A 288358-nucleotide genomic window follows, 5' to 3' on the forward strand; every position below is an offset into this window, starting at 1 on the left:
CTACCTCCTGGGCCTGGAAGCCTCGCCCTTCGCAGTTGAATCTCCTTAGGCTGCCTCTCCTCAGAGAAGCTGCCTGCAGACCTGGAGCCTTCGCTCCGCCCCTCAGTTTGTCTGTGGGGCTCTTCCACTAAGAAGCCGCCTAGGCCCTGGGACCCTGCTCTGCACTTTTCGCCTGGCTATGCGGCCCCTCCTCTGAGCAGCCACCTGGAGCCCCTTACAATCGCTCCGAGTCCCAGTGACCCGCCACATGCCTTTTCCTCCGGCAGCCACCTGTTGTTCCATGCGGTCGCTCTAAGTCCAAGTGACCCACCGTGCACCTCCTTCTCCTCCAGGCAGTCACCCAGAGATCTGGTGCGTTCGTCACGAGTCCCAGGAACTCACTGTGCACCTTCTTGTCCCGACTGCCACCCGTAGCCCTGGTGCAGTCACTTCGAGCCCAAGCACCCTGCCGCGCTCCTCCTCCTTCTCCAGACAACCCCTCTGTGTTCAGGAGCGGATGCTCTGGGACCAATCCACTCGCCACGCTGTTCCACCGGATAGCCGCCCAGAGCCCTGGCGCAGCTGCTCCCATTCCAAGCGATGTGCCGAGCCCGTATTTCTCCTTCTCTTCTGTGTAGCCCCCTGTGTTCAGGGGTGGTCGCTTTCAGTCCAAACAGCTCACCAAGCACCTTCTCCTTTGGGCAGCCTCCCAGAGCCCGGGTGGGTTGTGCTGAGTCCAAGCGCTGTGCCGAGCGGCCTCCTTTTCGATGCTCCCAGTTGTCCGCGTTCACTGCTCCAGTGGGGGGAGGGGCGTCTTGCCGGCAGCTCTACTTCACAAAGTTGCCTGCGTTCGGGGACTACTGCCCCATCTGGGACATCTGCCCAATGGGAGACACTCACCCGGCTGCTTTGAGTTGGTCCCAAGTCTCTCAATATCTCCTCTTCTTGAGTCCTGAGTCCTGGAGCAACACGAAACGCAGCCACCCTCTAGTCCGCCATCTTGAATCTCCCTGGTAATTCTTATTAGGGGTCTAATAGATGTGTAATTTAAAGAAATAAATAATTTCTCAATGGTTTTCTTAAAGTTGGCTTTTTGTGGGCTGATTTTACATATCGGTTTCCAAATCCCTATCACAGAACTGTGATGTATAGATGTGTGGAATGAACCTACTAAATCTGAAGCCCATATGATCATATTAATGGAGGATGTAAATGCACTAAATCCACGTAAGGGTTTCAGTACATTCTAAACACAGGTCTAAGTCCTACATCTATAGGTATAAGACTTTCTTTTTTTCTTCTATTTTAAGACTGTTGTGTTAGTCAGATTTTAATTTCTATAACCATTACTAGAGATTTTCTAATTTAAGCAGAGGGAAGGTTTGTTTTGGCTTACAATTTTGGAGGTTTCAGTCTATGACTGATTGCTTTGGGTCAGTGGCAGCAGAGTGCATTGTGATGGGAGTGTGCAGTAAAAGAAGCCTGTTTACCTTGTGAATGTGTGTGAAATACAGATACAGGAAGGGACAGGCGTCCTATAATCACCTTCAAGGGCCAAGTCCCAATGACAGATAAACCTCCCACTAGGACCCATGTTGCATAAAATCTACCACCTCTCAGCAGCATCAAGCTGGGAACCAAGCCTTCAACACAGAGTCTTTGGGGACACATTTCAGATCTAAACTGTAGCAATGGGAAAGTAGCAAGTTTCCCAAATTCAATGCCTGTCATCTCTTCCTGCAAACTTGTTTATATTATTTCCAGATTCATTCTGAATGCCTGCCATAAAATCTTATGTAAATGTTTCTTCCTTGGTTTGTCTATCTGCCAAGATCTGTCCCCTTTCCTCTGCTGATCTCTTTTCCTTGTAGATACCATTTATGTCCAAGTCTTCCCCCATATGAACTTTTATAGGATCTATGAGATTACCAAATCATGGAGATTTTAATTCTTTTTTTTTTTACTGTAAACAAATGGGATACATGTTGTTTCTCTGTACATGGAGTAAAAGTGTACCATTAGTGTAATCATAAATTTACATACGATAATGTTTGATTCATTCTGTTATTTTTTCCCTTCCCCCCAAACCTCCCACCCCTCTTTTCCCTCTATACAGTCCTTCCTTCCTCCATTCTTGCCCCCCTCCCTAACTCTAACTCTAACCCTAACACTAACCCCTCCCACCCCCCATTATGTGTCATCATCTGCTTATCAGCGAGATCATTCGTCCTTTAGTTTTTTGAGATTGGCTTATCTCACTTAGCATGATATTCTCCAATTTCATCCATTTGGCTGCAAATGCCATAATTTTATCATTCTTTATGGCTCAGTAATATTCCATTCTATATATATATATACTACAGTTTCTTTATCCATTCATCAACTGAAGGGCATCTAGGTTGGTTCCACAATCTGGCTATTGTGAACTGAGCAGCTATGAACATTGATGTGGCTGTATCTCTGTAGTATGCTGATTTTAAGTCCTTTGGGTATAGGCCAAGGAGTGGGATAGCTGGGTCAAATGGGGATTCCATTCCAAGTTTTCTAAGGAATCTCCACACTGCTTTCCAGAGTGGCTGCACTAATTTGCAGCCCCACCAGCAATGTATGAGTGTACCTTTCTCCCCACATCCTCGCCAACATCTGTTGTTGCTTGTATTCTTGATAATCACCATTCTAATTGGGGTGAGATGGAATCTTAGGGTAGTTTTGATTTGCATTTCTCTTATTACTAGAGTTGTTAAACATTTTTTCATGTTTGTTGATTATTTGTAAATCTACTTCTCTGAAGTGTCTGTTCATTTCCTTAGCCCATTTGTGGATTGGGTTATTTGCATTCTTGGTGTAGAGTATTTGAGTTCTTTATAGATTCTGGAGAATAGTGTTCTATCTGAAGTATGAGTGGCAAAGATTTTCTCCCATGCTGTAGCCTCTTTCTTCACATTGCTGATAGGTTCCTTTGCTGTGAGAAAGTTTTTTAGTTTGAATCTATCCCAGTTATTGATTCTTCCTTTTATTTCTTGTGCTATGGGAGTCCTGTTGAGGAAGTCTGCGGAAGTCTGGTCCTAAGCCGACATGTTGAAGATCTGGACCTACTTTTTCTTCTATAATCTGCAGGGTCTCTGTTCTGATTCCGAGGTCCTTGATCCATTTTGAGTTTAGTTTCGTGCATGGTGAGAGATATGGGTTTAGTTTCATTCTGTTGCATATGGATTTCCAGTTCTCCCAGCACCATTTGTGAAGAGGCTATCTTTTCTCCATTGCATATTTTTGGCCCCTTTGTCTAGGATGAGAAAATTGTATTTATATGGGTTTGTGTCCATGTCCTCTATTCTGTACAATTGATCTACCTGTCTATTTTGGTACCAATACCATGCTGTTTTTGTTACTATTGCTTTGTAATAGAGTTGAAGATCTGGTATTGCGATACCCCCTGCTTCGCTCTTTCTACTAAGGATTGCTTTAGCTATTCTGGGTTTCTTATTCTTCCAGATGAATTTCATGATTGCTTGCTCTATTTCTGTAAGGTACATCATTGGGATTTCAATTGGAATTGCATTGAATCTGTATAGCACTTTTGGTAGTATGGCCATTTTGACAAAATTAATTCTTCCTATCCAAGAACATGGGAGATCTTTCCATCTTCTAAGGTTTTCTTTAAATTCTTTCTTTAATGTTCTGTAGTTCCATTGTAGAAGTCTCTCACCTCTTTTGTTAGATTGATTCCCAAGTATTTTATTTTTTCAAGGCTATTGTGAATGGAGTAGTTTTCCTAATTATTCTTTCCAAAGATTCATCACTTATGTATAAAAATGCATTAGATTTATGAGCATTGATCTTGTAACCTGCTACTTTACTGAATTCACTTATGAGTTCTAAAAGTTTTCTGGTGGAATTTCCTGGTTCCTCTGAGTATATAATCATATCATCAGCAAATAGGGATAGTTTGAGTTCTTCTTTTCCTATTCCTATCCCTTTAATTTCTTTGGTCTGTCTAATTGCTCTGGCTGGAGTTTCAAGGACGATATTGAATAAAAGTGGTGAAAGAGGGCATCCCTGACTTGTTCCAGTTTTTAGGGGGAATGCTTTCAGTTTTACACCATTTAGAATGATATTAGCCATGGGCTTAGCATAGATGGCCTTTGCAATGTTAAGGAATGTTCCCACTATCCCTATTTTTTCTAGTGTTTTGAGCATGAAGGGGTGCTGTATTGTATCAAATGCTTTTTCTGCATGTATTGAAATAATCATGTGATTCCTGACTTTTAGTCTGTTGATATGGTGAATGACATTTGTTGATTTCCGGATGTTGAACCAACCTTGCATCCCTGGGATGAAACCCACTTGATCATGGTGCACTATCTTTTTAATATGTTTTTGTATGCGATTTGGTAAAATTTTGTTGAGAATTTTTGGTAAAATTTTGTTGAGAATTTTTGCATCGATGTTTATTAAGGATATTGGTCTGAAATTTTCTTTCCTCGATTTGTTTCTTTTTTAGGTATCAGGGTAATATTGGTTTCATAGAATGAGTTTGAGAGGGTTCCCTCCTCTTCTATTTCATGGAATACTTTGAGGAGTATTGGAATGAGCTCTTCTTTAAAGGTTTTATAGAACTTGGCTGAGAACCCATCTGGTCCTGGACTTTTCTTTGTTGGTAGGCTTTTGATGACTTCTTCTATTTTATTACTTGAAATTGGACTGTTTAAATTGTTTATGTCCTCCTCATTCAGTTTAGGTAATTCATATGTCTCTAGAAACCTGTTGATGTGTTTGAGATTTTCTATTTTGTTGGAGTATAGACTTTCAAAATAGCTTCTAATCATGTTTTGTATTTCAATCATGTCTGTTCTGATATTTTCTTGTTCATTCCAAATTTTAGTGATTTGGGTTTTCTCTCATCTTCTCTTTGTTAGTGTGGCTAAAGGTTTATCAATTTTGTTTATTTTTTCGAAGAACCAACTATTTATTTTGAAATTTTTTGTATTGTTTCTTTTGTATCAATTTCGTTGATTTCAGCTCTGATTTTAACTATTTCCTGTCTTCTACTACTTTTGCTATTGATCTGTTCTTCTTTTTCTAGGGCTTTGAGCTGTAGTGTTAGGTTGTTTATTTGTTGAGTTTTACTTCTTTTATTGAATGCCCTCCATGAAATAAATTTCCCTCTAAGTACTGCTTTCATAGTGTCCCAGAGATTTTGATATGATGTTTCTTTGTTCTCATTTACCTCTAAGAATTTTTTAATTTCCTTCCTAATATCTTCTGTTATCCATTCATCATATAATAGCATATTGTTTAATCTCCAGGTGTTGGAGTACTTTGTTTTTTTATTCTTTCATTTATTTCTAATTTCAATCCATTATTTTCTGATAGAATACAAGGTAGTGTCTGTATGTTCTTCTATTTGCGAACATTAGCTTTTTGCCATAATATATGGTCTGTTTTAGAGAAGGATCCATGTGCTGCTGAGAAGAAAGTGTATTCGCTCTTGGTTGGATGGTATTTTCTGTAGATGTCTGTTAAGTCTAAATTATTGATTGTGTTATTGATATCTATGGTATCTTTATTCAATTTTTGTTTGGAAGATCTGTCCCCTGGTGAGAGAGACGTGTGAAAATCACCTAGTATTATTGTGTTGTGGTCTATTTGATTTCTGGAATTGAGAAGGATTTGTTTGATGTATATGGATGAGCCAATGTTCGAGGCATAGATATTTACGATTGTTTTGTCTTGCTGATTTATGCTTCCCTTAAGCAGTATGAAATGTCCTTCTTTATCCCTTCTGACTAACTTTGGTTTGAAGTCCACATTATCTAAAATGAGGATGGATACTCCAGCTTTTTTGCTGAGTCCATGTGCATGGTATGTGTTTTCCCCATCCTTTCACCTTAATCTATGGGTATCTCTTTCTATGAGGTGAGTCTCTTGCAGGCAACATATTTTTGGATCTTTCTTTTTAATCCAATCTGTCAGTCTATGTCTTTTGTTTGATGAGTTCAGGCCACTAACATTCAGGGTTATGATTGAGATATGATTTGTATTCCCTGTCATTTGGCTCATTTTTTAAAATTTTATTTATTTATTTTTTTTGACATGACTTGGTTCCTCCTTTATTTGACAATTCCTTTAGGATAATCCCTCCCTTTGCTGATTTGCTTCTTTGTTTTTCATCTCTTCCTCATGGAATATTTTGCTGAGAATGTTCTGTAATGTCAGCTTTCTTTTTGTAAATTCTTTTAGCTTTTGTTTATCATGGAAGGATTTTATTTCATTGTCAAATTTGAAGGTAAGTTTTGCTGGGTATAAGATTCTTGGTTGGCATCCATTTTCTTTCAGGGCTTGGTAAATGTTGTTCCAGGCCCTTCTAGCTTTTAGGGTCTGGATTGAAAAATCTGCTGATATCCGTATTGGTTTCCCCCTGAATGTAATTTGGTTCTTTTCTCACACAGTCTTTAAAATTCTTTCTTTATTTTGTCTGTTAGGTATTTTCATAATAATGTGCCTTGTTGTGGGTCTGTTGTAATTTTGTATATTTGGAGTCCTATAAGCCTCTTAAACTTGATTTTCCATTTCATTCTTCAGATTTGGGAATTTTTCTGATAGTATTTCATTGAATAGATTGTTCATTCCTTTGGTTTGTTTCTCTAAGCCTTCCTCAATCTCAGTAATTCTTAAATTTGGCCTTTTCCTGATATCCCATAGTTCTTGGAGATTCTGTTCATGATTTCTTACCATCTTCTCTGTTTGGTCAACTTTGTTTTCAAGGTTAAATATTTTGTCTTCATTGTCTGAGGTTCTGTCTTCCAGGTGTTCTATCCTATTGGATATGCTTTCTATGGAGTTCTTAATTTGGTTTATTGTATCCTTCATTTCGAGGATTTCTATTTGTTTTTATTCAATATCCCTAACTCTTTATTGAAATGATCTTTTGCTTCCTGTATTTGCTCTTTTAACTGTCGATTGGTGCGATCATTCAATGCCTGCATTTGCTCTTTCATCTCATCATTTGCTTCCCTGATCATTTTAATTATGTATATTCTGAACTCCCTTTCTGTCCTTTCTTCTGCCATGCTGTCTTTGGATATTATTGATGTAGCATCTAGATTTGTTTGCGGCATTTTCTTCCCTTGTTTTCTCATATTATTCAGGTATCAGTGGACCGCTGAGATATTGTCGATTTCCTCTATTGACTTATAATGTCCCTGAAGATTTCTATGTATATCTCCTCTTAGCCTTCAGTAGGCTGAAGTCTTGGAGGAAGTTGATAATGTGGTGCTCCACAAGGAAGCTGCCTCTCTAGGTGTGGTGGCCTTCAGGTGGGGTATATTCCCTGCTAGTGGGCAGAGGTGTCTCCACTTGTTGACCAATGGTCATCCAAAGGGGAACTAGGCTGTGGGCTGAGGCAATGCCTGTTTGGGCCTGTGTCTCTGGTTTTACCGTCCTTGTGGGAAAACCTCACCCGGCAGGGAAGACTCACACGGTGGGGAGGTCTCGCTGGTCAGTTCCCCTCCTAGCGGTTCCCCTCAATCCACAACTACCACTTTGGCTAGGCTGCCTTCCTCTGCAACGTTCCCAGGGGCCCAGACCTACCTCCTGGGCCTGGGAGCCTCACCCTTTGCAGGCGAGTCTCCTTAGGCTGCCGCTCCTCAGAGAATCTGCCCACAGTCTTGGAACCTTTGCTCTGCCCCTCATCTTGTCTCTGTGTGCCTCTTCCACCAAGAATCCGTCTAGGTCCTGGGACCTTCTGCACCTAATAGGCTGTCTGTGCGGCCCCTCCTCTGAGTAGCCACCTGAAGCCTGTACAGTCACTCTGAGTCCCAGCGACCCGCTGCATTCCTCTTCCTCCGGGCAGCCACCCAGTGTTCCGGTGTGATCGCTAGGAGTCCAAACAACTCTCTGCGCACCTCCTCCTCCCGACAACTGCCCGTAGCCCTGGTGCAGTCACTCCAAGTCCAAGTGACCCGCCACGCTCCTCCTCCTTCTCTAGTCAGCCCCCAGGGTGTTCAGGAGTGGTCGCTCTGAGTCCAAGCAACTCACTGCACACCTCCTCCTCTGGGCAGCCCCCAGGTGTTCAAGAGCGGTCGCTGTGAGTCCAAACAGCTCGCCGTGCAGCTCCTCCTCTGGCCAGCCACTCGGATCCCCGGTGGGTTGCTCCCAGTCCAAGCACTGTGCTGAGCGCCCTCCTCTACGATGCTCCCAGTTGTCCGAGTTCACTGCTCCAGCAGGGGGAGGGGTGTCTGGTTGGTCAACTCTACTTCACAGAGTTCACTGTGTTCCGGGACTACTGCCCCATCCGGGACGCTTCCCCATCCGGGACGCTTCCCCAACAGGGAGACTCACCGGTGGCTTTGAGTTGGTCCCAAGTCTCTCAATATCTCCTCTTCTTGAATCCTGAGTCCTGGAGCAACATGAAATGCAGCCACCCTCTAGTCTGCCATCTTGAAAAACCTGAGATTTTGATTCTTGATACCTTCACACAAGGTACATTACCATCCCTCTTCTTTCTATTATTTTGACCTCACATATAATGTCTTCTCTAATCCCATTCACAAACCTCAGAGCATATTTAGAAAGAAAGTCTTGGTCTGTTTCCTGGAAGTAAGTACCTAAGGTTCCAAATCATGTGAGATTTGGGGGGAATAATAAAGTCATGAATTTAATTTTCTCATCAGCATATATTTACTGAGTGTGTTGTCTGTTGTTGCAAAACAAATTGTCTCAGACTTAACAGCTTAATACAACAAACATTTATTATTGCATATAGTGTTTGTGGATTAGGAATATGTGCGTGGCTTTGCTGAGTTCCCTATGTCAGAGTCTTTCACAAGGCTGAAATCAAATTATTATCAGGGCTACAGTGAACTCAAGGCTTGACTGGTGGAAAATATGGTTGTTTGCAGGATTTAGTTTCTCACAGGCTATTGGACATAGGGCCTTAATTCCTTGCTGCATGTTGGCTGGAAGGCTCCCTTAGTTCTTTGCCACATAGGCCTCTCCATAGGGTAATTCATACCATGGCAGCTTGCTTCTTCTAAGTGAACCAAAAGGGAAAGAAAGAGGAAAACAGAAGTCAGTCTTTTGTAACCTAATCTTGGAAATGACATCCTGTCACTTTTGCCAAGTTCATTTTGTTGGTGAGGGGGACAAAAATCTGCTTTTTCCATTGAGCTGTGAACCAATTGAAAAATAGGTAAGTCAGATAAATAGGTAACAGACAAATAGGTAAGGCAGATAGATGAGAAGCTCAGAATGCAGGCATCTCTTGCTTAACATTGGTTTTCTGTTAATCAAATCAGTTGTAGTGCATGAAAGTGCTAGAGGAGACCTTTTTCAATGATTTTAAATGAGAAAGCTTAGTATACATTACAAAACAATACCAAACACCAACTAATTCATTAAAATGCCAATATCTAAAGAACAGACTATCATATCACTGGGCAAATGCTTAAAACATTGCTTCCTTGACACTAAACAATATAGTTATTAGCAAGCCGTGATATCTTTCTTAGCCCCAGCAACATACCAGCCAGGAATGTCCTCTGTTGATACCTATGTGTACCTCTGATCTATCTAAACCTGATTCATTCTAAATGTCTATTGTATTTGGAATGAAGCTTGAGATGTTTTCCATACACTCTTATTTAAAAACCTATTTGGAGTTTTTAAAGGAATAAATGTAATATTTCAGTACAACCCTCATTCCACTAAAAATTCTTAGGTGAAATTTGGATATTAAAAACCAAGAGGCATTGTCTTGAGAAAGCATTAACTATGGATACATTCTGTGTGGATACATTCTTTGTCACTTTAATTATAAATAACATTGTTCTTGGAAAGTGCAATTTACATCTGTGGGTAAGCAGACTTTAAAATTCCATACTCTAGAATTAGTCGGACTTATCTGTTGAATCATAGATCATGCTAGAGAACTATAGGCTTTCTCTTTTCTCTGTAGGAAACATTGCCATTATGTTGGAAACATGTCAAGTCCAGAGCACAACATACCATTCGGAAGGCAGGAATTTCCCAAGAAGGCAGGAAAACAACTTCAAACTCCCTAATCAGATTCAGTTAGTCTTTCTTTCCAGGGAGAGACTTTCCAGGAGAAATACCCTGGTGAGCTCCCTCTACATGTTAAGAAATCACTGAATTGGGGAGGCATGACTCCCACCATAAACCATGCATTACAGGTTCCAACACTTTCACATTTCAGCACATAATTCTGGCTATAGACCATAGAAATCAGAGAGGGATGAATCCCTCTCTGAGATTCACCTATGAATCTCACAGTGGCCTCGCAAATGGGGTGCTGCTATCCTTGTTGCCATTACAGATGGGGAGATGGTGAATTTGAGAAGTTAAACAAAATGTCAGAGGAATAGGAACAGAAAGGAATAAAAAGTGGCACATTTGATACTTGAACCTAGGATTTCTTTTTTAGCTTGTCCCTTGAACTACAGAATGATACTGCCTTACTGTTTTGCATACTCTTCTTAACTCTCAGCTGAAACTGAATGTGCAATGTTATGGAATTTCTAGCTCTTCTTACAGTGAATTTTGATAGATTTTAACTGGTAAAATTTTATCCAAGTTTCAAGCGTTCATTTTGTTTCTGTCTTTGTCCAGGCTGAAAGTTCTCCTTTGATAAAACGATTGATATTTCAGTAGTGGATGAATCAATCTTGTCAGGTTTCATCAGGAATATATAATTTCAAAATTTTAGAGATCACATCTCTTTCATCCCTCTCTGATTTCTATGGTCTATAGCCAGAATTATGTGCTGAAATGTGAAATCAATCTTGTCTACCCCCCTGCTTAAAGTCTTGTAATGGGATACCATTATTTACAAAACAATCCCAAGGTCCTTAAGCAGGCATGCAGCTTCATATTTTCATCCCTGCCTTTTTTCCTCATTTCTCATTGCCATTCCAGAATGACAATGTTCCCAAAGCTCTATCTTTGTCTCCAATGCCAATCTAATAATGATGACATAGTTTTGAGAAAAAAAAGAAGGTTTATTGCTTTGTTAGTAAAGGAGAAACACAATGGACTCCTATCCCAAGGGCTATGATTCTGCCCATTAGGGAAAACAGGACTTTTTTTTTTTTTTTTTTTTTTTTTGGTCTTTTTTTTTTTTTTTTATTGTAAACAAATGGGATACATGTTGTTTCTCTGCTTCTACATGGCATAAAGGCATACCATTTGTGTAATCATAAATTTACATAGAGTAATGTTGTTTGATTCATTCTGTTATTTTTTCCCTTCCCCCACCCCTCCCACCCCTCTTTACCCTCTATACAGTACTTCCTTCCTCCATACTTGCCCCCCTCCCTAACCCTAACTCTAACCCTAACACTAACCCTTCCCTCCCCCCATTATGTGTCATCCTCCACTTATTAGCGATATCATTCGTCCTTTGGCTTTTTGAGATTGGCTTATCTCACTTAGCATGATATTCTCCAATTTCATCCATTTGCCTGCAAATGCCATAATTTTATCATTCTTTATGGCTGAGTAATATTCCATTGTATATATATACCACAGTTTCTTTATCCACTCATCAATTGAAGGGCATCTAGGTTGGTTCCACAGTCTGGCTATTGTGAATTGAGCAGCTATGAACATTGATGTGGCTGTATCTCTGTAGTATGCTGATTTTAAGTCCTTTGGGTATAGGCCAAGGAGTGGGATAGCTGGGTCAAATGGAGGGTCCATTCCAAGTTTTCTAAGGAATCTCCACACTGCTTTCCAGAGTGGCTGCACTAATTTGCAGCCCCACCAGCAATGTATGAGTGTACCTTTCTCCCCACGTCCTCGCCAACACCGAAAACAGGACTTTTAAAGAAGCTATTCAAAGGCTGAATTCCTCCTTCTCTTTTGGAAGTTGTAATTCACGTGTTAATTTGGGAAATAGTCATTTTTTAGATCTTCTGATTCCATCCCCAAAGTTTGAATTACTTCCTGCTTGTGGTAGATATGTGCTCAAGGACAGATAACTCTGTCTAAGATGGGGAGAAAGGTAATCCTGTTTCCCCCATATTAGGGAGCAGGAGGGAGACAGAGAGAGGAAGTGAAAGATACATGTTTGATTTAAAAAAATAAGTTACAGTGGCAGAGCAGCAAGGTCTCTGCAGAGCATAAAGTGAAACACTGTTACAACAATATTAGAAACTACTGGTAGTTGACATAATTTTTCTGAAGGACGCCATGTGATACTAAGAGTTTTGACTGAATGATTTAGTAAAAATCTAACCATAAACTCAGAGGTTTCCCAAAGGCCTCAAGTTATCCTCCACCACCCTCCTCCACCACCTCAAAAGGCCCCTAATATAGTCACAATAAGTTGTTAAGGCCATTTCTTAAAAACTCAGAATCTCATCATTAGTCTCAAAGTTTTCACTGGATTTGGAGGCAGCCAGAGCCTCCTGGTAAAACATTGGTTGTGCATTTTCCTAACTGAGTGATAAAGATGGTGGGTGCAGGATTTTGACCTGATTGGGAAGGGAAAGAAGCAGAAGAGTGTTAAGATAATTAATCGAGACACCATTAGATTGAGGTGTCTTCAGCACCCCAGATTCCTACATAAATATTCTAAAACCAAACTCAGAGTAAATAGTCATATCCTGGGAAATGAAACTTATGTGTAACCAATCAGAAACCACCAATTGACCTCTAACTAGGGACTCTATGGGCACTGTTCCACTTTAACCAGTCAAACTTTTTCTTTGTCTTGACTTCCATTAATATCTTATAAAAATTTTACCTTTGCACCTGCTCTGTGGAACCCAGACCACTTGGGTTTGATGTGACCTGATTCATGTACCATTGTTTCTTCAAATTGTTTAGAATTTTAATGTGCCCAACTTTACCTTTTAACAGGAGGTATAGGTGGAATTAAAAAAAAAAAAAAAAAAAACAGAGTCATATCCTCAGTGGGGCCAGAAGGATGTAAAATCACCTTTAATTCATTTTCACTCCTGAGGTGTGGGGGCCTCCTGCCCCAAAGGATGGATGGAGCTAGGAAACAGTAACTTTTGGTTGGTTTGCAATCTAGCATTGCCTCGCCATTTCATTAATGGCTGTTCAATCAGTTCTTAAAGCCTTTAAGAAAATTGCTTGATAAGAGGGAATCTTGTGGGCATACTCTGAATGTTACCTTGAGAGATACCTTTTAGAACCCTTTAACAGGACCTTTTTGACTGTCTTTATGTGTGCTATTCAGACACTTTCAAGTCTTCAGACCCTGACTTGTGAGTTCATTTTAATGATACCAGAGGACCAACTAACAAACCACAAACAAAAACTGGGTTCATTCAAGACTTTCCTGAGTTCCATATCATAATTAGGTTTTAGACCCTCTAGGTCTTAATTTTCTACTTTCAGAAAAGCAATTCCATTTTTCTGACATAGTCTCTTAGAAATAATGCTGCTTCTTCATGGCTTTTATTTTTATTATTTTTTGCTCCAAGGGAGAAGGGAAGGCAAGCCTTTCCCCTTTTCCTCTTTTGCTTCTATAGTCCTTCTCTCTCTTAAACTGGATGTTCATTGATCCTCTAAAAAGATTATGTACACAGAAAGAACTGATGTGAAAATACTTTAGAATATTAACAGCATGAATATAGGCTGCTTTTAGTGTTTTTTGGCACTGCTTGTTTTTATTAGTTTATTATTATTTAATAATTATTTAATATTGTTTAAAAGTAATGTTAATGATCTTTGTTGAGCATTGTTATGGACTACTTATTTTTCTAAACATTTGGCCTGAATTAACTAATTTAAATTTCACTAGAACACTGTGAAATAAGTACTATTTTACATTTTAGGGTTCTTAAACATAGATTTTTGAGAACCCTTGCCCAAAGACTCATAGCTAAAAGCAGAAGGAAAATGTAATCTTAATAATATCAATTCAGTCCCTGCATGCTCAACCACTAAGCTATATCTGACTAAATGTGTATGTATCTTATACTGGACTGGGTTCTAGGAACACTGTAAAAAATTAGACAGAGTTGGTGCCTATATTGGGTTGAATATCATCCCCATTACCAAATTCATGTCCTCTCAGAACCTCAGAATGTGACCTTATTTGGAAACAGGATCTTAATAGATAGTGATTAAGCTAAAATGAGGTCATACTAGATTACGGTGGGCCCTCTAAGGTGTCCTTATAAGGAGAGGGAGATTTTAAGAGATACACACAGAGGAAAGATGGCCATGTGAAGAAAGAGGTGTAAGTTAAAGTGGTGCAACTACAAGTCCAGGAATGCAGACGACAAGCAGCATGCCACCTGAAGCCAGGAAGAGGCAAACAAGGAGTCTTTCCTAGAACCTATGGAGGAAGCGTGAGTCTGACACCTCAATATCTTACTTCTAGGCTCCAGAACTGTGAGAGAATAAATTTCTGTTTTTTTAAGCAATTCAGTTTGCGGTAATTTGTTCAGTGGCCCTAGGAAACTAGTTTAGTGCCTGTGAAATCTCATAGGATGGTAGGGGAAATAGATAAGGAAATAAATCTTAAAAATGATATGATAAGATCTACAAAAGAAATTACTTAGAAGTCTTAGGGTGTGCAACTGATGGAGAGAGGATGGTAATAACATCTGTTCTGTCACGATACTTTCTTTTATTGGAGAAGCAATATAATGTGGTGACTAAGAGTATGGATTCTGCAGAAAGACTGGGTGTGAATCTTGACTGTGATGTTTATGAATTCTGTGCTTGTCATGTTACTAAACCTGCCTGTGTTCCAGTTTACTTAACCATGGAATAGTCTTCAGATGCTATGACATTTGTGGTTTTATTACTTCTCACGACAGCCTTGAAATGTGGGAACAGGGGAAAATGTCATCATGTTTATTATAGACATTGTCTCTAGTCACACACCTAGTACCTAATGACAAGACCCATATCTGTCACAGTGGACCAACACCCTAACTGTGTTATGTTTCAGTTTCCTTATCCACAGAGTGATGGAAATAGCAACAATTATGGCGATGATGATGGTGATGTCACTGATGGTGATAATGATGGTGGTTATCATGTACTGAAGACCTAATCCTTGATGAGGTCTGTGATGGGAGAATGTGTTGAGGCTTCAAGAGAGACTAGGCCAAAGCTGTCACCCCTGTGTTCACAGTATGATTTGGCAGAGTTTATGTGAAAGCCATTTGTAAACTGTAATCATGCTATAGGAACGTTAGTTATATATACCAAAAGTCCTCCTAGTAACTTTCTTTGCTGGCCCTGGTTATTCCAACTTTAGCCATTTAAACATTTAAACCAGGAAAATGTTTTCCTGTCTATGTTAGGGCAAAGAGATACAAGAAAACCCTGCAACCAGGGCAGGAGGGGGGAAGTGCTAGGGAGCAATATTGGTCAAATTGTACTGCTATATTATGTGCATGTATGAATATGTAACAACAAATCCCACCATTATGTACAACTCAAATACACTAATAAAAATGTGGAAAAAACAGTAAGGTGGGGATAGGCGAGAATAGAGGTACTTTGGATTAGATAGAGGGGAATGAAGGGTGGGGAGGGATATGAGGATAGCAAAGACATTATTACCCTATGTGCATATATGATTACACAACCTGTATAACTCTACATCATGTACAACCAGAAGAATGAGAAGTTATACTCCATTTATGTATGATGTGTCAAAATGCATTCTACTGTCATATAACTAATTAGAATGAATAAAAAATAATTTGGAAAAAAAACAACACAGTAAGGGCTCAATAACTGTTATAAATTATTTTAAAATACAGAAAAAAAGAGAAAATGGCAAAAAACAAAACTAAACAAAACATAAAAACAACCCCCAAAAGATATATTAAGGCCTGCACACCCCCACACTGAGGTTGGATGCCATTGGTGGGCCCGAGTCCCCTGAGCCTGCCCACCCACACATGGAAGTCAGACCTGAGCCCGCCCCCCACCATAGACGGATCCGGCACTGAGTCCCACAGCCCACTGCCACACCAAGGATGGAGGCCTGCAGCCAAGCCTGACCACCTGCCCCCCTATTGCTGAGGGACACTGTGCCTGCCTCCGTGCTGACTCAGCACACCCTCACTGGGGCTCCCCAGCTTCCTTGGAGGTTGGTGTAGGCATTTTTAATTATTCCTGAGGGCGTGTCTGTCATCTTTGGTAGGGCGACTCCCTTCCTGACACAGGAGACTGGAGGCCCTTTGACAGGTACCTCTATTTACTCGGTTATATCCTACACCCTTCCCCATCCTCTTGTTCAAAAGTAGAAATACTGTAAATACTAATTGAACTGATCCTGTTCATTAGAATAATGTTAAAGTCTTTATAGGGGCTCTCTGGTTCAGGGCTGCATATTCTCTGTATTGGGTGCTGCAAATATTGATCTCTCCTCAAAGGAGAGGTATAGGAAAACTGCAGGGTCACAATGAGCCTGCAGGGGGGGAACTTCAGTACCTCAGAACATCACTGCTAGAGGGGAATATATAGAAACAAAATGAAAATACAGGGGAAGAAAGTGTCCCTAACAAACCAAGATCCTATTGTGATAGAATCCAGTGACAGCATGGCAGTAGAAATGACAGAAAAAGAGTTTAGAATCTGCATACTTACAATGATCCATGAAGCAAAAGATGAGATAAGAGAGCAAATAAAAGAAATGCATGACCATTCCAGTAAACAGTTAAAAGAGCAAATGGAAGAAGCAAAAAAGAACACATCAATAAAGAGATAGAGATTCTGAAAAAAAAAATACTTGAAATGAAAGAAACAATAAACCAAATTAAAAACTCAATGGAAAGCATCACCAACAAAATAGATCTCATGGAAGACAGAATCTCAGACAATGAAGACAAAATATTTAATCTTGAAAATAAAGTTGAACAAACTGAGAAGATGTTAAGAAGTCATGAACAGAACCTCCAAGAATTATGGGATAACATGAAAAGACAAAATTTAAGAATTATTGGGATTGAGGTAGGCACAGAGATACAAAGCAAAGGCATGAACAACCTGTTCAATGAAATAATATCAGAAAATTTCCCAAACCTGAAAAATGAAATGGAAAATCAAATACAAGAGGCTTACAGAACACCAGGTCCACAAAATTACAGCGGATCCACAGCAAGACACATTATAATGAAAATACCTCACATACAAAATAAAGATAGGATTTTAAAGGCTGCGAGAGAAAAGCGTCAGATTACATATAAGGGGAAACCAATACGGATATCAGCAGATTTCTCAGCCTAGACTCTAAAAGCTAGAAGGGCCTGAAACAATATATTTCAAGCTCTGAAAGAATGCCAACCAAGAATCCTATACCCAGGAAAACTAACCTTCAGATTTCACAATGAAATAAAATCTTTCCATGATAAACAAAAGTTAAAAGAATTTACAAATAGAAAGCATGCCCTATAGAACATTCTCAGCAAAATATTTTGTGAGGAGGAAGTGAAAAACAACAATACAAGTCAGCATAGGGAGGAACTACCCTAAAGGAAAAGCCAATCAGAAGAGAAACCAAATCAAGTTAAAAACCCAAAATAAGCCAAAATGACCAGGAATACAAATCATATCACAATAATAACCCTGAATATCAATGGTCTAAACTCAATAATCAAAAGACATAGACTGGCAGATTGGATTAAAAAGAAAGACCCAACAATATGCTGCCTTCAAGAGACTCATCTCATAGAAAAAGACATCCACAGACTAAAGGTGAAAGGATTGGGGGAAAACATACCATGCACATGGACCTAGGAAAAAGCAGGGGTCTCCATCCTCATATCAGACAAAGTGGACTTCAAACCTAAGTTAGGCAGAAGGGATAAAGAAGGACATTTCATACTATAAGGGAAGCATAAAACAGCAAGACATAACAATTTTAAATATTTATGCCCCAAACAATGGAGCATCAATGTACATCAAACAAACCCTTCTCAAGTTTAAGAATCAAATAGACCAAAACACATTAATAGTGGGGGACTTTACCACACCACTCTCACCACTGGATAGATACTCCAAACAAAAAGTGAACAAAGAAACTATAGAACTAAATAATCAATGATATAGACTTAATAGACATTTACAGAGTATTTCATCCATCACGGAGCAAATATACTTTCTTCTCAGCAGCTCATGGATCTTTCTCCAAAATAGACCATATGCTATGCCACAAAGAAGCCATGAGTAAATACAAAAAAAATAGAGATCCTACCCTGTATCCTATCCGACCATAATGGAATGCAATATGAAATGAATGATAAAATAACAAACAAAAACTACTGATACACCTGGAGACTAAATAATATGCTATTGAATGATGCAATGATAACAGAAGACATCAGGGAAGAAATAAAAAAATTCTTAGAGGTAAATGAGAACAATGACACAACATTTAAAATCTCTGGGACACTGTGAAAGCAGTACTAATGGACTAAGTACTAATGGACTAAGTACTAATGGACTAAGAGGAAAGTCCATTGCTTTGAGCTCATACATTAAAAAAATAAAAAGTCAACAACTAAATGACCTAACATTACATATCAAAACCCTAGAAAAAGAAGAGATCAACACCAAAAGTATTAGAAGACAGGAAGTCATTAAAATCAGAGCTGAAATGAATGAAATTTAAACAAGAGAAACAATTCAAAAAATTGACAAAACAAAAAGTTGGTTCTTTTAAAAAGTAAACAAAATCGATAAACCCCTAGCCACACTAACAAAGAGAAGGAGAAAACTCAAATTACTAGAATTTGTGATGTAAAAGGAAAGACCATGACAGGCACCATTGAAACACATAACATAATTAGAAGCTACTTTGAAAATCTACACTCCAACAAAATAGAAAATATCGAAGACATTGACAAATTTTTAGAGACATATGGTCCTCCCAAACTGAATGAGGAAGATGTACACAATATAAGCATATCAATTTCAAACACTGAAATAGAAGAAGCTATCAAAAGTCTACCAACCAAGAAAAGCCAAGGACCAGATAGATTCTCAGCTGGATTCTACAAGATCTTTAAAGAAGAACTTATACCAATACTCCTTAAAGTAGTCCAGGAAATAGAAAAGGAGGTAACCCTTCCAAATTCATTCTATGAGGCTAGTATCACTCTGATACCAAAACCAGACAAAGACACATCAAGAAAAGAAAACTTTAAACCAATATCCCTGAAGAACATAGATGCAAAAATCCTTAACAAAATACTGGCAAATTGCATACAAAAATATATTAAAAAGATAGTGCACCATGATCAAGTGGTGTTTATCCCAGGGATGCAAGGTTTGTTCAACATATGGAAATCAATAAATGTAATTCATCACATCAGTAGGCTTAAAGTTAAGAATCACATGATGATTTCAATAGATGCTGAGAAAGTATTTGATAAAATACAGCATCCCTTCATGCTTAAAACACTAGAAAAAATAGGAATAGTAGGAACATACCTCAACATTGTGAAGGCTAAGCCCATGGCCAACATCATTCTTAATGGAGAAAAACTGAAAGCAAAAACTAAAAGCTGGAACAAGACAGGGATGCCCTCTTTCACCACTTCTATTCAACATCATCCTTGAAACACTTGTCAGAGCAATTAGACAGACTAAAGAAATTAAAGGGGTACAAATAGGAAAAGAAGAACTAACGCTCTCACTATTTGCTGATGACATGATCCTATATTTAGAAGTTCCAAAAAACACCACTAGAAAACTTCTAGAGCAAGTAAATGAATTCAGCAAAGCAGCAGGATATAAAATCAATATGGGTAAATCTAATGCATTTCTATTCATAAGTGATGAATCCTCTGAAAGAGAAATTAGGAAAACCACTCCATTCACAGTAGCCTCAAAAAAAAAAAAATAAAATACTTGGGAATTAATATAAAAAAAGAGGTGAAAGACCTCTACAATGAAAACTACAGAACATTAAAGAAAGAAATTGAAGAAAACCTTCAAAGATGAAAAGATCTCCCATGTTCTTGGATAGGCAGATTAATATTGTCAAAATGGCTATTCTACCAAAGGAGCTATACAGATTCAATCCAATTCCAATTAAAATCCCAATGACATTCCTCAATCAGAGAAAAGCAATCATGAACTTCATCTGGAAGAAAAAGAGACCTCGAATAGCCAACACAATCCTGAGTAGTAAAAGTGAAACAGGAGGTATCACAATATCAGACATTAAACTATACTACAGAGCAATAGTAACAAAAACAGCATGGTATTAGCACTAAAATAGAGAGGCAGACCAATAGTACAGAATAGAAGACACAGAGAGAAAACCATATGAATACTCTCACCTCATATTAGACAGAGGAGTCAAAAACATACAAAGGAGAAAAGATAGCCTGTACAACAAATGGTGCTGACAAAACTGGAAATCCATATGCAGTAAAATGATATTCAACCTATCTCTCACCCTGCACAAAACTCAACTCAAAATGGATCAAGGACATAGGAATTAGACCAGAGACCTGCACCTAATAGAAGACAAAGTAGGTCTGAATCTTTATCATGTTGGCTTAGGATCAGACTTCCTCAACAAGACCTCCAAAGCACAATAAATCAAAGGAAGAATCAATAAATGGGATGGACTCAAATTAAAAAACTTTTTCTCAGCAAAGGATACATTCAAGAATGTGAAGAGAGAGGCTACAGAGTGGGAGAAAATCTTTTCCACATGCACTTAAGGTAGAACACTTATCTCCAAAATTTATAAAGAACTCACAACACTTTACACCAAAAATACAAAGAACCCAATCAATAAATGGGCCAAGGAACTGGACAGGCACATCACAGAAGAAGACATACAGGCAATTAATAAATATATGAAAAAGTACTCAACATCTTTAGTAATTAGAGAAATGTGAATTAAAACAACTCTAAGATTTCATCTTACTCCAATTAGAATGGCTATTATCAAGAACACAAATAATATATGTTGGCGTGGGTGTGGGGAAAAGAACATTTTTACATTGCTGGTGGTGTTGCAAATTGGAGCAGCCACTCTGGAAAGCAGTGTGGAGAATCCTCAGAAAACTTGGAATGGACCCACCTTTTGACCCAGTTATCCCACTCATCGTTTTATACCCAAAGGACTTAAAATCAGCATACTACAGTAACACAGCTACATCAATGTTTATAGCAGCTCAGTTCACAATAGGTAGATTGTGGAAGCAACCTAGATGCCCATCAACAGATGGATAAAGAAACTGGTATATATACGCAATGGAATATTATTCAGCCATAAAAAGAAAAACATTATGGCATTTGCAAATAAAAGGATGGAATTGGAGAATATCATGCTAAGTGAAATAAGCCAATCCCAAAAAAACAAAGACTGAATGTTTTCCCTCATAAGTAGAGAATGATATATAATGGGGTTGGTGGGGTGTGGGGAGAGAAGAATGGGGGAACTTTAGATTATGTTGAAGGAAATGAGAGGGAAGGGGATATGATAAATGTTGGAGTGAGGTAGACATCATTACCCTATGAAAATGCATGATTACACAAGTGGTATGAATCTATATCATGTACAACCACAGAAGCAAAATGACGTACCCCATTTGTGTACAATGAATCAAAATGCAGTCTGTAAAAAATTAAAAGATAAATAAAAATAAATTTAAAAAACTAAAAAAAAGTGTACTAAAAACTTTAAAAAATAAAAGATATATTAAAACCTCAAGTTAAAATTGTTCGACTTGGATACAGAGATTCTCATCATTTAAGAGGTGGTCACTAGGACACTGTTGGCTGGTGCCTATTCTGTTTTCTAAGTTCAAAACTTTTCAACATTATAAACTAAGAACCAGTAGGATAGGATCTCCCTTTTTTTTTTTTTTTTAACTGTAAAAATTTTTATTTTATTTATTTATTTATTTATTTATTTTTTATTGTAAACAAATGGGATACATGTTGTTTCTCTGTACATGGCGTAAAGGCATACCATTTGTGTAATCATAAATTTACATAGAGCAATGTTGTTTGATTCATTCTGTTATTTTTTCCCTTCCCCCACCCCTCCCACCCCTCTTTACCCTCTATACAGTAGTTCCTTCCTCCATACTTGCCCCCCTCCCTAACTCTAACTCTAACCCTTCCCTCCCCCCCATTATGTGTCATCCTCCACTTATCAGCAATATCATTCGTCCTTTGGCTTTTTGAGATCGGCCTATCTCACTTAGCATGATATTCTCCAATTTCATCCATTTGCCTGCAAATGTCATAATTTTATCATTCTTTATGGCTGAGTAATATTCCATTGTATATATATATACCACAGTTTCTTTATCCACTCATCAATTGAAGGGCATCTAGGTTGCTTCCACAGTCTGGCTATTGTGAATTGAGCAGCTATGAACATTGATGTGGCTGTATCTCTGTAGTATGCAGATTTTAAGTCCTTTGGGTATAGGCCAAGGAGTGGGATAGCTGGGTCAAATGGCGTGTCCATTCCAAGTTTTCTAAGGAATGTCCACACTGCTTTCCAGAGTGGCTGCACTAATTTGCAGCCCCACCAGCAATGTATGAGTGTACCTTTCTCCCCACATCCTCGCCAACACCTGTTGTTGCTCGTATTCTTGATCATCGCCATTCTAATTGGGGTGAGATGGAATCTTAGGGTGGTTTTGATTTGCATTTCTCTTATTACTAGAGATGTTGAACATTTTTTGATATGTTTGTTGATTGCTTGTAGATCTTCTTCTGTGAAGTATCTATTCATTTCCTTAGCCCATTTGTTGACTGGACTATTTGAATTCTTGGAGTAGAGTTTTTTGAGTTCTTTATAGATTCTGGAGATTAGTGCTCTATCTGAAGTATGATTGGCAAAGATATTCTCCCACTCTGTAGGCTCTTTCTTCGCATTGCTGATAGTTTCCTTTGCTGAGAGAAAGCTTTTTAGTTTGAATCTATCCCAGTGGTTGATTCTAGCTTTTATTTCTTGTGCTATGGGAGTCCTGTTAAGGAAGTCTGGTCCTAGACCAACAAGGTGAAGATTTGGACCTACTTTTTCTTCTATGATCTGCAGGGTCTCTGGTCTGATTCCGAGGTCCTTGATCCATTTTGAGTTTAGTTTCATGCATGGTGAGAGATATGGGTTTAGTTTCATTCTGTTGCATATGGATTTCCAATTCTCCCAGCACCATTTGTTGAAGAGGCTATCTTTTCTCCATTGCATATTTTTGGCTCCTTTGTCTAGTATTAGAAAGTTGTATTTATTTGGGTTTGTGTCCGTGTCCTCTATTCTGTACCATTGATCTACCTGTCTATTTTGGTACCAGTACCATGCCGTCTTTGTTACTATTGCTTTGTAGCAGAGTTGAAGATCTGGTATTGCAATACCCCCTGTTTCACTCTTCCTGCTAAGGATTGCTTTAGCTATTCTGGGTTTCTTATTCTTCCAGATGAATTTCATAATTGCTTGCTCTATTTCTGTAAGGTACACAATTGGGATTTTAATTGGAATTGCATTGAATTTGTATAGCACTTTAGGTAGTATGGCCATTTTGACAATATTAATTCTTCCTATCCAAGAACATGGAAGATCTTTCCATCTTCTAAGGTGTTCTTTAATTTCTTTCTTTAGTGTTGTATAGTTCTCATTGTAGAGGTCTTTCACCTCTTTTGTGAGATTGATTCCCAAGTATTTTATTTTTTTCGAGGCTATTGTGAATGGGGTAGTTTTCCTAATTTCTCTTTCTGAAGATTCATCACTTATGTATAAAAATGCATTGGATTTATAGGCATTGATCTTGTAACCTGCTACTTTACTGAAATCACTTATGAGTTCTAAGAGTTTTCTGGTGGAATTTCCAGGTTCCTCTAAATATATAATCATGTCATCAGCGAACAGGGATAGTTTGAGTTCTTCTTTTCCAATTCGTATCCCTTTAATTTCTTTGGTTTGTCTAATTGCTCTGGCCAGAGTCTCAAGAACGATGTTGAATAGAAGTGGTGAAAGAGGGCATCCCTGCCTTGTTCCAGTTTTTAGGGGGAATGCTTTCAGTTTTTCACCATTTAGAATGATATTAGCCATGGGCTTAGCATAAATGGCCTTTCAATGTTAAGAAATGTTCCCACTATCCCTATTTTTTCTAGTGTTTTGAGCATGAAGGGGTGCTGTATTTTATCAAATGCTTTTTCTGCATCTATTGAAATAATCATGTGATTCTTGACTTTAAGTCTATAAATATGGTGAATTACGTTTATTGATTTCCTGATGTTGAACCAACCTTGCATCCCTGGGATGAAACTCACTTGATCATGGTGCACTATCTTTTTAATATGTTTTTGTATGCGATTTGCTAAAATTTTGTTGAGAATTTTTGCGTCGATGTTCATTAAGGATATTGGTCTGAAATTTTCTTTCCTTGATGAGTCTCTGTCTGGTTTAGGTATCAGTGTGATATTGGCTTCATAGAATGAGTTTGGGAGGGTTCCCTCCTCTTCTATTTCATGGAATACTTTGAGAAGTATTGGAATGAGCTCTTCCTTAAAGGTTTTGTAGAACTCGGCTGAGAACCCATGTGGTCCCGGACTTTTCTTTGTTGGTAGGCTTTTGATGACTTCTTCTATTTCAGTACTTGAAATTGGTCTATTTAAATTGTGTACGTCCTCCTCATTCAGTTTAGGCAATTCATATGTCTCTAGAAACCTGTTGATGTCTTCGAAATTTTCTATTTTGTTTGAGTATAGATTTTCAAAATAGCTTCTAATTATGTTTTGTATTTCCATCCTGTCTGTTGTGATATTTCCTTGTTCATTCCGAATTTTAGTGATTTGGGTTTTCTCTCGTCTTCTCTTTGTTAGTGTGGCTAAAGGTTTATCAATTTTGTTTATTTTTTCGAAGAACCAACTATTTATTTTGTCAATTTTTTGTATTGTTTCTTTTGTTTCAATTTCATTGATTTCAGCTCTGAGTTTAACTATTTCCTGTCTTCTACTACTTTTGGTGCTGTTCTGTTCTTCTTTTTCTAGGGCTTTGAGCTGTAGTGTTAGGTTGTTTATTTGTTGAGTTTTACTTCTTTTATTAAATGCGCTCCATGAAATAAATTTCCCTCTAAGTACTGCTTTCATAGTGTCCCAGAGATTTTGATATGAAGTTTCTTTGTTCTCATTTACCTCTAAGAATTTTTTAATTTCCTTCCTAATATCTTCTGTTATCCATTCATCATATAATAGCATATTGTTTAATCTCCAGATGTTGGAATAGTTTCTGTGTTTTACTCTTTCATTTATTTCTAACTTCAATCCATTATGATCTGATAGAATACAAGGTAGTGTCTCTATCTTCTTGTATTTGCTAACATTAGCTTTGTGGCATAATATATGGTCTATTTTAGAGAAGGATCCATGTGCTGCTGAGAAGAAAGTGTATTCACTCTTGGTTGGATGGTATATTCTATAAATGTCCGTTAAGTCTAAATTATTGATTGTGTTATTGAGATCTATGGTTTCTTTGTTCAATTTTTGTCTGGAAGATCTGTCCAGTGGTGAGAGAGGCGTGTTAAAATCACCTAGTATTATTGTGTTGTGGTCTATTTGGTTTCTGAAATTGAGAAGAATTTGTTTGACATACATAGATGAGCCACTGTTTGGGGCATAGATGTTTATGATTGTTATATCTTGCTGATTTATGCTTCCCTTAAGCAGTATGAAATGACCTTCTTTATCCCTTCTGACTAACTTTGGCTTGAAGTCCACATTATCGGAAATGAGGATGGATACTCCAGCTTTTTTGCTGAGTCCATGTGCATGGTATGTTTTTCCCCATCCTTTCACCTTTAGTCTATGGGTATCTTTTTCTATGAGGTGAGTCTCTTGCAGGCAACATATTGTTGGATCTTTCTTTTTAATCCAGTCTGCCAGTCTATGTCTTTTGATTGATGAATTCAGGCCATTAACATTCAGGGTTATTATAGAGAAATGATTTGTATTCCCGGTCATTTGGTTCATTTTTAAAATTTTGTTTATTTATTTGTTTGACACAACTTGTTTCCTCCTGTATTTGACAATTCCTTTAGGATAATTCCTCCCTTTGCTGATTTGCTTCTTTGTTTTTCATCTCTTCCTCATGGAATATTTTGTTGAGAATGTTCTGTAATGCTGGCTTTCTTTTTGTAAATTCTTTTAGCTTTTGTTTATCATGGAAGGATTTTATTTCATCGTCAAATTTGAAGGTAAGTTTTGCTGGGTATAAGATTCTTGGTTGGCATCCATTTTCTTTCAGGGCTTGAAAAATGTTGTTCCAGGCCCTTCTAGCTTTTAGGGTCTGGATTGAAAAATCTGCTGATATGTGTATTGGTTTCCCCCTGAATGTAATTTGGTTCTTTTCTCTCACAGCCTTTAAAATTCTGTCTTTATTTTGTATGTTAGGTATTTTCATTATAATGTGCCTTGGTGTGGGTCTGTTGTAATTTTGTGTATTTGGAGTCCTATAAGCCTCTTGAACTTGATTTTCCATTTCATTCTTCAGATTTGGGAAATTTTCTGATATTATTTCATTGAATAGGTTGTTCATTCCTTTGGCTTGTTTCTCTAGACCATCCTCAATCCCAATAATTCTTAAATTTGGCCTTTTCATGATATCCCATAGTTCTTGTAGATTCTGTTCATGATTTCTTACCATGTTCTCTGTTTGTTCAACTTTGTTTTCAAGGTTAAATATTTTGTCTTCAATGTCTGAGGTTCTGTCTTCCAGGTGTTCAATCCTATTGGATATGCTTTCTATGGAGTTCTTAATTTGGTTTATTGTTTCCTTCATGTCAAGGATTTCTGTTTGGATTTTTTTCAATATCTCTAACTTTATTGAAATGATCTTTTGCTTCCTGTATTTGCTCTTTTAACTGTCGATTGGTGCGATCATTCAATGCTTGCATTTGCTCTTTCATCTCATCGTTTGCTTCTCTGATCATTTTAATTATGCACATTCTGAACTCCTTTTCTGTCATTTCACCTGTCATGCTGTCATTGGGTTTTATTGATGTAACATCTAGATTTGTTTGCATCATTTTCTTTCCTTGTTTTCTCATATTGTTCAGGTATCAGTGGACCGCTGAGATATTGCAGATTTCCTCTGTTGATTTACAATGTCCCTGAAGATTTCTATATATATCCCCCCTTAGCCTTCAGTAGGCTGAAGTCTTGGAGGAAGTTGATAATGCGGTGCTCCACAAGGAAGCTGCCTCTCTAGGAGTGGTGGCCTTCAGGTGGGGTATATTCCCTGCTAGTGGGCAGAGGTGCCTCCACTTGTTGACCAATGGTCATCCAAAGGGGACCTAGGCTGTGGGCTGAGGCAAGGCCTGTTTGGGCCTGTGTCTCTGGTTTTACCGTCCTTGTGGGGAAACCTCACCAGGCAGGGAAGACTCACCCAGTGGGGAGGTCTCGCTGGTCAGTTTCCTCCTAGAGGTTCCGATCAATTCACAGCTACCGCCTGGGCTGGGCTGCCTTCCTCTGCAAAGTTTCCAGGGGCCCAGCCCTACCTCCTGGGCCTGGGAGCCTCACCCTTCGCAGATGAATCTCCTTAGGCTGCCCTTCCTCAGAGAATTTGCCCACAGGCCTGGCACCTTCGCTCCGCCCCTGAGCCTGTCTCTGTGCGGCTCTTCCACCCAGAAGCCTCCTAGATCCTGGGACCCTGCTCTGCACCTAATCGCCTGGCTGCGTGGCCCCTCCTCTGAGCAGCCACCTGTGGCCCCGAACAATCGCTCTGAGTCCCAGAGACCCGCCACAGGCCTCTTCCTCCAGACAGCCGCCCAGTATGCCGGTGCGGTCACTAGGAGTCCAAGAAACTCACTTCGTGCCTCCTCCTCCCATCAACCACCCGTAGCCCGGGGCAATCAATCACTCCGAGTTGAAGTGACCCTCCCCGTTCCTCCTCCTTCTCCAGATAACCCCCCGGGTGTTCAGGAGCAGTCCCTCTGAGTGGCTCTCAATCCACGTGACCCGCTGCACGGGTCCTCTGGGCACCGCCCGGAGCTCTGGTGCGGCCACTCAAGACCAAGCGTCCCACCACGCTTCTCCTCCAGGCAGCCCCCCTGTGTTCAGGAGCTGTCACTTTAAGACCAAACAACTCACCACTCGCCTTCTCCTCTGAGCAGCCGCCTGGAGTGCTAATGCAGTCACTGCGAGTCCAAAGGACCCGCCGCGCTCCTCCTCCTCCTTTTCCTACTCCTCCGGGCAGGCCCCCGGGGTTCAGAAGTGGTCAGAGTCCAAACAGCTCGCCACGCAGCCCCTTCTCTGGCAACCGCCTGTAGCTCTGGTGTAGTCACCCGAATCCTAGCGGCCGCGCTCCTCTTCCTCCTCCTCGTCCTCAGGGCAGGCCCCGGGGTTCAGAAGCGTCGTTCTGATTCCAAACAGCTCGCCGCGCAGCTTCTCCTCTGGGAACCGCCTGTAGCTCTCGTGCAGTCTCTCCGAATCCAAGTGGCCACGCTCCTCCTCCTCCTCCTTAGGGCAGGCCCCGGTGTCCTGAGTCCACACAGCTCTCCTCGCCACTCTTCCCCTGGGCAGCCACCGGAGCCCCAGTGGCTGCTCCGAGTCCCAGCGCTGTGCCGAGCGGCCTCCTTTACGGCGCTCCCAGCTGTCCGAGTTCACTGCTCCAGTGGGGGGAGGGGCGTCTCGCCGGCAGCTCTACTTCACAAAGTTTCCTGCGTTCCGGGACCCCCGTCCCATCCGGGATGCCTCCCCAGGGGGTGAGAGTCACCCGGCTGCTTTGAGTTGGTCCCAAGCGTCTCAATATCTCCTCTTTTGAATCCTGAGTCCTGGAGCAACATGAAATGCAGCCACCCTCTAGGCCGCCATCTTGAAAACCCCAGGATCTCCCTTCTTTAATAAGGAGTTACTGAGTTTGAAAAGAAAAACCTGCCACCACAAAAGTTTGTTTGGGTTTGTCTTCAGACATGGTATTTTCACTTTTGACCAGCCTTTTTGATATTGAGATGATGATTTAAAATTACGGTAGTTACAATACACCACACATATATAGAGTGTGTTTAAAGGCAATAGGTACTAAATGATATCATTAGTGAAGTAAAACATTGTAAAAATCTAAATAATGAATGATCTCTCTGATAAGCGGATGAGGACATATAATGGGGGGTAGGAGGGGTTTGCGTTAGGTTTAGGGTTAGGGTTAGGGAGGGTGGTAAGAATGGAGGAAGGAAGGACTGTATAGAGGGAAAAGAGGGGTGGGAGGGGTGGGGGGAAGGGAAAAAAATAACAGAATGAATCAAACAACATTACTGTATGTAAATTTATGATTTTAATAAAAAAAATATCCAAGAGTAAGAAAAAAAAAGTGGGTGGAAAGGGAAATAAGACTGATGTTTATTCAGTATTCATTAAGTGGGAGGTACTAATCAGTTTAATCTTCACCTACAATTGCATAAGGTTCTATGCTATCTTCTGTCCTGAGGCTTTGCCAAGGTCACTTTACAGAGACAGAAGGAGAATTTGAACTCTGATGTGACTCCACAAACTATGTCTTTATGACCATGCCATCTGCTTTCCAGAAGAATGGGCAAATAATCTATGGAGGTGGAATAAATTAGGGGAGATAAAATTCCTGTATACCTTTCTCTACCTGTGTATATGGGGGAAAGTAGCTCATGGGAGTAGTTTGGAACAAGAATAGAATTTAGAGGAATTTGATTCTGAGTCCAAAGTACATTAACGTGCTCTGTGATCGAGGGAAAATGACTTTAATTTGGGTCTTGGTTCCCTTCAAGTGTATATTAGCTGGCACAATGATGCATACCCGTGATCCCAGTGACTCAGGAGGCTGAGGCAGGAGGACTGTAAGTTCAAGGCCAGCCCTTAGCAGCCTATTGAGATCATCTCAAAATAATAAATAAGAAGAACTCAGGACATAGCTCAATGATAAAGTGCCCTGGGTTCAATCCCTAGTACCAAAAAGGGTACATTAATAGATAATAGTTAAGTATTACATTTGAATTGCAATTGTCTATTAGAAAAATGATCGATGTCTCAGAATTAGGCAAAAGAAAAAGATCACAGGTGCTCTTTCAGTATAGTGCTAGGCTTCACATTCATCATCTCAGCTATTTTACTGCTCTGTGGAGTCAGAGGTGAACTTGAAGAATTTTGTCCAATAGAAATGTAAATAATTTCTGTCCAAAAAAGATAGAGCCATCAAGGGGGTTACTGTTAATGGCCCTATAGGATATTAGCCAGTTTTGTATTTAATCTGGGAAACTTACCCAAACATTACTTATACATATCTCACTTCTCAAATGCTCTTTGACTGATTTTAATGTTTTACTGTTTTTCATCAATTTTTAACTGAAGTGCAATTTTTGACATGTAACAATTTTCTATGTGTCTGAGAGTCATGCTTTTATCCTTTTGAAAACTATCCTTAATATCCAAATAGAAAATTCTAAGTCTGTATCCTTTTCTGGAATTCCTTACTCTGCTTCCTTTGAATGACATAACAGTGATTTCATTTAAGTTGAGACTGTTACCTGTTGTTTTAGGTTCCTGGTACCAGGGTGTCAATAGGTAAAGAAGGGATGAATTACTGTACTTGCCTGGGTGATTCAGCCTGACCATTAAGAGGAAACTGAGATACTGTTAGATTGAGGGGTTAAGGAGGAATGTCTAGAATGCAGGAGATCCCCGGCATACCTCGATATTCTAGAACCTCCTACATCTTAGAATGCCCATGTGTTCTGATAAAAGTCCATGGGAAACTACAGCAACTCAATCCAGGCACAAATGTTAATGTCCCAGACCTTTGTAGACCTGTAAAATTAGGGTTTCTCAGAACACACTTGAGAAAATGTTAATCTAGTACAATTTCTTCATTGTTATAGACTTAAAACACAAGTTACGATAGCAAATTTAATCTAATCAGGCAATATTAGGTCCCTTAGTTCTATCCCTAAGCCTACCATGGACTCAATTAACTTCCTAATAAATGTTAACTATTTAATTATTAATTCGATAAATACTCTATTGATTAAACATCTACTAAGTGCCAGGCACAGATCTGGAACTTGAGAATACAATAAACCAATTTCTATTTTCTACCCGGAGCTATGTTTGTGGGGGGGGGGGGGGGAGACAGAGAGAGAGAGAGAGAGAGAGAGAGAATATAAACACATAAAAGTATCAATTGTCAGAAAGTGGAAAATCCTTTGAAAAAATATAAGACAGAAATGGAAAATATAGTAGTTGGGAGGCACTAGTTTATTCAAGGTAGTCAGAGAAGGCTTCTTTAATAAGAATGTATTTGAGTGGAGTCCTGAATTAAATGAATGAGTAAGCCATATATATGTATATATATATCTAGAGCAAGGATCGGCAGTATTTTGCCTGCAGGCCAAATATGGACTGCTACCTGCTTTTATAAGTGAAGTTTCATTGGAGCACAGCTCCCACCTATTTGTTTATATATTATCTAAGCCTGCTTTTGTGCTTCAATAGCATAGTTGAATGGTTGTAGCAGAGACTGTATGGCCTGCAAAGCTTAAGCCATTTACTATCTAACCCTTTATAGAAAAAGGTTGCCAACCTCTGGTCCAGGGAAAGAGGGTACCACAGCAAATGTAAAGGCACTGTGATAGAAGTGTGTTTGGCATAGTTATGCATTGGTAAGGTGGCCACTATGCCTAAGAGAGAAGGGACAGGAGGGCTTGTTAAGAGAGTTAGCCAGATCATGTGGCCATAGTGAGGACTCTGGCTTATTCTCTGAGTAAGATGGAGAGATGGTGAAGGTTAAAGCAGAGTGACATGATCTTATTTTTGTCTTAAAAGGAAATTCCTGTCTGTTGTCCTCCCTTTATTTCTTCTCCCTTTCCCACTGCCGTGTCCCTAAATCTTTCTCCTCAAGAAGCAGGGGTAGCCGGGTGCAGTGGTACACGCCTATAATCCCAGCAGCTTGGGAGGCTGAGACAAGAGAATTGTAAGTTCAAAGCCAGCTTCAGCAACTTAGCAAGGCCCTAAGCAACTCAGAGACTCTGTCTCTCTAAATAAAGTATAAAAAAGGACTGGGGATGCGATTCAGTGATTAGTTGCCCCTTATTTCAATCCCTGGGTTAGAAAAAAATAAAAAGCAGGGGTTGCTTTTGAAATGATTATCCATTGACTTTGGTAAACTCCTGGTTAGTCCTGATCCTCACTGATGAAGTGTCTTCTTGTTCTTATTTCCATCATTTTTGAGGAACTGAAACCTCTAATGAGACTTTAGTCTGCATGAGGTCTGACCAAGTTGTCCATTCTAGAAGCAGCCCTGTGCAGTGCACTTTTCACAAAGAACACCCCAGAGCTTTGCTTTCCTCCTTGAAGATATATTCACTTATTTATGAATCATTTGTGCCAATGTGATAATGTATTTTCTAAATTCTGGCTTGTAGTCTAAAAACATCAAATACACACTCCCCTCAGCTCAGGGGAAATATATTACTTGTTATTTTTAAAATGCATTTGCACCAGAGTAGGAAGAATGTATCTTTTCTCATGTGGGAACATGTGTGACAAAATGAAGGTAATTTTCCCTCCTTCAAAATGGAAATAAACACCTTTTCAATTGAATTATGGTGGACTATTTTTCAACCCAAGTATCTGTGGGGTCATTCAATCACACAAGATGTTGAGTCTCTTTGCAAATATTCTTAATGCTGTCTGCACAAGTTTGAGCCATTTCTCTTAGATATTTTCAATGTACGTATTCTATTGTATGTCCTCCTTTCCAATGTATTTTGTTGTGAAGGTGGGTCAATGGTACCATCATTTTTTACTTGGCAGGCTTTTCTTAGTGTAGATATAATGGAAGTTCATAGTCTGAGGAGTTAAGAAACAGACTATACTGGACACTTAACCTTTAATCTGATAGGTGATTTTGTTCATGACATTTAATTCATAAGTCTTCTGTTTATTTATTGATCAAAGGGTGGATATTGACTCTGTGATTTGGTCCCCTTGGATGAATGTTAGGATCAGATGCTTTTGTAGACATTAAAATATGTTATTTTCAAAACACTGTATGGGTATGAAGTTGTGGTATTAAGTTCTTTTTGTGACTTATGAAGAACATGTATTGCTCGAATAGTTGAAATTATATTTCAAAAATAAACCCAAGTTGGCAAAAGTAAGAAAAAGTTTAAAGCAGAAGTTGAAAGATTTTAAAAGAATATCTGGCAGACGTATGATTCAGACTCATCCCAGAAATTGGCTTCAGGCTTAAACTAGAGATGTGTAATACCTAAAAAAAATTCTGAATAGTTTTTTTTCTTTCCTAAAGCTGTGAATCATGTAATATGGAATTTTGTACTGTGTTTTGGTTAGAGCCTTCTTATTTGATATTAATGGAGTAAGTGAAATGTAAAATGATATTCATTTAATCTTTATTGGAAATTTTGCTTTCAGAATTTGGCAGTTCTGTTCAGTAGCATAGATGAGGAGCTTAATACTAACACTGTTTGGAAGGATTTTAAAACATTTACAGCTAGTCTGGTTTGCAGTATCTGTTTAGGACCAAGTTATTTGAGAATGCCATAAAGAGATTCAATCCTAAATCATTCTGATATATTCTTTCTTGTGTGTATGTGGTACTGGGGATGGAACCCAGGGGTGCTCTACCACTGAGCAACATCCCCAGCCCTTTTTATTTTTATTTTGAGACAGGGTCTTGCCCAGACTGAACTCAAACTTGCAACTCTCTTGTCTTAGCCACCAGAGTTGCTAGGTTTACATATGTGAATCACCATGCAGGGCCATTCTGATATTTTTGTTTTTGTTTTGCTTTTTTGATACCAGAAATTGAGCCCAGGGGTGCTCAACCACTGAGCCACATCCCCAACCCTTTTTATATTTTATTTAGAGATAGGATCTTGCTAAGTTGCTTAGGGCCTCGATAAGTTGCTGAGGCTGGCTTTGAACTTGTGATCCCCCTGCCTCAGTCTCCTGAGCTGCTTCTGTCACTGTGCCTGGCTCATTCTGATGTATTCCTAAAACCAAATGGTGGGAACTTAAAAATGTTTAAAAGACAAATCCCTCAGTAATTCTGATGTGAAAAATGGTGGCAATAGATGGTTACCTCATGTGATTTCTGCATGGGGGAAAATTTACATAACTTTGTCAATAGGCACAGCATAGCCTCTTTCACTAACATTTTCCTATTAACAGTACTAATATTCATTGGGCATTTAATCTTTGTCAGGCCTTGTGGAGAGCCCATGAAATCATAACCACTTTCTTTCAGAATCTTCCAGTCTGATGAAAACAGGTAGTAAGTTCTTCAAGCCATGATTTTACTCTTGAACTATTTTCCTCCAATTACTATTATGAAAAAAAAGTTTGAAATGAAATCTTAAGTAACATTACAGGAGAATTACCTCTTTCACAAGAGTATGCAGTACTCAGAGTATCTTCCCTGTGAGTTTATCTTATTTATATAATCCAAATTGGTGTATTTACAAGTTCTTCTCACTGAATATGGATGAAAACCATGCAAAAGTCAAGAATTCCTCTTGCTACCCAGGATGCCTTTATCTACTTGAGTGGCTCGCAGATATGCTTTTTGACTTTTTATTGGGGGGGTGCTGAATTGACTCTCCCAAATTTTATGGTGCACATATTGGTTAAATATGACCACTTAGCTTAAGATTTTTCTCCCCAAAATGCCTGTCAATCCTGCTATATGTAGTATCAGGGTTCTTCCTAGCATTCATAATGGGTCAGGTCCATTATGGGAAGCATTTTAACCTCGATTTTACTGTTTTGCAGTGGGAAGAAAAGAATTGAGAACAAAAACTTTACCTTATTTGCTTGGAAAGGAGTAAGCAATAAGAAAGAAATTAGTGTTTTAGGAGCGATACAAAAAGCATGGTATTAAACTTGCAGAGAGTATACATTCTGAAGCTTTCATTCAGATGGTAGCCAGTATTATTCATAAAAATAATAATTTATTATTTATCTCTTAGTCATTGAGAATTTATTATGTTTTTTAGTCATGTGTGATTTTACCTGTGTTTTTTCCCAGACTGCTTGAAGTTCTATGAAACAGGCACTATGTAGAGAACTCAGGTACCATATCCAAGAAAGGTACTGTTGATAGGTCCTGAGTTTGTCTCTGACTCTAAAATTCATATTTCTAACCACTATGAAATATTCTTATTTATGGAAGTTATTCATTATTTGAATAGGTCCAGAGTCATAAACATTGATTTGTGAATCTTTCTGAGAATGTTATGGTGGATATCTTTGGTTAAGGACATGCTATAAAGGATAAGAAGAGTTACCTCTACTTTCCTTGGATTTTCAGAATTTTGTTTTCATCTTAGAAATTGATTCCCAACAAAATCAGGATGGGTAGCTAGACCAGTTGATCTCAAGTTTCTTCTCACCCTAAGATTCTATTATCTCTCACTACCCTCAAAACATTTCCTTTTCTCATATAACGTACCCAGTTTTAGATTCTAATCATGATGCCCTTCCATTTCCCTATTTCTACAATGAGAATAACATACTTTTCTTTTTTCCTGGGAATATTATAAGCATCAATAATATAATAGCTATATAAGTGCTTCAAGTTTCTGAGGAAGACCAGATACAAAATCCAAGTTATTATTGTCATCTAAATGGTTTATGTTATAGAACAAAAATGGAAAGACTCTAGAGAAGTTTGTGGCACACTTAGCTTTATTGAAATTGAACAAATGCATTTTTAAATAACCCCTTTTACAGCACATGTAAAATTTAATTATTTCCTTATATTTTTACAGGTTGTCTTTTATCTGAGTAAGCAAAAATATGTCTTTTTTTTTTTTCTTACTTAAAACATGTAGCCAGGATTCAAACCACGTAGCTCTGGTACCAAAAAGGCAACGGGTTATGAAAATCACAGTACAATTTTAAAATTCTTTAAGTTTAATCAATAATATTTAAAATGATATTCACTTGGATTGACAGTAGAAATCATGGGTCAGTTAACATTAGGACTAGTAGTTTTATCTACAATGAAAGCAGAAATGGGAAGTTCAAGCTAATCTGAGCTACACCATTCAGGACACACCATCTCCATAAATACTGTGACCGAGTGGCTGCAATGGCTAAGTCACACTTGGGCACTTAACGTTGCACATAAATATAGCAAAAGCAAAAGATATATATGTATATATATTTATATAGTGCTAACTTGGATCTAAAATAAAAATCAGCATTTATTTTTGAAAGGGTACACTCTCAAATCAATGACACAATACACAATTCAAACTCCAAAATTACATCTAGGACAGAAAAAATAATATTAAAGTGCACACCTACACAGACCGTAAAGTACAAATCTGTTTTTTTGTCATTGGTGTTTATTTAGTTGTTGTTGTTGTTTTTGGATAAGTAGAAATAACTTATAACCCACAAAAGAATTTTTGGGTGAAACACTAATTGCAGACATTGTAAAGAACATAGCTCAGGAGGCTTGTTTTAAAAATGAGGCAGCATTTTCCTGAAAAAGTTTGGTCCTCAATTTACTATAGACTATTTGCTATGGTCAGATGGTAAGCATTTTCAGGGTATGTGTCTGTATGTGTTTTAAGCAAACTTTTCAGTACCAGAATTAGTCAAAACTAAACCAAACCAAACCAAAAAATAATCAGCCCTTGAGAACTTGACCCTGCATATCATGTCTGATTGATGCATCATCTGAAAGAACAATGCTTAAGACTATGAATGGGAATAATGCTTATGTGATTCTGCAACACCTTAGTTTTGTGCAAACAGCTTTCTTCATTGCCCATATAACTTATCTTTTTTTCCATGTAGGTGCCAGGAAACCCACCCCCATGATCTTCCCTCCCCCCTCCCTTAATCTTCTCCTCTGTCCAAGTGATATAAAGACAATTTCACTGTGTATTTACAAGCACAATAACTTAGGCAAGAAGGTCCCAGGGTCTGTAGGGCACATCTATTTCTTGTGGATATCTTCATGCCGAATGATCTTGTACGTGATCCAGTAAAAGATATTGAAAATTAGGAAGGCCAATGGAAAGGCAGCTCGAGATATTGTGTCAATCCTTTTTGCCCGGTCCACGAACTTCTTCTTGATAGCATCTGCATCTTTGGGGGGTTGTGGAAGTGGGTTGGCAGGTGTGGCCTTGACAGCTGTTCCATCTTTCACTTGCAGGCAATGACCCATCCCGTAACCACTGAAATTAAAACGACTTTCACGAGTAACATCTTCTTCCTGGTAAAATAATGACAGAGGAAGCACAGATTGGTTGTCAGCCAGATATGTTGGAAGAGGCTTAAAATCCTTTAAATGTAAAAGGATAAATCACAGTTAACTGGTGGTGTGGGAGGCTTTTGGAATGGGGAATTCCTATTCAAGTTCAACTCCATTATTCATGGAACAAATATGGTTCATTAACTTTCCAGGCTGAGAAATTAAGGGAAAGAATTATGATTTTTGTTGTCATTTTAATTAATTAACAAACAAATACCTATACTATATTCAGTACTTACTTTCCCAAAATCTAGTTTATGAATTCATATTTTTGAATAGACTGCTTTAAGTCTAGTTATCTAGATTCTAATATTACATTGTAAATCTACAAAGGGGACCATTCATCTATTCATTCATTAAAAAAGAAAAACATATCATTTACTCAGCCCCTGCTGTATGCCTAAACCTTAGTTAGGAAATTTTAGTATCATCGCCCATCCATAAACCAGTTTCTCCATTAACATTAGCTTTAATATTGTTAAGTCTAAGATGAATCCCTTAAAATGAAAACCATTTCTTCTCTGGCTCTCTAGTTTATCTCAGTTATATAGCAGAGATTAAATATTCATTACACCATGGCTAATTTTTCTAGTGTTGAATTTATTTTTAGTACCAGGGATTGAATTCAGAGGTACTCTACCACTGAGCCACATCCCCAGCCCTATTTTGTATTTTCTTTAGAGACAAGGTCTCACTGAGTTGCTCAGGGCCTCCCTAACTTGCTGAGGCTGACCTCCAACTTGCAATCCTCCTGCCTCAGTCTCCAGGGCCGCTGAGATTACAGGCGTGTGCCACCACACCTGGCTCTAGTGTTGACTTTTAACATTGATTCCTTAGCCAGTGAATCATCTCTACCATATTTAAAAATGTCATTGTGGGGCTGGGGATGTGTTTCAGTGGTTGAGTACTTGCCTTGGCATGCATGAGGCCCTGAGTTCAATCCCTAGTATCACAATAAATAAATAAATGTGTCATTTTAGCTGATGTGAGTGATATTTTGTGTTATTTCTACATGAATAAGATAAAAGACTGAAAATTATATTTATTTCCAGGTGTAAAGGGCAAATAGCCTTAGAGACATGTGTGGAATCTGGAAATATAGTTGGGTCAAAAGGGAAGTTGAATGGTGGGTTGAAAATGTGGTTGAAATGATCTACTTAGTACAAACTTAGTTCTTAATAGTTAAGAACTGAATCTTCTTTTGTAGTTAGATCACTGCCTTCCACAATATTATGCAACCCTTTGCTGTATGCTTTACCTTGCCAGATAATAATCATTGTCATGTTTCCCAAAACGTAAGAAACCTGCTATTTATTTTATTCCATCAATGTTAACTGCATGTCAGTAATACCTTCAGGCATAAAAGGTATCCCAAATACAGAACTTTTAATATAATATGAATGAAAGCTCAACTGTAACCCAACTGGTGGGGAAAGGACAAACTGTATCTTATATATTGGAATGAGTTTTGTAAGGAAGGTCAACAGAAGATCACAGTAGAGGTAAGGAAGGTGAGAAGAGGTATTTCAGTTAATTATACTTCATTCTGTGAAGAATGGGGAGTAAGAGAACATGTGGTTTAAAGAGAAGGGCAAAGGCTTTAGAATGGTTTGATTAGATTATAGTATATATGCTCAGATGGGTGACTGCACATCCCAGAAAGGAGGACAGATTGGCTTCCATGTGGATCACTTAGCTAGATTAGTAGCCAGGTGCTGCTGCTCTCTGTGGGAGGCACCTGCAGTCTGAAAAAGAAGAAGAGAGTTCAACAGAGTCCTTGGGGCCCTTTGTTTATTGACATTGCCTGCTGTGATTGGGTATCTCTGGTGAGGCCAGTCATAAACATGGCTGAATATTGCAATGCAATTTGACACTGATTTGAGTTGCTAAACACTCCATGTCACCCTTTGCCATGTAGATCTGGTCTCTATAAAAATCAGGGTAGAAAAAAAGAAGGCTCATTTACTTGATATAGTAGAAGTTCTTACTAATGAATGCATCTAGTGCTGCCAATAAAAAACATTATAACCTTTAATCAGTCCATTTATAATCACAAAAATCAAGCCAAAGCTCTTGTAAAAAGTAACTGTGAAACTACTACTTTATAAAGCCATCCCTGCAGTACTTTTATTTATCTTATACAAGTTTGTTCAAGGTACTCTCTCTCATTTCTAAATAAAATGTAATAAAGGATGTGTCACTCAGCAATTTATTGTTGAGTATTGATTCTATGGAAAACATTTTGCTAAGTTCAGGCAGACAGTTGATGAAGTTAGACAAGGGCTTCAGAATCCAGTGAAAGAGGGTAACCTAAATGCATTATCATATAAGGAAGATGGCAAAGAATACTCAGTCTAACATCTGAGTATTCCCCCTCGTACAGCTATATAAGCTCAATAATGAAGACTAAAATAAGACTCAGATTCAAATATTAAATCTATTTTCTTTTAAAATGTGAATGATATGTTTTACGGAAACAAAACTTTCAAATTAGTAAAGTTTTATAAAATGTGGAATCAATAGATATATTAATCACTACAGTGTTATCATGACCATCCAAAAATTTATTCAGCGCTTAGCAAGAAAGTAAGCAAACAGGTCATTAGGAGGAGGGGCATTGCTTGTGATATGGGTTATACACAGTCTTGAACATTTTAAAAACTATGAATTGGTAATTAGATCTCAACAAGTGTGAGGGTGAAGTAAAAATGGTGTTAGTTTCTTTAGCAAAGAGGGATCTGTAAGGTATAAAGCCACCTTTCTCTCCTGTTACAGGAATTTCCTGCCTCCCAACCACCTGTCAATCTGCATTCCGCCCATCTCTCCCATTACAGGAATTTCTGGCTTACTCTGCCATAATCTTCCTGCCTCCCACGTTACGTTCTAATATGTCATTGGTCCATCAGTCAGTTTGTAAGAATTCTCCTCCACGATTGGTTCCTCCTAGCCCATGAAATTCCAATATCTGAGAGAAACCATGTGCCATGTTCTCTCTTTTCTTCTTTCCTTTTCCCCCAGCTGATGTGAATCGTCCGCATAAAATAAAGTTCCTTGTGTGAGACCTCGTGTCTGCCGAGTGTTTTTCTGGGAGCTATTGACGAGCCACAACTGCCCCTAACAGGATCCACATTGGGAATTCAAATATTTGGGTACTAGGCCTGACTCTAATGCTATTAAACTATGTTGATCTTAGGCAAATTACTTATTTTTTTCAAGACCTTCAGGGACCTCATGCCAAAAATTTCCAGCATGCCCTCAAGTAGTGGGTATCAGTTTGGGTTGTTGGAGAACTTTAAAAAAATAATACACACACTTACAAACACATGCACACACATACTTGCTTCTTCTCCAATCCTCTTTCAGACCAAAGGAATCAGAAGCCATGGAGATGAGAATTTAGTATCTTCAGTTTTAACAATCCAGTGACCTCAAAGAGTTCTAATGCCCCTCTCTAAAATGCAGAACCTATTCTATATTATTAAATCTAAACTTAAGTTTCAAATGGAAACAACCACTCAACATACATTTCCCCTTATATACCTAAGTTTATTGTACTTTTTTCTTTCCATATTAGTAGAATCTTGCAAATTAATGTTCTCACATTTAAAAACATTTAGAAACTCTTTATTAAGCATATAGTTCACTGTTTGAATGAGATAAGATTATTTTAAATTCTTGAGCCCCTAAAGAAATACCAAGTGTAGTACCTTATTATCAGCACATGAAACAAAAGGAAACCTAAATATACGCATCAAATGTTTATTTTCAGACTGACTCATTCATTTAGTTTCTATAGCCTTTCCCCCACATACTGTGAATGGACAGCTGAAGAGATTAACTCATTCAATTAACTAGAGCTAGAATAGAAAGATGTTAGGTTAGAATATCATTATTTTATACAATAAACTGTGGGTGCTTAATAAACGTTTGCTGAATAGTGAGCAGAATGGAATTTTAAGGTGTTCCCTATAGTTGAAAATGCTTTCCTCATTCATTCAACAGAATTTTAAATCATCTTCTGAGCATAGTTACAGGTAATTAAATCAATTCTTTAAAACTCTCCACCACAAAAATAAATCTGTTGTAATAGAAATTATCCATTTAATTTCTCATATGTAGGAGCTATGAATGCTAGTTAAGGGTCTTCTTATTTACCATTATGAATCATTCAATGCCTTTTAAATATAGAAGCTTAAATTATCTACATCAAAGGGTATGGTTTTGATTCAGAAAACATAACTGCAACCAATTTGAATATTTTGTATTACATTGAATGACTAAATGCCTTTCTAGCAGGTTTAGAATAAAATGTTATGGTAGTATGGCATGATTCCTATATGAGGATAAAATGAAGATGGCTTTGGGTCATGAATAAACTGAAGCTAAAATAAAGAAGAATCTATAGGCACAGCTTAGTTGAGGATATTCATAGGGAGAGTTCAATCTTCCCAGTAAGGAAAGAATTTTAGGTGTATGTTTCCAGTTTTCTAATAAACGAGAAGCCCAATTAGTTAATTATTTCTTCTGATCCACCATCTTCATTAAGTAAGCAATAAACACTTTAACTGACCTGTTTTGTTATTCAGTGATTTGTTAAATTCCTACAGAAAATGAATCTTCTGGTCAAAGTTTTAATGCATGTAATTTCTATATCCCACTTAGATAAGATCTCCTCAGATCCTGTGTTCTGTAGGAACACTGCCATGGCACTATGTAATTCACTTGAGATTATCTACTTTAATTCATTTTGTACATCAGTTTTACTTATTTTAAAATGTATTCATTTAGTGTTTGGAATAACTCCTGTCTAGATGTGAAATTAGACCTAAAACTCACTAGAATTTTATTTATTTATTTATTTATTTATTTATTTATTTATTTATTTATTTATTAAATATCTTCTTAGTTGTAGGTGGACAAAATATCTTTATATTTATGTGGTACTGAGGATCGAACCCAGTGCCTCATGTGTGCTAGGCAAGTGTGCTACCACGGAGCCACAAGCCCAGCCCCAGAATTTTATTGTAGTGAATTGTTTGTTATAAGAAATGGTTTCGACCCCCATGCCAAGGTTGGACGCCACTGCTGAGTGAGCCAGCCTGCCTGCACCTCAAACTGAGGTCGGACGCCATCGCGCAGCTAGCTGGCCCCCCAGACCCCCACACTGAGGTTGGACACCATCGCTGAGCCTGCCTGCCTGCCCCCCTACTGCTAAAGGACATTGCACTTGCCTCTGTACTGACTCAGCACACCCTCGCTGGGGCTCCCCAGCTTCTTCGGAGGCTGGTACAGGCATTTTGAATTATTCCCGAGGGAGTGGCCATCATCATTAGAAGGGTGGCTCCCTTCCTGAGACACCTACAGGAGACTGGAGGCCCTTTGACAGGACTCAGGATCAAGAAGAGGAGGTATTGAGAGACTCGGGACCAACTCAGAGCCAACAGGTGAGTCTGCCCAATGCGTGAGGTTCCCTGGATGGGTCAGTAGTCCCAGAATGCAGGGAACTTCATGGAGTAGAGTGGCCCAGTGAGACTCCCCAACTGAAGCCATGAACCCGGACAACTGGGAGCATTGTAGAGGAGGGACACCCAGCAAGAGGCTTTGGTGCAGAGTGAGGGTCCCAGGCCTGGGCGGTAGGTCCGAACCCCAGGGAACGTCATAGAGGAGGGCCGCTCAGAGAGAGAGTCCCTCGCAGAGCCAGGCCCCCAAGCCCAGGCGGTAATTCTGGGCCCCAGTGAACATCGCAGAGGAGGGCTGCCCAAGCCAGGTGGTCGTTCTGAACTGAAGGGAACTTCTTGGAGAATAGCTGCCCAGCGAGATGACCCCACCGGGTGAGTCTTCCCTGCCAGATGAGGCTTTACCACCAGGGTGGTAGAACCAGAGACCCGGGTCCAGACCAGCTATGCTCCAGCCTGCAGTCTAGTACCCCTTTTGACTGACTATCAGTCAACAAATGTAGGCGCCACTTCCACCAGCAGGAAATATACCCCACCTGAAGGCCAACACCCCTAGAGGGGCAGCTTCCTTGTGTATCACTGCATTATCAAGTTCCTCCAAGACTTCAGGCTACTGAAGGCTAGGAGGTGAGTTATTGGAAATCTACAGGGACACTATAAATCAATAGAGGAAATCTGCAATATCTCAGAGTTTCACTACTAGAGGGGTAGATACCTGACCAGTATGAGAAAACAAGGGAAGAAAATGTCCCAAACAAACCTAGATGCTACATCAATAAAATCCAATGACAGCATGACAGAAGAAATGTCAGAAAGGGAGTTCAGAATGTATAGAATTAAAATGATCAGAGAAGTAAATAATGAGATGAAAGAGCAAATGCAGGCTTTGAATGATCGCACACTCAACAGTTAAAAGAGCAAATACAGGAAGCAAAAGATCATTTCAATAAAGAGTTAGAGATACTGAAAAAAAACCAAACAGAAATCCTTGAAATGAAGGAAACAATAAACCAAGTTAAAAACTCTATAGAAAGCATAACCAATAGGATAGAGCACCTGGAAGACAGAACCTCAGACATTGAAGACAAAATATTTAATCTTGAAAACAAAGTTGACCAAACAGAGAAGATGGTAAGAAATCATGAACAGAAGCTCCGAGAATTATGGGATATCATGAAAAGGCCAAATTTAAGAATTATTGGGATTGAGGAAGGCTTAGAGAAACAAACCAAAGGAATGAACAATCTATTCAATGAAATAATATCAGAAAATTTCCCAAATCTGAAGAATGAAATGGAAAACCAAGTACAAGAGGCTTATAGGACTCCACATATACAAAATTACAACAGACCCACACCAAGACACATTATTATGAAAATACCTAACATACAAAATAAAGACAGAATTTTAAAGGCTATAAGAGAAAAGAACCAAATTAAATTCAGGGGGAAACCAATACAGATATCAGCAGATTTTTCAATCCAGACCCTAAAAGTTAGAAGGGCCTGGAACAACATTTTTCAAGCTCTAAAAGAAAACGGATGCCAACCAAGAATCTTACACCTAGCAAAACTTACCTTTAGATTTGACGACGAAATAAAATCCTTCCATGATAAACAAAAGCTAAAAGAATTTACGAAAAGAGAGCCGGCACTACAGAACATTCTCAGCAAAATATTCCATGAGGAAAAGATAAAATACAAAGATGTAAATGAGCAAAGGGAGGAGCTACCCTAAAGGAATAGCCAAATAAAGGTGAAACCAAGTCATGTCAAAATATAAAAATGAGCCAAATGACCGGGAATACAAATCATATCTCAATCATAACCCTGAATGTTAATGGCCTGAACTCATCAGTCAAAAGACACAAACTGGCAGATTGGATTAAAAAGAAAGATCCAACAATATGCTGCCTGCAAGAGACTCATCTCATAGAAAGAGATACCCACAGACTAAAGGTGAAAGGATGGGGAAAATATACCATGCACATGGACACAGCAAAAAAGCCGGAGTATCCATCCTCATATCAGTTAATGTGGACTTCAAACCAAAGTTAGTCAGAAGGGATAAAGAAGGACATTTCATACTGCTTAAGGGAAGCATAAATCAGCAAGACATAACAATCATAAATATCTATGCCCCAAACAGTGGCTCGTCCATGTACATCAAACAAATCCTTCTCAAGTCCAGAAATCAAATGGACCACAACACAATAATACTAGGTGATTTTAACACACCTCTCTCACCACTGGATAGATTTTCCAAAAACAATTGAACAAAGAAACCATAGATGTCAATAACACAATCAATAATTTAGACTTAACCGACTTATATAAAAGATACCATCCAACAACAGCGATACACTTACTTCTCAGGAGCACATGGATCCTTCTCTAAAATAGAACATATTCCGTGCCACAAAGCTAATGTTAGCAAATAGAAGAAGATAGAGATACTACCTTGTATTCTGTCAGATCATAATGGATTGAAATGAGAAATAAATGACAGAATAAAAAACAGAAACTTCTCCAATACCTGGAGATTAAATAATACACTATTATATGATGAATGGATAACAGAAGACATGAGGAGGGAGATAAAAAAAATTCTTAGAGGTAAACGAGAACAAAGATACATCATATTAAAATCTCTGGGACACTATGAAAGCAGTACTTAGAGGAAGATTTATTTCATGCAGCACATTCAATAAAAGAAGAAAAAATCAACAAATAAACGACCTAAGACTACAGCTCAAAGCCCTAGAAAAAGAACAGAGCAGCACCAAAAGTAGTAAAAGACAGGAAATAGTTAAACTCAGAGCTGAAATCAACGAAATAGAAACAAAAGAAACAATACAAAAAATTGACAAAATAAATAGTTGGTTCTTTGAAAAGTAAACAAAATTGATAAACCCTTAGTGACACTAACAAAGAGAAGGACAGAGAAAACTCAAATTACTAAAATTTGGAATGAACAAGGAAAAATCACAACAGTCACAAGTGAAATAACAAAACATAATTAGAAGCTATTTTGAAAATCTATACTCCAACAAAATAGAAAATCTCAAAGACATCAACAGGTTTCTAGAGTCATATGAATTACCCAAACTGAACCAGGAGGACATACACAATTTACATAGATGAATTTCAAGTAATGAAATAGAAGAAGTCATCAATAGCCTACCAACAAAGAAAAGTCCAGGACCAGATGGGTTCTCAGCCGAGTTCTACAAAACATTTAAAGAAGAGCTCATTCCAATACTCCTCAAAGTATTCCATGAAATAGAAGAGGAGGGAATCCTCCCAAACTCATTCTATGAAGCCAATATCACTCTGATCCTTAAACCAGACAGAGACACATCAAGGAAAGAAAATTTCAGACCAATATCCTTAATGAACATTGATGCAAAAATTCTCAACAAAATCTTAGCAAATTGCATACAAAAACATATTAAAAAGATAGTGCACCACGATCAAGTGGGTTTTATCCCAGGGATGCAAGGTTGGTTCAACATTTGGAAATCAATAAACATCATTCATCATATCAACAGACTTAAAGTCAAGAATCACATGATTATTCCGATAGATGGAGAAAAAGCATTTGATAAAATACAGCATCCCTTCATGCTCAAAACACTAGAAAAAATAGGGATAGTGGGAATATTCCTTAACATTGTAAAGGCCATCTATGCTTAGCCCATGGCCAATATCATTCTAAATGGTGAAAAACTGAAAGCATTCCCCCTAAAAACTGGAACAAGGCAGGGACGCCCCCTTTTACCACTTCTATTCAACATTGTCCTTGAAACTCTAGCCAGAGCAATTAGACAGACCAAAGAAATTAAAGGGATACGAATAGGAAAAGAAGAACTCAAACTATCCCTGTTTGCAGATGACATGATTATATAGTTAGAGGAACCGGGAAATTGCACCAGAAAACTTTTAGAACTCATAAGTGAATTCAGTAAAGTAGCAGGATATAAGATCAATGATCATAAATCCAATGCATTTTTATACATAAGTGATGAATCTTCAGAAAGAGAAGTTAGGAAAACTACCCCATTCACAATAGCTTAAAAAAAATAAAATACTTGGGAATCAATCTAACAAAAGAGGTGAAAGACCTCTACAATGAGAACTGCAGAACACTAAAAAAAGAAATTAAAGAAGACCTTAGAAGATGGAAAGGTCTCCCGTGTTTTGGATAGGCAGTATTAATATTGTCAAAATGGCCATACTACCAAAAGTGCTATACAGATTCAATGCAATTCCAATTAAAATCCCAATAACATTCCTTACAGAAATAGAGCAAGCAATCATGAAATTCATCTGGAAGAATAAGAAACCCAGAATAGCTAAAGCAATCCTTAGCAGGAAGAGTGAAGCAGGGGGTATTGCAATACCAGGATTTCAACTATACTACAAAGCAATAGTAATAAAAACAGCATGGTATTGGTATCAAAATAGGTAGATCAATGGTACAGAATAGAGGATAGAGACACAAACCCAAATAAATACAATTTTCTCATACTAGACAAAGGAGCCAAAAATATCCAATGGAGAAAAGATAGCCTCTTCAATAAATGGTGGTGGGAAAAGTGGAAATCCATATGTAGCAGCATGAAACTAAATCCCTGTTTCTCACCCTGCACAAAAATCAACTCAAAATGCATCAAGAACCTTTGAATCAGACCAGAGACTCTGCATCTTATAGAACAAAGTGTAGCTCCAAATCTTCATCATGTCAGCTTAGGATCACAGTTCCTTAACAGGACTCCCATAGCACAAGAAATAAAAGCAAAAATCAATAACTGGGATAGATTCAAACTAAAAAACTTTCTCTCAGCAAAGGAAACTATCAGTAATGTGAAGAGAGAGCCTACAGAGTGGGAGAAAATCTTTGCCACTCATACTTCAGAGAGAGCACTAATTTCCAGAATATATAAAGAATTCAAAAAACTACACCAAGAATACAAATAACCCAATCAACAAATGGGCTAAGGAAATGAACAGACACTTCACAGAAGAAGACGTACAAGCAATCAACTGATATATGAAAAAATGTTCAACATCTCTAGTAATAAGAGAAATGCAAATCAAAATTACCCTAAGATTCCCTCTCGCCCCAATTAGAATGGTGATTATCAAGAACACAAGCAACAATAGGTGTTGGCGAGGATGTGGGGAAAAAGGTACTCTCATACATTGCTGGTGGGGTTGCAAATTAGTGCAGCCACTCTGGAAAACACTGTGGAGATTCCTTAGAAAACTTGGTATGGAACCACTGTTTGACTCAGCTATCCCACTCCTTGGCCTTTACCCAAAGGACTTAAAATCAGCATACTACAGAGTTACAGCCACATCAATGTTCATAACTACTCAATAACTACTCAATTCACAATAGCCGGATTGTGGAACCAACCAACCTAGATGCCCTTTAATTGGTGAATGGATAAAGAAATATAATGGAATATTACTCAGCCATAAAGAATTATAAAATCATGGCATTTGCAGGCAAATGGATGAAATTGGAGAATATCGTGCTAAGTGAGATAAGCCAATCTCAAAAAACCAAAGGACGAATGATCTCAGTGATAAGCAGATGATGACACATAATGTGGGTGGGAGGGAGGCAAGTATGGAGGAAGGAGGGACTTTATAGAGGCAAAAAGGGGTGGGAATGGTGGGGGGAGGAAAACAATAACAGAATGAATCAAAAACTATTACCCTAGGTAAATGTATGATTACACAAATGGTATGCCTCTACTTCATGTACAAACAGAAACAAGATGTATCCCATTTTTTTTTTACAATAAAAATACCTTTTAAAAAATCTAATGGAAAAAAATGATTTCAATATAATTAAGGACATGGTACATATGAAACAAAGGTTTTAGTTTATCCCATATCATGGGTTTTTCTCTCATGCCCTAACAGGGACTAAATAAAGGATTCTTAAAAAACAACACAGGGGAAAGTTCTTTCCATTTCATCTCTCATCCAGATTCTTTGATTAAATTGAGTCTCCCTTCTGTTAGGAACAGGAAATCGCTCAGTAGGAATTAAAGGTTGTAGTGAGCCTTAGTCAATGAAAAGTTGCCTCTAGCAAATTATGACTGGGTGATGTTTATCCATAAAGATGACCATTTCTGTCACCAGCCCATTTTACTATTCTTTGTAAGTGTGCATTTAATATTGGAAGTCTTGATAGTAGAGGTAAATATGTTTTCATGTGGGAGAGAAATTAATTGTTGTGCCAATTGGTTGGTCTGTGGCAGAATATATTTGTCAAAGATGGCCTCTACCATAGCTCCCATCCACATTTTTTCTTCATTGTGACTTTGAAGCTCCTCCTACTGAGAGTTGGGAGTCTTTTTCCCTTCACTTTGAACCTGGGCAGGTTTGTGTCTTGTTTGTAACTACCATAATGCAGTGGGGTAACACTTCAATGCTTCCAATGCTAGTTCACAAAAGGTGACATAGGACTATAGACTTTGCTTTGCTTATTGGCCACCATACTGGAAGGAAGCCAAGCCACATGGAAAGGCCATGTGTAGGTATTCTAATTAGCCGTTCTAGTCTTATAATTTTCCCAATCCAGGTACCAGATATGTGAGTGAACAAATTTATGGATGACTAACTCCCAGCTATCAAGTAATAATCAGGCTTTTAATCTTCTAGCTGAGACCTCAGACATTATATAGCAGAGACAAGTCATTCCCACTTTGCACTTTCCAAATTCCAAAGCATAAGAAGATATTGGTTGTTTTGTGCCATTAAATGTGAAGTGATTTATTATGCACAGTTACTGGAAGAGGGGTTTTGAGTCATCATTGTACCAAAGTTTATACTTCCAATAGCTAGGTATCCAAACCTAGAATCCCTGGAATAAATTAAGATAAGAAATATTATAAGTGTATAGGATTGAATGTGCTCCTGATTGAATGCTGGCTTTTTCAATTTAAAAGTAGAAGTAAAAATGCATTCAAGTACATGTTGGTGAAAAACACAGTAAGCCATGCAGGGTAATCTGGCCAATGGTCCTTTTTGAAATGAGCAGTTTATATCCTCTCTTATCATCTGAGATACAGTTTCACTGCCTCAGGCTTCAATATCCACCCTACTATGGGAATCATATCATTGAACCACTGGTAGCACTGCCATATAATGTGTTATTAATAGGGGTTGTAACTCCCATTTGAAAAATAAACATCTTGACTTCCTATTAAAGGATATGTGATCAAACACCCTGGACTTTGATAACTGATTTCCACTGTTGTCTTCACACAACCGAGGGTGAGTTCTTGGGAGTGTATCAACGTCTGTAGTCCTATTCCCTATGACATTGCCTGTCATAGTTATTCAGTAATCATGTTTGGAAAGATTCTCTTGATGTTGGGTAATGGCTCAGATAAATAGTGCTTCCTGGGGAAGGAGAGGTGACAACCATCATCTCTTAGCTGATATCTTTCTTTTTACCAATGACAGTCCTTTTTGCATCCTCTAGATCAATCTTCCTCCCAAGGAGCTTCCATCCCATCCCTCTCACTCCAGATTGAGTCTCCTTGATATCTCCTAGGTGTAGAGGAAAATACTGGGCTTGAAGTCAAAAGGCTTGCGCTAAATTCACATCTTTGTGATTTTGGGACTTTTCTTCAAATGTTTTGCTCTTCTATTTCCTCCCCTTTAAGATGAAGATGAATGGATAAAGAAACTGTGGTATATATACACAATGGAATATTACTCAGCCATAAAGAAGAATAAAATTATGGTATTTGCAGGCAAATGGATGAAGTTGGAGAATATCATGCTAAGAAAGATAAGCCAATCCCAAAAAAACCAAAGGCCGAATGATCTCTCTGATAAGCAGATGATTATACATAATGCGGGGTGGGAGAGAGGCAAGAATGGAGGAAGGATGAATTGTATAGAGGAAAAGGAGGGGTGAGAGGGGTGGGGGAAAGGAAAAATAACAGAATGAGACAAGTATGACTCTACTTCATGTACACCCAGAGAAACAAATTGTACCCCATTTGTTTACAATGAATCAAAATAAATAAATTATTAAAAATAAATAAAATAAATGTCTTATATTCTAGTTTCAAAGAAAGGATACATATTTCTACAAAAAAAACAAGATGAAGCGCTTGGACATATAGTAATTTTTTTCCTGAGTTTGTGAGTACAGGACTGTAATACTGGTTAATATGTTGCCTTGAGACTAATCTCTAGCTAGTTGATATGTTTAAGACTTTTCTGACCTACCAGGGAATAGACCCCAGGCAAATAAGTGTCTTTCCTACTCCTACCCTGATACCTTCTACCAGAGTCAATCTCATAGGCATGGACACTGTGCAGTTATACAGGAACCAGTGCTTATAAGTGTCCTTTTCTTGGTTTATTGCTCTGCTATAGCTATCTTGAAATTCATAATGTGTTTCGAACAAGGGCCCCACATTTTCATTTTGCACTGTGTCACACAAATTATGAAACCATCCCTTCCTTATGCTGCAGCAGAATTGGTGGCATTGGTTTACTTCTTCCATTTCAAGGCTTAATACTTTTCCAGTTTCTCATCTCTCACTCTCCTTTGTATAACATTCAAGAACTCCCATGTCCTGCCTTATACCTACTCCTTTCATTGGGTTTCATGACCTTTGGCTTTGTTCAATTGCTTCCCTGTGCATGGAATACCCCTCACCTCTTTTCAACTAGTGTGTTCCTTCAAGTCCTTTCTGACTTTACTCTGCATCTTCCCAGTCAGGATGCCTTTTCTTGATGTCTGAGCCTGGGCCATTTTTTCCTAAGCTGTTGTAGCAACTGGTACATGCCTCCCTAATGAAACTTACTACATCATATTAAAATCAGCTATTTAAGAACTGAAATTGAATTTCATGCATGTATGAGCTTGTTGGAATGAACCCAATTATTATGTATAACTATAAAATTCTAATTTTTAAAAAATCATCTATTTGCATGCCAACCTCTTTCATGTAACTTTCATAGAACCAAAACTGGGTCCTTGTTTATTTTGATATTCTTAATACCTAGAAAAACACTTGACTGAAACTTCTTACACTGAATGTATATTAAGTAAATGCTTCTTAAATGAATGGTAGAACAAAATCTTTTGTTACATGAAAATCCATCTTATTTATGGATTGCTTATTTAGGCCTATTTTTGCATATTGGATGTACATAAAATTAGGAAAAACCTAAACTCAACAATGCCACTTAAGAACTGAAGTATTTATGATTTATATTTGAAACACTGTCCATTTATTTGGCACACCGATAAGATAGTGAGCAACCAGATAATATGAAAATTAGATACACCTGATTAACAATCTTGGAAGAAACTGTATACTCCTTTGCAAAACAAAATGGAATAAACAGACCCTCCAAAATATAAAGGGATTCTTTTATGCATTTTTCAAATAAAAAATAAAGCTAGGTAAATGAAAGTCAGCATACACTGGATATATAAAAATATTTCACCGTATAGTTTAGGCTTCAAAATTTTACTACCCATAGCAAAAAATAAGGTGTATGTGTATAATATTAGGGTACTTGAACTCATATGCCATCCATTTGAGTTTGGCAAAGATAGTCAAATACCTATAAATCTATGATTATTACCAAATATCAGTTTTAAGTCTTGAGGTTCTAATCAATGGAATAATAGCTTCACAAATCTCTTTAAAAATTAATGTTTGCACTGAGGTACTGTGTATCATATAGCTTTCATTATATAAAATCTTCTTTGCTTCAATCACACATTGTTATTTTTTATTAAAAAATGCCACCAGGGCTTTTTATTCATGAAATGTCTTTCCCTCAATAACAGGTGCAAATATGTGCACAAGGGAGGAGAAAGAGAACAATTATGTTAGGAGCAGGAATTTTGGAATTGATAATGTTGCAGCCTGCACATGGCAGGAGTCCAGGCATAGGAGGTTGAGTTGTGCTAAGACTGCCTAGTTTTCTCTTCAAGACCCATTCATTTTCTCTTTCAGTGCTGGATTTTCCTTTAGTTCAGTATTGCTTAACTGCAGCACTCTTGGTGTTTGGGACCAGATGTGATTTGTTATCAGGAAATGAGCTTTGCATTTCAGGATATTTAGCTGCATCCCTTGTCTCTATTCAATAGATACCAGTAGCTTGTCTCTTCCCCTAGTTGTGACAACCAAACGTATCTACATTTGTCTAATATCTCTTACAGGAGCAAAATCATTTCTACTTGAGAGCACCTGTTTAGCTGGTCACATATATGCACATGGAGAGACTGCATTGTCTAGCCTCCTCTGAATCTTTGTGAGACTATGCAATATTAAATATCAGGAATTAAATCAGCTCAAGATTCAAGGCATGATCTAGTCACTTTTTGCCACCTCTAACATTATATACTGGTCTGAGCCACCTCCATAGTGGCTATCGAACTATCCCCACTAGTATTGTATTATTATTGTAGTAGTTTTCTAACATGATTCTCTGACTCCTAGATCCTTTCTCCCAACATAATGTCTACTCTGAACAAAGCAACCATAGAGATTCTGGTATAATGTGAGTCAAGTCAGGACTAACTCAGCTCAAAACTCTCCAGTAGCTCTCACCCTACAGGTTCTTTTAATGTCCCCTTCTCCTCAGAACTCAAATCTTGCTGTTCCCCTTCTCCTCAGAGGTCAGCAAACATTTTCTATAAACGGCTAGATAGTAAATGTTTTAGACTTCCCATGGAACATGCAATATCTGAAGTTCATGTGTTTTAAATATATAGATTTGAATTTAATTTTCTATATAAAATTTATACTTCATTCTACTTTGGACAAAATCTTACTATAGCACCATAATTTTAATAGACTGGAAGTAATTGTTTTTCTCTCTACTCATGCTCTATAAAGCAGAAATATTTTCACTTAATATCAGATGCAATATGAGAGAGTAGCTTAAAACTGATAACAAAGTTATGTTTTGATTCCTCAAGAGAGTAGCTATGCCTTGCATATGGAAATTCCTTCCTAACAGTTTCTGTCAATTTTGCTCTAGGTAGAGTGCTCAGAAGACACATTAAATTTGAAGAAGCATGAAGGTGAACATCTTCCATCTGGAGTATGAGCTGTTAGATTATTAACATCATTTGCCATCTGTTCTGGGTTCAAAGTGAACATTGAGATGGAGGGGAGAGGTGATCAGGGAGTGAACCCACTGCTAAACACAAAACAGTAATAGCAGTAGCATCAATGATAAATCACACCAAGAATTTGCTTGCTTTCTAATTTGGATAATCCTGACTGCCAAATTCTTCAGGCCATTTTTATGCTTCAGTCTCCCTGTATATACTGTACTTACACACTTGGTGTCAAAGTGAGCACTGTGCAGGGTTATCTGTTCTTTACCTGATATCACTACTCTTATAGAAGCACCCCTCTAACACTAGGCAGAACTCATTTCCCAGAATTCTCTTCTTGATTGGTTTTGGTTTAGTGTTTGGCAATGTGAGTAATTTGGGAGATCTGGAAGGTGGTAGGTATCAGAAGCCGTTATTATTGGGAGTTACTGGGGGTCAATTGAGGCTGCTTTGTTAGATACAATGGTATTCCTGACCTTTGTATGTGCTCCTTCTTTATGTTCCCACTTTGGTGACTAGACATGGTGGTGTCTCAAGATCTTCCTGTGAGCATCTGCTTTCCAACCCAGAATTTTAGGTGCAAGTATCATCTTTTGATTATTTCCTTTTAGATCTTCATCCTCCTGGTTACTCCTACATTCATATAAACCCTAATTATTATATTAAACCCCTACTTTTGCACAACTTTTAGTGTCTCTCCTTTCCTGATGAAACCCAGATGGATGCCGATATTCTGGTATTCTATACTTTTAACTACAAAAAATTGTATTACTGCAAGTTACTATAGTTTTATTCAACTAAGATTTATTGAACATGATAATGTGGCAAGCATTTGGAAAGAAACAAGGATAAAGAAGACAGCATCTTTTCCTTGAAGTCAGAATGAATTGGGGAAGCATGTCGAGAACATGTATCCAATAGTTTGCAACTGGGATCAATTTGGTCCTACAGGGGACATTTAGCAATGTATAAAGACATATTTCATGGTCACAATGAGGGGTATGTATTCTATTAGCATTTGGTTGGTAGAACCCAGGGTATTGTTAAACATCCTATAATACATAGGCAACCCCCACTGAAACACATGAATTATCTAGCCTTGAATATCAATAATGCTGAGGTTGGGAAATCCTGCTATAGACAAATGCTTATAATATAATGTGATATCTGCTATGGTAAGGAATGCACAGGACACAAGGTACTATAAAAGAGGTAATGCTATGCTAGAGTAATTAAAGGAAAGCTAGATGCCATTCTTTCTATAATATCACAGAATATACCACCTCCAAAGTATATGAATGATTATTATGGATATGTTATAGCCTAGCAACCCATGTGAAGGCAGCCTCATTCTAACTGAACCTATTTTCCAGTGCCACTATAGAGTAGCTCACATGGACTTTCTTTACCTCTGACCAGGAGTTAGAATCTTTTAATCATCTTGTATCTTACAGAGGATATGTTGCAAAGCACAGAAACCCACTCATGGTAGTATAAATAAATGAGGAATGTATTTAAGAAATCACTTTAAGAAAATTATTGTAAGATAATCTCATGAATCTCCAAAGATATGGAAGCAATGCCCTATAAACATGAAAAGACTGGGTTCTGGAAACAACTTCTGGTTTCATATCTTGGATCTACCATAACCAGTATGGGATCTGGGTAAGTCACTCAACTCTCTGTGCCTCAATCTACTCTTCCATAAAATGGAGTGACACCTTCCTGATAGGGTTTTTGAGAGGATTCAGTGAGATAACTGACTTTAACATTGTGTGGCATATAGTGTGGGCTCAATAAATATTATCATGATGTTGATGTTGATAATGTGAGTGGAGTTACTTGCTTAGGAACTTCAATGAGAAAGTCAAAAAATGAGACTTTTCACAATCCTTCAAGGCTGTTCATGATTACTTATACTTTTCTCATACCAGCTTTCATTACTTATGCATGTTCCAATCAGGCCACACAAGCTTCAGTCATATGGAAACCTGTTCAGCTTAAATCCTGACTGTCATCTAATTAGAGTATCAGAAACTCTTCATTCAAATTCTTGAAAGAGAGAACCTTTTGATACTCCATCTTATAGACTGTTGTCCATAAGCCATTGGATTAAAAGAAAGGGCTGGGTCATAAGATATAAACAGGACAGATTGAAGGCAGGGTAAAGGGTAAGGGGATACTTCCAGAGTAGTGAATGTTCCTGAAAACACACCATCTAAGGAACTGTTGAAGGAACAAGAAAGTCAGGCCTTGAAAAGATGAGCTTGTCTTATATGACAGGTACGTTCAAAAGAGTGAAGGGATTTTATGAATTCAGATTCACATTTATACTAATGGCTCCAAGGGACCTAATCAGAAATAATTGGCTGACATTATAAGTAGACAGGATGCAACTCAGTATGGGGATGAACCTTAACTACTGTATGACTGAATCTGGAACATACCACCTTGGAAGGTCATGGATTCTTTGTTGCTAGAGATAGTCAAGAGTTCAACTATTTGTTGGAGATATTGGATGGTTTCAATAACTAGGTGACCATTTAGGTATCTTATGTTTGTGGGAGTCTCTGATTGAGTGTGAAGGTTGCTAATGTAAAAAGTTTAAGAGGGCAAACCACATTGAAGGTGGTGCCCCAAGTTCAGGAAGGATGTAATCAGCATTCTATGCCCAGCTGTGACCCATTGTGACCTCCCCAAAGTTTCTAGATGTTCTGGTCCAGTTTTGAGAAACTCTGTTCTAAGTTCTCTTTCAAGTATCTTTTACTTGTTCAATATTTTATTTAATCATTTCCAAGGGTTTCAGTTAAGCAGCAAGTCCTTTGCTGCTGCTATAATTTTGAAGATTATAATATAGAATATTTAAAATATAGAGTACAGAATAAGAAAAGCCCCCCTAAATAGTAACAGGTAACTGTGCATTATGTAAAGGATTAGACATTGAATTGGGCGTATTTTTAAGAGTCCAACAAACAATGTTCATGGAGCTATCTTTATTGTGTCCAAGTTTTTTTTTTTTCAGTACTGGGAATTGAACCCAGAGCCTCACCCATACTAGGTAAGCATTCTGTCATTGAGTTCCAGCTCCAGCACTCCCCTTTCTGAGACAAGGTCTTGCTAAGTTGCCCGGCCTGGCATTAAACTTGCAATCCTCCCACCTCAGCCTTTATGCCATATTTTATATATATATATATATTATATATATATAATATATATTATATATATAATATTTTATATATAATACAATAATATAATATATTTTATGTATTATATATAGAATAACCTAGAGGCTCCAAGCAATAATATCAACCTTCCAAATACTTCTTTTTTTCCTCTTCTCTCCCATTGCTCAATTTCTGCTGGAAGGAGCTCAGAGGAAGGGAATCACAGCTGTTGACAAGTCAAAGTATAGAGAATTGTTTCTTTCTGTAGGGAGCTCAATAAACTCAAGAACTGAGAACTCAATCAATAGATCAACTCTCTGCCTTGTCCTTGATACCTTTCTACCACATTGGAAGAATCAGGTTAAATGTGTGCTGCAATCACCCAGGTTTGGCATGGAGAAATGTTAGGAGTTTTTGAACACAGAGACAGTGAGGCATGTCCTAAAGGGTGAGATGTCTGTGGACCATCACTTTCCTGCTTTCCACAGCTGTAGAACAAACATGGTTCTCCAGGTGAAAAAAAAATCCTGTTCTCTTTGGCCCATCTTATTTCCTTCAGCATTTGCATGATCCTCTTAAACTTTTTTTCTAATGAATTATGGACTATAGGCTCTGTTTTAAAATTAGCAGTTACTGAAGCAGGTGAACACTGTAAACCATCAGGAGGCACTTTCCTATTGCTTCTCCCAAGGATATTCAAAGCATGGAGTGAACCAGAAACACAATTCATGCTCCCTTTTTCTTGCTTATTATTTAGTTTTTCAGATCATTTGTGTCCTAGCTCTCTTCCCCATTCTCTGCAACAATTTGTTCATTAGCACTTTAGCTATGCTTTCTTGTAAGCAAGTCTTGCAAATAAAAAAAGGAAAATGGAAAATAATGGATAAAATGAAGGTTCTTTTTTTTTGATAGAGTATGTAGTACATTTCCAAAATCTTCCCTTGTCTCTGCTTCATTACTATGGTTACCAGATTTAAGACTTCAGACACAAAACCTGTCTGTGGGCACAGAGGGAAGATTGATTGCTATAAACACAGAAGACAGAGATTGATTACAATTCAAAAATAACACCAGTTATCTGTTGATCTAATTGTTGACCAACTGAGTTTCTAGTTAAGAAAGTGTGTGTGAAGGTATGTAACATGGTACTTAAGAGTCTGCCTTCTTTTTCTTTTCAAAGATGTCAATGCAATAGTTATAATCAATCAGAGAAAAGTGGAAACATTATCCTAAGAAGATGTATTTTCAGAGAAAACCGACTTAACTTCTAGATTGGTGTTGCTTTTTACCCTCTAGCTGTGTGCTTTAAAATAAGGCACACATTGTCCCCAGCTGAGGATGACCCAGCTTTGACACTGAAGGCACAAGGCACTGAGTGATGAGTCCACTAGATCATGAGTATCACATTCCTCAGGTGGGGTGTGAGTGTGGACTGGTAAGACAAGGGTAAGAGTCTTAGTTTTAGTACAAGGTAAACCTCCTATCCCTGTCATTGTAACAACCAAATAAACGATTACTTCTGTGCCTTTTGAGGGTATATGAGAAGGTTTAAGCCAAAGAAGCTCAGTGAGCTTGTTTACCTGATCTGATCCACCCTGAAAACACTGGTTTTTCAAAACATTTTTGTCATGTGATACCACATGATTTCACTTATACATGAAATCTAAAACTCATAGAAGTAGAGAATAGAATGGTAGTTTCCAGGAGATGGTAGGAGGGAGAAATGGAAAGATGTTGGTCAAGGGTTACAAAGTTTCAGTTATGCCAGATAAATAAATTCTGGGGATCTAATATACAGTGATGTGACTATAGTTAACAATACTGTATTGTATACTTCAAATTTACTAAGACTATAGATATTGAGTATTCTCTCCACAAAGAAAGAATGAATGAATGAAAGAAATTGGCAACCATGTGAAGTGATGGATGTTTTAGTTTTTGAAGCTTTATTTTATAATGTGTGGTGTATTAAATTAAGTTAGATTCTTTAAATATATGCAATTTTGTTGATTATGCCTTAGTAAACTTGGAAAAACACAAAGGCAGTAATCTAATAATGCACACAAAACACACACATACCCACACACATATACACACACAAACTCTTTGCTGTGACCTTAAATAGGAAACATATTTTCCATTACCAAACATACACATATACATACACTCAACACACCTTAATATATCTAAAGAAAAAAATCAGAAAGTAGTATTTGTCCAAATTAGGATGCACTCTGATATTTTAATCCTTTCTCCCAGTTTTTATTCTTTCAAAAAGGCTGCCAATGAGCACTGAACTGACTTCATGACCCCTCAATTCAAAAAGTACTGTAGTAAATGTCGCAATTGGTTTCTTTGATGTTAGAATTCACTCATCAAATATATTCTGAGCATGTACCATATGATAGGAATGTGCTAGCCATGGGGAAATCTAAAAGAGGGGCTTCCAAATACGTGGCAAAGTCTTGATGAAAAGCAAAGAGCCACAAGTTCTGTTTAAATTTAATGCAATGATCACTCATCATGCTTGAGAAAGCAGGGAATTTCACAAGAGTTTGTGAGTCCACTTATTATGTGCCAGGCATTGTGCTAGGCCCTGAACTCTTTCTACTGAGTCCTAGATTCTGTGTGTACAGCTTTTGATTGATTTTAGCAATGAGACAGCAGTAAATGCTCCTATGTTTTCAAGAGATTCTCAGGAGTAGAAACCCTCTTATAAGAAATAAGATCTAGTGTTCAGAGTTTATGAATTCACTATTCTGTTTATCCATTATCTGATTGCTTGGCTCCCATATAAAAATGCAGACGCCCCTGGCACAGATGACAAGGCCTTTTATATTCAGACCCATTTTATTTCCCATCATGTCTCATGATGATGAGACATGATATGATATGATGACTTGATACAGATATGATGTTTTAGCTGTTCTCTGTTCACTCAATGGCTCAAACTTTCCCACATTTCTAGGCTGTTCCATGTGCTATTCCTTCAGTCCAGTGATTGTCTTTGACTTTTTTCTCCTTGGTAAATTACAATTCAATCTTCCATCCTCAGCTCAAATGACAACTCCTTCCAAGAGGTTCTCTTCTCTCCTGATTTCTGCCACCTTGCTTAAGCAGTAGCCTCACTTTTTTCTGTTCTTTCCTAAGTGCTTGCATTTATTATGTTGAACTTTAACAATATAATTTTGAGTCTCTTATACACTGAATAGCAATTAAGTTAATCAAAATAATATATAATTTTAATTAAAGAGTTTTAATTAAAGAGCCAGAGGACAATTTACATGAGCATGAAAAGACAAGTTTACATAAAGAGCCCCATTACACTATTCTATGTAGCTGTCCATTGCTTTTCTCACAGATTTGTGCTTTGGGGTACAAGTCAGATATCAGTGGACTGGAATCTTAAACACATATAGCTGTACACATTTAAAGTGTTCAGTTTAAGAAATGGCATGTCTTATGATGATTTAGGGCTGTTTTGCTGTCTACCTTTAGATACCTGGGCAAGGAGTCCTGAGTAGAAACCAGAATTCTCTCAACAAACATTTCTCAAGCACCTGGTATATACCAGAAATCATGGCAGGCCTTTCAGATTGAAAGACTGACAGGCTTGCTGTTTAGAAAATTTCTGATGACATTTTCCTGAGGGTTTTAGAAACAAAGGTGAAGGGAGGAGAAAGGAAATATTTGATGAGCATTGGATGTGTGCAAAGCACCATTCTTTACATGTGTAATCTTGCTTATTCCTAACAGAAAGCCCATGAGAACATTTTATTAGACCCATTTTACAGGTAAAGAAATTAAGCCTCAGAGTGTAATTAAATGAAAGAATTATTTTCAAACTCTATTTATGTATGATCTATCAAAATGTATAAATGCATTCTACTGTCATGTACAATAAATTAGAACAAATAAAAAACTTTAAAAAAGGTACTATAATGAAGCAAGTTGAGAGGATTCTTGGCTGGAATGAGGAAGGCTAACTTTATGATGTATTTTTCTAAGTTTTTTAAAATCTGTGGTAAAAGACATAAGTGTGGAAGAACATTTGGAGATTCTACAATGAATTAAGGCATCTGAAGTCTGGTCACCTGGAGCTGACTAGCTGACTGTACAACATTCAGAGAACCTTATAAACTTCCAAACTATCACAATTGAAAGCACATTTGTGCTCCAGAATAGTCATATAACTATTTAGAACTATTGTTTTATTAAGATACCTAGGGGCACAGTTCAGTCATGTTAATGAAGGTTAAGTTCCTCACTCTAGCATGGATTCTATTGCATGACATTTCAGATGGTCTCTTGTGTATGTGAATACAGACAGAGCTGAGAGGGCACCTTCTCAGAGTTACAGAAAAGGGTGTTGCATGATGTTCCCACCTGGTTCCCAATATCAGAATGAGAAACCTATGGTACCTCAAAGCTAGTGCTTTGCTTACTCTTCTTAAAAAAAAAAAAAGGCTAGAGGTGCATCTCAGTGGTAGAACTCTTGCCTAGCATGAGCAAGGCTCTAGGTTCAATTCTTAGCTCTGCAAAACAAAGATCAAGTTACTGTTTATGGTTGAAATCTTTCATAATTAAAAATAAAATTCAGTGAGAAATTCAAGCAACTATTGTAATGAACTTAATATTTTATATCAAATGAAAAAAATAATCTTATTAAGAAGTTTGGGCCATTTCCATGTCTTAATAGTGTACCTTGTTTTAGATTGTGCCTATTGCAATGTGTATACATTTTCTAAGTGGACTCTGTGCAATATGTTCTATAGCACCACTTCTTAAGCTTTAACATGCTTGCGGGTCCCCTGGGGATCCTTTCATAATGCACATTCTCATTCCACAGGTCTAGGGTGGGCCTGAGAGACTGCATTTCTGACAAGCTCCAGGCCATGCTGATTCTGCTGGTCAACAGATGACGTTTTAATAAGTAAGAATTTAGAGCAATAGTTCTCAAATTGGAATCACCTGCAAAGCCTTAAAAAAACAAGCTGCATCCGGGCACAGTGGCACCACGCCTGTAATCCCAGCCCTCGGGAGGATGAGGCAGGAGGATCTTGAGTTCAAAGCCAGGTTCAGCAGTTTAGTGAGGCACTAAGCAACTCAGCGAGAGTCTGTCTCTAAATAAAATATAACAAAGGGCTGGGAGCTGGGACTGTGGCTCTGTGGTAGAGCGCTTGCCCATCATGTGTGAATCACTGGGTTTGATTCTCAGCACTGCATATAAATAAATAAATAAAATAAAGGTTCATCAACAACTAATAAAAAAAGATTTAAAGAAAGGAATGGGGATTCGACTCAGTGGTTCAGTGCTCCTGGATTCAATCCCCAGTACCAATAAAACAAAACAAAACAAAAAAATCCAACCAAGTTTCTTGGGTTCTTCCCCAAGGATTCAGATTTAATGGTATGGGCCTTGGTATTTTAAAAAGCTCCCAGGTGTCTCTAAATGTGTAGCCAGGATTGAGAACCCTATTCTACTGGGTTAGTTGTTTCTAGAAAATACTGGAGCTCATTTCTGGTGTATCTTCTGTTGCTGTAGGATAAGTTCAACAGCAGCAGATAGAGTAAATGAAGTGGAAACATTCAATAACTTAACCTCATAATGTTTACATCCATGTCACCTTCTTGGAAAGTAATTAAATCATACATTCAACAAAATTCATGCCCCTGTTATCTGTGCAAAGAATCATATTTTGGATCTCTTATTTACTATCTGGTGTAAATTAAAAGAACTTTATACAGAGTAAAAGAGCTTTCTTATAAAGAGGAGATTCCTAATTAAAAGTGATTTCTGACTATATCATCTTTTGAGTTATACTCTAATTACTCCTGGCACAAGTAACTTATTTGTTCATAAGCTTGTTGGAGTCATGAAGCTAAGCTCTTTTTTCCCTCAAAAAAAAAAAAAAAAAAAAACCTCAGTGTTCTGTGTGCACAGCGTATCTCTGTTCCTTACATTAGGGTTTTCTGAACATTACCATTTTTGACATTCGGGTCAGATGATTCTTTGCTGTACATGCCATCTTGTGTATTGCAAGATGTTTACCAGCATTCCTGGCCTACCCACTAGATTCCAAAAGCATACATAGTCCCCATCCCCAATGTTGGGAGAACTAAAAATGCCTCCAGACATTATTGAACGTCTCCTAGGGCCGGAAAAAAATAGCTATAAGTTGAGAACCACTGCCTTAGATCAAAGGAGGCTACCATGTCACTGACTCTCACTTTTATCTGAAAGTGAAGGTGTGGAAAGCTCTGATATAAATAAGAGGTAGATCAATGAGCAAGGTGTGATGAGACCATTTTCTGGTGAGCACTTTTAAGTGTATAATTTTTCATTACCTATTTAATCTGTATTTTATGTATTCCCAAGATGAGTTGAGAATAATTTAGTTAATATTTCAGTACTACATGAACTTTATGAATGTTGCTTTCTCCTTGAGAACAGGTCTTCTTTAAGAACTGGAAATACTCTCCCTTTCTAGAAATTGTCCCATGTTCTTATTTTTTCTCTTATTGACCTCTACAGCTGCATGAACACAGGTTTCAAGCAGTTTTCATATTCTTATTTTCCCTTTTCTAATACAGAACTCTGTGCAAAGTAAACATTCAAAAATATTTGTTGAACACATGAATTCTAGGATTGTTCGGGAGCTTAAAGTGAAAAGTTAAGAAGACAGGTGCCACTTCCTTATACTCTTGCATGGAGTCAGAATCATTTATTTGCTAAATGGCTACACTTGCATCTGATACTACTTCATCAATTAGATGGGAAATAATTCCAGATTTACTTACGTGTTTTGCCCAAACAAGAATCACAAGAAACAAACAAGCATAACATTGATAGAAGATAAATTAGTACTGTGATTAGGCAAACCCACATCACCAATGAAATGTTTGGGAAGCACCATATTTCTCTCTCATTCAGTTTGATCTTTTTATCAGTCCATTTATGTTGCCATAACTACAACTTGAGTTACAATGGAGCATCTTACACCAATTAAGAACAAGACAGTAAAAAGTTTCAAAATATCTACCATCATAGCTTTGACATTAGTACAGCTGAAGTTACAGGCTTGATTTCAGGAACAAAATTATACTATGAAGTACATCAAGTTGTTTGAAATATATCAAATCGTTTGGGAAACACAGTAACACAGAAATACCTTAGCAATGCCAACTGTAAAGTGCAATAGATAGAATATAGTTGTTGATCTGTTATTTGGAGAAACCACTGCTCTGCCCTCAGGGATGCCACTCACTGTTCTTAGTTAAAGTGTGGATGCAACAGGTACTCTAAGATCTGTTTAGTATCAGGGGGTGGGGTTTAATTGACTAATGTTTATCAAGTCCCTGGCCCAAGAGACATTGCACCTTAGTTTACATTTGTTCCCTCAAAGCAACCCTGAGACAAGGAATTGTGTATAAGTGGTTTGTTTGGGAGACAATATTGGGAGTGTGGTGTAACTCCACATCATGTTCAACCACAAGAATGAGATCAAAATTGTAATGGGTTGCACCCCATGTATGTATAATATGTCAAAATACACCCTATTGTTATGTATATCTAAAAACAACAAATAAAAAAACATAAATTTGAGAGGCTATGCATGATATAAACTACAAAATCTTTTATGACACGAATTGAACTGCCGGGCTATCTAGCAGAGTTCATGTGTTACAGGTTGTGGTTAATAATATGTTTTTGCTGAAAATTTAAAAAGGATGTTGGGAAACAGAAAAAATACTGTGGTACATACATTTGAGATTCCTTGGAGCCTGCTGAACAATTTAGACTCAAAGCCTATTGTTCAACTTTACTAGATATCTTGCAAATAAACTTGTTTGGGCTTTAAAAAATATTGGAAGTGTGGTGAGGGAGTGGGAAGTGAAATGGGGAAAGTAGGAAAGTCAATAAAGAGTGTGTGAATGATAGGTAGGTTAACAAAATTGGTAAATGGGGCTCAAACCCCTGAGAAACTCAGACTTGATCTACCAAGTACCAGGTGGTGACAAAGTTGGGTATTTAGCTACCAGCCTCCAGCTCTTTTTGGTTGAGGGCAACCCCTGGAGCATTCACCACCTGGCTCTTCTAGCCTGCCTTATGTGAACATAAGCATGCTCACAGTGGCCAATGGGCATTCTGAGAGTCACAGGAAAACACTGCTGTTCATGGAAGGCAGGATAATGACTACCAAAGATGCTTATGTCCTAATCCCTGGAACCTGTGAATATGTTACCTTACAAAGCAAAGGGGGATTACAGACCTAATTAAGGTAAAGTACTTGAGATGAGAATTGGGCCTTGGATTACACAGTTGAGCCCAATTTAATCACTTGCTTTTTAAAAATGGAGACCATTTCTCAGCTGTGATCAGAAGTAGACATGAGTATGGAAGAAGGGTTAGAGAGATGCAATGCTGTTGGTTTGAAGATGGAGGAAGGGAGTCAAGAGCCAAGAACTGTGAGTGACCTCTAGAGTTGGAAAAGAAAAGGGATCAAATTCTCCCCTACAGCATTGTTATATAAATAAGTCAAAGATGACCTCTGTGCATTGGCCTCTAGGTTTTTATTTCTTCACTGTCAGTTAAATCCTTTTAGCTCAAGAGCCTTCCCACATGAAACTCAAATTTTACACTCATGGTTATTTTAAAATTAGTCCAGAAATGCAGACTTTTAACCATCCAGAGCTTGACTACTTTGCATATTTCATGAAACTATGCCTACCTTGTGCTGACATTGATGAGAGTTTTTTATTTTAAGATCCAAGCTGCTGCTGCCCTTTGAAGTTGTATGACCCAGAGACCCCTCAATGTGCTGCTGAACAACATCACAAGATATGTAAGTCCCCCCTCTAATCTGTCCCTCCCCTAGGATTTCTCTTGTCCTCACTCACCTCTGGATGGTGGCCCCCCCTTATTAAGGCTCTGGATTATCTCATGTTATGAGGGATCTCCCCATCATGCAGTCCTGTCTAGGCACTGCCAATTTAAGTTTTTTGTGTGTTACTGCCTCCATGGTCATATCTTTTCCTCTGATGAGCTGCCAAATCCCTTGATCCCCCTAACAAGCTTCCAAAGCAACACGGCCATGCCAACACCTTGATTTTAGCCCAGTGTGATCTGTGTTGGACTTCTGACTTCTAGAACTGTAGATAATAAGTTTGTCTTGTTTTAAGCAACTAAGTTTGTGGTGATTTATCATGGCAACAATGTGAAATGTTTGTTACTGTAAATAATTCAAACCACAAAGCCATTTTCATTTGTTTAAGGCAAGCTTTGCTAAAGTCATAGTATGTGTCTCAGATTTGTAAAGATAGTTCCAGAAAAATTACAGAAAGGCAAACATGTAGTCATAAAATCTATGTCTCTAGGGATGGGTTACCAGTAAGTGTAAACTAATTACACAATTATGAGTGTGCTTAAATAGAAATACTGTAGCAGCATTTAAGAAAATGCTTGTGCCACTTTCCAATATGACCCTTTCTATACAGAATATTTCCATAGTTCCCATCTGTCAGCATTATTCCATCAACTTTAAAACCTTTTAGTCACTCCCACTTCATGAGCAACTGAATTCTTCCTTCTTCTCAGGTCCTATGGTCCCAGAACTTTGCTGGACCAGACTCTTTATGGTATGGGTTGAAAGCATCATATTGTTTCTGTCTCCCTTATAAGCTCCTTTTCCTCTGCCTGTTTTTGATATGCTCATGATCACAGGACTTTGTCCTCACTGTTCTGCCCTTTCTTTCCTGTCTTGCCTCTTTCTTTTTTTGCTTCTTCCCTTCCCTGTCCTTTTTCACCCCTTCCTGCTGTTTCCCACTCCTTTGTCTCTCCTATCCTCACTGTGTCCATTCTTCCTGAGTAATCTCATCCACATCTATAACTTTAACCTCCATCTTTATCCTGATAACTCCTCAAAATTTCTATCCAACCCAGTCCTCTCTCCTGATCACTGGATTGCCACATGGACATCTTTATCTCCCTGTCTCAAATTTTAGTTTATCCTACACAAATTTATTATCTGCCTCCTCTAACAAAGTCTTCTCCAGTAACACTACAGTTTCCCTCTTGAGAGATCCATAGTCCTGGAAGTCATCGTAGACTTCTTTTTGCATTGTATATGTTGAAATAGTACATGTACTAATCAGCTTTCTAATTTTTAAAAAAATCATTTAAATTTTTACCACCTTTCAGATCCTCATCATTCATAGTTTTTATTGTAAGAACTGTCTATTGTTCTCTTGCCTCTAGATCTGCTCTGTTTAAGCATTCTCCAGAGTGCCAAACTGAATTAATTTTTCCATAATGTAAATCTTACTGTGCCATCTTCCTATTTCAAAACCCTTAATGTTTCCCTGTTGCCTTCAGGAGGAAATCCAACCTTCTTAGCATGGAGCAGAGCCTTTCCTGGCACCTGCTCAGCTCTCTAGCCTCCTACTTTGGTACACATATCTGAGGGAACCCAGATATTGGCTTGGCACTTAGCTAGATTTGTCCAGAAGACCCTGCAACAGGGATGTGTGTTCAAGTGGATTATTTCAAAGGTGATCTCAGGAAGCACCAGTAGAGGAGCAGGGGAGTGAATCAGGGAAAGGAAATACATCAATTTAGAATTCATAGGTAAGCAGGTTTCACTGGGCAAACTGGGGCCCAATCCAACTGGGAATCACTAACAGCCAGTATAGAATATGGCTCAGAGGGACAAGGAAGCTAGGATATTTATCCCTAGCTCCCAACTATTATTGGTGGAGGACTGTTCTTTCAGTGTTAAGTCCTCAAGCACTTCCAGCCTGCTTTGTGGAACTTAAACATGCTACTGGGTCCTGAGTAAGATACCCTCCCTTTCCCCACATCAAAGCAGAGTGGAGCTTATGGTAGGAAGCCAGCAGAATACATGGGAACAATGACTGCCATAAGAATATGGGCATTGACAATGTCTACTATAGGGCACCTTCAGCATGTTTCCATAGCAGTCTTAAAAAAAAAAAAAAAAACAAAACAAGATGCAAGGTTTTAGGTTTTTTTCAATATTCTTTTAGTTGTTCATGGACCTTTATTTTACTTATTTTTATGTGGTGCTGAGGATCGAACCCAGTGCCTCACATGTGCCAGACAAGTGCTCCACCACTGAGCCATAACCCTAGCCCCTGCATAGCACTCTTATGATCACTATCATAATATGTAATATGTACGTAGGAAATGTGTGCATATTAATTTATCTTTTCTTGGATTGTGAGCATCCTAAGGGAAGAGTCTATTGGACTTTGGTGGTTCATAGTAGGTGTGCAATGCATTTACACAGAGTAAAGGAATGAATAAATAAAATTAGATGGTCTAAAGAGATGAGATTGAGGATAAGAGAAAGAGAAAATTATAAAGAGTAGAAAACCAGAGAGACAGATATGATCAAGTAGTAAGGAATGTAGTAAAGAAAACAGTAGTGGAAAACAGCCTGAGATGAAAGAAAATAGGAAGAAGACACTTTAAAAAGGCAGTGATTTCATTTGCGAGATGCTTCTGCCAATCACTTTACAGCTTGCAAAAGAGCATTCCATGTTACAAGTCCTAAAATAACATTCTGTCATAACCTAACAAAATGGAACATGCTTGGAAGAAAACACCTTGCATACACTTCAGAACTCTGTGTCCCTGATAAGCTCTATACCCTGGTAATATGGAGAATTCAAAGTGCCATGACATTTATTTATTCTGGATGGCTTTTACAATTAAGTCTAAATTCCTAATCCATGCAAGTCTGTCAAAATCCTTATCCAAGCTCCTCAACCTTTAAGATAAAAAACAAACAGGCTTTCTGCCTCTCTGGGGAAGCAGTTTACAAGCTCTTCAACATTATGCCTGCTAAGGAAGCAGTTGTTACCTTAATTAATGATCTATGAAATCATCTTTAAATACCTTGTACAAACATGGGATGGAATACAGAAAAATGATAAATGATAAAAGATAACACACGCCATTTCACTATATTCTTCTTGAAAGGCAGAAAAGAGATACAATTGTGGGATTTGTTTTCTAAGGACGTGGAGAAAGGAGACCTATAGGGATTCAGATTTCAAATCTAAGCATGGCTTTTATAAGGTACTTATTTTTATTTGTTAATCTTTCAGTAATGAATTTTCCAACATGGACTCAATCCGTAGGGTTTATGTCTTTGACATGACTGGAGCCACAAAGACATGAAGTAATATGTCATGTTGGGGCTTCTCTGGATTGTTACTGGTCACCTGGCATTTGTTAGAAAAGTACGATCCTGGGTCCTGTCATGATCTATATCAGAATCTCTCAGGTGTGGTCTGTTTATTGGTGCCAGTCTGTGAACTTTTTATTGTGCTCTGCATCTAGACAGCTGTGCTTATTATAGGTTATTCTCAATGCCTATGCTTATTGCTATTCTAAGGAGTGTATTCTCTGTTTTTGTAACAAAACAAGTGTTTCCACTGGATTCCTTCTAGATGAAACCGCCGTGGGTCAACACTTCTTTCCCTATCTCTTATACACTAAACATCATTGTGTGTATCTGTTGAACCACATGCTTCAGGTGTTCATTCTAAAAATAAGCTTTCATTATGATTCTTCACACCACTGAGCAGTTCCTAAACAGACGAGATAAAGAACTTAATTTTTTCTTACCCACACACAAGCATCCCCATCTCACAAAGTCTGGATGCTCATAGTCCGAACCAATATTTTTCAGATGTGGGCCCTGCCTTCGTGCACAGTATCATAGATCTTAAGGCATATGACGTGTGGATCCATAGAATTTGTGTCTTTACTTAATAAGTGAAGCCAGTCGGATGGAACTTTCCTTCCTACCCAGTTGATTGTACATACATGAATCAAATTTCAAAGATATATTACTAGATAGAATGTACTTTTTTCTAACATAAGGGAAAGACAACTGGTCATTATCCAATGAGCCCTACCCTATGTATGAATCTTGTGGGAATTCACTTTGAGGTTAACAGAACTTAAAGAGTTCTACTGATTGAGTATGCAGACAATATTTGCATACTCAAATATTTTGAATACAAGACACAGAAAATAAGTTAGACAATTACATATAGAGAAGTATATCTTGACAATGCTTTAATACTATACTGCAGCACTGTTGACATTTAGGCCTTAGCAATTCTTTTTTTCTTCTTGCAGTACTGGGAATTGAAACCAGGGGCTGACATATGTTAAGCAGGTGCTCTATTGCTGAACTAAATCACCAACCCATTTTATTTATTTTAGTTTATTTTGGGAATGGACCTCACTAAGTTGCCTAGGCTGACCTCCAACTTGTGATTTTCCTACCTCAACCTCCAAAATAGCTAGTATAATACCACCAAAAAACTGGTGTGCCACCTTGCCTGGTGGGGCTGAGAATGTCCTGCATATTACAGGAGGATTAGCAGCATCCCTAATCTCTACTAAATGCCAGGAGCACCCCCTCCTACGTGCAACAACCAAATACATCTCCAGACCTTGCCAAATATCTCCTAAAGGGCAAAATCATTTCAGACTGAGAACCACTGCTCTAAGTCTTTGGAGAGGAAGCAGGGAGTCCTTCAGCAGGATTGTGGAAGGTTGATCCTACTGGAATTATAGTTTAATAGGTACTTCATTTGTTTAGGTCTGTTGGTAGATTAGACTTAGTGGTAGTGACATCTGTATTCCAGGAGCCTTCATTCAAAGTCAGTTTATATTCTAATTGGGTTTGAAGGGCCTTAATGGGGTTTTCTACATTTGGGGAAAATTCCATGTACTTAAGACCTAGTTTAGCCATAACCAGTATCAATGTAAGGTAAAACCCAAAACTTTAGCTTCTTAATTCTTTTCATTTTTCTCCTGTTTAAACACAACAGAGTGAAAGCATAGAATCATTATTTCATTCCTGTGATAATAAAAATAGCTGTATACAGGCCACATCTTGCTGTGCATTCCAATTTCCGTTTGTGAAAGAAAGAGGAGTAAAAATGAAGGAGAAGGCAATTGCAGCTGAGCTAAGAAATTTAATTTTTATTTATAGAATATGCTCCCCAACAAATTGAGCCAAAGCTTTATGACCCAGAGTTCACTAAACACCAGTGTGTTGGACAAAATGGATCTTAAAATGAGCAATCACTGAACACAGAACTTACTATTTGCTAGAACCTATTTTATGAACTGTACACATGGGAACCCATTTAATTTTCACCACAATTCTATGAGGTGAAAATTATTATCCATCCCATTTTAAAGATGAGGAAACTGAGGCAGAGAGTGTTTTGGTTTGGGTTTTATTTTGTTTTGAAATGATCTGCCTACCAAGGTCACAGAATTGGTATGTTATAGAACTTGCATTTAAATAGTAGCACTTTAGGTCATTTATTTTACAAGGAGAAAAGCCACATCTTCAAAAGTTCAAGCCATCTCCCAGAATACCAACCTCAGATAAAGTTAGACTGTATATGACAAAGTGAGACAAAACAAGGTCACTGCATAGTTTTGTCTCAACACAAAAACAAGGTCACTTTGCCACTTTAAAAAAATCCCTTTCTCTTGGTTAAAATAAGTGACTGCTACTTTTTTTTCCAATTAGTTTCATTCTCACTGTAATCTACCATCATATAGATGGTACTTATTGAGATACCCATAGAATTTCCCCTGCTTTGTGACAGCATCTAATCTAGAGCAAATCTTTGCTTCCTTGGACTCCCTCACCAAATCACCTAATTTACAGATACCCACAGCCACCCTCTTCCACCCCAGATCCTTGTGTTGTGTATTCTCCCCCACTAGAGTTTGGTAAACATGACTCATTTGTTGAGGCTTGTCCCTGGTAATCTTTGGCTAAGAAGACATTGATACATATTCACCTATAAAGTACAAAACTAGAAGTGGTAATTAATTTTCCAGATGATTGAATTAATGTCAAAATGATTAATATAATCTAGAACAATGGGCCAAATCCAGTAAGATAAAGATTTATAGGAATGAATAGAAAGTCATTTATTCAGGACAGAAAAAATTAACCACATAATCAAGAAGAGATAACTTGATAGCTATTTGGATTAATAATAGAAAATATACCTAGGAAATTAATAAGGTCAAAATGAGCCAATCATGGAATATGAGTACTTAAAATACTAAGTTTTAGTGCTTTTTTTTTTCAGTGCTGGAAATTGAACCCAGGGTCTTGTGTTTACAAGGCAAGCACTCTACCAACTGAGCTATATCTCCAGCCCTTTTAGTGCTTATTGGAAGGAACCAAATATCTAGTTAGAGGGGAGAGTAACCTTATTCATGTTGCATGTTGACCATGCCTAGACTATCTTTCAAATTCTGCAATTCATACTTCAAGATCATCATTAGCAAACTAAAGAAAAGGTGACATGGTGAGTGGCTGTCAACTATACCATAGGAAGGACTAAGTCAATTTGCAGAGAAGATTCGAGAAGACTTGCCAGCTTACTATCCTTAAATATTTGAAGGGATGTCTCCAGGAAGAATGGGAAAAGGTTTTTAAGCTCAAGTGGGATGGGGAGTGCTAGTCCAACTGTGGAGATTCTGAGACATTGATAAAATTGCACTTTCTGGAAGTGGAGCCCCATAGATTTAAATAAGCCACTTCCAGGTGATCATTGGTGCCAGGTCTTCTAGCCTTTACTGGTGGTGCCTTGGTATCCCATTGGATTTGGAAGAAATAAGACCCTTGGAACATTAGCAAAGAAATAGTCGGCATAGGACTTCTGGGCCTCCCTAATTAGAAGGTTAATGGCCTCTTTTAAGTTGTTCTTCTGCCTGGGGCATTGCATTACGGTTTGAAGTTAAAGCCTGGGTTAGGATAAAAGTAGTTACTGCCCTTCCATGTTTTTTTCTCTGTTATGTCTTAATGGGAAGTTGTTGAAGAGAAAAATTTAAGTATGTCTAGGTAAAATGTTCTAAATGCTCTCTCAGTACCATTCAAATGTTATATTCTTCTGTAAAACATACATGACAAATGGGTAGAAAGTGATACGTTATGAAAAGGTACAAATTAAGTACTACATGTGCTGAAAGAGTGAGATTATTTCAGGCTTGTAGGATCAGAATGTGATCTTTTGAGGGGTTAGAAGTTTACTTAAGACTTGAAACATAGGTAATGGAAGGGGAAGAAGAGAGAATCACAAACAACTGAGTACTGAATTCTCACTTTTCCAAATTACTATCATTTGAGACATTTTCATCAGGGCCTGACATTCTTACCTTATTGCCTGATCAGTTTAAGAGGCCCCAGATTTTCTTGTGGTGGTTGGGGGGAGTGTTAAACAATCTAAACAATGCATCATTAACATCATTCCTTTTGAAATGCAGCTTGTCTTTTGGTGACCTTAAAGTCATAACCATGTCCTCAAGCAGCCACTGTTTCTGTTTAGTCACTGAGAATAAAGAAGTCAGGGCTATTTGGGTAACTAGAGACATTTGAAACCAGGCAGAAAACCACAAAACCAGAAGTAAGGGAAATGCAGGTGAGGCTTTAAAGTTCTTGTAGTAAAATTGTTGTAACCTTCACATTGTGAATACTTCCTATTGGAGCCAAAGGGTAACATAAAAATAGGATTTTACTACATGAACCTAGGGCGTCAGCTTCTAATACTCTGGGTTTTGCCAGTTCTGTCAGTGAAGATTTGGGTGCAATTGTTTCTGAGAAACTCTAGTTTGATAAAACTGACAGTAACTGCTTTGCGAAACGTAGTAAAGATAAAGCAAACACACCCAGTTGCAAATTGCCTGGCTCCTCCTTGAAAGTGACCCCATTTCATAACTTGATTGTTCAGTAAACACCAGGCACTCTTCCCATGCATAGAAATGTAATCTCAGATGTTCTCCTAATAGAACTTCCTTGAATAAATCTTAAGGCCATTGTCTATTTGAGAAATGATTGACTCTTGGTTTTTTTTTTTCTTCTATCTTCAAAGGAATCAAACCATATCACATTTCAGAAGTCAGTTTCCCAGTGAGAAATTAAAGAAATGACTTTTTGCATTGGGAATATTGAACGTTTTAAAATGATGATTTTTTTTTTTTAACTCAGACCATAACCAATTAGGGTCTGTGAAAATTAATTTAGTAATTCATGACCAACTGGATCTGAATTAGGGGAAAGGAAGTAAGACCTCAGTTGCAAAATTGAAAAAGTACTGAAAACTCCAGTACTCAAGATAAATTATATTTTAATATAACATTTTTAAAAATCACTATTAATACAAAATATTCATGGTGAACAAAATACTAATATTTTAAATAAAAACAAGATCTAACCATGCATGTGTGTGACTCACCTCATTTGTCTTATTCTGGTCCTGGCCCTGGCCCTAACCACCAGCATTTAAAAATAAAATTAGAGTCAATTAGAAATATTTTCAGTGTGCATGTATTATACTAGATAAAATAAATTGTAAACTCTGAGTGGCAGGCTGCACAGTTAAGTTCAGTGACTTTGGGCACTACCTGCGTGTATGACTTTGGACATTTTAATTAACCTCTCTGTTTTTGTTTCCTTCTGTATGAAATTGGATAAAATACTACCTTTATTTTTGGTAGGATGACCACTTAATTTATCAAAACAAGGAAAATCTTGATAGTGGAAAGTGGTACAAATAGACATTATAACTCTATGATATTATTATAAAATAAAAAAATATTATCAAAGCAGATTTATATCATGAAAAAAATGTCAAAACTACTAAAATGTAAATCAGTCACAGGACTGCTCAGCCCCTATTTTTCATTTGTTTCATGTTCTTAGGACCAATAATTTTCCTTATTTTCCACTGACTCCATCAAGTGGTGGACCTGGTGACTTTCTGGATTTTGTGTGTCATGCCATTGACCAAGGCTGATATCCTATATGGCCAGTAGGGGCCGCAGTATCCCATAACTGCCGGAGCCCAAAAGAAAATCATTTCTTCCCAACCTCTTGTGTCTGAGTGCACTTCATTTTAATGAGCAAGCTCCCTGCAAACTAACCGGAGGAAGGGAATATCAGGTAGGGCACTGCATCTAGAAAACATCAAGAAAAGAAGCCTGGGATAGTGATGCTTATTTTTTTAAGCTTTCACCATGTGTTAAAGTGAAAATTTTATGCTTTACACCCATACCAGGAGATCATACCATGACAGAAGCCAGATGTACAAAATGGGGGTCAACAAAACCCATTCCAGTTTATTTTAATGCAATTATTAATAAAAATATTTTGTTTCAAATGAAGAATCTGCTGGGCTTGGTGGCATATGCCAGCAACTTGGGAGGTTGAGGCAAGAGGATCACAAGTTTGAGATCAGTTTGGGCAATTTAGTGAGACCCTGTCTCAAAATAAAAAATAGAAAAGGCTGGGGATGTGGCTCACTGTTAGAGTGCTTCTGAGTTCAATCCTAATAATAGTAATAATAATAATAATAATGGGAGGAGAAGGAGGAGGAATAATAATAATAATAATCTGGGACAAATGTTAAATCACACAGGGTATTGAGAAAATAGGTATAAACCATAACATTCTCAGATAAGCTGAGCTGTGTGATTGCATTATTCTCACAGTGGTAGTAGGGATTAAATGAAATATTTATAGTATCTGTAATGTTACCTGCCATGTTATAAGCCCTTAGTGAATATTACCTCTTGCTATATTTTATTTTTGTTTTAACCATTGTTAAGACTCAAATTGTTCAGACTCAATTAATTTGAAAAGCTCTGTCTTTTCTAAGGGACAAATAATTGAATATATCTCTTGCTCATTTTTTCAAAATTCAGTCATTAGTGATAATTAGAAGCATGGACTGCAAGATCATGCATGATTTGGTTAGCTCTTTACCCTGATCCCTAGTCATAACTTTGGTCATTAAATTTGTATTTTAAATACCTATTGTGAGATGCATAAATTAAAAATATCTCCTTATAAATATGCAAACTTAATTTTTCAATAAATAGTTTTTATAAAGCAGCAATTTAACTGTCACTGGCAACTTTAAGAAGCCTCCCTTTAATCTCAAGTATCCTTCTTGCTTCCCACTGCAATACCTGAACCATTTCTCTTTCCTATTTGCTTAAGCCTAGCCCCTTTGGTACCTCTGAAGTTCTGCTCATTAACTTCACCTTATCACTGATGTTATCTATCAGCACCCGGATGCAGTCTCTTAGTTGGTGACTTTAGCTTCTATTTCCTTGTCAATCCAACACTCTCATAAATATCACCTTTAATGAGGGAGCTTCCATATCCATATAGATAATCAACCCATCCTAGGCCTCCCAGTTTCTGGACTGCCCAGCTGTCAATTTCCCTCCACCCAATTTTAGTCATAAATTCACGTGGTCATAGCCTTATTTTTGTCTTTACTTCCCATGAATAGCCAGTGTGTCCTTTATTTTCTTCCTTCTCTATCCACCTTAGGGTTTCTTGTTCATCAGTGTTACTACTCCCTTGCAACCACTCCCTTAACTCCATGTTTCTCCCTTCCTTCATGTCTTTCTTCCTTTCCCTTCTTTTTCTCTTCCTTCATTTCCTCTATTATACTCTCCATATCTTCCGTACACTTTCTCACTTACCTGGAAAAACTAAATTTGTAGTTGAACTCAAGCATCTGACTTCTTGGTACCTGAGTCTAGAGAGTTGCTAGGGGAAAAGATACCTGCTTGCTGACTGTTCACACTTCAAATTCTTAACCACAGATCTCATATGGGTACACAACTATCTGCCTTAGCATATTGTCCCCATCTTTATTCTTGGACCACTGGCTTTTTCTAGTATGTAAAACTGCTATTTAGTGTTTGGACCTCCTCCTCAAACTTTCTGCATTCCTTCTTTCCACCACACACTCTTTTTTCTTTTAGCGGTGCTGGGGATTGAACCCAGGGCCTTGTGCTTATGAGGCAAGCATGCTACAAACTGAGCTATATCCCCAGCCCTCTACCACACTGTCAACTGACAACCTACCTCAGAATTCATGGAAATGATAGGAACTATTAGTTGGAAGTTCCTACATCTTACCATCATTGAATTTATCAATCAACTAGCTATCATAGTTGTTCTCCCATTTTGTTTGTACAGTGATGAGGCACAGACTTTGGAGACATTATTTTACTTCAAATCTTGCTGTGCCACTTCCTGGCTCATCAACATGGACAAATTATTTAAACTCTCTGTGCTTTAGTTATTTCATTAATGAACTGGTAATAATTTAAGTCATTATTAAAATGGATGAAATATCTGTCACCATGTAAGGCTAACATCTTTGCTCTGGATTTTATCCTTTCTCACCTTCTTAAGACATTTTGTTCCTTTTTTGGTACCAGGGATTAAACCCAAGAGGATTAACCATTGAGACACATCCCCTCCCTTTTTTATTTTGAGAAAGGGTCTCACTAAGTTGCTGAAGCTGGCTTTGAACTTGAGATCTTCCTACCTCAGCCTCCCCAGCCACTGGGATTATGGGTGTGCATCACTGCGCCTGGCCAACATTTTGTTCTTTAATTTATGCTCCTTCCACTGTATGCTAATATTCTTTGATCTTCTTTTCCAGGAAAAGTCCTCCAATGAATACACATTTTATTTCATACCATCTTCTATGCTCCCCTATACAGCAAAGGCAGTTGCAAGTAACATCTAAAGTCTCACCATTTCCTTTATTCCTTTCTCAATCTACTTTAGATAGGCTTTCTAAGTGATGGAATATTCCATTTGCAAGAGATTTTTAATTTCTATTCTCTCCGTGGGGGATTTCAGCCAGTTTTGTGAATTTAAGATATTATTTGTTTTGCTGTTCACTCTCAAATATATTTCCAAATTTTATCTCTCTTGAGCACATATCTCTAATTACTTGCCAACTATACTGAGATGTCTCATAGTCATCTAAACATCATTAAAATGTGACTCTGGAATTCCACCCTAAATCTGCTTCATTACAATTATAGTGCTAAGTGCCCAGTTGTTTAAATAAAAAATTTGTGAGTCATATTCAATTTCTTTCTTATGTTCACCTCCTCATATCAAATGCATGAGCATGATCTATTGATATTTTACCTTTAAAGCATAACCACTAGAATGTAAGTTTTAAGTTTCATCAAAGAATTGCGTTTGTTTGTTCTGTTCAACAATACTCTAAGGATCTAGATGGTACTTGGCACATAGTGGGAAGCAATTAAATATTTGTGAAATAAATCAATGAATCTTAAATCTATTTCGTTCCATACGCATGACCAATTTATTTCTAGAGTAATCTTCCAACTGATTTGCTGCTGCTATTCTTGATTCCAATTCCATTACTGTCCACACAGACTCTTGGAAAAGTTGAATTTAACCAGTGGATCCTATTCAGTTAGAATAAAGCACAATCTTTCATGATCTAACAGAGTAGCATACAAGTATGAATTCTCCAACATACAATCAGTGAACCAGTGTAGTGTTTCTTAAACTTATCATTTAAGAATCATGTGGTATAATTACTAAGCATACAGATTCTTGTGTTCCTCCCCAAACTTAATCAATCAGGTGTCTTCAGGGACTTCACTAAGAATTTGTATTTTTCCACAAGAGTCTGAGGTGAGTCCTATTATGATAGGGTAAGATTGGAGAAACCTGGGTAGTATTCAGGGATTTCTGAATGACATAACCTACTGGTAGTTACTATGTGAATTGTTTAAACTCTGTATTGTTTGTTTGTGTGCTGAAATACCATCACAATCTAATATGTCCTGTGTGGCAAAGTGACTCTGACATTGTGCCACTGTGTATAGGACTTTTGTGATGAGTTGAAGGAATGGTTAGCACCAACAGGGAGGCAGAGAGGGAAAACATGATAAAGGTCTAATATTAAGAGATAATATACACCCAAAAGTATATTTGTTATGTTTGTTTCCTTTTTAGACTGTAGTATAACAAAACATTCCAAAAGGTAACAAAGAGTAAAAGATATATTTATCTTTTTTCAGAATATATGCAGGAAACCTTTTGGTAGATGCAGTTAGGGTTTCAGCTATCACACACATAAATTCCATGTAAGTGATGTCTGACAGCAAACTTTTAGTTTTACATCTAGATATTTGGAAACAATAAGATTGACAGTGAAACATTTTTAGTTTTGCTCCAACAATGTAGCATGTAAGTATGGATTCACCAGCAGGTTCAATTTATCACATTTTGGGGGGAACAGATTTTGAAAAATACTTTATCTACTATACCTAAAATGTATTTATTCTTATTTGTTCCTTTTAGTTATACTATACTTAAAATTTTAACTTGGTTCTTTAGCAATATTATTACAAGGGGTAACATTCTCTGTATCCAAGGGCATGTTTCCCTCCCAGAGTTTGAAACAGAAAACAGGTGTAAGCCTTCTGGTATCTTATATGAGATTTGCTCATAAACCAGAGCAGCGCTTTCCAAACATGTCCACACAGTGGAATTGCCTGGGGAGCTGCAGAAATACTGATGCCTGTACCCCATCCTGAAATGGGGATTTAATTGGTTTGGGATGTGGCCAAGGTTTGGAATTAAAGCCTAGCTGATTGGGCTGAGGTTGTAGCTCAGTGGTAGAGCACCTGCCTCACACATGTGAGGCACTGGTTTTGATCCTCAGCACCACATAAAAATAAATAGATAAATAAATAAATGAATTGTAAAAACCATTTAAAAGAAATAAATAAAACTCAGTTGATTCTAATGTGCAGACAAGTTCAAGAACTGCTGAACTGGAGATCTTTTTTTCCATTTTTTATTCAGTCATGTTAGTCATGCATAGCATTAGGATTCATTTTGGCATAATTATAAATGCATGGAATATAATTTGCTCTATTTCAGTCTCTACTTCCCCTTACCCTCCCTTTTCCCTTCCCCTGTTCATTTTCCTCTACTGGTCTTTCTGCTATTTATCTAGTATTTTTTGAAATTAGTGTCTTGTGCATATACATGATGGTTAGATTCTCTGTAGTATATTAATATATGTACATAAGAAACTTAGGTTCAATTCTTTCCACTGTTCTTCCCTTATCCTGTTTTTTCTTCCTGCCCCTCAATTCCCTTCTTCTACTACGATGATCTTTCTTCTATTTTGATGGAACCCACCCCTCCATTTCATTTCTCTTTTACCCCCTTTATTTTGGACTAGCTTCAGCATATCAGAAAAAACATTTGAGCTTTGACTTTCTGGGTCTGGATTATTTCACTTAGCAGATAGTCTTGAACTGGACATTTTGAGCTATATATTTCCAACCTCAAACCTCTGGATAGTGTAAAGCTTAGGTTTCTGCACTGAAGTTGAGACAATAAGATCAGTCTTATTGGATTTGTCAAGTTGCAGTCTACATAGGCAGGGCATTATTTACCTAAAGCCAGAACAATTGATGAAAAAAGTCAATCAGATAAGTTATGTGCACACATAGTCACATACACACAAATTATCAACATTCAAAATAACCAGGATTTTAAAGTAATATTTTCAAATTGGGTATACATACCCAATTGGAGTTGCTAGATAAAATATAGAGTTCAGTAAAATTTGATTTTCAAATATACTAAAAAATTGTTTTTTAAGTACATACTATATAATATTCAGGATATATTCATACTAAAAAGTTGTTTATTTACCTGAAATTCAAGTTTAACTGTATGCCCTGTATTTTTATTTGTCAAATCAGATAATTCCATCCCAAAATTTAAAAGACCAACTTGAATAGCAATAGCAATAAGTATACTAAGATAAATCAGGACACAAATTAACTTCAGCTTCTTGGTCATTATTCTGTTTTCTGAATTATATTGTTTGATTAATCACCTCAGGTTGTACATGACTTTGTAATGAGGGCCAACTGTACCTTATTCTGTCTCTTCTGTCTTCTTCGGAGGCGTAGGAACTCCTTGTGTTGTCTGGAGACAAAATTCACTGCTGCATATTCCAATAAGGCAGCAAACACAAACAGAAGGCACACCGCCATCCAGATGTCAATTGCTTTTACATAGGAGACCTGAGAAAGAGAGAAGGGGGAGAGAGAGGAGGGAGGGAGGAAGGGAGAGAGAGAGAGAGAAAGAAAGAGAAAGAGAAAGAGAGAGAGAAGCTATGAAAACTTTCAGGAAAACCAGATTCCTAGTGGTGTGAGCATCAGAATAACCTCATTTCCTGAGTCGAAGATTTTCTATCCTTTCCCTAAGAAAGTGGGTAAACTTGTGAATAGTGCTGTAATAAATGGTCTAAATGTCCATCAACAGAGGAATGGGTAAAGCTAATGTGGTATGTACATAATGGAATCCTATTCTGCTATAAAAAGTGTGGAATTGTATTATTTGTATCAACATGGATAGAACTAGAGGATATTATGTTAAATGAAATAAGTTAGGCACAGAAAGATAAATCCTGCATGATCTCACTCATGTGATATCTAAAAAAAAAAAATTGACCTCATACAAGTTGAGATTAGGATAATGATTACCAGAGGCTGGGAGAGTGGGGCGGGGAGTGTTGCAGAGAAGGGGTGTTATCAGGTACAATGTGATGGGAAGAATAAATTCTGATGTTCTACGGTATGTAAGGGTGAATATAAATAACAATGATACATTATATAGCTCAAAGTAGTCAGAAGAGAGAATTTTTAGTGTAATAATCAGAGAGAAATGATAAAAGGTAATGAACATGCTAGTTACCCTGAGTTGATCATTACTCAATGTATATATGAATCTAAACATCACATTGTGAGGTGGCATGTAGCTCAGTGGTAAAGCATATACTTAGTGTGTAGGAGGTCCTGGGTTCAATTCCCAGCACCAAGGAAAGTAATACCCCACAACATCACATTGTACCTCATAAGTATATACAAATACTGTGTATCAATCAAAAAGTTAAAAAGAATTATAACATTTAAAAAGTAAGTGTATAAGTAATGCATCAATTCCATTTAGAAGATCCTGGGCAAAGCAGTGAAAGTCACATGCCCCACTGCCCTGTGACCTTGCTCCATCTTTCTCAGTGTAGCCCACCTGCTCAAATAGCTTTGTCCCTGAGGCAAGCTCCAAATATTACAAAAATTTCATTAATGAGAGTAGATTTTAATTAATGAGACTACAAAAACTGTTTAAGGAAATGCATATGTTAAATAGCTTGTTTTAGCCTTTCCACAGTGTATAGGTATTTCAAAATAGTGTGTTGTATATCATAAATATATAATTTTTTTTACTTATCTATTAAAAACATAAGGTTTCTTTAAAGAAAAAATGAGAAAAACAAAATTTTCAAGTAAAACTGCTAAAACTGCTTACTTTCTTTTAGTATTTCCTAACACCTAAAAATAAGTATAATTAAGATAATTCCAAACTTGGATGAAAAATATATTCTGCATGACCTTAGGCTTTTAAAAAATCAATTGGTAATTTCCATCTATTTATTGATCGTGCCATGAAAACAATTCTAAATAGTTTTAAATTCTCACAATTCAAGAGTATTCAAACAAAAGATCAGAGCTCTAACCTTGAGAAGGTATCTGGTAAAAAGGGAAACATTTTTTAGCCCTTTAGTGTTTGTTTAAATGTTTAGTAAGTCTTATAATTTAACAATGCAGATTCTGAAAGCAAATATTTTTTTACTTGTAATGGAGAATATCTCTTGTGTCACTGTACAATAATTTTTTAAAGTATAAAGAAGAAAATAAATGAACAACGTTGTAGCATTGGATCCCAGATTACAAAAGACACTTATAAAACTACTAGCTGAGTGTGTACTATTCAGTCTAATTTTTATATAGAATTTCCTAAATTTTTATGTTGTCACTGACTGCTAGCCACCATTATAAATATCACATATGTATTAATTTTGACCATTAAAACAATTTGTTGCTTCATTTTCTAATGAGGAAACTGGAGTACAGAAGGACCAAATTATTACCCAAGGTTACAAAACTGACAAGTAGCAGAGCCATGACTGGAATTGAAAATCCATCTAATTAGTGTGTTTCTTTTTTGAACATAAATATACTATTAGGATAGTATAGTTTGTATCCTGCATTTCCCTTAGGCCTTTATAAATATTTCCAATGCCATTTAACTTTCTACTAAATCACAATTTTCAAGGCTTGCATAATGGACCATGCTATGACTAATTATTTTACATTATAGAATATTTCGTTTATTTTCTCTTTCATTTTTGTGACTTTTAATTTTGTTGCCATGAACATTTTCCACCCAAATATTTAACTGTCTCAGCTTATTTGTTAGATCAATTTTTAGGTGAATTACAGAAGTAAATAACAGAAAAAAATACAAATATAAAGTTAGCAGTGGCACAGAGGATTTAAAAGCAGAACTCTGAAGAGAAATATCCCAAGTAAGAATCACAACTTTGCTACTGACTGTATCTCTAACTTCTCCAAGTTGTATAACCTGTAAAATATGAACAGTCATAGTACCTACCTCATGGAGTTGTTATGTAGATAAAAATCACTTAATGTATGTAAAGAGCTTAAACTAGTGTTAAACACAAAATAATTGCTATATTTAGCTAATTATTTAGCTGTATAAGGGTGATTTTGTTAGTGGAAGAGATTTGAAAAAGATAAATATTAACAAGGAAAATATAAATCACAATACTATTCTATTCCAATTATTTAAGATCACCACCTGCCTTGCTTATACTATTTGTCTCAGATAGTTTAAGCCACCTGTCAGTCCCACATGTGCTCTGACACAGAGGTCTAGCACTTTGTCATCTCTAGCCCTTTAAGTATATCACTCTTCCTACTTGGGATGCTTATTCCCATTTTTTTTCTGATTAATGGCCTCCTCAGAATTCCTCAAGACCTGGTACAAATGCCAAGTCCACCAGGGATCCTTCTTAACCTTCTCCTTTCCTCCCTTCTGGGTTAGGGGCCATTTTTCTTTATTATTTTATCACTGTCTGTTGAACTTGTCTGTTCCTTCTTAGTTCACCTGCTTCCCTGACCCTATCCTAGAGTGTAAGGTTTTTTGTTTTGTTTGTTTGTTTTGGAGGACTGGCCATGTGCAGTATTACTATTGATGTTACCATCACAGGTCATGACATTAGTTATTTAGGATGGATGGATCATTGAATGACTAAATGAAAGAAAAAAATTAAAGAAATATCTAGTTATTCTCTTTGTGCTTGCTTGAATTTCAATAATCCTCAACTATATAGTATTACCTACAATTGCATATATTTGATACATCTAAGAGTGATCAACACATCTAGCATTCCCATAATATTTTAATAAGAAATAATTTTATCTTGCACTGCTCTTCTAGGGCAATCTCACTCTCCTGTAATAATAGAACATTACCAATCACAGCATTCCCAGTTATTTATTATTCAGATGGCCTGTAAATGTTTTAAGATCCAATAATGAGAACAATTTGTCAGTGCCTGAGATATGTCCATACCAAGAACTATGTCCAATAGAAGTGACCATCATTTTTCCCCTTCCTGATGTTTACAGCATTCAATAATTTGTAAACCTTTTCCACATCTTCTACCATCAGCAGGTCACGCATATATTCGGCTTAATTTTTAACTGCTCATAAATGAATTCTTTCAATCTCTTAATCATTTCGATTGGTCTCTCAATTTCCTCCAAATCACGAACATATTTCCAGCATTGAAGTGCTGGCATTAAACGCATTATTCACACGGATTTAGAGGGTGTTATGAGATGTCTATTACATTCGATGTGATGTCCCTTGGTATTGGTCCCTCAGGATTGAAATTCCTTTTTGTTGCTTTTATCCAGCTCTAATGTCAGATTCTCTCTCTTTGGCTGCTAATCCTTAGATGTTTTTAGCTCACATCTTTCCCTGTCACATTCTTTTTATGATTTGGAGGCTTACATGATCCCTTCCTGAACTACTTTACTACAAATTTGCAAGATAGTGTTCAAAGGTAATTAAACTCTCAAAATGCTATTATGATTCACTGAATTGGTATCTTTTCAGGCATATTTAATTCTAAATTTTTTTTAAAACCAAAAAATTAGGGCCAATTATGTGAAAGTGTACTAGATGCTGTGGGAGGTGGGGCAGAAGATACAAAGATAACAGATATGCAAATTGATTCTTCCTAGAACTTCCCAGATTATACTTTAGGGAACTCTGATCACTGTATGTACCAGAAAATATCTTTCACATGAATCAGGGAACAGCAAATTATGTCCCAAGGATCAAATCTGGCCGACTACATGTCCTGAAAATAATGTTTTATTGAAACACAGTCATATCTATTTACATATTGCCTATAGCTACTTTTGTATTAAAATGACACAGTGGTGACAGAAACCAAATGGTCCCTAGATCCTAAAATACCAAATGATCATCACAAAAAAAAACATTTGCCACCCTGTGACCTAGACTGTAGTCTTATTTGTCCTGGTGTTGCACTTCCCTGTGACTCTGTTTCAGGGCTTAAGAAATCCATGGTCTGTTGAGGGAGACAGTCATATGAATGCATAACTGATGCAATGAAGATGTTTCTACGTGCCAGAGTAGTGGAAGGACCAAAAAGCTGGTGGAATTTGGGGTGGTTGATCTTGACGGGGAAAGTCTTCATTTTTGAAAGGGGTGGAATTTGATTTAGGGCTTGAGGAAAGCCAGTACTTTGTTGCATGGAAAAAAGCTGTAAAGGCAAAGTCCCAAGAATGGGAGAGAATACAGTGGGCTTGGGGGATGGTGAGGAACCCAGTGACATGGACATGTTGTATACTCAAGGTGAGGGATATACAGGAGGATGGGCCAGAAAAACGGCATTGAAAGCCAGGCAGATAGGTTTGGTGTTTCAAACTGCTCATGATGGTTTTGAAGTGGGTACAGAGTATGAGTCCTTTTATAATTATGTTGATCTTTTCCTCCCAAAGCAAAAATTGTACTTTAGGAAAAGCAAACTTTTTCCCTCCTTATGGGAGTTTGCCTCTACTATTTTGGGGGGTCGGGGGATGGGTACCGGGGATTGAACTCAGGGGCACTCAGCCATTAAGCCACATATCCAGCCCTATTTTGTATTTTATTTAGAGACAGGGTCTCACTGAGTTGCTTAGTGCCTTGCTTTTGCTGAGGCTGGCTTTGAACTCTCAATCCTTCTGCCTCAGCCTCCTGAGCTGCTGGGATTACAGGTTTGGGCCACTGCACCCAGCCATGCCTCTACTTTTTTTTGACACTTTCCATTTCTACACAGGGCTGGTTCTCTTTTAGGTTCTCTGACAACATCTCTGAATCCTTTGTGGAATATCTTCCATTTATTATGTTCTGTGAATTCTTTCCTATTCAATTTCTATTCTGTCTTCAAATCCTCAGTGAATTCATCCAGACCTATAGCTTTCTTTTTACTCATGTATAGATGGGAGTGGTGTGTGTGTGTGTGTGTGTGTGTGTGTATGTATGTGTCCGTCCTATATCAGAGATTAGCCACGTTCCCATGAATCCCACTTCTTCTACCAGCAAAACTAGATTTGCCAGTGCAGTTGGATCCCCCAAAGGCATATGGCAGAAGTTGTACATGCTACTTCAGAGCCTCTGAATTTTCCATGAGGTCTTTGGGTCTTAACTCTTCTGCAGTCACCTTGAGGGTCATTTGTTCAAGATGGAAATGCCATAAGATGGAAGAAGACTGGGTTCCTAAAAGACCTAGGGCCACCTACTTCAGAGTAGAGTGTGATGTGAATGAGAAGGAAACTTGTATTAAATCTTAGAGATTCCAGGGCTTTGTGTTTCCAAAACTCCCAAATCCATCCTGCAGCCCTGACTTCTCAGGCACACCTGTGTTGATTCTAAAATGTCTACAGTTAGTATTTGTAAAATCAAACTCATTAAATATCCCCTTTTCTATTCATCTCATTGGAATATTTCTTCTCACTAGCAACCATGGTTTTAACACTGGTTCTCTCATTGCCTTTATCTCCAATACTCAATCTATCAAAGACTCAACATGTTCTTCTGCAAAGTACCCTTGGTTTTAATCTTTTATTCTCCATTCCAATGACACCACCATAATCTCAACCATTGAAGCTTAGACCTGATTATTATAACAACTTCGTAACTGGTCCTTCTACATTCAGTTTCTCCTTGTGGCTCTTAGTCCTTTTGCTTCATTATGATTAAATTTAAAGCACCAATTTCATTTTGAAACATGTGCTTAGAAACTATTGGTAGCTGCCTATTATGGGCTCTGGTATTTGAGATCCTGCACTGCATGTGTCTGCTTTAGTTGTTCAATTTTATTCCACTCTTTCCTAACACAGACTTGGGGTTTTGTTTAAGCAATTTTATGTACTCCTGAGGAAGTCAAATCCATTACCACTGATGGCTCATTGTCTACACCAGTGGTTCCCAAATGAAGGGGACGATTTTACACCCCAGGGAACATTTGGAGATAGTTTGGGTTATCACAACCAGGGGTAGGTGCTACTGATATCTAGTAGACTGAAGTCAAAGGTGCTGTTAAACATAACTAACTCCAAGGATTAGCCTCATCAAAATTTATCTAGCCCAAATGCCAATAATTTGGAAGTTGAACATCCCTGAGATAGAGAAAATAAAAGGCCCAAACCTAGATATCTATGTCTAGTTCAGTGGTCCTCAACCAGGGGTGATATTGTCCTTGAGGACATTCAGCAGTATGTAAAGATGGTTTGGGTCATATCAACTGGAAAGTGCAGAGTTTCTATTGATTTTAGAGTTAGAGGAAGCCAGGAATGCTGCTAAATACCCAATGAAGCATAGGACAGCCCCACATGACAAAGAATTACCTAGTCCCAGATATTAATAGTGTTGTAAGGTTGAGAAACCCTGATCTGCACTCTTCTCCAGAATTTAAATTCTTCCTTCATATTCTCTACCTGTTTATTTCCAGACAATTTCTCAAGGAGTAGTTTAAATTTCATTTCCAAGGTGATACTTTCTCTGCTTATCCTAGCCCATAGTGTTCCCATTCATGTTTAGAATTTGTAATGCTCTTACAGTTAAATTCATTTAGTTTAATGTTCACCTAATGAATATTTGCTATATCCACTCAAAGTATAGGATACTCAAAGTATAAAGATTCAGTAATATTTTTTCTATCTGTGACTCTGGGGAGAAGTCTTTGGACATTTAGTAAGTGCCCATAAATTTCTATTGATTGACAAATTTTCCAAGCAGTATATAAATTCAAATTCCTTTCATAATCACTGATTTATATTGAGGGTCAGCTGCAAAAGGATAATTAAAAGGAAGAAAATTTAAGGTCACATATTTTAGAACTGATAGCTGGTTATATCCAGATTACCCTTGGTTTGTATTCACTAAGGGAAAGAACACTTATTATTTTTATAACTTTGCAACTCACATAGTTTATAAAACTCTGGTAGAAAACTAGAGCTAATCAAGTAGTTTAGGTTTTTGTGACACTATATAAACATTTATCTGTTTTTTGAACATAGTTAGATGGTAGAATTCAGCTAATTGCTTGATGGTTTTGGCATCATGTCAACATTTTCTAGAGATGTTTTCCTTTAATGTTCTTTTCAGTACTGTCTTGGCAGTTTTTAAAAACTTTAGCAAGTTTTCTCGAGTTGCTTTTTCCATGAAATACAACCTCAGTTTAGTTTCAAAGTCAAAAATCAAGGCATGAATTTATTTTAGCCCTACAATTTGTTTTTTTCTGTTTTCAGACACTGTAGTATTTCCCATAACAGAAAGCCAGTTTTTCCTGGGTTGAGCCATTTTTCTACTCCATATTTCCCCAGGACAAAAGACTGGGATATCATTGTATGAGGATGACCTGAATGTCCTTACAGCTTGGACATCCTCTCCATTTCTTAGGCAAAGACTTCCCTGTGACAGTGTATCAACTAAAGTATATCCACATTTCCAGCCACCAGGCTGACCCCAGAGAGTTGTGACATTCTTCCAGCAGCCAATCAAGGAGGACTGCCTATGAACTTGTACAGAGAAGGGAAGTTCTCTATAGTGGAGAGAATTCACAAATGATTATGCCCAACCAAGTATTGTTTTCAATAGAAAAGTTACAGGATGGAATTCATAGAGCATTATCAGTTTTCTGAGATATTTTTCTTTAAGTGCAATGATCTCTCATATCCTCCTGCTTGAGTCAATGTATAATTATTCTCAAACTATGCCTGCAAACCATTGAACCATTGCTAAAGCAGAATAGAAGCTTTTCTGCTCTGTACAGTACAATTTCATTTTATATAATTTAGAACTGGAGAAATTTTAATTAACTTTGATCAACATACTTGTTGAAATGAAGGATACCTGTTAGCCACAGTAATTTCAGGTGTGTTTCCATTACTTGTAATAGAAGCTTTTGGTAGCTTTAATGAATTTGTCTTTTATTGAGTGCAATGAATTATACCACCATCTTTTCCATCTCCATTTTATGAAGGAAAATATAAGCTTATTAAATATATGTCTAAAACTTACACAGCTACTAATCAACTGAGATGGAAATGAGAATTTTGGCTTTGCTTTTCTGTTTTGTCTCTTATCTATACTCAGTCACTGTATCATCAGAAAAAAATAAAGGAAGTCAAATTAATCTTGACGCCAAGGATTCATTGTGTTGTACAATTTTATCTTTATACTTTCACTGCCAAGTTGCTATTTTTATTGCCTAATTAAAGATCTCACACCTGCTGTTTAATGCTGTGAAAATCAAGTTTCTTTGGCAAAGAGGGATAATGACAGTACTGACTACCTAGCCTATCATGGTATCACCACCCAACTCCCCATTTTTTCTTCATGTCTGATACTCTTGTTGGATTCTAGGCAGAGTAGTTGAATAAACACAACTCTTGTGAAGATGTTATTGCAGAAATATCCATAGGGTGGCAGTGCCTTCAAGTCTGGTTACAGATGGTCCTGAACAACTTTTGGAGATCATTTAGTTTGTTCAGTATTGGGGTGGTACACAGGCTTAGTTAACTGACATTATTTCTAAATATGAATAAGTTTCTCTCCATTATAGTGTTCAGGAAACTATTCAAAGTAGCTTGACAAAACTCAATATCCATATGGGTTCTTTGCAAGGAGAGGTAAGAAGAATAGAACTGCCAGTCTAGGAATATACAAGGAATACCAGGTAATATCCATTGTTAGTGGAACCATAGGGTCACTCTGCAGAAATACTGCCCCCAAAGTATCAGCCCTTTGCAAATACAGGCAGCTGGAGGAGCCAAGGTGAGGAGGAGGCTACATTTGGAGGAGGCTGGACTAGGTGCTATCTTCTTTCTTGTGCTCCTGTCTGCTATATTTCATTACATTTTCAGCTGGTAGGTTTATTGATTTTTGCCATGGTCTACTTCCTGTGGCTTCACCTTCAGGGACAAAACAAATGATACACATATCTTTTCTAATGACCAGGAAAGAGAGGGGAGTGGGGGGTCAGTAGTAAATGGTCTTCTGTTAGGAAAACAACCCCATTGAAGAAGAGAGCCAGTTGGTTTATCTCAGTGTTAGAATTGCAACCATAGGCTTTTGAGGGATGATGAGATGATGCTTCACTTAATAGATGTTTGTGAAGTCAGTGTCTGTATGCAAGACAGTGGTATGTGGGGGGGAGAGAGAGATTGATTGACTGATTGAGAAAGAATAAGAACATCTTTGGAGCCAGGTCAACTTGTAATTGAATCCTAGCTGAGTGACCAATGAACTTGGGAAAATTACTTAACCTGTCAGGATCTGTTTCTTCATATTTAATATTGAGGTAGGGGCTCAAGGATTCCAGTTCCATAGGATCATTGAAGGATTGAATAAAATACTTTATGTAAATCTTAATGCTCATTTGGCAGATTGTAGATGCTCAATCACATTGGTTTGCAAGGGATAAGCTCCTGAAGACATTGAATAATTCAGAACTTGCATAATTCAAGGCAATTTTCCCCAGAGGAATAAATGTAAAGTACAATCTGTTGTATTTCATGTTCTCTGCATTCATTAAGACTTTATTAATATTTTTGTATTGCCCTATTTTAAATGCACATAATCTAAGTTCACATAAAATGGAGCATCATTGTAGTCAGTGCTCTTGTATGTCATGAAGGCCAAGATATTCTATTACAAAAACAAAACAAAACAAAGCCACCAATATCACCATCATCAAGAAAAAGCTTGAAATACACAACACTATGAGTTAGCTCCATTATAAGGATAACAAAACTAAGTTTACTCATTAACTTTACCAAAATCATATAGCTAAAGAATGGTTGAGCTGAGAGTCACACTTGATTTGTCTTGACTCTAAACTCTGGTTGTTTTTTCTTGTTGTTGTCCACTGACCCCTAGAGAACCTCTCTCTCTGGGGGTGAGTCAGAGGACTCACACACTGTAATTTCACCAGATGACAATATCTTATGTGAAAGGGGTGAGAAAGTACATACAGTGGAATGGACAAGTAAGAAACAGAAGTGCTCTCACACCTGCAGCCATGGAGGTACTGTGATCAAAAATGTTCAAAGATGGCATACCACAACCTTCTTAATGTGCTTTCTCAGTCAGCAATTAGTACTTCATGTTCTTGTGGGTTGTTTCCATTTCTTCATTTACTCCCCAACTCCACCCTACTTCAAGTTCAAATTTCATACTTGTGAGCAAGAAAATAGAGAAGGTGAATTCAATAAAAACAATCCAGTTCTGTCCTTTAGATTGCTTTAAGTGTAAAGCTTTGAAATGATTGATAGTGTGTATGGTGGTAACAAAGATTGTCTACTGATCTCCATCTTGTGGCCCCTAGAGAGGGGACATAATGGGAGGAAGAGTATGGAAGAGTTGAAGAGTGTTCATCCCTGAGCTGAGCTTGTTGGCATCTGATTTTTAAATTGGCTATGCCCACTAGAATGGGATGAGAAGACCAGATTAGGAAGGTGTCACTGACTAAACCTCTTACTCTTGACCATTTCTGAAACTCAGAACCTAATCAGGTGGATGGGCCCTTATTAGGTGAATATGTGCAAGTTTTTTGTCATCCCACAGCAATTATGAATAGTGTACCCCTAATGCAAGCTGATCTCTGAGATGACTGGTGGGTAAGGTATTTAGGAAATGGGTGATTTGGGGCTACAAAATAAGGGCAGTCTTAGGAACCCAGTTCAACCTTCACTGATAAAGAAGCCACTTATTCAAGAATGAGTGTCCTCCTGGTGTGGAGGTTCCTCACATTGCAGCTGAATGTTATAACAGAATGAACAGGAATTGCTTTGGTGGAGGGTCAGAGTATTTCACTGATGAGAGCATGGTATGAAATATTGATTTCAGTTGAATGATAGTCAGTGGTAGCTGAGAAGATTTCCTTCCCAGCCTCTGACCTGTGGCCTGGTTTAACATCAGCTCTGTACTTTAATGTGATCTCACAGTGGAAGCTGCAGGTCAGCAAGTACGTCTCCATAGGAGCCAACTTGACAGAAACGTTTCGTTCTTGGCATGGGATGCTGGGCACTTAAGCCTAGTGTGTTCTAACCTGAAGCTCTTGAAGCTAATCAGCAACCTACTGTTTCATACCATGCAAAGTAAAACTGAAATGGAAAAATTCTAGGCCCCCACCATGCTTCAGGTTCCATGTAGGGAAAATAAAAAAAAAAGAAAAGAAGCTACAAGTCAATCAGAGGATGGAAATTAATGTCATAAAAAGCCTCTGGCCAGGCTGGTGATCTCCCTTTTTGTTAGTGTAAATTACCAAAGATCATATCTCCACTGTGCCCATTTTCTGTAGCTGAGTAACATTTTGACTACAAGTCAGCTCCATGCCTCTCTTCTTACCACAAAAATCAGAAGCACAAATCATCCACTGATAATTAGATACTTATTTGCAACACATACTAGCCTGCAGGAGTCTGTTAGTAATTAAAAAGAAATCCTATAGCTTCTTGGAATAAAATGACATAAATAAATGTGATGAAGAACTGAAAAAAGCCACACCATCAGGAGGCATTATTATTTTTCAATATGAAAGTATACAGAATACTTAAAAGATAAATGGTAAGTGTGAAAAGATTTTGGTTAGGCTCATTGAGCACATCGGTTCCTAATATCAGTTGCACATATTTGCTTCAGAGAGTTTAGATCAATTTCAGTCTCAGTAGAAATCAATCCTGTAGAATTTCATAAACTAAGAGGAGGTAGCAGGGCTATGATGGAGGGAGCACTGAGAATATGCTAGGGATGTGAATCTTGGCTTTGCCACTGGTGAACTTTGCAGACTCATTCACATCATTTTACCTTTCTGACCCTCAAGTTCCTCCTTTGGGATTGAAAAAATAACTAAAAAGGTTGAACTGATTGTTTCTGAGGATTCTATTATTTTAAGAACCTGTGACTCAAGGGAAAGAAAAAGTCATAAAAGAGAGGAAACCAAGTCAATAGCAGTATGGGGTCCCAATTTTAAGGTTACTGGAGCTGTGATTCCCCAGTTGCAACCTTGGTGCCCTCTACTCAGTCTTACTACTTTTGGTATTATCTAATAATGTGTATGGTTGATCTTTATGTTCCAGGCATAACTTGCCTAAAACAGTGACTTTCTTGCTCCGAAACAAATGGTGCTAATGAAAAAAACAATCACGTGTAACAACATGTGTGTAGTACCCTAACTTTACTTGCAGAGTCCATGGTCAATTATGTTAATCATCAGCAACTTGTCTTAAGCCATTGTTTTTCTGCCTCAGAGATTTCTCTAGCACCTTAGTAATTTTCTCAGCATGTATGCAAGCAAACCTGTAGTATTCCAGAGGAAGCCCTCAACCACAGAGGGATAGAGGTATTAGATAAAATTTTTAGATTTCCTGTTACTTGGTGGGGCAAGTCTTAAGAGAATTCTACAGTATTTAGTGAATCCTTGACAGGATTGCAAACTAGTTGCCCTCCATGGTAACCACTCAGTAATAAGCTATATTTTCTTCTCTCCTTTCCCTGTTTATACTCCATACTCTCTCATCCTTTCTGTGATCACCTCCCAAACAATTTACATTCATAATACTTGTTATGGTATCTGCATTTTACTGAAACAACCCAGTCCTCAGGTTAGATCAAGGAAGCCTTATACAAAAATAATGCCTTCCATATTATACACCATGTAGAACCAGGATGGTAAAGAAACCACACAGTCTTCTTGTTATGGTTTAGATGTGAGGTATCCCCCCCCAATGCAAAGGGTTTAGAGGTAAAATGATTGGGTTATGAGAGCCTTATCCTGATCAGTGTGTTAATACTCTGATAGGGATTAGCTGAGTGGTAACTATAGGCACATTAGATGTGGCTGGAGGAGGTGGGTCCCTGAGGGTGTGCCTTTGGGGTTTATATTTTGTCTCGGGTGAGCAAAGCCCACTGTCTCTCTCTCCCATTCTCCCTCTTGTCCGCCTTCCCTCCCTCCCTCCCTTCCTCCCTTCCTTCCTGGCTGTCAAATCCTGAGCTGCTTTCCTCTACCACACTTCCTCCATGATGTTCTGCCTCACCTTGAGTCCCAAAGAATGGAGCCTGCTATCTGTGGACTGAGACCTCTGAAACTGTGAATCCCCAAGTAAACTTTTCCTCCTTAAAATTGTTCTTGTCAGGTCTTTTGGTCACAGCAATGAAAAAGCTGACTAAAACACTCCTAAAACTACCTTGATTATTAACAAAACCTCTAAATCTGGCTGGTTTGCACATTACCAATAAGAACAGAGTGTTGACACAGTTCAAAAAGTAGCCTGATGAAGTAAGTACCAAATCAATTTGGAATCTCTGTGACCCATTTAATTTAACACTCATCATTTCCCTTTCTGCTCTGTACAGCTGGTTTCAAATTTATGAAATTAGAATTGTATAACTGTAACAGAAAGTAGTATTTCCTAATACCATGTAAAAATTATTCAGCATACACCAACTCTCCTGGGGTCAGGGAAATCAGAGGAGTACTTTATTTGCAAAAATATCATATAAGTAATATGCACTCTGCTAAGCATGAAGTTCCTTAAGAAGATGGAATCATGGTTATATTTTAAGCCTATAAAGATGTAGATATTACCAAAGTAGAAATTATTCCTGTCAACAGGACATTCATTAAAAATATTAGTAGCATTTCACTAAGAGATACTTAATGACACAACACTGTGCCTTAGATTTCTCAGCTGAGAATTGGAAGATAATAATGAAACCCACGTCATAGTTTTGCTGTAAGGATTGAGATATGCATGAAATAAGTAGGTAGTGCTTAGAACTGGGTCTGGTACCTTATAAGTCCTCAAGCATGTTAATGCTCATCATCATGGTGGAATTGACCTCTTATACTTCCATAATGTCATTAGAGTCGATGCCTTGAGTAATGTAAATTAGTGAGATTAATTAATAGTTTCGTCTAATTTAAGATCTTCATTAAAGTTAAATGTGAGAGTCAGTCTCCTGTGACATCTTCCTGGATAGAAGCACTTAAGAGATTTCAGGCAATGGTTGTATCTTGAAAGTAATGCTGTAAGTAGGGAGTTGTTTTCTCCAAAGATTGTTTTAAAATCACCCCAGTCTGAAACAGCTGAATTTTACCTTTGAATCCCAAACTTAATTTTTAGAAAACTAGACAAAATTATTCTTCAGGAATTTTAAATAAACAATATAAATTCGTTTTTATATCCTCCCAAATGCTGTTAGAGATACTTTTATGCATTTGCAATTCATAATTTAATTTGATCTTTGCCATCTTTGTTGAGCTTTATCTAATGTTATGATTCATGGTGGTAATATTAAAGGCATATCATTAATGAGTAACATAATGAAAATTCTAAGTTTGTATAATTTGGCCCATTTTCTCCTAACATTATGAAGCACATTGTCAACCATGAACAATTAGTATTATATATGTTGTGTAAGGTACATTGATCTTCCAAAATTTTAATATATAACTTATTCTATCTCTACATATCATAGTTATAGAGATACTGAAGTCAGAGACCTTGAGAGATTTTCCCAGTGTCAAAGACCAATTGACAGCAAATCTATGCCTAGCATTAGGTTCAGCCTTATTTCCACTGTGACATCATATACTCATTGTAGTTTTACTACTTGTAATACTTTTTATTCTTTTCCCCTCATGTCCATTTGAGCATTTATTATGAATTCAGTATTTGCCTTGCATGTCTTCACTAATTCTCCAATGGTGATTTGGGTTATTTAGAATAATTTGCAAAAGCCGGCCTTCTAGATCAGCTAATGGGTCTCTCAATTTTCAGATGAGGGAAGGAAAAGGAAAGAGCAAGATTGAATATGGATTCCTACTATTAATGGATTCCATGCATTCCTAAAGCATAATTAGGCATAGAGGTGGAGGAAATATTCAGAAGATTTATTCAGATTAGTAGGTTCCCATTTGGGAGATATACATATGTCCTGAAAAATTAAGTTGATAAAGGTAGTCACAACTCATTACAAATTACTTTAATAAAACCAACACTCAACTGACACTGGCCTAATTGACTAGAATTTCCATTGCAGAAAGGGAAAAAGGACTGAGAAAGTTCCTGAACACTGAAACCAGGGCAGTTACATGAAATTAGTGGGGTATTCAGAAGAAGGGTACAGAATTAGGGAAGTAGAAAATTCTAGTGAGGATGAATACTGGCAACTGCTATTTTTCCTGTTGCATTTAGTCTGATGTCGTCTTACTGACCCACATCTGAGCACCAATGTAGTAGGTTGCCAGTGTCTGGCTAGAATTATATAACTTGTTTGGAAGACACCCCCACTTGCCAGATACCTTCAATCTATCCTTAATATTTCCACCTACTTTCTCCCTCCCTTCCTCCAACTTTCTTATGTAAGAGGAATTCTAAATTCTTCTATAAGAGAAAGTTATGATACTACTCATCTATTTATTCAATAAATGACTCAGGTCCTTCTATGTGATAACAACTGTCAGGTCCTGAGGATGTAACAGTATACAAGACATAGACCCTGTTCTTAAGGACCTTGAATGTATGGAGAAGCAAATAAGCAAATGTACTACAATGCAATAATTGGTAAAATAGAGGGAAGTACAAGTGCTAGAGAAGCAGAAAGTAAAAGGAATACATCTGGTCTTGGGGTATGCAAGAATTAAGATGTCTTAAGAAATGTCCAGTAAGCTGAGACTTGAAATGAGAGAAAATGATAGACCTAAATAACATGATTAATGAGGATCTGATATTTTCTCAACTCTAGATTAAAGAATAGGCTTTCTTTACACTGCCTATAAAATATTTACAAAACAACCATGTACTAGACTACAAAGATAATTTCAATAAATTTAGAAAGTTGGAAATACTACAGCAAATATTTTCTTTTGATAATATGATTAAACTAACAGGAACAACAAAATTCAAGAAATAATAAGTTATTTCTGGGAAAGAATGAATTTTTCTTAATACTTGAATCAAAGAGGAAATGCAAGCTGAAATTGCATAGCATCTTAAAATAATAGGTTGTATCATAATTTATAAGACCTATCTAAAGCAGTACTCAGAATGAGATTTATATTTAATATTTTATCAGTAAACAATTAAATTCAGTATAGGAATGTAGAGTGAAGGAATTATTAAAATAAAGGCAAAAATGAATGAGTTAGAAAAAAGGAACTTAGTTAAAAATAAATACAATGGAAAACTAACTTTTTAGATAAAATAAGCTGCTACTAATCAAGAAAAAAAGGGAAGATATAACTATATAAAATAGGAAATGATAATGGGAAAGGAAACAAAAAGAAAAGCAGAGACTCATACTATTTTGTTTAACTTAAACTTTCGCAAACTGGATAAAGCAGTTGTAAGAAACTAATTCATGGAAACTGACCCTAGAAGAGATTTTTAAAAATGATTGCATTAGCACATTATAGCGGAGTTCTTTTTTTTTTTTATAATTTTTCACAGATATCCTTTATTAGTAGAGGACATTTCCTTCTATGCCTTGTCTACTTAGAGTTTTTTTTTTTTCACAAATGGGGTACATCATTTCATTTCTATGGTTGTACACAATGTAGATTCATACCATTCATGTAATCATACATGTACATAGCGTAATAATATCTCTCATTCCACCATTTTTCATACCCCCCTTCCTCTCATTTTCTTCTACATATTCTAAAGTTCCCCCATTATTCTCTCATTCCCCACCCCTACCCTCATTATATATCATCCTCCACTTATCAGGGAAAACATTTGGCCTTTGGCATTGCAAATAGATGGATGGAATTGGAGAATATCATACTAGTGAAATAAGCCAAGCGGAGTTCATTTTGACATTTGTAAATGAAGGTAACATAATTTGCTCCATTTTCATTCCCCGTACTTTTTGTTCTCTTTCCTTCTCCTTCCCTTTGATCCCCTTCCTCTACTGTATTGGTCTTCCTTACATTTATTTAGTTTTTCACTTGGTGCATTAAAGTTATACATAAAAGTGGAATCCACTTTTAATTTGGTCAATTTCATTTTGCAGTTCCTCCCTTTTCCATCACTCCTCCCTCCCCCTTGACACTCTTCCTCTATTGCACTATTCTCCATCCCAGAAGAGATTTTTAAAAATCTAAGTAGATTATTTCCCTAGAAAAAACATATTTCTTCAAGGGCTACCTTTTCAGCATATAATCATCATTTTTTTCTCCTTATATAAATTAATATGAAGTATTTTAATAGTAGATTTTTAGTAAGTTAAAGCATTCTTGGATAAGTGCTACTTGATCATAACTTATTTTTTAGTGTCTTGCTGAATTGTTTGCTGTATAGCATTTTTGCATTCATTTTCCTAAGTGAGGCTTATGTGCATTTATATTTTGTATGCATATGTAATGTATAATCTTTCATGAATTTTGGTATCATTGTTATATTTGTTTTATTATATAGAAGTTTTTTATACATCAGTTTCCAAAACAGGCAAAACAAATTATCTGCTGTTTCAAGGTATACCAGAAGCCCTCTATGAACACTTCTGGACATGAATCTAACAAAAAAAAATTATTATATAATCATCTGATATACTAAACATATATTTATAAAAATTCAACCTAGATCTTGATAAAATAATTGATAATATTACACTGTGTTCAAAAGTATAATGGTGTATACTTGTATAATTCAACTGGTATCAGGAACAAGACAGGAATGTTCACATTAGCATTATCATACAATATTGCACTTGAGGTGGATATTCAGGTGACTAGGCAAATAAATTCATTAGAAGTTTAAAATTTAGAAAGAAAATGGTAATATTATAACTATTATGACACACTATCCAGAAAACTCAAGAGAACCACCAGGAAAATATGCAAATATTAAGGAAATTCAGTAAGCAAGTAAACTAAAAAATTAACATTTAGAAATCAGTAACTTTTATTCATCTAAAATATAATGAAAAATAACTTATTCATAGCAATAGAAAAATAATATGATATTTATGGGTAAATAGGAAATATGCGAGAACACAAAAGTTGATTTTACCAAGAGAAAAGTTATTCTATATCCAATAATTTATATTCCAAAATCAGATAACTTTTAATCCTTTTATGGGTTAATTTTTGTAACTCTAATGTATTCCTGATAAGTATATAAAATATTTGTTGAGAGAGATACAAACTTAGGCATTGGGCCTATATAAGACAGGGTTAGGGAAGACTTTAAATACTTTTTGTGGGCATTCATGTAAATATATTGCCTATTCATAAAATTAAATATTTATTTTTATAAATCACTTGCACCTAAACTTCTAAAGTCTGAAAATCAATACACAGTTTTGAGGGACCTGAAATTCTTACTAGGATAATTCTTCTGTTTTCTGTCATCATTCATATCTGATATACATTTAAAATTATTTAGCTTAAATAAATTATTACTCATCTTTCTGTGTAGTAATGTATGACCTAAAGCTAATGTAAAAAATATAGGCTGAGCTTTCTGGAATTTTGAAATCAGATTATATCTGTTCTTTGAAATTATCTTATTGATGATATATTTTCGTTAATAGGTGTTGTGTGTGTATGTGTATGTGTATGTTCTGCTTCATAAATTCCAAAAGAGACACACATCTTAGAATATATAATTCATCCTCATTTAACATAAGTCAACAGAAGAAATTATAGTGACAGATTGGGGAATTTTCAGCAAAATAATAAATCTCAGGTGTCCTCACACTTCAGTTTTATTCAGTTAATTATTCTACTCTCTTAAATATCATGTAGAAATTAAAAGTTATGAAATATTTCTATTAGTATTACATTTATTTGGCTAGGGTTACTGGTTTTAATAAATCATAGTCTTGGGATATAAAAATTATTAGTAATCTGTGAAAATGTATATAATTCTTAGATTGTGAATGATATTGACTTTTTAACCTTTCAATTAAGTTTAAATAAAGTTATCTAATTCTTAGAATTTATTATTTTTCTGTTTGCTCAGTTTGTCAACTATAGAGTTTTTCTCAGATGAATGGATGTTTGCTCATTTTCTGGTCCAGAAATTGGCAATTCTGTTCTTATCAATACAATATGAGTCATTATCTTAAAGCAAAAATAAAAAGAACTAGGACTGTCAATGTATTTATTACCTCTTCATACAACTAAAATCATGGAAAAGGCAATACAGTGCCAAGTTCAAACATCTTATTTGATCCTTTACTATGATACTTGCTTGAACATGTAAGTTTCCTAAATATTAAGGTAAATAGAACAATTTGAGGTCTTTTCCCTTATACAAGAGAAAAATGTTCTTTTCTCAAAGTATATAAATTGGCCACATGAAAATATATGTCCATTTATTCATTCATGTAGTGTCTCAGAAGATCAATAGAATACAGTGTTATTCACTGTGCTCCTTGCACCAAGTTAAGGGCTAAAGATTAAAAAAAAAAGATGAATAAGACATGGTCCTACCATAAAAGAATTTACAGTCTAGTAAATGAAACAAAGATATGTCAGGAGCCATAGTTTGATCAGTGAAATTATTAAATCTAGCAAAAATCTATTAACCCCTCATCTATTCAATACCTACTTAATAACTCTGATATCTCATGGACATCTACACCAATCTATTCTACCTGTAATATTTCCCATGGTAATGTCTGCTGATAACTGCATCACTGCTGTGGCCACACATACACACAAGGAAAGTCAAACTTTTAAAAAAATTCCATATCAAATCTATCAGGAAGACTTATTGACTGAACTTCAATATACATGCAGCAGAATCTGGCCCTTTCTCATCTCTCCAATACCAGTCACTGGTTCCAATCTGTCTCTCCTCTCCGCTCTCTCCCTTGAATACCTTCAATAGTATCCTAACTGGAATCCCTACACCCTCCCTTCCTCCCTGGGTCTATCATCCACAAAGAAGCAGTGTTAACATTTTAAGAATATAAATCATGTCATGGGACTTCAGTTCAAAATCCTCCATGATTCACATTTCACTTAATGTATAAACTGGGATCCTTCTGATGGTCAACAAAGATCTACATCATCTATCCACCATCATTCATTTGACCTTGTCTCCTAATTTTCCCTTTATCTCTACTTTAGACACTTTGTCCTCTTTGTTGATTTCACCTCAGTTTTTGCACTGTTCCCTCTGCTTGGAATAGTCTTTACCAGATATCTACATGCCTTTTCCTTTCTACATAATGTCATTATTTTAATATCATCTTTTTAAATGAGGACTACTCTAATCACATTGTTTAAAATTGTATCATTCCTCCATTTATATTTTTCAAGCTCCCTTACATTGTTAGCTTTTTTTTCCCTATTGCACTCATCTTCTTCTAAGGTATTGTGTAAATTTGATTATTGATTTGATTATTTTTACATTTTAAATTATCTTTTTATGTTTGTTTTATTAGTACATTATAGTTATTTATAAAATTAGGGTTCATTTTGACACAATCATGCATGCATGTAATATAATTTGCTCCATTTCAGTCCCATGTACTACTTCCCTTTCTCTCCCCTTCTTCTACCCCCTGTACCCTTCCTTCCTCTATGCTATTGGTCTTCCTATTACTTATTATCATTTTTAATTGGTGCTTTACAGATATACATAATGGTGAAATTCATTGTTGTATATGTACATGGCATAATTTGGTCAATTTCATTCCATAGTTCTCCCTTTTCCAGACCCTTCTTCCTCCCCCTCTATACTGTACGTCTATTCCACTCATCCTTCCATTTTCATAGTATCCTTCCTATTTTTCCCCTAATTTTGCTCTATCTTCTACACTTTTCAACCCTGACTTTCTGAGACTGACTTATTTCATATAACGTGATGTTCACTAGTTCCATAATTTATCACCAAATGCCATAATTTCATTCTTCTTTATGGCTGAGAAAAACTTCACTGTATATATATACCACATTTTCTTTTCCATTCATCTGTTGACAGGTACCTTGAGTAGTTCCAAAACCTGTCTATTGTGAATTTCACTGCTATAACATTGATGTGCTTATATTACTGTAGTATGCTGATTTTAGTTCTTTAGAATAAATATCAACCAGTGGTATACCTGGTTCATATGATGATTTCATTCCTGTTCTTTTGAGGAATCTCCATACTGCTTTTCATAGTTACTGTACTAATTTGCAGTCCCACCAACAAAGTGTAAGTGTACCTTTCCCCCAACATCCTTGCCAGCATTTATTGTTATGTTATTTATTTATTTGTTACTTTTTTGGTACTGGGGATTAAACTCAGAGGCACTTAACCATTGAGCAACATCCCCAACTCATCTTTTATATTATATTTTGAGACAAGGTCTTACTGAGTTTCTTAGGGCCTCACTAAGTTGCTGAGGCTGGCTTTGAACTCAAGATCCTCCTGCCTCAGCCTCCTGAGCCACTGGGATTTACAGGCATATGCCACCACGCACAACTTTTTTGTTTTTTTGATGATTGCTATTCTAACTGGAGTGAGATGCAATTTCAATGTAGTTTTGACTTACATTTTCCTGATTGCTGGGAATGTTGAACATTTTTTCATATATTTTTGAGCACTTGTATTTCTTCTTTTGAGAAATTTCTGTTTAATTCCTTTGCCCATTTGCTGATTAGGCTAGGTGTGTGTGTGTGTGTGTGTGTGTGTGTGTGTGTAGTTTTTTGAGTGCTTTATATATTCTGGATATTAATCCCCAGTTGGAGGAGTAGCTGGCAAAGATTTTCAACCATTATATAGGTATTTTCTTCATTCTCTTTATTGTTTCACTTGCTGTGCAGAAGCTTTTTGATTGGAAGCTCTCCCATTTGTTGATTCTTGGTTTTATTTCTTGAGCTTTAGGGATCTTATTAAGGAAATCAGTACCTGCACCAATATATTGGAGTGTTGAGCCTATGTTTCCTCCTAGCCATTACAAAATTTCTGTCCTAATTTCTTTTGTCTTTTTATCTACTTTGAGTTGACTTTTGTACAAGGTGTGAGGTACAGATCTAGTTTTATACTTCTACATATCGATATTCAACTTTATAAGCACCATTTATTAAAAAAGGCTTTTTTCTCAGCATATGTTTTGGAAAGTTTCAGATGAATGTATCAATGTGGGTTTGTCTCTGTGTCTTCTGTTCTATTTCATTGGTCTTCATGTCTGTTTTAATGCCAGTAACATGCTGTTTTTGCTACTATAGCTCTGTAGTATAATTTGAGATCAAGTATTGAGATACCTCCTTCATTGCTTTTCTTGTTCAGTATTGCTTTGACTATTTTGGGTCTCTTATTCTTCCAAATGAGTTTTATTACCCTTTTTCCTAGTTCTGTGAAGAATGTTATTGATATTTTGATGGGGATTGCTTTGAACCTCTGCAGAGCTTTGGTAGTATGACCATCTTGACAATATTAATTCTGCCTGTCCATGAACATGGAAGGTCTTTCCATCTTCTGAAGTCTTCTTTAATTTCTTTCTTCATTGTTTTGTAGTTTTTATTATAGAGATCTTTCATCTGCTTAGATAGATTTATCCTCAAGTGTTTTATTTTTTTAAAGTATATTGTAAATTGATAGTTTTCCTAATTTCTCTTTCAGCAGATTCATTATTGGAATATAGAAAAGCTATTGATTTATGAATGTTGATCTTGTATCCTACTACTTGGCTGAGTTTGTTCATCAGCTCTTGAAGTCTTCTGGTGAGTTTTTTTTTGGATCTTCTAGATATAGGATCAGGTCAGCAAACAGATTATTTGACTTATTTTTCCCTATTAGTATCCTTTTAATTTCATTCTTCTGCCTTATTGCTTTGGCTACAGTTTCAAGAACTATATTGAATAGGAGTGGTAAGAGTGGACATCCTTTTCTTTTTCCAGATTTTAAAGGAAATGCTTTCAGTTTTTCCCTATTCTGAATGATGCTGGCTTTGGCTTCCTCATATATATCCTTTATGATATTGAGGTAAGTTCCTCTATCACTAGGTTCTTCAGTGTTTTAAACATGAATCAGTGCTGGATTTCGTGCATTATTTTTCTGCATCTATGGAGATGATAATGTGATTTTTGTCTTTAATTCTATTTGTATGGTGAACTACATCTATTGATCTACATATGTTGAACCTACCTTGCATCCCTAGGATGAAACACACTTGATCATTATATACTATCTACTTAATGTGTTTTTTAATATAGGCTGCTAATATTTTATTAAGGATTTTTGTATCTGTGTTCATAAAGTATATAGTTCTGTAGTTCGTTCCTTGATATGCTTTTGTCTAGTTTTGGTATTAGAGTGATAGTGGCTTCACAGAATGAATTGGAAGTGTTCCCTTTCTATTTCATGGAATAGTTTGGAGAACATTGACCTTAGTTCTCCTTTAAAGTTCTGGTAGAACTCAGCTGAGAATTCATTTGCCCCTAGGCTTTTCTTGTTGGAAGGCTTTTAATTTCTGCTTCAGTCTCATTGCCTGATGTTGGTCTGTTGAAGTTTTTCTCTGTCCTCATAGTTAAATTTGAGTAGGTCATATGTGTCCAGAAATTTGTCAATATCTTCTAGATTTTTAAATTTTTTGCAGCATAAATTTCAGAATAGTTTCTAATGATCCTCTGGATTTTGGTGGTATCTGTGGTGATGACTCCTTTTCATCTCTAATTTTGGTGATTTGGGTCTCTCTCTCTCTCTCTCTCTCTCTCTCTCTCTCTCTCATTAGTTTGGCTAAGGGTTTATCAATCTCAGTTTTCTTTTCAAAAAGAACCAACACTTTATTGCATTGATCATTTATATTGTTTTAGTCTCAATTACATTAGTTTCAGCTCTGATCTTAATTATTTCCTGTCTTATACTGATTTTGGAATTGGTTTGTTCTTCCTTTTCTAGGGCCTCAGGGTATAACATTATTTATTTGGGATCTTTATATTTTTAATATGTAGGCATTCAATGCTATAAATTTTCCACTTCAAACTACCTATGAACTACTTGAGAACTTCATACCATCCCATAGATTTTTATATGATATAACTTGGTTCTCATTTGTTTAAGAACTTTTTGACTTTTTCCTTGATTTCTCCTCTGATTTATTCCTGATTCAAAAGTATATTAGTCAATCTCTAGGTGTTAAAATGGCTTCTGTTTTCTTATCTTGTTATTGATTTCTAATTTCATTCCATTTTGGTCTGATAGAATGTAAGAAATTATAGTTTTGCATTTGCTAAGACTTCTTTTGTGTCCTAAAGTATGATCTATTTTAGAGGAGGTTCCGTGTGCCTGAGAAGAAAGTGAATTTGCTTGTTGACTGATGGTACATGCTACAGATGTCTCTTTAGTTCTGAAAATTCTTAGTTTATGTCTGGATGACCTATCTATTTGTGAGAGGTTTGTTGAAATCACCCAGTATTATAGATTGGGGTCTATTTGATTATTTCTATTGAATAGGGTTTATTTTATATATGTAGTTCCACTTACATTTGGGCACAAATATTTATAGTTATATCTTGTCTCTGGATGATTCCCTACACTAGTATGAAGTGAACTTCTTTGTCTCTTCTGACTACTTTTGGCTTGAAGCCTACTTTTGTCAGATATGAAAGTAGCTAGCCCTGCCTTCTTTCTCTGTTTGTATGGTATATGTTTTCCATCCTTTTACCTTCTGCCTATGGATGTCTTTGCCTCTAAGATAAGTTGCTTGTAAACAACATATGCTTGGGTCTTGTTTTTAATTACTTCTTACAATTTTATGTCTTTTGATTGGAAAATTTAGACAATTTACCTTCAATGATATTTTAGATGATTTTTATTTACAGCTGTTTTGATTTTTTATGCTAATTTGGACTTGATTGTCCTTTGACTAGTTTTCTAGTGAGATTCATCCATACACTGATATTTCTTTTTCATTTCTTTCATGTGAAATATTTCATTGAGTATGTTTAATAGTGCTGGCTTAGTGGTTATGAATTCTTTTAGTTTCTACTCATCATGGAAGATTTTTATTTCATTTTATTTCATCTTCAATTCTGAAGGATAGTTTTGCTGGATACAACTATCTTTGTTGGCTGGATACAACTATCTTTGTTGTTTCAGAGCTTGATATATATTATTCCAAGCCTTCCTGGTTTTAGAGTCTGGGGTATGAAATCATAAGAAATTCTAATTGACTTACCTCTAAAGGTGACCTGCAATTTTCTCTTGTGGACTTTAATAATTTATTCTTATGCTATATATCAGGAATTTTAATTATAATGTATCTTGAGAGGCTCTCTTTTGATCTTGTCTGGGGTTCCAAATGCATCTTGTATTTGGATTTCCATTTCATTCCTAAGGTTTAGAAATTTTTCTGATACTATTTCATTGAAAAGATTATGTATTCCTTCAGGTTGTGGCGGGCGGAACCCGGGGCCCAGGGTTACGCCATGTGCATCCGAAGATGATGACTGGCAGAGAGCAAATGGCGTTCTGAATATGTATGGAGAAAGGCAGAACGCATTTACAATTGGCTGTATTATAATCAGTTCAGCTGCCTAGCACGTGGACAGATATACTTTGTATGTATGCTGGAGCGAGTGACTACTTGACCTTTAACAGGATTGGATGGACATATCTGGTTACAATTGCTCATGCATGAGACTGCTTATATATTGAGGGTGTTATTGGAATAAAGGGGAAGCTGCTTCATGAAAAGAGTATGTGTCTTCTGTCCCCCTGGTCCGGCTGAAATCGCGAGAGGCTTTCCGTAAGTGGAGCTGCTTGGAGCCGCCAGGCAAGGAAGCCGCGGTCTTTCGTAAGAGCGGCCCGAGCCACTTGAAGCAGTCTGGCGGCAAGCAGCAGCAGCTTTCCGCAAGTGGTGTGGTCTCTTACCACCTTTTCTCAAGATTATATCCTTTGTATGCAAGGCCTGAGAATCTGAATCTGTCTCCAAAGTGGTCTAACCTATTGGTGATACTTTTTACTCAGTTTTTTAAAGATTACAGATTTATCATTTATTGTAAGATATAGACAAGTTCTCAAGCCATTTTAGTTTATTGGAAGTTCAGTATCTTTTTAATTTAATTTTTTATTTGTTTTTTTTAGATATAAATGACAGTGGAGTATATTTTGACATATTATACATGCATGGAATATAACTTATTCTACTTAGAATTCCATTCTTGTGGTTGTACATGATGTGGAGTTACACTGGTCATGTACTCATATATGCACATAGGAAAGTTATGTTCAATTCATTCCATTGTCTTTCCTACTCCCAACCCCCCTCCCTTTCCTTCATTCCCCTTTGTCTAATCCCCTGAAATTCTGTTATTCCCCTCCACCCTTGTTGGGTGTTAGCATCTGCATATCAAAGAGAACATTCAATCTTTGCTTTTTGGGAATTGACTTATTTCAACTGAGTTTTAATTTGATTTATTCAGTCTTTCATTTCCAGGATTTCTGTTTGGCTGTTTTTCAGAATCTCTATCTCTATTGAAATGATCTTTCACTTCCTGTATTTCTCTTATTTCATTCCTTACCCCTTTTTTTTTTTTTTTTTTACCTCATTGGACATTTTAACAATGAATGTTCTAAATTCTTTCTCCAACATTTCCTTCACTGTGGTGTCAACTTCAACAGTTGTTAAAGTATTGTGAATTTCGTGGGGTGGTTTGTTCCATTGCTTTTTCATATTATTTTTTATGTCTACCCATCTGTTGGGATGATTGTCACTTCTTTTATGCAAGGGACTGTTTAGTGAGTTTCTTTCTCTTAAGTGCCATAGGGTGGGCAAATATCTAAGTATTGATACTCCCACTCAATGTGTATTCTGTGCTATGCCCAGTATCAGCATTACTATGAGAGAAGATACTAAATCCCTATTATCTGCAATCACTTCAAAGGAAAGCCATATACTAATAAACCTTAGGAAAAAAATTATGGAAAATATTACTCCAAAGTTCCTCTAATCAAGGTATAAAATTATACTAATGTTCTTGAATAGATTGAGAAATTAGTTATTAGAAATAGTAAAATTAGAATGTGAAAAGAAAGCCTACAGAGTGGAAAAAAATCTTTTCCACGCACACTTCAGACAGAACATTCATCTCCAAAGTTTATAAAGAACTTAAAAAGCTTTACACCCAAAATACAAAGAACCCAAAATGGGCTAAGGAAATGGGCAGACACTTCACAGAAGAAGATATATGGGTGATCAACAAATATATGAAAAAGTGCTCAGCATCCCTGGTAATTAGAGAAATGCAAATTAAAACCACCCTAAGATTTCATCTAACTCCAATTAGAATGGCTATTATCAAGAACACAAGCAATAATAAGTGTTGGCATGGATGCAGGGAAAAAGGCACGCTCATACATTGCTGGTGGAGTTGCAAATTGGTACAGCCACTCTGGAAAGCAGTATGGAGATTCCTCAGAAAGCTTGGAATGGATCCACCATTTGACCCAGCTATCCCACTCCTTGCTTTATACTCAAAGGACTTAAAATCAGCATACTACAGTGATGAAGCCACATCAATGTTCATAGCAGCTCAATTCACAGTAGCTAGATTGTGGAACCAACCTATCCATTAATCATTTGATTAATGGATAAAGAAACTGTGGTATATATACACAATGGAATATTACTCAGCCATAAAGAACAATAAAATTATGGTATTTGCTGGTCAATGGATGAAGTTGGAAAATATCATGCTTAGTGAAATAAGCCAATCCCAAAAAAAACAAAGGCTGAATGTTTTCTCTGATAAGTGCATGACAATATTTAATGATGGGGGGTAGCAAGGGGGAAGAGAAGAATGAAGGAACTTTGGAGGGTATAGAGGAAAAGGGGGTGAGAGGGGTTGGGAATGGAAAAACAGTAGAATGAAACAGTATTACTCTCTATATATGTATGATTACATGAATGGTGTGAATATACATTGTGTACAACCATAGAAATGAAAAGTTGTATCCCATTTGTGTACAATGAATCAAAATGTGTCTGTAAAAATAAAAAAAATTTTAAAAATAGTAAAATTATTGTAGTATAGGTTTTGCAAATAGGAGAAAAGAAAAAAAATGGGCAAAGTGAAAATGAAAGAGAAAAGATAGAAAAAATCATATAAACTAAGATAAAAAGAAGAAAAATGGGGGGAGGGATTTGAGGCAGGAGCAGGTAATGCAAGAGGGAAAAGAGATACTAAGAGCAAGTATAACCCTAAAGTAGGAAAGCAAAGATAGAATGATTTCAGTTAATGCTTTAAAACATTAGAAGAAATAAAATCAATTGGGTTGAGGGCTGCAATATCAAATAATAAAGGAACATGTGTTGATTCAATGTAAAAATATCTGTAAGATCAAAATTACATTAGAGTGGTTTGGGATAATCCATGACAAAGTGGCTGAGGAAATTTCTTGAGTCTTCCTGATTTGAGTTTTATCAGGATTTGGGACCTTTAAAAATGCCACCACTCCTTGGCTTTACCCTAAGTTTCCCTGGGTGTGGGTAGTCATCAAACCAAGTCACTTCTGATACAATTCTGTGAGGTCTTATTTGATCTTTCTTGTGTCTAGGTACTTACTAGATTTCTGTTCGGTAGGAGGAGATGGTTCCTAATTGTCTGTGACTCAGCAGCCCTGTTAGAGGGTATAGTGTTGTGTGACATCCTGAAGAAAAGCTTTGTGTATCCAGTACAGTCAAGTCCAGTGTGGGCTCCAGACTGTATTTTAGAGTGTATAGGATGTGGCAATGTTAAGTAGAGCTATTGTAGTCTGTTTGATGTGGCACTGGGTGGCCAGTGGTGGGGTGTGGAGGGTGTGTCTCCTCTGGAGGCACAGGTTGTGGTCATTAGGCTTATATCTGGGTGGTGGGCCAGTATCCATGGGGATTCTCATTAGTCCCTTTGTGAGGTGTACTGCTGTCATGCATGCACAGTATTCTCAGATGGTTGGTTAGGGTTATGCTTAGGAATTGCCTTCTTTGGGTCCAAGTTTCTGAATGAGAATTGAGTTAACTGGCAACTCTGGGACTTGTAGCTGGGACCCTTCTAGGAGTACTGGGGCACAGGAGCTACTTTCCTAATTGCTATGGTTTTCTTGCCAGCTGGTGATTGTTAGTCAGTCTGGAGACCCGAGTCTTCATGCTTGGAGAGTACTGCATCTACTGGCTGTTTCTGCTGGGTGCAGGGGTATAGAATGTAGGACTCAGGGCTGTGACTGCTTTGGGATGCTGAGGACTCTCCTCTGCAGCGGTTTCTTTATAGCAGTATAGAGCTTGGTGGCTATCTGCAACTATGGGTCCTGTGACAAGGTACTGGGGTATTTTCTGAGCTCCTGAAGCTGAAAGTTGTGAATTGCTGAGTATCCACTCCCCTCTGCTAGGCTTTCTATGTAGTGGTGCTATCTAAGTGCTTGGCAGCTACCTAAAACCATTGGGGCTGTGGGTATAAGATGTCTGTAGGAAGTTTGGGGCACAGTAGCTTCCACCCTGGCTGCTGCAGATCACTGAGGTTTTACCCATCACTATAATGGGAATAGGATAACAATTAAATTTGCTTATTTGTTTGTATTATTTATTCTATGTCTATTCCTGCTGGGATGTAACTTTGAAGAGTATAGGAATGTTTTACTTTTTTTTCCACTGATAAATTCCAATGGTACCTGGCATATAGTAGATAATCTATAAAGATTTCTTGGTAAGTTTCTCACTGAAATGATTTTGCAGAACCCAATTTTAAAAATAAATTCATTGAATGATCAATTTACCATATATAACAAATTTACCAAATTGTTTTAAAAATATTTGTAGGTCAACAATAGTTAGTTTTGGTTGGGTTATAGGGCTTGTGAAGACTATCAGAAGCTAGCAGTCTAGAGATCTGGGTTGTCATTCTTTCTGATTTAGGGTCTCTTCTCTCCCTGTGCTTCATCTTTCTCCTTCTCCCAGGCTCATCATCAAGATATGGCAGCTGAGGCTGTACTGTAAGCTGCCATTCCTCTCTGCTTTTCCTCAGACCCAGAGTCCCCTTTCTCTGTCTCAGAACCCTCCAGCTACTTCAGCAGGGAGCAAGAATTCAGAAATAAAAAGTTGCTAAAGCAACTTATCCAACATAATTTACCTTAAATCATATTAAATAGCTAAACAAATACATTTTCATGGGGTGGTAAAAATGGAATGCTAAATAGTCTGAAAATTGTTTTTTGGTGAATTTTTCTGCTTCTGATTAACAATTATAGACCCTGTGAGGGTTTTCTAGGGCAAGAGTCAGTAAACTTTTCTGTGAAGGGCCACATAGTAAAGATTTTAGGTTTTGTGGACCATACAGTCTCTTTCATAGTTACTGAACCATGCTTTTATAGTGAAAAAACAGTCATAGATGTATGTAAATGAGAAAATGAATGTGACTGTGTTCCAAGAAAACTTATTCACAAAATCACATAGTGAACTGATTTCACTTGAGCCATACCTTGCTGACCCTGCTGTAAAGAGCACTAGAACTCTTCAGGGAGCTTAAAGGGATTAAGCAACACAATCAATGACTGTTGTGGCTAAACTCAAGGACTTTAATATATTCATACTAGATTCAGATTCTGAATTTGTACTCATTTGCTCTATCCTATTGAATAAGAGTTAATCCTTTCTGATTCTTTATATTTTTTCATCTTAAAATGTCAAAAATTTAAACCGATCTGAGAGTAGTGATGATAAATTGAGAAAATGTGTATGACAAAGGCAAAATATAAACATACGGATGGCCATTGCCTTCTTATAAGAGAAAGGTTCATTTGAGCTGCTGCCTCTGTGATGAGATCAGTTCACTGAGTTTTTGTTCTGTTGGTTATGTAGAACTGCCAAGGTGAAAGAAATTTAAAATATGTAGACTAATTTACTCTGGAAAGGATGCAAAGTTACTCTAAAGCAAAAAAAATGGATTTAGAAAGGAGGAACAGAGGAAAAAAGGGAAAGAGGAGAAAAACAAGTCTGGATTCTATTCCAGGGACACATTGTTAGAAATTTGGAAGAAGTTTGATTGGATGCATCTCTTAGGCACTACTTTGTAGCCTTTATGGGTATGAGTGGGTGCATGAAGGAAGAGGAAAGGAGGAATATAAAGATTCGAAGGAGTGTTGCTCTGTGTTAGGAATGCAATTCTCCTAGAGTTTTTTTAGAGAGAATGTAATAAAGACTAAAGCTACAATTTAATTTTACAGTGTAGGACTTTGAATAAAACCATTTTATTGCCTGACCAGAAGGCAGCCTAATTTTTATAAGGCTTTCATAAGGGCACTAAGCACAGAGCTTGATATAGCATAAGAACTTAAAATGGTAATTATATAGTCTTTATTGTAGTATTTATACCTGATGAAAAAGAGATAAAGGAAAACTTCAGGGAGAGTAGACTCTTGTGCTGACTTTTGTAAGACAGTAGGTGTTTTTCAGGCATGGAAACAATTTGACTATGATCTCAGGCTTTGGAATCAGAAGGACTGCAGTGTGAAGCCTGCTTCAGTTGTTTCTTGTATGACTGGATAAATTCATAATTTGTAATCTCTATGTGATTTTGTTTCATGTTAATGAGGATGACAGTATCTAATGCATAAGGGGGATTAAATTTGATAACACATATAAGGCACCTAGACAAGAGATGAAATGAAATTAAGTTTATTTTGTTACAGTGTTATTATATTATGAACTTCTCAAGTCAAATGACATGTGAAAAATAAGAGACCCATTGTGGACACGTTAATCATAATCATTAACATCATCAGCCATCATCTTCAAGCATCATTTCTTTGGGGGCTGATATTCCAACATGGCAAGATTTGGCAATTAAGGTTTGGCAATTAAGACTTCTATGATTGAGACAAAAATCTATGAACCCGCAGGTGGACTTTGGCAGTTGAACTGTAGTAATAAAACCATGACATCTTTATTAAAAAGTGGCTTAAAAAGCAAGACAGCAACAAAGTTAATGTTATTCAGATTCACAGTTAGAACCAGACTCATATGATTTAGAATCAGAGCCATGCCCCAGCACCCAGGATGCCAGGCTCAGAGGATTGAATTTTTCTCATGATCCTGGTTCTTTGAACAATTTACACAGCTTTCTTAAGAAACAGATAAATCAAAAGGAAAGAAACAGAAGCAGAAGAGAGCCTAAACAGAACTGGTCTTTACAAAAAAGGAAAGGAATAAATCTACTGAACTCAAGGTACTTAGACCAGTACATATTTTATCTACATGCACTTCAGAGCATAGTTCTGCAGATTCCAAAGTAAAATATTACTGTAGTGAGAAGTAGAGAAGTTGAGCCAATGATGATCACTCTTTAGGTTAATTTTATTTTGCCCTGCATATTGGGATATTTTGTCTAGAGGTAATTTATGTTTCCCATAAATGCTCTAAAACTTTGTTAGTTTTAAAGTTTTCTAAATATGCCTCTTCTGCTCTGTACTTTTATTGACTTGTGTGTTATTCATATCTCTCATTATAAGTTCTTTGAGGATAAGGGCTTTTTCTTTCTTGTTTACAACTATGTCCTCAGTACCTTAAACAGTACATGGCACAGAACAGATGTTCATACATATGTGTTGAATGAATAAGTGTCTAAATAACTACTAGATAGGAATTCATTCATATATGACTGACAAAAATTTTTTTTTCATGAGGGTTCAGTGGTCTGTCCAAGGTCAGAGGTCATGACTTACATCAGTCATCTCTCTTGCCTTCATTCTTCATATTGAATGAACATGTCATTGAACAATTAATGTACATTTAACAATGTACTAAGAGCAATTTGGAGGATTCACAAGAAAGTAAGGGTATGAACTAGTTCTCAAGGTTCTTTCAGAATATGTGACATGTATAGATGAAAGGATAAAAATTCCACCAAATATTGCTTATTCTAGAGAAGTATGACTCAACTGTGAAATTGAAGAAATGTGTAATGTAACAAATGTGGAACTAATAATACCCATTTCGGGGCCCTGCCTCAAACCAATTCAGAATTTCCAGGAGTGAGATCCAACTTTAGTATTTTTAATTTCTCCATGTGAATAATGTACAACTAGTTTCAAAAACAATGCTTTACATAACACAAATACCATATGTTCTCACTCATATTTGGAAGCCTAAAAGTGTTGATTTTATAGAAATAGAGAATAGTGGTCACTAGACGCTAGGAGGGAGGGGAGAAGAGGGAAGTTAGATAATGGGTATCACAATATGGTTATGAGGAATACATTCCTCTGTTCTACAGTACATTAATGTGACTATAGTTTACCATTTATTATATATTTTATAAAGAACTAAAGAATTTGATCATTATATATTATATACATGTGTATTATTATTGCACTGTACCCCATGAGTATGTACAATTATTACATTAATTAATCATTTTTTAAAAATTTCTGTTCTACCACAGTCTGCCTCAAATTGTAACATGCATATGAATCACCTGAAAATTTTGTTAAATTACATATTGTGATGCAGTAGGTACGGGGAAGGACCTGAGATTCTGCCATTCTTACAGGATCCCGGATGATATCTGTATTACTTGTGCATGGATCACACTTTGAATAGAAGGTCCCAGAGTTTAAGTGATCTAGGTCAGAGGACAACATCTTTTATAGTTAGGCAATAAGTATGCAGAAAATCATTATGACAGTTGGATTCATGGCAGAGACTTCATATTTAATAGTGAGGTTCCATTATATTTGTGAAAAAGTAAAACTCCATAGTGTATACATGCAAGCAATTGAGCCCAGTGTAAACATAACTCAGAAGTACTGGGAGGGTATGGAAAGAAACAAGAAAATATTCAAAGAACAGAGAATGAATACCAAACTATAGGAATATCCTTCTGGACCAATTCTAAGAATGGAACAAATCCAAAAGAGCAGCTGCAGAAGCTGACTTCAAATTTCTCCAGGGAACAGTGGCCATCAAAAAGTCAGATGGAGATTTTGTGCAGGTACTCTGGATTATTTTCATCAAGAATAATAGACTTCACATGGGAATCTGACCTGGCCATCACCTTTCCCAATCTACAGCAGAAAGGAAATCAGGAATGGCCAAATGAAAATAAATTGAAGACTGTTTTAGATGTCCTTGCCCAGAGTACAGAAAGGAGAATAGGAACCCACCACCATGAGGGTAGTAGAGAACCTTGGCAGGCACCCAGCTTCATATTCCACAGGTACTCCATCTGTGGATGGAGCTTGGCTCTGACCTCACCTGATTTGTTTTTATCCAGCTCTCTATTTGCAGAATGGAACTTCAAGATCCTAGGATTTTTACAAGAAAGCAATTACTTTTGTCTTTTGAAAAATTCCCAAGTGTGCGTAATTCCTGTTCAGTGTGGATATCACACCTGGCTTATTTCTATTCAAACCACTCTCACTCTCCTCCATTTTGAATACTTGGAAAATTCAAGGAACCTTGTCCTTCAGCCCAAAACACTGTAATATCCATCCTGCTTAAGGCAGAGTTTAAATGTAAGTTTGCCAGAGGCAGACACTGAATTTGAAGAGGAAAAATGCATTAGTGATATGAAAACACGCCCACATCTGTGTGGAGAGAAACATCCAGGGAGAACACCTACCTCAAGGACATCCAATAACTCTCTGCCCTTATGTCTAACAATTCCCTGTTTCTGCTTAGACAATCAAAACATTGACTAAATAAGAGCCCTAAGAAAATATGCTGAGCAAAGTTAGTTGAATATGTTCTAAGTTAGTATCATAGTCAGTTGAGCTGTAGTAATAAAATGCCATAGACTGGGTCGCTTGAACAACATAAAATGATTTTTCACAGTTCTGGAAACTGAAGCCTGAGATCAGGGTCCAAGCAGGGTCAGGTTCTGGTGAGGGCTCCCTTCCTGGCTTGCAAATGACTGTCTTCTAACTATGTGCTCACAGGCAGAGGGAGAGAAAGAGACCAATCAAGCTCTGTGATTGCTTTTCTTATAAGGGTACTACTAATCCCATCATAAGGGCTCCACTTCTTGACTTCATCTAAACCTACTTATATTTCAAAGGACCAAATCTCCAAATACCATCACACTGGGAGAGGTGGTTAGGGCTTCCATATAGGAGTTTTTGAAATGCTTTTTTTGTGGGCAGGAGCCAGGGATTGAACTCAGGGACAGTTGGCCACTGAGTCACCTTGCCAACCCTATTTTGTATTTTATTTAGAGTCAGGTCTCACTAAGTTGCTTAGTGCCTCACTGTTGCTGAGGCTGGCTTTGAACTTGCAATCCTCCTGTCTCAGCCTTCCCAGCTGCTGGGATTACAGGTGTGTGTCACTGCACCCAGCTTCAAATGCTTTTATTAGTGCCTTTTAGTTATACATAATAGTGGAGTTCATTTTGACATAATCATACAGGCATGGAATTTGATTTGCTCCATCTCAGTCCCCATTGCCTCCTCTTTTCCTCCTTTCCTCCCTCCTGCTGTTTCCCCTTCCTCTACGTCTTCCTTCTGTTTATTTATGGTTTTTAATTGGTTCATTATAGATATACATAAAGGTTGAATTCACTGTGGTATATTTATACATGTACATAGCATAATATTTTAAATTCATTGTTTCCTTCCTTTTCCTTCCTTCTTCCCTCCCTCCAATCATCTTCCTCTACTCCATAGATCTTCCCTGTATCCTTATGAGATCTGACCCTCACTTTTTTTCATCCTAATTTGCTCTAGCTTCCACATATGAAAGTAAACATTTAACTTCTGATTCTTTGAGTCTGGTTTATTTCACTTAGCATGATGTTCTCCAGTTTCACTCATTTACTGTCAAATGCCATAATTTCATTCATAATTACTAAGTAAAACTACACTATATGTGTATATGAGTGTACCTTTTCCCCTGTGTCCTCACCAGCACTTATTATTTTTATTCTTGATGATTACCATTCTAATTGGAGTGTATCTCAATGTACCTTTGATTTGCATTTCCCTGATTGTCAGGATGTTGAACATTTTCCATATATTTTCAACATAAGTATTTTGAGGGGACATGAACCTTCAGTCCACAGCAGTTAGTTTCTTTCTTTGGAGTTTTATGATTAAACTGACTTGGTTTTACTGTGGGGAATATGACTATAATAACAGTCTATGGTTAGGCTATATATATTACAATATAAAGTTACTTGATAATATAATATCAGGCACAGTTTTTTTCTTTGAAATCTCTCACAACTCAGATCCTTACATTGAAAAAAGCATAATTACTCCCTATCCACAAGTTTGGAATTACAAGTTGTGGTTAAAAATTGTTTCCTGCAGTTATTTAAAAGTTCCTTCCTGAATTCTATTAGCAAATTCTTTCCTTCTGAAACAGTACTACTGCTTTCATAAATGAGAGGTCTTGATGTTATTTAAATTCATCAGAAGAGTAGTAAAGAATGTATTCATGTTGATACAAAATTATTTCAAAGATGATATGCTTTACAGTGATATTATGATATTATGATACTATGATAATATGATAGTTGAACTGTTAACACATACCTTCTGGAATATAGAGCTTTACTAATGACATTATGTAGGTAATAACAAAGCAGCATATGAAAAAATTCTTTTTCCATCTTCCATGCAAGAACATACTTCTTAGCTTCAGAATTCACAAAAGGGTATGCTTTTGAGTTTTAGTTAAGTGTCATAAAAAGGATTCCACTATCTACTTATTCCAAATTGTAAGTGGATATTGATGAAATTCTTAAAACAATGAAATGAAATTCAACATCAAAGAGCTTAAGCACAGGCGCCAGGCTAATCTTTCTCTAGCCTTACAAATACGGGCAAATGTGGGTCCTCTGATTTTTCTTTAGGAATACAAATGAAAATGAGACCCTAGTGGGCAATGGGGTAGAGATGGAGAGATTGTGATAAAATGGAAGAAAAGGCAATAGGCTGTATTAATAATAATAATAATGACAATAATAATAAAGCAATGCACAATCAGCATTTCTGGTTTTGGTCTATGTTAAATAAATTGTTATTAGAATTTCTCGGTGGGTAGAAAGTACCTGGGGTCTACCCCTTAGGTCTTAATCCCCAGGCTTCATTAGGGAGGAGGCTGGAAGAAGTGGTTGGAGACTTTCTCTAATAAGATAAAAAACTTCCCAAAGGTGAAAAGTACAAGGAACATTCTTATGTGTTTTCCCTTCCTGCCATATTTACTTGATTAACATGTCAATAAAGAACGAAATAACATAAGGGTACAAGGAGTTTACTAATTATTTTTTGAACGGAACTTAATTTTCACACCATGAGGAAAAATTGATCCTTTTCTTATGTCTGCAACTCTGTTGAAGGTGTCCTATGTAGAAAATCAATTTTCTTGTCTCAAGTTGGTTTGCCTATTTAATTAACTTAGCAGCTTAATGGAGACAAACATGATTAAAACACAGTTTGAGGAAGCTTTCAAAATTATCATTTATTATATATAATAATAGTTCATCAAAGGTTTCCCTGTAGTAATTATGGTGTGTTTCGATTTTGTTTTCCTTGCTCCAATGTATTATTAGTTCTTGAAGGTGATTAGTACTGTAGTAGTGTGATAATCAGAAACTAAAATAGTCCTATTATGCTTTAATATATGCAACACGATATTGGCTGGAATATTATGTTTCATATGACTCTGTAACTTGATTTTAGCTTATCTAGAATTCTTCCATTAAATAATCATTCCATAATTGTTAGTTGGCTAATTAAAAATGATGATGAGTTTTAAAGATTGACTTTTAGAAATCACTTTTTATATCTGCTTAACATTTTGTAGCTCTACCTATTATACAACAAGCAATCAAAATCCCTGATGAGAGAGATAGGGAAGAAGATTTATGCTTACTATCACATTAGACAGATCAGAGAAAATTTAAATAATAAGAGAAAAAGATAACATATTACATTTTAGACTTTATTTACTTTGAAAGTTATTTTAATGTCAGCATTAAGAATAAATTTTATTTAAAGTTGCTTAAATATTTTAAAATTTTTCATCATTAAGCTTATTCTCCTATAAGTTTTGCATTGTCAGAGTATAAAGCCATTATATACTGTTCTTACTTTTATAGCCATAATTTAGTTATAGTTATACAGGTAAATATATGCTTAAAGATCACCACCAGTTCTAATACTGAGTTCATAGATAAACTGTAATGTAATTATTCATTCAACTATCAGTGGACATTTGGGTTGTGTTCAATTTTTTGATATTGTGAAATAATACAGCTCTGAACATTAATATACAAGTCCCTGTGTGGACATATGTTTTAATTTCTCTTAAGTAAATACCAAGGAAGGGGATCATTGTGTTATATGTTAAGTATGTGTTTAACTTTATAATATACTGTCATATTATTTCAAATGGGCTTTAGTATTTTGCATTCTGACCAGAAATACATAAGAACTCTGGTTGTTTCACATTTCACCAACATCAGATATAAAGTCTTTATAATTTTAATCATTCAACTATGTGCATATAGGTATCTCATTGTGATTTTATTTTATATTACTATAATGATTAATGATGCTAAGTATCTTTTCTTGTGCTCATTGACTATTTATGCTTTCTTTCTAGTGTCTGTTGGAATTTTCTGCCAATCATTTTCCTGGGTTGTTTTTCTTGTTATTATAGAATTGTAAGAGCTGTTTTGTATATATTGGGTATGAATTTTCGGTTCAGGTCTATGTCTTGCAAATATTTTCTCCATGTCTATGATTTGTTCCCCCCCTTTTCTTTCATGTCAATTTAGTTTTTATCATTTTTATTTAGTTTTATCATTTTTCTTCTTTCATTTGTGTTTTTGGTGATTGGTCTAAGAAAGCTTTGACTCCATGTCTCAATGATTTTCTCCAATGTTTCCTTTCATCTTGTGTGTGTGTGTGTGTGTGTTGCTAGAGATTGAACATAGGGCTTGCATGCTAAGCACACACTCTAACACTGAGCTACATTCCCAACCCTTCCAATGTGTTAAAAGTTTAATAATTCTAACCCTTTTATTTAGATCTATGGCTATTTAGAAATTAGTTCAAATATCATTTCCCCTGAAATTCTTCCAGGAAGCATTCATCAAATTCTCCCTGTGTACTGTCATAACAACACATGTACAATTACCTCAGAATACTTAATTATAATTGTTTATTTAAATGTTCATTTCCCCCCACTAGACAGTGAACTTCAATACATAGTGATAAATCTTATTCATTTATGAATTACAAATATCTGGACCATGCCTAATATATCATAGACCTTTATTAAATATTTTCTAAATGATCAAATAAATAAATGATTGAATGATTGATATGAATAAAAATGAATGCAAGTATAATATTAATTTATTAAATTGTATTTATGAAGTGCTTTTGTATCAACATTTCATTGATATATCACAAGATATCTATGGAGAAGGCATTGTGTTACTTCAATATTTATAAATTATTTCTTCTCCACAGCCTAATGAATTAAGATCAAATTATTTAGCTTGGCATTCAAAAGTGTCTGTGATGTTTATTTTCTGTTATTTCCTTTCACATATCTAATGCAACAATTGAATGGGACAATTCATTGTTCTTCATCTGTTTCCTTAATTTCTGCTTCTTCATGGTCATTCAAGTTGTCTCTTCTACCTTGAAATTCTCTCCACCTCATTTCTGCCTAAGAATATCCTACCATCTCAAAAGCTACCATTTTTATGTATCTTCCCATGATCTTACCAGATAACTATGAATTCTCCTTCATCAATATAACCTCAAACCTCTATTCATATTTACTTTAAATAATGTTTTTCCTTAGCTTCTCATCATTTTTATTTTAATACATATCTCCTAAATTACAGCATGTTCTTCTCTACTAGCAGGTTCTCATTGTTCTCCTGTTGCCCCTCCCTCCAAATCATCCAGTTTGGCCTTATGAATCCTCAGACTGAGACCTATAAGGAGTTAATTGCAACTGTGCCTCTGTCAGGCACTGGAAATTGACCTTGGACCCTTAATTACCCCCTGTGCAAAGGAGATAGTCTTGTCTGTCTTTGAAGACTCTGGAAATTAAATAATGCAACCAATGCAAAAGTTATTTGTAAATTTAAGATGACATAAAAATACAAACTATTATAATTATTATTGAAATCAACCTTTAGCTGAAATCCATGCATCTCTCAGTCCAACCAATGAAGACAAATGTATTTATTTGGGAGGCATATTTTGGAGCAGGTGTGCTTTTGGCATTCTGTCAAAATGACCCCTGATTCTTGAGTCTTCCTGTGACCAAGGCAGTCCCTGACCTTGTTCCTCACTTGTTCCTTCTGCATTTTGCTTTGTGTTTAATTAGACACTTTTGGATCACTCTGAGCACTATCCAACATCTGCTCATGCTTCCCCATGTAAGGCTCTGTACAACTAACTTGAAAGGGAATGTTGACCTATTTTGCTCGATTTACTCATGTTTTTGGAGTTGCGAAAACCTGGCCTGAAGGTGGCTGTCACTGTCTTTTATGAGGTCCTGTAACACAGATGGCAGGAAGAGAAAGTGGAAACCCAGAGCAAACAGTTACTTACATTTTCAATACCATTAAGGGATCATACCTCCTTGGGCAAAGCTGTGAGGTTGTTGCAACTGGGATGCCAAGTCTCTTTTGCTAATGGACCCTCTCCACCTTTGTTAAACCCTCTCCTCAGGACTATGTTGTCCTCAGTCTTCTCTGCCATATATCCTCCTGCCCATCCTAATTATTTTCTCTTGAGCCCTCTGGACTGGTCTGAGGCTGAGTCTGGCACCCTGAATTAAGTTTACTTTCCTAACTTCCTTTCTCAGCAAGTTCAAGTGAGCTATTTAGTGAAACAGAAGACTTTCTGAATTCAAATTTCAGCTTTGCCATACTCACTTTCACAATTGCAAAAATTATTGAACTTCCCTTGCCTTAGTTTCTAAAACTATAAAATGGGCTACTGAGACACTGCCTCATTCATTGTATGATAAAACAAGTTAAGTGATTAAACTAATCACATAATGAATTCAGAAATATTGCCTAGTACCAAATAGGCAGTCAATACAAGTACAATTTTTATGCCAATTAAAGGAATCTAGAACAGAGACATAAATCACATAGCTTTGAACTCTGAAATGTGTGAGTTCTCATTTTGTCTCTGCCACTTACTGGCCATCCATGCAATCTAAGTCTAGATAATTAATCTTTATAGACTTGAATTTCTTCAGCTAAGATAATAGTACCTTCACCATATAGGATCATGTTAAACATTAAATAACATAATATGTATAAATCACTTTTAGTACAGGGCTTGGTAAATAATGCAGTTACACTGGCTACTTTTATTTCTTAGACTATTTCAATTCCTTTCCCTCACTATTTTGTCATGGATTTCTACAGCACAATCCAATTTTTATCACTTATTTCAGAGGAATGGCTTTCATGATGCATTCTTAAAGTCAGGTTAGAAGGCAGAATAGCTATTTTTCCCATAGACTAGATTGGTGGAACTTCTTAACTCACAGAGGATCAATGAAAATATTGTGCAAAGTAGACAGTAAAGCTTGGGAATAGCAAACAAATGGGCAGTTTTAATTAACCCAACAGATGAAAGCCCTTTAATTATTTCCAAAGCATATCTAGCTCACTCTGTGGAAAAACCAGCCATCTAATAATGCACCAATCCAGCAAGTTCCAAGTGAACTGTTCCAAAAGCTATGCTATCTTCTTGTTCTATTTTTTCCTTTAGGTTAATTACAAAGAGACGAGTAATAGTAAATTGAGAGTTGTGTTTTGTTTGTATCTCTATTCAAAGTATTTTGCTTTGAAAAATGGCTCTGCTATTCACACACGTATTTGTGTGCATTGTCTAATTATGGGTTCAAAGAGGTTCTCATGTTTCTATTGATAAATACTCATACCCCAGAGGAAAAGAATAGGAAATATAAGCCAATGAGAATATGTAGAATGTGCTGCCATCTGTAATGAAGAGGAGAGATATGAAGGCATCAACTAAATACTCATCTTTACTAGGGCTAGACAAGGAAGAATATTTATTATTATGGCTCAAATCAAAGCAGTATATGCCCTCCATTCTGTAGTCATCTCTTTTTCTACCCAAGTTAATTAATTAAACCATGGGCACAGCAAACAAGAAGTTTACTATTTACCTTTACCTGCCTATGCGATTTACCTAGATCATAGAAATCCCACCAGATATATAAAAATTAATATTTCTCATTTATGTTCATATAATAAAATTGTGCTGGCCACAGCTTTATTCATGCCACCATCAAAATTCTTCTTCACATGAGAGTGAAGATTTAAGTATTATGTTTGCAGAAATTGAACAATGAACACTATTTACAACACTCATTTAAGAACTGTGTGGTTGGTATTGGAATTTAGCACTAGAAAGTTAGCAGATAAGCAAGGAAGAAAGAAATTGCTTTTCTTAAACCACAAAGCCAAAAGCCAATACTGAACTGAGTTATCTTTGCCTGCTTATTATTTTCCTTCAAATCAGCATTTCATTTGACTAGCAAGAATGTTTTTTAAGGTTAGAGTAATACTTGAGACTATTTAGAACCACTCACTTAGGTAGGAAATACAGTTTATCACTGGGTTTGACAAGAAACTATCTAGTTTTGTTTTTTTCAAGCATACTAATTAAAAAGATAAATTCATCCTCTGAAATCTGATGTCAGCAAAAGAAACAGTGTAAGTTAGGATAATAATATATATGACCCTGGTTTGAGGTCCTGGACTTTTTTGCAGTTTTGGTTGGAGGAAATGCCATATTTTTTTTTTAACCTGCTTGAACTAGCAGTTATGAAAACTATACTTTTTCCCCCTTTAAGTAATTTCTTTTTTTAGTTTAATACCTTTTAATTTCACATTTAACTTCCAAAAATATATAGGGAGAGTTTATACAGGTTTATATATGAAAACATTTCCTGCATTTTTTGTTATTTTTGTTATTGTTACATATCCCTACATGCACATAATATAACAATATACTTTGGCCAATATCACTCTCCAGCACTTCCCTGCTCCCTCGCCACCTCCCACCCCTTAGTCCCTTTCCTCTACTGATCTCCCTTTTGATTTTAATGAGATCTGCCCCCACCTTTCTCTAAAAAAATTTCTATTACTTAGAATATTTAGAATAGTCTTTGAAAGAGGAATGTAAGCTGGGGATATAAGAGCTTGCCTAGCATGCATGAGACCCTGGATTCAATTCAAGAAAAAAAAAAAAAAAAGGAAGAAAGAAAAGAAGGGCTTTTCTAAATATCTATATTGTCCTATTAGTCCATTACCCTCAATTTCTTTTTTCACAAAATGAAATCCAGTTAATATCTCTGACTATACCACTAGTCTATCTAAGTTCCAGTTTTCCATCAAACAAAGCAAAGAGATATGAGCTCTGGTTAGGAGAAGGCTCTGGAAAACAGAGTAGAATGGCATTTTGTACATTGTCATGGGGAAATCTCACTAAGAGAATATTATCCTAAAAACAGAAAGGGCTCTGCTGTTGTCCACAGAAGGGTAAAGGAGGTCTGGCGTATAGTTAAAATCTAGAAAGATTAGTGGCACCTCTGGGGAAACAGAGTTCAATGTGAATGGTCCAAACCTGAGTAGAGGGCTTGTAGATTTATTCCCAGGAGCTACAGGGGGTGGAGAAATATATTCTTCCTCAACATCATTTATTAATTTATATATTGAAAAATTATAGCTGTACATATTTATGGGGTACAAAGTGATTTTATGATTTTTGAAAAATATGGAATAACCAAATCAAGCCCATCTAACCATTTTTATTTTAGTGCTATTGGTATTAGTCAACTTTCCATTGTTCTAATAAATACCTAATAGAAATCAACTTAAAGAAAAGACAGGTTTATTTTGGCTCACAACTTCAGAGGTTTTCTTTCATGATCACTTGATCCTGTTGCTTTGGGCCTGTGGTAGCACAATATATCACGGAGGGATCATGTAAAAGAGGCCTATTCATTTACATCATGATGGCTGGGAAGCAAAGAGAAAGACGGGAAAGGACCAGCGACCCAATGTCTCCCTCAAGGGGACATCCTCAGTGACCTAACTTCCTCCAGCTAGGATATACTTCCTAAAGGTCCTACTACTCCCAATAATGCCATGGTCTGGGGCTCAAACCCTTAACATGTGGACCTTTGGTGGACATGTCAGATCCTATGTTAAATACATCCAGGACCAGTTCTCTTACTGTTTAGAGAATTCTGGATCCACATGTTCTATTTTCATCTAATTCTAGAAAGTATTTAATTCTGGGGGGTACTGGGGATTGAACTCAGGGGCACTTGACCACTGAGCCACATCCCCAGCCCTATTTTGTATTTTATTTAGAGACAGGGTCTCACTGAGTTGCTTAGCACCTTGCTTTTTTTTTGCTGAGGCTGGCTTTGAACTCATGATTCTCCTGCCTCAGCCTCCCAAGCTGCTGGGATTACAGGCATAAGCTATGGTGCCCAGCATTTAATATATTTTTATCACCACTTCCTACCTCACACTTTTCTTTAATTTTCCTATCCTGTATATGGTTTAATAACGGATTTTGGGGACAAAGATGTGTGATATCAGCATGTTCCCATTTCACTGTTAGAGCTGTCATGGCACTTCTGGACTGTGGCAATATTGTTAAAGGAATGGGGAAGACCTCCCTAAGCCAAGGAGGAAAGGGAAGCACAAAAAAGCAAAATAACATTTCCACTATAATTCAAATTTGAGGGAAGATGATTGTCAAACCAGCACCTGGTAAACTCATATGCTTTTACTAGAAGATGCAATATTCTTTTTTCCTTGGTCCAATTATGTTACAATAATTACTGGCAAGATGATGTCAATTGGAACCTCTCTGGTGAGATGAACTCATGGTCTCTAATAACCTAGACTAATCTCTGAGAGCTCCTCAGACCACTTAATCTTATCTACCTAGTTATTATCCATTGTTCAGCCACTTAAAAATGATAATGAGAAGAAACCAGGCATTTGCCAGAAATTTAGTTGCTTAATACAACCCATATTTATCAGTACATTTCTGTAGGTTGGAATTCTGGCACAACATGTCTGAGAATTCTGTTTAGCGTCTCAGTGCTGAAGTCAACCTATCAGTGAGCTGTGTTCTCATTTGGACTTTGAAATCCTCTTTCAAGCTTACTCCTATTATTTGTAGAATTCAGTTCTTTACAGTTCTAGGACTGATGTACCTGTTTCTCTAATCACTGTCAGCCAGGAATTTCTCTCAGTTTCTTAAGGATTCTCATATTCCTCCTGTGGTGCCCTCCAACTTTAAGCAAAAGTTGAATGTTCCTTGTGCTTCATATCTCTCTGACTCCCTTTTCTGCCATTAGCCAGAGAAATCTGTTTTTAGGAGTCCATGTGATTAGATCTGGCCCACCTGAATGAACTATTTTCAGGTCAGCTATACCATATAACAATCATGAACATTATATCTCATCAGATCACAGATTCTAGGAGGGAAAGGACTTAGAATCTTCGTGGGAAAGGGCATGTGGGAATTCTGCCTACCATACCAAATTAAGAATATGAAAAAGGACACCAGGTTAGTCTTTCTTTTAAACCAAATAACTTTGAAGGGTCACTTTCATAATAACCAGATAATAGAAAGTTTAAAACAAGGGAGGAACAGTGGAATGAAATTGACTAAATTATGCTATGGACATATATGAAGATACCATAGTATCTTTACCTTTAGGTATATGTATGAATCACTAATATAAAAAACTAAATAAATGGAAGGAAGACCAATGAAGCAGAAGAAGGGGACCAGCAGGAAGGAGGAGTCGGGGAGAAGAAGAAGCACCAGGGACTGAAGTGAAGCAAGTTACACTCCATGTGTGTATGATTGTGTCAAAATAAATCCCTAAGTTATGTATAGCTATGAGGCACTAATAAAAAAACATGTAAAAGAAACCTAAGCAAAATAAAAATAATTATTCGCTCTGTGTACATATAATAGCAAGAAATTCATGTGGCCATCACTAGATGAATTGTGAAAAAATGATCATGACCAAACGCATATCATTGCACATTCTTACATGAGTATTTATGGGAAGCTAATATATTAATGACATCAAGTAATAATGGATGTGATTCCTTTATGAATCTCATGAGTCAGCAGAGAAAGGACAGGCAGTCAGCACTGTTCTCTGCCCTCATTGAATCCAATGGCTAAGGAACTGGATGATTGAATGATCATACCTAGTTCTACCTTAAGAAGCCTCTTTCCTGAAAAATTATTTTAGACATGCCACTGGCACATGCAAAGGGGGTAGAGATGAAGACATTTCTTTCAGTATTAGGAAGAGCAGACTCTCATTAGTAGAAGAACTGCCAGGTGCCCAACCTAGGCAGATGGGTTTAATGAAAGAAAAAGCCCATGAACCCCTGTAAGTTACTGGCAGAGAAGAGGTTCTCATACTTAGGTAATTTCCTCCCCTACCACATTTGACTTGCTTTTACAGGCTATTAGGATGCCTTTGAATATGGAACATTTATAGGAATGTACTATACAGTGCATAAAATGATTCTTGTGGAACCCAAGTTCCTCTAAAGTACTTCTGTGTCTTGTGTTGTCTGGAAGGGGAACTACTATTTTTCTCCTAAATCTTTTTGTTCCTACCCAGAGTCAGAATGAAGAACTTACTAGTCACGAATATGTGTCATTTAACCTAGGCCTTCCTAACTCATACAGTAATGGAGTCAGTAGGCATATGCTGGGTTCTCAAAGCCAAATGGACCAGGAAGAACATTTACAACAGACTTCAGTAATCATTTCAGTGGTCATTTTACATAGCCAGTCCTGGAGATTTAGACCCTATCTCCAAGTTCTTGTCTGAATGGTCCAGATCAACATGTGAACACTTCCCCAATTTGTTGGGTAATATTCTAATCTTCTCTTTTTAATTCTTTCAGTTGTAGATGGACACAATACCTTTTATTTTATTTATTTATTTTCATGTGGTGCTGAGGATCAAACCCAGTGCTTCACACGTGCTAGGCAAGTACTCTACCACTGAACTAAAACCCCAGCCCATATTCTAATCTTCTCTTAATTGAACAGATATAAAGAAGACCTAATCTGACACTTCAAGACTGTTAGCAATAACCAATATGTATTGAGGGCTTCCTGTATATCAGGCATCGCTCTAAGAGCTTTATAAAGCTCCAAATGAACTCAACAACACTAAGAGGCAAGTCCTGTCATGATCCACATTTTGCAGATGACATGTAAATAAAAGTAACATCATATAGTTTGAATCCAGATGTCTTGTCCAAACCATTAAACTGTGTGGGATTTTATCTCACTTCCAATAATATATGCAGGAAAGAAATCCTACCATATAGGATTCTACTCTTGAAAAATAGTCCTTTTTAAATCATTGCTTTTGAAAACACCACAGGGAGATGAAAAAATTATTATGTCTGACCTTCATTAGACTGGTTTAGTAAAATCATGTAGTACTTGGAAATTAGAGCTCAAATCAAAATTGTGCTTACATAATAAAATAATAAGCAAAAACTTGGAACAAGTACTTCACAAAAGAAGATAGCACAATGACTACTAAGCATTAGAAAAGGTACATACTTGTCATTTTTAGTCATTGGGGATATGTAAGTTAGAATCACAGTAAGGTGCCACTAAACATCATCTGAATGGCCAAAATGAAAATTAAAAACCTCACAATGAGTATTGGCATTTATGTGGAACAATTTGAACATTGTTGAGAGAAGGTAAATTGTTTCAACCACTCGGGAGAACTGTTAATGTACACTGGAGCAAGCATACTCATACCCTATTGACCTAGTAATTTCACTTATAGATATACTCTCAAAATGAATAAGTGCATATGTCTATCAAAAGTATGTGCCAATTTTCATGGCAGATTTAAACATAATGGCCCAAACCTGAAAGTAATGCCCACCAACAGCAGAATGAACAATAAAAGGGAACAAATTAGTGCTATATAACTCACATGGCAACATACCACAGGCATTAAATTTTGTAAAATAAGCCAGTCATGAAAGAATATATACTGTAAAATTCCATTTTTGTGAAATTCAGGAGGAGGCAAAAATAATAGAAATTTAAATGTCAGACTGGGATTACTTCTAAAGGGAAGTGTTGATTGTGAAGGGGAAATAGAAGAACCTTCTGGGGGACTGAAAATATTCCATGTCTTCACATGCAATGTCTACATAAGTAAAAAAATTGTGGACTATATAAAACATCCAGGGAATTATATATACATATAAAATTATAATATATAATATACATGTAACTGATAAAGAGGAAATGGGTGTAGGAAATGATTTCTTTGTGATAGAATAGGACACCTTAGCTCTTTCTCATTTTCTTTTCATTTGCTTGATATTCCTTCCTCATGGTGCAAGCAATGTATTTGTTGGATGATTACTTTTCTTATTCATTTACCACATAATGTTAGGCATCTTCCAAACAAACATGGTAAGACTTTGCACATTTCCTTCCTTGAAAATCCCTCCTATATGTTGCCTATCTCTTGGTAAAGCAGTGGAAGTTCAAGGCTTGCTCTATTTTTTTAACCACAAATTCAAATCTTTAAGGCAAGCAAACATTAAAATATTTAAAATGTATATCCACATCATGTGGTTTGGGGCTGGGTGTTACTATACTATTATGATGTAAAGAAAGAGAAACCATACAATGGTACATAAAGAAAGTTGCAAAATATCCTTTCCATTAGGAATACTGATCGAATCACTAAATATGGGGAACTCACATATGAAATACACTTGTTCTATACATCATTTATAAAAACTGTTTTACTATGAATGTTTTGACATCTGTTATGGAAGTTTATTATCATTATAAATATTCTTTCAAATAATACAAGTTTTTAAAAAGTACATGAAGACATTAAATATAAGAAGAGCAAATATAGCAAGCAAACAAATTGGAATTTATTTAAATAGGATTAACCTTTCCTCAGGCTTAGACAAATTTGAGTCCTTTTGGTAGGGTCTTTAGGCATTGAGAATTTGGGATCTTACAAAAGCAATGCAAGGCTCAGAATTGTTAATGCTGGACAGCATTTAGGGAGTAGAAATCATAGACAGACACAGGGGCCCAGAACTGAGGAGCTGGCTTTGACAGTTGTCCTTGGGGCTCCCACACTGACCCTGAAATAGGGAAGAATTGTCCCTGGGTGGAGAAAAACATAAATTGCAGGTCAGGAGGATTTTTTTTTCTAGGAGTATTAAGTTGTTTATTTTAATTAATTAGTTATTGGAGATTTCCTTGCCTCTGATGTAGGATCTCCTTCAACAGGAAATTCTCAATCTTCCTCTAGTTACTCATTTGACAAATATATATTGAGAACCTGATTTACACCAAGCTCCATGCTATATTGGCAACACAGTGGGTCTTTGCCTTCCTAGCATATGTGGTCTACAGTTTCCTATTTATCAGAATCAGGGATGTGGTTTCCATTAATAATCTCCTGTGAAAGAAAGTTTTGGGTGACTCCCAAAGAAGATTGGAAGGAATTTTAAGGAGGAGAGAGAAGGGAATTACCTCTTATAAAAGACATCATGCAAGACTTTACATATAAAACATATCATTTAAGACTCCATAGCAGCTTTAAGAGGTAATTGTTATAACAACTAGCTTGACTAAGGGCACTTATAGCCAATAAGGAACTATTATGGTTTAGATACTAGGTGTTTCCCAAAAGCTTATGTGTGAAACAATGCGAGAGAGTTTAGAGGTGAAATGATTGGATTATGAGAGTTTTAATCTAATTAGTGCATTGATCCCCTGATAGGGATTAACTGGGTAATAACTGTAGGCAGATAGAGTGTGGCTGAAGGAGGTGGGTCATTGGTGGCATTCCTTTGGAGTATATGTTTTGTCCCTGAAGACTGGAGCATGTTCTCATCTTTTTTTTCTACCTCTCTCCCACCCACACCCTGTTCCTGATCATCATATTCTAAGCTGCTTTCCTCTACCACACACTCCCACCATGATATTTTGCCTCAGGCCCTGAGGAATATAGTTGGCCATCTATGGACTGAGACCTCTGAAACTGTGAGCCTCAAATAAACTTTTCCTCCTCTAATTGTTCTTGTCAGGTCTTTTGGTCACAGTGGCAAAAAAAGCTGATTAAAACAGGAACTCAGATACAAGGATGTCTGAACCCTGGATAATTTTTCTATTGCAGAGAACTGTATTAGCATCTGTTTATTCATTCTACAAATGTTTATTGAGTGCCTACTTTCTGAGAGGTATTATTCTAAGCAGAATATGGTCTTCTGATTATATATGGAATATTTCTTCAAATTCCATTATTCTGTCAAATGTTTGTTAAAATTTGTAGATTTCATTATTAGTTACAACAAAAATGGACTGCAACACAGAGGGATTTAGACATTCCTGGGAATCCATATTTCCACCAGTGTGTGTAGAATAAATGAATATTATACCTCCCAGTTTTATGCTGCTAATTATCAATTCACATGATATTTTGCATTTGAAATCATATTTTGAATGTTGTTACTAAACATAAAATTACTTTCATCTGGGACACGTGGTATGTTCTGATATTAAAAGAAGGTATTCAAACTCGACAGGAATACAAATCATTGGTTGATGGTAATTATTCATCAGTTAATGACTACATGTTTATGTTTTGAATGAAATAACATTTTGAAACTTTCATATAAGTTATAAGGGGAGATAAAAATCTGTTTCTTGAAAAATATTAGTTGTAGAGGCAAAGAAAAATATAGTAAAATTATCTGGTTTCTTTGAAAATAGGTTAAAGTTAGTACTTTAGATTTTGGAGCTGTGTTGTGCTGTTTCCTCTATATCCAGTCCAGGTTTACTTTATCCTCTCACTACCACCTTCCAATGGATCTTTGGTAAGCCTTCCTTTTAATATTCCTCCAAACATCAAAGAAACCACACATTAAGTAGCTTCCTTATTCTTTTATATAAATGCTGAAAATTCTAATTCAATAACTTCCTTTCCTCTGAGATACAGATGGAAGAGTTCAAGGTGGTAGAGTTCAAGAGTAGTGAAGTGACACTGAGATTCAATTCTTTCTTTGGTAAAACTTTCTCTAGGTACTCCTCTCTTATCCATAAAGTGATAATAGTATTTGCTTTGCTATGTCCAAGACTTGTTTTGATGGTTAAAAATATAAAGAACATAAAAAATATTTGAAGACTATAGACATTATTTAAAATATATTATTAATAGAGTTAGCTTATCAGCCCCAAGCGAGCATAGAAATTATGTATTTTTCTTCCAATGTTTTAAAGATTTTTTCCTTTGTTTTCATTTATAGTTTTAATTTTTTAAATTCTTTTTTAAATGTTTATTTTAGTTGTAGTTATACATAATACCTTTATTTTATTTATTTATTTATATGTGGTGCTGAGGATCGAACCCAGTGCATAACACATGCTAGGCACGCGCTCTACCACTGAGCACAACCCCAGCCCCAATTTTTTTAATTCTTGTTTTCAGAGTTACATAAAAATTGACCTTTATGTACTTGAATGTGTGCACTATTATAAATGTATTCCTTATATGAAACCCATGGGAGCAATTGTGCATTATAATTCAGAATTTTTCAGATATTATTAAGGTAATATTATAACATATACAATTTATCACACATTGCTTACTCCTAGTGGGGCTTGGGGAAGACCCTGTAATCAAGCACATTAATATTTCTTTGGAAAACAGCATGAATATTCACACTAAATGGGATATGTGGAACCTATAATTATCCTCTCATCAGCTCAGAACAGGTTTTACTGCCAAATAAGCTATGGAAAACCCTTTGGTTTTTAGAGATTTGGAGATTTCAGAAGTGTGAATAAGGGATTTGGGATTTTTACATTTTCATAAGGACTAAATGTTTGTTTTATATTAACCCCCACCCCCATCTTGGATACTTTTTGGTCATCCTTGTACCTGTGTTGGATGGGAGCTGCCCTTCTCTTTCTCACTCTACCTCCTCCATAGTTTCCCACCATTCACATGATGGGAATCTGGGCAGCCAGATTCCCCACTTGATTGTATTGACTTTTTCAGGATGAACAGGGGATGCAGTCTGGGCTTATTATTCTGTTGTTCAAGGATCCCATCCAGGTTACCATATTACCATCAGTCATTATGTCTTCTTAGGTTCCTTTTGGCTATGACAGTTTCTCAAAGTGTCTTTATTTTTGACGTGCTTGACAATTTTGAGGAGTACTTCTCAGGTATTTTGAATAATAACTCTCAACTGGGGACTGTTTAATGTTTTTCTCATGACCAAACTGAGATTATTGGTTTGGGGGAGGAAGACCACAGAGGTAAAGTGCCATTCTCATTACATTGTATCAAGGGTCATATTATCAACATATCACTGTTGACGTTGACCTTGATCCCCTGGATGAGGTAGTGTTTGTCAGGTTTTCCCATTATAGAGTTACTTTTTCTTCCCCTTTCCATAGTTTACTCTTTGGAGGGGAGTCATTAGGTGAGGCCCTCGCTTAAGTAGTGGGGAGTTGTGCTCTATCTCCTTGGGGGAAGAATGTCTACATAAACTATTTGGAATTCTTCTACATGCGATATGTTATTCTCCCCAATTATTTCATTTATTTGTATAAGTATGGAGTTCATGTATATTTATTTTATAATATGGGTTATAATCCCAAACTACTTTGTTATTTTAATAGTTCCAGTTTCAGTGACTGGAAAAGCATTCAGCTCCTGTGTTCCTTTGACATATATGCCACTATCATCTTTTTGGTTTTGTTTGATTCAATCCCTGTTAAACCAAGAAGACCAGGAGCCGTGACTCTATTTGAACAAGAGGGAGAAAATCTTACTTTCAATTCAAACTTATATGTTTTCCATAATATGGGAATGGGAGACTCAAAAGTCCTCTATAGTAGTTATTTACAATAGAAATAACAGGAGATGCACATCTCACATGACCTAACTAATTCACATAAAGAACAAGTTAACACTTCTCTGGAGACCCTTAAAAAACATGGCAGAAATTGCCTTGCTTTTTCATATTTTTAATTCTATCTTATATCCTTATTATATAACCCATTTTATTCTAAACAGTGACACAGTCTTCTGCCTTCATATTTCCCTCATTTGCTTATTTGGTGACATTTACTAACAAAAGAACATTACTACTCATAAACTACCACCTACATAGTCTCACAGACACACAGGTGTTATATAAACAGATCCTGCTGATGGATGGTGTCACTATTTGCCCCTATAAAATTCTCACTTAATGATTGTCCTCCTCTTCTGTCTGCCACACTTGTATAGTCAAATTCCATTTTTGCTGTCTATCTTCATTTTCTCAGTGGACATGACAGAGCTTATTTGTAATGCTGCAATTATTTGCTCTCATTATAATTCAAGATATTCAATTAAATACTAACCATTTGGTGTTTTTCTTTAATGAATTGCTTAGAAACTATGTCTTTGTGAAACACCATCCATTTTACAAAAAGATGTCTATGGAGGTACTAGTGATTCCAGGAGGATTTGAGAATCTTTATCAGTTTCCCTGTCTTCTCAGGTTAAACTTGCCATAGGCAGTTTTGTCTTCTGCTACATAATTAATAGAACACATAATCTTTTAACTCATTTCCTAAGCTTTAATATTCATTTTAATATCACACTGGTTTGATTTAATCCATTTAAATTATTTATTCCAAATTCCATGCAAAAATGTATTCAAACATAAAGATTGATTCACTTAATTAACCTTTTGATTAAAAAATAAGACCCCAGTACTTATCTGTATGGATTTTCTCCTTGAAATAGACTGTGTAGAATTTCAACTTAACAGCTGTATTCAAGTGACTACTAATTATGGTCAAATCTAAATGATGGGGGAATTAAAGGAATTAACCTAAGTGCAATTGTGAGATCTCTTACCAAAAGCTTTGTTGAAAAATAAAGTTGCTAATGTTGAAAGGAGAGAACATTTCCACTCCTTATCAGTGGGCTAATCTTTAAATCATTTCTATAGGGCCTCAGTGTTTATTTGGTAAGTCCAACTGATTTGGACTGAAGTAGATGGTTTCATTTATTAACCCTATAATTTTTTTTTGTGCTTCTGGGTTCCATCTCTGTTAGAAACAGTGGGAATTCAGAGATTAATGATATATAATCACTGCTCCAAAGGTGAGGATTATCTAGTAGAGGAATAAAGAGAAGTACAAAAATAAGAATAATATGAGGCAGAATGGGATAAGTGACCAAAAAGAACTTAATAGGTCTACAGGAGGAAGTCATTATTTCTCTCTGGGTTGAAAAATTTCCTTACATTTCCTTATTTTTCTACTTTACTCCTGAGTATAATCAGCATTCTAGCATAACAGACCTACTTTTTTTCTTTGCCCAAATAGTCAGTGCTTACTCATCTCTGTTATTTATTTCAGGTTTCCCCCTATCATTCCTGCTTAGGGTAAATCTATCTACTCTTAATACATCAACTCAAATATTGCTACCTCAATTAAACTGCTCATTATAGTTACAAACCTAGTATTAACATATTAATTTTCCTTCTTTGATCTGTAACATTTGTTTCATATATTGCTATGTTTGTACTTCTCTGTTCCTATTAAATCAAGTTTTATTGGAATGCCCCATGCTTATTTATTTACATCTTGTCTGTAGCTGCGTTTGTGTAACAACTACAGAGATGAGTAGTTATGACAGAGACCTTATGACTTGCAAGTCTAAAATATTTAATATCTGTCTCTTTGCAGATGATGTGTGCTGACTCTTGTACTAGGTCTTAAATTCCTCATGGTAAAAGAACTATGTTTCTATCATTTTGACCTACTTGTGTATAACATATGAGGTGTACCTTGAACACTTATTGAATTAAAGTGAATAACTATGTGATTTAATGACAGCATCTAGGGGGGCAAACATGAACCTTTAAGAAAAATTGACAAGTAAACAAGAGTTGTCACCTCCCCCCAGGAAGTCCATAGTGTATACTAAAAAAGAAGAATTAGCAATTGTAAGCCTAAATAAGTTGGGACATATCATGTCAAAGTAAATCTTTTCCTGAAACATTTTTAGAGCAAACCTAATTTTCCTATTAGGATATTAATATTCATGTCTATATATACCAATTATTGATTCCTTTATAAAACATTTCTTAGTCTCAAAGTTCACAGACTATATATTTAATAAGTGCAGTCTTCCTTGATTAGAGCAACTGTACTCTTGGCATTTATAAGCTAATGTCAGTTCTGATAATTATTTCAATTATCTAAATGGTCACATTCAATTTGTTTACATTCTATGTCAAGTTTAAAAATAAATCAGATATCCAAAACCATGGTAGTGACTTCTACTTAGGGTCAAGATGAAGTAACAAGGATAATATTTATCCTTCATCATGAATCAATAACACCAAAAAGCAAACAACAATAACAAAAAAAATTCTGGATGAAAGATATGGAGAAAAATGATTTTCAAGGCACTAGACATTAGGCAAAAAAGAGTGATCCCTGAAAAATGAGAAACAAATGGCATTAGTGCTGCTATTGTTCCAGATCACTGTCTTGAGAGTTTCCAGATCATGATGCAGGGAGGAGGACACAAGCAGAGTCCAACCAACTCCCACAATTGAAGAGATTGACCAAAGGCCTGGGGAATCCACAAAGACTAGAGTTCACAGGGCAGAGTATCAGAATGGAGAGAATTGTAGAAAGAGCCAGAACTTCAGAGGTCTGCATGGGGCTCCTCTGGTGTAGTCAGGAAAGTACTAAGAGCATGCAAAAAAAGGTCAGGGAAAATCACCAAAATGTAGAAAAATGTACTTGGAATTCTCACAGTGCTGAAGATAGTGCTTGTTTCCATAAGCCATATTGGAAAAACTGATATTTGTAGGACAATAAATAGAGTTTTATAAAGGTTCTTGCCCACATAACAAATCTTAATGACAAGACAAAAAGGATTAGATTACTTAACTGGATCTCAGGGCTTTTCAATAACTTTTATTCAAATAAAAATCCAATACGTAATAAGGTAAAAATCATAGTATCTAGAATGTAATAAAAATTTATCAGGCACACAAAAAAACAATAAATTAATACATGAAATTAAGATTAAAATGAAAACAATTGAAGCCAACCCAGGACTGGCACATGTAAAGCAGAAAAGGACATTAAAACTCATCATATTATTTTTGTATAGAAATCTAGGGAAAAGACTGAATATGTTAAAAGGAAACATGGAAAACAAAGTCCCAAATCAGACTTCTAGAGATAAAAAGTATGTCTGAAATGAAATCCACATTGGATTGAAATTAATCACAGATTAGATGTTGTGGAAGAAAATATTTGAAAATAAGACAACAGAAACTAAAATGAAACATTACAGAATTCTGTGATTTAAATGTTTTTTCCCCTTCAAAATCCATGTTGAAATTTAATCCCCAATGCAATGATATTGTGAGGTGAGTCCTTTGGGAGGTGACTGAGTTGTGAAGGCAGAACCCTCAGGAATGAGATGAGGTGCCCTTACAAAAGCTTGATGAGAGAAGTCTGTCCTCTTTTACCCTTGCATCCTCTGTCTGCTTTGTAGGGTTCTTACACTGTATGGGAAGGGATAGAATATCAGTTGAAGGTAGATTATTGTATATTAAAAGATATATATTATCACTCTAAAGCAATCACAAAAATAGTTATGTACAATAAGTCAACAAAGGATACATGCAATAATAAAAAGCATGATATCCAAAGGAAGGGCCAAAAAAGGAAAAAAGTTACAAAGAACAGATGGGGAAAAAAGACAAGTGACAGATTTAAATGTAATTATATCAATAATCATATTAAATATAAATGGTCTGAACATCCAATTGAAAAAACCTTGGTAGGTTTTCTGCTAAGGGCCGATGTTAGGTTGGTGGGGTCAAAAAGGTGAGGTAACAGTTACAGTTTCCTATTGATGCAAACCAAAAGCAATATACTTTCCCTTTACTTTTGTGGTTCAGATGGGTGTCACTCAATCTTTGTGCTTCAATAGTATCCCTGAATGGGGAAGCATGCTTCATCACCATGCTTCACTGCCCTTTGATATATAAATTACAAATCAGTGTCTTTTCTGCTCCCAGTGCTTTGAGGAGGAGGCTTTCCATTCTTCCTCACACCTTCCCATTCCTAGTACTTATTTCTTTCAACCCTGAGGTGGTGTCTGTGAATCCAGCCTATGGGCCTTCATCTTTTCTTCCCTTAGGGTGATTTTTCCTTCAGTAGTTGACTTTGGCTAAATTTCTGTCTACACAAAACTTTACATATAATCAATCACTCTATTCCATTATGTCTACCTCCAAAATCAGTCTTGAATCTATCCTTTACTCTCCATTCCCACAGCCAATACCATATGCAAGCTATCACTCCTTGTTTTTGCTGTATTATCCCAAGTAGTCTCCTGCATCACCCAGCCCCTGTCCAATCTTATTCCACAAAGCAGTTACTGTGACCTTTTTGAAAAGATAAATTGGATTATGTTATGTTCCCATAATGAGAAAACTCAAACTTCCTCCCAGGGCCTACAAGATCCTCTGTGACCTGTTGGCCACTTCATTTGTCTTCTACATTCCTGACACATTGTCTTACAATCCAATTTCTTAAGTTTACTGGGTCATTCCAACTTTGAATTTATTAACCAGCTGTTTCCCTCTCTTGGATCATCTTCTGCTACCATTATCTGGGTGCCTTCTACTCAACCCATGGGAAAAGTCTTTTCTGACCCCTGCACAGCAGCCAGTTTTGTTGTTGATTTTTCTCATGGCACCCAGTTACTTTTTAAATTTTTTCTTATTAGTTATACATGACAGTAGAATGTATTTTGACATATTATACATATATAGAGTATTACTTCACATTCTTCTGGTTGTACATGATGTGGAGTTACACTGGTTGTGAATTCATATATGCACAGAGGAAAGTAATGTCTAATTCATTCTACTGTCTTTCCTATTCCCATTCCCCCTCCCTTCCCTTCATTCTCCTTTGTCTAATCCAATGAATTTCTGTTCTTTCCTACCCACCCCCCTCTTATTGTAATTTAGCATCTTAGGTATCAGAGAGAACATTTGGCCTTTGCATTTGGGTGATTGGCATGTTTCACTTAGCATGATAATCTCCAGATCTACCCATTTACAGGGAAATGCCATAATTTCACTTCTCTTTATAGCTGAGTAATATTCCATTCCATTGTGTGTGTGTGTGTGTGTGTGTGTGTGTATCACATTTTCTTTATCCATTCATTCGTCGAAGGACACCTAAGCTGGTTCCATAGTTTAGCTACTGTGAACTGAGCTGCTATAAACATTGATATGGCTGTGTCACCATAGTATGCTGATTAAGTCCTTTGGCTATAAAGTGAGGAGTGGGATAATTGGGTAAAATGGTTCCATTCCAAGTTTTCTGAGGAATCTCCATACTATTATCCAGAGTACCTGCACCAATTTGCAGTCCCATCAGCGATGTATAAGTGCACCTTTATAATAATTACTATTCAATGCTCAATATTTGTTTCTCCAATGGAATGTGAGTTCTCTTAGGGCTGGGAACATGTCTATATTACCCACTTCTGTCTGCCCTGTACAAAGCACAATGGCTAGCTCTAGAAGTTTGGTATAGAAGTTCATTAAACCTATGATGCCAGTGATTATAAGGTGTACCATTACTTTATATACAATCAAGAAAAAAATCTCTGATTAAACTCTAATTTGCCTTCTATTTTAAGATACAACCCAAACTCAGAGATATGGAAAATATGAAAAAGTATATACTAGAATCCTAGATATACTGTAAATATTAAACTGGACAAATAAGTAAAGGAGTCATCTTTGCCTTCAGATAAATAATCATCCCAGCAGGACCAACAAGCAATCCCCCAACATGCCTGGACATTAGTGTGTCCTACAATGAATTTATGGCTTGGCCTGTCAAACCAGCCCCATCCCCCATACTACACTGGAAAGTTTGGAGTGTTACATGTGTGATCACTTCATAATTCTGGATGTGAAAATTATTTTAGACTAATTCTACAATCTCTATTATTTCCGTATCTACAGAGAATACTTTCTTTAGAGATCTACAAAAGGAGAAATGCATGCATATGGTTTGGAACCAACAAAGTTCATGGGTAAAAAAGGATGGTCTTTTATGAGCCAATTATGAAATTTAATTCCTTTTCTAGGGCTCTTTTACTTAAGGTTATATAGGGCAGAAAACTTTATTAAATGACAACTCTATTTAATATCTTCTACCTACCTTCAGATTCTCTCCAATATTAGAAAGTTGTTAATTACTCTTTCTATAAGAAAGAGTTGTTCAGGAAGTAAGCACAAAACTGCAGTTGAAAGCTAAAGATAACAGGTTGGGTTGTTCCAGGGAGAATTCAGCATGGAATGGATGGTTCACTATGATCATTTTAAATAAAAAACTATAATTTAAGAATATGGAAGGAATCTCTAGGTTACCAAATCCCTCCAGTTCCATCAATCAATCCATAAGTGTCTAAACTGCAGCCAACATGAAGGATGTGCATTTTAAAGTTTGAAGGGACAATAGTGAGTATAAAATGAATAGAATAGTATAGTAAGAAAAAACTTTAGGGTTTAGGATCCAATTAAGTTTAAATTCTGACTTTTGTACTTATTATTTACCTAGACTCAATTTACTTGTCTAGAAAATGGTACCAGTAATATCCATTTCATAGTGTCAAGATGATTAAATAACATGAATTAAAAGTACTTAGAGGGGGGTTTCAAGATGGCGGCCTAGAGGGTGGCTGCATTTCATGTTGCTCCAGGACTCAGGATTCAAAAGAGGAGATATTGAGACGCTTGGGACCAACTCAAAGCAGCCGGGTGACTCTCACCCCTTGGGAAGGCATCCCGGATGGGACGGTGGTCCCGGAACGCAGGAAACTTTGTGAAGTAGAACTGCCGGCGAGACGCCCCTCCCCCCGCTGGAGCAGTGAACTCGGACAACTGGGAGCGCCGTAAAGGAGGCCGCTCGGCACAGAGCTGGGACTCGGAGCAACCACTGGGGCTCCGGCGGCTGCCCAGGGGAAGAGTGGCGAGGAGAGCTGTGTGGACTCAGGACACCGGGGCCTGCCCTGAGGAGGAGGAGGAGGAGCGTGGCCACTTGGATTTGGAGTGACTGCACCAGAGCTACAGGCGGTTGCCAGAGGAGAAGCTCCGCGGCGAGCTGTTTGGACTCAGAACGACGCTTCTGAACCCAGGGGCCTGCCCTGAGGACGAGGAGGAGGAAGAGGAGCGCGGCCGCTTGGATTCGGGGTGACTACACCAGAGCCACAGGCGGTTGCCAGAGAAGGGGCTGCGTGGCGAGCTGTTTGGACTCAGACCACTTCTGAACCCCGGGGCCTGCCCGGAGGAGTAGGAGGAGGAGAAGGAGGAGCGCAGCAGGTCGTTTGGACTCGCAGTGACTGCATTAGCGCTCCAGGTGGCTGCTCAGAGGAGAAGGCGAGTGGTGAGTTGTTTGGACTTAAAGTGACAGCTCCTGAACACAGGGGGGCTGCCTGGAGGAGAAGCGTGGTGGGACGCTTGGTTTTGAGTGGCCGCACCAGAGCTCCGGGCGGTTGCCCAGAGGACCCGTGCTGCGGGTCACGTGGACTCAGAGCCACTCAGAGCGACCGCTCCTGAACACCCTGGGGGTTATCTGGAGAAGGAGGAGGAACGGGGACAGTCACTTCGACTCGGAGTGATTGATTGCCCAGGGCTACGGGTGGTTGGTGGAGGTGGAAGCACGCAGTGAGTTTCTTGGACTCCTAGTGACCCCACCGGAATACTGGGCGGCTGTCTGGAGGAAGAGGCATGTGGCGGGTCTCTGGGATTCAGAGCTATTGTACAGGGCCCCAGGTGGCTGCTCAGAGGAGGGGCCGCATAGCCAGGCGATTAGGTACAGAGCAGGGTCCCAGGATCCAGGAGGCTTCTTGGTGGAAGAGCCGCACAGAGACAGGCTTAGGGCAGAGTGAAGGTCCCAGGCCTGCGGGCAGATTCTCTGAGGAAGGGCAGCCTAAGGAGAGTCATCTGCAAAGGGTGAGGCTCCCAGGCCCAGGAGGTAGGGCCGGGCCCCTGGGAACTTTGCAGAGGAAGGCAGCCCAGCCCAGGCGGTAGCTGTAAATAGAGGGGAACCTCTAGGAGGGAACTGACCAGCGAGACCTCCCCACCGGGTGAGTCTTCCCTGCCTGGTGAGGTTTCCCCACAAGGACGGTAAAACCAGAGACTCAGGCCCAAACAGGCCTTGCCTCAGCCCACAGCCTAGGTCCCCTTTGGATGACCATTGGTCAACAAGTGGAGGCACCTCTGCCCACTAGCAGGGATTATACCCCACCTGAAGGCCACCACTCCTAGAGAGGCAGCTTCCTTGTGGAGCACCGCATTATCAACTTCCTCCAAGACTTCAGGCTACTGAAGGCTAAGGGGGGATATATATAGAAATCTTCAGGGACATTGTAAGTCAATAGAGGAAATCTGCAATATCTCAGTGGTCCTCTGATACCTGAACAATATGAGAAAACAAGGAAAGAGAATGCTGCAAACAAATCTAGATGTTACATCAATAAAACCCAGTGACAGCATGGCAGAAGAAATGACAGAAAAGGAGTTCAGAATGTACATAATTAAAATGATCAGAGAAGCAAATGATGAGATGAAAGAGCAAATGCACACACTGAATGATGAGATGAAAGAGCAAATGCAAGCATTGATTGATCGCACCAATCGACAGTTAAAAGAGCAAATACAGGAAGCAAAAGATCATTTCAATAAAGAGTTAGAGATATTGAAAAAAAACCAAACAGAAATCCTTGACATGACGGAAACAATAAACCAAATTAAGAACTCCATAGAAAGCATATCCAATAGGATAGAACACCTGGAAGACAGAACCTCAGACATTGAGGACAAAATATTTAACCTTGAAAACAAAGTTGAACAAACAGAGAAGATGGTAAGAAATCATGAACAGAATCTACAAGAACTATGGGATATCATGAAAAGGCCAAATTTAAGAATTATTGGGATTGAGGAAGGCCTAGAGAAACAAGCCAAAGGAATGAACAACCTATTCAATGAAATAATATCAGAAAATTTCCCAAATCTGAAGAATGAAATGGAAAATCAAGTTCAAGAGGGTTATAGGACTCCAAATACACAAAATTACAACAGACCCACACCAAGGCACATTATAATGAAAATACCGAACATACAAAATAAAGACAGAATTTTAAAGGCTGTGAGAGAAAAGAACCAAATTACATTCAGGGGGAAACCAATACGGATATCAGCAGATTTTTCAATCCAGACCCTAAAAGCTAGAAGGGACTGGAACAACATTTTTCAAGCCCTGAAAGAAAATGGATGCCAACCAAGAATCTTATACCCAGCAAAACTTACCTTCAAATTTGACGATGAAATAAAATCCTTCCATGATAAACAAAAGCTAAAAGAATTTACAAAAAGAAAGCCAGCATTACAGAACATTCTCAGCAAAATATTCCATGAGGAAGAGATGAAAAACAAAGAAGCAAATCAGCAAAGGGAGGAATTATCCTAAAGGAATTGTCAAATAAAGGAGGAAACAAGTTGTGTCAAACAAATAAATAAATAAAATTTAAAAAATGAACCAAATGACCGGGAAACCAAATCATATCTGTATAATAACCCTGAATGTTAATGGCCTGAATTCATCAATCAAAAGACATAGACTGGAAGATTGGATTAAAAAGAAAGATCCAACAATATGTTGCCTGCAAGAGACTCACCTCATAGAAAAAGATACCCATAGACTAAAGGTGAAAGGATGGGGAAAAAGATACCATGCACATGGACTCAGCAAAAAAGCTGGAGTATCCATCCTCATTTCCGATAATGTGGACTTCAAGCCAAAGTTAGTCAGAAGGGATAAAGAAGGTCATTTCATACTGCTTAAGGGAAGCATAAATCAGCAAGATATAACAATCATAAACATCTATGCCCCAAACAGTGGCTCATCCATGTATGTCAAACAAATCCTTCTCAATTTCAGAAACCAAATAGACCATAACACAATTTCAGAAACCAAATAGACCATAACACAATAATACTGGGTGATTTTAACACGCCTCTCTCACCAATGGAAAGATCTTCCAGACAAAAATTGAACAAAGAAACCATAGATCTCAATAACACAATCAATAATTTAGACTTAACGGACATTTATAGAATATACCATCCAACCAAGAGAGAATACACTTTCTTCTCAGCAGCACATGGATCCTTCTCTAAAATAGACCATATATTATGCCACAAAGCTAATGTTAGCAAATACAAGAAGATAGAGACACTAGCATGTATTCTATCAGATCATAATGGATTGAAGTTAGAAATAAATGAAAGAGTAAAACACAGAAACTATTCCAACATCTGGAGATTAAACAATATGCTATTATATGATGAAAGGATAACAGAAGATATTAGGAAGGAAATTAAAAAATTCTTAGAGGTAAATGAGAACAAAGAAACATCATATCAAAATCTCTGGGACACTATGAAAGCAGTACTTAGAGGGAAATTTATTTCATGGAGCGCATTTAATAAAAGAAGTAAAATTCAACAAATAAACGACCTAACACTACAGCTCAAAGCCCTAGAAAAAGAAGAACAGAACAGCACCAAAAGTAGTAGAAGACAGGAAATAGTTAAACTCAGAGCTGAAATCAATGAAATTGAAACAAAAGAAACAATACAAAAAATTGACAAAATAAATAGTTGGTTCTTTGAAAAAATAAACAAAATTGATAAACCTTTAGCCACACTAACAAAGAGAAGACGAGAGAAAACCCAAATCACTAAAATTCGGAATGAACAAGGAAATATCACAACAGACAGGATTGAAATACAAAACATAATTAGAAGCTATTTTGGAAATCTATACTCCAACAAAATAGAAAATTTTGAAGGCATCAACAGGTTTCTAGAGACATATGAATTGCCTAAACTGAATGAGGAGGACATAAACAATTTAAATAGACCAATTTCAAGTACTGAAATAGAAGAAGTCATCAAAAGCCTACCAACAAAGAAAAGTCCGGGACCAGATGGGTTCTCAGCCGAGTTCTACAAAACCTTTAAGGAAGAGCTCATTCCAATACTTCTCAAAGTATTCCATAAAATAGAAGAGGAGGGAACCCTCCCAAACTCATTCTATGAAGCCAATATCACCCTGATACCTGAACCAGACAGAGACTCATCAAGGAAAGAAAATTTCAGACCAATATCCTTAATGAACATTGATGCAAAAATTCTCAACAAAATTTTAGCAAATCGCATACAAAAACATATTAAAAAGATAGTGCACCATGATCAAGTTGGTTTCATCCCAGGGATGCAAGGTTCGTTCAACATCAGGAAATCAATAATCGTAATTCACCACATTAATAGACTTAAAGTCAAGAATCACATGATTATTTCAATAGATGCAGAAAAAGCATTTGATAAAATACAGCACCCCTTCATGCTCAAAACACTAGAAAAAATAGGGATAGTGGGAACATTCCTTAACATTGTAAAGGCCATTTATGCTAAGCCCATGGCTAATATCATTCTAAATGGTGAAAAACTGAAAGCATTCCCCCTAAAAACTGGAACAAGGCAGGGATGCCCTCTTTCACCACTTCTATTCAACATCGTTCTTGAGACTCTGGCCAGAGCAATTAGACAAACCATAGAAATTAAAGGGATACGAATTGGGAAAGAAGAACTCAAACTATCCCTGTTCGCTGATGACATGATTATATATTTAGAGGAACCTGGAAATTCCACCAGAAAACTCTTAGAACTCATAAGTGAATTCAGTAAAGTAGCAGGTTACAAGATCAATGCCCATAAATCCAACGCATTTTTATACATAAGTGATAAATCTTCAGAAAGAGAAATTAGGAAAACTACCCCATTCACAATAGCCTTAAAAAAAATAAAATACTTGGGAATCAATCTCACAAAAGAGGTGAAAGACCTCTAGAATGAGAACTATACAACACTAAAGAAAGAAATTAAAGAACACCTTAGAAGATGGAAAGATCTTCCATGTTCTTGGATAGGCAGAATTAATATTGTCAAAATGGCCATACTACCTATAGTGCTATACAAATTCAATGCAATTCCAATTAAAATCCCAATGATGTACCTTACAGAAATAGAGCAAGCAATTATGAAATTCATCTGGAAGAATAAGAAACCCAGAATAGCTAAAGCAATCCTTAGCAGGAAGAGTGAAACAGGGGGTATTGCAATACCAGATCTTCAACTCTACTACAAAGCAATAGTAACAAAAACGACATGGTATTGGTACCAAAATAGAAAGGCAGATCAATGGTATAGAATAGAGGACACGGACACAGACCCAAATAAATACAATTTTCTCATACTAGACAAAGGTGCCAAAAATATGCAATGGAGAAAAGATAGCCTCTTCAACAAATGGTGCTGGGAGAATTGGAAATCCATATGCAACAGAATGAAACTAAACCCATATCTCTCACCATGCACGAAACTAAACTCAAAATGGATTAAGGACCTCGGAATCAGACCAGAGACCCTGCAGATTATAGAAGAAAAAGTAGGTCCAAATCTTCACCTTGTTGGTCTAGGATCAGACTTCCTTAACAGGACTCCCATAGCACAAGAAATAAAAGCTAGAATCAACCACTGGGATAGATTCAAACTAAAAAGCTTTCTCTCAGCAAAGGAAACTATCAGCAATGCGAAGAAAGAGCCTACAGAATGGGAGAATATCTTTGCCAATCATACTTCAGATAGAGCACTAATCTCCAGAATCTATAAAGAACTCAAAAAACTTTACTCCAAGAATTCCAATAATCCAGTCGACAAATGGGCTAAGGAAATGAATAGACACTTCACAGAAGAAGATCTACAAGCAATCAACAAACATATGGAAAAATGTTCAACATCTCTAGTAATAAGAGAAATGCAAATCAAAACCACCCCATCTCACCCCAATTAGAATGGCGATTATCAAGAATACGAGCAACAACAGGTGTTGGCGAGGATGTGGGGAGAAAGGTACACTCATACATTGCTGGTGGGGCTGCAAATTAGTGCAGCCACTCTGGAAAGCAGTGTGGACATTCCTTAGAAAACTTGGAATGGACCTGCCATTTGACCCAGCTATCCCACTCCTTGGCCTATACCCAAAGGACTTAAAATCAGCATACTACAGAGACACAGCCACATCAATGTTCATAACTGCTCAATTCACAATAGCCAGACTGTGGAACCAACCTAGATGCCCTTCAATTGATGAGTGGATAAAGAAACTGTGGTATATATATACAATGGAATATTACTCTGCCATAACGAATGATAAAATTATGGCATTTGCAGGCAAATGGATGAAATTGGAGAATATCATGCTAAGTGAGATAAGCCAATCTCAAAAAGCCAAAGGACGAATGATATCGCTAATAAGTGGAGGATGACACATAATGGGGGGGAGGGAAGGGTTAGTGTTAGGGTTAGAGTTAGGGTTAGGGAGGGTGGCAAGTATGGAGGAAGGAAGTACTGTATAGAGGGTAAAGAGGGGTGGGAGGGGTGGGGGGAAGGGAAAAAATAACAGAATGAATCAAACAACATTACTCTATGTAAATTTATGATTACACAAATGGTATGCCTTTTCGCCATGTACAAACAGAGAAACAAGTATCCCATTTGTTTACAATTAAAAAAAAAAAGTACTTAGAAGCATGGTTGCTAGCTAGCACCAATAAACATCTACTTATTTTTATTGTGAAAAAGAAAGGAAAGGAAAATTCCTAAAGTGTGTGTGTGTTCTGTTTTTAAAAACTATTATTGCAAAGTTTTATAGCTCCTCTATTGAAATATTAAAATTTAACCAGATTACAAGTGTACCGTTCAGTGAATTATCACAAAATGAACACATGTAGGTAGCCACAACTCAGGTCAACAACATATATTCCCCCATCATGTGCCTATCATTACTTTTCTTACTTCCCAAATCCAGCCATAATTCTGGTTGAAACACCACGGATTAATTTTGCTTGCTTTTTAAAAATATTCATGAGCATGTTCTTTTGTGCTTGATAATTTTTCCTTACCATTAGATTGAGAGATTCATTTCTGTTATGTGTGACTATAATTTTTCCATTTTAATTTCTATCTTGCATTTTGTTGTATGAATAGGCCACAATATATTTAAGCATTTTATTGTTGATCATTCAATCTACTTTCCTTCAACCTTTCAGTTGCCACTAAATGGTGGATGATATACATGTTTGGACTCTACACAAACACATATGGTGTGAATTGATGAAAATGATGGTTAAAAGGGCTATGAATGAGGAAATAAACTGCAACAGGGTTAAGTTAGAAAATCTGCTGAAGAAGAATGTGTTTGTCAACAAATTAAGAGTATTTAGTGGAAGCCTCAGGAGCCATTACAAGGTATTGTTAATATGAAAGAGGAAGGTCAATCAGGCATGCATTTTCTTCATTCATCAAAATGATGAATGAAGATGACAACTACATATAATATACAGTGAATGCAATATACACAGCCAATATATTTAGGAATTTCAGAGTCTAGAAAATATCATTTCACAGTCAAGAGCTTCCACCTCTAAATAACATGGTAGGGACAATGTGATGGAACTTAAAATTTTTATTTCTTCCTTTGATGAGAGGATTTAAATGAACTAGCAAATTGAATCTTGGTTCTTCACTCATGAGAAACATAACTGTAGGCAAATCGCTTAATTTCTTTATGCTTGAGTTTCTCTGCTGATGGACTGGTATTGCAAAATAGTACTTCCTTTCTGTTTCTTGTGAGGTAATCACGTGAAGGGTTTTGCACAGTGAAAAGCATGAAGAAGGAGCTCAATAATCATTAACTCTGAAAGGTGATGTGGCACAGTGATCAATATACCAACTTGGTGCCAGACTGCTTGGGTTCAAGGTCTAGTTCTGTTTATCCTTCAGCAAATTATTTAATCCATCTGTACTTTAGTATACTCATCTATAAAGCATAGATAATAATAGTACCTACTTCATACTGTTGATGTGGAGTTCAAATGAATGTATAACCTGGTGCATAATAAGCACAGTGAAAACTCTTGCTTGGACAACAAAATACAGAACCACAGTTCTCAGCCCTGGTTATACAATAGAATCACCTAGAAGGTTTTAAAAAATGATGATGCCTAGACCATCCTCCTAGATAGTTTGATTTAATTTTCTTGTGATGGGGTTTGGAAAAGCTTTATAATCTCTGCTGAGACCCCTGCAATAGCGACCCTTCCTTAGCAAGCCAGTTAAACCCCAGCACTAATTCTCACTCTGAGTATGAGGAACCACTGACCACTCTCCTCTTACAGTACTTCAACAATAACTCACAGGGGTCTCTTCTGTGTAAGTCACTTGGGTTATGTAGAGTTGAACAAAACATGACCTTATCTGCAAGTAATTTATAATATACTTGAAGTACATATGGACTCTGATCATTATGTACAAATCAAGATGCAATGATTAAGATAAAACACAAAGTGCCTTGGAATCAAGGAAGAGGTCATTTACACTTGATGGCAATCCACTAGGGCCTCATGTAAGAAGTGGCATCTATTTCAAGTGGATCTTGCAAAGTAGAAAATTAATTCCTCCTCATTGTCCGTAGCTTTTCCTTCTCTCACAGGATTACTGAGGTTCCTTCTGGTAACAACACAAAAGTCTAAGATTTTATGAGACCAGTTCATGTGGAGTGTGGAAAATATTTTGATATTCCAGTTTCTTTAGGGTATAGTCATCTTTGAAATGCAAATATGAGTCTTCCCACCCACCCTCAGTTTTGTTTTTGTTGTGGGGTTTCTTTTAGGTGAAACTTGGAATATGATGCTTTAGGCATATCATACAGTTAGCTTCGGGTTGGAGTTCATGACCTCTTAAATCCTAGATGAAGTCTAAAGCAATTCTTAGGTTCAAATGTATAGGCAATTCTTAATGATACCTTAAAGTCAGAGAAAAACAAAGAACACACTCAGTTTTTTCTAGGTAAAGAAAAGGGTGCTAATTTTCTGACTATTGGGCTCCTGTGGAAGGATACAGGGCTGCATCCTAAAGGGCCCAAAGCTGCTGAAGATAGCCCAGATGAGAAGGCCTCTGGACACCTTCATCAGAATTCAAAGGATAAGCTGTATCGAAACACACTGGAAAAGCAAGAAAGGATAATGGGTGCTTGCATCAGCACACTGAGAAACCTCCAAATCAGTTGTGACAGTGCTGAGGAAGCAAAGCTGAGATAAAAATAGCCTATCTGGATGCCCTCTTATCTAAACCATTATTTTATTTTATTATTATTATTTCTTTGCTTAAAATACTCTATAAAAATATCAAAGAAAATAAGATATAACAGTACTATCAGAGAAGTGGAACTTTATAAAGTTGTTACTATATTCAAATAACATACTGTACAAAACCAAGATTCTCCATGGTAAAGCATAGTTGATTAAGGAAAAATAGGCCCCTCATTCTTTGTGGATTCTCTTATTTCTTGTGTTTCCTAGAGAAGATTATATGGATAGTGGTCAATGATTAAACTATAGAGAAGTATGTTTATTCACTCATTTAATCAACAAATACTTATTGAACATATACTATGGGCTAGGTACTGTTATAACAAGCATGCCAGATTAAATTCTTGCCTTCATGTAGCTTATAGTCATGCTAAGGGAAACAAACAATGTTCAATAAACATAATCCATAATAGGGTTTTATATAAATCATGGTGTTATTATAAGGTGGTAAATGATATGGGTAAACAAACAAACGACAAAGACCCCAAAAAGTTGAGTTACATCAGGGTGTTGATGAGGTCCTAGCTAGGAAAGGTAATGGAAAAAACAGCCTTAATTGAGATGGTGAGATTGAATAAAAATTTGGAGAAGGCAGAGAAGTTAGTGATGTAACTATCTGGGAGCAGATCACTGCAGGCATAAAACACCATTGCAACGTCCCAGAGATGACAGGATGTGGCTGGCAAAGTCAGGAAATAGCAAGGAGGTCAGTGTGACTGGAGCAGTGAGCAAGGGGGTGGGTTAGTTGGAATTGAGTTCAATAGGAAATAAGTGAAAGATTATGAATGGCATTGCTTACCATGGCAAAGACTGTTTTTTGCCCTTAGTGAGATGGGAATCTATGGGAGAACATTCAACAAAGATGTTAAACACATTTTTATGGACTGCTGTTTTGAAAATACAACATAAAGGGCAAAACTGAATCAGGGGACCATCCAAAGAGAGTCATGGTTATCATTTGTGGTAGGCAGAATTTGTACATCCCCCACCACCTGTTGATATTCTCAGTCCCTGATATATACACTCCTGTTAGTTATTCAAACAAACACTAATCTAGTAACTGCTCTTAAGGGGTTTTGCAGATATAATTAGGATCCAGAATCAGTTGACCTTAAAATATGGAGATTGTTATGGAGGCTGGCCCTAATTAATGAACCCTTTAAATCTGAATCTAGAAGAAATCAAAGATTCTAAATAGAAGAAGGATTCAATGCACCATTGCAGACTTGAAGGTTGAGGGGTCCACCTATAAAGGGTTGTGTAGCTTTTAGGAACTAAAAGCAGTCCCTGGCTAAGAGCAGAAAAAATGGGGGCCCCATCTCTACAGCTGAAAAAAAGATGAATTCTGCCATCAAGAATGATTTTGGAAGCATATTTTCCCCCTTTAACATCCAGGGGAGAACTCAGCCCAGCTGACACTATGGTTTTGACTTTATAGGAGTAGATAGCCCAATCATGCAATGCCAGACTTATCACCTACAGAACTATAAACTACACATGAGCTACAACAATCAGTGTTGTTTTAAGTTGTAAAGCGTGTTGTACAGTCATAGAAAATTAACACATCAACTGAGAGCTTACTAATATTTCATACTGTGCTATACCTGTATTTTCTTTAGTCCATAATCATAATGCCCTTTAGATAAATGAATGTATTACAATGTGTATATACAAGCATATAATTCTCTCTAAAGAAAAATGCATATTTAGTGTAAGGACATATACAAAAAAGGAAAGACTACCTAATTGTTAGGGAGTGCTCAGACTGATGTGCTTATCATCAGTACTCTGCTGCTTTCTGGACTGTGACAGACATTTTATGAAGAAAAGTATGCACTCAATAATTGCCTAACTGTGGTTTCTTCTTGAGGAAAACTATGAAGAAACTTTTCCAAGTATTTAAGTGGAAGAGGTGAAATGTTAAGAGTGGTTTGATAATCAGGAAGAATATCATCAGACTAAATGTGTAGCATATTACACACTTGTTCCATAAAAACTGAAGTTTAATATTGGTCACTTCCTTAAAAACACAATGGTGTTGGGGAATTTGTTTCCAAAGGGAAAAAACCATCTATTTTCAAGAAAATTTAGTTCAAGTATTGCTTCCTCATATTCCTCCTTCCAGGAAGTTCTACAACTGGACGAAGAATCCATCTTTAAGTAGCCATAACCCTTTATATCCAACTCTATCACTACCTGTATCAGTTAACTTTAGCTTTGTAACAAACCACCCAAAGATTTAGTGGCTTAAAATAATAGCCATTTATTTGTTCACAAATCTGTGGATCAATAATTTGGGCTGGGTTCCACTGGGATGGATTGTTTCTGTTTCACAGGGTCATGACTGGGCTCAATTATGTGTTGTGGTCTATTGGCAGGTGATGGTCTCACCCATTTGGTGGTTAGCTGATTGTTACCTTGTTGACTGAAATAATTGGGCCATCAGTCTCTCATCATTCAATTGGTTAATCTGACCTTATTTGCTAAGTGGTGGTCCTAGGATCCCAAAAGCAGCAGGAGAGAGCTAGCTCCAATATGCAAGCATTTTTCAAGTTTCTGTTTTTGTCACACTTGCCATTGTCCTGTTATCCAAGGCAAGTCATGTGACCAAGATTAACACTGGAGGCGCCTATTGCCCCAGGGTGTGAATAGAGGGAGAGAAATTATTACAGCCATTTTTGTGAAAAATCTACCCTATTGCCCTTACTGCACTGAGTTATAATTTCCTATTTCATGTACATGTCAATCTTATTAAAGACAGAACTATAATCTGAGCATATAACACAGTGCCTCACATTGTGTTTCATGCTCCAAAGTAGTTCATTTTGTCCTAACTTTGTGTTGTTTACAAAAAAAAAAAAAAAAGGTTGTATGAGCCAGAATTACCCATTTTAGTGAAAAGGAAGAGAAAGATTTCAAAATGATCCTGAATCTCAAAATGATATTCCCCAAAGATTTATGAGCCTTACTGGGATTTAAGAAGCAGCACAGTTTGGGTAACTTCTTCCACTGTCAGCTTCCCTGCAAAAGGCTGCCAACAACATTCCTAAACTAAAGTGCCAATGGTGCTGTACCTCTGTCCCGAGAGAATTCACACACGTCATCTCTTTGCATATTTTTATCCCATACTCACTATATCAATGATTCTTCAATTTGCTGGGGCTTAGGAAATGTCAGAAGGGAAAGTTTATGAAGTCTCCCACATATGCAGACATCTGGCTAAAGTGAACAACCCACAGATCAATTTGTTGAAGCTCAGCTTTCTTCCTTTTAATCTTTTATCCAAGAACCTCATAAAATTCCATTTATGTGCAAAACAAAATTGTTTTCAACCTCTTTTAGTAATACCAGTCTGACCTACCTGGGAAAGTCATTTTAATTACCTGGGGGTGTGCCTGATAGAAGGAGCAATCATCCTTATGTTTTAGAGCTAAAATAGATATCCAAACAAATCCTTATTCAGAGCTCCTGTTGGTATCAGTTCATACTGCTTTCATAGTTTCTCTTACTGCACTCTCTATTAGAAGCATCCTGATGGGGACTAAAGCAAGGCCAAATGTGGCAGGACTATGGTCTGTCTTGTTTTAAATTCCAAGCTTGTCTTGGGTTTGGCAGCTGCTTTAAATGGTCCAGCTGGTATCAGTTGACCAGATGGCTAAAAAGTAAGGGGAAATTTCCTTATGTAGAAAATAGGGCATCCTGGTTAATAACAGATAAGAAAATGCTTCTGTATCCTTGCTCCAAGGAGATAGTTATGGATCTTTCAGAGTCACCTGCACACCTGGGTCATCCCTGTTGTCTTCTACCAATGCTTTCTGTCACCTCTGCAGTTTCTAGACTGTAGTCACAAATGAGAGCTCAAGGCACACTTAGGAGTAGCTGCAAATCATTCAACTATAGTAAACATGAAGTAAAGGAAAATAATTGTTTAACCTTGTTTGGATATTAAGCCTGCCTAATATCTCACAGCCTTATATTCAATTCATCCTATGGGTCAGGAAACAATACACCCAAGCTTTAGTCTGCCACCAAGGGTTTCATGTTCTGCATAGTTTGAACATTGCCAGCAGACCTGCTTCTCGGATGCCGGCAGAGGTGTATGTTTAAAACCAATTTTATAGCTTCAAACAGGAAGCTACCTATGGAACAGATATTGTGTTGGTATTTGATTTCTCTGTATTTAGGGAAGGGATTGAACTTCTAAAAAACAAACAACACAAGAAGCATTGGTTGGCAGAAAGGCAGGAAACTAACTTGGAATCAATAAATACAAATTTCTTACTTGAGATGTGTTTAAAATTTTTGAATCATGCTGGAAACATGCCCAGATTGTCTTCTAAAGAATCTTTTAAGTGTAGCCCAAATATTAAGAGTAGAAGGTCATCATTGCCTGGAATGATCTTTACCTTCTCTTCCTTTACCTAGTTAATATGCTTCATAGACTCAGTTCAGACTCTCTCCTTCATGCCATATTCCTAACACTGCTCTCTCTCCCTCTTTCTCTTGTTCATCTCCTCCCTCCCCCATCCATCCCCACCTCTATTGCTTCCTCCTCCACTTAATATGTTAGAAATCCTCCTTGGTATGTCCCTATGTTCCACATTGTTTAAATAATCAGCATTGTACATGTCTGTCTCTGGCCTAACAGATTACAAACCATGAGGGTAGGGACTGTGCTTTATTTCTTTGATCCCTCACTCAATGGATGGCACAGAGAAAGCATTCAGTAAGTATTAATGGAATTGTATGGACGAATGAATCACCAATTAAATAATGCTGGTAATAGCACTTGGCTATAAGTATTTTTAATACTGTTCATTATTTCACTAACGAACACTTTAGTGAACACCTATGACCCAGGTTTTGTGCTAAGTAGGAGGTATGTACACATGATCAAAATCAGTGAAGTCATTGCCCTCATAGAGATAAAAGTCTAAAATTAAGAATGCTTATTTCTAAATGTAACAGAATGGTAATAGGAAGTGTTTTTTTGCCTCAGAATTTCTACTAAAGTCTTTTATTAAAGAAGACTCTCCACATATGAATGTAGCATGCTGGACTTCCTAGAAAGGAATACATACTACCTAGAGACCATTACATCTAGTACCTGTGTTATTACAGAAAACTAGATATTTGAAAAGAATTAATCAAAGTAGTGGAATTTATGGGTGTTGACAGTACTATGGCATTCTTCCTAGAAGCGTAGAAGGTAGTTCACCCATATTCTTGTGAGAGAAGACACTGACTGGGCATCTCCTCTACATGCCATATATTTGCTGAACTTCTGAAATTCCTATAAGCTTCCCCTGGATCATAGAGTGAAAGAGTTCCTAGGAGATCCTCTCATATGTCCTCAGCAGTTTGGGTTTTATATGAACATACAAACACCAATACTTGTTTCTTATCTGGATAAATTCTGAGGACAGTAGATTACCTGGAATACCCAAGACAGTGGGGTGAAAGCAGAAGAGATAGCAATTGGTTAAGTTGTATATGTACAGTTCAGCAAAGCAAGAGTGCATGAGTTCTTAGTGGGGCCAAATAAATGGTGTGGAAGATAGCCAGATGTGTCACCTTGGAAGCACGCCAACTGGGAGGGCTGCCTGCCTGAGTAGGATCCTAGGAGTAAGAAATTATATGGGATATACTGCTTGTTACATGAAACTTTGTTCTATCCTCTTTACCCTTAGCACTATGATTGATCAAGTCAGCAACAGGAGTGGAGAAAAGAATTGGAAATGCAAAGGGAGGAACTGAAGGAACAGTCAATGTACTTTACATTGCTGCATATCTTCAAGACAAAGGTCAGGCCTGAGCTGGGGGCAAGGGAGGGAAACAGCATTGAAGTGACTGGACTGAAGTTTTGTTTCAGACTGATTTCTTAAAAATCTGATAGTGGATTTTCCTAAAGTATTTGTCACCAGTGCTTTAGCTGTCTATGGTAGAATACATATTTATGGATTTGGGGTCTAATGGCATGGAATATAGTGACTGGAAATCTATGGATTCCTCAAGTGTCCTCAAGGGAAGACAAGTCAATTGAAGATGTTTAATGACAGTGACTGGAGAAAAACATGGCCATTGCTTATTCAGACCCTCTGGAGCTTAACCTATTCAATAGACTGCATACTTATTAGAAACACATGCATGTGTGTATACATGCATAAATAGTTGTATGTAAGTACATACAATAAACTTTGGTACATCTCATTGGAAGCATGACTATATCCAGATAATGGACAACCTCAGAACATAAGGCCCTTCTCAAAAATTCTAATATAACCTCTTATCTCATAGAGTAGTCTTTCCTATTGCCTTATGGACAGGGAACAGTAACAACAAAAATACCCAGAAGGAGTTCAGTGCCTACCATGTATAAAAACTTGGCTAAACAGTTTATAAAGGTAGTTCCTCTTCTTATTTTATTTAATTTTTGAAAGGGGTAGATAATGATCTTATTTTAGAAACAAAGAAACAGGCTAAGGGAAGTTGAATGAAGTGAAAGTTCCCAAGATTTAAATCCGGGCCTACCTATATTTAAAAATGTATCTTGATGCATATATTCCAAACTTCCCAGTGTCAGATTAAGAATTTCAGGAAAGGGAGATCTATTCCCTCAGAGAAATTCCATTTCCTTTTTTTAAATTGATGTTTATAGTTATATGATTTTTAATTTTTTGTAATTATAGATGGACATAATGCCTTTATTTTATTTACTGATTTTTATGTGGTGCTGAGGATCAAACCCAGTACCCCACATGTGCCAGGCAAGTGCTCCACCACTGAGCTACAGCCCCAGCCCATCCATTTCTTTATAGTATATGTCATATTACTATGACACCCTTCCATATATCAAAACTATAATGTTTTCCCATAACATCTTACCCATGGATTCTGCTTTAGGTTTCTTTATCATCTACATGGTCTCACATGGGGGAACATGGCTATTTATGAACTTATTTATTTATCTGACAAATGCAGATTTATTGATCATCTAGTCGAAGTCACATATTGTCCTAGGTACTGAATTTAACACAATAAACAAGACAAAGTTCCTGCCTACATAGCACATGCATCAAATTGGTCAGTTTCTCATAGATATTCACTTTAATCATCCTCAGTTCCCATTTTCTTCCATTGAAGTTAAAAAATTTAAATCCTACATATGTCTTCTAGAGCACAATAAGACATACTCATATACAAATGTATTTAAAATTATCATACTTATAAAATCAAAAATCCCTCTAAATATCTAAGATAGTAAATAACGATTAATGCATCAGGTAAACTGTTATTCTACTGTCATGTGTAACTAAAAAGAACTAATAAAAAATAAGAGCTTGAAGCAAAAAAAAATTATGGGCTGGGGATATATCTCAGTGGTTGCCTAGCATGTGTGAAGCCCTGGGTTCAATACCTGGCACCACAAAAAGGAAAAATAAGCTCAAGAAAAATGTCATTAATGCCATGGAAAATAGCACATAATACAGAACTATATAAAAGTTTGATCTCATTTTTCTCTGTGTACATGTAAGCAGTTTTGCCCACAAATGAAAATAGAAAAATATAACTAGAATTAAACATACCAAAGTCTTAAGAACAGTTATTTACTGACTGATGAACATTAATGATGTTTTCTATATTTTCTATAATGAGTATGTCTTACCTTTGAAATTCAGCATGCATATATATACTCTGTACAGGGTATTACAGTAGGCTCTGGAGCAATTGTATAATTAGCACAGTAAAGCATCTGGTCAGAGATTGCAGCGTTCATAAATTAAAATCAGTATTTATATGTATGTGTATGTATAAGTAAGCATATGGTCAATTCTTTATTTTCCATGACTCACTTTTTACCCGTTTTGGTTTCTTATCGTCATTCATATGAGTCACATCTCCTCACGGTCAGTTGAGAGCCAACCTTATTTAATAATAGCATAAGAAAAGTACATGTAGGAAGATAAACCTGTTGGTGGCAAAAGGATAACCACTACAAATTCAGAGCCAAGTATAAAATGGTTTTTATTATACCCTCTTTGGGTTTATCTGAGTTCCTGATTGCCTCTACATAAAAAGATCACTGATCAGTAACCATTTATTTAGCAATAGTTTTGACTGTTGATGCAGAATCATAATAGCTTCATAGACTGAAAAAAACAAATTTGTAAAATCTCAAGCTTTCATTCTGAATATAATTGACTCTCTTTTCTTAACAATGGATAGTTGGAGGCTAAATGTCTTGTTTTGACGTTATCTGCTCACAATTTGTCACTAATACTTTGGCTGTCTATTAAATTGTAAAATATATGTTTATGCATTCTGAAGTTTAATGGCATGGAATGCAGTGATGACAGTAACTAATAGCTAAAGAAAAAAAGCAAATGAACCTCTTTGGGAGGGAGAAGAGAGCAGATTAGAATTTCTATTTGGTAAAATTGATCTGTGATTATGTAATTGAAAAAAGGTATTAGTATTTCTGATATCTGTACTGCAGTAGACATATGACACAAGTACATTATACTATTTGTTATTATAGAAGATAAAGTAACTGAGGCAGCTCTATTTGGTTTCTATGAGTATATAAATCCTAATATTTATCTTTGGAGGTATGAGACTTAATAATTTGTGTAACTATTTCCCCAGTTCTTAGTACAACTCTGTTATGTTCATGGACCTCCATATTGTTATCTCATGTTCTAAACATAGAATATAATGTGGAACACGATCTAGCATTTCTCATCATGTCAATTGCAGCACAACTGAACATAAGCTCAAACCAGCAAAGATATGGGATTACATCTCAATTACTTTCTGGTACTGGATTTTGGAAAGACCACTCAACCAGTATGAAACAATGTACACTGAATGCTGAATCATACACATGCTCCCAGAAAATTCAAGCTAGTGACTCAGCGTACTCTGAAAAGGGGAAAGCATGCATCGGCACACTTCAGGGATCCTAGGGTATTTCACAAGTATCATATTTATCATTACTTATTTAAGCAACATTTACAAACAGAAGATCCCCTTACATAAAAATGGATCACACAGCCACTTATGGATCATTGTTTGAGATGCTAAAAAATGTCTGTTTTACATACATACACACTCATTGATATGGTTTTCTGGTATACATTTCTAGGAGCTTAATTCAAGCTTTTATTACTATAAATTATTTCACTGAGCATATGAATCATAATATGCTCATGGATAGTTGACAATACAGCATAAGTTACACCAATCCTACTCCAGTTCTTGGCTCTTAAATATCTGAGGTCAAAAGAACGCAAGGGCTTCTTAGAATTTGTAAGCCATGTTTCTACCACCCCTCTCCATTCCTTTTCTCTCAATTCTGGTTCCTAACTGAATTGATTTTGAGGGTTTCCCATAGCCTCAGAGACTTAATACTCTCCAACTCAGTTCCTCATTCTCTTATTGAATTTGAATTTTCAAAAGTCCTATAGGATTGCAAAATTTCTGTCCTCACCGAGTTCTCTAGCCCACAAGACCTTTGGTGAACCTCTCAGGTAACTTGTTAAGTGAAATGTCTTACCTTTGGCAAAGAAGCCCTGGAACCTGAACTCTGGGTTGTCATTGTTAAGACTGTGGTGATGCCCAGTGCAACCCTGGCAGGGGCTGCATCCATGTTTATCCAAAAGGAGACCCAGGACAAAATGACTATCAACAGGCTGGGGATGTACATCTGGATCAAATAATATCCCATTTGGCGTTCTAGGTGAAACTTGACCTCGATACAGGTAAACTTTCCTGAAAGCAGGAAGTGATCATTTAAAATCTAATTTGAATTTATCTTTCCCATTCCAATACCCTACTTTATATTTTAAAATAATATTGCATACAGATTTGGAATATTGCACAAATGTTCACCCTATGTAACCAATTCAACTAGTAATTGAAATAATAGTGAGAAGGAGTGATCTAAACAGTCACTGGACTAAAAACACATGGCACATTTAATTTTTAAACCTGTGCTTGCAGCTTGATTATTTTAGGCAGGGCTTCAGAGTTTGTAAGACTGACATAAACCAACCAAAGGAAATAAAATATTCAAAATGTGTGGGGTTATAATATATAACATGTAACACATAATATAGACTCTATACCATAATATATAGCCCATAGGATATATGTAATATATAACACGTACCATATAATATGTAATGTTTGAAACCATTCTCTTCTAAGCAGTAAAAGAATACCCAACAGTATTTGAATAACTGTGTATTTTTATGTTATTAATGGCAAAAGAAAAATATACATTTTTATAAATTACATATAGCCTAGTCATTATAAAATTCCTAGACTTTTGGGTAATTGCTTGAAGACATTTAGAATATTCCTAGGAACTATTTGTCGGTGTTACATTGTTTATGAAAAAGAATTAATGTAAATATATTAAAACATCAACATACTATTAGGAGATAGATGTTCCTTCCTTTTTCTACTTTTCCCCCTCTTTGATTGACTTGGAGTCAGAATCCCCGAAGTTAGTTTGACTTAGTCCACACAGATTATAAGAGATAGGGTTTAATTCTTCTTGGTCAGGAAGAATACCATGGAATCAGGTTTTAGTTACCTCATAGGAAGTCACTTTTGACTTCTGTAATAGGAGTTCATGGACCATTCTACTCAGTAAAGGACCTGGACTAGTCACTGAATAAACAATCATGTCTTGATTGCCTTTTTTTTTTTTTTTTTTTTGGTACTGGGAATTGAATCCAGGGGCACATAAACACTGAGCCACATCCCCAGCCCTTTTTTATATTTTATTTAGAGACAGGGCCTTACTGAGTTGCTTAGGGATTCACTAAGTTGCTGAGGCTGGTTTTGAACTTGCAATCCTCCTGTGTCAGCCTTCCAAGATGCTGGGATTACAGGCATTTGCCACCACACCTGGTCCTCTTGATTGCCTCTTTGTGATCAGCCTCTGTGGTATCAATGCCCAGGATGTTCATAGGAAAAGCCATCAACTTTACTGGGCAGGTATAACCTTCCAGGAAATACCAAATACCTATTTGTTGCTACCACTTCAAATTATCACTGTCACCCTACCCCTGCATGTACTTATTGACATTACTGATAAAACATGACTTTAGAGCCAGCAGAATACTCTCATTTTCATTCAAACTCCTATTACTGTCCAGGACTAAAGAGCACAACAGCTTTATTTTTGGGTTTACAAAAACCTGTGTTATTATCCCTCTCTTCTCTCTTCCACTAAGGCTGGGAATGCAAATTGATCTGTGAATCCAATGTCAAGAGGGGATGCCAGGAAGGGGCAAGAATTCAATTTCCTATACCACAGATTAGGTCTTGACGTACACCTTTCTTCAGACTCACCTGATTGATATTCTGCAAGAGAATAGCAAAAGATTTTGAATTCTCCCTTTTGTCTACTTGTTTTGGAAAAATTATCTATTGTGTTCAGCGACCTATTCCAGAGGGTACAGGAATCTTATCTATTGAGGAGTTTTTGAGCTCTATTTGCTTGATAAATATGTAATGTTTAAGGTAAAATGATACATTCTCCAAGAAGCAAAAGGAACCCGCTTGGGCTCAGCACCTGAGAGAAAACTTACCGGTGTTGTAGTGCTTTGTGCAGTAGCCAAGTTCCTTCTCTTCTTTCAAAATAAACTGGGGCAGGGTCAATCCTTCAGCAACTTGCACTGGGCCATCACTTAACCACTCAAATATCAGGTCATTCATCGTGTACCCAACTGGAGTAAAGAAATCACAGTGAAAACCTGAATGTATCTTTTCATAGGAAACTTGAAAGTCTAGCCATGTAAAGAAACAAACAAGGAAGTCATCTAAAGCAGACACATGCTCAGTCATTTCAAGAGCATTCTTAATAAGAGAGCTGCAATCATCACAACATGTCATTGAAACCAAAGAAATTGAAGACAGCAAGTTATTTCTGGATGATTTTTTTTCTGTGTAATGAGAGAATGGAATCTATAAAGTCTATTTTCTTCTGCCTCTTCATTCACTAACATTTTCTGAAGAACAAACAAACACATAAAAATCATTTGAGGATTGTCTTTACTTGATTGAGATGTGTTGGGGCAATCCAATAAGACAATCCAAGTCATGGCTCTAGTATTAGTATTTCAATTGAAACCACTCTGATTTTTTTAAAATAAGAATGAATTAATCATGGGACTGCCTAAAACATTCCCATTACAAACTTGGCCCCTGTTCTAGGATCTATTATCTTTTCTTTCAGAAAATTTCTGTTAAATACTTATGGTCAACTCTGTTACCTCAGCAAGTAGGGAAGGCTATAGGCAGGTAACTGAAGAGGAAGTTGTGGGATATGCAATTTAGAAATATTCATTTGTGCTACTGTCTTGATAAATAGACCTACTCATAACAGTTAAGATGAAGTTAAAAACAGATTCCCTATTGTATAAGGTCATATTTTTATGTGATTTGAACCATCCAAAGTAAGATAGTTAACAGTGAAGCAAACCAAAGTTAGCTCTTGTTCTCCATGTTCCTGCTAACCAGGTCATTATTTGTCATGTGCCTCTGCGCTTTTCTTCATTCTGGAATTGACAGCTACTCTTGTTTCATGCACTATTTATCTGCCTTTTGTTTGTGATATTTGAACTTTTAAAATGAGGGTGATGGGGACATGGAATATTATGTGAAGTTTTGACTAGCCAATAACTTCAGTATGCTTATTAAATTTATAGATTCTTATTCTTGTTTACTGAAAGATAGTGACTCACCAGAAATACCCCAAAATCAATGGCAAATTTAATTGGAATCTACTTTCCTCTTTCTTTTGACTACCTTTTAAGTTTAAAACCAAAATATAAAAACACAGAAAACAAGGAACTGCAAAGAGGCTCCTGTACAAAGCATTGATAGTCTACAAAGAGAATTGCTAAACATCTCTTCCACTGCAGTTCTGTGTGAATACAACCTGAGTTCCTCCAACAAATACCTGGAGCTTACCAAATACCCCATGTCCCTATCATGTGAGCTTCTTGATGCCTATCATAATAATTCTTTTTGTCACTCCTCTGAAACCTCAGCATAGGGCAGACAGAAGAGGTAAAGAGATGGGGAAAGAGGAGGTAATATTGGGATGGCAAAGTATAGAGTAATTTCCACCCTTTGCTTCCAAAGTTAGTAGTAAGAACCTTGCTGATTCTTTGATTTCATGATATCTAAGTCCTGCAACGACCAAGCATATTTACTTTTTGAAGGATTTTAAGCCTTGGATTAGCCTCAGTTGGTAGCTATGGCTGCTGTTTTACAGATAAAAGTGTCATTTTGAGGCAGGGAAGAATATGTAGTAGTAGAAAAGAGACAAAGAAGGAATCATTATGTAAAAAAGTGCTTTTCTAAACCTTCTTTTCAAGAGAAGGGGCAATAGGGAAAAAATGAATGCATAAAGCCTATTATAAATCAGAAATTCTCATTTTATCCCTGACAGCTTCTTAAAACAAAGATGTTTCATTATTTTGTTTATTTCTGTAGGAAGTTTCAAGGGAAATATACAGTGATTTTAAATGATCAGAAAGAAACTCTGTCACCATTTCTTTTTTTAATAATAGTTGATGTGTCCTATTATTTTTCAAAACCAAGAAGTTAAAAGTATTTTCTTGCCCCTGCCTCATTAAATCTCCTAACATTCCTGTAGGTCAATAGCACTTATTATTCTTTGCATTCTACAAACAGAGAAACTGACAGAGCAAGTCAGAAAAATTCTATGTCTCTTAACTGAAAAGCCCGTTACCTTGGAGGCATCAGCAACTTATGGCTCATGTCAAAGATTTCAGTGGCATCAGAGCTAGGGCATAAAGGGGACAAAGTCGATGTCACTTTCCTACTTCCTTCACCATTCCTTCCTAAGGACAATGCTTTTTTTCTGTCTTTATCATCTCATACCCCTTGTTCTTGCATCCTCCTCTGACTAAGGCCCCTGTGTCCCATTCTAAAAGCAATCATCCCTTCTTTCCAGAATTCCCTTGGGAGTGATGGTGTATATGGGCATAAGATAGAAAGTAATACAATTTTCTGATTAGGGAGTAAATCATTATAAGGGTTGAATGAATAATAATCTTGATTTTCCCAGGAGACATTTTTATTTTAAGGAAAAACTTATTTAATCAGACTTTGTTTTTGAATAAGGGCAAGTTAGTTGGCATTTTAGATTAAGGGTTACCTATGCTGTATTGATAATGAGCTTCTCCTCTGAGACATGTACACACATTTGTTTGTCCTTTCTTTAGGACGAGGGGTGCTGGTAAGTAGGTAGAGAATGAGTCTCACGGGTCTTTTCCCCTTTATGACACTAAAAGAACCAGGTCTTTGGTTAAAACAAGCAGGCATTCATTTTAATAATTGTGACTTACAACTCTCCAGCTGCATTGTACAGGTCTGGACATCCATTGGGAAGTTCTTCAAATCCATGGGACATGATAAGGTCAAGGTGAGTCTTAGCGAAGAAAAAAAATGTGAAAACCAGTTTTAAATCTGTGAGGTCTAATTCTTGAGAAACAAGAATCTATTTGGCATTTATCAAAATGTATTGATTCAAATACTAAAATTTAAGTTCTCACTGAGGGCAGTACTTTCTGCTTTTCAAATAGTCATTGATAATGTTTTTAGATATTATAGTATTTAATCATAACCCCTTACTCTCCATTTTCCTTCTTTCAGCCTTTGACTCTTTCTACTTTTTCCTTACCTCACCAATGATGCTGGTCTCAAGTTTACTCTAGAATAAGCAATATCTCTGAGAAATGTTATAACACAAACAATGTGCTCTTACCCCTACTGATATACAAAAGACAAGGTTTATACTGTTTTAGAATTGCACCCTGGATACCTGGATATGTGGACTTTTCTTTAGGAACAGTAAATGATGTGATAAGCATAATTGATTGTGATAAGCATTAATTCACCTTCTAGCAAATGGGCAAATGATTAATTTCACAGACTTTTCATTTACTAATCCACATGGATGGGTTAACAATTTATTGTAGCACTCATTGTACAATTTTAATAGTTCTAGAGCTCATAGTCCCTGAACTAGAAAAATCCATTTAAAGATGGTGATTTGTGTAGTCTTTGCTTCTCTCTACTTAATAGGGGCTACACTGTTCCCTTTCTCTTTCCCTCAATTTTTCAGTGCTCCAGCCAACTCAGCCTGAGCCTTATAACAGATGGTGCACATGTCTGGCTCTGCTTTTCTCTTGAAGAAGGAAATTAAGATTGAAGAATATTAGATGTATTTCTCTTCCCAATATTGCCTCAAACTATCTCAGCACCCTCAGGAAGATATTGAACTTGCTAAGCATTGTGTGTTTCCTCACCAATCAAATGATGAAGTAGGATGATGCTTATTCCCATTTTACTCCTGTTAGTTTCAAGTTCACTGCTCCTAATTATCTTCACTGTGTTTCAAATATCTTTAAATCCAAAAACCCTGCTGTCACACTGTGACCTAAACTCTCCCTTGCACTTAGCTTATTTTCACCCTCCTAGTTCCCCTCTTTTTGTCTCTTTCAGTTTACATTCTATTTGAGCAAAAACAAAACAAAAAATTGTGGCACACTTTTTAAAGAAAGAAAGGGTTTGGAATTTGAAGCAAGATTGGACAAAGAATCCATGTTGATAATCTTCAAAGTCATTAAAATACAATAATAACCAGGAAAAGCAAGACATAACATAGTGCCATGTGATTACAATTACATAAAAATCTGTTTTCACTTTTGGATATAAACACATCACTACATTAAGAGTAGGTATTTCTAGTTGGTGGAATGATTCACATTTTGTTTTTATTCTTTGTTCTATACTGTCTCTGATGACAAGTATAGGTTATTTTAAACTATCTGTAAAATCTATTTATTAGCTTTCTTGTCTTCATGTAATTAAATGTGCCTTTTCTCAATAGCTGAAAGGTAAAATTATAAAATTCTCTTTTATTCAGTATTTTTGCTATTAATCTTATTATTATTAAATACACATTATTTTGCCTTCATTGCTAAATAAATGAGCTACCTCCTGTGACCTCTTCTGAGAACCCAAATACCATGATTCCACAAAAATGGTTTTGTGTTCTGAACAAGTAACCTAAAACAATATTTTAGACTGGAAAAAGAAGCTTTGTCATTTGTGGAGTTCATCACTAGCTACACCTATATAGATAACTAGTTATTTTTCCCTGGCATGAAGACCTTAATTTTTTTTGAGAACATCATTTTATTGAAGTTAACAGAATGAACTCTTTAAAATAAAAGCAGAGTAAAAGAATCAAAATGATTATCTCTAGTAAAAAATAACAAACCTGACTTTATTAAGGGGGATAAAAAACTCAAAAGGATACATGGACTTAAATTTATTATTACCATAATGAAAATCTCTTTTTTCTTTTCTATTTTTTAAAGAGAAAATATTTTCATCATACAAAAATACTTTGTCCCATAACTTGATTGTCGTAAATAGTGCTATAAAAGGGTTCACATCCTTAGGAAGAAAATTTTTTCTTTGAGACATACTGCACAGTGTTGTGAATATAATAAATAATAATGTACATTGAAAATTGCTGAGTAAATTTCAAATATTGTCTCCAAAGAGAATAAGTATTTGAGGTGATAAGTTAATTAGCTTGATTTAGTTATTCCACATTGTCGTCATAAATCATAACATGACTATGTACCATTTTAAAAAACTATAATTTGTCAATTTATAAAGGAACAAATAAAAAAAATGTCCATCATGTGAAAATAATCAGATGGTGTGTGGACAATTTAAGTAAATCAAAATGAGAAAACATGGAAATTTCATTATAATTTTTAAAAGCTTACCTTTGAGAAATTATAAAGTAATATTGGTGGAAATTAATACAGCTTAAAAGAACATGCAGCATGGAATTCAACGATTTATTATTTGCTATTGGAAACAACTTAAATATTACTGATCATAGATTTGCTGCCATTGATTCTTTTGCAAAATGAACTTTTCACATTTATTCAGGTAGCAAAGGCCTCATACACAATTATTCCTGCCTTTGTGGCAGACAGTCCTACAGTCATACAGGGACCCAATCTTTTGGGGTTCAAAATTATTAACCCCACTCAGAGAAATTCCAAATAGGCATGAAACTTTTCCTAAATCTTGTCCCAGCTAAGAACTCAGTGGACATTTTTTTTTCTTCCTTATTTTTCTAATTTTTCCTTTCTAGATAGATTTTGTATTAGAATCCAATAATAAGAAGAATTAACATTAATTATTAATTATTATTAATCCAATAATAAGAAGAATGAACAGCTCCACAGTTTGTTAAATGATGTCATCAGCTGAGTGAATGGGAAGATACTGTGAGGATCTAATCAGTTCTGCATGAGCTTCAGAGCCCATGATCTATGACATCTAGTTGACCACACATCCAAAGGTCTAAAATCTAGGTTTTTTCCTTTACTTGTTTTTCCTTTCACTTTTTTCCTTTGAAGTATACATGAAATACAGTAAAAATATACAAATCTTAAGTTACAGTGTGATGACTTTTTACATCTATATCCACCTGGGTAATAATCGGTGATCCAGGTTTACAATATTTCCATTACCCCAGAATATTCCATTTTACTCTTCCCAGTCTAGAACCCCCAAACTACCATTCCATTTAGTTTTTTAAAAAGCCATTTCATGATTTTTTTTTTTTAAATGTGATTTTGGGGGAAAAATGCTATCATTTTCTATAGATATGCAGAAATTATACCAAATAAGACTGGTGTGTACAGCAATATACTAAAATGTGAACTATTTTTATCTCACTTTATCTTTTTCTTTACACATTTTTGATGGATATCACAGAATTAAGTATTTTAATTGAAAAGCCAATATTCTCCTAAATTTGCCTGGAAACTCAGACTTCTCACTGGCAGACACTGCCTACAGCATGTCAAATTTCTTCTCTTCTTCCCCACTATCTGAAATATTAAGGCCATTGCACCTGAAGGCAGTGAGCTGAGGCCACCCTCTTCCTTTTGATTTTGTTAAAGAACTCATTTCCTGAAGCATTATTGCTCATTCTCCTACTGTCAACGCAGCTGACATACGTGCATTTGGGGCACTCTGTTCCTATTTGCACAGGGAAGGAATACAGTTCTCTTAAGGAGGCCCTGATTTTTTACTCAATTTAAGAAGGCCAAGCCAGCATTTAGATTTTAAAAGTAAAGAACAAATCAAAACACAGAAAGTCAGTTTTCCCAAATCTTACTTTCCCCACTCTTTTTCTTACTTCTCTTCAGTTCACCTCTCATAAAACCAGCTCTTAGGTTTATACCTCACTTAAAGTTTAAATTACCGATAGATGCTGACATTATAAATTGTTTCAGCTATCTTTACACTGTTTTAAATCAAATATTATAATTTTCATATTTTTTATTTGCTTATTATCTTTTTCTGCTACTACAATACACATTCTGTGAAGGCTGGGACTCTCCTTTTTGACATCTAAACCTGTGCCTGGCACAGAGCATGTATTCAATAAATATTTATTAAACAAATTAGTGAATCAGTATCCTGAAACCCTGTGGGAAAATCCAGGCTTTTAGTCTAAAGGAGTAGGAAAGAACAAAGGATTTAGAAGGGAAGAAGCTATTCATTGGAGCTAACAGTGTGTTGCCAAATTGTAAGACTGGCAAAGCTTGCCTGGGCCCCTCTGTAAGTTGCTAACAGATTCTCACTGAAAATAAGGCAAATCAACCTGAAGAAAAGCCAGAAAGCACAGTTCCCCTGCTTTTGAGCCTTAAACAGGCAGCTGGGTCCAGTACCTGAGCTATTCTCACATTGCTAGAAGAATGTAAATTAACCATTTAACATTACAATGTTTTGACAGACAGAAGGCTCCTTGACTCACAGTATTAGTTCCTAAGACACTCAGTATTAGAATTGAGAGTCTGATCCCAGTGAGATTCTTGAAGGAAAAATACTGTTTGAAGAGAAAATGAATTTTCAGGTAGATATACAGAGTTTAATGAGTGATCTGCTTGCCTAAAGCTAAGATTGCTAATGCGCTATTTTGGGAGTGTTCAATCTAGTAGTTATAATAGTCTGTCTTGTTTGGAGAGGAAGGACAAAAGGATGTTTCTGTGTTTTCCAGGAGGAGCAAGGGATATTACTGTTGTTCCTGTGTTGGGGACCACATTTTACACACTATGCAGACACTGCAAACACTTAGTGTTACATAGATACGTAAGAATGCATAGAACCTATGGTATTCCTTTAGCATTAAAATACCTAGGAAAAATGAAAAGTAAAGTGATGATGATGATAATATTAATAATCAGAACTCTCAGAACACCTGCTGTGGTTCAGGTACTCTCCTTATTTTATAATTAAAGAGTACCATCACACAAAGCAGATAGTATTTTCTTCATTTTTTTAGATAAGCTAATTGAAGTTCACAGAAATTGTCATTTTTCTCAAATCACAAAATCAGTAAGTGAACAAAGATAGACTTGAACTCAACTCTGGTACTAAACTCCATTTATTTCTCATTCTACCAAGGTTCTTCCTTAGGAGAAGAACCCAATTTATCATCCTTTGCCAGCAGAGTTAGTCATAGATACCTTAGTTGTTTTGTACCTGCTGAGGAATACCCCTTTCATTTTTTTTCAGGGATCCATAATTCTCACAATATTCTTTTAACAATTTCCTCACCCTTCTTTGGTCATCTGAGGTCCTGGGTGGTAGACTCAGCTTACCCATAAAGAACTACTTGATCTTGACTAAATCACTGGCCTCCTTCCACACCCATACCTGCATTCTGCTCAAAGTTTCTGATTCTAAACTTTAAGTGAAGGTGACCAGCTTAAAGGATTTCATCTTATAGATGAATGTATCCTCTTGAATATGATGAAAGTTTTAAGCGCAAGCAATAGCACTTCTTAAAATAGGAAGTTCAAGTGAGCTAGTTATTGCCCCCACAGGGCTTTGTCATCCAACATCCTAGATCATAACCCAGTCTTTTCTTGAGAATATAAGGCCTTACTCTACAATGTAGATCTGTTGAATCTTTCCCCCTAATTGTACCTTGAAATTTCTGAGCCCTGTGACATTCTAATGTCAGGGAGGTTTGACAGGATGCATCAAGAGTGAACAAGAGTGTCATCTTAACCCACCTAGGCCTTAAGCGAAATTAGCTTGGGGGCAAGTTAGAAGTCACTTTAAAAGTGCATCATTAATACGACCCACACATGAAGTGAGGGAAGAAGGAAAGACTTAGGGAATTAGTGGAAAAAATACACTGCTAGGCTGCTTGTCTGATCAAAACATCCTTTAGCATAGTAGGTTTCAGTCTTTGATTTGCATAAACATCACCTGAGGGGGATTTGTAGGAATACAGATTCTCAGGCAGTATTGATAAGCAGCCTAGGTGACCTAAGCTGCTATTCTGGAGCACACTTTAAGAAGCACTACTTAACAAGAAATATACAAAAAAGAATCACTACTTCAGCATGTCCTAAGGGATGATTTTACTGTTGATGTGATAGACTAAAAAGGAAAAGGTTTGGAAAAGGAAATAGGAAAGAAATTGAGAAAGATGTCTGCAATTTTTCAGTAGAATTAGCATAATCTTTGGGAAATGATACATTCAACTAGACACCAGGACAGGGCAATTAGCCTGAAGTAGGTTGCTAAGTGATTAGACTAGGAGTAATAAAATAAGGGCACTGGTCCAAGTTCTCAATCACAATGGAGAAGATGGTGATAAAATCAGGACAGTGAAGTCAAAGTTGCACTGTTAACCAAGAATATGGTAGATGCAACTAGAAGACTGGGAGAGCTGCTAAGAGGGATGTGGGGGACATTTGCTAGGTGAAATAGAGAAAAATCCAAGAATAGTTTCCATGTAACACACATGAAGGTACAAAGGTCAAAAGTGGTAAAGGAACTCTACTTAGGGTAGTGGAAGTATATGGAGTCACTCTCTGATTCCTGGAAAATCAACCACTGAGATATTTCCAAAAAAGTCAGGCAAGTGGTTGCAACATGCATTGGATAAACAGCAATAAAAATTTTTACAAAAGTTCATAGTACTACTCATGAGGATTGATCATGAAGAAGGAGAGAATGTAGGAAAGACTAGTACTAGGTCCTTAGTAGGGACTGGTGTTAAGTATGACTCCTCCTGAGTTGTAACTCCGTAGTTCCACTCAGCAATATTTTGGCAAATATTTATTGGGCACCATGTATCATCTCACACTTGAAATAAGACTGTTGTTTTTTTCTTTCCTGAAGGAGATCACACTTTAATGTCAGATAGATATAAATATCCCAATAGTTGAGAATTTATTCTTAAACTCTTTAAAGTTTTTTCCCACTTCCCCCATTTAAAGAATTCCTTTTGATATTGTAAATCAGACATATCTAAACTGAATCAAATAAAGGGCCTCTAATTATTCTTTTGAGGTCTTACATAAGTGGTCACACTGATTGGGTAGAACAGATAACGTATTCTTCTAGACCCAGATCCTAAGAGGGCCCTTTGGGTCTATCAGAGAACCATGCCTTGAAATAATCATCTGATGCTCCTAAATCAAAACCAAGATACCTACACAAGGATCTTGATCCACAGAGAACAAAAATACTTGGTACAAGTTTGGCCTGGGAATAAAAATATTAAATTTTAAAATTCATTGTGAGAGCTCTGTAATGAGATGACTGCTTTGAACTCACTCATCATGTAAATCACAGAGATTATCCTGTCTACTCCATCCCTGAGCTAGTCTTCTGGTTCATGGACAGGCACACATATGGCTGTACCTGATAAGGCTTTTGGCATAAGCAAAGTTTGAAAAATACATGGTATGTAAATTGTTACCAGTGCCAAACAAATCTCAATATGTCCTTGCTCAAATCTTCCCAACTTGTTAGCTATTACAGATAAGTAACAAATTAACTTTTGGCTAAAGGCTCCCCATGACTATGAAGATGCAAAATTAGGAAGAGAATAATGTTTTAAATACCATTAGTCATTTCTTCCTTTGTGTAACTCAGTTGATTGACTCCCTGATTCCCTACCCATATCTTCAACGATAGACTTTAATTCTGAAAAGTATCAAAAGGATGAAACTGGATAGAAAACAGAGCTCAGAATAGTGTGGATGGGCACCAGATATACACTATTTTTTAATATTGTCTAAGGCTGGACCTAAGCACCAAGTTGATCCTAAGCTGTATGTTTTGATTGTTTCCTCTTTGTTAATTCCAAATAAGCACTTGTGCTGTTTTTCCCTGTTGACCTTGGATATGAGGAGATGAATGGCAACGCTGCCTGGCTCATCAGCTGTTCTACTCTCCCCCACTAAAATACCAGTGGCTGACTAGGAAGATCCATGTTTACCAAACATTGTAAATGCATCATAGAAAATACCCATATGCATTGAGCAATACTAGCTGGGAAGGACAAAAATATAATATCTGCTCCCATCTGTGTGTGGTCCCTTCAGAAAATGTGCACACATATGGTTGGCCCATGTTAATTAAGTCCAAATATGGATTGGATTCAACTTGGAGAGCAACTGATAAATCTGCAGCTAAAACTTTTCCAAATGCTTTGATATTTCCTGAATAAAAACATTGCAAAGGTGTTGAATGGGAGAGGACTAAATTGAATACCACCAAAAAAAGTTCAAATTACCTCAGTTAAATAATTAATACTGCTCCCATTTTAAATTTCAAAGTCATTTCAAATCTAGTATTTATTTATATACCCAAACATTTGTGAAGATAACATTTTATTAACCTGCATATTAAAATAATGAGAACTGACTTGACTTTTGTCACTCTGTCTAATGTCATAGCTATTTAGCAGTTCCACTGAAGTGAATAAAAAGTATGGTATAGCAGTTTTTTTTAAAACATTTTGTTTAGAATTATCTTACTTTTGGAAAAAGGAAAAAGAGAAGAGGTGCCGGCATTCTTGGGAAGTGCAAATATGGATTTGAGAAAACCAAAGTAACTTTGTACCTGTTAAAAACTGAGAACAAAATTGTGTGTGTTACTTGGATACTATTTTCTGCATTCTACTGTAGTAACTGAAAGAGAGTTGCTGGCCAGTATTTATGGTGGCAAAGGTTGGAGAGAACAGAGTTCTGGTTAGATGGTAGGATGGTTCATTCTCAATTAGATAACATTTTTAAAGCAAGTATAACTCCTCATTTTATTCTTAACAAGCAACCAAAATGGGAGATACATCTTATACATACAGTATCTGAAATGAGATGCAACTATCTCCTCTATTATGAGTTATTTGCCTCCTGAAAGGAGGAAAGTCAGGGCAAGAGTATCCATATGATTTGTACTAAGTGAAAGATGAGTGGAATGTGGATGGTACAGTTGCTGTTTAAAGGAATGCATGTATATAGGTTAGGGAGAATGGGATGAACTGTCTCCCCACTTTCTCTCCCTTTTCCTATAGCCAACTCAGAGATGACTAAGACATTCATTGAACATTTTGTATAAATCCAGAACTGGAAAAAGAACTGTAGCTCCAAGAAAAGGTTATATGACTTTCCTTGCTTAGTAATGGATTTGAATCCAAATCCTCCTGACCCTTAGCACTGACATCTGCCTCACCTCAAGAGCATTCTGTCTTTAATCCCCTATTTCATGTTTTGCTTTCTTTTATCTGTTCACTCAGATTTTGAAATATATCCCTACTAAAATAATACATCAAATAAAACCTTTATTTCATTGTCCTTGGAAAGAACTAATTGATCAGCTGTGTGATGACTTTGCTCTGAAAGTATCACATGTGGAACGTCACATGATTATATGTGCACTTAATTATCTGCCTTTCAATAACTGCCAAATAATCAATGTTGTGCCCTCTACAATATAGATTAATTTTAAATGCCACAAGCAAGGAGAAAGTTTTTGGTGAGACTGCTGAGCTTTGCAGATGGACAAATTTTTCTCATTTTAAAATGAATTGCCTTTCCTTTGGAGTATATGGTATGAGAAGACAGTAAAGTAATTCATGGGTCTCATAAGAGCCACAGTAATATTATGCATGTTTATTTTGGGATTGATGCCACCCAGGGAGTCTTTCAAAAGCAGAAGTGTGGACCAGGAAGAAGCCCATGTCAACATAAGTTAAGCAATCTTACCAGGATCTCTGATTTTTCCTTTGTCTTAGCAAAGGAAATAAGTAATAGCAAACTAGCCCTTCACCTCTGCTGGCTCAAATAAGTAATAGCAGACTAGCCCTTCACCTCTGCTGGCTCAAATAAGTAATAGCAGACTAGCCCTTCACCTCTGCTGGCTCAAATAGGTCACATGATTTCCTTAGACTACATATCCACTCAATTATTGAATCAGTCAACCATCTCCGTATAATTGTCTAAAAAAAGTATATAAACCTATAATTCATTAACATTTAAAATAATATCTCAACTGGGCATGGTGGCATATGCCTGTAATCCCAGAGGCTTAGGAGGCTGAGGCAGGAGGATCATGAGTTCAAAGCCAGCCTCAGCAACTTACTGAGGCCCTATGCAACTCAGTGAGACCCTGTCTCTAAATAAAATACAGAAAAGGGCTGGGGATATGACTCAGAGTTTCAATACCCCTGGGTTTAATCCCCAGTGCCAAAATATAAAATAGAATAACATCTCATGAATTCTACTGATAATTGAACCAGAGGGTACAAAAGAATCTAGTTTATGATTTTGAAATTTTTCATTAAGGAGCTCAGGACTATTGGTTATTATGTAACCTATATGTTGAATGCTTTAAAGCTACCTCTTATTCAGGTAGTCCAGTTCCTATGTTCAGGAGTTAGATAATGAGTTTGGATAAGAAGGGTTCCAAGATCTAAAAGTATTTTGAGATGGGCATCTTGAAGTTCAGAATCTCCTCTTGCTGGTCCCCAGCTCTAAGGGACATGAAGAACCATTGTTATTTACTCATCAGGAAAGTGTTTTGTGGTTTGGGAAGGGGAGGTCATGTTAGGTTATAGACTTATGATGGAGCTAGAAGGAACTCTAGACTCTGTTCTCCTGGTTCAGCCAGTTTTGTAGTGGAAACTGAGACAGAGACAGAATGATGATCGATGGGGCTGGAGAGGCTATTCTGTGATCCTGAAGGATACAGTAAATGATAAGAGCTCACATTGCCATGAGCTACCATCTTGGTATTCTGTCTCTGCACCATCATCTGAAGAGCAAACTCCAATGCATGCTAATTCAATGGAAAATAACTCCCAAAAGGACCAAAATGTTGCTATTGCTAGTCCGGTCAGGGAAATAGTGAAAGACTACTAGTTGTGCCAGTTTCCATGTATTTCATTGAATGATTTCCCTCTTTTCCTTCAAACAAGGATAAGATTCTTACTGTTAGGTTTAAAACAATATTATACCCCATGGTATATTTATATTTATGAGCTCAACTGAACTTTCCAGCCCATTATGAGAATCTGTCAGGTACACAACTCACTTTCTAGACTTTAGTACTTTTACCCTCAGCTGCACTGTTTTTGAGGGCCCCCCTCTAATATTACCCACTCTGCACCACGTAGCTCAGCTCCTACTGAATCCACCAGCATATGTGCATGCCAGCTCCTCCCACCCTCCCAACCTTACTCCTCTCTAAGAAGAATGGAATCATTGTGGTTTCCATGGCATTTCCCAGCACTTCCCTGAAGACTTGCTGCTTAATTCTGATGTGGGCGCTTATGTTACAGTCATTAATTACTGCATTAAGTCGAGTTATAAAAACTAATGAGGATTGGAACACAGAGTTAGAAAATGAGAATGTAATTTTTCCTGGATTATAAGATATAAAGATAAACATGGTCCAAATATTCAGAGATAAGAAATCACAGCTTTTCATAGCTGACTTACAGCAGAAAATACAGGCTTCTGTGTCTCACCAAAATTGGGAGTAAGATAATCAAAACATCACCATTGGCAACATTTAGGCAGGCTTTACTTCACTGTGTATTTTATTTTCAGCTCTGACATCTAAATAAAAATGTTCTTTTTTCTTATGGCATAAAAATGATTCTATAACTAAAACTAGAACCTTTTGAAATTCTTGCATCAGACAGTAGGATGAGTCAAGAATTGGAGGCCACGTGGGAAAAGTTGGCTTTTATGTGTGTGGATAGAGTTAGTCTTAGAATTGTTCGGGGAGCATGGTTGGGTGTCTGTCTGGAAATCTACACTCCAATTACTCTCAGTGGTACCTATAAATCTTTCATCAGAGGAAGAAGGTATGTCATCCCCATGGGTTTTGTATTACAACTCAGGCACTCTGGGAGGGTAGAAGACTGAATCATCATCATTTGGAATCATGAACTGAATCAACAAGCAAATCACCTCCAATGCCATAAAGAAATGTTTTGGGTCAGATAAAGGTTGATAAAGAATTAAGCAAATGCCTTGTTGATATGGGGTGCTTTTGTAGAGGATCAATTTCATTATTTATGGGTTGGGTAACTCCCTGCAATTGGAGAGTAGCATAAGGCCCCTGGGAATCTGGTAAGTCAAATAAGGCACTGAAAGCAAACACTATATCCTTGACAACTTCATCTCAGGTGTAACCATTCTGGAGGCATACAGCAAATCTAGAAGCAAAGCCATTAACAGATGGAGGGAATAGTCACTTTAGTAATGATAGAGGACTTTTCCCCTTAAATGCAAAATATATGTGTACAGTTTTAGGGAGGTTCCAGGACCCAAGGAGTTTTCAACTAGCATCAGATTAAGAACTCCTCCTACTTTGTAGGTTTACACTCAAAGTGTGGGTCCATCTCATCCTTTACATTTTGATATTATGGGGAACTATCTTGGTAAGTTTACTTTTTGTCTTAGAGTCTGAAACAGAAAGCATGATCATTAAATTTCAAGAAAATGCCAAGAGCCCTAGTGTGTAACAGTGCACCTTTTGAGTATGCATATATCATGTATTACTCTAATTCTCATAACCAAATCATGTCTTTCTAAGCTGAGGATTCAGAAGATGTCATATTTCTCTAAATCATATAGCTAGTATTGGGGCCAGATTCTCAAGCTTGACTTTAAAGCCCATGTCTATGATAATATTGGAAGTAATCAGAATAGCATTCAAGGCCAATAAGGTTCAGAGTAGGGGTTCCAAATGGTACAACAAACTGAATTTTACCAGATGAATATCTTGGTGTCAAGGTAGAACATACCATAAAATTAAGTCAGCAGCATAGTTTTGGTGACCAAATATACCTACTAATGCTGACGGTGCAAAAATTTTTGAAAGCAAAAACATTGAGGTAATCCATTCATCCTTCTGAAAATGGTGGCCGTTGGTTTGCCATGATAACAGATGGAGAAAAAAGTAACTGATTTTTGTGTTATATAAGGAAAACTTTCTTCAAAATATGTTGTCCTCACTATTCTTCATAGACATCACACTATTGGCAATAAACCTCATATCAGCTCTTTACAGCTTAGTATGAATTTAGGCCAAAGTGTTCCCTCTCTCAGGGTATTTGCATTGTAAACCTGAGTGTGCAGGGAAATTCCTTCCTAATGCAACTTCAGCAAGGTCTTTTTAGCACCTTGAAGATATCAAGCATACGCAGCCCATTTGGTCTTAAACTTGAGTTTCAACCTTTGAAAGTTCCACTGGGCATATATACTTCTTGGCCTCTAGTTAAATTGAGTTCAATGATTCAAATACAAGTGTTAGCACTGACCCCAAATTTCTAGCAATATTTGGATCACACCGTTCACTTATGAAGTTAGAACCATTTTTCTTTTCCTGGTTCCCTATTCATTCCTATTACTTAATTTATCACATATCCACCTGCCTTGTTAGGTTGGAGTCCTTCCTGGGAAAGGACCCCCATCTTACTTAGTTCTGGATCTCTAGGCCCAGCATAGATTCTGACTCATTAAAAATTTTCTGGGCAAATAATTAGATTCCTACAGTTCAAATAGCCAAGTATTTTTATTTCTTTAAAGTGACATCTCCTGTTCTCCTTCAGCAAGGATTTTTCCTCAGATTTCAGTTTATACCCACAACGAATGAAAAGTCTAAACTGGTCTGCCATAGGACAAACCTCAACCAATCCAAGCAAATATTAGGACATTTTAGAGCCTGAACTTTACTATACTTGAGAATCAGAGATAACAAGAATTGCCTCTAGATCTAAGTCTGGAAAGCATTATATCTTTCACAGTTCTAGAATAGAAATACCTTCATAGTATAGAAGGAAAACAACAATAACCTGGTTTTATTTCAACAGCACACAACACCAGACATTTACTAAAGCAAATACCACCCAAGGCCCAGAGGATTAGCTGAAGCAGCTGATACCCTGTGCTGCTTTTTATAACTCTCCTTCCCAGCACCATGCTCTACATATGTCCTATTTCATCAGGTCACATCAACTTAGGTCATGCCCAATACTGTATCTTACACCAAACAAATGCATCACCATGCAGAATATTCTTTCCTTGAAAATTAAGTGGAAATTGGGCAAAGTTTCCTTGTTCTTTGTACAAGCAGTTGACCTTGCTACATTCTATAAGTAAGCAGCCCCTTTCACTCCACAAGACACTGGGGATATTGGCTACTAGCAAGCTGTCAAAGTATTAAGTATAAGAATGAAATATGCAATAGAGAACCAAATTACATATAGAGTTGTTGAGTGAGGCTGTGATGGTGCTAAGTCTGTCAACTTGTTAAAATTATTTGCATGAATCCTACCTATTCACTTTTTTTGTGGGGGGATTGGCAATGAAATTGGAGAGAAAGGGGTATTCTATACAGAACCTTTAAATGCCAATAGTTTTTAATGTACTAAATATCTCTCATATGTAGTATGTTGTTTTAGCCCTTTGGAAAATATCACAAAAAAGGCAAAATCCAAGTATCTCAAAGAGCTTATTGTTTAAAAACAATATTCATTTTAAATACAGATAGCCATCATATTATTTATGGGACATGTACTCTGTGTCAGATATTATGACAAGTAGATTTTAAATATATATTAGGAGTTGTCAGACTACTAAGTTGTCAGCCAAAGGACCAAATCCAGTTCACCACCTGTTTTTGTAAATAAAGGTTTACTGAAACAAACCATGCCCAATTGTTTGTATATTGTCTATGACTGCTTTTGAACTAAATGCCAGAGGTGAGTTGTTGTGACAGAGGTAATTTAGACTACATAATTTCAAATACTCATGATCTGTCCCTTTAAAGAAAATATTTGCTATCTATGGTGTCTTTCATTCTCACAAGAATACTCAGAGATAAATGTTCTGTGTCCCATTTTATGGTTAAGGTAACTAAGCATTATAAGTCATATAGCTTAGTAAGTGCCAAGGCTTGGATTTGAGTCTGGATTTGTCTGATTCCAAAATTCCATGTTCTTATGCTATACTTATTTAATATGAAGCAATAACCAAAATATAAGGTAAGAAGAAATAAGAGCAGAGATACTGCTATTAGAATTCAGAAAAGGAAAGGAAGATATTATTTTGAGCCTGGGGCGATAAAGATTCTGGAGAAGATCATATTTGAATGTACAATTAAAAAATGAATCTCAAGAATCTTCTGTCCCAAGTCCAAGCCTAAGAAAAGTTAGGAAATCAAGGTCATATGTTTAGTTTAAAGTAGAGAAGATATTGAAATAAAGCCTCCACTTACCCAGACCAAAGCATACTGTTAACCATGTTGAGCCATTGAGGTTTTTTGTGTGTGGTTAAATGACAGAATTATTGAAACGAAAATTCATACATTATGCTCAATGGCAATTAAACTGAAGGAGTATTTATTTATTTGTACTGGTGATTGAACCCAGGGACACTTTAATGTTGAGCTGCACCCCCATTCTTCTTTTTACTTCCTTTTAAATTTTGAGACAGGGTCTCACTAAATTGACGAGGGTCTTACTAAGTTGCTGAAAATGGCCTCAAACTTGCAATCCTTTGCCACAACCTCCTGAGTCGCTGGGATTATAGGCATGTGCCACCTTCCCTGACTGTAATTCCTTTATCAAGGTCATCAAAATACACTTGTTCAGGTATTTACACAATACCATCACCCACCCACAGAACTACAAAATACATTTGTGTTGTGGAGAATCACACTTGTGAAATTATAGAAATGTCTTGTGCTCTCCACCAACTTTAATATTCAAATGATAAACAAGAGACCACAAATTTGAAGTCATATACATCCTACCCTGAAGAACCAGGCAGCTCTAGGCCAGAAAAGAAGTAGAAAAGTGAACATGTGCGACTAATGGAGGCTTACCTGATACTGTAGAGTACTTTGCCATTTTTTGAAATCCGTAGCAATTTGTTGTCAGTGGTGACATCATGGAAATTGGCACCCTTCTCATTGGCAAAGAACAAATCTGGTTTCCAAATGGAGTCTAGCATAGATGGGTCCAAATCCAGGGAGTCATCTGGGTACTCACTGTATGCCAGTCGTGAATCATTCCACTGTTGTCTCAGAAAAATATTCACTCGGTAGTCCTACAGAAATGCCATGCACAAGAGCTACTTATTTTCCGTCCTGGCATAAGACAGGAAGACATCTATTTAAATTTCCCTTTCAATCATCTCTTTGATTTGATAGAGTGTTAGTTGCTGAGTAAACCAGGCTGAATATACCTTGGTCAAAATAAACCACTCAGTTCTATTAGGACTGGAGCCAGAGGGGAAGAAGAAATAAGATGCATTCAAACCACAACACAAATGGAGTAGGTTGGCTTGGTTGAATTGTTATGCTTAAATTATTATTTCTGGTGTGAAATAATACTAACTCAAGTCGATTTTGCTATAGAAAAGTGTAACAAGTATATAAGTCTGTGATGGCACATTGTTAAATAAAACTAATTCATTTTTCCAAATCAGAAATGAGACTATATCTACTCTCTTTCTGCTTGATGTTCTGGGCAGAAGAAAAGCCATTCTGTGATTTTGGAGGGGAAAACTTGCAAAACTGTGGGATGATGGCCTAATATTTTAAAAGCCCATCAATATACACATTAAATTGCTTCATGATGACAAAATAATTCTATCACAGCTACTTACTTTCAAAATTCTTAAATATTTTGTCATTTTCTCTGAATGTATATATCTATAGTAGCCAACTCGATGCTTCATCCAGAGATCTTTTTTGTTTTCTCAATTTGAATACCTTCTTGACAAAGGTGTTCTGCCTTGTGGGAGTCTGAGGTATACCCCTGGCATTCTCACTTCATCTGGGAACTTCCTTCCCTAATGAATTAGCTTGGAAGATTGACTGCTCTCCTGGGAAATTCTATTCAAAGTTCTTTAGGTTCATGGAAAGCATTGCTTCATTTGATAATCCGACCCTGATTGGGCCTTTATCAGTATTCACTAGTCAAGCAGGACTATGATTTCAGAGCTAATAGTTGTCCATTCTTGCCACTTGTTGTTATTTAAGGTAATTTACCATCACAAGCTCCATCTCCACATATTTGGTGTGTGGATTTTTGGTCATTGTTTATCTTACTTTAATGATTAATAAGGGTTTGCCTGAGAACTTCCTAGTTTGGGCCCTGAAAATCTCATGCCCAGAGCACTCCCTCAGTCCCAAACCATTCCCAAGGGGTGGTTGGTCACTATGTCAAGTATCATGGAAACCACCTAGGAGTAGCCAGTTTTGATTAATTCCCTCAGGACCAAAAGGAGAATAAGTTTTAAAGATCAGTGTATATGGAAAAGAGCTTCAATCCAGTTCTTTCTATCTATTTATTACACTACCCAAATTCCAGTGACTTTTTTTTTTCAAATACAGTCTCTTGATCAGCTCATAAAGCATTTTAGAAGTGGCAGTTCTTGGGAATGGTGCACAACATGGGCCTAAAAAGGCAAATAATCAAATAGTTAATAACCTGAAAATCGGTGATGAAAAATATGGATCATTTTGAAAGGCTGTTATTAAAAGAAAATAACCTTAAGGTTCTCCATTGTATAACATGAGGACATTCAGACTTGGAAAATTTTAGTAGCTACTCTTTATTTGAGATTATTTAGGTTTCACAATAAATTCTGAAATCCAAGCAGGTGCTGTTGTGGGCCTAGCTAGGTTTCCATCCCAACCTGATTGCTCACTAACTCCCCCACTGAATGGGCCATGGGAATAGGAGAAACTCAAAATTCTCATCACAGATTTCTAGAATTGTCCCAAGACACCAGGGAGTTGTGACTGGAATGAGATTAATATCAAGTCAGTGACTCCTTGGGAATAGGAGTGACTGGAAACTTTGTGGTTTTGTGTGAGTAGTGAGAAAAAACATGTGATTAATGAAAATAAAAGAAGGGGCTATTAAAATATAAAAACCTAATTTATATGAAAGTATACATTAGATACATCAGCTGTGAGATTTTCTTAAGGTTTCCTGAAGAGGGAAATGCAGCTTCTCCAGTATTTGACACCCAATCCCTTTTGTTTCCCTAGAATAATAACAAGCAAAATTGTTTAAGAGGAGTCTGTGTGTTTGTTTCAACAGAAAATAGAGAAAAAATATCCCCTCCCTTAGCCAATTCTTGAGGAACTCTAAATATGGTAAGTGATGGGAGCTGAACTTAACAGAGGTGAGTATATTAAGTATCTTAAACTATTGGCAGGCCAGAAAACCCCACCTCCCATCCAGGAAGTAGTCCTAGAATGGAAGATTCTGTGAGAAGCTAGATAGAAGGCAGAGCACTGGGCAGTAAAATCATCAAGAGAACCTCCTTGTAATTCTCCTAAGTTTAGTTTATTCTCCTAGAAATTATTATATTAGTGACATGCATCCTGAAAACAGTGACCTTTAAGAAAATATCTCGATTAAGATTTTCATAGCTAATATACATCTTTTTAAAAAGTCTTCTCCATGAATGTTCTTCATTGTTTCTTAATTTTTGTTTTGAATTTTATATATAGAAAGTGATGAAATAGTTCCTCCCAATATGAGAACTTTAAAATGAGTAATGAGTCTATTATATCACAGTACAATCATTAAATGTCTAAAGGTTAATTCAAAATAAATTAATACATTATTTGTAAGCAAAGATAAGTATAAGATTTAGAGGAGAAAATATATTCTATGCCACGATTACAGTAATTATATGAATTGCCACTTGTCAAAGTGTTTAAGTATTCATTCCTTTCAGTGTAGGTAATTAAAATTTGTCTATAATTTTGTTTGTGATGATATACATTATTCTAAAATAAATAGCAATCCATAAATATCTTTAAAAGTATACAGACACCTAAAGATACAGAAGTAGATAACCAAATAAAAGATTTTCTGGACCTCTGCCTATGTAATTCTTCCAATTCACTGTCATTTTCAATATAGGAAGAAAATTTGACATGTGAAATTTATCAATGCATCACTTCTGTTTATTTATGATTAGGTTAATTCCTTGTGATATTCCAAACCAAAGGAGAATAGTTATACTCTTCAGTAGTCTTTGTCTTTATTTTTTGCTGTAAGGTTTAACAAAATATTAAAGTGGAAGTAAATATTGAGAAACATGTTTAAATGCAGACAGAACTTTCTTTTGCACTGCCTTCTCTCTCCAGGGACAGATTCTACTTCAAATAAATAACATGTTTCTTTGTACTAAAATTTGTTTCCCTATGATTGACGATCTGCGTATTAGATTTGGTAATGGGAACATTCAAATTGTATTCTTTTTTCATTTATTCAAAAGCTATGTGTAAGTCACATAATCTTTATTCTTAACACAGGTAATGTGAGTACGTACATTCCATATTATTATTGAGTGTCAAATTTAAAATTTCTCAAGTTTTTCTTTCTGTTGCCTTCTAATGCTATGCCCACTCCTTAAAGATTATTTCCTTAAATTGAATTATTTTGATACTGTTATATTTAGTTTAGTATTCTCACAGAGATTGTCATACTATTTCACATATACTCCTATTAAACCTTATCATCCTTACCATTAACCTTTTATTATTATTTAGATATGCATTATTCTATCTAATTATGTTATAAAGGTATCAAAGACAAGGATTTTTTTTTTTTACCAGGGATTGAACCCAAGGGCACTTAACCACTGAGCCACATCCCAGCCCTTTTTAATTTTTTATTGAGACAGGGTCTTGCTAAGTTTCTGAGGACCTCACTAAGTTGCGGAGGCTGACTTTGAACTTGCGATCCTCCTGCTTCATCCTCCCAAGCCCCTGGGATTACAGGCATGCACCACCATGCCTGGCAAGGGTATTCTTTTTTGATCCCCTACTGTGCTTATGTGGCACTTTAGTTTTATCCCTGCCTACACTGCAGTAAAGCTTTCATAATCTTAAGGCACTACTAGCTTTAATATGAGAACTTGAATTTAAAATTATGGGGGGATGTTGCTTTTTGATGAATTTGAGATTTAATATTGCACTGCTAATTTGGAGACCAAGGACATCTCATATACTGAATTAACAAAATGACAGGTTTGTGGTAGTTCTTTGATTCTTCCTTAAGAAGTCAGAAAAAGAAATATACCTATCTGCTTTTCCTGATCAGTTAGTATCTTCTTATGGCTTGCTTATGTAGCTGTAGAATGAAAGGAAACCCTTAGTGTTGTTTCCATGGTTATAATATAACATATTCCTCAGGAATGTGATTTCATAGCAGAGGTAAAGTAACTCTTCACCCTGCAGCAGTCACCAGCAGAGAATGGGAATTTACCCTTAGGGACAGAGGTCAGGGGAGCCAGAATTATATTCTCCAGATGTTCTCTGAGGAGACACATTTGTACATTTTTGGCTCTCTCTGGAAATGTTCTCTGAGGGGACACTTTTTCAGCTATCCCATCCATCTGGTAAATAAGTAGAGAGGATCTGCTGCTGTGGCATAGGTAGTGTTCCCATACCCATAGATCGAAATCACTCACTGCCCATCCACATCCCTCCAAGAAATCATTTGAAAGCTGAGAAGAGAGCATTTCATCTCTGCTTTTGATGATATAACTTGGGAAGAGCTGCATAAAGATGGTAGTAAACACTCAACATTTAATGGCATCACCGATATTCTCAAACTATGCCTTTACATCAGGAAATAGGGGATTGCAGATATATTCCCTATCCTGTAAATTCACTTGCCATCAGCAACTAAAGAACAGAGGGTCAGAAAGAAAACAAAATGGTAAACTGACACTCCAAAAAGAGAATATAACCTGTCTCATTATATATCCCTTATTAATCTGCTAAGTCTTTGGGACCTTACAAAATTTGTTCCACTGAATAATCTTAATATAAGGTCAATTAACAATGACCACCAACACATTTCTGTATCTCTTAACAAAGATATGTATTTGTATTTACATTATATATCATTTGTATATCATTGTGATGATCCATAAAAATATTCCTTAGAGTAATATAAATGTGTTTGTCTTGTGATTACACATCTCCAACACTTATGCAGCAAAGAAGTGAGAATTTTATTGGTAGTGTAAGCCAGCCAATACTTTTTGGGCAGGCAGTATCAACAATAAATCAGTGGGATTTCATTAACCATAAAAGGGACAGATTATATACCATTAAAAGAAAAACTACAATGAGTTCTTGAAACAGATTAATTATTGCCTCTTTTTTAGAAACAAGCACCTCAAACTAAATTCTTCAATATTACTCTCTGGGTCATGGGGTGAAAATGAGGTGTGAAGGAAGAAAGGAAATTCAACATGTTTAGAAACTTAAAATTCTGAAGCATTCTTGGAAGAAATCATTACAGAAAATGTAAAGAAAGCAAAACTATTGTACCCCCAAAATCAGACCAATCAATGACTTTATCACTACATAAAAGCTGAAGTTTCTGACTCTGCCTAAAATTGGTTCAGAAAATCATACAATATGTGACCTCTGGGTAATAGTAGTCATCTCTGGGTATGAAGATTACAAGTAGTTTAATTTTATTAACTTATTGAATTAGCTTCATAGTTGTTATATTTTTCTTTTCTAATTGGACCAAAATTCACATAACATTAAGTATTTCAGAATGCACAGTTCAATGGCATTTAGCACATTCACAATATTGTACGAGCATTTCTATTTTCAAAGCATTTTCATCACCCTAGAAGAATATTCTTCACCTATTAAGTAACCACTTATTATTCCCTCTCCCTGCCCAGCCCTTGGCAACCACAAGTTGACTGACTGTATGGATTTTCCTATTCTGGATATTCCACTGGATGTACTTATTGGTAAAACATGTTATTTCATTTAATAGAATTTTGCTCCAATATGACATAGCACATAATGGTGGAAATTGTCTTGACTGTATCCATGTTAGTGTTTTCATTGTGATATTATACTGTGACTTTGCAAGATGTTATCATTTAGGGATAACTAGGTAAAGTGTTACAGAATTTCTCTGTATAATATCTTACCATTGCCTATGAATTTATAATTATTCCCCAAATTTTAATTACAAAAATCACACTAAGCAATATCAATTTCATTAAAAATATAAAATATGAAAAAAAGTGGTTCAGGAAAGAATCTGGTTCTGTTTTATTTTTTGACTACATTTTATGAGTCAAATTTTGTTAAACATCAGTAAATTCATGGATGGTAGAATCTTAGAAGGTTTATAAAGGAAGATTGGGCTGTGGTGACACACTATGAGGGTGCAATGGACTAAATATGTATGTCCTCTCAAAATTCATTGTTGAAATCCTAAACTCCAATGTGATGGTATTAGGAGGTAGAAACTTTGAGAGGTAATTTTTTCATGAAGGTACAGCCCTCATGATTGGAACTAATGCCATGTTAAGAGGGACCCCAGAAAATGTTCTTTCCAAAATAAAAGGATATAAGGAGAAATCAGCTGTCTTTAAACTTAAGCAATCCCTCCCCAGAACCTAACTATAGTGGCACCCTGATCTCAGACTTCCAACCTCCAAAATTGAGAAATTAATTTCTGTTGTTTGTAAGTAACTCAATCTATGATACTTTGTTACAGTAGCCAGACCTGATTAAGATAGGGTGCATCAGATGGCTTCCCAGGGAGGGTTTTACCTATCTTGGAAAACAAGACCCATCTCTAGTACAGCAATTGTCACATTCTTGTGTGCATCTGAAATAATGCCTACTTAAATATTGATGCCTTAAATTTGAGGTTGGCAAATTTAGCCCCAGACTCTTTTTATAAATAAAGTTTAATGGAGCATAGACATGTACATTTGCTTACTATTTGTTTTCCTTAAGTTTTTTATTGGTTCTTTTTTGTTTATGGCTGTTTTCACACCAAAAGGACAGAATTGAGTAGTTATGACACAGACTATCTGGCTCTCAGAGTCTTAAGTATTTACTGTCTGGCCTTTTATAGAAAAAGTTTCCCAATCTCTACTATAGGTGGTATGAGAATTTCTTCTTTGCCATAAGCATGATAGAATTAAAAAAAAAACAAAAACATTTTTTGTAGTTTTAACACCAAAGCAATAATTGAAGAAAATAAAATATATTTTCAAAGCCAAATGAAGCTTGTCACTACTTCAAAAGCTAAGAAGTAAAATAAAAGAAGCACAATACATATTACTTTTCTAAACATGCAATTCATTTGTTTTACACAGAAGAATAAACAGGCTGTTGATGTTATCCTTGAGCAACAGTTTCCAAGTGTTTTGGTAGGCAATATGACAGAGGACACCTATTAAGTGTCCAGGAAGCACCTATGCAGCCCATTTATGAACACCTTCACTAAATCTTAAGGATACAGGAAAATAGTGTATCAATGGCTTCCATTTTCATCTCTTTAAATGTTTAGCTTATTCTTGCATTAATGAACATCAAAAAGGTGCACATTTACATTTTTGATTGAGAGTAAGATGCAATGAGGAGATTTAATCAAAGCAACTTAGGAGTCTTAATTAATGCAATCAGCATTAGGCCGTGCAAATATCGTCATTGAATGCCATCGTGTAAAGTTGGTGACAGTGATTTAGGCTACTCGAAGCTTTGCCCCTCTCTTGCAAGAATAAAAATAAGAAGGGAGAGACAGAAACTGAATGCCAAGACCAGAGTTGGATTATTGTTTCTATGTTTAGCATTTCTTGTGAGTCAGTTAATAACCCTATCAAACTGTCTTGTTTAGGTAAAATTTTAATGTACTATACATCCTGTCAAAGTCCCAGAAATATTGTTTCTGAACAATATTGCTTCAGGGTATTAAAATAGGTAGTGGAGATGCATTATGTTTAATTTTGCCAGTGAAAGGGAGTGGCTAAAGGCCAATTAATTCTTTCTGGCATCAAGGATACCACAAGTACAGTAATTTATTTAAGTACAGTAAGTTATTTAACATTATCCTAGTAACCTAAAAGAGAAAACTTATACAAACAGGAGAATCATACTTTTCACTTCTCAATGTCATTATGTTCATTAATTTACTACTTGAGTATTTCTAAAACATCACCCACCACAATTCTTGGTCAAGTTCAACTATATTTTATTTGGGTTTCATCCAATAATATGAGTACATAATTTATATAGCCATGAAAATTAGAACCAACCACTTGTTTAAGGATTTAAAACAAATTGTCTAAATATCAAGAAAATATTTCACTCAAGATGCAATCTCCATACTACAATCTAGTGCTGGGTGGTTGATAAAGCTAAGGATCCAATAGGCAATATGACTATGATATTTATTCTTAAGGCATATTGGTGGATTTTATAGTATTTGAAATCTTTTTCAAATATATTAAAGATGTTTGCACATGCCCTATGATGAGCTTTTCATTAGTTTTATGTTTAGATTTCATTGAAAATCCATACATATGATACAATTACTATAAACTTAATACTACTTTACATTGCCAAAACAATTGTATATGCATGGGTGAGTGTGTGTTTGTAAACTCAGCCTCATGGCTTGTATCTTAAGGATATAAGGGAGGCTTAGCTATGTTAAAGCTTCCATTAGATGTAAAAGAGTGGTGATAACAAACATCTCTCAAACTTTGAAATTTATACTTATGAAACATTAGAGATACAAATATTTAAATACTCTTGACTATACACCACACTTATTGCTAACTAGACATCAAATATTTCCAAAATTTCTCTGGTATGATGGATATATCACTGAATTTTAAATAATGACCACTTGACATATGACTTTCCAAAATGAAGGAGTATAAATGATTGCTTTTCAAAGCTGAGCAAGTTGGAAATTGGCACTCAGTAAATGTCACACAAATATGCAACAGAGCCCTTTGATCTCATATCCCATTCCTTCACACGATGGCTTCAATGCTCAGTCCCACTCACCATTGTAGTTTCTGCTATTGACCCAAAGCTGTTGATAAATATGTTGCAGGTAACATTTACAGGAGGCCCTGCAAGTTGAACAATAGAAAATTTGACAGGTTGTGTTCATGGCATAATTGAGTCACGTTTTTCTCTTGCTGGTGGCATTATAGCACTTACCATGGTAGTTTCTGTGACTGATCCAAAACTGTTGATAAAAATATTGCAAGTAACGTTTACTGGAGGACCTGCAGAATGCAATAAGAATATTGCAAGAGACATTGAAGCAAAAATACATCTCCATCAACATCTGTGCAAATGGCTAGAAATGTAAATAAAACTGAAATGATGATGAGATTGAAAAAAAATTGCCTACAGGTAAAAAATGATAACATTCCTACTAGTATTTTGACTAATGATGGTTAAGCAATGGTAACTTACCCTGAAGAGTTTTGAATTTGGAAAATATAAGCTGACTATTTAACTGAATTCATTAGTATAAGTTGATATTGCCATAGCCTTTTGGTTTGGTGTTTTTCTTTGACCTTAGGAACATCAACATTGTGGGCCTCAACAGGGGATGCCCCATGGAGATGAAAGAGCCTGGTCATGAAGGCAAAATGAAGCTTCATTTTGGATTATGGGTGAGTCAGGATCATCCACTTCCTTTTACATGGCACCCTTTAAATTGAAATGTTACATTGAGTCTCTTGACACCTCTGAATTTACCCCTTTCCTTCTTTATACGGTCTAAGCCCCAATGAAAAATGATGTACAGAAATACAAAAACCAAAGAAATTTAACTTAAGACAAATGCAAATAGAAATGTCATTTAGTGTCCATACTGCTGTTTGAGTAAATGTGGTATAAAGCAAGGATTATCACATCACAGATGAGCTTTGAACAAAATGAGTTCACTTATATCTCCAGAGACCCTGGGACTACGCTCACCCAGCTTTCTTTTCCCCTAGACTTTTGTCAAAAGGCAAATCACTGATGATTCCCTACTTCATACTTTGCTGGGGAATCATTTATTTCCTTCATGGAGTTTCTTCTTAATGCTTTCTGAGATAAGAAAATACTGTCATGAACATCTATTCACTCACTGCTTTCCCCTGTGGAAATTTGTCTCTCTTCCTGCAATGAAATCTCAGCAGCTCAATGCAAGCAACACCCTAGTTGGTTCTTTACTTAATCAACTGGTAGGATCTGAATGAAGAGGAGTTTGACTTGAGGCCTCCCTCAAAGACTGGTGATAAAAACACAAGTTGTTGCTGCATTTTAAAACTCTATAAGTCCATTTGGGGTTCTTGAAATGAGGAAAGAAAACTTGGGGTAAAACAATTATACAAGTCCCCAGGCAAGATCTTTTGGTTAAAAAAAAAAAAGGAGCAAGGAGTATTTGTAAAAGTTATGGAAGTTTTTTTCATCATAACATACCTAATTTGTCTCCTTTTAATAAAAACGTGTATTTTTGTTAAAAAAAATGTTTGCAGGCATAGAACCACAGGCACCACATTATCAAAATAATTTTCAGTTGACAGTTCTGAAATACTCCATGTCTTTTAGTTTAGCATCTGCCAATATGAGTTCTCCATGGTCACTTCCTACTCTGCTTGATTTTGTTCTTGTTTCTTGATTACACAAGACAAAAATGAGTCTTTCTCTTTCTTGGCCATATAATATATTCTATGACAAATATATTTTTCTGTCAGTAAAAAATAAATTAGGCAAGGTAGGGGCAAGTCATGAGAAACTGTGTGTTTGCTTTTCTCTCTCCCTCCACAAAGAGATCTTTTAGATCATCCAATTCAGGCTGGAAATTTTTCACAAATTCATGCATGCAAGATAGAACATAAATGATGGAGAAGAATCAGGAAAAAAAAGAATTGTCATTCTAGCATTCTTTTCCAATTCACTTTGGAATATCATCATGTTTTATTGGTACATATTAATTATACATAATAGTGGGTTTCATTGTGGCATAGTGGTACATGCATATAATATAATTTGTTCAACTTCACCTCTCAGTGCCTCCCCTTACTCTCTCCTCCTTACTCTCTCTGTTCCTCTTCTTCTACCTTATTGATCTCTCTTCTATTTTCCTGGTATCCCTCACCCCTCTCTATCTTCCCTACTATCTTCCATATATGAGAAAAAACATTCTACTTCTCTTTTGGAGTCTGGCTCACTTTGGTTAACTTGATATCACATTTTAACAGGAAGAACTTTAAAATTTAAACCTCAGTTTTCTTGTATTGTACATTATCTACTTGTCTTGTCTACCCAAACTTATTAGAAGAATTTACAAGGCTGAGTCATGCCATCATTTATTTGTTATTATCCTTGCTCATAAATGTCAGTGTAAGTATATTGCTGGAACTTGAAATATTTTAAGCTACCACATATTGACACACTGTGCTAAGTAGAGTAAAAATTATATAGTTTGTCACAAAGGAGGAATTTTTACTGCTCTAGTAAATATTTACAGATGAGGAAACTGGTCATAGGGGTTAAGTTACTTGCCTAAAGTTTAAACTGCAGGAATTAGGAAAGCTGAGACTCAACATCTTGTCATTCTGGTTCCAAAAACCTAAACTTTGCCCACTTGGCTACACTGCCTTCATGATGCAATTTGCTCTCTCCCTCCTGAGTATTTACAATACCTCCTGTTATTTTACATTGGCTTATACATTTCTTCTTGATTCTTTACATCTGTCCTCTTCAACCTTGAGCATTTTATTTCAAGGTTCATTTGCACATTTGTATAAAACCTTGGAAAGAAAGAGAGTAAGCTATTTTTTTCAGCAAGCTATTTTTTAATTAAACATTAAGCACATACATATATTAAGAACTGACACATTAAAAACTCACTGTGTGCTAGTGAGTGCTTTACTTCATTCCTCAATAATTAGATGTTATCATGACCTGCATTCTATAGACAAAAAAAATACTAAGGCATAAAGTTGATAAGCTAATTTTCCCTAGGTCACAGAGTTTGTAAAATTTCTGAAGCCAATAGAATTATTCTAAAAATAGAATCTACCTAAATATGGGACTTCACCTGCAAGTTCTTTGAGTTGAATGAAAGAATTATGTGGGGATTTCTCTTTTAAGAGTTACATTGATATGTGCTGACATAACATCTGAGTTTTAGCCTAATAATCTGTTCAGGTGTTCTGATTGACAAGATATTCTTAGATGTAATCACCAGTGAATAAATATGTTCTGTAAATGTAGAAAAAAGGAGTTTATGCTAGTTAACCTCATGTAATTGCTCTGTTAGCAAAGTGATGATATTTCAAGATAAGTTGAATGAGAATCTGGAAAAGAGAATGATGTAGACATCTAATCATATCACCATCCTCTCTTTCCTTCTTTACTTTCTTGTCTCCTCTCTCCCTTCTCCCCTTTCTCCTTCCATTTTTCTCTAGCTCCCATTGTTCCTTTTTGCTCTGATGAGATAGAACAATCTGACCATAACTCACTAGAAAGGGGCTATGTTGAATCTATATATCACTTTGGCTAGTATTGGCACCTTAACAATATTGTCTTCCTACCCATGAACATGAGACATCTTGCCATATTTTTAGGTCTTCATTAATTTTTCAGTGATGTTTTGTAGTTAGTATACAGATATTTCACCTCCTTGATCCGATTTATTCCTAGGTATTGTTTTGTTTCAGGTACTATTTTAAGTGGAATTTTAAATATTTCCTTTTCAGAATTTTTATTGCAACTTATAGAAATAGAACATTTTTGTGTGGCAACCTTATGTGCTGCAAATTTGCTGAATTAATTTATTAGCTCTAGTGGCTTTGGATTCTTTGGGCTTCTTTCACGCTCTTTCTTTTATTTCCTTTTTCTTTTTCTCTTCAGTACTGGGGATTGAACCCAGGGACACTATACCACTGAGCTACATCCCAAGCCCTTTTCTAGTCTTATTATTTTCATTTTGAGGCAGGTTCTGGCTAACTTGCTAAGGTGGGCCTTGACCTTGCAATTCTCCTGCCTCTGCTTCCCAAGTAGTTCTCTGGGGCTTTTGATATACCTGATCATGTCAAATATGAATAGAGATATTTTTACTTAACTCATAAATTTGGATGTTTTATATTGCTTTTTCTTATCTAGTTGCTCTGGATAAAACTTCCAATATAACATTGAATAGCAGTAATGAAAGGAGGTATTCTTGTCTTATTCCTGTTCTTAGAGGGGAAGGCTTTGATTCTTTCTCATTGAGTATGCCTCTTGTAGACGGCTTGTAGTTGAGTCAGGTTGTTACCTCCGTTTTCATAAAAGGCCTCTGTCATGTTGAAGTTCCCTTCTGTTCCTATTTTTCTGAGTGTTTTGAGGGTTTTGTCATGAAAGGACACTGGATTTTGCAAATGCTTCTTCTGAATCTGAGATGATCATGTGGGGTTTTTCCTTCATTCTATTAATATGATGAGTTACTGTGCTTTGATTAATTTTCCTATTTTGAACCATCTTGTCATTCCTGATATTTCTCAATTGATTGTGGTGTGCTGTTCGATATGACTTGCTAATATTTTATGAGGCTTTTTGCATCTGTCATCATAAGGTATTATTCAGTGATCTTTTCTTTGAGGGGTCTTTATCTGGCTTTGGTATTTGGTCTTATAAAATGAATTAGGAAGTCTTCCTTCATTTTCTACTTTGTGGAGGAATATGAGAACTGTTTGGTAGAACTCACCAGACAAGCCACCTGGTCCTGAAATTTTGTATGTTAGAAGATTTTTGATTGTTACTTTAATCTCTTGGTTATTCTATATTTGTTGAGACTTGATATCCCATCTCCAATCAGTTAGGTAATTAGTGTGTTTCTAGGTATTTTCTGTTTCACCCAGGTTATCTAAATTTTTCATAATCTTTTACAGTCCATTTTCTTTATGTAAGGTCAGTTACAATTCCATTTTGATTCTTATTTTAATTATCTTTTATCAGTTTTATTATCTTTGAAAAAAAAACCAAATTTTGGTTTTGTTGTTATCCAGTTCCTCTTTTAATCTCTACTTTATTCTTCTCCACTCTAATCTTAATTATTTCTTTCTGCTGGAAGCTTTGGGTTTAGTTTGCTATTCTTTTTCTAGTTCCTTGAAGTCTAAAAGTAGGTTGTTGATGTGAGATCTTTTTTTTTCTTTTTTAATATAAGCATTTACATTATAAACTTCCCACTGAACACTGCCTTCACTGTATCCCATTGGTTTTGGTATATGTATGGTTTTTATTTATCTCTAATTTCCCTTGTGATTTCTTTTTTGACCCATAGGTTGTTTAAGAGTGTGTTTATTTCCTAATATTTGTGAATTTTTTTGAGTTTTCTTTCTTACTCATTTACAACTTTTTCTACTATGGTTGGGAAAGATACTATTTATGATATCAATCTTTTAAAATTTATAGATTTGTTTAGTGGCCAAATGTATGGTCTATCCTGGAAAATGTTCTATGTGTACTTGAGAAGAAAGTATAATCTACTGGTGGTGGTAAACCGTTCTATCTATGTAGTTGGTTTATATTGTTCATGTTCTCTGTTTCATTACTGATCTTTCACTATGTTCTATTCAGTATTGAAAATGGTGTACTGAAGCACCCAACTATTATTGTACAAGTGTTTATTTCTCCCATTAAATTTGTCAATGTCTTTTTCATGTATTTTGGAGTTCTGTTGTAGGTAATTAAAATACTTAAAGAGCCTGTGAGGTTTTAGACATAAATTAATGGTAACAGTAGAGGTAATGAGCCAATCAGTATATAGAGTAAGAAGCAAAGTCCTGCATTTAATCATTCAGTTAGGTTTCCTCATCAGGTTATAATAATTAGAAATTGGATTGGTGTTGCTTAAAGAGAATGTTAAATAGGATTAGTTCTGTAGTGGTCAATGTCATGATTAAGAATATTGATATAGAGATTAATATTGAAATACAAAGCTGCATATGTTTAGAATTATATCTGTGCTACATGTGGTGGCACATGCCTGTAATCCCAGGGCTCAGGAGGCTGAGCAGCAGGATCACAAATCCAAAGCCAACCTCAGCAACTTAGCAAGGCTCTAAGCAACCTAGTGAGACTCTGTCTCTAAATGAAAAACAAAAGGGGCTGGGGGATGTGACTGAGTGGTTAAGTACCCCTAGGTTCAATCCCTGGTACCAAAAAAAAAAAAAAAGACTCTATTCTTTTGATGAGTTAGCCCTTTTATCAATGTATGTGTTTGTCTTTTTAAATATTCTACTTATCTGTTATTCATAGTGACTATATAATCTTGGCAATGTATATGTACATATATTCATTTGGAATATAAATATATGCATATTAACCAAACCTTCCTAACTTTGCAATAGGTATTATTTTTTCAAAAGCTTTATGATGGATTCTGTTTAAAAATAAGCATCAGGAAAGAACAGGGGATCCTGTGTAATCCTAATACAATGAGTCATTAATAATTAGATTTGTCCCAGGTAATTTCCAACATCATTTTTAGGTGAAAGACTACTTGAGGAAAAAGAACAATCCTTGAGTTCCAAGATGAAAGTGTTATTTTTTTCTCTCTTGTCAAAAATAGACAAGAGTGGCAATTTCATTTTGCATTTTATTTCTCGTAAATAATTTAACATGTCTTCCAGTATCGCTATTGCTTTAGTGTAAGGCCCTTGGATGGAAAAGGAATATTAAATACGTGTGTTTCAGTGTTTCATTTATGCAAAACTAAATTTCCTTTGGAATAAGATTTTTGTCTAGTACAAAGATCCTTGCCATTAACTCAAGAGATAAAGGGAAAATTAAAGCACACAGATGAAGCAAGAAGATGTAGAATTAAGGGTTAGAGCTTTGATATCTGAACATGAGTGAGCACTTTTTCTTATAATAGTTTTATGTGTTGCATAATGTGTTTGTACTCATGAAAAAGAGAGCCTTGGCAGATAGAAGGATTCCAAGTGGAAGGAATGGCTTTTCATGATGGCATTCACTTGGGGGATGGCATCCAATCTGCAAGAATGACAAATTTAAAATTTTTTAAATGTCATGATTATAATTAAAAATGGGCACATAATCTAACCTATTATATTATTTTGATCTTGAAAATTCACCACAAATGAATTATATACCATTGATTCCTATGCCCAACACATGGTCAAATTGGATTTGCTAGTACTACTACATTCAGTTTGCTGATATCCAGATATGCACAAAGTGCAAGCCATTCAGAGGTAAACAAACTAAACATTTACTGACTCCCACAGCCTGGTTATAGTCCAGAAATCCCCTTTCTTGGATCAGCCATGTTGATATCTATTAGGAAATTGCCAGACAACATGATGAATTAACATCTAAGGTAGCTTAAATATCAAGAACCAAATCACAACTTCTGTGAGTTCTTCCCACTCATGGTTACCAGTTGGCATTTGCTCCTACAAGGAAATAACTGTATGGACAGAAAGGAGCATGACTTAGATTCATGTCATGGGACCTTGAAAATGCTAGCAAGTTTCTATTTTAGCATACTGTGGATTTCTCCATGATTTAAAGAGAAGTGATAGGACAGGATACATAATCTCATATAGGGTGATTACTTTTAAAAGAGAAAGTGGGTGCTATTAATTACACAGGAACATCAAGCATAAGCCAAGACTGTCCTAAGAGAACCTGTCTTGTCTATAATACCAGCTCTGATTATTACCACTTGTGGACTTTAAAGAGATTGCAGAAACTCTGAACCTGTTAATGCTTCTTTAGAATAGGATTAATGATGGTTACCTTGATAATAATTGTGAGAACTAGTAGTAATGTATGGAAAGGATGTAATGTGTGTTTAATAAGTTATAGTTGCTATTATTTGTAGTAATGGTAATCATTGATATTCAGAACTACTATTATTACAAGTTCCTTGGGTAGTCAAAATATGCTTATGTGGAAGATTCATTACCAAACTCATTTTAATATAGAGTATGCTGAAATCTTGAGACTTAAATTTAAATATTCTAACATCCTCTTAAGGTAATCTTTATTGAAATAATGCCCATCTCATCTAATTTTCTCCTATATCTGTAAACTCTAGGTGTTTTCCAGTTCTACAGAATATCTTGGCAGGACTCAACCACTTTTTATCAAATTATATATAAACATTATTTATGTTTGGAGAACCCATATAGCTACCATGAATTTGAGATGATTACTACTGCTACCTTCTTTGTTTAGAATAGGGCTTCTCAGTCTTGGGACAATTAGCATGTGGAGCATGATCATTATTTGTTTTGGGGAGATGTCCTGTACATTATAGAATGTTTAGCAACATCCTTAGTCTCGATGTGCACTAGGAATCAATAGCACCCCGCTCCCCACAGTCCCTGCTGGGATAAAAATGTATTTAGGTATTGTTGAATGTCCCATGGGGGAGAAAATCACCCTCAGTTGAGAACTACTAAATTACAAAAAGAAGGTAAAATGTCAGGATGAATAAGATATTATTCATCACAGATCACATTTTATGTAATAGCTAAATGCACTATACTTTATTCTACTTCCCCAAACCAATGCTAATGTTATATTAAAATATTTCTCAGTCATATGACTTTCAGATGGGAAATTCTCATATTTCAACAGTGTGGATTTTAAGAAATATTTAAACATTTTTTGGATGAAAATATGGCAGTGTTATGGAACTAACGCTTCTTTGTTGGGTTTATTCATCAAGGAGTTAAATGAGCAAAAATTTGTTGAATTATGTGTATTTCTGAGTTATAAATCTTCAGTCATTCATTATATCAACAAATATTTATTGAGCACCCATTATTTGCCATTATACTAGGTCTTCTACTAATCATTCTTTATAATTAGATGGTGAATTGTGGGGCTAAACATAAGAAAATCAGGCATGAAGGAAGAGTCAGAAACAGCTTTGCCGTAAAGCTCTTGAGTCGTTCTACAAGAAATGTCAGATGAAACTAAAAATGTGTGTTCGACCAAGCATCACAAAGCATTTTTTGTTCATTGTGAAATTGTAGTGACCTTAAAGTGTGTGTTTATGTTTTGGGAGGTTCGGGGCACTTTGCTTGTTATGAAAAAGGTTCATTTCATATTTTAAAGATCTTAGAGACTAAATAAAATTCTCAAATGGAGAATAATTTGTAAATGTAATCTATGTGTATTTCTATTTGTGCTATAATAAAATGTCATCAGATGGAGAACTGCTGGAAAGCATGGGATTCATTCTATCTTGGGATTTCTGCAGATAATAAATAAAGATCCATTTACCCTTAGAAGAAGAAAAATTTAAATGCCATTTGAAATTAGTTTTGAAATAAAAAGATGTGAGAATTTCTCATGAACCCAAATGACATTTTCTTTCATTTTAGGAAGTAATACAAAATAGAATTAAAGATGACTTTCTCTTGTTAATTGAATCCTCTACTACTTTGCAGAATGAATAGCAAGTTCATAAACTTGTTAGGTCCTGACAAATTGAAAATAGATTTCTTTGCATCAATGATTTTAAAAGAAGAAACTGCTATGCTTGGACTTATAATAATGGAATTGGTAGATGGATCCATATATACATATTTGTTTCCATGTTTGACTCATCTCACACATCAAAGTCAATGATATGCAATGAATTTCTTCATGACTCTCCCAATCTGAATATCAACTTTTTGGCATTTCCATAGCCTCAGAAACCTTACCATGTTGTTTTGTAGTCAGTTTTTATATATTGGTCTAATTTTTAGTATGCTCTAGGCAATACATGGTTTGTATCTGATGTACTGTTATGTTCCCCTGGGCACTTATTATAGTATTGAGCACATATTAGAAGCTCAATAAATGCATCCTGAATGTTATTTAGGAAAGATAAGCCATTTGTATAAGGAAATGTCGGTGGCATCTCAAGAAATTTGATTCAGAACAGCTTTCAATATAAGACTTTTTAACCCCATCCATTATCTTCCATCCATTCAGTTCCAAAGCATAGTTCACACAAAAGGTAATTTATAGATATGTGAGTATAGCTTACATGCAAGGCTCTGGGTTCAATCCCCGGCACCAAAAAAAAAAAATGGTAATTCATTTAAATCTAAATTGAATTACTTATTTAAGACTTTGAGATCAGAAATGAATTGTTTGCTATCTCTTCAGAGCACTCAACAGAATGAGGAAATTATAACAAAAATATGACAGTCACCAATGAGCATGGCATTGTGCTCCTTTGAAACCACTACTGAGCTGCTCTGTTTGAGATAGGGATCAGGAAACTTCTTAACTGTTGCCCTCCCTTCTGATATTATCCCTCCCCAGTACAACATGGAATAATGGAAAAAGTCATAAATATTGAAGCCAAAAGAACTGGGTTTAAATCCTGGCCCTGTTATGTACCATGTGTGATCCTATGTGGGCTATTTAATCACTATGAATTCAATTTTCTCATTTATAGAAGATGAAATATTTTCACCTAACACTCAGGTTCAATGGGAGAACTAAAATGAGATAAAATATCTGAAATTCTAGCTATTTCTTTTCTCTTGTCACTTCTTTCTATCAAGGAAGGGTCTTCTTCGCAAACCTCAAGATTTTCTTTTTGTTATATAACAACCAGTTGTGGTTTCTCAAGCACCATATTTCTGCCTTCTGTTTTATTACTGTTATTCCTATTCACAGTGTTAGAGAAAATACCTGTATTTTAAAAGTATAAACAAACTCCAGGAAAAATATGTTCCCTCATTATTGGAGAAGGATTGTATTATTAAATCTAACAATCGTTAAGTGTAGGGAAATATATGCTTCCCTCGAAAACCATGCATTGTCTACACAGCACACTCTTTCATGTTACCTGACCCTGATTCTATGGGAGCTTTTTACAACTGTGTAAATTATATAACTGATAATAATGCAAAATACATTTTTCTTATAGACCTGAAAATTCTGTCCTATAGATGTTCAAGGGATTTCCTTCTTCCACTGTGGAACTGTCTAGTTTTGTTGCCATTTCCACATTCATTTCAATATTCTCAATCTATAATAATCTGTTTATTGGAGTTTCTCTTGAACTGATTATTACATCTGCTTAGTTCCCACATTGAGTAATGAGTTAAATAAAATCCTTCACATGTATTAATTTTACATCTGTATGATAGTGATGATTTTACCTTATTTTAGAAAATTTATCTTTAAGGTGAAGTTTTTCTAAGAGGTTTTTTTTTTTTATTTACCCTTTTGAAGTCTTAGGCTCAGAGCCAGGGTTTAGAAGCTTGAAGACCTAAATTCTGTTAAAGATCATTGCATAGCCGTGCAACCCAGCACTTTCTATTTAGCTGTCAAAAGAGATCTTAAAGCACTATGTCTGCCAATGAACAGTACCTAAGCTCTCATTTTCCTCCTCTGTTCCTCTGAGGCTTCCAAAAATGGGGACTTGTTTTCTCCTTAGACATTCTGCACCATTTCTCAGAGGGTGAGAAGGTCACCACTGTACTGTTAGGAAACAGGTTTTCTGTGTCAGCAACATATCTAAAAATAGAAGCCAGAGTTCCTGATATGTACTCTTCTCTACTAACAACTAGGACAGCTATTCCTCTCTTGCAAAGGGAAACCCTGGACTCCTGGTGCTTGTTGTATTTATAAGTGCTGATAGGCCCCCTGCACTTATGTTGCATATTACTTCCATGTCTTATCTCATGTTACACTATGTGTCTTTGTAATTCAGTGTAATTAAAAGTGCATTTATAGGGCTCCTTTTGTATGTGGGATGCTCACTTAGTTTGAGTTCTCCTTAAGTCAAGGATTCAGGTGAAAGTAGTTTATTAGGATGTGAATAATACACTGAAATGCAAGGAGGGAAGTATAACAGAGTAAAGAAGGTAGACAAGAAAAGGTGAGCCAATAAGTTCATTATTCTATGATGGCAAAGCTTTATCTCATGAGAATCTTTGGAAGTCAGTACAGGAACACTTCTGAACTATTTTGCCCAAGGGGAGAAGGAGCATGGGCATTTTACATCAATTCTCATTAGTCATTGGATGAAAGTACTCTCAGGAGAAATTCATTCATCTTCACTTCTGGTCTGCCACAAGAGTGGGCAAAATGGCTTGGGTCAGAGAAAGCCCTCAAGCAAAGAAATGCAACCACTGCCATTTGGTAGGCAGGTTGTGCATTAATGTGGTAAGGAATTGGGAATATGGGTGAAATGCTGACACTGGTGCCTTATAAGCTCCAGGGAATACAAAAATATACTTAATCCCTGCATTCAATAAACTCATAACCTGTCATGGCAGAAATACTTGGATTAAACTAACTACAGAGAAATGAGATAATAAGAATAATGTTTTAATGGAATAAAGTAGAGGAAGCAATGAATTGTGCAGGTGAAAGGGAAAAGAAAGGAGAGATTTCTTGCAGGGTATTAATGTATCTTTTTATATGTAGAAGAGGAGGAAGATATAGTTCTATTTTAAATTGAGTACGTATCACCAGCCAAAATGTAAACAGAAATCAAAGGGTGAATATTATTGTTCTTTATTTTATATCCTTCATCAAATCCAAAAGTCCCCCAATTTTGCATTGATAAAGATTTTAAAGTGATGAGGAAACTGACCTATATCTGGATTTTGATATCATGTAATTTCTACCTCTATCTCAGTGTGACAATCTCTGAACTAAATAGAGCAGTCCCTCCAAGAATGAAGTGAAGGAGGTCATTCTCCTACTAGATGCCATCACTTCTTGTGGGCTAATGATAATGAGCAGTGATGTCACCTATGACCTCAAGAGGATTATAGTTTGAAAACATTAGAGTTTTAATGTTTTGCCAAACAAACAGAATGGAATCTTTATCCATGTTTCTTTCATACTAGATGCCAGATTTGTTGAGGCTTTAAGAAGGCTATCTAATTTCTTATATTGTACCAGATGCAATAGAGCAGAATGGTAGAAAAGAAAGTCCTTTGGTGAGAAATAGCCTCATAAAATCCACAAGCCTCAGGTGACAAAGGTAGGAAGTCTACCAAGCGAAAAAACAAGAATCATCCTGAGAGAGTCTTCTCTTTAGAGATTGACCTGGGCTGATACACACCTCTTCAAACATTCACATCTAGCTGTGTGTCATGAATTTACAAACACTTGAAGTTGCATAGACCACCATAAAAAATAGTATACTTGAGCATGTGGCCTTCAGCACCAGAATACATGGATTTAACCAGCTGCTCTGCCTCTCATGGCTGTGCAAGATATAAAGATTCTGAGTAGTTTCTGAATCTGTAACATGGGGATTAGGAACAATAGTACTTATTAGTTTTATGAGGAACAAATGAAAGCATGCATGTAACATGCTTAACATGTTGCCTGGTACATTGTGAGGCACACACTGTCTTTGTGAAACTCACCCATACTCCAAATTCTCACTTGATTTTCGCCTCTTCATTATACATCAACCATTATCAACTTCCCTTAGTCATAGCATCTAGTCTCCATGACAATTCCATACATAGCTGCAATGATTATATACACAAAAGTTGGCATGTGTTTTTCACATTTGTTTTCTGTCTTCTATTTCATCTGCTCAAGAAGATGATGCCTTGCTGGAGAATAGGAATTATCTGTCATTGCTTCTAGAAGTTCCCAAAGTCCCTGTAAGTTAGAACATTATAAGTGCCTCTTCCAAATATTTTGTGATCAATTTGTACCTTACTACAAGGTTCAGTTGACTTTATACACAAGCCACCTCTGCTTAATGAAAGTCCAAATAAATTCAGAGAGCAATCTTCTTAGTTCTGAAAGAATGCTACACCAGCAAGCAGCCCTCAGAAGCTTCTTTTTCCTGTCCCTGAGCAAGGCTGAGCCCTTTATATAATGTTGGAAAGTAATAAAAGAGAATAAAATTGTAGACTTCAGATCCCAGAGTTAGAGTTTTCTCTCATTATGTCCAAATGTTTGAGATTGTTAAATGAAAACATTCCCCTAGCCCAGGCAATAAATTATACTGGGAAATATACTAAAGGACCAGATAAAATGCCATATGGAGGGGCATGCTTTTGCCTTTCCATCATAGTCTGCACTTTCCTGGTGTATGTTTAAATACATCACATATTTGGACTGAAAGAAGATGTAAAAATGATTACAAAATGCCATTAGTCAGAGACAAAAATCACAGAATGCACAACCCATGAAGGCAACAGTCTCTATATTCCTTCTTTCCTCAACTACTTCCTTCCTGCCCCACTCCCATCTCTACCTTCTGATCTACAGGCTAGTTCTAATACATCCCAAGCAGAAAGCTGTTGGGTCATTGGAGAGAAATCAGCTTTGCTTGTTCATTTAATTATTCATCAAATATTTATGGAGGATTAATAATGTGCTCAAATCTGGGGACGTAAAGTTGAATAATAAACAGATCCTGAGGCAAAACACTCCAAAGGCCCTTACAGGCCTCCAGATTCACAAGCCCCTAGCATAGCTGTGTAATTAATAAATGAATACAAATCTAACTCATGAGCTTGGTATACAACAACACAAATCTTAGGGTCTTTACTATACTGCTAATAGTAATGAGGGAGACAGCATGAAACAAAAACCAGTTCTGTATGCTTACTAGCTGTATGTCCATGGGAAAAAACTCTCACTCTCCATTTACTTATCTGTAAGATAAGGATAATTGTAACATGTATGTACTTTTCTATAAGGTTATTAGAAGGATTAAATGAGTTAATTTGCAGAGTTCTTAGAAAAATACTTAACGTATAGTAAGAGCTCAATTAATATAAACTAACAATGTTAATATTAACTATTTATGGGACTCTACAATGAAAGTTATGTGAAACACATGCATGGGCACAGTGAGGAATAAAGGACTGGTTAAGACAGCAATTAATGGATAACTTGGACACTAAGTATCTTTACCTCCCTTCATCTTTTGTGTGATAATTGTACATAACACCTTCTGGATTGGTCTTCTGGGTCTCATGCTTGGAACACATAAAATACACAAAAATCTTCCTACTTAATAAACCAACTGAGAAGTATTTTAATAGGAAAAAACCTCTGTTTTGTGGTATATTTAAAAATTTTAAGTGCCTTCTGAAAGACAGAGGGGAAAGTTACCAAAACATTAGAAGCCTGGTGGTCTTTGTTAGATTCATGGTGACTGCACCCAGAATTAGCCTAAGCTTATAGAAGTGGTCTCTCTATGGCAGATGACAGAGTACTACTTCACCAAGTAAAGAGAGGCCATTAGATGTGAAATTACACTATCTTGCAAAGTTATTATTAGAGTGAGGAAATGGGGTTTCTCCTCCACTGCAAGGGTAATTGCTCTGTCTAAATTATTCATGATCCTTTCAGTCCCTTCAAGAACTTTACTCCATCAATTATCCTGTCTCTTCTATAGTATGTTCAATCTCTTTTTCCTATATCACACAAATACACTCTTGTCTTAATTTTAAAAAATAATAAAGCCCTTCTGTTTCCTCAAACTCTGTGATCTAATATCCAATCTTCCTCTTTCCCTTTGGTTCCAAACAAATGAGAATGTACACACTTATTTTCCTCCACTTTCTCAAATTTCATTCATTCTACAACCAACTCAACCTTGGTTTTGCCTAACTATTCTAGAGAAGTTGTTCTTGCAGAAGTAAAGAATGTCCCACTTCCTTCAGTCTCCTTCCTTGATCCTTTCCACTCAACATTCCTGCTACATTGACATGGTTAGTTTCCTTGTCCTCAAAACTCTCTCTTTTGTTAACAGTAATGACTGTGTCTCTTGTCAGTTTTCCTGTAGATTTTCCAACCTCTCCTCTATATTCCTTGTTGAGTCTTTCTCTCCCTCCTTCTTCAATGTTTATGTGCATGTAAATTCTGCCCTATTCTCTATTCATTATACACTTTCTTACTGGGTGATCTTAGTTAAAATATTGTCATTATCAGATGACTGCCTTTCTTATGTTTCTAGCCCCAGTATCTCTTCTTGGCTCAAGATTAACATTTCATTTCAACTATAGATTATACATCCTTCTCTGAATTTGTGGAAGTCACCTCAAATGCAACATGTACAAAGTCAAACTCATTATCTTCCTCTCCCAGCATCATTTTCTTACTATGTCCTGAGTAAACAAAATCACTCAGTCTGTTCAATAGCTCAAACTGGAAATTTGAGTCAAATATTGCTCTTTCTCATATACCCCCATACCTTTTATGATGCAATTTGATCTTCAGCTTATCTTGTGAATCTAGCTCTTTTCTAACTCCAAACCCTAAACTTCATCATCTCCCCCTTGTGGGTAATTATCATGGCAATCTGGATGATCACCTTTCTAGTATATCCTTTGAAAGGCATGCTGAATTCTCTCTTAGAAATCACACCTAATTATGATTCTTTCTGCTTAAAAACCTTGTATGCCTCCACATTTTCTGTGGTTAAATCTGTTTTAATACTTTCCTTTGCACTCTACCCTTAACTAAATTTACTCCCTAGGCTTATCGTCTGACTTTCTTCTTACTTCCTGTATGTATACTTATCTTTTATTATCCCCCAAACTAGTCATGTTTTTTCACACTTGAAAGTTTCCTACTTGAAATTTCCTTGCCAATTCATTAAATACCTACATAGCTCTCTTAAGATCCAATTCAAACTTTTTAAATGCCACCTATCACTGAAACTGGAGGCTTCTAAATAAATGCACAAGACTTCATAAAAGTAAGCCACCAGGGTCATTAATTTCTATTCACTTGTTTTGTTATCATTGGTAGGAAGTCCCGTACTAAACTACTGTTTACTCCAGGGTTACATAACTGACAATAAATCCATGACTTTCCCTAAAAAAAAGATCCAATTCAAGCACCACCTCTGTTTTGTAGCCTAGAGCTACTTCGTTTTCTCCTCATGGACTGAACTCTCACGTATCAAGGACTCCCCAGAGAAAGATAATCACTATTAGTGGGTGCCTTAGTTGAGATTTTCAAGCCTTTAAGAAGACTTCTGATTCATTGTCTCGTCATCTGGGAAAATCCCCATCTAGAGAACCCTCTTTGATTTTTTTTTATAAAGTTGGTAGATGAGACCCAGAAGGAGAATTTTAGAGGAGGTCCAACCACAGGTTCACTGATTGGAAGGAAGTAAAGACTATAACCATTAAGTGAACCTGATATTGCTTTATTAGTCAGAAATTACTGACAATTCAGGTATATCCAATATTAACAATGAGTGTTATTGGATGTCTTTAATTTTACTTATGAAACACTGCAGACACTGAGTAGGAAACTTTTCTTAAGCCACTGAATTGTATTTGGGTAAGTTGAAAGCCACCATCATCCCTGTTCACTATTAAGCACAGAAAATAGAGCTTTGTATAAATAAGATGTTAACCCTGAAATAGTATTGAAGTAGAAGGAAGTAGGATAGTAAGATTTCAGGTTAGAATGCTAGAAAGTTAATCATCCTTTACTTGCTGCCTAGCACAGTGCCATATGCATAATAAATGTGTTATATATATTGATATGTGGATGAACCCACTCAGCACAAACATTTATTAGATTTCTAAAGAAGAAGTACACAAAAACCTGGGGCTTTGAATATAAATAGATTCAACCTATAATATAAAGGAGAATTACTATGTTAAAATACATTCAATAAATATTGCAGATTGAGAATAAGTGTCCCTATAATCATTCTTTAATGACATACATTCCTCTCCATTCTAGGCTTTATGTATCTGTAAAGATTGTGTTTTTCTAAGTTCCGTGTGGCAGCAAAATAACTTTTCCTTTCCCCCAAATGATAGAAATGGTAAAGAAAATTCCAGATTTTTTCTGTTCAGAGAATGTGGTAAGGAGCCAAATGAGCTCACAGGAAAGCACTTCATGCATTTTAAATGAATCACAAATGCTAGCAGACAATAATTCAGTGTTATAGTTAAATTACTAATATCTGAGTTTACATTAGCATAGATTCTGGGATTTAAGATTGGTGTTATCAATTTTTATTTACTAAATGTTCATTGGCTGCCTACCTACTATCAGGTGTTAGAGGTATGATGGAGAATGAGGTAAGCCCAATCCTGGCCTGATAATGTGGAATTGAATGAGACAGTGAAGCAGGCAATCTCAGGATAGACTGAGCATGTAGGAAAGGATAGATTTGGTATTTTAAGAAAAGCTTTCTAGAGAAAATTATATTGAAGCTGAGGACTGAAGGATGATCCGCAAAATTCCTTCACCCAAGCTACAGTACTTTTAAGTATACACTAGCCCCTCTTAAATGAGTTCAGTTGGATAGATTTTGAGTTCTTCATTCCTTGGGTGACATCTCTGCTTGCTTTTTTGTGCATTCAGATAAAGATAGAGCCAATCAGAAATTCAACCAGTAGGTTGGTAGAAAGGCAGGCCTGATGAAGGTAAATGAATGTACAAAACATGAGAAGCAAAGGATTAGAGAAAAGAGAAGTTTGAGGCTGGAACATAGAGTTGGAGGGCATGACTAGAAATGTGGAATGAAAATGTTGAAATGGACAACATTGATGTTCTATTCAGATTTCTTAGACCCACACAGGAAGATACAGAAGTATCTGAGATACTTCACCATGCATCCACATATACCCTGAGGGCAGTTCTTCACCAAGAAGTGACACCAAAGAAAATATGAAAATTCTGCTTTTGTTTCTAATTAGGAATACTCTTATGTGTAGCTTACACTCTAGAGTTCCCCTGAGGGACCCAGGAAGCCCAACCTCTGTTGGACTTTTTCTGAGATTACACCATTGCTTGTCTTTTCCTCTTCCTTATCTGATTTCTTCACACTCTTGTATGTCTCTCTTGGTTGTTTATCTGTAACATATCAGTTGCATGCAAGCTCTGCTTCTTGGAAATCCAACATCAGACAGATATGGTGAAAAACTCAACCATGAAGACCATTATAAGCCATGTGCAGGTGCATGAACTTTATCCAAAAGTGAAAAGAAGTCCAGGAAGAGATCTAAGTGTCACAAGAGGCATAGAATCTCAAGAATACTAGAATTTTGAGCTCTTCACCCACTAGTGACAACTCTACTTGCTTTTTTGTACATTCAGATAAAGATATAGGCAATCAGGCATCCCAGAGCAGCTGCACTGCAGCTTTTCTTTTAAAAGTACAAGAGTTTCTTTATGATTTTAGGTTTGCTATAGGATCTATTTATTATACACTTTATTTCTTTGTCATCATTTCCCCTGTCACATCATCCCTCAGAAGTCAATGACTTTTTTCAAAGATGTCATTATGCAATTCATATGGCATGTTGAATGTTGTGACTGATGGATACTTTTAGTTAATACCCTGAACTGCTATGCTCTATTGTTGAATCAGATAATTTATTTTGGCATTTATATGAAAAGTTGGATACTGTGGGAGTACCTGCTCACTTGACAATTTATGCACTGTTTATAATGGTATATAGTGTTAGCACAAGGTCAAAATTCTTATATAATTATTATGTTCTTTGAATCCATGGTGGAACAAGAGAGGCAAATAATCCTATCCTGAAAGCTTCAACATGCCAATCCACTTCCACTGAGCTCCACAAAGATTCCTTTATCCAAAGTACTGTGCTTTAAACTATACATTAAAACCTCTTAAATGAGCTCAAGGGGGTGGGGACTGTGCTATGGAAGACTCTTCACTTAGAAGAAGCTCTTTGCAAACTCATTTTCAAAAATAGGCAGGATATAAAATGAGTGTGTAATTATCCTATCTGCTGAATCAAATTGACAAGTAGAAACGTGGAATTTTCTGTTTAACATAAATGTATTCTCTTGGTGAGGAAATTTTTATTTAATGGGCTTCAGGATATTTGCCCCAAGTGTGAAATTCATGCATTTTGCTAAAAGTGCTGCATGTTATAAACTTTGTTGGCATTGTGAAACTATGGAACAGGAAGCCACTGGCTGGGTTTTAAGTGGGGATATTTGCTCAGAATATTTTTATAAAGAGTGTGTATAAATGAGTCAGATGTGCATGATTAACAAATATGAATCTTAGAAATAAAGGTTTTTGGGGAAGATAAGAGGAACATATATCCCAGACTGTGGGTAATTCCTCCTATTTTGGGAGAGATAGAGAAAATATGTCTGATAATATAGGTTAGTTTGATATGGATAAAGTTAAATATGCCCCTGGTCACAGAGAGGTCACTAATTCCAAGAAATGGAATAAGGATGCTACAGGGAAAATAAATACCGTATAGTGTAGCAACCTTGTTGCTAACAACTGACCTCAAATTTTAGAGAGAATAATCAACATTTATCAATAAAAGAAATCCTCTGAACAAAAGGTAAAAATTTTGGTGCCAGGGCTTCCTATTAATAAGGCATTGTACGGGCCATGTGTGACATTTTCTTAGGATGATCCCCTAAAGTTTTATATTTTTGGAAGATATTGTATATTTTATTTCAAAAAAAAAAAAAGAAAATCTCAGAATTCTGGGGGAAATGCTATTCCCTTGTTCATAGTCCATGACATCTATAACTAAAGATTCAGCAAAATCACCTCCCTGTCTAATCTAATACCATCATTTCCCCATGGTACTGAAGAAGCAGCCATGGTATCGGAAGCAAATTATAACTAGGACTCTGAGTTCAGAACCCAGGCTATACAAATCAAAAGTTGAAGACAGAGTAAGCAAATGGTGTGCATGCCAGTAACAACTTCATAGTTGATTTTTATTCAGTGCCTTTTCTTGGTCTGGTGTATCTGAGACTGCCAACCCTCAATCACCAGAAAAAAAATTAATCAGTGTTCCACTATCTGTGGTTTGCACAGTGTAATACAAGCCATGCTAATGACATTGCTGTGGGCACATTGAAGCAATGTTTTAAATGAAGGATTAAAAGAATAGAATAGGGCTTTGAGCTAAAAGCTAAAGGCATAGAATACCAATTCAGTGAAATAATGGAATATATCCCAAACCTTGGGAAAGAAATGGACATCCAGATATAGGAACCATATAGAAGCCTAAATAAATATGCCCAGAAAAGAACCTCTGTACAACATATTATAATTAAACTGCCAAAAGTACAGAATAGAGAAAGAATATTTGAATCTTCAAGAGAAAAGTGCCAAGTAACTTATAAAGGCAAACTCATCAGAATAATAGCAGATTTCTCAACAAAAGGCTAAAGGCCAGGAAGACATGGAATGATGTATATCAAGTCCTAAAAGAAAAAAATGCTAATCTATATTACTATATTCAGCATAATTATTCTTCATAATTGAAGGAGAAATAAAGACCTTACAATATTAGCTTACACTAAAGGAATTCATAACCCCTAAACAGCACTACAGAAGATACTTAAAGGAATTCATTTCACAGAAGAGGAAGCAAGATAAACACAATTATGAGAGCAGGAGAAAATAAATCTCACTAAAAGAGTAGATAAGCAAATGATAATTAGGGAAGAATCAAACATAATTAATTCAGTAAACCATAAAACACCTAAGATGAATAAGGGAGAAAGGAGCAAAGACAGATTATTCAAAACATTGAGAACAAAAACAACAAAATGACAGAAACTAGTACATAAATTCCAGTAATAACCCTGAATGTAAATGATCTTAATTCTCCCATAAGAAGACACAAATTAGCTGATTGGGTTAAAAATAAGAACTGAAAATTTGTTGTATACAAGAAACTCTTCACCAACAAAGATGTATACAGAAAGTGAAAGGATGGAAAATAATATTCCAAGCAAATGGAATCCAAAAACAAGCAGAAACAAATATTCTCACATCTAACAAAATAGACTTCAAGCCAAAACAAGTCAGAAAAGACAAAGAAGGTCATGACATGTTGATAACGGGAGCAATACATCAAGAAGATATTACAATAATAAATATATATACATTGAGCATTGGAGCACCTAACTTTATAAAACTAGCACCACAGAACATATAGGAAGAGATAGGCCCTGATCTAATAATAGTGGATGTCTTCAAGATCCCACTCTGACCAGACAAAAAATCAACAAAGAAGCATCAGAGTTAAATTATACTATATTTCAAATGGACTTAACAGACAGCTACAGAATATTCCATCAAAAAGCAGAATACATATTTCTTTCATGAGCTTATGGAATAGTCACCAAAGTAAATAATATTTTAGCTTATAAGTCAAGTCTTAGCAAATACAAAAATAATTCAAATAATTTCTTACATCTTATCAGACCATAATGAAAAGACACTGGAAATCGAAAATGAAGAGATACTACATAAATTACCTAAACATATGGCAATTGAACAATACACATATGAATAAACAGTGGGTCACTGAATAAATTGGAGGAAAATTGGAAATTAGAATTAAATGAAAATGGAAACACAGCATACCAGAACCTATGTGATACAAAAAAAGGAATACTAAAAAGGGAGCTTTTAGCTGATTGCTTACATTAAAAAAAAGGTCTCCAATAAATAACCTAATGATCGTCTTCAATGCCTTATAAAAACCAACAAACCTAAAACCAATAGAAGGAGAAAACAATAAATGTCAAAGCAGAAATAAATGAAATAGAAACTAAATGAACAACAAGGATCTGGGAAACTAAGAGTTGATTCTGTAAAAAGATAAACAAAATGGACAAACCTTTAGTCAAATTAACCCCCCAAAAGAGAGAGAAGATCCAATAGAATAAATTTACAGATAAAAGAGGAATATTGCAAGATATACCACTGAAATCCAGAGTATCATTAGGGAATACTTTGAAAGAAATTCTATGAAAATAAATTAATAAATTTTAGACACATTATCTACCAATATTAAACCAAGAAGTAATAAAAAATCTAAATATATTAATAACAAGCAAAGAGATTGAGGCAGTAATAAAAAGTCAACAAAAAAAGAATCCAGACCGGGGGCAGCGCCATCAACAGTCGTTGCAGTCACAGAGCGAGATGGCAGGTGAGTCAGGTCACCTGCACCTTGGAGGTAGCAGGCGGGCACCCAACCCACCTGCCTTGCAGAGCTAGGCCACAGGCAGTCAACGCGCCCAATCACTAGGCCAAGCACAGACGCCATCACTTAGCGACCCCTCCTGACCAACACCCCAAGGTCTGTTGCTATCGTGGAGCAAGCCGGCAGACCAGCCAGCCCACCTGCACTGCGGAGCTAGCCAGAGGCTTCTTTATAGGCTGGTGCAGGCATTTTAAATTACTCCTGAGGGCGTGGCCATCTCATTGTAAGGGCAACTCCCTTCCTGAGACACCTACAGGAGGCTAGAGGACCTTTGAAAAGACCCAGGAGTCAAGAAGAGGAGGTATTGAGAGACTCAGGACCAACTCAGAGCCACCGGGTGAGTCTCTCCCACTGGTCATGCTCCCCGGATAGGGCAGTAGTCCTGAAACGCAGGGAACTTCGTGAAGTAGAGTGACCCTGTGAGACTCCCCTGCTGGAGCCAAGAACCCAGTCAGCCGGGAGCATTGCAGAGGAGGGCTGCACAGCAAGAGGCTTCCACACAGTGAGGGTCTGAGACCTAGGTGGTAGCTTCGGTCCCCAGGGAATGTAGCAGAAGAGGGCTGCTCAAAGAGGGAGTCCTCACAGGGACAGGCTCCCCAGCCCAGGCGGTAGACCAAGACCCCTGGGAACATCACAGAGGAGGGCTTGCCAGTCCAGGTGGTAGTTCTGGACTGAAGGGAACTGCTCAGAGGAGAGCTGCCCAGCGAAACTTCCCCACCAGTTGAATCTTCCCCACTGGGCGAGGCTTTCCCACCAGGGCAGTAGAACCAGAGACACAGGCCCAGACCAGACGTGCCCCAGTCTGCAGTCTAGTCCCCCTTTGGCTGACGATCAGTGAACAAGTGGAGCACCTTTGCCCACTGACAGGGAATATACCCCACCTGAAGGCCACCAGCCCTAAAGGGGCAGCTTCCTAGTGGAGCACCTCATTATCAAGTTCCTCCAAGACTTCAGGATACTGAAGGATAAGAGGTGAGTTATTGGAAATCTACAGAGACAATATTAGTCAATGGAGGAAATCTGCAATATTGCAGAGTTTGACAACTAGAGGGGTAGATAACTGAGGAATATGAGAAAACAATGGAAGAAAATATCCCCCAAAAAACCTAAGATGGTATAGCAATAAAATCCAATGACAGTATGGAAAAAGAAATGTCAGAAAGGGAGTTCAGAATGTACATAATTAAAACAAACAGGGAAGCAAATGAGGAGATGAAAGAGCAAATGCAGGCATTGAATGATTGCACCAATCCACAGTTAAAAGAGCAAATACAGGAAGCAAAAGATCATTTCAATAAAGAGTTAGAAATATTGAAAAAAAAATCCCAGAAATCCTTGAAATGAAGGAAACAATAAACCAAATTAAAAACTCCATAGAAAGCATAACAAATAGGATAGCACACCTGGAAGACAGAACCTCAGATATTGAACACAAAATATTTAGTCTTGAAAACAAAGTTCACCAAACAGAGAATATGGTAAGAAATCATGAACAGAATCTACAAGAAGTATGGAATATCATGAAAAGGCCAAATTTAAGAATTATTGGTTCTATCAGACCTTCAAAGAAGAAATCATTCCAATACGCCTCGAAGTATTCCAGGAAATAGAAAAGGAGGGTACCCTACCGAACTCATTCTATGAAGCTAATATCACCCTCATACCCAAACCAGGCAAAGACACATCAAGGAAAGAAAATTTTAGACCAATATCCTTGATGAATATAGAAGCAAAGATCCTTAACATATATTCGCAAACCATATCCAACAACATATTAAGAAAATTGTGCACCACGATCAAGTGGGGTTCATCCCTGGAATGCAAGCATGGTTTAACATCCGTAAATCAATAAACATAATCCATCATGTCACTAGACTTAAAGATAAGAATCATATAGTTATTTCAATTGATGTAGAAAAAGCGTTCGACAAAATACAACACCCCTTCATGCTCAAAACACGAGAAAAAATAGGGATAGTAGGAACATACCTGAACATTGTAAAGGCTATTTATGCTAAGCCCATGGCCAACATCATTCTTAATGGAGAAAAGCTGAAAGCATTCCCTTTAAAAACGGGAACAAAACAGGGATGTCCTCTTTCACCACTTCTATTCAACATTGACCTCGAAACTCTAGCCAGAGCAATTAGGCAGACTAAAGACATTAAAGGGATACGAATAGGAAAAGAGGAACTTAAGCTGTCACTATTTGCTGATGACATGATTCTATATTTAGAGGATCCAAAAACCTCCTCAGAAAACTTCTAGACCTTATCAATGAATTCAGCAAAATAGCAGGCTATAAAATCAACACGCATAAATCTAAAGCATTTTTATACACAAGTGATGAAACAGTTGAAAGGGAAATGAGGAAAACAACTCCATTTGCAATAGCCTCAAAAAAATAAAATACTTGGGCATCAATCTAACCAAAGAGGTAAATGATCTCTACAATGAAAACTAGAAAACATTGAAGAAAGAAATTGAGGAAGACCTTAGAAGATGGAAAGATCTCCCATGTTCGTGGATAGGAAGAATTAATATTGTCAAAATGGCCATACTACCAAAAGTGCTATACAGATTCAATGCAATTCCAATTAAAATCCGAATGATGTATCTTACAGAAATAGAGCAAGCAATCATAAAATTCATCTGGAAGAATAAAAAAACCCAGAATAGCTAAAGCAATCCTTAGCAGGAAGAGTGAAGCAGGGGGTATTGCAATACCAGAACTTCAACTATACTACAAAGCAATAGTAACAAAAATGGCATGATATTGGCACCAAAATAGACAGGTAGATCAATGCTACAGAATAGAGGACACGGAAACAAACTCAAATAAATACAATTTTCTCATACTAGATAAAGGTGCCAAAAATATGCAATGGAGAAAAGATAGCCTTTTCAACAAATGGTGCTGGGAAAAGTGGAAATCCATATGCAACAGAATGAAACTAAACCCCTATCATTCACCCTGCACAAAACTCAAATCTAAATGCGTCAGGGACCTTGAGATCAGACCAGAGACCCTGCATCTTATAGAAGCAAAAGTAGGTCCAAATCTTCAACATGTTGGCTTAGGATCAGACTTCCTTAACAGGACTCCCATAGCAAAAGAAATAAAAGCAAGAATGAATAACTGGGATAGATTCAAACTAAATAGCTTTCTCTCAGCAAAGGAAACTATCAGCAATGTGAAGAGAGAGCCTACAGAGTGGGAGAAAATCTTTGCCACTCATACTTCAGATAGAGCACTAATTTCCAGAATACATAAAGAACTCAAAAACCTCTACACCAAGAATACAAATAACCCAATCAACAAATGGGCTAAGAATATGAACAGACACTTCACAGAAGAAGATCTACAAGCAATCAACATATAGATGAAAGAATGTTCACCACCTTTAGTAATAAGAGAAATGCAAATCAAAACTACACTTAGATTTCATCTCACCCCAATTAGAATGGCGATTATCGAGAATACAAGCAACAATAGGTGTTGGAGAGGATGTGGGGAAAAAGGTACACTAATACATTGCTGGTGGAGCTGCAAATTAGTGCAGCCACTCTGGAAAGCAGTGTGGAGATTCCTTAGAAAACTTGGTATGGAACCAACATTTGACCCAGCTATCCCACTTCTCGGCCTATACCCAAAGGACTTAAAATCAGCATACTACAGAGATACAGCCACATCAATGTTCATAGCAGTCAATTCACAAGAGCCAGACTGTGGAACCAACCTAGATGTCCTTCAATTGATGAATGGATAAAGAAACTGTTGTATATATATATACAATGGAATATTACTCAGCTATAAAAAATAATAAAATTATGGCATTTGCAGGCAAATGGATGAGATTGGAGAATATCATGCAAAGTGAGATAAGCGAATCTCAAAAAACCAAAGGACAAATGTCTCACTGATAAGCAGATGATGACACATAATGGGGGGTGGGATAGGGGCAAGAATGGAGGAAGGAGGGACTTGAAGGAAAAGAGTGGTGGGAGGGGTGGCGGGGAAGGAAACAATAACAGAATGAACCAAACATCATTACCCTATGTAAATGTATGATTACGCAAATGCTATGCTGTTACTCCATATACAAACAGAAACACCATGTATTCCATTTGTTTACAATAAAAATTTAAAAAAAAGAATTATTGGGATTGAGGAAGGCTTAAGAAACAAACCAAAGAAATGAACAATCTATTCAATGAAATAATATTAGAAAATTTCTGAAACCTGAAGAATGAAATGGAAAATCAAGTTCAAGAGGCTTATAGGACTCCAAATACACAAAATCACAATAGACCCACATCAAGGCACATTATAATGAAAATACCTAACATACAAAATAAAGACAGAATTTTAAAGGCTGTGAGAGAAAAGAACCAAATTACATTCAGGGGGAAACCAATATGGATATCAGCAGATTTTTCAATCCAGACCCTAAAAGCTAGAAGGGCCTGGAACAACATTTTTCAAGCCCTGAAAGAAAACGGATGCCAACCAAGAATCTTATACCCAGCAAAACTTATCTTCAGATTTGACGATGAAATAAAATCCTTCCATGATAAACAAAAGCTAAAAGCATTTACAAAAAGAAAGCCAGCATTACAGAACATTCTCAGCAAAATATTCCATGAGGAAGAGATGAAAAACAAAGATGCAAATCAGCAAAGGGAGGAACTACCCTAAAGGAACAGCCAAATAAAGGAGAAACCAAATCGTGTCAAAAAAAAATGAGCCAAATGATCAGGAATAAAATCATATCTCAATAATAACCCTGAATGTTAATGGCCTGAACTCATCAATCAAAAGGCATAGACTGACAGATTGGATTAAACAGAAAGACACAACAATTTGCTGCCTGCAAGAGACTCATCTCATAGAAAGAGATTCCCACAGACTAAAGGTGAAAGGATGGAGAAAAAACATACCATGCACATGGACACAGCAAAAAAGCCAAAGTATCCATCCTCATATCATTCTTCAGATATTAAATAGAATTCCATTTCATTCTTCAGATTTGGGAAATTTTCTGATATTATTTCATTGAATAGATTTTTCATTCCTTTGGTTTGTTTCTCTAAGCCTTCCTCATATCAGCCAAAGTTAGTCAGAAGAGATAAAGAAGGACATTTCATACTGCTTAAGGGAAGCAAAAATCAGCAAGACATAACAATCATAAATATCTATGCCCCAAACAGTGGCTCATCTATGTACATCAAAAAATTCCTTCTCAATGCCAGAAACCAAATAGACCACAACACAATAATACTAGGTGATTTTAACACACTTCTCTCACCACTGGACAGATCGTCCTAACAAAAATTGAACAAAGAAACCATAGATCTCAATAACAATCAATAATTTAGACTTAACAGACATTTATAGAATATAATGTCCAACAAAGAGTGGATACACTTTCTTCTCAGCAGCACATGGGTCCTTCTCTAAAATAGACCATATTCTATGCCACAAACCTAATGTTAGCAAGTACAAACCTAATGTTAGATAGAGGTAACACCTTGTATTCTATCAGATCATAATGGATTGGAATTAGAAATAAATGACAAAGTAAAAACTGGAAACTACTCCAGTACCTAGAGATTAAATAATACACTATTGTATGATGAATGGATAACAGAAGACATCAGGAAGGAAATTAAAAAATTCTTAGAGGTAAATGAGAACAAAGAAACATCATATCAAAATCTCTGGGACACTACAAAAGTAGTACTTAGAGGAAAATTTATTTAATGGACTGCATTCAATAAAAGAAGAAAAAAATAAAAAAATTAATGACCTAACACTACAGCTCAAAGCCCTAGAAAAAGAAGAACAGAGCAACACTAATAGTAGTAGAAGACAGGAAAGTGTTAAAATCAGAGCTGAAATCAACAAAATTGAAACAAAAGAAACAATAGAAAATCTGTATAAAATAAATAGTTGGTTCTTTGAAAAAATAAAATTGATAAGCCCTTAGCCACACTAACAAAGAGAAGAAAGAAAACCCAAATTACTAAAATTCGGAATGAAGAAGGAAATATTACAACAGACACGATTGAAATACAAAACATAATTAGAAGCTATTTTGAAAATCTATACTCCAACAAAATAGAAAATCTCGAAGACATTGACAGGTTTCTAGAGACATATGAGTTACCTAAACTGAACCAGGAGGACATACACAATTTACATAGATCAATTTCAAGTAATGAAATAGAAGAACTCATCAAAAGCCTACCAACAAAGAAAACTCCGGGACCAGATGGGTTCTCAGCCGAGTTCTACAAAACCTTTAAAGGAGAGCTCATTCCAATACTTCTCAAAGTTTTTCATGAAATACAAGAGGAGGGAACCCTCCCAAACTCATTCTATGAAGCCAATATCACCCTGATACCTAAACCAGAAAGAGACACTTCAAGGAAAGAAAATTTCAGACCAATATCCTTAATGAACATTGATGCAAAAATTCTCAACAAAATCTTAGCAAATTGCATACAAAAACATATTAAAAAGATAGTGCACCATGATCAAGTAGGTTTTATCCTAGGGGTCCAAGTTTGGTTCAACATGAGGAAATCAATAAATGTAATTCACCATATCAACAGATTTAAAGTCAAAAATCACATGATTATTTTGATAGATGCAGAAAAAGCATTTGATAAAATACAGCACTCCTTCATGCTCAAAACACTAGAAAAAATAGGGATAGTGGGAACATTCCTTAACATTGTAAAGGCCATCTACGCTAAGCCCATGGCCAATATCATTCTAAATGGTGAAACTGAAAACAGTCCCCCTAAACACTGGAACAAGGCAGGGATGCCCTCTTTCACCACTTCTATTCAACATTGTCCTTGAAACTCTAGCCAGAGCAATTAGACAGACCAAGGAAATTAAAGGGATATGAATAGGAAAAGAAGAACTCAAACTATCCCTATTGGCTTATGACATGATTATATATTTAGAGGAACCAGAAAATTCCACCAGAAAACTTTTAGAACTCATAAGTGAATTCAGTAAAGTAGCAGGATATAAGATCAATGATCATAAATCCAATGCATTTTTATATATAAGTGATGGATCTTCAGAAAAAGAAGTTAGGAAAACTACCCCATTCACAATAGCTTCGAAAGAAATAAAATATTTGGGAATCAATCTAACAAAAGAGGTGAAAGACCTCTACAATGACAACTACAGAACACTAAAGAAAAAAATAAAAGAAAACCTTAGAAGATGAAAAGATCTCCCATGTTCTTGGATAGGCAGAACTAATGTTGTCAAAATGGCCATACTACCTAAAGTGCTATACAGATTCAATGCAATTCCAATTAAAATCCCAATGATGTACCTTACAGAAATAGAGCAAGCAATCATAAAATTCATCTGGAAGAATAAGAAACCCAGAATATCTAAAGCAATCCTTAGCAGGAAGAGTGAAGCAGGGGGTATTGCAATACCAGACCTTCACTATACAAAGCAATAGAAACAAAAACGGCATGGTATTGGTACCAAAATAGATAGGTAGATCAATGCTACAGAATAGAGGACACGGAAACAAACCCAAATAAATACAATTTTCTCATACTAGACAAAGGCGCCAAAAATATGCAATGGAGAAAAGATAGCCTTTTCAACAAATGGTGCTGGGAAAAGTAGAAACCCATATGCAGCAGAATGAAACTAAACTCCTATCTCTCACCCTGCACAAAACTCAACTCAAAATGGATCAAGGACCTTGAGATCAGACCAGAGACCCTGCATCTTATAGAAGAAAAAGTAGGTCCAAATCTTCAACATGTTGGCTTAGGACCAGACTTCCTCAACAGGACTCCCATAGCACAAGAAATAAAAGCAAGAATGAATAACTGGGATAGATTCAAACTAAATAGCTTTCTCTCAGCAAAGGAAACTATCAGTAATGCGAGGAGAGAGCCTACAGAGAGGGAGAAAATCTTTGCCACTCATACTTCAGATAGAGCACTAATTTCCAGAATACATAAAGAACTCAAAAACCTCTACACCAAGAATACAAATAACCCAATCAACAAATGAGCTAAGGAAATGAACAGACACTTCACCGAAGAAGATCTACAAGCAATCAACATATAGATGAAAGAATGTTCACTACCTTTAGTAATAAGAGAAATGCAAATCAAAATCACCCTAAGATTCCATCTCACCCCAATTAGAATGGCGATTATCAAGAATACAAGCAACAACAGGTGTTGGCGAGGATGTGGGGAAAAAGGTACACTCGTACATTGCTGGTGGGGCTTCAAATTAGTGCAGCTACTCTGGAAAGCAGTGTGGAGATTCCTTAGAAAACTTGATATGGAACCACCATGCCTGGTATTTGACCCAGCTACTCCACTCCTTGGCCTATACCCAAAGGACTTAAAATCAGCATACTACAGTGATACAGCCACGACAATGTTCATAGCTGGTCAATTCACAATAGCCAGATTGTTGAACCAACCTGGATGCCCTTCAATTGATGAATAGATAAAGAAACTTTGGTGTATGTATACACACACACACACACACACACACACACACACACACATACACTCAGACATAAAAAATATTAAAATCATGGCATTTGCAGGCAAATGGATGAAATTGGAGAATATCAGGCTGAGATAAGCCAATCTCAAAAAACCAAAGGACGGATGATCTTGCTGATAAGTGGATGATGTCATATAATGGGGGGGTGGGAGGGGGCAAGAATGGAGGAAGGAGTGACTGTATATAGGGAAAAGACGGGTGGGAAGGGTGGAAGGAAGTAAAACGAGTAATAGAATGTATCAAAAATGATTACCCTAGGTAAATGTATGATTACACAAATGGTATGCCTCTACTTCATGTACAGAGAAACAAGATGTATCCCATTTGTTTACAATAAAAATGAATTATAAAAAAAGAATCCATTACTGGATAGAGTCACTGCTGAATTTTACCAGACTTTTAAAGAAGTACTGACACCAATGCTCCTGAAACTATCCATAAAATAGAAAAGGAATGAATACTTTCAAACTCACTGTGTGAAGCTGGTATAAACCTACTACCAAAACCTGATAAGTGTACAACAAAAAAGAAACTGTAGACTAATGTCTGTGATTAAACATATGCAAAAATCCTCAATAAAGTACTAGAAAATCAAATTCAATGACATATTAAAAAGTGCCTATTCCATGACCAAGTTGGCTTTATTCCAGGGATGCAAGCATGCTTCATCATATACTAATCAATAAATATAATAGAACACATAAATAGAAATAAGAATAAAAATCACTGTCATCTCAATATTTGCAGAAAAAGCCTTTGATAAAATTCAAAATTCTTTTATGATAAAAGCCCTGCATAAACTAGATACTAAAGGATCTTACCTTAACATAATAAAAACTGTATTTGACAAATCCATAGCCACCATTGTTCTGAATGGAGAAAACCTGAAGACATTTCCTCTAAAATCAGAAACAAGGCCATAGTGTCCACTCTCATCTCTCTTATGTAATATAGTACTTCACATTTTAAGGCAGAGCAATTAGTCAAGAGAAAGAATTAAAAAGATACAAATAGGAAGAGAGGAAGTGAAATTATCCTTGTTTGTAACTAATATGATTCTATAGTTAGAAAACCTTAAAAATTCAACCAAGAGACTCTTAGAACTAATAAATTGATTCAGCAAAGTAGCAGGATACAAAATGAACATGCAACAATCAGTAGCTTTTCTGTACACCAATAATGAAATTTAGTCACAATAGACTTAAAAATAATTCAGAACTAAGGAGGTGAAAGGTATCTACTATGAAAATTACACTGAAGAAATAAATTGAACAAGACACTAGAAGATGGAAAGATCTCCCATGTTTGTGGACTGAGAGAATTGATATTGTTAAAGTGGCCATGCTGCTGAAAGTGACCTGAAAATTCAATGTAGTCTTTATCAAAATCCCAATGACATTCTTCACAAAACTAAATATAATTTTTTAAAAATCCTAAAATTCATATGGAAGTATAATTTATATGGAATAGCTAAAGAAATCCTGAGCAAAAGGGGAAATGCCAGAGGCATCACAATACCTGATTTCAAAATATATTACAGAGACACAGTAAAAAAAAAAAAAAAAACAGCATGGTATTGAGATAAAACCAGTCTTATAGCCTAATGGAATAGAACAGAGGATCCAGAAATAGCCCCATACAGCAAAAACCAACTAACTGTTGACAAAGGAGACAAAAGCATTTGTTGGAGAATAACCTCTCTTCAACAGTGCTAGGAAAACTGGATATTCGCATGAAAAAGATTGAAACTAGATCCCTAGCTATCACCCTGTGCAAAAATGATTCAAATTGGACCAAAGACCTTAATTTAAGGCATGAAACATTGAAATTACTAGAGGAAAACATAGAGGAAACCCTTTAAGCTATAGGCACAGGCAATGTTTCATTGATTTGGGATCTAATAGGTCAAGAAATAAAAGAATTGACACGTGGGATTTCATCAAATCAAAAAGCATCTACGCGACAAGTGAAACATCCAACAGAGCAAAGTGACAACCAACAGAGTGGAAGGATTCCTTTGCCAGCCATTCATCTGACAAAGTATTAATATCTGGAATATAAAAAGTACTCAAAAAACAGCAACAAAAGAACAAGCAATCCAATCAATATGTGAGCAAAGATATGAATAAACACTTCTCAAAAGAAAAAGTACAAATGGCCAATAAATATTTGAAAACAATATCTTTAGCCATCAGGGAAAAGTAAATAAAAACTGTGAAATTCCATCTCATCCCAGTTGGAATGTCTATTGTCAACCAAACAAAAATGAAAAATTGCTGGTGAGGATGTGAAGAAAAGGAACCCTTATATACTATTGGTAGGATTGTAATTTAGTATAACCACTATGAAAAAAGTATGGAGGCTTCTCAAACATCTGAAAATAGAACTACCATATGATTCATACATACCACTCCTGGGTACATACCCAAAGGAAATTAAGTCAGCATACAAAAGAGAAAACTGCACACCCATATTTATTGTGGCACTATTCACAATAACCAAGTTATGACTCGAGTCTAGGTGCCCATCAACAGATCGATGGATAAAGAAAATATGGTCTATATACACAATAGAGTAATAATCAGCCATAAAGAAGAATGAAATCACATCGCTTGCATGAAAATAGATGGAACTGGAAGTTATCATGTTAATCAAAATAAGCCAGACACAGAAAGATAATTGTCACATATTTTATATGTGAAAACTAAAAGCAAAACAAAACAAAAAGATGACCTGAACATAGAAGAGGGAATGTTATGGAATGGGACAGGGACAGTAGGAAGACGGGAGAGAAGGGAAGGCAAAAGAGGTTAGTAGGGAGAGTGGATATGATCAAAGTACAACATATACTTGCATGAAAATGTCCCAATCAAATCCATTAACTTTTATAATTAATATTAGTAAATAATAATAATTATAATAATGGATTAGTTTGATACAAAATGTTCAGGTACTTCTTCACCAATGTGTGTTCATCCATTAAGTCTAAGGTAGCTTCGCTATTTCCCCACCCTCTACTTCATTCTCTGTATAATCATAGGAGTCTGGAGAGAGAAATAGGAAGAAAAAAACATTCTTGCTTCTTTGACACTTTCAGAGAAAGCATGAAAGAGGGACTAGTAAGAAATAAGTAAAATATATATTATATTTAAATTCAAAGATATTACTCCTTTGCATCCATCTCCACTGAAAACAATTTTCAATAGTCTTGGAATTTATGTATCTAAGTATATGAGACCTTATTATTTTTTAAGCAGACCAATTTAAAATATATCTTAATACTAGTGAGGAGGCTAATCTTCAGTCTACAAAAGTTAAGGTAAATATTGTATCACTTCAATTTTAAATGACATTTTTAGCATAGATTCAAATTTTAGAAGTTTAATTTAAAGGAAGTTATGGGGAAAATTCTCAGCAAATAGTTGTGGAAGTTGCATAAGCACAACATTTACCCATTTTTGCGTCTTCCTGAAAAAGAAGTTAATTAAAAAATTCTTCCTACAAGTATGAAACTTTGTCATATCTTCCTAAAGAAATAATGTTTCAGTTTCAAAGTTAAAGACCACTCATTTAAATACGTATTTCTGCTCATTTCATGAATGAGAAAGACTAAATCAGAAGATGATTACTAGATCAATGTATCTTTTTGTATTGACTAAGCTCTTTTCAATGTTGTTTTTTTTTTTTTTTTCAAAATGCCACCATTTGTTTACTTACTCATATAAATGAAACAGTATATACATGGCCCACAATAATATTCTAACTCAATGAGTAACTTTCTGTGGGCATCAGAATGCTAATGCTGACCATGTATTAAAATAAAGCCTCATTTACTGAATGAAGAAGCTTCTCACTTTTATGAATATTATCTTTCTAGCAGATCATCATATTTAATGTACATTTAGGTTTTCCATCATTTTTAATGGCAATATTTTTAGATTTCTGGATTTTTATCAAGACTTCATTTTTCAAATTATTCCATAAGACACTAGCACACAGTTGTTACTCATTATAAAGAATCTCAGATCAAATGAATATGGCGAAAATCTCTGTTTAAAAGTTTTAAAAATATTTACCTATTTGTGTATTTATTTTTACTGTGAGCTTTCTTAAAGCTTTTTTATATGGTAATAAATATTGAGTCCCTCTCAGAGGATATTTTACAGAATTTCCAGTACTTATTTTACATTTAAAAGCTTATATCAGGTAACATTTCTTAGGCTAGTGTTTTGAGGAACATCTTTGGACAAACACTGATTTAAAAAGCATGGTATCTATTCTTCTAAAAGCAGCTTTTGTATAAATGAATTTACTACCTCCAAACCAAAAACAAGGCAAACATTGTAAATGGCCAATTTCTTCAGTATCCCTCTTATAAGTTTCCAAGATCATCCTAGAGAAGAATGACCATCTTGGTAGTATTAGAAGTTGAAAAAGATATTGTTAACTGTAGAAACTTCTGGAAAGATTAATAATTTCCCAGAGGAGGGACCAATTCTCTAGGAAGACTGAGTTCAACAAAATAAGAGTGGGGAGAGTGTGGGGGAGAGGGAAGAATAGAAGTTTATTGAATTAGACAAAGGGGAATGAAGGGGAGGGAGGAGGATGAGAGTAGGAAAGTCAGTAGGATAAATCTAACATAACTTTCCTATGTTCATATATGAAACATGATCAGTGAACCTCCACATGTACAACACAAGAATGGGATCAAAACTGGAATGGGTTGCACTCCTGTATGTATGATATGTAAAAACACATCCCACTGTCGAGTGTATTTAAAAAGAACAACAGCAACAAAAAGATTGAGTTCATCTAAGCTCTTCTGTAAGAAAATCAATAATTTACAAAATAAGATAAACAAAGTTATTAATTTAGACTATGTGGACCAGGGACTATCAAAGTTGGAAGTCAACATCTTGGACCAGTTTCTTTGTTTTGTGGATGACAAGAGTGAATTTCAGAGAATTTAGTTGGCATGTTCCAGGTCACAGCTATCAAAACTGGCATTAGAGGAAATTCAGGGGATTGAATTGCAGCAAATTATATTTCATGCATATATGATTATGTCAAAATGAACCCCACTATTATGTGTAATGTAATAACCATTATATGATAATTATAATAAAGCACTAATAAAAACATTTTTAAAAACTGGAGTTAAAACCAGGCCTCATGAGCCTCAGTTTAGATTTCTTTCTCTTATGGAACTTCCCCTCTTTTTTGGTAAGGCAATTTAGGCACATGGTATCTTGGGGAAATACTATAAAGATGATATCAATCTTCAAATACAGGAGCAAAATTTTCTCATTCTAGCCCTAGAGTTCTTAAACTTCAGGAAATAATGAATTTGTTAAAGTTAATATTCCAAGACCTTCCACCCATAGATTCTGCAGAGGCAGACCTGGAGAGATCTGGGGGCCCAGGATATGCCTTTTTAAAAAAGTCTTTTATTTTTTTAATTGACACATTAAATTGCACATATTTATGGGGTAATGTGATGTTTCAATAGATGGATACACTGAGTATGGAATCAAGGTAAGCATAGCTATCTCCTCAAATGCTTATCATTTCTTTGTGGTGAAAACAAGACCCTCAGGTGTCTCTGAAAAACATGCTTTGGGAAATATATCTGGTTGGTCACTTATTTTCATATTAAATTCTAAAATCTTTGATTTTGCATACTTTATTCAAAGCTCATCTAGCAAAATCAGAGTTAATTCAAAGTAACAAACAGAACACAAGGAATATACTGTGAGAATTGTACTGTATGGTTATCAATTATTCTGAATCACATTTTAAAAATTTTATTGGTTCTTTTTGTTATACATAACAGTAAAGTTCATTGTGATATAATTATACAGGCATGTAATATATCTTATTCTAATTAGGACCCCAATCTTGTGGATGTACCTGATGGTGGGATTCACTGTGATATATTTATACATGTACATAGGAAAATTATGTCAGATACTTTCCACATTCCCTTTGTCTAATCCTCTGAATTTCTATTTTCCCCTCCCTCACGCTAATTATTGTGGGTTAACTTCCACATATCAGAGAGAACATTCAACCTTTGTTTTTTTGGGATTGGCTTATTTCACGTAGCATGATAGCCTCCAGATCCATCCATTTACTGTCAAATGTCATAAAATCATTTTTAATGTCTGAGTAATACTCCATTGTATGTATATATATATATATATATATATATATATATATATATATATACACCAATTTAACTTGAGTTGCTACAGTGTGATCTGCCAAATGCATACATCACTCACTGTTTAGAGACTCTGGGGTTCAAAGATAAATTAACAGGTCTCTTCTGCATATGTTTAGAGGCAAAGGGTTTTTCTGCTTCCCCTTTCCTAAAAAAATTTTTGCTTCCTTCTTCCTACTTTTTCTAAGAGAATGCCTGATTAAAGAAGTTTGGACTGCCTTTTCAGACATGAGTAGTTCTCAGGAATCAACATCTTGCAGAATTTAAATGTAAAAGAACCAGAAGATAGATTATATTATCTTTATTATACACTTGAGTTTTAAAAATGAAAGAAAAATTTTATGGCCAAGTAGTTCTGGGGTTTCCCTAAAGTAGCAGAATTGCCACAGTAAGTAGCTGTAATTCAGGTGCCATAATCATACCAGCCACCATTTCCTGAAAATGGACCCTACTCTGTTCTTGGTCTTCATGCTTTTCTAACTGCCCCCCACCCAAACTTATCTTCTTCTAACACTCCCAGACCTACATAGAACAAAATAGCATGGCCAGAAGAATGTCTCAAAGATACTACTCTAAAGAGACTTAGTTAGCATTTTAAATCTTGTGTTAAAATCTAAGCCCACAATATATCCCATCATGGGGAGTCTGCAAGGAATAACTGTAAGGACAAACAGATCAATATTAGCAAGCATACTAAATCACGGAGAAAGGAAACTATGTCAATTTCATATGATGCATAAGAAGATAGATCTCTCTCACAATTTCTCTCTCCCTCACATTTTCCCCATCCCCTCTCTACCTCATTCTTTCTCTTTTCCTCTCTCCCTCCTCTTTTCTTTCTCTCCCTCCCTGCCTCTGCACTTCTCTCTCTCTCTCTCTCTCTCTCTCTCTCTCTCTCACACACACACACACACACACACACACACATACACTTGAGTTTGTTGATTACAACTCTTCCAGTTTTCTGTTTAGGAGACAGAACTATCACATTACATTATAGTCTCTCTTCTCTGCTTTTAGAAGTAGCATTTAACTATTAGAGTAATATATCCAAATGGTACCCCTTTCTCACTTCCCTTTTTTCTCAGGCTGATAATGAAAGTTCACTAAACTTGTCACTGGTTTTAGAAATGTCTCCTGAACCATCAGAAGATTGAGAGGTGAATTTGTTGATAAGGTGACATTTTTGCTGGTTATCTTTCATTTCCCCACCCCAGAGGCACTCTCTTATTTTCTCTGTTCTTTGTATTCTGAGAAGGTGATCCTCAGGATTTCCATCAACTGTCTTTCTTGCCCTATGACCACTAGGTGAATTTAGTCAATGAAACATTCCCACAGAAGAATGCAAAGCAGGAGGAAAGCAAGGTCAGTATATTTATTCCCTGGCTTTCTCCCTGCTAGGACAGCACAGATTGACCACATTTGTCCCCAGTTTTCATTGAGTGACTTCTCTATAGAGCTGCTTTCAGTAGGTTCTAGTAACTACTCCTTCCCTTGCTTCTTCAGATCTATTGATAGTCCTAGAATACTCTACCTTTGGGAGTCAGTTTTTCTAAAATTTCTCACACCCAGTTGAAGTGTGCCATCTCATTCCTGCAAAGATACTGGATGATTAAGCAAATTATATTCCAGTCTTTATTGAAGTGAGATAGTAGTAGTGAAAACTGATATTTAAAACTTCTATTTCTGTTTAGCACTGTATACATAGCACCTAATATATTCCTTGGCACGTAGCAACTACTCACTACTTATTGAAGGTATGAACAAATGAACTATGTGTTTAGTTTCAAATATAATGATGTAAAACCTTTATATGAAACTTTTTTGTACAAACGTGCTCACTTGACAAATTTGTTCTATTGCTTTCATAATACATAGGCAAAAGTGACTTTTTATCCCTCAAGAAAGTATGTTACTCCCATCAGAGAAAAAGAAGAATTAAAAAACAAGACTTCTCCAGTCACGTACAAGATAATTACCTATGGCTTTCCATATTTTTATTCAATTCAAGATTTATTTTGGCCTTTTGGATGAATGTGTTCATAAAACAGAGCCACCATTTGGTATACTTATGTTCATTATTGAACAGTGGGTACATTAGCCAGGGTATGAGTCAGATCCATCTCCCTTCTTGTATTTGCTTCATGACTATCTTTGTTGAATAGATAGACTAGACTCAAAGAAGGTAATCTAGTGACTTTGTTCTTAAATGTCCTGCGTATTTCAGTGTATCACTTAAAGAACTATTGTCTTTTGCTTGTATCCTTCCTTTAGAGGCTTTCACATGACTGAAAGTGACACTAATCAGTCACAAGTGTTCAGAGTAGCCCTCTCAGGGAAGAAGTCAATGACCAAATGCAGCATTCTCCAGTTAGGACAGCCTCTTAGGTATTAACTCCAAGAGTATTTCACAATGCTTCCAAAGACCTTTTTGTGAGGCTTGATCAGATATGTTTTCATAAGTATTTTTTTTTTGTACTGGGAATTGAACCCAGGAGCACTTAAACACTGAGCCACATCCCCAGGCCTTTTTGTATTTTATTTAGAGACGGGGTCTCACTAAGTTGCTAAGTTGCTGAGGCTGGCTTTGAACTCACAGTCCTCCTGCCTCAGCCTTCCAGGCCATTGGGATTTCAGACATATACCACCACCCCCAGCTTTATAAGTATTTTTAAGATCTTATTCCAAAATATTGCCTGATTCAACATACCAAGAAAAAGTATTCAATAACATCAAGAACAAACCAATGACTATCTTTTCTCATTCTAAACCTAACTGATCTAACTGAATACATTATATTGTCCAGTCACTAAGCACAAGGATACCTTGATATTGATGTCGCTATTTTTTTATAAACCATGCTCCGATTATCAGCAAAATGGACTGAATTTTCCTTCAGGATAAGAAGGAACAGCAAGCTCTATTGAACTCAGGATAAAATATTTAGGCTCTTTCAATAAAGCAGATTAATAATATAGGGTTACCCAGAATCAACCAATGAGTAATACAATACTTTCTCAAAGATTATAGTCTTCCATATTGGATGCTGCTAACCTGCCACATCATAAAGATCAAATGCCCTCTTTAAAATACTTATTCTAAAATAGGAAGTTAATTCATTAATTTTGTGTAATAAAACTTGTAACTATAGTAACTGGACAAGAAGAATGAAAATCATATTATCTTCAGTTAAATTTAGGGTTCCCCTTTTTAAATGAAATTTATTCTGTATCTTTTACTTGCCTTAATTTTTAAATTAATCCAAGGAACTAATCCAAGATGGAATTTGAATAGAGAAAGATAATTTCTTCCCATAAATGAATTCCTCTTTGTTTCATATTTGGGAATATGAGTTAACCCTGTTGAGTTGAAAATTTTCTCACTGAACTAATAAAGAGAAAACCAACTGAGACATATGTAATATACCCTATGGCTACTATATTAGGAATATAAGATGCTAGAATTTTCTGATTCATTTCTTTCAATTTAAAAAATCAAACAAATATGAGGACCCAATCACTATGAAGGATAAGCTTAAGCAATACATCATGTTACTTATAAAAGAAAAATGGTAGAGTGTTAATAATGATTCAAACTATTTATGATAATCATAAAAGAAAAAAATCATTCATGTGTATGATCTCATTTGATCCTTGGAACAACCCATATGAGGCAGGGAAAGGCAGAAAAAAATTTGAGGCATGGATGGGTGTGAAGATACCTTTTCTCAAAAGTGACTAAATAAGAACATGAATATGAGTTTTCTGGATCTAAGTCTAGGGTTGTTTTCTCTGTAGTACCCTGTCACCATGAAATGGAAGACATACTGACAAACCTATTGGAATATGCTTTGCCAGAGTTCAATAGACTTTTGTTTATACTTTCTTCTTGATTCTACCTCAAATCACTGACAAGTATCTTGTGGGCCCATGGTTGGAGTCTAGTATCTTCCAATGTATTGACTGGTGTTTGTGTAGCACATAAAAAGCAAAAATAAATTGTAACACAACCAGAGGATTTGGGATGTTCAGAAATCTTCATTATAACATTCTTGGACAAAACTGTCATATATAAATTTTTTTGTGTTTCAGTCTTTCTTTTCAGTAACATTTTTGCCCATGTTTTATATCCTATCATCATATTCTAAAATGCCTAGGGTTCATGTATTCTTCCTTAAGTTCAAACTAGAAATAATGGGGAATACATTACATCAGAAAATCAAGCTCCCTGAAATGAAGAGAACTTTGGGAAATGTTAGGTAATCGATGTGTTATAAATGGGCTATGTAAATAAAATTTATGGAGAAAGTGGCTGATTAGGCTCATTGTCATTCCATCATGGATTTAATATGAGATAAAACTTCAATGTGAGAACAGAAACAATAGGACTGTAATTTTAGCCATGGTAGTAGCAAGTTAGTTGAGGAAGTATATTGGGCAGGTAATTTCAAAAAGGCTTTTGGGGTATTTTGGGGGCCCCATGCATGTTATTGTGCTTCTGCAACAGTGGGTCCTGTTACCCAAGAGAGGACTTTCCTTGACTGCCTCTCTATAAGTACTTTGCAGCTAATTCTCCTTTTGAATTGAAATATATATGATAATCCAAGTCAAGGGGCATGCAGAGAGAAGTAATTTTTCTTCCTATCCTTGTCCCCCTGGCATCCATTCCCATTTCTCAGAAGTCAACACTTCTGAGATAGTCTAATGCATGTACAAGCATAATAGATGCATATATATATGCATATATATGTATATATAGACATACTATGTATACATATTCCTCCATATTATATATACTTTGGAAGGCAGATATATAAGTATTCTATGTGTACTTTCAAGGTAATTTATACTAAAATAAATCCATTATTCTTTCAGTCATGAAATTTTGTTTCATTTCTCTCATCTTCTAGTTTCTTCAATGAACAGCCCCACTGATAGCTATCACCTTGTATTTGGCCAAGAGCAATTTTTCCCTAATGTAAATGTTGATTCTTGCAATTGGGCTTAATTGGGCTTAATTCTAGACCTGTTGAAATGGATGTTGTTATCATAAGCAAAAGATAAAGTCTCAAAAATCATATACTATATTCATATCCTTTAAAATTTTCACAATTGACAAATATCTCAGGCTTGACATTTATAAACATCTGAAAACCCATTTTTCTTTGTACTTCCTAACAATGACTCTAATATGTTTCAACTTTGGTTTTGTTTCATTGTTTTTTCCCTTCTCAGTAGTTAAGGGGCAATTTACCTCAAGCCTATTGGTTAATTAAGGGAAGTCCAGGAATTCTCCAGTGAAGAAGGCAACTGTCCAATGGATTGTCTAGAGAATTCCATAATCTCCATCAAGGTGATATATAAGTAAGACAATTGTTTTCTTCAGTTTCTAATAAAACCACAATCTCAACATGACCATGGCTCTACCCTTTCAGATGCCAGAGGACTTCTACTACATTCTGTACTCAAGTCTAATGCTTCAGATACTCATTCTGTTCCTCTTTCTTTTTTTAAGTAGAATTTTCCGTATTTTATTGGTACACTATAGTTGTAAGTAATCATGGCATTTGTTGTTACATATTCATACATACATATAATATAACAATAAAATTTGGCAAATATTCTCCAGTATTTCCCCTTTCCTTTGGTTCTTTTCATCTACTCTATTCTGTTTATCTCCCTTCTGTTTTCATGAAATCTCCCCATACACATTTGTTTTTTTCTTCTTAGCTTCCACTTGTCTATTCATTTCTCTTTCATAGGATCTATAGTAAAGTCTGAAGCCCACATCCCCCAGATTGATGAAATAAATTGTCACTCTGAGGATGCATTGTCATAAGAGAAGCATCCTTCCCAAGTGTCCCTGCTAGACATGTGCTCAAGTATCCACTCAGGGGTTGATTCACATTTGAGCCTAAACTCCACTTAACGGCAGAAAAAAAGAATTGCTAAGGGCCAAAAACCTGAAAACCTCTGGTTTCATGGAAGACAATCTAGTTCTACTTGTATCTGAAAACTTCTTGAAATACTCATTGGAGATTGTTGTAAATCATACTGCATGCAAATGCAGGTTTTAATGTCATACATCATACTTTCAGACTTAGCTCCCTAGATGTGGAAAAGATTAGTTTGCATGGCATGCACAAAGAAGTGGAATGAATAATTATCTCCTGCTATTATCTATTTCAGGTCCTAACCCCAAAACAATACTATAGTATTCACATTGGGATGAAACATATTTATTCACATTGGGATGAAATTCAGAATATGTCTAAGTTAATTTTATTTTCAAAGAAAATTTCATTAAAGTAGATAAAGGCTTTGTTTCAAAAAGAGAGAAACAGAACTAATGCATTTTTTCCAGGTTTGAGCATTTCAATTAAAAGCTTAATGTTTAGAGTGACATTTTCAAGATACAATAATACTGATGAAGGAATACCTGATAGGATGATGGAATAACACAATGATAAATTAACTGAAACCAGACAAATCACCCAAGAGGGGAAAGAGGCTTCTCTGTTGATATAGAATCAACATTTACCATGGGTTTTAGGACTGGGTAATTGTGAGCACACATAGATAGCTGTGTTTTTATCTGAACTGGGAATTGTGAAAATTTATGTTTTGACAAGGTTCGATCAGTGTCTGTATGGATCTTATAGATGGAATTCAATTGGCAACTCTGACTCATGACTTTGTTTATACACTTGTACTTCAGCATATCAGAAAAGCTATTTTTTCCTATAGTTTCTAAGAATGTCTCTCAATTACACAGCCTAAGTCTGAATCATTTCTGGTTTCTTTTTCTAGCTTACATCCATCTTCCTTCATGTATATATGCCCATTATGACATCTTTCAGACCCCATCAAGGATATGGAATAGACACACAATATTTTACTGACTTGAAAGATGTAGAAAAATTCTTTCCAATAAGAAAAATTATGCATATGCATTTATTTCCCTCTTGCCAATGCATGGTAGCAAGGAAAACATAAATATGCTAATATTTAATAAGACTTCTAGAATATTCATTCTCTTTACCTCAACAGACAATATTTGGCTCTTGCTTTTATTCTTATGGTCAAATTTTATCCTTTTGTCTACTTATTAACCACTGTTGTTGTAAACATTGTCATTATCATGTTTATTGTTATAGTAGCCAATTTGCTTTCTGGCATTTATAGGGTGACTAACACTATTCTAGATGCAATTACATTTAATAATGTAATTCAATTCAGTCTTCTTTTCTGCCTAATATATAAAATTTGTCATTTATGGATTGCTAAATAAGTGTGGTAAGTATGATACTGTTCTTCCAAGCCTCTGCTTCAAGTTCCCTTATAGCTCTGACTTTTATTTCTTTCTCTTCAGTTTAGCTAAGATTCTTTTTGTTCACCTGTAAGACTACTGCCAAATTTCTCACCCTCAACTTCTATAACTAATTGGAAGCATTAATCTTCACAGCTGATGTGCATTTCACTCTCTTTATTGGTTATTTCTTGGTTATTTCCTCATTCTGGAGAAAAAGATGAATTCTTGCCCTTATACCACCAATATTCCATGTGCATATATATAAAAATAAGGAGCCTACATGTCCTTTCAAATACAATGTAACATGAATCTGTAAAGTTTAAATATGTAAAATGACCATATTAGACATACAAAATTCCTTGGGAACACCAAGCAAGGAAATTCATTTTACTTTAAAATAGTGGGGAATCCTTGACATTGGAAAATCAAACTCCCCAGAATAAAGAGAATTTTGGGAAATGTTAGGGAACTAATGTGATATAAATGGGATATATAAATAAATTTTATGAAGGAATAGCAGTGTTCTTTGAAGTGGAGACTTAAAGGGACAGGGAGATAAAATTCAGTGAACTTCATTAATTTTAGAATCTTAAGTGATACCCACCTCATTTTTCTTTTATGATCATTAAAATATTCTATATGTAGGCCTTTATGTAGTGAATAGTTTGCAAAAATGTGGCTATGCTCTACTAACCCTGACCTTCTTTTTATTCATTTACCCTTTAGAACTATGATAAATGTCATTTCCAAAGAGTGACATCCCCACAATAGTCAGGAAAAAAAAAAAAAACTAGGAATGATGGCTCATTCTGTGGCCATGTAAAGTCACAAGGGCAACATGGATATTTGTTTTATTACCCTTTGCACTTTTCTGCACTTTTGAAAAATTATTTCTTGACAGCAATGTGTAGAAATAACTGCTATCAAACAAAAATGCTCACGAACTTGAACAATTTGCTGTCTCTAGACCTTATATATGAAGCTTTTCATGAATTGCTTAATAGGAAATTATCTCTCCATTTCTTGGAATTCTGTAGTATTTTATGTATACTTCCTGAGAGTGTTTAACTATTTCTATGGAATACTATAGTATTCATGTTACATCTTCTCTTGCCCTACCCTGAAATTTTTGATGGGAGCACACAAACCTGTTTCATCTTTCAGTTTTCCAAAGTACCAAACCATTAGTTCAGACTTTATTGAATAAATGTGTGAATGAGAAATCCCATTGAAAGATGATTCTTGGTTTATTACTCATATGATTTTATTCCAAATTGACTTCCAAAGCAGTGACCACAAAGTTATAGGAAATGGAATGAACTTGAAGATTTTTTTCAGGAAAATTGAGCTCTAAACTTAGTTCAGTTTTCTCTTTTGGAAATATAAATACTAAAATAAAATTACTTGTTTTGCCAAAATTCGAACATATTTTTATGAAATGTATCCAAAACTGGGTATATTCAGAGGTGTAGCACTTAAAAAGAAATGAATTTAGAATTTAGCTTTCATGCTTATATTTGCCAATAACAAAAATTAATCAAAACTCAAGGAAAGCAATGAAATGAAGTTGTTAATATGTAAAACCAAAGTGATGTATGAATTACTACACAATATCTAGAATAAGATAGGTTTATACTTCTATAAAATATTATAAACACTTCTTAATACATTATGATAAATTCAACTAAATTCAACAAAATGACAGCTGCCATTTAAAAATATATTTAAAACACAAAAGCATTAAACAATTTGTTTTATTAATAATTGGTTCTTATACAGCTTTTTAATTTAGAATAAAAGTAAACCAAATGTATAAAACAATATCTACAGACTATTAACTGATTTTTGTAATGTTGAACAAAAACAGAAAATTTCCATTTGCTTCTAATTGAACAAAGAAATTACCATCTTTCACATGTGCATTTACAAATCCTATAATCTTTGCTAATTCAGGATAAATAACTTCAAATAAACAATAGGAATTTTTAAACAAGCGGGAATCAAAATTTTCTGATGTGTTAAATTAGAGCCTCTTCTCACAAAGCCTGAAACTTTAAAAAGGCCTGAAAGTGTGCAAAATGGCACATTTTATCTGAGATTTAAATTTCACTTTGATGTTGATATTTAAAACCAAAACGACATATTTTGGTGAAATTATTGAACCTGTCGTGCATCCTGGTAGATGTTTATACAAGTCAAGTCAATCTTTTGCTCTTGTATTCACTTCCAGCCACATACCCACATAAGACAAAATAGGGACTGTGGCAATAATCTCTGCCACTAGTGTTATTTTTGGAATGAAGCACAAACAAGGAAAGTTTATAAGCATGGCAAGTGACAAATAAAATTTAAGATATTTAAATCACTAAGTAATTTTTCAAGTGTCAAAATAAAATGAATACCATACTTTTTGCTTCTGTTTTGCAATAAAAAGCATGAAAATATTTTTTTTTCTGAGTAAACTATTCAAATACCTAAGGTTTCTCAAAACCTTAACATAAGTTTAAGTGGAACCTACCTTTAAAATTTGGCCTGATTCTTGCATCATATCCTGATGTTCTGCCCATTAATTTGTCCAAGAAATCTGAAGGAGATAGGGTCTGCGAAGGTTGTTTTCCAGACCTGGAGTCATGGTCTTTGCAGAAAGCCGCCCTAAACACATCATTAACTCTTTTAGCAACAATTCCATTCTCAGCTGCTGAGAATTAATACAAAATGTTTGTATCACATTTTGGTAAAGATATTTAATATATTAGTGAGAAGAAAAATATAAACTTTTTGGTCAATTTCTGAACTTATATATGGTCTAAAGTTAACTTTACATGATGAGAAGTATAAATCCATACCTCCCAAGTTTCCAAACTTTAACCATAAAATGCTTCGGATGACAATGAACATAGATTTAGGTTGTAGATTTTATGAATATTTAAAGTTATTTATTTGTAGAGTTATCAATGAAGTGAAAAGGATAATTTAGAAATTTATATGACTTAAAATCATTTTCTCATGCTTTTAAAAATTTGTTCCATCATTCCAGTCCTAAATATAAATCCTCTACCTTTCATAATTAATATAAGATAGGCTGAACAAATGAAACACTACAATTAATTATCATATTGCTTTTTTCTCACCTGGTAGATTCTATTACAGTTATTAGTTATTAGTATTTTCCAGTGTGATATTTAAAAGAGAGCCTTCATTTGGAATTTTAACTTCATTTAAAAATAGGTCAACAATGATTATGTGTGTTACTCCCATTAATTTATCAGTTGTTATTTATATATGAACGTTTGCATTGTCAATTCTCCAATTAGTATTAGTGAAAAAACACTTCTAAGTCGTTTTGTCTTTTTCATTATCAAAAGCATTAAAGTTGAATGGAATATCTCTCAGATTTTCATATTCATGTTAAAAGTAATAAAGAGCTTGTAAGAAGAGTATATTTGATTTGTAACAAAATAAATCCTTTCAAAATACATAGTGATTGACTGAATATGTTGATTTCTTCACTGAAGTATGTATTTTGAAAGCTTTGTTTCCAATAGTTTAACAGTCTTGTTAATTCTGTCACTAAGGAAATATCATATTCTTGCCAGTTTTTCAAAGAAGAGGCATTGAATTTAAGTGCAAAGATGATATAAGCATTTGGTAGGAGTTAAAATTGATACAATCATCCAGAAATACTCACATTCCCATATGCAGATTCATCTGATTAATCAAGTATTATTTGATTATGATGGTGGTGGTAGTGATGAAAATGATGATGATGATGATGATGATGATTCTAATAAAACCCAGCCTACAATCTTTCTTAATCAGAGTAGAAGGTGTAAACCTGAAAGGAACATAGTGGGTTTTCCCAGTATTCATAGCATTATTTCTATGTGTTCCATTTCTCTTGGTTCTGTGAAAAAATACCATAAAATTTGGTGAAAATTAAAGGTAGAGTTCTATACTTTGTTGTAAGAGCATCTCCTATCTCTATCTTATCTTAGACTCTGCCATTACATGGCTATTTCATTTACTGGCAATAAAATTCATATTTTGAGATGTCAATTGATTTGACAATTAGTAAATTATGTAGAAAATGAAAGCATGCAAATAATGATTTCTCACTTATTTTAACTATGCACACTCCGCTCATCATGCAGACATAAATACAAAGATGTCATATTAATTAAATTTTGGTAGGCAACCAATTTTCAACTAGACTAAATGATAGAATTGTGGTAAAAAGAGATATCTGATGTTTCAAGAAAATTCCTGAATTGCAGTTCTCATAGTATGCTTCTAGTTGATGAAATATAATAGAAGTCCCAAGTTGACTGAGAATTAGGGTTCTTGTATATTTTTATATTAAATGATCATGCTCCTGAAAAATTAATCCAATCACTTCCAGCATATGAAAAACATTGTACCCAGTAATCCATTTAAATGATTTCCAGAAGAATTTGAAAGCAAAAATATCAGCCTTATGTAGAAATGTAAAGAGCATGCAACTCATCAGACTACCTTAATATTACATTGGCTGTGAAAATGTGCGTTGAAATGCAGAGTGCAGCTATGCAACATAAAACTTGCTTTTGTGAAAATTTACCACCCTCCCACCATAATTAAGCTTTTTAAGTGAACAAAAGAAATTTAATTCTCCTCTATAAAATAATGTGATCCAAAGAACAGGACAAAATAGATAATTGCATGACACTTTTTCGTTCAAACAGTTTCATGTGGAAAATATCAACATGCAAAGTCGTTTCACCTACCTGAAGTGGTTGGTCTCTAAGAAAAATGCAAACAAGGCTGTCAAAATGTTCACTAGCTGCCGGTTCATTCCTGTTTCTGTGATGCTTGTGAAAAAATATCCCGAAATGATTCCAGAAAGAAGCTAGGACAAAGTATCTATTTATTGTCCAGATTCAAAATCTAGCAGGAATCTAGTTTCTTTGAAAATCAAAAAGAGATTTGGGTTTGTACAGTTTTCTGAGAAAAAACAAAAAGTGTCAGTCCTGGGCATCATGGTCAGGTCAAACCGAGGCTCAGGACCATCAGTTAGCCCAGGAAAGACAAAGCCTCAGAACTGATGAATCCCCCAGCTGCTTTTCCTGAATAATAAAAATGCTGCTACCTTAATCACATCACCATGCAAAGGGGGCTGGTGACAATGCCATGCTGGAAGTCGGGTTGCTGTGGCTTTTGTATTATATCCTTTCTGTTTAACAAAGCCCTTTCCTCTAGAAAATGTTCTCTTTTAAAAAGAAGTTGTAAATGAGAGAGAAGAAAGCACTCTACGCGCTGGAGTGTTTGAGGGGAAGAGGGAGAAATTGCTGAGATCCTGTGCTGGAATGAGGGCTACAGAAAAAGACGGAGACGTGATCTTACCCAGCCTATAAATTTCAGCACTCGGACAGCTCCTAGCTCTGAAGTGCGCATGTTTCCTTTTTCAGGAGCTTGGGGCGGGGGTCCGGGAGAGGCATTCATGAGGGAATGTGCCTGCCGTTCAAAGGCAAAGAGTGACTTGCCATTCAGCGAGGGGGTGCTGAAGTGAGCGAGATTACGATAAGAGGAGAGCAGAGGTCAGGGGAGACGAACAGGGTGAGAGAGGCTGGGGTCTGAGCTTCCTGGAAATGCTAGTCTGTCTGTGGGTGGGCGGGACGGGACTTTGAAGCAGAAAAGAGAAGGGAATAGGTTTCAACATGAGGAAAGAAAATTAGGGAAACAGAACAGGATTTGGAGTACTGAAACTACAATAAGGATGTGGATATTTCACTTCTTATCAATGGGAATCAGAGGCAAAAGTGAAGCCCTGTGCTGAAGAGGAGGGGACATTTGCTTGGCATAGAGAAGCCCATGTACAGAACAAGGTTCATAAGGATCAATAATTTAATTTAGAAGTCCTTTATGCCTTCCTTACCTCTTGAGTGTTTTCATTTTATTTTGACCGCCTGTTCCCTAAGGATCTGTCTATCCCTCTACTAGGGAAAGCCCCTTCCACTGGGCTTTCTTCTGTGGCTCAAAATCCTTGGGCATCCTCTTAAGTCACAGATTTGTAGAGAAGGAAAAAAAAAAAGACAATGGACCAGCAGGGGGCAGTAGTAATCTTTTCCTGTCCCCCGTAAAGGTTAGAACAGGGCTCCATGTTAGAAATGGAGGAAAAAAAAAAAAAAAAAAAAAAGACTGGGGTCTTTAGTTTCATCTGCCCTTTCCAAATGTTAATCACCAGGAAGGAAGTCATGTAATAAAGTATAGGTTTTCTCCTATATTCGCTAGAGACTGAAAATAATGAAAGTTTGTAAATCCTGTAGGAAAGCATGAGAGTTAACACTGCTACCACAAATTAAATTTACAAATTTTATTATTAAGAACAAAAGGAAGGGTAGATAATTCAGTTCAGCTTTTGGAAAGGGAGAATGAAAAACTGAATGTCCTACCATGAGTTGGGTGAGTAACTTTTTGTCATTAGTCACTTTGGTCTTCCACCACAGGACTTAATTTTTAAACAAAATAATATAATTAATTTTTAGTCCATAAATGACTAACTTGTCCTTGATTAATTTAAAAAATCATAGCAGAGTAACAAAGAATTCTAAAAATGCAGTTATTTTCACCTTTTAATGTTAATATAAATCACCTGAAGATCCTATTGAAATGCAAATTCTGACACAACAGATCTGCCTTGGGACCTGAGTTCTGCATTTCTTACAAGATTTTAGCCAAAGTTGATGCTGCAGGCCCACAGATCACACTTTGAATAGCAAGGGTGTATATGCCCTTTCACCAGATTTCTATGTTGCCAAGACAGAATATTGGAGCCTCTTTTTAGATGAAACGCAGCAGCCCAAGCATTCTGCTTACATACAAAATCAGTTCTTTGGATGTGTTTCTTAACTCTCAGTGTCTAGAAAAAGCGATTCAATTTAAAAGGAAAACAGTATGGTCTAGTGTGAGACATCCCTGAACTACAGCTTCAAATCTGTTCACTTCCAAATTCATTCACATGGAAACTCTAAACCTGGTTTTATCCCTGCAGTCCTGACCCAAAAAGTTAAATCAATTCCTGGAAATATATTTCTTCAATTAGTATGCTATATGGAAAAATCACACAAGATTTTTTGTGCTCAAGATTCTTTCCAAAAGAAAATATACATGTAAATGAGGATAAAAATGATTTATCCCAAATTTAAGATTGTAATGATGCTTAAAGTAATACATTCTTTTTGAATCACTTTCTTTCAACAACAGAGCTGTGGTATAAAGCAGGAACAGGGAAATTTGTGACAAAGGGAGTCTCTGGCTAGTAGCATGAAATCATAGCTTTATATTATTTTAGAATTGGAAGGGACTTTAGAGAGGATCTAGTCTGGCCTCCTCCTTTTCTCATCTCTCCCAAGTTTGGATTCAGCCCTGTCACTACACAGAAACAGCCCTCATTAAGTCTGCCAATGAATTCCTTATAACTGAGGCCAAAGGATATTCTTCTGTTTTCATCTTACTTGATATTTCCATCATACCTATTGTCATTGGCCTCTTCCTCCTTCTTGAAACATGTCCTGCTTGTGACATAGTGAACTCCCGATTTTCCTCCTTTTCTGGCTCCTTGCCAGGCATATCCTCTCTACCTGGCCTATAAAAGTTGGATTTCCTGAAGGCTATATTCTAGACCCTCTCTTCTTCTCACATTATACTCTCTTAGAGAATTATATGATAATATAATTTCTATTATCCTTAATGAAGATGAACCACAGATATACATCACTCTATCCATACCTATTTATCCAAATGCTTCCTAAACAATCCCTGTCGAATGTCTCAAAATCTCCTTAAACTCTTCATATCAAAACAAAACTCATTATAATTCCTCTAAATCCTGATTCTGTTCTACTGTACCTGTTTCACTTTTAGCAACCAATAGCCAAGATAGCAACTCTGAGGTTCCCTATGCATCACTCCCCATATCCTGTTCTTCATCAAGCCCTATTGATTTTATCTCCCAAATACATCTCGTCTGTCCACTTTTCTCCATCTCATCCTCCATGACCCCAGTTGAGGTATCTTATCTACTACTGTAATAGTCGCCTTACTTGTCTACATGGACCAACAGCTGTCCCTCTTCCATCCCATTCTGTTCACTGCAACCAGAATGATGGTTCAAAATCAGAATCTGATTATGTCACTCCCTGGTTACTACTATGGATCTCCATTTATCTTTGAATAGAACAAGGAAACTACTTAACATAACCTGAAAGTCTTACATGATCTGGTCCATGCCTACATTCTCCCTCATCTAATCCCCTCTTCATCTCATTCCTTCCCCTCTGACTATATTGGTCTCTTTTAGTCTCTTATACTTTCTGTGTTGCTTAATACCATGAAGTACTCATGCTTGCCATCTTTTTCTGATAAGCACCAGTTTATATTTTAAATCTCTGCTCAAGTATTATTTCCTCAAGAAGGACTTCCCTGACCTATATTATTCTATCAACTATCTCTAGTATAGACTATCTTCATATTCTGCAACTCTGATTCATGGAGTACATCACCATTGCATGCATACATGTTCATGATTATTTGCTTATATAATGAGCTTTGCAGTGGACAGAGATAGCAGATCATTTGGTCTGCCATTGTATCCCCATATATTCAGTGATAATAACAATCATAATGGGATTATGGTCACTAAGAGATGATTTTAAATATACAAGATACATAATATAGCAATATCCTGCATCTGGACTCCCAGTGAACTCATGAGTCTCAGTATAAAGAGATGGTCCTCCTCCCCAAAGTGATGCTTAAACAAATTAAAATAAGTAAATACATAGTTCACAAATAGTTCTGTCAGACATTGCTTGTTATGCAATTAATAAGTTAAGATTACAATTAGGAAAGAAAACTAAGTTCTATTGCTCAGCCACCTACAGTATGAAATAAATTCAAAGTCAGAACTATGAATCTAACGCACTTCATTCCAGTTTTGCCTCTAACACTCATTGGTTATATGACCTTGGATAAGTCATTTAATCCCTCTGAGCCTCGTTTTTATAATGTGTAAAATGCAGATAATATTGTTACATCAAATATTTTTATGTAGAATACTTTTGCAAGTCACAAGAAATCATAGCTGAACAAGTGCTTTGGCTCTTAATCTCAGTTCCTGGCATCTACTGGCTGTTAAAATTTATGTTTTGACTTTGTTCCTTGGACAATTCCTCTTTCAAGGACAGTAATTCTCAGGAGCTTTGTAAAGGTCTTATTTGCAATGCAATGAAATCCTGAAGTCTAATCCTTCTATGCTTCTAACTCACCAAATTACAACTGGTTGAAGCATGTGGCACCCTCATTTTACATTCTCCTTATCAGAAAAATCAGATTTTGACCCATCCTATGATATTATAAGGATCAACACACAATATTTGGTCTATATGATACTACGTATTAAAAAATTTTAAATAGATATGAACATATAGAAACATTTCTTATGAACATCGGTATCATCAACTGATAATTAATGTTTTTGGAACATAATAATTACATAGTACTTCACAGTTTTCAAAATACCCACACTATGTGGCAGAACAATAATTTATATCCATATATTTTTCCAATGAGGAATCTAAAGTTTGTATAAGTTTATTATTTTTCCCTAGCCTACATGATTTAGTGACAAAGTCATACTTTCTATATTTACTACCAAAGGGAACAGAATTATTTCTCATCAAGTGTGATTGATGTTATTTTTCAAGTCACTAGAAGCTTACAACTAGCTTTAATAATCATGTTCTGATTCCATTGCAGTAAATGCCCTTTTTCAGTGGCATTTTGGTCACCATTATACTAAGATACAAACACAAAACACACAAATATGATGAATGGAAACCCCATATTAAAATCTCAAAGTCAATTTCCTGAAGGAAATAAGAGAAAGATATGTAATATATCAATATCCTGCATCAGGACTCCCAGTGAACTTTTATGAATCTCAGCATAGAGATGGTCCTCCTCAAATAAGGCCATTGTTCCCTCTACTTGAAAAGATGAAGTAGAGGTTAAAAATGGACTACTAATTTGCTGTTGACACCCACTGAGTGTTTGAGGCAAATTAGGGCAAGAAGTTGTTTTACCAAATCCTTAGTTGCAAGGGAATCTTTCCTCACCAAGAACAATAAAGCCAATTTCAACTTGATAAAATGCACCTCTTGAATTGTAAGATTTACCTGCCTCAAACAGATCAATTTTCACTATTAGATTTGAGGTTAGAACAGATTTCCAGATGAGAAAACCCTAAGACATGAGAATATGAGGTCATTATTTCTATTAATCCATGGAACTTGTTAGATCAATATTGTAATCGCCCTTTCTTAACTATTTGTATTGATAGAAAAGAGATGGTATATTGGAAAATTGGTTTATATATCAACAAAGACTGGGAAATCCCACAACTGGTAACAGGCCCTCTGAAACCTGGAGATCCTGGGATGACAGTAGCCAGACTCAAGTCCAAGTCTAAAAGACTCAGAACCAGAGAAGCCAATGATTTAACTCACAGATCCAGACCAAAGGCCTGAGACCCCATCAGACCACTGATGTAATTTCCTCAATTCAAGGACATAAGAAGAGTGTCTCAGCTCTAGGAGAGAGAGAGAGGGGAAATAATCTTTCTCTGCCTTTTTGTCCTATCTTGGTCCCCAGCTGATTGTATGGTGCCTGCCCACTTTGAGGACAAATGTTCCCCACTCAGCCCACTGACTCATACATGAGTCTCTTCCAGAAATACCCTCACAGACACATCCAGAAATGATGCTTTATCTATACTCTAGGTTTTCCTTACCTGTCAAGTTGACACCTAAAATTAATTATCACTAATACCTTAGGGATCAGGTCTAGAGTCTGTCTCTTCAGACTGAGGACTCTGAGCTACCACTATGGAGCCCATATTGGCTCTTGACTTTCATGGCTACTCACTGGCCTATATGTAATCCTTATAATCACTTGTATTGGAAATGAAAGACACACAATAGAACACACTTTCTGTTGGATGAGATAAATCACTAGGAGGACAGGAAAGAAAAAAAAAGAAAGTGAAAAGCAAAGCATAGTTCCTGCATGTTGATTTTTGCAGGATGTCACAAGAGTTAATACTAATTAATTTAAGGCTGTTTTAATAGCCAGCACCCACAGAGCAAGAATGCCTAAAGAGCTGATGTTACTCTGCATTCATTCTCCCTCATTTTCATAAATACAGTTTGTTTCTCTCCTCTTTATTTGTGGAATGCATAGAGATACCCAGCATGCAGAAAAGCAAGCTTCAAGGCTATGAAGTCTAAATATGAAATAACTCCTCTTCCAGGCTCCATGCAGACAACTGGATGTCTGTCCAGAGCATTTCTGGATTAAATTACTTGGAAGTCATTTTAGGATTGGAGCTCTTCTACTTATTAGTGTTCAGTGTTCACAGACCACAAATGTGTCCAATGCTTGAAATAATTTCTATTTCTAGCAATGATTCATGGCAAGTGATTGCTTCTCTATTGGCTAGTATGAGAAATGCAGCATTTCTTGTCCTAAACAATAAGAAGGCAAATAATAATTTGGAGGATAAATTAAATATATCACCATTTGAATATATTAGAAAAATTCCACATTTGCTACAATTCTAAAGATAAAATAATGAATATAATAAGATTGATTGTTACAGTATCACTTGTCTTAGAATCTTCTAGGTTAGGTTCTGCCACTGACATGAAAATTGCCTTAACTTCACCTTCATTATGTAATGCTGAAAAATTCTTTTGGGGAGTTCTCAGATTTTAAACTTTTGTTACTGACTTCATTAATGTCCACCCCCCCCACACACACACCCCGTAAAATGCCTCCTCTGGATTGTCTTGTTTGGATTTACAGAATGCTTAAAAGAAGCTGGTTTGAGAGTGATTTCAACTTGAACAATAGCAATAGATTTTATTAGCCAATAAGCTAGCACTTGATAGTTGAAATGGAATTATGTTCATTATAGTCAATAATGACACTTATTATTGTGAAGCATGATATAGATGCTAACTGACTAATGCATTTGTAACCAACAGTTGTGTCAATCACTCAGTCAACAAATGTTGATTATTAATTTACTATATGCAAACTACTATTTATTTCTTTGAAGATGAGACAAAGCAATATATTATTTTTATCTGCTAAGTACTCAAAATCTACATGCAAAAATAATAAAAATAAATATTATAGAAATGAGCCTCTTGGTCAAGATACCATATATGGATATTAACTTACTAGTACCCAAGAAGTTTCAAAATGGAACATTCACCTATGTATACTTCATAGTCCAAATTCTGGTTCTTAGCTTGGCAGAAAATTAATCTTGTTAGTTCCCAAATATATTACTAATCAGGAATGTGACATACATACTCTACAATGCCCAAGAGCATGACATATAAGCCAGAATGAAATAGCAGTTTGGCTGCCAAGTAACCTGTGTAAGCCTGGGCAGTGTATAAGCTTCCTGGGGGTACCCTGGGGAAGTAGCATGACAAATATGACTTTAGAATCTGACCTTATTGTTGAAATGTGAAAAAGTTGAGTGGAACCTATATCAAACTAATGGAGTCATCTCCAGCTTCATAATACCTGTTCCAGAAACTGAATACTTGCATCCTATATTCCTATTACTCATTGATTAGAGTAGGATTTGTTTTATTTCTCAGACTTCTCTTTTGTATTGTCCATTTCTTGTCAACTTCACTGCTAATTGACATGTTAATTGTGTTTCAAACATGGTACATTATAAAATATTACACACTTATATATGGGGAATTTATGTAAATCATATAAGAATAATAAAACAAATTTTATATAACTACAAATAGCATAAGACAGAAAATTTCCAACACATCTGAAGACCCCCAAATGCTAATCCATTTTATCACATCTTGTTTGTTAACTTTTATCCTAAATATTTTCTTATTGTGTTTTTTTGCTTTTGTTTGTTTTAACAAGCCACACAAATATTGGGAAATAAAATCCTCTAATATCAACATAGCATATTACATAGATTTGAAAAGTCACTACAAAGAGATACAATGTTTGCCATTCAAAGCAGACTTGAATTTTGTTCTGATAATACATGACTATGTAATAAATGATCTAAAATTTTAATGGTTTAAAACAATATATTAATATCTCTGGGTCTGGTAGTTTGAATGGTTTCATTCAGAAACTCGTGTTTAGATTCTGTCAACCTGTTATATGGAAACTGAGGCTTGAATTACCTGAACAACTGGGCCAGACTTCCATGATGACTTGCTTACATGACTAGTATTGGATACTGAATGGAAGCTCAGCTAGGACAGTTAACCAGAAGACCTACACATGGTTTTCCCTGAAATCTGGGCTTCTTACACCATGGTGGGTGGGTGGGTGATTCCCAACAGTAAACACTCCAAAAAAATGAGAACAATGTTGTCATACAACTTATTATAACATAATCTTGGGATCATGAAACTGTCGATTTTACTGCATTTTACTACTTACATATGACCAGCTCAGTTTTAATATAGGAGGGAACTTTCTGGAGTATAACTAGAAGATAGGTTCTATTGGGCAGATATCTTTGAAGATTGGCTATGCCAGCTATATAAAATGATTGCCAGTACTAATATTTGCAAAGAGTGTTATGTCATCTCCTAATTCAAGTCATAAAGAACATTAAATAGACTACAAAACCTCACTTAAAAACACCTCAAATATACAGATAAAAAGTTTGTTCATAATGCTTTTATTAGAGAATTGTATTGATACATACTATTGGGGTTCATTTTGACATAACCATACATGCATTGAATACATGGGAATATATAGTATATAATTTGCTCACCCTTCCCTCCCCTCCTCCCTCCTCCTGTTCCCCTTTTTCTACTCTATTGATCTGCCTTCAATTTATTTGCAGTTTTTAAATTAATGCTTTATAGGTATATGTAAGGGTAAAATTCACTGTTCCATATTCATATATATTCATAACAGTTCAGTCAATTTCATTCCAATGTTCCTCTGTTTTCCCATCCATTCTCTCTCCCGCTTAATCCCTTTTGTTTGCTCTACTGATCATCTCCCTTCTATTTTTGTGGGATTCTTTTCCTTTTCCCTTATTTTGCTCCAGCCTCTACATATGAGAAAAAAATTCAATATTTGACTTTCTGAGTCTGGCTTATTTCACTTAGCATGTTTTCCAGTTCCATCCATTTACTGGCAAATTCCATACTTTCATTCTTCTTTATGGCTGAGTAAACTTCCATTGTGTGTGTGTGTGTGTATATGAAAAAAGAAAATGGGATATACACACACACACACACATATATATATATGCATATATGTAAATATATATATACGTACATATATATGTATATATATATATACACACACATATATATCATAGTCTGGCTTCATAACTTGGTTATTGTGAATTATTCTGCTATAAAAACTGATGTGCCTGTACCACTATCACTATAGTATGCTGATTTTAGATCTTTAGAATAAATACCAAGGAGTGGTATATCTGGGTTATATGGTAGTTCCATTAATAGCCTTTTGAGTAATCTCCATACTGTTTTCCAAAGTGTTTGTACTAATTTTCAGTCCCACCAACAAATGTATGAGTGTATATTTTCCCCCCATTCTCACCAGGATTTATTATTATTTGTATTCTTTTAAAAAAATTTTATTCTTTTTAGTTATACATGACAGTAGAATGCATTTTGACATGTCATACATACATGGAGTACAAGTTTCCACTTTTTTGGTTATATGTGATGTGGAGTTACACTGCTTGTGTATTCATATAAGATCATAGGAAAGTTATGTCCAGTTCATTCTGTTTTTCTTATTCTTATCCCTCTCCCATTCCCTTCATTCCCCTTTGTCTAATCCAGTAAACTTTCGTTCTTCCTTCCCCCCTGTTTATTGTGTGTTAGCATCTGCATGTCAGAGAGAATATTTGGCCTTTGGTTTTTTGGGATTGGTTTATATCACATAGCATGATAGTTTCCAGTTCCATCCATTTACCAGCAAATGTCAGAATTTCATTCATCTTTAAAGGTGAGTAATATTCCATTATGTATATTGCTTATTTTAAGTCCTTTAGGTATATACCAAGGAGTGGAATAACTGGATCAAATGGTGGATCCAGTCCTAGGTTTTTGAGGAACCTCCATACTGTTTTCCAGAGTGGTTGCACTAATTTGCATTCCCACCAGCAATGTATGAGTGTCCCTTTTTCCCCACATCCTCACCAACATTTGTTGTTACTTGTATTCATGATAATTGCCATTCTGACTGGAGTCACATGAAGACTTAATGTAGTTTTGATTTGCGTTTCATTGCTTTCTAGGAACATTTTCCATTTTTTCATTTGTTCACCATTATTTCTTATTTTGAGAAGCGTCTCTTTAGTTCTTTTGCCAATTTATTTATCATTTGATTTGTTTAAGTTTTTTGGTGAGTTCTTTATATGTTCTGAATATTAATCCCCTGTCAGATGAGCAACTGGCAAAGATTTTATTCCATTCTGTAGACTCTCTTTATGCTCTCAATTGTTTCCTTTACTGCAGAAGTTTTTTTACTTTGATGTCATCCCATTTATTGATTCTTTTATTTCTTAGATTTAGGGGTCTTGGGTGAAAAAGTCAGCTGATGAGAGCCACTGCCTGATGCTGCTGCCCCATCTCCAAACATGGTCACCTCCATCTTGGGACACCGCTACCACTGCCATTGCGATCTCAAGATGTGACAACCTACATCTGGGGACACTGGCCAGGTCCCCAATATCAAAGTGCCTGCAGGTATGCTGCCACTGCCACCATCTCAGAAGGTGGCCTCCTCCATCTAGGGATACTGGCTGGGACCTGAAAGTTCATTATCAAAGTGCCTGCAGATTTGGTGACACCTGAGGTCTTCCTACCAGGTGTGCTAATAACCACCATCTTGCTGCAGAGGTGGAATAGACCTGGGCTTTTCCAAGCTCTGTGTGTCCTGAAGCACACAGGGATTGACAGGGATGGCTATAGTGGGTTAGAGGGTTGGAATAGAGTGTGAGGACATCTTGCTGTTGGTTCACCCAATCATCTGGTCCAGCACCCACTGGGTTCCTGGGGCCCACTTGGGCAGGCACTTGCTGGGCCCCAGTACCAGCCCAGTCCCTGGCACCAGCCTAGCACTCAACTCCCTCCCCAGTCTGGCATCCACTGATCCCCTGGTCCTGCCAGGTCTAGCATTAGTCCAGTTCCCAGCAGGGTCCTCCAGCTCCCCAATCCCCAGTCTTCCAACCCCTACCTAGTCACCAACCCAGCCCAGCACTCACAGCTATGTGGCCAACCTGCAGCTCTCAGCGCCCAGTCCTGATCTGCCTAATACAGAACAGCTCTCTGCAACAGGCACAGAGGTCCTAGAGTTCAATCCACAGGACACCTGGGAAAGAAGTGCCTGATGTCTTAATAGGAGTTATTTAAGGCTGTATATTGTTTGCATTGTGTACTGTGAATATTGATCTCCCCTTAAAGGTGAAGTACTGGCCATCTTCAGTGACACTATAAGTCTAAGGGTAAAAACTGTAGGATCTCAGATCCATACTGCAAGATGGGAAGACACACAAACAACATGAAAAAACAAGGCCTCAAACAAACCAAGATGCTCCAATGATAGAGTCCATTGACAACACCGTAGAAAAAGGTCAGAGGAGTTTAGAATGTACATACTTAAACTGATTTGCAACATAAAGGATGATGTAAGGAATGAAATCAGAGATAATTTTCAGAAGGTGAAAGATCACTTTGATTAAGAGAGATTATGAAAAGAAATCCTCAAAATAAAGGAACCAATAAACCAAATTAAAAATTCAATGGAAAGTAGCACCAACAGACTAGACTGCCTGGAAGACAGAACCTCAGGGAACAAAGACAAAATCTATATGCTTAAAAAATATATATTCTTTGAGAAGATGGTAAGAAACCATGAACAGAACTTCAAGAAGTATGGGATAACATGAAAAGAATAAAGTTAAGATTTATTAGGATAGAGGAAGGCACAGAGATACAAACCAAAGGAATTCACAATCTTTTCAATTAAATAATATCAGAAAATTTCCCAAACATGAAGAATGAAATGGGAAATCAACTACAAGAGGCTTACAGGAATCAAAGGTACAAAATTACAATAGACCCTCACCAAAGCACATTATAATGAAAATGCCCAACCTTCAGAAAAGGATAGAATTTTAATGGCTACAAAAGAAAAAAATCAAATTGCATATAAGGGAAACCAATTCAGATCTCAACTGATTTCTCAACCCAGGCCCTCAACGCCATGAAGTCCTGGAATAACATATATCAAGCTCTGAAAGAAAATGGATGCCAACTGAGAATCTTATATCCAACAAAATTAAATTAAGCTTCAGATTTGAAGATAAAATAAAAACATTCCATGATAAACAAAAATTAAAAGAATTCACAACTAGAAAGCCTGCACTACAGAACATTCTTAGCAAAATATTCCATGAAGAGGAAATGAAAAAAAAAATGGAAAACCAGCAAACGGAGGAACTATAATAAAGGAGATACAAAGGCAAAACTAAGTCAAATTAAAAATGAGAAATAAACCAAAACAAACAGGAATACAAATCATATCTCAATAATAACCCTGAATATTCATGGTCTAAACTCATCCATCAAATGACATAGACTGGCAGATTAGATTAAAAAACAAGACCCAACAATATGCTGTCACAGAAAGACTCACCTCAAAGGCAAGACATCCACAAACTGAAGGTAAAAGTATGGTAAAAAACAAATCACTCATATGGACAGCATAAATAGGCAGGGGTTTCCATCCTAACATCATATAAAATGAACATCAAGTGAAAGTTAGTCAGAAGGGACAAAAATGGACATTTCATACTGCTTAAGGGAATCATACATCAACAAGACATAACAATTGTAAATATTTACACCCTAAACAATGGAACATCTATGTACATCAAACAAACTCTTCTCAATTTTAAGAATCAAATAGACCACAACACAATAATACTGGATAAATTTAACACACCTCTCTCACTACTGGATAGAGCCTTCACACAAAAACTAAACAAAGAAACTATAGAATTAAATAAAACAATCAATAATTTATAATTAACAGACATATATATAGAATATTTCATCCATTAGTGAGTAAATACACTTTCATCTCAGCAGCACGTGGATCCTTCTGTTCAATGAATCAAAAAATTAAATTAAAAATAGAATATAAATTATGCCACAAAGCAACTATAGCAAATACAAAAAATAGAGATACTAACCTGTATTCTATCAAATCATAAAGGAATGAAATTAGAAATCGATAATAAAATAAATAATAGAAGCAACTCCAACATCTGGAGACTAAATAGTACAATGTTGAATGATGAATCTATGGCAGAAGAAATCAGGGATGAATTAAAAAAATACTTAGAGGTAAATGAGAATACTGGTACAACATATCAAAATCTCTGGGGCACTATGAAGGTCATGCTAAGAGGAAAGTTCATTACACTGAGCTCATTCATTAAAAGAATAGAAAATCAACAAATAAATGACCTAACATTGCATCTCAAAACCCTAGGAAAAGAACAAATCAACACCAAAAGCAGTAGAAGACTGGAAAAAATTAAAATCAGAGCTGAAATCAATGAAACTGAAACAAAACAAACAATTCAAAAAAATTGACAAAACAAAAAGTTGGTTCTTTGAAAAAATAACTATCATTGATGAAACCTTAGTCACAGTAACAGAGAGAGAGAGAGAGAGAGAACGAGAACTCAAATTACTAAAATTTGTGATGAAAAAGAGAATATCACAGTAGACACTACTGAGACACAGAAGATAATTAGAAGCTATTTTGAAAATTTGTACTTCAATAAAATAAAAAATCTCAAAGGCATCGAAAAATTTCTAGAGACATAATATACCCAAACTGAATCAGAAGGACATACACAATTAAAACAGATCATTTTCAATCAATGAAATAGAAGACACCATCAAAAGCCTACCAACTAAGAAAAGCTATAACCAGATAGATTCTCACCTGAGTTCTACAAGACCTTCAAGGAAAAATTGACACCAATACTCCTCAAAGTATTCCATGAAATAAAAAAGTAGGGAAACCTTCCGTACTCAGCCTATGAGGCTAGTATCACCCTGATACCAAAACCAGACAAAGACACATCAAGGAAAGAAAACTTCAGACCAATATCCCTGATGAACATAGAGGCAAAAGTTCTCAATAGAATTCTGGCAAATTGTATACAAAAACACATTTTAAAGATAGTGCACCACAATCAAGTAGTATTCATTCTAGGGATGCAAGTTTGTTTCAATGTATGGAAATCAATAAATGTAATTCATCACATCAATAGACTTAAAGAAAAAAATCATGATCATCTCAATAGGTGCAAAAAAAGCGTTTGACAAAATACAGCACCTCTTCATGTTCAAAACTCTAGAAAAACTAGGGATAGTAGGAATATACCTCAACATTGAAAAAACTACATATGCTAAACCTAAGGCAAACATCATTCTAAATGGAGAAAAATTGAAAGCATTCCTTCTAAAAACTGGAAAAAGACACCACTTCTATTCAACATAGTCCTGGAAACTCTAGCTAGAGCAATTGGACAGACCAAAGAAATCAAAGGTTTATGAATAGAAAAAGAAGAACTCAAACTATCACTATTTGCTGACATGATTCGAAATTTAGAAGATCCAAAAAATTCCACTAGAAAACTACTAGAACTAATAAATGAATTCAGCAATGTAGCAGGATACAAAATCAACACTCACAAATCTAATGCATTTCTATTCAGAAGTGATGAATCCTCTGAAAGGAAAATGAAGCAAACTACCTCATTCACAAAAGCCTCAAAAAAAAAAAAAAAAAAAAGCACCTTGGGATTCAATCTAACAAAAGAGGTGAAAGACCTCTACAATGAAAACTACAGAACACTAAAGAAAGAAATTAAAGAAAACCTTAGGAGATGGAAAGATCTCCCATGTTCTTGGAGAGGCAGAATTAATATTGTCAAAATGGCCATACTACCAAAAGTGCTATACAGATTCAATGCAATTCCAATTAAAATTCCAACATCTTTCTTCATAGAAATAGAGAAAGCAATCATTAAATTCATTTGGAAAAATAAGAGACCCAGAATAGCCAAAGCAATCCTTAGTGTGAAAAGTGAAGCAGGAAGCATCAGAATACCAGACCTTAAACTACTCTACAGAGCAGTAGTAACAAAAATGACATGGTATTGGCACCAAAATAGACATGTAGACCAATGGTACAGAACCGAAGACACAGAGACAAACCCACATAAATACAGTTATATCATACTGGACAAAAGTGCCAAAAACATTCCTTGAAGAAAAGGTAGCCTATTCAAGAAATGGTACTGGAAAGACAAGAAATCCATGTGTAATAAAACAAAATCAAACCCCTTTCTCTCACCCTCTAAAAAAACTCAACTCAAAGTGGATCAAATACTTAGGCAATAGAGACCCTACCCCTAATAGAAGAAAAAGTAAGCCCAAATCTTCAGTATTCTATCGTTAGAAATTGACTTCCTTACCAAGACTCTGAAAGCACAAGAAGTAAAATCAAGAATCAATAAATGGGATGGATTCAAACTAAAAAGCTTCTTTTCAGAAAAGGAAACAATAATGTGAACAGAGAGCCTGCAGAATGGGAGAAAATCTTTACCACATGTACCTCAGAGAGCACTAATCTCCAGGTATATAAAGAATTCAATAAACTCAACACCAAAAAACTGAATAACCCAGTCAATAGATGGAATAAGGAACTGAACAGATACTTCACAGAAGAAGAAATACAATCAACAAATATATGGAAAAATGTTCAACATTTTTAGCAATTACAGAAATGCAAATCAAAACTAAGATTTCATCTCATTCTACTCAGAATGGCAATTATCAAGAATACAAACAGAACTAGAAAAAATGGTCCTAAAATTCATTTGGAAAATGAAAGACCAGAATAGCCAAGGCAGTCTTGAGCAAGAAGAACAATGCTGGAAGCATCACAATACCTGATATCAAATTAAACTACAGAGTTATTTTAATAAAATTAGCATGGTACTGGCACCAAAACAGACATGAAGATCAACTGAGCAAAATAGGAGACAGAGACAAACCCATGTAAATATTGTCATCTGATACTTGACAAAGGTACCAAATGTGTTTATTGGAGAAAAGACAGCCTTTTTAACAAATGGTGCTAGGAAAGCTGGATATCACTAGGTAGAACAATGAAACATGATCCCTGTCTTTTGCCCTGCACCAAAGTCAACTCAGAGTGAATCAAAAGCCTAAGAATTAGATCAGAAACTCTCCAATTGCTAGACGAAAACATAAGCTCAATACTATAGCATAATTTTGCAGGCACCAACTTCTTAACATCCTTAACATTACCCCTAAAATTCAAGTATAAATATATATTTTTAAAAGAAAAGATGAAATTACCATAACCTAAGGGAAATTCTCAGAGACCTAAAACAAGAATATATGTATTCAGAATAGAATTCAAGTGCTAAAGGCAGAGTGCCTTAGTATCTTTTTATTCCATAGACTTATGACTTCTATTTGATTATTTTTGACTTACTTATTTCTTTCCCATTATTTGCCTTTGTAATTGTTAAACATGTTTAATACATTTATTCCAAATCTAATAAGTCTAATATCTGAAGTATATGATTATCTTATTCTATTACTGATTGCTTCTCCTGGCTATAACTCATAGGGTCTTTGTCATGTGGTGTGTCTTGTGATTTACCTTTGCAAATGAAATCCATTATAACTTTTACTGAAGGAAAACCTTGAGGTATGTGTTAAAATTTGTTTCCCCCAATTAGATTATCATTCCTTCCACCAGAGACATTTGTAATCACCAACTTATAAGAACTTTAAATTCTTGGTTGAATTATAGAGTTAGTATTTATCAGGATTATACATTTCTGTGTCATTTTCCTGTGCTTACAATTCTCCAACACTTTCAAAGTCCATTTAAAGTCAAGTTTTAGATAAGTATGTTTCCTTGCTATTTCTCATTTTGTAGCACACTGCATGGCTCATCCCCCAAATACACCATCTTCTTTTCCTGGACTTAAACCCCTCTCTCTAATTCTCCCATCTTCCCAAGATGCCATTAAAACTAAAGTCATAATAAAAATGTAATAGTTAACATTTAGAAGCCAATGATCTATTTAAATGTCATATATAACTTGTGAGATAAATATCAAGCTGTAATATAGACTAAAAGTAGTACCCATAAAATAGCATACAGAAACAAAGCATTTGAAAACATGAAAAAGAGGTTAAGAAACACGAAAATTAAAAGGGGATTGTTAATATGAAAGTTATTCATAATATATTAGAGGAGAGATGATTTTTGAAGAGGCAATGGCTAAAGTTTTCAGAATTGATGAAAAACACAAATCAGCAGAATTAAGAACACCAATAAAATTCAGGCAGAATAAAATATTGCCACTTCTAAGTATATTGTCCTCAAAGTGAAACTAAAAAAATAAAAAAAATAAAGACCAAGAAAAGATCTTGAGGTCAGTCAGGAATAGATTTACAAAGACACTACTATGAGACAACAATCTGACAGCTGAATTGTCAGCAATAATAAGAGGGCTGAAAGGCTGAAAGGCAGTGAAATGATTTCAATATACTGAGGGACTATAACTGCCATCCTAGGAAAATGTATCTGTGAAGTTGTTTTAGAAAACGGAAATGAGTGAAATAAACATACTTCTAGACAAACAAAACTGAAAATATTTATTAAAGATAGAACTTCATAAAATGAATAAAAGGGGCTGGAACTGTAACTCAGTGGTCAAGACCTTGCCTAGCATGTGTGAAGCACTGGGTTTGATCCTCAGCACCACATAAAAATAAATAGATAAATATATTGTGGCCATTTACAACTAAAAAATAGTTTAAAATAAATAAAAGAAAATGAATAAAAGAAAAAATAAAACAGAGTAAAAGACTATTTTAGGAAAAAGGAAACTGCCCTCAGAAGAAAGGTGTAAGATGAAAAAAAAAGTGGTGAGCATTGAAAGTGCTATACAAATGTGTAAATATAAATAAAATATAAATAAACACTAATGGTATATATTTATTTCAAACAAAGATAAGTTTTAAGGTTAAAAACATCTTAGTAGGGAGAGACAGAAAATATACACAGATCAATGTGATTAAAATTATACTATGATACTACATTAGAATAGAGGAGAAAGAAGAACCAAGAGGAAGATGAGCAGAGAGGAAAAAAATGTACTAAAAGTATAGGAGGGCATTCTGAGTTTTTAAATGCTAGAGAAAAAGGTTGAACAGGATTTACATTTTAAACTGGAGAATCAAATAGTCTTTATCTCTCTCCCTAACTCCCAAACTCCAGGCCTGCCTGGTATTAATCCAACTTCAATGCTATCACTTTAAAAAGATGTCTCCCAATAGAGAGGAAAACAGGTTCTCAGAGACAAGATGATAGAATTACTTTATATTTTATGTAAGAATGTTAAAGGATAATGTAACCATTGTCTTCAAGAGTATAAATTTTATTTTCCAAAATATGCCAAACAAAATATCTTCATCTACTTTCAGGACACCCATATAGGGGACATAGGTCTAAGTTACATAAATGGTGGGAATTCTTGCCAAATGGTTGATTGTTGGACCGGACAGAGAATAAATGAGTGGATTATCCATCAGCATAACTTTTTAAACAACATTAGTGCCTTTCATAAACTCATTCCCCCACCTCCAGGTTTATGCTGCTATAGCACATGGTATTATTTCAAACTTTAGAAGGTGTATATTCAAGTTCTACCTCCCCCATTTTCTATCTTACAAATTACTCTAACTCTGTGAGCTCTAGTCTTCCCTTCAATAGAATAGGAGATAATACCTTCTTTGTTTACCATGCAGGGTTGTAGCAAGCATCCAATGACATGAGTTAAAAGACTATATAAACTTCAAGGACTCTCATAAATGTAAGCTGTTATTCTTGAATAAATGTGTTATCATGATCACATGAGGTTATTTATATAATTGATTCCTTAATCATTTCCTTAATTCTAAGTACAAGATTATAAATTTTATTCAAAACTTCACATTAATTTAGGAAAATTAAAAAAGATTAACATTTTGATGCTGATGAATGGCATATGTAAAATATATGTGTATGAAGAAAACAAAGTCCTGTTATTTTTCAAATGGGCAATTATTATATGAGCCTCAGAAAAGAAACCTAATTTAACTTTTAAGTTACTAATTTAATATTTCTAAGTATTTTAAATGGCCATGCGAAAGGATTTGGATAAACTGATACATATGAGTAGAGCAGAGAATTCTACTGACATGAAGAAAAGGACTTCTTGATAGAAAAATTTTAAAGAAGTTGGGGGTGATTTAACATAATCATAAGACTGAGTCTGAAAATATTGAGTTGTATTTATTTCTTGACCACCCCAAAGCCTAATCAACTAAAAGATTGAAACAATTGAGTAACCTTTTATCTTTTTCCATTTAAGGAAACTATTTTTGTTAGTTTGCAAAGCCTTGAACATGAGGCCAATAATATTGTAAAACTAAATCAGTTCTTTTTAGATATCATTATTATTTTTATTATAAACAAATGGGATACATGTTGTTTCTCTGTACATGGAATCAAGGAATACAATTTGTATAATCACAAATTTACATAGGGTAATGTTGTTGGATTCATTCTGTTATTTTTTCCCTTCCCCCCACCCCTCCCACCCCTCTTTTCCCTCTATACAGTCCTTCCTTCCTCCATACTTGCCCCCCTCCCTAACCCTAACTCTAACCCTAACACTAACCCTTCCCTCCCCCCATTATGTGTCATCATCCACTTATTAGCCATATCTTTCATCCTTTGGTTTTTTGAGATTGGCTTATCTCACTTAGCATGATATCCTCCACTTTCATCAATTTGCCTGCAAATGCCATAATTTTATAATTCTTTATGGCGGAGTAATATTCCATTGTATATATGCCACAGTTTCTTTATCCATTCATCAATTGAAGGACATGTAGGTTGGTTGCACATTCTGGCTGTGGTGAATTGAGCAGCAATGAACATTGATGCGGCTGTATCTCTGTAGTACGCTGATTTTAAGTCCTTTGGGTATAGGCCAAGGAGTGGGATAGCTGGGTCAAATGGTGGTTCCATTCCAAGCTTTCTGAGGAATCTCCACACTGCTTTCCAGAGTGGCTGCACTAATTTGCAGCCCCACCAGCAATGTATGAGTGTACCTTTTCCCCCACATCCTCGCCAACACCTATTGTTGCTCGTATTCTTGATAATCACCATTCTAATTGGAGTGAGATGGAATCTTAGGGTAGTTTTGATTTGCATTTCTCTTATTACTAGAGATGTTGAACATTTTTTCATATATCTGTTGATTGCTTGTAGATCTTCTCTGTGAAGTGTCTGTTCATTTCCTTAGCCCATTTGTTGATTGGATTATTTGTATTCTTGGTGTAGAGTTTTATGAGTTCTTTATAGATTCTGGAAATTAGCGCTCTATCTGAAGTATGAGTGGCAAAGATATTCTCCCACTCTGTAGGCTCTCTCTTCACATTACTGACAGTTTCCTTTGCTGAGAGAAAGCTTTTTAGTTTGAATCTATCCCAGTTGTTGATTCTTGCTTTTATTTCTTGGGCTATGGGAGTCCTGTTAAGAAAGTCTGATCCTAAGCCAACAAGTTGAAGATTTGGACCTACTTTTTCTTCTGTAAGATGCAAGGTCTCTGGTCTGATTCCGAGGTCCTTGATCCATTTTGAGTTGAGTTTTGTGCAGGTGAGAGATAGAGGTTTAATTTCATTCAGTTGCACATGGTTTTCCAGTTTTCCCAGCAACATTTGTTGAAGAGGCTATCTTTTCTTCATTGCATATTCTTGGCCCCTTTGTCTAGTATGAGAAAATTGTATTTATTTGGGTTTGTGTCCATCTCCCTATTCTGTACCATTGATCTACCTGTCTATTTTGGTACCACTGCCATGCCGTTTTTGTTACTATTGCTTTGTAATAGAGTTGAAGATCTGGTATTGCGATACCCCCGGCTTCGCTCTTTCTACTGAGGATTGCTTTAGCTATTCTGGGTTTTTTATTCTTCCAGATGAATTTCACGATTGCTAGCTCTAATTCTGTAAGGTACATCATTGGGATTTTAATTGGAATTGCATTGAATCTGTATAGCACTTTAGGTAGTATGGCCATTTTGACAACATTAGTTCTGCCTATCCAAGAACGTGGGAGGTCTTTCCATCTTCTAAGGTTTTCTTTAATTTCTTTCTTTACTGTTCTGTAGTTCTCATGGTAGAGGTCTTTCATCTCTTTTGTGAGATTGATTCCCAAGTATTTTATTTTTTTTAATGCTATTGTGAATGGGGTAGTTTTCCTAATTTCTCTTTCTGAAGATTCATCACTTATGTATAAAAATGCATTGGATTTATGAGCATTGATCTTGTAACCTGCTACGTGACTGAATTTACTTATGAGTTCTAAAAGTTTTCTGGTGGAATTTTCTGGTTCCTCTAAATATATAATCATGTCATCAGCAAACAGGGATAGTTTGAGTTCTTCTTTTCCTATTCATATCCCTTTAATTTCTTTGGTCTGTCTAATTGCTCTGGCCAGAGTCTCAAGAACGATGTTGAGTAGAAGTGGTGAAAGAGAGCATCCCTGCCTTGTTCCAGTTTTTAGGGGGAATGCTTTCAGTTTTTCACCATTTAGAATGATATTAGCCGTGGGCTTAGCATAAATGGCCTTTACAATGTTAAGGAATGTTCCCACTATCCCTATTTTTTCTAGTGTTTTGATCATGAAGGGGTGCTGTATTTTATCAAATGCTTTTTCTGCATCTATTGAAATAATCATGTGATTCTTAACTTTAAGTCTGTTGATATGGTGAATGACGTTTATCCATTTCCGGATGTTGAACCAACCTTGTATCCTGGGATAAAACCCACTTGATCGTGGTGTACTATCTTTTTAATATATTTTTGTATGCGATTTGCTAAAATTTTGTTGAGAATTTTTGCATCGATGTTCATTAAGGATATTGGTCTGAAATTTTCTTTCCTCAATGTTTCTCTGTCTGGTTTAGTATCAGGATGATACTGGCTTCATAGAATGAGTTTGGGAGGGTTCCCTCCTCTTGTATTTCATGGAATCCTTTGAGGAATATTGGAATGAGCTCTCCTTTAGAGGTTTTGTAGAACATGGCTGAGAACCCATCTGGTCCGGACTTTTCTTTGTTGGTAGGCTCTTGATGACCTCTTCTATTTTATTGCTTGAAATTGATTTATTTAAGTTGTGTATATCCCCCTCATTCAGTTTAGGTAATTCATATGTCTCTAGAAACTTGTTGATGTCTTTGAGGTTTTCTGTTTTGTTGGAGTATAGATTTTCAAAATAGCTTCTAATTATGTTTTGTATTTCACTCGTGTCTCTTGTGATTTTCCTTGTTCATTCCAAATTTTAGTAATTTGAGTTTTCTCCCTCTTTCTCTTGGATAGTGTGGCTAAGGGTTTATCAATTTTGTTTATTTTTTCAGAGAACCAACTATGTATTTTGTTAATTTTTCCGATTGTTTCTTTTGTTTCAATTTCTTTGATTTCAGCTCTGATCTTAACTATTTCCTGTCTTCTACTACTTTTGGTGTTGGTCTGCTCTTCTTTTTCTAGGGCTTTGAGCTGTAGTGTTAAGTCGTTTATTTGTTGATTTCTACTTCTTTTGTTGAATGTGCCCCATGAAATAAATCTTCCTCTAAGTTACTGCTTTCATAGAGTTCCAGAGATTTTGAAATGATGTGTCTTTGTTCTCGTTTACTTCTAAGAAATTTTTTATTTCTGTCCTGATGTCTTCTGTTATCCATTCATCATATAATAGTGTATTATTTAATCTCCAGGTATTGGAGAAATTTCTGTTTTTTATTCTGTCATTTATTTCTAATTTCAATCCATTATGATCTGATAGAATACAAGGTAGTATCTCTATCTTCTTGTATTTGCTAACAGTAGCTTGGTGGCATAAAATATGTTCTATTTTAGAGAAGGATCCATGTGCTGCTGAGAAGAAAGTGTATTCGTTCTTTGTTGGATGGTATATTCTATATGTGTCCGTTAAGTCTAAATTGATTGTGTTATTGAGATCTGTGTTTTCTTTATTCAATTTTTGTTTGGAGGATCTATCCAGTGGTGAGAGAGGTGTGTTAAAATCGCCTAGTATTATTGTGTTGTGGTCTATTTGATTTCTGGAATTAAGAAGGATTTGTTTGACGTACATGGATGAGCCAAAGTTCGGGGCATAGATATTTATGATTGTTATGTCTTGCTGATTTATGTTTCCCTTAAGCAGTATGTAATGTCCTTCTTTATCCCTTCTGACTAATTTTGGCTTGAAGTCCACATTATCTGAAATGAGGATGGATACTCCAGCTTTTTTGCTGTGTCCGTGTGCATGGTATGTTTTTTCCCATCCTTTCACCTTTAGTCTGTGTGCATCTCTTTCTATGAGATGAGTCTCTTGCAGGCAGCATATTGTCGGATCTTTCTTTTTAATCCACTCTGCCAGTCTATGTCTTTTGATTGATGAGTTCAGGTCATTAACATTCAGGGTTATTATTGTGATATGATTTGTATTCCCAGTCATTTGACTCATTTTTGTTTTTTGACATGATTTGGTTTCTCCTTTATTTGGCTACTCCTTTAGGCTAGTTCCTCCCGTTGCTGATTTGCATCATTGTTTTTCATCTCTTCCTCATGGAATATTTTGCTGAGAATGTCCTGTAATGCCGGCTTTCTTTTTGTAAATTCCTTTAGCTTTTGTTTATCATGGAAGGATCTTATTTCGTCGTCAAATCTGAAAGTAAGTTTTGCTGGGTATAAGATTCTTGGTTGGCATCCATTTTCTTTCAGGGCTTGGTAAATATTGTTCCAGGCCCTTCCAGCTCTTAGGGTCTGGATTGAAAAATCTGCTGATATTCTTATTGGTTTCCCCCTGAATGTAATTTGATTCTTTTCTCTCGCGGCCTTTAAAATTCTGTCTTTATTTTGTCTGTTAGGTATTTTCATAATAATGTGCCTTGATGTGGGTCTTTTGTAATTTTGTATATTTGGAGTCTTATAAGCCTCTTGTACTTGGTTTTCCATTTCATTCTTCAGATTTGGGAAATTTTCTAATATTATTTCATTGAATAGATTGTTTATTCCTTTGGTTTGTTTCTCTAAGCCTTCCTCAATCCCAATAATTCTTAAATTTGGCCTTTTCATGATATCCCATAATTCTTGTAGATTCTGTTCATGATTTCTTACCATCTTCTCTGTTTGGTCAACTTCGTTTTCAAGATTAAATATTTTGCCTTCAATGTCTGAGGTTCTGTCATCCAGGTGTTCTATCCTATTGGTTATGCTTTCTATGGAGTTTTTTTTTCATTATAAACAAATGGGATACATGTTGTTTCTCTGTACATGGCGTAAAGGCATACCATTTGTGTAATCATAAATTTACATAGGGTAATGTTGTTTGATTCATTCTGTTATTTTTTCCCTTCCCCCCACCCCTCCCATCCCTCTTTTCCCTCTATACAGTCCTTCCTTCCTTCATCCTGCCGCCCTCCCTAACTCTAACTCTAACCCTAACACTAACCCCTCCCTCCCCACATTATGTGTCATCATCATCCACTTATTAGTGATATCATTCGTCCTTTGGTTTTTTGAGATTGGCTTATCTCACTTAGCATGATATTCTCCCATTTGCCTGCAAATGCCATAATTTTATCGTTCTTTATGGCAGAGTAATATTCCATTGTATATATATACCACAGTTTCTTTATCCATTCATCAATTGAAGGACATCTAGGTTGATTCCACTATTTGGCTATTGTGAATTGAGCAGCTATGAACATTGATGTAGCTGTATCTCTGTAGTATGCTGATTTTAAATCCTTTGGGTATAGGCCAAGGAGTGGGATAGCTGGGTCAAATGGTGGGTCCATTCCAAGTTTTCTAAGGAATCTCCACACTGCTTTCCAGAGTGGCTGCACTAAGTTTGCACCATGATCAAGTGGGTTTCATCCCAGGGATGCAAGGTGGTTCATCATCAGGAAATCAATAAATGTAATTCACCATATCAATAGACTTAAAGTCAAGAATCACATGATTATTTCAATAGATGCAGAAAAGGCATTTGATAAAATACAGCACCCCTTCATGCTCAGAACACTAGAAAAAATAGGGATAGTGGGAACATTCCTTTACATTTTAAAGGCCATCTATGCTAAGCCAATGGCTAATATTATTCCATGGAGTTTTTCACTTGGTTTATTGTTTCCTTCATCTCAAGGATTTCTGTTTGGTTTTTTTTTCAGTATCTCTAACTCTTTATTGAAATGATCTCTTGCTTTCCATATTTGGTCTTTTAACTGTTGATTGGTGCAATCATTTAATGCCTGCATTTGCTCTTCCATCTCCTCCTTCAATGCCTGCATTAGCTCATTCTTCTCCTCATTTGCTTCCCTGATTGTTTTAATTATGTACATTCTGAACTCCCTTTCTGACATTTCTTCTGCTGTGCTGTCATTGGGTTTTATTGATATAGTATCTAGGTTTGTTTGGGACATTTTCTTCCCTTGTTTTCTCACATTTGTGAGATGTCAGTGGGACTCTGAGATATTGCAGATTTCCTCTATTGGCTTATAGTGTCCCTGTAGGTTTCCAGTATATCACCTCCCAGCCTTCAGTAGCCTGAAATCTTGGAGTAACTTGATAATACAGTGCTTCCGAAGAAAACTGCCCCTAGCCCGCTACTGGCTCCAGGGCTCGGAGCTGGCTCTGTGCAGAGAGGCTCTCACTGGGGGGCCTGCTCTGGGAAGTTAGCTGTGTGGGATGAGCCCACTGCCGGAGGGAGCAGGGCTACCTGGGGAAGACTGTAGCTGCCCTGCCCTGCTCTGAGAAGCTGCCCCTATCCGGGCCTGCCACCCGGACCGAACTTCACCCAGTAGGTGAGACTCACCCAGTGGCTCTATTTTAGTCTGAGTCTCTCAATGCCTCCCCTTCTTGAACCCTGGGTTCTGGAGCAACAGGAGATGCAGTCACCCTCTAGTCCGCCATCTTGGATCACCCTGTGGAAGGAGCCTGCTGTCAGAGGGAGCAGGGCTGCTTGGAGAGGTCTCTGGCTGCCCTGCCCTGGTCCCAGAGGCTGCCTGCATGTCGGAGGTCTCTGCTGGCTTGGGGACTTGTGGCTAGCTCTGTGTAGAAATGCTCTCACTGGGTGGTCTGCTAGGAGAAGCTGGCCGTGAAAGGCACTTCCCGCCGGAGGGAGCAGGGCCGCTTGGGGAAATCCCTGGCTGCCCTGTCCTGGTCCCAGAAGCTGCCTGCGGGCCGGAGTTCGCCGCTGGCTTTGGGACTTGGAGCTTGTTCTGTGCAGAAAGGCTCTCATTGGGGGGCCTGCTCTGAGAAGCTGGCCATGTGGGAGGAGCCCACCGCTGGAGGGAGCAGGGCTACCTGGGGAAGACTCTAGCTGCCCTGCCCTGCTCTGAGAAGCCGCCCCATCCAGGCCTGCCGCCCGGACCGAGCTTCACCCCATGGGGGAGACTCACCCTGTGGCTCTATTTTAGTCCGAGTCTCTCAATGCCTCCCCTTCTTGAATCCTGGGTTCTGTAGCGACAGGCGATGCAGTCACCCTCGAGTCCACCATCTTGGATTGCCCCCCTAAATCAGTTTTTATCTGAATACTGAATAAATTTAGTTTATAAACTTCCATCATTTAATTAGCAAATAAACATTTCTACTTATTTATAGGATTGTCATAAAGAAAAGATGAATGTGGTTCTCAATGTCATGTCTACAAAGTTGCATTGATACAGATAAGAATGAAAACTAAAATATGAATTCTTCATGACAAATCATTTTCTTGGATCTCCAGAAACTACTTAAATATTAAAAGGATATTTTGTTTTCTTATCTGTTTTCCAAACTCCTTCTATCCATCTCCTTCCACCCTTCCCAGCCTCTAATAATCACTATTTTATATTACAATCAAAACAGTTAGATAGAATAAGTAAAAATAGTGTTCAACACAATAGTGGGGAAACTATAGTTCATGATATCCTATTATATATTTTATAATATATAAAAAATATAATAACTAGAATAGAGAAATAATAGAATATAATAGAGAATAACTAGAATAGAGAAAGTCTCCAAATACAAAGTAATGATAAGGAGATGGAAACATTAATTACTCTTTGATTAGTACATTTGGTATACATGTATTGAAATATCATGATGTATCCCATAAATTTGTATAATTAAAATTATAATTAAGAAAAGAATACTTTTATTTATCTTTTGATATGTAAGAATATTGAAAAAATCTTACTGTGAACTTCAGACTCCTTGATTCTGTTATGTTGAATCAATCCATTATGCCTACAGGTATGTATTTTCACCACGGAGTTCCAACTCCTTGTACCAGGATGACATACTCCTTCTATTCAGATCAGAGAGTCCATTCTCTTCCCACAATCTTCTCATCACCCAAGGTTCATACTTCTTAGGTACTCTATTTGTTGTTTGTCCTGATAGATTCCCTCTATACCCTTCATGATGCTCCATACCTCTGGAGCCTGATATTAATGTACACACAAATTAGGCTTCACTAACATCTGGCTTCCACTTGAGTTTAACTAATAATAAGCACCAGCAAAGAGTTGGAAAGTAGAAAAGTCGGGGTATTTATTTTACCAGCTCTTTCCTACTTGAGCAGAAATGCGATGGTAGTTTTGTTCTTTCATTGAAGGGCACAGTTCCTGGAAGGCAAATTTCTCCTACAGCTATAGCTCTTTCTAGTTTCCAGTAATGGCTTTCCACGTTTATGCTTTCAGGAGTAGGATGGTAACAGCTACCTGCTGTTGTGGGCACTTGGGTGTTTTACCATACTTAGTGGGTTTCCCTTTAATTCAGATCACAAATCTTTGTAAATAGTGCATTTGGAAAGCCTTCTACAATTACTCCATATCAGTGAAACCTCTGTTTCCAGCCAGATCCCTTTTCCATATAAGCCTGATATTGCCCATAGTATCATGTTCAAACTCCTCTTTCTGACCTTTAACTCCTTTTGCTATTCTCCTTCACTTTCTCTTTTGCAAACTGTGAACCAACATTATTATATGACTTTGCACTGTATTTTCAACTCACATACAGTTACTTACTTAGATGTAAGGCATATTTCACCTAAAGATGACACAGAAATCCATTCTTCACACTTCTCATAGTTTCCAAGTCGGGAAGAGGCAATAGTTAGGAGCTGCATTTGGAATTTTGATTCATCATTTATTGATTTGCTTCTCTTTTTTTTTCCCCAACCTTTCTTAATTTCTTTCAAGTTAACCCATGCTTTCATCACTGTTTCTCCTGCTCCATTTTTACAAACCTTTAAGCCCAAGCTTCCTTTATAAAACTACTACTTAAATGACAAATCAAAGGATTTTTGAGTTTACGAGTCTGAAAATCCTTTGCTTCCTCAATGTAACAGAGTCTGAATCTTCTACCCTCCAGGGCACAATACCAAGCTCATTTAATTTTTTTTGGCTAATTTTAAAAAAGGAGGTCAATTTTCTTGTAAAGAGCTATTGTGTTTACTTAAACATTGTTGTTTGTTCTATTACTGTATTAAAATATTCAAGTGAAGAATGCTTAAGGGTGATATAGTACATATAAGACTTTTGAAACAGAGAGGACAAAGATTATAACGGATTTTTTGAACCAGATTCTACTTAGGTTTCATTCTGCAATCTATTTCAGTAATGTCTCCTTTTAAACCCCCAAGGGCCACCTTGGATTCTTCAAAACAAGAACAGAACACATTCAATACATGCCAAAAGAGAAAAGGAGGACTTCTTTGCTTACAACAAAAAGCAATTTTATTTTACTAGTAACAAGTTTAAGAGGCACCACTGTATATCCCTCTTTAAAGAATAGTGAGAGAAGTGATGGGTAACAGCCCCAGTGAGATCCAGTAAATCAGTGGCCCATATTAGACATTCTGAGGATTTTCCAATTATGAAGGTCATGACATTTGTTTCTGGTGTTATCTTTGCAATAGCCTATAGTAGAATTATTATGAACTTGGAGTTGGAAATCTTTGGGTTTAAATCCTGGTTCTGCCATCTATTAGGACCAGGTATCCTGGACCGAACCATTGAGATAATCAGGTTTAAATATGTTCTAGATTTAGTGGCCTTGAAATTTATTTATTCATTCAACAAATATCTTACTGAGTACCTACTATGTTCTATACCCCATTCTAGGCATGGAGGGTATTAAAATGGAAATAATAGGAACTCTCTAACATTATAGAATTTACTATAACATTGCAGACTGGCCTTCTCTCCAGCCGTCAACTGACCCTAAAAGGGCTAGATGGCATATTGCCCCTCCTGAGTCTATAGGCAATCATGCAAAATGCACTAATTAAATGTCTCCATAATGACTCTATGCTTCAGGAATGGCCTGATGCCAATGCCTTGAAAAGTCTGCTCCAAATGCCACTCTTATCCTGAAGCTAATGGATAAAGTGACCACAGCATATGCTTAGAATTGATTGTTTTCTTTAGATTTAATCAAGCACTCCTCTCCTCCTCCTCTGAAAATGTTAATGCTTTCTTTCTACTACAGCCACTATACCTTAACAGAAAAGAATTAAATTTTCCCCTTTGACTTTTAATTATCCCCTGACAGCTTTGAGAAATGGCATGAGTAACACAAATCAGAAATGCCAGTTGGCTTTGGAATGCATCCCATGTGCTTTTGAAACAGATTTTCTGAGTTATGTTTTGAACAAATGTTAATGTTAATTTGTGTTTCCTTAAGAGACACCAACAGATGAGCAGAAAAGGAGAGGTCCCTCACAAATGTAATGGTGTGACAGGAGAATTTTCCAGGACTGACAATACCATGAAGATAAATGGAAAGTAAAAAAGGGAGAGGATGTTTTAATACTTCTTAAAAATATCTTTCCAGGTGATATATGCTAAGCTATATCAAACATTTCCTCAACTGAGGTCCCATTTATATCAATGTTTCTCAAAGTATCTGTGGGGAAAAGATAAGTTTTTAAAAAAATAAAATTTCTAATCTGTACGTTTCTAGGGACTAATTCTCATTTTCTGCACTTTTCTCGTCACAGACCAATAACACAAAACCAGCACTGGTCTGTGAACCACATTTTGTGTAGCCCTGCTCTACATAAATAATGATTACCTTTTAAGTGTCAGAGAACATGACAAACATTTTACAAATATCATAATTTAATCTTCACAACAATCCTATGAGGAAATTCTTTTCTGTTTTACAGATCAAAAAGGTGAGACTTAGAGAGTTTAGATAATTTGCTGAGAGTCACAAAATTAGTTAGTGGTAGTGCATTTCATCCTGACTCGAATCATCCATCATATTTTAAGGATAAGCAAGTAGAAAGATTAGTTTAAAATGTGCTGAATTATTGACAAGAAAGGAAGTTTAAAATGTGCAGAATTATTGACAAAAGAATGAATGACTTCAGGCAGAATCAAATCTGATAGCCCAAGTTCACAAATTGATGCTAGAAGCAAAAGGCCAGAAGAACCTGGTCAGGCATGGGTCAGGAACTAGGTAGGCAAAGATAAGAAACTGGGTTGAGTGATGGATCATAGAGTATGCCTCATGAGCAACTACCCCATTAAAGGATTTTGCTTTTGCTAAGTGTCCTTTCTACCTAAAGCTATATTAATAACTGATATCTGATTCTTCCTCCACATTCCAATCTATTGTCTGGAGCTCCCTCTACCTCAGACATAGTGATCTCCTTAAAGTAACAGGGTCATTGATATCTAACCATAAAGCTTTATTATCCTTGGCAATGGAGGGACACGCACTTTGGAAACATTCGAACTTCACTTGAAGGGTCTTCACCCTCAGGAAGACTAAATAGTGTATTGTCCAGTCTCTAAATTCAGACTTGGCTTCTCTTTATCAGAACTTCCTCTTCACAGGGAAACCTATTCTGTAAAGCCAACAGAACTGGGAGGGAATCATAACATGATTAGTAAGCTATTTTCAGGGAGAAAAGAGTACTTCTTTAAGGGAATTACCTCAGAAGAGTGTGGCATCTTAAGGATAAATCAGTCCCCAAGGGGCAGGGGAAATGAGTGTTAATAATGGAAATTCAAGTTGCAAGTCAATGTAGGGGGAAAATACAGTTTAGAAAATGACATAGGAGAAACTAAAAGTGTACACTATGAAAGCAGAGATACTAGAAAAATAGAAAGACCCAAGGAAAAATTGTCTCTGAGAAGGGAGAAGTTGGGAGATGTAGTGAACAAGGCCAAAGCATGTCCAAACATGAGGTGTGGCACAAGATCAAATAATATATGCGAGTTGTAAAAATTTGAATATATATATCTGCGCAGACCTTAAGAAATTGGTCATCCATATTCATACCACCCAAAGATGATCATTTGAACATGTTTTATGCATTATTTGATTTACTTTGAGAGGGAAAATTGTTCAACCAAGTTGGTACCCTAAGTATGTTCTGAGTAGTATGTGCGTTGGAGGGCAGGGGAATCTTGAGGCAGAGACTCTGAAAATAAGGACAGTTAATTCAGTTCTGAAAAATAGAGGTAATGTTGCAGATGGGCACTTCATCATGGGATTTCTGACTCAGAGAGAATTTGAAGATCATCCAGTTGGTCGTTTCAGAACTGTATTGGTCCAGCACAGATGCCTCAAGGGTTTCTGGGGGAAGAATTGAGTGTACAATCAAGCGGTCAGGGTTATACGTCTTCCAATCAGGTTTCAACCCAGCAACTCTGCTTTATCTATTTTATATATTTCTTTCTGGGTAGGATTTCATTTGAAGAATGGGATCTCTTTCTTTTAAAAGAGGAAATACAAAAGATTGAAAGTCATTGCTCTAACCCCAAGTAATCAATTTGCAGATATGGAAACTGAGGTTCTACGAGATGAAAGAACAATTATAAAATTCCATGACCAGTTGTGTAAGCTATAAAGTGCATTCTTAATTCCTTCTCCTATCTGAATTTTCCCTCAAATAACTTGTATCCTTTTCTATTCTTTAGAATAGATCTCCTATTATTTAGAAAATGTCTGGTGTTATCTCAAGATTATACAGCAATAGGATAATCAACCATTCCTGGCTTTCCAAGGCTGAGATGTTGCTTTTGGGTACAGGACTTTGAGTGTAAAAGTTAAGAAAGTCCCAGACAAACCAGGATGGTTGGTTACCCTATCAGGAAGCCCCAACTCCCAGAACTTTCCTTAATAACAACTCTGATTTTGTTGATGGAATGCTTGGTAAGTTTCAGATCTCTGACTGACAAAATAATTCCAACTTTAGAGCCTAATATTTGAGACTGACTTTCTAATTTCTATTTCCTAACTACACAGTTTCTGATTCATACCTCTGTAAACATATTTTTTTTGTAAAAAAACGGGATACATGTTTTTTCTCTGTTTGTACATGGAGTAAAGAGATACCATTTATGTAATCATAAATTTACATAGGGTAATGATGTTTGATTCATTCTGTTATTTTTTCCCTTCCCCCCACCCCTCCCACCCCTCTTTTCCCTCTATACAGTCCTTCCTTCCACCATTCTTTTCCCCCTCCCTAACCCTAACCCTAAACCTAAACCTAACACTAACCCCTCCCACCCCCCATTATGTGTCATCATCCGCTTATCAACGAGATCATTCGTCCTTTGGTCTTTTGAGATTGGCTTATCTCACTTAGCATGATATTCTCCAATTTCATCCATTTGCCTGCAAATGCCATAATTTTACCATTGTTTATGGCTGAGTAATATTGCATTGTATATATATACCACAGTTTCTTTATCCATTCATCAATTGAGGGGCATCTAGTTTGGTTCCACAATCTGGCTATGGTGAATTGAGCAGCTATGAACATTGATGTATCTCTGTAGTATGCTGATTTTAAATCCTTTGGGTATAGGCCAAGGAGTGGGATAACTGGGTTAAATGATGGTTCCATTCCAAGTTTTCTAAGGAATCTCCATACTGCTTTCCAGAGTGGCTGCACTAATTTGCAACCCCACCAGCAATGTATGAGTGAACCTTTTCCCCAAATCCTCGCCAACACCAGTTGTTGCTTGTATTCTTGATAATTGCCATTCTAATTGGGGTGAGATGGAATCTTAGGGTGGTTTTGATTTGAATTACTCTTATTACTAGAGATGTGGAACACTTTTTCATATGTTTGTTGATTGCTTGTACATCTTCTCTGTGAAGTGACTGTTCATTTCCTTAGCCCATTTGTCATTTGGGTTATTTTTATTCTTAGTGTAGAGTTTTTTGAGTTCTTTATAGATTCTGGAGATTAGTGCTCTATCTGAAGTATGATTGGCAAAGATTTTCTCCCACTCTGTAGGCTCTCCCCTCGCATTGCTGATAGTTTCCTTTGCTGAGAGAAAGCTTTTTAGTTTGAATCTATCCCAGTTATTGATTCTTGCTTTTATTTCTTGTGGATGGGAATCCTGTTGAGGAAGTCTGGTCCTAAGCCAACATGTTGAAGATCTGGACCTCCATTTTCTTCTATAATCTGCAGGGTCTCTTGTCTGATCTCAAGGTCCTTAATCCATTTTGAGTTCAGTTTCATGCACAATGAGAGATATGGGTTTAGTTTCATTCTGTTGCATATGGATTTCCAGTTTTCCCAGCACCATTTGTTGAAGAGGCTATCTTTTCTGCATTGCATATTTTTGGCACCTTTGTCTAGTATGAGAAAATTGTATTTATTTGGGTTTGTGTCTGTGTTCTCTATTCTGTACCATTGATCCACCTGTCTATTTTGGTACCAATACCATGCCGTTTTTGTTACTATTGCTTTGTAGTATAGTTGAAGTTATGGTATTGTGATACCCCCTGCTTCACTCTTCCTGCTAAAGATTGCTTTAGCTATTCTGGGTCTCTTACTTTTCCAAATGAATTTCATGATTGCTTGCTCTATTTATGTAAGGTACACATTGGGATTTTAATTGGAATTGCAGTGAATCTGTATAGCACTTTTGGTAGTATGGCCATTTTGACAATATTAATTCTGCCTATCCAAGAACATGGGAGGTCTTTCCATCTTCTAAGGTTTTCTTTAATTTCTTTCTTTAGTGTTCTGTAGTTCTCATTGTAGAGGTCTTTCACCTCTTTTGTGAGATTGATTCCCAAGTATTTTATTTTTTGAAGCTATTGTGAATGGGGTAGTTTTCCTAATTTTTCTTTCCAAAGATTCATCACTTATGTATAAAAACACATTAGATTTATGAGCATTGATCTTATAACCTGCTACTTTACTGAATTCACTTATGAGTTCTAAAAGTTTTCTGGTGGAATTTCCTGGTTTCTCTAAGTATATGATCATGTCATCAACAAATAGGGATAGATTGAGTTCTTCTTTTCCAATTCGTATCCCTTTAATTTCATGGTCTGTCTAATTGCTCTGGCTAGAGTTTCAAGGACAATGTTGAATAGAAGTGGAGAAAGAGGGCATCCCTGCCTTGTTTCAGTTTTGGGGGGAATGCTTTCAGTTTTTCACCATTTAGAATGATATTAGCCATGGGCTTAGCATAAATAGCCTTGACAATGTTAAGGAATGTTCCCACTATCCCTATTTTTTTCTAGTGTTTTGAGCATGAAGGGGTGCTGTATTTTATCAAATGCTTTTTCTGCATCTATTGAAATAATCACATGATTCTTGACTTTTAGTCTATTGATATGGTGAATGACATTTATTGATTTCCTGATGTTGAACTAACCTTGCATCCCTGGGATGAAACCCACTTGATCATGGTGCACTATCTTTTCAATATGTTTTTGTATGCGATTTGCTAAAATTTTGTTGAGAATTTTTGCATCAGTGTTCATTAAAGATATTGGTCTGAATTTTTCTTTCCTCGATATGTCTCTGTTTGGTTTAGGTATCAGGATAATATTTGCTTCATAGAATGAGTTTGGGGGGGGTTCCCTCCTCTATATTTCATGAAATACTTTGAGGATTATTGGAATGAGCTCTTCTTTAAAGGTTTTGTAGAACTCGGCTGAGAACTCATCTGGTCCTGGACTTTTCTTTGTTGGTGGGCTTTTGATGACTTCTTCTATTTCATTAATTGAAATTGGTTTATTTAAATTCTGTATGTCCTCCTCGTTGAGTTTAGGCAATTCATATGTCTCTAGAAACCTGTTGATGGCTTCAAAATTTTCTATTTTGTTGGAGTATAGATTTTCAAAATAGCTTCTAATTATGTTGTATATTTCAATTGTGTCTGTTGTGATTTTCCTTGTTCATTCTGAATTTTAGTAATTTGGGTTTTCTCCTCTTCTCTTTGTTAGTGTGCTTAAGGGTTTATCAATTTTGTTTATTTTTTCAAAGAACCAGCTATTGATTTTGTCAACTTTTCTATTGTTTCTTGTGTTTCAATTTTGTTGATTTCAGCTCTGATTTTAACTATTTCTTCTACTACTTTTGGTGTTGCTCTGTTCTTCTTTTTCTAGGGCTTTGAGCTGTAGTGTTATGTCGTTTATTTGTTGATTTTTTTCTTCTTTTATTGAATGTGCTACATGCAATAAATTTTCCTCTATGTACTGCTTTCATAGTGTCTCAGAGATTTTGATATGATGTGTCTTTGTTCTCATTTACCTTTAAGAATTTTTTAATTCCCTTCCTGATATTTTCTGTTATCCACTCATCATATAATAGCATATTGTTCAATCTCCAGGTGTTAGAGTAGTTTCTGTTTTTTACTCTCACTTATTTCTAATTTCAATGCATTATGATCTAATAGAATACAAGGTACTGTCTCTATCTTCTTGTATTTGCTAACATTAGCTTTGTGGCATAATATATGTTCTATTTTAGAGAACATCCATGTGCTGCTGAGAAGAAAGTTTATTCGCTCTTTGTTGGATGGTATAGTCTATAAATGTCTGTTAATTCTAAATTATTGATTGTTATTGAGATCTATGGTTTCTTTGTTCAATTTTTGTTTGGAAGATCTGTCCATTGGTGAGAGAGGTGTGTTAAAATCACCTACTATTATTGTGTTATGGTCTATTTTGTTTCTGAAATTGAGAAGGATTTGTTTGACGTACACGGATGAGCCACTGTTTCGGGCATAGATGTTTATGATTGTTATGTCTTGCTGATTTATGCTTCCCTTAAGCAGTATGAAATGTCCTTCTTTATCCCTTTTGACTAACTTTGGCTTGAAGTCCACATTATCTGAAATGAGGATGGATACCCCAGCTTTTTGCTGAGTCCATGTGCATCGTATGTTTTTCCCCATCCTTTCACCTTTAGTCTATGTGTATCTCTTTCGATGAGGTGAGTCTCTTGCAGGCAGCATTTTGTTGAATTTTTTTTTTAATCCAATCTACCAGTCTATGTCTTTTGATTGATGAGTTTAGGCCATTAACATTCAGGGTTATTATTGTGATGTGATTTGTATTCCCAGTCATTTGACTCATTTTTGTTTTTTGACATGATTTGGTTTCTCCTTTATTTGGCTATTCCTTAAGGCTAGTTCCTCCTGCTGCTGATTTGCATCGTTGTTTTTCGTCTCTTCCTCATGGAATATTTTGCTGAGAATATCCTGTAATGCCGGCTTTCTTTTTGTAAATTCCTTTAGCTTTTGTTTATCATGGAAATATCTCATCTCATCGTCAAATTTGGAAGTAAGTTTTGCTGGGTATAAGATTCTTGGTTGGCATCCATTTTCTTTCAAGGCGTAGTAAATGTTGTTCCAGGCCCTTCTAGCTTTTAGGGTCTGGATTGAAAAATCTGCTGATATTCTTATTGGTTTTCCCCTGAATGTAATCTGATTCTTTTCTCTTGCAGCCTTTAAAATTCTGTCTTTATTTTGTATGTTAGGTATTTTCATTATAATGTGCCTTGGTGTGTGTCTGTTGAAATTTTGCGTATTTGGAGTCCTATAAGCCTCTTGTACTTCATTTTCCAATTCATTTTTCAGATTTGGAAATTTTCTAATATTATTCTATTGAATAGATTGTTCATTCCTTTGGCTTGTTTCTCTATGCCTTCCTCAATGCCAATAATCCTTAAATTTGGCCTTTTCATTATATCCCATAATTCTTGTAGATTGTTTTCATGATTTCTTGCCATCTTCTCTGTTTGGTCAACTTTGTTTTCAAGATTAAATATTTTGTCTTCAATGTCTGAGGTTCTGTCTTCCAGGTGTTCTATCCCATTGGTTATGCTTTCTATGGAGTTCTTAATTTGGTTTATTGTTTCCTTCATTTCAAGGATTTCTGTTTGTTTTTTTTTTCAATATCTCTAACTCTTTTATGAAATGATCTTTTGCTTCCTGTATTTTCTCTTTTAACTGTTGATTGGTGCGGTCAGTCAATGCCTGCATTTGCTCTTTCATCTCATCATTCAATGCCTGCATTTGCTCTTTCATCTCATCGTTTGCTTCCCTGATCATTTTAATTATGTACATTCTGAACTCCCTTTCTGTCATTTCCTCTGCCATGCTGTCATTGGATTTTATCAATGTGACATCTAGATTTGTTTGGGGCATTTTCTTCCCTTGTTTTCTCATATTGTTCAGGTATCAGTGGACCGCTGTGATATTGCAGATTTCCTCTATTGACTTATAATGTCCCTGAAGATTTCTAGTATATCCCCTCTTAGCCTTCAGTAGCCCGAAGTCTTGGAGGAAGTGTATAATGCTGCGCTCCACAAGGAAGCTGCCTCTCTAGGGGTGGTGGCCTTCAGGTGGGGTATATTCCCTGCTAGTGGGCAGAGGTGCCTCCACTTGTTGACCAATGGTCATCCAAAGGGGAACTAGGCCGTGGGCTGAGGCAAGGCCTGTTTAGGCCTGTGTCTCTGTTTTTATCGTCCTTGTGGGAAAACCTCACCCGGCAGGGAAGATTCACCTGCTGGGGAGGTCTCGCTGGTCAGCTCCCCTCCTAGAGGTTCCCCTCAATTCACAACTACACCCTGGGCTGGGCTGCCTTCCTCTGCAATGATTCCAGGGGCCTGGACCTACCTCCTGGGCCTGGGAGCCTCGCCTTGTGCAGAAGCGTCTCCTTAGGCTGCCCCTCCTCAGAGAAGCTTCCCGCAGTCCTGGAACCTTCGCTCCGCCCCTCAGCTTGTCTCTGTGCAGCTATTCCACCAAAAAGCCACCTAGGTCCTGGGACCGTGCTTTGCACCTAATCGCCTGGAAGTGACCCGCTGTGCACCTCCTCCTCCGGGCAGCCGTCCGGAGTTCCGGTGTGGTCACTCCAAGTCCGAGCAACTCACTGCGCACCTCCTCCTCCTGGCAGCCTCCCAGGGCCCTATGCAGTCACTCCTAGTCCAAGCAACCCGCCGCATGCCTCCTCCTCTGGGCAGCCGCCCAGAGCTCCAGTGAGTTGCTCCGAGTCCAAGCGCTGTACTGAGCAGCCTCCTCTATGATGCTCCCAGTTGTCCAAGTTCACTGCTCCAGCTGGGGGAGGGGTGTCTCATAGGGCAACTCTACTTCACAAAGTTCCCTGTGTTCCAGGACTACCGCCCCATCCAGGACTCCTCCCCAGTGGGAGAGACTCACCCGGCAGCTTTGAGTTGTTCCCAAGTTTCTCAATATCTCCTCTTCTTGAATCCTGAGTCCTGAAGCAACATGAAATGCAGCCACCCTCTAGTCCTACATCTTGAAAAAAACCTGTAAACATGTTATATCTGCTTATCTGTCTGTTATGAATAACACCCTCTATCCAGCCTTGATTTCTTTCATTATGGGATATAATCACGTGGAGTCTTTGAAGATATCACCATCACTTCCCATCCAAATTTTAGTAACTGAATTTTAGTAACTGCTGATTACCTTATGAATCAGTCCTTCCCAACTTCTAGAAAATTATGAAAGCTTCTAGACCTTAATTTAGAGTTTTATCAGTGATTCTTTTTATCATCTTTTTTCTTTACTGCCAAAAGTTTTGGAAAACATCATGTCTTGGCTGCTGGAAGTTAACTATATATTATATGATGTATACAGTCTATGAACTGAGTATTCCAACCTAGTAGATTAGCAGGGGATACTTTATATATCCTATTTATCAAAGACTTAGAAAGAATCTCTTTGGTCCACTGCTGATAAATATATCTAAACTTATCCTAAGACAATGCATCTCATTCAAAGAGGAGTTTTTTAGGTAATCTAAGCATTGGGCTTTAGCATCTCATTGTACAAAACTTTTGCCTATGTTCTCCTGTAACTTCACTCAGCATTTGGCCTGTGGGGAGAGCCTGCTGGTCTTTGCTTGCTTATCTGCTCACTCAAATATATTTTAGGGATTACTTCATAGATTATGATCTGAACTATTTTTCAGAGTTCCAGATGTATTCTCTTTCAAAAACAAAAACAAAAATGGTACTTGGCTCAACTCTATGTCTCTCCTGCTCTCTCTAGCCACAGACCTAAGTACTCAAGGGATGTGATTAAAAATGCAGAATGGTATTGAAGTTCATGCCACACAGCATTCAAGTTCAGCTATCATGTAAAAGATCATGATGCTTTTGTTCTCTTTCAGAAAACACTCAGTTTTACTTTTTGGGTGCTTTTGTTTTTGTTTCTATGGAGGTAAAAACATTACTTCTTTACAAACTTGTGAATAGGGAGCTAGACATCAATGATGTTGTAAACATACTGTGGGGAAGAAAATATGTTAATTAGCGTATTTCCTATAGAAATTACATCAGTGGAAGAAAAACAGTAGTGGGGAGGGTCCTGGTAGTTTCAAAACTGAATTTAGGACTATAGCCTATAGCTTATTCTCTTGGGACTCATCAGATACCAACATCTTTTTCTATGGGTGAGGAAATTGAAAGGCAGTGAAATCAAAATAGTGGTTCTCCACTCTGGATGCACATTAAATCCATCTGGAAACTTTAAAATAAAGAGGTATCTGTGACCCACCCTCAAAACCTATATGATTGGTCTGGATGGAATATGACATTGATGGTTTTTGAAAGTCTGTCACATGGTTTTTATGAAATTCAGAATCCCTGTTTTAAATTTCAGTGGCACAGTGGGGAATATATCAAGGTCATGTGAATCTGGAATAGAGTATATGCTGTCACCTGCAGATTGCTTGCTGCTGGCATCTATAAGCATTGAAGTTGAGCCAAAGCCACATTGAAGAAAGAAAGCGTCACAGTGAGTGATCATTTCAGTAAAAGGGAGAATGCTAGTCTCTTCTCAACCAAGTACAAGCATTTTCCAGGAAAACAGAGGCCACATGAAGACATGCTGACCTACCACATATTTCAACTTGGACTTCACTAGGATTTTCCCTGATTGTGGTACCCTCTGGAAAGAGAAACAAGTCATTTAGCAAGTGGAGTGGCAGCAGAGCTCCTTCAGCAGATAGATACTTGAATCCTCTTCTTCCCAGAGGACTGAAGGAAAGAGAACATTCTTGCCAGTTCTTTAAATCTATAGGTCTCTCATTAAGTCTCTCTTTTGCCACCCTACCATTCTTTTCCATTATAGAGAGTAAGCATCACTGAAGAAACTGCCTTGTTCTGCACTGTGCCTTAGAACTTAATATAGTGCTGCACATACAGGCAATCCTCATTATTCAAAAACTCCATGTTTGGAAATTCACCTACTCACTGAAATTTACTTGTAACCTCAAAATCAGTACTCAGAGCATTGTTGTGGTCCTTTATGGACTTGTGCAGAACAACAAAAAATTTTAGTCTCTTAGTGTGCATGTACACTCCCAGCTGACATTTAACAAAGTTATACTGCCATCTTGTTTCAGCTCTCAGACTGTAAACAAGTATTCTTTTTGCAGTCTCTTTGATAACATTTTTTCTTCATTTTTTTGTGCTCTTCATTGGTAATTTCACTGTTTATAATGCTCCCAAGGGTAGTGATAAAGTGATGTCTAGTGTTCCTCAGTGCAAGAAGACTGTGATGTTCCTTATGGAGAAGATAAATGTATTAGATAAAGCATGAGTGTTGTTGGCCATAGGTTCGATGTAAATGAATTAACAATATATATTAAATAAAATGTTTTTAAAAGGAAACATACATAAAACAAGGTTCTATGTATTGATCAGTTGATAAAAATAGTTCCTGTGACTAGCCTTGTATTTCCCCTAGGAGACATGAGTTAATATTCTATAATTTAGTATTCATGGTGACTTTATAGAATGTAATCACCACAACAAATAATGAGAATTGACTGTATATAATAGGTGCTCAATTAGTGCTTATTAAGTAAATAAGAAACCGAATATATTTCTAAATATACAAATGTTAATGTGTACTTTTATTAGATTCTGTGGTGGTACTGGGGCCTCGAATATACCAATAATAATTAACCTTTATTAGATGACAAGTGATCCAGGCACTTTTGTATATCTATTTTAATTTGATCTTCAACCACAGTTGTATGAGATGAACACTTATTTCTTCATTGTACAGAGAAGGTAACTGAGACCCAAAGAATGAAGGAACTTGCTCAAAATCCCTAGAAAGTGGAAATACACATTTGATACAGGAAATGGGGAGAATGTTATGGGTTACACTGTGTCCCAATTTCATATGCTGAAATCTTAACCCCCAGTACTTTGTAATGTGACTGTATTTGGACATAGGATTCTCAAAGAAGTAATTAATATTAAATAAGCTCATTGGAGTGAGCCTTAGTCCAATATGACAATGTCCTTATAATAATATCAAAATACATTCTACTGCCATGTATATCTAAAACGAATAAATAAAATAAGAAGAAATCAGGACACAGAACACACACAGGGAAGACCATGTGAAGACATAGGGAGAAGAAGGCCAATCTGCAAACCAAGCAGAAAGGTCTCAAAATAAATAAATCCTCTTGACAGGTTGGATTCAGACTTATGGTCTCTAGAACTGTGAGGAAAAGCATTTCTATTGTGCAAGCCACCTAGACTGTGGTACTTTGCTATGGCCACCTGAGCAAACTAACATAATTATAGTTGAGATATTAGCTGATAAATAAAGTATGGCCGCAGCCAGCCTTCAAATCTCTCAGGTTCTAGCCACTTGTCAAAATCCGCTAGAGCCAGTGTTCTGTAGGGAGGGAGCAATATAATTACAAATAAGGCTATGACTAACTCTGGAACTCTAGAAGTGCCTAAAAGGATGGATTAAGTAGGAAAATGTGCTAGATCTTAGGCCAGAGCCAAGTAGAACATAAAGGTGGCCAAGCCAGAACAAAGCACTGGGAGGGGTGCCAAATCACAGAATTACAAGCAAAGAAGGGAATAGCTGTGCTGGACGAAAAGAAAGCCAAATATTCAGACAAGGAAGAGGACTAGGTCACAAAGGAAAATGTTTTAAAAACAAAGCCCCAAGGCATAAGACAATAGCAAAGGAATGAAGAGGACTGGTTTCTTGATCCCTAGTCCAACTAAAACTCAACCTACCATACATATAGCATTTAAAAGCTTAGACCTACTTCCCTTTCAGTTTCTTTTAACTAAATAAAAACACAGTGCTGGAATTGAATTCTGACATCCCCATCAAACCATGGTTCAGTGTGGAGACTATAATGCTAAGTGAAATAAGCCAGTCCCCAAAAGTCAAAGGTCAAATGTTTCCTCTGATATGTGGAAGCTAATTCAAAATAAGGGGGGGGGGGGTAATAAAAAAAGAATAGAAGAAAGATCAGTGGAGTAGACAAAGGGGAATGAAGGGAAGGGAGGAGGAATGGGATAGGGAAAATCAGTGGGATGAATCTGACCTAACTTTCCTATGTATATATATGAATGTACCACAGTGAATCTCACCATCATGTACATCCACAAGACACTCCTAAAAAATATAAATAAATAAAAGAAAGATCAGTAGAGCAGAGGGATCAGGGGTTGAGAGGAGGGGAGGGAATGGAGTATTGGGGACTGAATTAGAACAAGTTACGTTCCACGCTTTTATAAGCATTCAAAATGAATCCCATTGTTATATATAACTACAAAGTGCCAGTAAAAATATCATTCAGTAGCAAGTTGGTCATAACTATCTTGATGGATTATCCAGAAGCAGCTGCTTGGGGAAGATTCTGGAATACAGTAGTCTTTAAGTTGAATAACAGGATACATCCTTATTTTTACCTTTGCAAAAGCGTTCTTGGCAAATTTTGATTGAAATTTTATTAAATATATATTTGGAAAATAGTATTGTTATAATATTATTTTATTATATTAAAGCTTTCTATCAAGGAGTATTATATGTGTCTACAGGTCTTATTTTATGTGCCTCAACAAAAATCATACCTCTCTAAATAAATCTTATTCTTGTTGAATTTTTTCCTTTTTATTTTGTATTTATTGTTTTTATTGTTAATGGTGTATATGTATGTTTTCCATTTTCATTTCTACCTCATTTTTGCTAGAAAATAAGTTTATTTTCAAAATATTTTTCTTGGTTACCAGCACCTCACTAAATGATTTTACCTCTAATCCCATAATTTAATTGGAATTTGTTAGGTTTTTTAGGAAACCATGAGATCATTTGCAAATCAGGACAATATGACTGTCTTCCAATATTGACTACTCTTTAGGGATCATCACATTAACTAGAACTCTAACAAAATGAAAATAATATTGTCTCTTCCTTGAGTGAGCCTAAGCCATTGGTCAATGCTCACTGTACATTGGAATCATAATTGTAACTATAAGTAATTTATGTGTGATACATAATCCCTCTTGCAGTGTGTCTTGTCCTTGGAATAGAACACTTTCCTTAGTAGTCATGTGAAATCAGAGGAATTTTAGGGACCTTTTGTTTGACATATTTGTTCTGTTCTTTGAATTTGATCATGTGGGGACAACAAATGGGCTAAAATACATCTGAGGGATCAATAGCTCTATTCATTTTTAGTAATTGTTGCAATATTTTTAAATCTAAGAAAATTTAGCTTTTTAAAGTTTGGGTCTGGTCCAAATATAACCTTTTTTAAAAACAGTGAAGTGAAAATGCTCCCAGCAATATGTCATGTACCTGGCAGTAAAGGTGAAAGCACCCCCCCCCCCACACTAGGTCCCAATGATTGTGCTGTAGGCTTGAGGCACAGCTGTTGTTTGTAAAGCCCAGGACTACATCTTGCACCCTTCTCTCCTCAAGGGCAAAACCTGCTTCAAATAACTAAGCCTATATTGGATCCACATGCTGCGAATCATAAAAGACTACATAGAGCTATTTTGTTCTCTTTCCCTTGTGAGGAATTCCTTTTTATGCTTAAGAAATAAGTAGCTAGGGTAATTTGTTCTCTCTACCTTTGCCTTTCTGCTTTCTCATTTTGAAATCACCATGAAAGCTCCGAGAAGCTAAGATCAAGTTGCTCTGGTTATCAGATGATTTCTCTCTTCTACCTTGACCCCTCATGATACCCTTTACATCACTTTTCCCTTTTACAAGTATATATTTGAGTGCCTTGAGGTCTAAGCTCTGTATAGCAAGCAGCCTGTACTTTATTTTTCTTCTTTTGTGTGCTAAGACAGCTGTAATAATTATCCACCTGTAATTAACCCAATCTATCAGATGCACAATGTTTGGTAGCCTTTCAAAGCTTTTTTTTTCCCCTAGCTGATTCTAGCTACAATGGCATGGTACTAGACTAAATTTAACCTGTGTACAATGAAAAGATTTTGCCTCATTTTTCCAGGACTTTGATGCACCAGTATTTTGAACCAGTCAGGCAGTGATAACTCAAGTTGCCTAGTAACCAGACAAGGACCAGCACCAGAGTGGAACCAACAGAAGGCACATTCCTTAATAAAGGAAGCAACAATGGGAGAACTAGCAAGTCTAGGGTCACAGTTGGTCTGGGTCCTCACACCTTTCAGGATAAGACTGACACACCTTTTGCTTAAACTGCTCAAATCCTCCACCTATAAAATGGGCCTGACATTTGCCAGTGGATATCTCTGGCTCCTATTGTATTAAGGAATCCAGAAAACAATTTGAATCTTTCAGAATCAAAGTACTTGGAAAATATGGGGGATTTGTAATAATTTGGGGCTAACATGAAGAAAATGTCAGAAAGCAGAATCAACTAAATTACTGATTTCCAAGATTTAAAGACAAATATGATAACATCAGTCTGCTTGCCTTAAACTAAGATAACTGTTTATTTAATTATCTCAAGAACAGAAAATGGTGATAAATGCTGAAAACCAAGGAAAATTTATTGTTATTAAAAAATAATCTGAGTTTTGATTTTCCAGATCAATCGACATGTGTGGGGATTTTCTCAGCAGTAGTTTGGCTAATATTTCTTAGATCTGTTGACTCTAGAAATCAAAACTCAAGATATAAGTGAGACTGTTAGTTTGGTGAGTAGTCTTAGAATATTGGAATGACTTAATTCAGGTTCCAGATGCTTCTCTTGATGCCAATGTGTAATTTGGGGCTCATCTGAGACAACATGCCTTAACTAGGGTTCAAGTTGTGGGTTCATGCACATGTGCAATCTGTGCATATTTTTCTCACCATTACCCCATGCAGACTTTGGATTTCACTCATGTTGATTAATTTCCTTTCCACACCTCAAAACAATGAATTTTTCTCAGCTACAAACATGAGCTCACAAGTGTCTGCCTTACAATAAAGATTTTTTCATAGTTGCCTTGGATGATCTGAAATAAAATTATTTTTGAAAGCCCTCAGCTAAAGTACACCTTTGCAAAATGGACTTTTTTATTTTCCAGACCCATAGTAATCATAAAGTCCTCAAGGCATCTATCATCAGGCATAGGGAAGAACTGTTTTTGAATCCTTTCTTTGCTGCTTTCTGTGCAGACTTAAGGCAAATTACTTCATCTTTCTCCATCTTAGATTCTCATCTATAAAACACATACTAATATACCCAAAGGTTATTTAGAAGCTTAAATAAAGATATATATGAATACATTATATATATATATTTCTACCAATATTCTTATATAGTATATATGTATAAGATATATATGACATATATAATATGTATATATATGTGTATCCACACGCACACATACATAGTGGGTAATAAACCTCATAAGTACTCAGTGCTCACTAAACTTCTAATTGATAGAGTTCTCTCTCTTCTTTCTGTTCCCTTTCTAGCTCTTATAGTAATCATGACAGCTTTTCTAGAGACTAGAGTACACTCTGTATCACCTAACAAAATGAATGTGTTTCTTTGGATAGAATTTAAAACCAAGTCAAAAAGTAAAACATGGTGTACATTAGCTCACTTCATAATTTTTGTGATGTTTAGAGAATCCAGTCACTTTGTTCCTCCACCCCACATTGAGATCTTTCATTAATCAAAGGGGGAAAAAGTATGATTATTAAATATAGCAAAGAACCTTCCTGTGTTTTAAAGGATGTATATCTTGGTTCCTTCTTAAAGGAATACATTTTGATGGTCTCATATTGAATGTATTTTTAAAGTGATGTTCATCTAACATAAGAGAAAAACATCAAAAACCACAATCCTAGAAAGAGAAACCACCTTACACAGAAAATTCTCAAGGGCTACTGAGCCATTTGTGCTTCTCTGAGAATTAGGGAATTCATTGTACAGAGACATGTGATTGCCTTGGCTAAATCTGATCCACCAACAAGGACTCTGAAAGACATTCATTTAATCACTTGTCCTGAATCTGCTACTGAAATTGCAGCCCTCTGAAGTGACACAGGAAACCAAGTCCCTGCACTTAATGTAGAAGATGAAAGGAGGCATTATACAGAGGGTTGATTACAGGCCAGGTGCTACACAGGCCTCACCCTCAGAACATCAGGGAATTTCTAAATGCTGCCCTGACCCACATTCATTTTTCTCAAACACAGTAACTGTTAAAAATTCCACCCAGTTTCTCAGCAAGACCCATTTGGGTGCTTCTATTGAGCAGGCTATTCCCAGTATCCAATAATTCCAATGATGGGCACTTTGAAGATTTCCTCTTTTCTAAAAAAAAAAAAAAAAAAAAACAAGACAAATGTCTACTACTTTCATTGTAGTTTGATCAGGACTTTCCCATATTAAGCAGTGAAAATCCCTAGTGCTGGGAAATCCCTCAGTTCAGAGCAAACATAAAATTGCTGTCTTAAAAATATAGCCAGGAGTGGGGAATTCCACAGGACCATCAATTTCTTTAAATAGGACAGGACTTAGACTTATTCAATGTAGAAAAGGCTAGAAAAATCAGTTTTCTGGTCAATGTACAATTCTAATGCCATTCTAGTTTCATTCTTTCTTCTCTAATTCAATTCTTATAATTATTTTTGAGGTAGGAACCCCTTTACAAAATTGATGAAAGTTGTGGAAACTCTTCCTAGAAAACTCTATGCACATCCAGGTTATATACATACACAGAAAACAGATATACTAATCAAATATTATGGCTTGATAATTTTTCACAAACTGAACACACCCATATCAATAGCACCCTGATCACAAATAAAATATTACCAGCATCTCAATAGGACCTCTCTTACCCTTCCAGTCACTAGCCCACCAAGAATAAAAGCTACTGAAAGTTCTAAGACCTCAGATTAGTTTTCTACTTTTGAATTTCATATAAGGGAAATCATATAGGATATACACTATATGTTCAACTTCTTAAATTCAACATTAGCTTGTGAGAGTAAGTAGTCAATTATTATGTGCAGTTGCAATTCATTAATCCCTTTTTATATTGCATCGTATGAATATACCACATTTTATTTATCCATTCTATTATCCATTCGGGCAGTTTTCTTCTTTTTGATTTCTGGGGCTTTTTTGTTTTTATTTTTATTTTAGATTTGGGCTATTATGAACACTATCACTATAAAATATTTCATGCTTCCCTTTTACTGAATTCATATATGCATTCCTGTTGTAATTAAGTCAAGAAGCAGAATGACTGGGTCTAGAATATGTATAGGTTCAACCTTAGCAGATACTATGTTTTATTTTTTATTTAAATTTACATACAGTAAAATTCACTTTGTTCTGGTGTACAGTTCTGTGAATAAGTGATGA

The 288358-nt window shown here is 36.2% G+C and overlaps 1 protein-coding gene across 4 annotated transcripts; it reads right to left on the minus strand.

The window, feature by feature from the left end:
- Positions 1–36823: 36823 nt before the first annotated feature.
- On the minus strand, positions 36824–241192 carry GLRA2 (glycine receptor alpha 2). 4 transcript variants are annotated; one of them, XM_079123212.1, is made up of 10 exons: positions 241063–241192; positions 239915–239998; positions 237670–237803; positions 190094–190161; positions 181094–181317; positions 165190–165272; positions 162400–162537; positions 160353–160567; positions 80809–80958; positions 36824–37186 (listed from the first exon to the last, which is right to left on the minus strand). In XM_079123212.1, exons 1-10 carry the CDS (start codon positions 241077–241079, stop codon positions 36908–36910), a joined length of 1392 nt encoding a protein of 463 aa, XP_078979338.1. In that variant the 5' UTR covers positions 241080–241192; the 3' UTR covers positions 36824–36907. The 4 variants fall into 4 exon arrangements, with proteins under 4 accessions (XP_078979338.1, XP_078979339.1, XP_078979341.1 ...); XM_079123213.1 differs by lacking the exon at positions 190094–190161 and adding an exon at positions 190253–190320; XM_079123215.1 differs by lacking the exons at positions 239915–239998; positions 241063–241192 and adding an exon at positions 240531–240642.
- Between the last annotated feature and the right edge of the window lie 47166 nt (positions 241193–288358).

Source organism: Sciurus vulgaris (genome assembly GCF_902686455.1).
Source record: "Sciurus vulgaris genome assembly, chromosome: X".
In the NCBI taxonomy this organism is placed as follows: domain Eukaryota; kingdom Metazoa; phylum Chordata; class Mammalia; order Rodentia; family Sciuridae; genus Sciurus; species Sciurus vulgaris.

Coding starts and splice junctions, on each gene's coding strand:
- GLRA2 (XM_079123212.1), bottom strand. Junction 181,318..190,093: donor CAATAGCAGAAACTACAATG/GTGAGTGGGACT, acceptor GCATTTCTGTAG/GACTACCGAGTGAATATTTT. Junction 165,273..181,093: donor AAAGTACTCTACAGTATCAG/GTAAGCCTCCAT, acceptor TTCTTCGCTAAG/ACTCACCTTGACCTTATCAT.